This window comes from Cyclopterus lumpus, chromosome 13 (genome assembly GCF_009769545.1).
Source record: "Cyclopterus lumpus isolate fCycLum1 chromosome 13, fCycLum1.pri, whole genome shotgun sequence".
Lineage (NCBI taxonomy): Eukaryota > Metazoa > Chordata > Actinopteri > Perciformes > Cyclopteridae > Cyclopterus > Cyclopterus lumpus.
The window spans coordinates 12,434,756-12,723,113 of record NC_046978.1 but is presented as its reverse complement, the minus strand read 5'-3'; the positions used below and the strand labels follow the sequence as shown (position 1 = coordinate 12,723,113).

The window sequence follows — 288,358 nt, the reverse complement described above, 5'->3', positions numbered from 1 at the left end:
GCTTGGCTCTTGCTCAGCGTGTGTTATTTTCCTCATCCCCGTGTACAGCAAGACAACCGGCAGCGCTTTGGTCCAAGGAAGGAAGGCCTGTGTCCTCGCAACACTTTGCTGGTTCACTTTTCAGAAAGCATGGTGTGCGAGAGTGACTCCTGGTGTGACGAGTAAGGCGGGGGCAGCCGAGCTGCTGCTTCTGCGGCTGCATCTGCGCTGGCATTTCCTCCTTGTGAAACAGTGTCAGTGGCATGTGCGTGTGCTGCAAACAGCAATGGCCTTACAAATAGCTTCCTAGTTACGCAATGAAGTAAAATAGGTTTGCCATCTGATTTTAAGAAGTTTCTGTGTGCCCACAAGGCTCCAAAATCGTGCAAATGCATCACAGTCCTACTGCTAGCATATTTACATGCCTCAGTGAGTGTGGAGGTGAGGTAGAGGGCCGGACACCGGCGGTCTGAGACAACAGCCAAACCAACACCATTAGTCCCAGTAGTAGGGTCACGTGACGCGGAACCATCAACATAGAGAATGAGGTCAGGGTCAGTTGAAGGAGTTTCAGAAAGGTCAGGACGAGGAGTGCACAGAATCTAAAGCTCTGCCAAGCGGTTATGCTCCTCACCGCCCTCAGGACCTGGAAGAGGAAGAGAGGCAGGGTTTAAGACACATTCGTGGTCTCCAGTGAGATGATAGTGGAGCCGTCTCTCTGCAGTGACCGGATCTGATTTAGCAGAGAAATGCGCTACCGGTCAGAGTCTGTCGCCGTGAGACTGTGAAAAAGACTGATGTCATGCAGCCATTGTTTTCATCCAAAAGCCTGTGGTCAATCAGCCTGTCAATCATCCTGCCCTGTCGTGCATGGGGTCAGTGTGACTGGAAACAGCACTTCTATTTGGAGACCAAAACAGACTGGAACACTGCCATCAGACGACTGCGTGCATTTTCATGAAAATGTCGTATTTATTATAGAATTGTTTAAATCAACATTTCATTTCATGTGGGAAATAAGATTATTGATAAAAGGAATTAAGACAGATAAAGGAAAGGAAGAGTCGTTTCCTGCTATCGGAGCCAAAGCCCCACCCTGCCTCTTTCTTCCTCATTAGAGCTGTTTAAACAAAACGTAAGTCAAGAAAATAAATGAAATAGGCCTCCTATCTGCACCCTACTGAACAGGCCAATTTGATTGGTTGAACAGGAGGCCGAAGTGAAAAAAGATGTCAGAGGGTTTTTATCTCACAGATTGTGGGGTCGGTCTGCGTGTCTCTGTGCAGGTGCAGAAAGGCCAGCTACCCGAGAGACCTCCCCCAGATCTCCCTCATCTTCATCTTCGTCAACGAGGCTCTGTCGGCGATCCTGCGCTCGGTCCACTCGGCTGTCAATCACACACCGGCTCACCTGCTCAAAGAAATCATCCTGGTGGACGACAACAGCGATGACGGTCAGTAGAAAACTCAAATCTGTTCTCAGTGCAATCTGTTGTACTCCTTTGGTGTTCATCCGTACTCGACACTATGCAAGCGAGTAGAAGTACATTCATGTGTCAAGTGAGCAAACAAGCGGCTGGACATTCTGACGGTCAGATAGTTGTGTTTGTACACTGTGTACACTTGTCACTTAGTACGCTGTGTACACAGCGTACTAATGGAAGTGCACTAATAGAAATGTCCTAATTGAGACACAGCACAATAGTCAGGAAATCATTCTGTATCCTTGTTATGATGAGTTTTTAATTTTGTGTCATCAAATAGTACAAAAATAAAAAATCATCACAAATCACCCATAAATGATTACATTATGGAGATTCTTTTAAAGGATACGAGAGGATGTAGGTCACAACAAGCATATGGAATGATATGGAAGCATTTCAGACACACATTTGTTTTAAGTTGCCAAACCAGACCAATCAGGTATTCTGTATCCCACGTTTCGCTTTCACAAGCAGTTTAATCCCAGCGTCTCCTTGTGAAACGTGTTCAAAGATTCAGCCAACAACCTTCAGTGATAGTCTGAAGAGGGCTATATGTTGGGCTTCTATTCATTTCTTCTGAAATTGGATTTTTAAAACAAAATGATTGCACAAACTTCTAAAATACACAAATGAGCCAGCTATTGGTCTCTTAAATAACTATCAGTATTTGCCTTTAAAACCCTCTATTGTTTGACGCACGCACGTCTTAAAGCTGCTCGTTTCAGAATTTGAAGATGTTTGACTCTTATGCCTTCCTCCCTAATCTGAGGGTGAAAGGGCTGAAAGCGGCACACAGACTGAACCAGTTCATCCACCATTGTTTCCATAAACACAAAAGCTTTTGCTCTCAGAAATCATGTGAGTGATGCTACAATCACATAAAAGAAACACAGTGGCATTTGGGGGGGACGAGACACTTATTCTCAAGATATAGATTAAAAATGTGCATTCCAGATCACAGTGGGGATCTTTGTCAGACATAAACAAGAGGCGATGAGATAATCATCCCAAAAATAACAGGGGGAATAATTCAGCCTTTTTTTATGGCTACATCTGGTCTGTCAGTATATATATTTCTCTCCAGATTCTTTGCTCGAGTTGATATGAAATATTTTTACCTTATTGATTTGGGGTCTAGAGTTTGTGAGCAGTAATTAACCAATTAAAAGACAGAAAGTGTGAAATGTGCCTCATTTCTTCGTTGGTTAATTAATTACGGTTCATGGCGACAAGAAGATACTGGTCCCTTTGAGCAGGTGAGCCGGCGTGTGATTGACAGCCGAGTGGACCGAGCGCAGGATCGCCGACAGAGCCTCGTTGACGAAGATGAAGATGAGGGAGATCTGGGGGAGGTCTCTCGGGTAGCTGGCCTTTCTGCACCTGCACAGAGACACACAGACCGACCCCACAATCTGTGAGATAAAAACCCTCTGACATCTTTTTTCACTTCGGCCTCCTGTTCAACCAATCAAATTGGCCTGTTCAGTAGGGTGCAGATAGGAGGCCTATTTCATTTCACAGAGGAGCTGGGCTCTGTAGTTTTTTGGCAAATGGTTTTCAAGCAGTAAAGATAGCAAACAGTTACTCAAACTGTCCGCTTTAAACATCCATCACAGTTAAGACACCAGCTTCCCGGTTCAAAATTAAAGTCATTTTCCATTTTAATATTTAAGTTCAGTTAAATTCAATTTATTCAGTATCGCGCACAATCTCAAATCTGCCTCAGAGAGCTCTACAGCATGTACAGCATCCTCTGTCCTTGGAAACATGTCAGGGAGAGCAGCTGAAGAGGGATCCCTCTCCCAATAGAATTACAACAGTCAATATGATAACAATTATACTTATGACAGAAGTAATAGCAGTAGCACTACGAACAATAGCAGAATAATAATACTAAAATAATGACTACTACTAACAGCAGCAGCGAATGTAACAGAATAATAATGATAATAGAAGCAGTAGTGATGTTGGGACAATGGAGGTGCATGAGCGTTCTTTCTCTCCCATAAGAACGATATAAAACGCCATTCTTTCAAATAAGCACTCGACTCCTCTCGGAAATGGCACACAAGTGTGTATGCATGAACCATGTGATGTGTGTGTGTGTGTGTGTGTGTGTGTGTGTGTGTGTGTGCCTGTTTGAGAGAGAGAGAAGACACAGCATGGGAAATCAGTTTGTGATCCAGAATGTCAGTGAGAAAGAAATCAAAAGAGGCAGAGAGAAAGAGATGGAAAACAGCATGAGAAATGTGGTTTTCTTTGTGTGTGTGTGTGTGCTTGTGATGCAGAGGAAGAAGTGTTGCAATGGCAACCATCATGGCAATGATGATGAGTACATTGAGAGCGCAAAGGTGGAGCTGTCTTTGATGTCTGTGTCTCATAAAGAGGAAGACATCTGATATCAGTCTGACGTGGACGAGAGATGATACGACCATCCTCCTAATACACTTGATGTCACGGGAGAACGGCAAGAATAGAACCCAAACGCCGACAAATAGGGAACAAAAGGCAACTTCATTGCTTGCGGCAAAAATCCAAAGTACTACCTCACCCCTGTGATCTATGGTGATCATAACAGGACGAACTGACAAAGGGAAAAGACACGAACAGGACTTAAATACAGAGGGCTGGTGCAGGTGATTGGACACAGGAGGAAACAGTCAGGGACAGGGCAGACAATCACAGGGACAGGAAGTGAAGAGAAACAGAGGACACGACAGACAAGGACTTCAAAATAAAACAGGAAACACGACACAACACTACAGATCCTGACACTTGATGTGAAGCTACCACAAGCTATACCAGCGCAATAGCTCAAATATATTTTTAGCTTCAAGATTCTACAAACTCATCATGTCTGCCCTCATGGCAACATTGTTGGCACAATGAAATGTTAATTATGCCACACTTCATTGGTTAATTACAGTTTATGAAGCGAAGCATTCAAATGTCTTTTTATTTCATGTAGCGAATCCATCTGAAAGACAAGGAATGAATGAATTCACTGATCATTTTATAACTTCATACCCAAAGTCTTCATCATTTAAGGTATTCAAGGTACTTAACTAAATACTTACATTTTTTCTGACGTCAGATGTTATTACAGTAGAGAAGAACATTGTTTATAATTTCAGTAGTTAGCTACACAAAAATGTAAATAATAATAACACAATGAAAAATATGAATGTAGTTGAACTACTAGTTTAATCCCAGTAAATTTCCCATCCAACACTACCCAGTCGGATGATTAGTATGTAATGACAGAGATTAAAGATGATGTAGCTGGGGAAGGGATGACGATCTTGTATAATATAAAGTTAGGAGTAATTATTTTCAATATGCTAGGTTGTATGTAAAGAATGAAGAAAAGTATTGACGCGACACAAAAACTAATTCAGGTGAAGAGAGAGATGTCCTCACAGTTGTACAGCGTATTTATTCTTTAGTTTCATGTGTACTAGAAACAGGTTCGTGATCTGAGCGGTACACAGTTTTCACCGACATTTCCAGGAATGCGTATTAGCATCTTTAGATCCGCTTTTAGACATCGAACGCCCGTCTTCTGATAACATTTGTTGCATTAAATCGGTGGGCTCCAGGTCTCTTTGGATCAAATCTCTTGAGGTCTCTCTCCTGATGTAGGAAAGAAGTACATTTCCATCACTTGAATGTAATCAATTAAACCACATCAACACGCTGCTGCAGCAAGGACAGTTTGTTGTTCTGAATGACTTATCGTCACTGTGTGTGTGTGTGTGTGTGTGTGTGTGTGTGTGTGTGTGTGTGTGTACTTGAGTAAGTAAGTAATGAGTGATCCACAGTACATGTGGTATAAGTTCAGATTGGCTGAGGGGGGAGTTCTACAGAGAGCTTTTTACTACTTTCCCCTCTTTCTTGAAGAGGTGTCAAAGGGTCAAAGGTCACGATGACCGACCGCACTGTTCTGCAAAACAGGAATTACCGGGGTTTCACAACGTGGTTTGAAGACAGGGGTCGACGCCGTGATCTCAGCCGCACTGACCGCCACCTGTTGTTTTTGCTCTGTGCGGGACCTTTGCTTGGCGGACTGCAGAGCAGCTAAAAGGGCCGCTGGAGGAGTACGTGAACAAGCGCTACCCCGGCCTTGTGAAGATCGTCAGGAACCAGAAGAGGGAGGGACTGATCCGAGCCCGGATCGAGGGCTGGAAGGTGGCCACCGCCGAAGTGACGGGATTTTTCGACGCCCATGTGGAGTTCACCCCGTCCTGGTGAGTACTGTAAATCCCCTCCTCTCTTGGATGAGTACGCCCCATCGTGTTGCAGAACACGGTGTACTGAGTGTATCACTTTGTAAGTGCTTTACAGAATCATCGACGCAGAGGACAGAGGGGGAAGCGGAAGCGGCGTAAAAACGAACACACAGAAAGCAATTTCACACCTGAGAAGTTTGACGATAAGGAGAGGAGGGGACGAGTAGAGCCTTCAGAATCCCTCGTACACATAGCTCATCAAACAACATGCAAAAAACACCCCCAAAACTAAAAAAGCCATAAAAGATGAAACTGATCCGGCACAGATGCGAGAACCTTTTTGTTCCGTCCCCCCTGCTCGTTTTCCAGCTCGGTGCGCGCTTCAGAGTCCGTACAAATCCCAGTTCACTCTGGGATGTGCACATGCCCCCCAGAGCTGCGCTGAGCGGAATCAAACAGAATTAGTAATAAAGTTGGTCCAGCTTGAGAAGCTCACAACCGACTGAAGTAGGTGAGAGAGTGGAGATCTGTAGAGGAGCTCTGCGCCGCGTGTCCCTTCCAGTTTGTGTGTACATGTGTATGTTTTTTCTACTCTCACCAGGGCCGAGCCGGTCCTGGCCCGAATAAAAGAGGACCACAAGAGGATTATTCTTCCTTCCATCGACAACATCAAGCACGACACGTTCGAGGTGGAGCGCTACGAGAACTCGGGCCACGGCTACAACTGGGAGCTGTGGTGCATGTACATCAACCCGCCCAAACAGTGGTGGGATGACGGGGACATATCCGCTCCCATCAGGCAAGCCGACTTCATTCATACACAACACACACTTGGATGAATATGAATATGATTGCAACAATGGGCACATTGTCAAAAGTTCATTCTCTTGGGATGAGTGAGGGGGGGAAAAACGAGGGGAAAAAGACCGATAGGCTGCTGATTGGGTACCAGACTCCCTCAAAGCAATTAGCAATTTGCAAATGGAATTTTTATAATCAGTTTTTCAACCGGATATTGGTGTTAAATCAAATTTTCATAATTGTCTTAAAAGTCAAAATAAACACTGCTAAATTACCAGATAAAAAACTAGAAACATGAACAAAAACGTGCAGCTTCACATGCTCAACATATGTATAGAATCCTACACAACCACAAATAACAGACAGAGGTGCCAATCTGCATTCTCAATGCTGCACACACCTTAAGTTTCAGATTGTTGTTCTTTCCTTGTCACAGGACTCCCGCCATGATTGGCTGCTCTTTCGTGGCCAACCGCGACTACTTTAGCGAGCTCGGCCTGCTCGACTCGGGCATGGACGTCTATGGAGGGGAGAACATCGAGCTGGGCATCCGGGTTAGTGTGCCACCCAGTTTCCCCTTTTCCTCATTGCTCCCGCCTCCCCCCTGTAGGTTTAAGTGGAGCAGTGGCACTGCTGATAAATGAGGCCCCGCTAGGAGCCCTGGAGGACCAGCCCTCTGTGTGCCGCTCACAGCAGGGCAATACTGAAAAATGGGTCACTTGGAGGGGGAAGGTTGGGGAGTTTGTCGCTGATCGGAGAGTTTCTTGTTGTCCTGCAGGGTTATTTGGCTGCTGCTTTGTTTGACTAAAAGGAAAAGGAATGAATATTGAACTATTGGATTGGTGTTTCTTTCAAACCGATTTCATCATACCTTCCTTGATGTGACATTAAATCAATATTCTCTGTAATATGAATCCTATAATTAATACCCAGCTTTGCCCCTCAACAGCACATAGCGCTCTTTTTAATTTTGATGGCACATTTTATGGTTCAGTCTCACCGCTCATCACCTAACAAAGGCTTGTGTTTCCAGCAAAAAGAGTTGTGTGAGACCAAATTAAAGCTAAAAGGAGAATAAACACTTCAATTATTCCGCTGATCAGACAAATTATTCCAAATGTTTAACACCCCCTACCTGCAGGTGTGGCTGTGCGGGGGCAGCATGGAGGTGCTGCCTTGTTCCAGGGTGGCTCACATCGCCCGGATGAAGAAACCCTACCACAGCAACATCGCCTTCCACACGCGGCGCAATGCTCTGCGCGTGGCCGAGGTCTGGATGGACGAATACAAGCCCAACGTCTACCTGGCCTGGAACATCCCCATGGAGGTCAGGGAGGGACGATTAGTTGACTCTTTATTGTGCTCGTAATCAATACAAAACCATAGCAAAATGGTTTAAAATATGAAAGCTCTTATTTTATAATTATATTATTTAACTATTTATATGAAACAAAATAGCAAACACTCCCCATAATGACTCCTTTGGCTTTGGCAGGACCACGGTATTGATTACGGAGACATCTCTCAGAGGGTGGCGCTGAGGAAGAGTCTGCAGTGTAAGAGCTTTGAGTGGTATCTCGACAACGTTTACCCGGAGATGAGGAGGTACAACAACACGCTGTTCTACGGCGAGGTGAGTCAGCCCTCAAACAGACACGGAGGAGAAAGAGGCCGCGAGGAGAAGCTCTTACATCCAACGTTTGATGAGATGAGTGAGAGACCGGCGAGAGGACTTCATCCTGGGGGGTTTATAGAAGAAATGATCTCAATCCCAAAGCAAAAAGACATCTACAACATCTCTACACACAGTCCTGTGTTATCGTAAAACATTATAATATATATAGAGATTTTTTTTAAACTTACATTTAGATCCGTATCCTTTTATCTCACATATAGTAAGACATACACAAGAATGCTGACTGGCTGATAGTGGCCATGATTTATTAAAAACATCTTAAGTATATCTAAATACTGTTGTGGAATATTACAAATGTCCACAAAGAATTGCGCCATGTGAAATCGGGTGTGACTTTCAAGGACGTTTTTTTTATTTCAGATCCGTAACTCCAAAGCGAGCCACCTGTGTATGGATCAGGGCATGAAGGAGAACCACACGGCCACCCTGCACCCTTGCCATGGTTGGGGTCCTCAGGTACAACAGGGGAGACCAGAGGCTCAGCCAAACCTCCCAACACTTCCTTCGCCTCTTCTCTGAAACCCCGTTGTCTACTCTTAACAGCGTCTTTCCTCAGTGACATGATTCACAGCCTCCTCGGAGAGAGTCCTGAGAATGTTTCTGTGTTGCACTTGTTGCGCTAAAGCACAGAGTCAGCCATTGTCAGTTCCTCAGCCCTTCGGCATCTCTTTTTTTAGCTTACGGTGGTAAGCATGGGCTACAGGGAGCATAGGTCTCGGCACCGGAAGAGAGCAGAGTCAGACTTCAGTTCTGGTAGTGAGGGCAGCACAACATCACCCTCATTAGACACACCTGTGTTGTATTTCTAAGTAATCAATCGCACACAGTGGTCACTGTGTCCCTCTCAGACATTTGGGTGGGGAACTTAGCAGTAGACATGTCCGTGGCTGTTGTGTGAGTGCCGTCTCTGTGTTTTTGCCTCAGCTAGGACGTTACACCAAAGAGGGCCAGTTGTTCCTGGGCCCTCTGGGCAGCACCGGGGACGACACTCGCTGTGTGGTGGACGATCAGATCGGCAGCTTTCCTCAGCTCCTCAATTGTGACAAGGTGACCAACGTGAAGGAGAAGACATGGCATTTCTCTCAGGTGAGAGGACGAAAGAAAAACACTTTTTTTCCTCAGTGAAATTATTATGTGTGCTGAATAAGAAAACCAGATAAGTTGAAACCGTTACCTCGTGGTGCTGGTATAACGTGCTAGACCGCGTGTTGCATGCAGGAGACAAACTTTTTTATTGTAATGGATTTTTTTAAAGGCTCTACACAAAGAAACATTGATTGATGAAAATGTTTTGTGTCATAAAAAATCAATTGTAGAGTTGTATAGTTTTATATAAAAAGTCATAACAAAAGTTCCTTTTCATTTATCACAATTAAGAATACAATGAATAACTAACCTGAGAAGATGAAATGACATCATCTGTGCACCTCTGGGTACCGTGTGGTACCCGGGCCCTCTGTGAACCCTGATAACACAAGAAAGTCTCCCCCCCCCCTGCGCCGCAGAACGAAGCGCTCATAAATCGAGCCACGGGCCGCTGTCTGGAGGTGGTACCGGCTAACGTCTACTTCGGCCACCTGCTGGTCCTGTACCCCTGCTCCGGGCAGAGGTGGACCATCAAGAACACCATGAAGCAGTAGTCGACTCGCCATTTTCACCGGGACCAAATGACACCAGAGGACTTTTTGAAGAGCCGGCCCCTTGACCATCGGCTGGGCCGAAGGACAACCGACGGCTGAACGGGCTCCTCATCTTCTGACGAGAAGACAGAGGTGGCTTGAAAGAGATGCGAGAGGTCAACGTCTCAGTGATAAGAGGTTTGTGGAAACACTCAAACGAGGCCAATTCAGCACGAGGACTGTTTCTCCATCCGAATTTGACAGACTTTCGATGTGACGTTGCCATTATTCCTCCGCCACTTCTTCACAATGTTTTTAAGTTTAAGGATGAAGATATGTGGTCAGCCAAAAATGTGTTCAGTATTATGTGGGGGAGGGGAGGAAGGGGGGGATATGGTTTCTAGCTACAATAATTATTACTTGGTGCAACACAGCGTTTGTTTGCAGTTGCTGTAAATCATCTCAAAAATCATTGTCGAGGACTACTGGGCTAAAAATCATGCTTTCCTATACGTCGTGGATGGATTTGTCTTTATTTTTATTGCCATTTTTACTCAAAGCATTCGATAGCACCAAACGCAGTGCATCTTGTAGCATGATTGTAAGTTTTGTATGGGGACAACGATGGCCAAACCTTGTAGGCCTGAAGCCCTTTTCTGCTCAGAAGGAGAACTGCAGACTACAGGAGGAAGATGGAATCAGGAACAGAAAAGTGCACAAGTGGAAATGCTGAAGGCCTTTGAAGCCCATATTAATATTGTATTGAGATGTATATGATGTCATGAATTCAATTAATTCCATGTTATCAGTTGGATTTTTGCTCTCAAGATTGTTCTCCAATAAACAACTGATTTCCTGTTTTTTTGTGCATGGTAACCATTTCTGAGGATAGAGTTGCTGTTTTTGAGTTTAGTTTAGTTCAGTATTGATTATGTTTTATGCAATTTATTTTGGAACCTTCTTTTAATTAAATGTTATTAAAAAGTCATTGTGTCATCATCAGCATAAAAACTACAGTATGTCAAAAAGTCATGAAAAAGCCATAGCATAGTCACAAAAGAAATAAAAAGCCAAAGTATAGTATCTAAAAAGTCCTAAAAAGAGCTTTAGTATAATATGTGGAAAAAAGCCATCGAACCACATGTCGCATGTCATAAGTCATAGTATAGTATGAAAAAAAAGTAATTAAAACCCAAACTTTAAAAAGGGTCAGAACAGGCAGGTGAGATGGGCATGAGGACCAGGTGAAGGGAATGAAGGATGATCAGGTGTGAAGCAGGATCTGAAATGACATGAGTTAATTAAACCAGAAAACAGAACGAAAACAACTACCGGTAATAAGACGGGGAATTCGTGACAATAGTAATTGAATAAATACAATATAAAGACATAATATAGTATGTAAAAAAGGGTCATGACAAAATCCCTAGTTACATCTAAAGAAGTAATTTAAAAGCCATATATATATATGCATGTCGAAATAATTCATACAAATGTAATACTACAGTGTGTCGAAGAATATACTAAGAAAAGCAAGCATGCTGAGCCAGTTTTCTATGTTAACTGCTCCATTCATTTGCGTGGTTTCAGTCAAAACCAACATTTTACATCATCCGAGGCAGCCAATCGGGCGTATTGGCTTCACCTCTGTCCTTGTACCAGACCCCCAGGATGCCCTGCTGTTCAGCTCTCACTCAGCTGCTCTGGAGCTAAAAGCCGAAGAGGCCACTGAAACAGGAGGAGGGTGGTGTGGCTCTGGAGGACAGAGCCTGCATGCTAACACAAAACTGGATGCTCATCGGGCTCTTTCAACGACGGGCCTGCTCGTCTCCTCCCGGCTCCAAATGGGATTACTACATGTTGACAGAAATCCTGCAAACAGTTGAATGTTTGCAGCCTTTTTTTGGAGGTGAAACCTTAATTTGGTCACATTACATGTCATTTCTGAGAGAGATGGTTTAAAAATCACAATGGGTTATAGTTTCCATATTTACAGGCTTGTCCTATAAGTGTATGTATCTCCCCGTGAGCAGATAATAGAATCTGCTTCTATCATATGGACAGAGTCACATCAATGACATCATGTTTTGCTTGTTTTTTGGCCCCCTCTGCCTTGCTCTCTGCTCGTAAGTCACTCTGGATGAAGCGTTGCAATTATCTGTGTCGAAATGGCAACATACACAATATTATTATTATGATTATCACCAATATTGAACAGAAACTCTATCGTAACGGCACAACTTCAGCTGGAAGATAAATGTGACAGTTTTCTATGCGGCTGCCAGCAGACATATTAGGATACACATTTTGAATATGGTGAGATTTTGGAAAATAAGTCTAGTTATTTTAACAGGAGAAAACTCTGGGTTACAAAATGGAAATATTCTGTATGTGGAGGCGTTGATGAATTCACACATATGTGACCCAGCTTCACCGGCTCATTGCCAAGTGCTGCCCTCCAGTGGTGTCAGTGTGGTCACAATGGATAATCTACAACTAGTGGTATGAATTATAATGCAGAGCAGTCAAACGACATCTTTAACAACGTCCTCGATTGTCAACGTACGGCAGTTTGTACATTTCTGACACGGTCACCATTTGTGTCAATGACGGCCTCATCCCTTCATACATTGAGGTGAAAAGTCAATCCAGGAAAACAACCAAGGGACCAATCGTTTCATTTTAAAAAACACAGGCCCTCAAATTGTGAGAATAAAAGCTGACATCTACATGGAATGAGTAACTGTGTCTCCCGGTCGTTTACGTGACGATGGGGGTCCTTTAAGGAGTCAGTTATGCAGTGACGTTGAGCAATTTGAAAGGTCCTTTAATTTAGTATTAAACCTTTGAAGGAATGTTTTCATGCATGCTATTGGACGGCTTTAAAGTTATCCAAAATGCGTGATGGTCTGATCTCTGTGACTGATGAGCTGACGATAAACACAAGTGTAAAATGTAACATAAAGCCCAATTTAAAAAAAAACACAAGTTTTATTGCATCAATGCTTAATCATATGACTTTTGTACAGACTTCCGTATTTACACTTTCATAATTAGTATGCCTCTAATAAATAGTACAACTAATAGTCTTTCTCTAGTCTACATGCTTAAATATTGTACATGCAAAGTATGTGTGTGTGCTTGTCGAATACATATGCTATGTTATTAGTTATGCACATAGTTGAAAAACAGAAACACGTGGGATCCAAGAGACACATCCCAAATTAAACTCTTTAAACATGCAACCTTGCTGCAGGGGGAGGGGCTTGATTTCAGCAAAACTGGAACTACAGTTACTGCTACTCACCCCCCCCCCCCCCAAAAAAAACCCATCACAATTGAAAATTACATTTTAAAGACAAAGAACAAATAGACAAAAGACGATTGACATACACAAATAAAAGCTGTGTAACCTCCATAGATTAAAAAAACAATAATACAGAATCAGTGTGATCTAGGCAACAAATACACTGTGTTCAAAAACAAGTGCAGTGTTGGTAGATCAAAGTCGACGTTCATAAATCCTCATATTTTAACATTTAAGATGAACAATTGGCAGAACTTGTGAATGCAATGTCACATATCCCATAGTGCTGAGAGAAACACATCACTCTCCCTTCACCTCTAGGTGGCACTCTCGCACAAACCTACAGCCCTCCTTCTCATTTTACTGGGAATGGATGACGCTCCAGTGCAACAGAAATAATCCCAAATAATCCAGGATCAACTATATCGCATTGTATTGTCTGGGTCACCTCTGGGTGGCTCAATGGCTTTGGGAAGAGTGCTGAGAGGGAGCAGGAGAGAGGGAGCAGGAGAGATGGAGCAGGACGGGAGCAGGAGGGAGGGAGCAGGATGGGAGCAGGAGAGAGGGAGCAGGACGGGAGCAGGAGAGAGGGAGCAGGACGGGAGCAGGAGAGATGGAGCAGGACGGGAGCAGGACGGGAGCAGGAGAGAGGGAGCAGGACGGGAGCAGGAGAGAGGGAGCAGGACGGGAGCAGGAGAGAAGGAGCAGGACGGGAGCAGGAGAGATGGAGCAGGACGGGAGCAGGACGGGAGCAGGAGAGAGGGAGCAGGACAGGAGCAGGAGGGAGGGAGCAGGACGGGAGCTGGAGAGAGGGAGCAGGACGGGAGCAGGAGGGAGGGAGCAGGACGGGAGCAGGAGAGAGGGAGCAGGACGGGAGCAGGAGGGAGGGAGCAGGACGGGAGCAGGAGAGAGGGAGCAGGACGGGAGCAGGAGGGAGGGAGCAGGACGGGAGCAGGAGAGATGGAGCAGGACAGAGGGAGCAGGACGGGAGCTGGAGAGAGGGAGCAGGACGGGAGCAGGAGGGAGGGAGCAGGACGGAGGGAGCAGGACGGGGGCAGGGCAGAGGGAGCAGGAGAGAGGGAGGAGGACAGAGGGAGCAGGACAGAAGGACATGTTGAGAGATGGGAGTCAGTGCAGGATTTCAGAGCCTGTGAGAAAGTTTTCACAAAAGTTGTCAGGGTTCAACATTCACAACAGGAACTGTTTCAAATATAAAATAAAGTCAACATGGTGAGTGTTAACCCTGACATACTGACATTTTGGGGCATTTTTGCTTGAAAAAAACTTTTGCGGATGTAAAATTAAAACCCAAAAAAAGCAAGCGCAAGAAAACTGAAGTGGATTAAACTTTTCACACCACTAATTTACAATTCATTAAAGATGAAAAAAAACAGTCCACACCAAAACACTTCGACATTCAATAACTGCTCTGTTGATTTAGATGATGTGGCGTAACCTACATTTTACAACTAATACGAAACATAGTGTCAATGGATTACAGTGTAAACGCATCATTTAGCAATGGAGCCAACAGACTATGGAGCGGCTGGGTAGACAAACTGCACCAAAGGTCAAAGGTCAGATGAGCTGGAGAACTTCTCGCTACATCGACTGCAAGGCAATCACCGACTGAGGCAGAAGCAGACAAGATGAGAGGAATTCAAGCACCTTGCAATAGAACTCGAGTGCTCTGAAAATCACAGATGGATGATATATACAGTATGATCGTGTGAATAGTGAAAGGGTGAATTATTTATCTTTTTGTGTCCTTTAATAGGAAACACACACACACATTTTCTTTGCACCTGAACAGCGTTCACCCGACGGTGTGTTACCCACAGAAGCTCCTGTGTGAGTGTGTAGAGCTGATGAACCCGATGCCAGCACCTCATATACCAGCCCCACAGACGTGGAAAAATAGAAAGTCAAAGAGCCGGCGGGCGCTGCAGGAGCGGCCTGACGGCGTTCACGAGGTCTGTCATCGTGCTTCCAGGCGCTATAATAATGGAGTAATTGTTCCCCCTCTCTCATTCCCTTTCAGAGCCCCTGCAGCCCTGGTGGCTTATTAGAATCCTGGTGGGTGACAGAGCCGCAGTCACATTTCGCCTGCTGGGAAAGCGAGCAGCTCTGAACTCCTGCACTCAATCAAATTTTTTTCCGTGTAATTTCTTCTTTCAGGGAAACAGACATGACAGAGTTATTATGTGTAATGTCAGCCCTTGGGTGTCCCTGTCGGGGTAAAGGGGGAGGAGTCCTGTGAGGTGCCACTCATGCCACTGAGAATAGTCTTAAAAGTGGATTTGGTCGAGGATCTTTGCGTAATTCCTTGTAGTTCTTTTCCGATTAATCTCACCGCACATGCAGGATGGCTCGTCTCTCTCTCCCCGCCCCTGATCACAGTGGGAGCTACTCCATGCCGTTTCTCAGCATCTGATTGGCTGCGATGAGCATGACGCTGATGATGAACGCCATGGCAAAGGCGCAGATGAGACTTTTTCTCACGCACGTCTGACGGTTCTTCTTTGAAGGGTGAACTGGAAGGGAAACGAGGGGAAAGACAAACGAACGTTTGAAAAGGCACTTTCTCTGGGTACAGATCATTACACATGCAAAGGGATGTCAGAGGGTGCACATTTGGTGTGGCTTATTCACTCAGTTTACTCCTTCATAAAATATGTATTAATGGCAGAGAAAGTATAATTCAGCAGTGAAAAAGTTAGAGGGTCATGAATAAGATATGATTAAATTCTACTCCATCTCCAAATCTTTAAACCTGACAAGACAACAAGCTGCACCGCAAACATGTCATTTATGAACTCCGGTTCAAGGCGAAGTAGACATGTTCCACTGTGGCTGCGACCTGAGGAAATAAACTCTCTCACACACACACACACACACACACACACACACACACACACACACACACACACAGGGCAGAATTAACAGCTCTGCTCTCGATACCATCTGAATGAGCAGCAGGTGACCGGGAAGTGATCCGAGGAGAGGGACACCGAGGCGAGCGTCACAGTTCACAGGACCAGACTGGTTTTACAGCACAACGCCCGGCTGGTCTGGACGCTTGACAGTGTACTGAAGAATGAGAAGGTTTAAAACTATGGAATATATTACACATGATAGCGGCGAGTAATTCCAGTCCTACTCGGCCGGTGCATCACGTCTCCTGCTTCTCTAGTGGGAGCTTTCGAAAGTCAGAAACAATAATGAAATCTCTGCTCGGACCCAAGACTCAAAGATCTAAGAAACCCTGAGTTACAAACTGGAGACGGGCATTTAAAGATTCAACAATAATGTATGTATTATGCAACCGAGGGATGTATAATAAAAAGAATGCAGTTGTAGACCATTTGCTAGGCAAGAAAAACACAACAAAACTACAACAGTGGCTTATTCCTGTGCAGTTTTTAAACTTGCATCAGAAGCAACAGCAGCAACATTACATTACATTACATACATGTCATTTAGCTGACGCTTTATCCAAAGCGACTTACAATCATGTTACATTCATACACTGTAGAACAGCTACAGGGAATAACTCAGGGTTAAGTGTCTTGCTCAAGGACACATCGACTAGGGCGGGGATTGAACCACAAACCCCCTGATTGAAAGATGGACCTGCTAACCACTGACCCACAGTCGCCCATAACAACAATAAGGCAGGTGTAGTGTCACGGGCTGTCGCTAGGACAGGCTAGCCTGGGGCGGTGCAAAGAGAGAGATGAACACAGGCACGTCCAAGGGTATTTAACAAAAAGTCCAGGTTTATTTCCCATCCCACCAGCAAGGTAACATCCAAAAACAACAAAGTATCAAAAAAAAGGTCCAGTTAGGTAACACAAAACATCCCGGAGGAGAAAGTGGTTAATTAACCAAACAAAAACTCAATCCTGGTGAATCCAGGCTACGAGGTCCTCTCCCTTGTTGTCCTCTTCCAGGTGCTCGTGGGTTCACCTTCCGCTCTCCTCTCTCCTTCCCAGGTGCTCTCCCTTAAGTCTCCCAGCCCTGCCTCAATCAGGTGCCTTAAGCAGCTGCAGCTGGGTGAGCGGTGAGGCAGGCTGGGAGATGTAGTTTTTGCACTGGTGGCCACTCTGTAGCGTCCCTCCACTACCTGTCCCCTTGTGATGCCACATATCCCTCTCCCCGGGCCTGACGTCCTCGGCAGGGTGAATGAGCACCAGAAGGCATCACGGCGGGACAGGGCATCTGCGTTGCCATGGCGTCGCCCTGGCCTGTGAATGACAGAGAAGTTAAACGGCTGGAGGCTTAAAAACCACCTAGTTACCCTGCTGTTTGTTTCCTTATTTTTTGCCATCCATTGCAAAGGTGAATGATCTGTTACCAGAGTGAACCTCCTTCCAAGCAGGTAATATTTGAGGGTTTCCAGGGCCCATTTCAACGCTAGGCACTCTTTCTCCACTGTGGCATAGTTCTTCTCCCTTGGCAGAAACTTCCGGCTCAAATACAGAACGGGGTGTTCCTCACCTTCCTTCATCTGGGCTAAGACAGCACCCAGGCCCATCTCAGAAGCATCTGCCTGGACCACGAACTCCTTGCTAAAGTCGGGGGCCATCAGGACTGGTTTCGAACACAAGGCCCTCTTCAGGTCGTTAAAGGCCTCTTCTGCGGCCGGGCACCATGTCACCATACGGGAATGTTTCTTGGTCGTCAGTTCGGTGAGAGGGGCCGCTATCACAGAGAAATCCGGGATAAAACATCTGTAATAATTGGCCAGGCCCAAGAAGGATCTCATCTGTTTTTTGGTCAACGGCTTTGGCCAGTCTTGGATGGCAGCGAGTTTCGCATCCTGGGGTTTCACAAGGCCCCGCCCGATGGTGTACCCCAAGTAGTTGGTCTCCCCAAACGCCAGCCTACACTTTTTGGGGTTGGCGGTCAAGCCTGCCTGTCGGAGGGAGTCGAGGACCTTCTGAACCCGTGGTAGGTGGCTCTCCCAGTCTGGGCTCTGAATTACCACATCATCCAGATAGGCCGCTGCATATTCTCGATGGGGTTTCAGTACTTGGTCCATCAGGCGCTGGAAGGTGGCGGGGGCTCCAAACAGGCCAAAAGGCATCATCCGGTACTGCCAGAGGCCTCCCGGGGTGGCAAAGGCTGTCTTCTCCTTCGACCCTGGAGACAATGGAACCTGCCAATAACCTTTGGTGAGATCCAGGGTGGTTAGGAAACGTGCCTGGCCCAGGCTTTCAATTAGCTCATCGACACGAGGCATGGGATATGCATCAAATTCAGAAATGTCATTTACTTTTCTGAAATCATTACAGAACCGGGCTGTTCCGTCCGGTTTGTCAGCCAGGACGATGGGGCTTGACCAGGCACTCTTGGATTCCTCAATCACGTTCAACGCCAGCATCTTCCTTACCTCCTCGTTAATCAGCTTCTTGCGGGCCTCCGGCACCCGATATGGCTTTTGGTTCACCGTTTTTCCCGGCTGGGTGCGTACCTCATGTTCCACCAGGTGGGTGTAGCCTGGGAGGGATGAAAATACCTCCTGATTTCCTTCTACCAGCTCCTTTGCCTGCTGCCGCTGGTGCGGAGAGAGGTCCGGGCCTAACTGCACCTCGTCCCGGGCGGGTTCTCTCGACTCTCTGGGGGAAAGGCCATTGAACAACACCTCTCGCTCATGCCATTTCTTTAGGAGGTTAATATGGTAGATTTGCTCACCTTTCCTCTTCCCTGTTTGTCGTACTTTGTAATTGACTTCCCCAACCTTTTCAATTACTTCAAAGGGCCCCTGCCAAGTAGCCAAGAACTTACATTCCACAGTGGGGACAAGAACTAGGACTCTGTCTCCAGGGTTGAATTCCCTGGGTTGTGCTGCTCGGTTATAGGCGGCCCTTTGATCCCTCTGAGCCTTCTCCATGTGTTCCTTCACAATGGGGAACACAGCTGCCATCCGGTCCCGCATCGCCCCCACGTGTTCAATCATGGTACGATGGGGACAGGGTTGCTCCTCCCACGTCTCCTTGGCGATGTCCAGAAGGCCCCTGGGTTTGTGAGAATACAACAGGTTCAAAGGGTGAGAAGCCAGTGGAAGCCTGAGGCACCTCTCTTACCGCAAACAGAAGGTAGAGTAATAGCTGGTCCCAGTTTCTTCCGTCTTTGTCGATGGCCTTCCTCAGCATGGCTTTCAGGGTCTTGTTGAACCTCTCCACTAGCCCATCTGTCTGGGGGTGGTAGACCGAGGTTCTCACCTGTTTCACGTGTAACAGCGCACACAACTCCTTGGTGACCCTCGACATAAAGGGGGTCCCCTGGTCGGTAAGAATCTCCTTTGGAATCCCCACGCGGCTGCTGAAGAGGAACAGTTCTTTTGCTATTTGTTTAGCATTGGCCTTTCTTAAAGGGACGGCTTCCGGATAACGGGTGGCGTAGTCCACTATGACCAAGATGTACTGGTGCCCTCGGACACTTTTGGGCAGGGGACCCACAATATCCATGCCTACTCGTTCAAAGGGGGTTTCTATAATAGGCAAAGGGATAAGGGGGTTCCGGTACGTCGGTTTCGGAGCGGTGACCTGACAATCTGGGCAGCTGCGGCAGTAGTTCTCTATCTCCTTGTGGACTCCGGGCCAAAAAAACCTCTGTAACACCCTCTCTTTAGTCTTCTCTACGCCCAAGTGCGCTCCCAGCAAGTGAGTGTGGGCCAACTGCAGAACTGTGGAGCGGTGAGGCCGGGGCACAAGTAGTTGCTCAACGATTTGGTCCTTACTTCTTGTTACCTGATACAAGAGGCCATTTTTCACTGAAAAATGAGGGTAGGAAGGGGTCAACCGGGTTCCCACCAACGTTCCCTCTAGGACCTGGACGTTTCTTAAGGCATTACCCAGAGTCAGGTCCTGCAACTGTGCGGTTCCATACTGACCTTTAAGGGGCAGTGTTTCTCGAGGGCCATCAGTGTCCTCCTCACTTGACCCAGGTTGGGGCTCAGCGTCATCAGACTCAGCTCCACTAGAAGCTTCTGCCAAGGCTTGGACTGACACTAGAGGGGACAAGCATGGTTTGGCAACGTTAACCCAGGTTTTACTCAATTGTGGATGGTTCGACTTACGTTTGCGGGGCTCTCGACTAAGCTTCTTTAGGGCTTCCCTCCACAGCATCCGGAAAGCTGGGAAGTCACGCCCGATCAGGACTGGGACCGGGAGGTCCCGGATTACTCCCACCTCGACATTAAACGTGCCCTTAGTTGTGGTCAGTTTCACTACGGTGGTCGGATACTCTCGGGTATCTCCGTGGACACAAACCACCGGGACGGGATCGCCTTGAGCCGGGGACGTTGCCTCCAAAACTGCCTCCTGGACTAGGGTCCGAGCACTTCCTGAATCGAGCAAGGCTTCTAGGTCCCGTCGATTCACCTTTACGGGGCACGTTGGTCGCCGGTCCCTACTTTCGCCCAGGAGGGCAGCAAAGTGGACATGGGGGCCGCTGGCGGATTCCGCTGTGGGCATGGGCTCGTCTAGCCTTTCACACTGCCAGGAGATGTGGCCGAATTTGCCACAGCGATAGCACTGGCGGGGCTCTGGGTTCCGGAACGCTCGTGGCTGTCCAGGTGAACTACCGCCTCTGCTGGGTGGGTCCGAGTGAGGGTTGGCCAGGGCCGGACCTCTTTGGCGACGCACACTTGGCCGGGCCGGGACAGAAGCCACCGGCGCTTCACAGGGTGATTGGAGCATGTCCGAGGCCGCCTGGAACTGTTCTACGGCTTCTACCAACCCTGTGGCCGTTGTTAACTTTTGGTGGCCAATTATTTTTTTTGCCTCGTACGGTAGACCCCGTAGATACTTGTCCATAACCAGGGTTTCTATCATGTCCGCCGGGCTGTGTTTGTCCGGTTCCAACCACCTTTTCGCCACTCGTATCAACTCGTGCATTTGGGACCGGGGCGTCTCTCCGCTTAGGAAAGTCCAGTTATTAAACCGTTGGGCCATGCTAAATTTGGTGAGCCCCTGGCGACTCAAAATCTCCCCCTTTAACTGGTCGTAGTCGTGGGCAATATCAGCCTCAAAGGCATGAAGGTAAGCTTCCACATCGTCGGTCACGCCAAGTTTAGGGATGTAATCAGCAGCCCTGGGCTTCGACTCTGGCCTCTGCCTGAGCTCCTGCTCCTTCAGTTCATTAGCCCTGATTTGCTGTGCCAACAGGGCACCGCTGATTTCCTGCTGCGCCCTCTGGCTCTCCAACAGCATCTGCATCAGTGGCTCCATTTTGGATTGGTGGCCTGGGGTTTGAAGTTCTGAAAAAAAGTTGGGACAAGTCGTCAATATCTCCTCTCTCAATCATCCGCACTTTGGCCCCAGTGCCCGCATTCTCCACCACCTGTAGTGTCACGGGCTGTCGCTAGGACAGGCTAGCCTGGGGCGGTGCAAAGAGAGAGATGAACACAGGCACGTCCAAGGGTATTTAACAAAAAGTCCAGGTTTATTTCCCATCCCACCAGCAAGGTAACATCCAAAAACAACAAAGTATCAAAAAAAAGGTCCAGTTAGGTAACACAAAACATCCCGGAGGAGAAAGTGGTTAATTAACCAAACAAAAACTCAATCCTGGTGAATCCAGGCTACGAGGTCCTCTCCCTTGTTGTCCTCTTCCAGGTGCTCGTGGGTTCACCTTCCGCTCTCCTCTCTCCTTCCCAGGTGCTCTCCCTTAAGTCTCCCAGCCCTGCCTCAATCAGGTGCCTTAAGCAGCTGCAGCTGGGTGAGCGGTGAGGCAGGCTGGGAGATGTAGTTTTTGCACTGGTGGCCACTCTGTAGCGTCCCTCCACTACCTGTCCCCTTGTGATGCCACACAGGTAAGAGCTAATTATAACCAGTTGCATCTGGAAGCGAGCACATTTGGAGCATGGGGTGACCCCCGAATAGTCGACTATTGGACCATCGTTGCAGTGACAGGGAATGTGGTAGTTCATAAATGACAGCATGGCTATTTCAGAATCAAAAAATGATTACCTATTTATCAATTTAGAACACTCGCACAACGGTTCCCGAAATTCAGGAGGTCGCTCTCGCTCTCTCTCATTTGATCCTGCAGTTCTCTCTCTCTCTCTCGCGGAAAATGTAATTATGACTGAAAGCTCTACTTACAATCACAAAAACCACCAAGGATAAGAAACTGTGTCTCTTTGTACTACGGACAGCGCGCCAACCAAACAGACACACACACACACACACACACACACACACACACACACACACACCTAAACAATTGTCTCATGCATCTCTGCCAACATTGTTGTTTTTACTATTCTTAGATAAAGCTTAAACAGAGGGGAATTAATGATTTTCAATGATCAAACAACTATTATGCAAGACCTGACTAATCAGATTCTGCCATGTAAATCTTTTGTTTTCTTCTTTAAAAAAGTGCAATATTAAATTGCTAGAGCACCCCTTTCATTTTACCTCTATGAAAAAAAAGACTTGGTTAGTCAGTTACACACAGCTAAAACTAAAACCTGTTTCAAGATTAGTTTTTTGTTCAAACTGTGTGTTTCTGATATTTCTGAAACCTTCGCGCTTCAGCGAAATCCACCTCAAAACTATCTGTTTGTCTCCATGACGGCCCCCCTTAAGAGACGTAATGATGGGAGTGCAAGCGTGTTGCACTTGAAGACATAATTTAAGAAAACTCCAGCTGACACACATTCACACCACAGCAGTCCGGCTCCCGCTCTGACATCATTTTCAGGTTCAATCAACCTCTGGCAGCGGCCGACATCTCAGCAGCTCTGCCTGAAAGGGTTGCCGGGGGGGGGGGGGGGGGGGGGGGGGGGGGGGTAGTCAGTGTTGAAAGTGAGACAGAGATTGCGACATCTTTCTTGGCCTGGGCGTAGAGGCTCTGTCAATAGTTGTCCATTTAAAAAGAAAATACTATTCCAGACTCACATCGTATGAAAAATGTGACGTAGCGGGATGTTTTAGCCAAATGGATTATCTAACACGGAGTTATCAGTTATCCGCCAATAAGCAAAGTTATGTAACTCAACACTGACCAACGCTTTTATCTTGATTGGCAATTGTTGAAATATGATTTCAACCTGAATTTAACCAATGTGGTTTCGCTAAGAACTACAAGCTGTCTAGTGAAACCACAATCTCATCTATTGGCCACCGGCACCTCTGAGTTAGTTTTACTCTAAACTGCGGGTCCGGGAATTGAACCTGGGATCTCCGAGGCCCCAGTTGCTTTCCCTAATTTTGCAGCCACATGCTGCTGACACAACACAAACATCCACCAGTAACACTGACTGTTACTGAGTGCTACAATCATATTTCATTAAACCAAGCTACACCATCTGGGATAAGATTACGCAACTGACTTCAAATCAAACCGTCTCAATAAGGTTTGTGTCATTTCCAGCTAGCTAAAACCTTCAGTCCATCCATAGTCGTATAAGTCGGGGTGAGTTGGTAAAGAGCATGTGTTCTTGAGCTGCTAGCTGGACTGCGGAGATGGGAGCAGAGTTAAGGTCCAGACATTAGTTCTCAGTCCAGTCGCCTGAGCCTGCTGCCAGCCTCATAAAACACCTCCTCAGCCGCCCAAAGTAACTACACCCGTGCCAAATATCCACAAAGGATTTTCTCCAGTGGACCGCTGTGGTCATGAAGTCAGTAATAAGCAGTACGCTGGTTTCCAAGCTGCTGACTTATGGCTTTCCACATATGCTCATGCTTCAAAATCAGTTTTATGTGAATAATTCTAGGGCTGAGGTTTAGGAACTGGGGTTTCAGAAATGATTCAAACCATCCAGTGAAGGGTTTTAAGTTCTACAAGAGTTGAAACTGAAAATGGTAAAAGGTGCGACATTCTAAATACGCAGTCTGAAAATGTCCTCAAATGTACGACAGCAAGTTATCCCGTAAAGAAAACCACTGTTCTGAAGACCGATTTCTCAAGAAATACAAATTCTACATGCAACAAACTGCAGCACATGGCTAATTATTATTATTATTATTATTATTATATCAGACATTTAAGGTCACAATGTTACATTTCATAACAAAGCCAAGGCTTAACCCCCCATACTCTGCCTCTGATTGGCTTACTTGATATTCTTACCCTCTCATTCCTCAACCTAACCAACCTATTGGTTGTAATTAAAGTAAAAGGAGGCGAAGTGGTGGGTCATGACTTCACCAGTCAAGGAAAAAATGGGGAGGACCAATGACCTCATTCTGCATAATAATTAGCCATGTGCTCCTGTTGGCTGCAGTGAGAGTTTGTGTTTTGGGAGCAATGGGCCTTCGGAAAATAACATTAGCACTATTATGAATTTCTTTTTTTGAAATTGTGTGTCGGACAAATGGGCGGACAGAACAATGGGCACTTCCCAATGTTAAATACACCACCTCAAGTGCTCGATAACTAATTTTATATGTATGTACATGAAAAAGATATTCAATATGATGCAGGTGCACATCGACAACATGCCCAATAGGAATATATTGCTAAGGCCCTACATCTATGCACCTGCATGGCAGCTGGGACATTCATGGATCAGAGTGGATTTCCACACTGGTGTCTGGCTGCCAGGCGCTCCCTGGACAGCTGCCGATCCGGCGTGCGTCTCTGCGCTTTTGGGGCAATTTGCTCAGCAACGGTGAACGTCTACGGACCGGCAGCTGGATCCCGATTCCTGTATTCTGTTGTTTTCCAGCCGCACGCCGTATTGATTCCAGAGTGAGTTGAAGCCAGAGGGAAATCAAGCGCCTCATATGCTGCCTCAGGCAGCAGTAAGCTGAAGCAATAAGCAGCGAAGGAGAATGATGAATCTCACGATGACAAAACGTATGGATTTCTCCATGACAGAGCACATTTTGGTGTCCCAGTGGGTGGCAGGTGGTTCTCGTAGACCTCGAGGCTAACGGATGCGATTGCTCCGTGTGATGCTGCGGTGGTTTTTCGTCGTCATCATCATAAACCCAATAGGAACATCATGTTGTGATCACTCCACACCACTTTTTAAAGGCTGATAAAGTGTCCATTGACATTGACACCAGTGTCGCAAAGTGAACCCCCTCCCACTCCCCTACAACAGGCCAGATTCAGGGGCAGGTGGTGTTTGGTAAAGGGGGACATTGAGGGCTGTGTGGCATCATTTGAGCCAACAGAAGACATATACACAACTGCGACTAGAAAGAAAAATCTCAGTGCTGTGGAATTTCAAACATACAGCATTACTATTTCTGCAAACACAATGACTGCACAACAAAGTAGTTCTGGACGAAATGGCCGGTGGTGCAATTTCATTGGGCCGCCTTTCAGAGCGCCGTGACATGAACCGATCAATCACGTCGGTGACCCTAACCCTAACCCATTTGTTGGCAGTGTGACATTTCTACTCGTCACATTATCCAGCTCCGAAAATGAGAAAAAGATGGAAAGAAACAAACCTGAGAGTGAACAGCGGGACGTGTTGCGGGGGCAGTGAGAGCTAATGAAATAAAGCAACAAGGTTAATTTTGACGCATCTATTTGCTGTTGCTCAACAGCAACGAGGCATCTGCTCTACCACGGCCGAACGGATGCTTCTCAACACAGTGCCGTGCACACATGGTGTTAATACTGGACTGCGTACCGGCCGCTGTGGCACCAGACGGTCTGTAAGTTATGGTGTTCTATTCCACTGGAATTGCTTTTTGTAAACTCAAGTGCTTTTCAGGCTCTCCTGAAACTCGTTCGGTCAAGACCTCGAAGACGGCCGACTCACTGAATCTGAATTCAAACAAGGCGTGTGGAAGCAAAACGATGTTGCTCAAATTGTATTGAATGAGAATTTGTTTGAAAGAAAGGATTACATTTCCCATTTTTACAGCAAGAGTGGAAAAAAGTCCTGTAACTTCCCCTTGCTGCTCTGATACATACATCTTGGATGGCTAGTTTTTGCAGAGCGAGGTCATGCATATTTTATCTGCGTCACTGAACCGGTCACCCCCAACGCCCCGAATCAATAAATCAGCAGGTGTGCTGTGACTTCGGAGAGCTCGGTGAGGAAGCTGTCTTCCTTCCTAACACACACATACGCAGGCACACACACAAGCACACACATACCCTGTATGTCTAAAACACACACACACACAAACACACACACGCACACACAAACACACACACATCCTGTATTTCTAGAACACCCACGCACACAAACACACCCTGTATGTCTATAACACACACACACACACACAGTATAGCTCACACAAACACACACACACGCACCATGTATGTCTATAACACACGAACACACACACACACAGTATAGCTATAACACACAAACACACACACACAGTACAGGGTGTGTGTGTGTGTGCTATAGACATACACACACACGCACACACACCCTGTATGTCTATAACACACACATACACACACCATGTATGTATATAACACACACACTGTATGTCTATAACACACACACACACACACGCACACACAATGTATGTCTATAACACACAAACACACACACACACACAGTATAGCTATAACACACACACATACCATGTATGTCTATAACACACACACACACACACAGTATAGCTATAACACACGCACACACAATGTATGTCTATAACACGCACACACACACATACCCTGTATATCTATAACACACACACACACACACCCTGTATGTCTATAACACACACACACACAGACATCATGTATGTATATAACACACACTGTATGTCTATAACACACACACACACACACACACACACACACACACTCCCTGTATGTCTATAACACACAAACACACACACACACACACACAGTATAGCTATAACACACAAACACACACACGCACCATGTCTATAACACACACACACACAGTATAGCTATAACACACAAACACACACGCACACACATTGTATGTCTATAACACACACACACACACACCCTGTATGTCTATAACACACACACACAGACAACATGTATGTATATAACACACACTGTATGTCTATAACACACACACACACACACACCCTGTATGTCTATAACACACACACACATACACACACACACACTGTATGTCTATAACACACATATACACGCACCCTGTATGTCTATAACACACACACACACAAACACACATGCATCCTGTATGTCTATAACACATACACACACACGCACACACAATGTATGTCTATAACACACAAACACACACACACACACCATGTATGTCTATAACCCCCACACACACACACTCACCCTGTATGTCTATAGCACACACACACACACACACACACACACATCCTGTATATCTATAACACACACACACACACACACCATGCATGTCTATAACACACACACACACACCATGTATGTCTATAACACACACACACACACACACACCCTGTATGTCTATAACACACACACACATACACACACACACACACTGTATGTCTATAACACACATATACACGCACCCTGTATGTCTATAACACACACACACACAAACACACATGCATCCTGTATGTCTATAACACATACACACACACGCACACACAATGTATGTCTATAACACACAAACACACACACCATGTATGTCTATAACCCCCACACACACACACTCACCCTGTATGTCTATAGCACACACACACACACACACACATCCTGTATATCTATAACACACACACACACACACACCATGCATGTCTATAACACACACACACACACACACACCATGTATGTCTATAACACACACACACACACACACACCATGTATGTCTATAACACACACACACACACGCACCCTGTATATCTATAACACACACACCATGTATATCTATAACACACACACACACACCATGCATGTCTATAACACACACACACACACGCACCCTGTATATCTATAACACACACACCATGTATATCTATAACACACACACACACACACCATGCATGTCTATAACACACACACACACACACTGTATATATATATAACACACACACAAACACACACACCATGTATGTCTATAACACACACACACACACACACCATGTATGTCTATAACACACACACACACACGCACCCTGTATATCTATAACACACACACCATGTATATCTATAACACACACACACACACCATGCATGTCTATAACACACACACACACACACTGTATATATATATAACACACACACAAACACACACACCATGTATGTCTATAACACACACACACACACACCACGCATGTCTATAACACACACACACACACTGTATATATATAACACACACACAAACACACACACCATGTATGTCTATAACACACACACACACACACACACACTGTATATATATAACACACACACACCACGCATGTCTATAACACACACACACACACACACACACACTGTATATATAACACACACACACACCACGCATGTCTATAACACACACACACACACACACACACAATGAAAACATATAACACACACACAAACACACACACCATGTATGTCTATAACATACACACACACACATACATACACACACACACTAAAGGTAGCTCACCTCCCTCAAACTCTGTGTGATAGTTCACGGAGTTCTCATTGAGGCTCTCTTCCTCGTTGATGATGATGTTCTCAATGTCCTTCATGGTCAGGTGGTCGCGGAAGGCGTAGAACAGGATGTGTTTCAGCTCCTCCAGGGTGATACTCTGCATGTCAAACTGCAGGAGGAGATTTTATTCATTTATTTTTTAAGAAAGAGAGAGGCCGTTTTACTTTCACATAAATAAACTGTGTGCTTCTGCAATACAGCAGGCGGTGTAGCACATCAGCCAAACACGTTCTAACTCGTGTAATCATGTGACTCAACTCTCCCTCAGTTTTAGGGAATATTGTGCCAGCTTTAATAAAAACACACAAATAAAAACTTCCATTTCACGGTCACCGTAATCTGTGCGGCACGCAAAGATCTTACGTTCAGTTTTTGCTGCAAATGTGCATCGTAAGAACAGACCGAAAAGCTCAAATGCATAAATCTTCACGCACGTCGTAATTCTTTTCCAATGCACATCCCAGTGCCCCTCACAGACGTCGCTCTGATGCGTTCACTTTAATCACAGTGTCGTTGATTAAAATAAATGCACCAGAGTTGTAATTTGAGTTGTAAATTAACTGCACCGGAGTTGTAGCCAAAAAGGGATTGATTTGTTTTTTCACACACACACACACACACGCTCACAGGCCTTTGATCACATGCTTGAAAGTAGCTCTTCGACTTCACACTTGACAGCATTAACAACAAGTGATATTATTTTTCACGAGGCGCTTGAAAGAAGCAATACAATCGGGACGAAAGGCTGAGAGAGAGTGCAATACAAACCCGACTGAGAATTAATTCTATATCATCGGAGAGTCCAGGAAGCAGTCAAAAGGACTGAATTCCTCTGAATCACTCTGAATGTTGGCATACACACCCTCTCATATTTACCAACTCAATAAACACAACTAATTTCATAAGGCTCTTTGCTGTAAACACCAGATGACTAGTGAGTGCCCTCGTTTGCATTACATTATGGTTTAAAGTGAAACAACAGAATTAGCAAGTCTCTCTCTCTTATCTAAAGCTGCACGTGACAGGACATTGGGCTGTGTCATGCGGCGGGAACTGTGGAGGAGGACTCGGACACAGAGTGGAGGGTTAACTAACCGTATATTTATTCCTTAACAAAAAATCACAGGGAAAAAACCTGGAAACGACAAACAAAAAATCACAGGGAAAAAAAACCTGGAAAAGACTAACACTAGGTTCCTGGACATGGCTATGACTAGGCGTGTGTGCAGGACGAGGGATCAGACACACTGGCACAGGACAAGGGGAGACACAGACTATAAGTACACATGAGGGAAGTGGGGAAACAGGTGGACACAATCAGGAATCAGGGAAGACAATCAGACTGGTGACACAAGAGGAAGGGCACGGAAACTGAAACGAAAGGAGAGTTAATTTCCAAAATAAAACAGGAAGTCACAAAACAAACATGGAGACAGGACAAAAACCCAACTTGACATACAGGTGTGACAGGCTGAACATTTTCAGAAACGAGTCTGTGAGTTTAATCTGTCTAATCTTTCAACGCCGCTTTATAAAAAATGGGAAAGAAACGAATGAAAAGACAGACTTTAGTTGAATGAACTTGCAAAGGACAAACTGAACGGTTCCTAACAGTTTGTATTACTTTTAAAATAAGTTGTGTAAAAGCGGAAAGACCTCAGTTCACGCAGCTCGAGTGCGGCCACATGGATTGAAATGGATGTGCTGATTATATTGATGGAATGGCCTACAGATCGTTTTATAGGTGGAAGAGAAACAAATGCTATGAATTCCACATGGTGAAGAAAAAGAAAAAAGAAATCCACTTTTGAAACCCCAGAGTAGGTATGTAGCACTCTGCTGTATTGCACTGAATGATGCTCAACCGAGAAAGGAAGGATAACATTCACTGGTCGCCCTGGCAAGCCCACTGGGCCCATTATTAAAAAAAAATTTATAAGTGAATATACACTAAAATCAAAAGTATTACACAATTATCCATGTTGACTAATTTGAGTATATAGAGAAAATAAATGTATATTTTCATCAGTCTGCAGCATTGGTCTTGTGTGGTGTCTAATGTATACTGTTCAAGTGTGTTTAGTGTTTTGCAAAAAGTGTGATCAGACATTGTGCTTATAGTGCTGCAAATGTGGGCGATGTTTTGCACTTTCTGTGTGTACTTCACAAGTAGAATTGCTAAAAGTGTTGTAGGTTTTCAACAGCAGTGTGTAACTGGTCCAAACCAAATTAAGTCATATGCAACATGTGTGTTTCAGAAATTAATCACATTTACCATCAATACCATTCGTTATCTCTCCAACTCAGAGTGAGCTAATGAACACACACACACACTCACACGCACACGCCCATGTGCACACAAACACACTCACAAACACACTCACACACACATACACACACAATCAGGCCTCTATTGAGATTTATTATCCAAGCTAATTAAAAGTTGATGTTTCATCTATTGTTTGCCGGATAATTTATCAAAAGAAAGTAAGTAAATGTTGTCTTGCCAACATTTAAGGTAAAATACAAAATGTACAACATAATAGAGTCATAAATAACATATGCTTTAGTCAACGAGTATTGCACAGTGCACTAGTTTGAGTGCTTATTTTTGTGTAGGTAGTTGCAGAAAAAGCAGGGGAACATTTAAATAACACATTAATCATAACTCAATGCTCAAGTTTAATTACTGCAACTGCTGGTAAGACTAGAGGTGAGAGGCATTTAATTGTATGTATTACACTGTATGTATCTATTGTTTTCATTTAGTAAAATTACTTCCGTATTTGTATTGTTTTGATGTCAAAAACAGATGCTGCAGCAGAACAATGACAATAACTAAATATATTGATCCTCTTTTTTAGTAGAGTGTACCGTAAGGATTAAACATGCAGTCAACGTTGAAGTTATGAACAGCTATAAAAATGAATGGGCAATAATGTTGACAATTCTTGCATTATTCAATAACTAGTTGTGATCGACTAACTTTGATTGATTGACCACAGGCTGGAGAGTATTTAGAGTTTATGAAGGTATCATAGGCTTCCATCCCAAGATGTCGACTCAAGTGATGGTGTTCTGATGCCAATGAGCACACTTTTTAAGGTAACATTTGGGCCTCATTCCCTAATATCTCCCCAAGTTTGTTTTTGAAAGAAAAGGCTATGCCAGATCCATAGAAAACACTTTTCTGACAGATACTGCCTCAGGTTTAGGCAACAAACCTCTGTATAGTAATGTTCAGGTAAAGATCAGGATGTGGGTTAAAATAAACCCTTTGGGGCAGAAAGCCCTGTAGACAAACGTCTGACATGTGCGTTGATGGGTTGTCATATTTACTGCCATTTGTAGGGGATATCAAATAACACACAAAAAGATGCATGGGATGTATTTCAGAAGTGTGTGTTGACAACTTAACCACTGCTCCGATCGCCAACATTAGACCTGAATGCATCTCTCTCTCTCTCTCTCTCTCTCTCTCTCTCTCTCTCTCTCTCTCTCTGAGTGTGAGCATGGAAGTTGGGAGCTGAGAGCGGTGTGTCTTGAGTTAATGGTGGTTTTCGTCTGTTGTTTCGTAGTGAGAGTGGTTGACATAGAGTAGTGTATGTGGTAGTGTTGTGTGGTGGTACTGTGTGCACGAGGGGGTTTGGTGGGTTCCTGTGTGCGTGTTGGCGCAGCCGGCCGGCGCGTGCTAGCAGCGTGCTAACGGCGTGATGGACCTGAGCTGGCTAACGCGGAAACATGGAGTACGGATCGTGGCCGGTTTTCCGTGCTCAGTGGAGGACTGCAGCCTGGCAGTGGGGAAAGTTCCTGAAGAGTGTGAGCAAGGCCGACACGGTGGTTGAGAGCGGGTCGTGGTGTTTGACACGCACGTCCCTGTCTCTCCTCTGTACACACCGGCGGTTAAGGTGACGGTGGCAAACGTCCCGCCGTTCGTTAATGACAAGGTTTTAGTGAGAGAGCTGTCAAAGCATGGGAGGGTTACATCCCAGGTGAGGAAGCTGTCCTCTGGGTGCAGGTCTCCATTATTAAAGCATTATTCATGGTTCTGAATAACAGGAGCAAGGACTTGGATATCTGATTTACAGTGAGAGCTGATGACTTTCTTTTTGTCGTTTTTGCAACGTCTAATAATATGAAATGTTTTAGTTGTGGAAGGGAGGGGCATCAGAGCAGGGCCTGTCCTCAGAAGAAAGCTGATGGACAGGAGAACCCAACGGAGAAAGACACTGAGGAGGACGGAGGGGACAAGGAGGGAGGCCAGGAGCAACAACAGGAGGAGGCAGGTGAGGTGCAGCAGGTGAGCACAGAGGGGGGAAGTGGGGTGCAGCAGGTGAGCACAGAGGGGGGAAGTGGGGTGCAGCAGGTGGGCACAGAGGGGGGAAGTGGGGTGCAGCAGGTGGGCACAGAGGGGGAAGTGGGGTGCAGCAGGTGAGCACAGAGGGGGAAGTGGGGTCCAGCAGGTGAAAGAAGAAGGGGCAGAGGTGGCCCAAGGAATGGAGGAAGAGGGGGCAGGTGTTGTACAGCAGGTGGAAGATGAGGGGACAGGGGCGGCGCGGGGGAACACACATATTCAGGAGGACAGCCAGGGGTGTACTGGAGGACAGGTGGTGGGTAGGGGACATGAATTAGGAGGAGGGGAGGAAAAGTGTGGGCAGGACAATGAGGTCATGTTAAAGGACAGTGAGGTTCCAGACTAGATTACTGCAACTCCTTATTATCAGGCTGCTCTAATACGTCTCTTAAATCCCTCCAGTTGATCCAGAATGCTGCAGCTTGTGTACTCACAAAAACTAAGAAAAGAGATCACATTACTCCTGTATTAGCTGCTCTGCACTGGCTCCCTGTAAAATCAAGAATCACATTTAAAATTATTCTCCTCACCTACAAAGCCTTGATTGGTGATGTACCATCATATCTTACGGAGCTTGTAGCTTGTATATTGCCCCACTAGAGAGCTGCGCTCACTAAATGCGGGGCTACTTGTGGTTCCTAGAGTCCTAAAAAGTAGGATGGGAGCCAGAGCCTTCAGTTATCAAGCTCCTCTTTTATGAAAACTAGCTTCCACTTTCAGTCCGGGAGGCAGACACAGTCACCTCATTCAAGAATAGACTTAAGACTTTCCTCTTTAATAGCGCTTATAGTGAGGGCTGAATCAGGTTTGCCCTGGTCCAGCCCCTTGATATGCTGCTATAGGCTTATAGGCTGCTGGGGATGTTTTAGGATACACTGAGCACCTATCTCCTCTTCTCTCTCTCCTTATGGATGAATTTACATCTCTCCATTGCACCTTATTAACTCTGCTTCCTCCCCGGAGTCTTTGTGACTTCACGTCTCATAGGGTCCATTGGACCTGGAGGTGTCTGATGCCTGGTGAGCCGGCCTCCCGCGTTGGCCCTGCTGATGCGCCCCACCCCCCCCCTCCTCTCTACCTCCTGTTTCATGGATTGGAGTTCTATTCATACATTGTCATATTCATGTAATGTGTTTATGTAACTTTGTAATGCTTTTCATTCTGTACACATGACATCTATTGCATCTGTCCATCCGGGGAGAGGGATCCTCCTCTGTTGCTCTCCTGAAGGTTTCTTCCCTTTTTTTCCCTGTGAAAGGTTATTTTTGGGGAGATGTCGTATGTGTACAGATTGTAAACCCCTCTGAGGCAAATTTGTAATTTGTGATATTGGGCTATAAAGATAAACTGAATTGAAATTGAATTGAGGTTGGCATGGAGGAGGGTTAGGAGAAGTTGCCCCATCTGAAGAGGAAGATCAGGGAGGAAGAGGAAGGCTCGCAAGCAAAGAAGGGAGCTTCGGGCGAGGACTCTGATTCAGGGAGTGGATCCTCTGATGATAGTGACTCTCCAAGAGAGTATAGTTTGGGCAGACTGAAATGGTTTCTCCGGGACACGAAGAACAGAAAGTGTACGATAGAGAACCATTTCACTCATTTACAGAAGCTCTTGAAGTCTATTCGGCTCCACATGGGCAACAAAACAAAGAAAGGTTTTACTCCTCAGGAGGTTTACAGACTGAGGAAAATCATGCAGAAGATTAAACTGAAGGAGGACGGTGTATGTCAAGCACACGGGGTCGGAGATCCAGAGGAGCGACCCTGAGGAGAATGATGGAGGTAGCCGGTCCTGGACTGGGGGGCAAGTCGGCGGTGGCTTCCCTGCTCGGAGGACGAGGGCGAGGGCGAGGGCGAGGGCGAGGGCGAGGGCGAGGGCGAGGGCGAGGGCGAGGACGAGGACGAGGGCGAGGGCGAGGGCGTGGACGAGGACGAGGGCGTGGACGTGGGCGAGGGCGAGGACGAGGACGAGGGCGAGGACGAGGGCGAGGGCGAGGGCGAGGGCGAGGGCGAGGGCGAGGACGAGGGCGAGGGCGAGGGCGTGGACGAGGACGAGGGCGTGGACGTGGGCGAGGGCGAGGACGAGGGCGAGGGCGAGGGCGAGGGCGAGGGCGAGGGCGAGGGCGAGGACGAGGACGAGGACGAGGGCGAGGATGAGGACAATATACTGCAGGAGGAGAAGGAAGAGGAAACTTCCAACGGAGACGGAATGAAAAAGCTAAACCCATCTTGAAACCGATCCGCCCTGGGAGACCCTGAGGCGTCTGCCGCTGATAGTTGCAGCCAGCTGCTGTGTCACTCCTCCCCTAGCGAGACGGGTCGGCGGCCTCATTGTGTTTACTCGACCTCCGCGTGACCTCGCTGCTGCTAACGATGCCATTGCCGGTGGACGTCCAGAGGCCGCCCCAGCATCATTTGCCGGGGAGGGCGAGTCGGAGGCCAGATTCATTCGCCGAGATAAGAAAAAAACATTCCACATCACATCGATCTGCTCAGACTATATTCCCACTGTGGCGTGACCTTTACGGGAGAGTATGGTGAAAGGAAGGGGAGTGACAAAGAAGGATGCCTGCAGACCAGAAGTTAAAGATCTTTAGCTGGACACCCGGTGATGTGTGACCTACAGTTTTATATGGATCCCCGCTCACAGGAAACCTTCAGTCGTCTTCTTTGTCACACAATCTTCACAGAAGTTCAGTCTGAAGTGTAATCACATGTCTCGGCATGGCACTGTGGGCTTTTAATGGAGACCCTGGAGGAGTTGGAAATGTCAAGTACTGTTCAGACCTGCAGTGGCTCCAGCTCGCAAGAAATGACAAAGGATCAGTGACGTGAGGGATGATGGAGATTTGCATGTTTTTTAAAAACCTCTCTGAACTCATTCATCGGAATTAAAAAGACTTTACACAACATCATCAAGATATAGAAGACAGATCTGTGATATCGGAGAAGTCACTGGTCGCATCGTTATGAAACTCAATGTGATACATCTTTCTATACATACTTCTTTTCTTTTTCTGTTTGACAGGAAAGATACGGTTTAAAGTGTTTGCTAATGCTCAAAATACCACAATTTTAGGTATTACAACCACAAAACCACCAGTTCAAGTTTGGTGACAATTCAGGCCAGAAACATTTGACTAGAGTGACATTGTGTTACTGCGATATCTTTTATGACAAAGTGACAACATTTTTAACTGTATAATAATATTGCATTGACTTGACCTTTCATCATATAAACAGAACGCAGCATGATTGAGATGTCGCTATAGCACCAAAGCCCCTTTACCGCCCCCCCCCCCACTAACATCTGGCTTTTGTCTTCACTTTGACTGATATCGTGTGTAGTAAAAAAACATCATGGCAAACTCATCTACAGGCAACGGGAAAGGATATTGCCTATATTTAGTGTTTGTTCCTGTGTTTAAATATCCTGCATATACATTCATTTAGGTGGGAAAAGGGTAGAAGCATACAAATGCTCATGATCAGACGGACTGTTTTCACTCTGTCATCTGCATTTCATATTGTGTTTTTAACACTGCATCACATACAGTACTTTGTCAAGCTCTATGCCTGGAGACTATGGCAGCCGGTGATGCAAGACAAATCTCCATGAGCACAGGTCAGTAGCAGTAACACATTATCAATTTAAAAAATCTCTTCACCTCGGTATCAGCAAAATTCAATGAAACCACAATTACCATAAGAATAATCAAGCTCAATCTAAGGAGATGCACCGATGTTGCTCAATCGATTGCGCGTGCCCGCTCTTCACACTGCAAAGTGGATTTCGGGGTCGAAGAGGAGGACGTATAGTCAGCGTAAATAGAAAGCTCTGTAATTTACACTTGTAAACGAGGCGTCTTCAGCTCCTCACACATTCCGGCGGCGAGAAGGTGCCAAGAGCCAGCATCCATCCATCTGCTGAGTTCAGCCCCACTGCCAAATTACACAACTACAGATAAATCTCTGCACACACTGTCGAATCCAGTTCTATGCATTGGCTAATCTGAACTCTAACGCAATAGGCTGGCAAGTATGTTGCTCTTGAAATTATGCATTAGAAACAATGCTGAAGCCGGGGACAAGCTTGTGCTAGAAAGTTGAATGCAGAACAATACAGTTTAGCCACAGACATCTCAACAAGTCCTTAATACTCTTTTTGTCAAATATGCCTTCTCTTTAAATCTGCCACTTATTTAAATGGAATGATCTGAAGTTGATTCTGTGAAGTGGTGTTTGGTGTGGATCTAATTGCAGTTCAGTGTCCATCACTGCTCACGTTTAGTTTTATTGCGAGTTTTATTTTATTACACTGTCAGGGGGGACAGTACCACACACCAATCATATAATCTCTAGATGTCGCCACTGGGCATTTGAATGGAAAGAGGACACGGCTCTGAAGCGCATTTCAGAAATCTAATATTTTCACTGGACTTCAGAAACAATGCTGGAGACAATATGGGTACGTAATGGCAGACTACGCAGGGAAAATATCAAAGCTGGATATCGAAGACAAATATTCACTCCCACACTGAACCAATGGATAGCTATTGTAAATGACACAGTATGGAATGTTTGACATTCATTTTCATTGCAGAAGCAAAAAGGAGAAAGTACTAGACTAAATGGGATTGACTACATACCTGACTAATGACGTGTCTGACAATAGTAAATACAACTGTGAAACAGCCAACTATGAAGAAAGGAATCCGTCGGTCTTTCTGCATTTTTTTTCTCATATCTAAAAACTCATTAAATTCAATTCAATTCAGTTTATTTTGTATAGCCCAATATCACAAATTACAGATTTGCCTCAGAGGGCTTTACAATCTGTACACATACTACATCCCTGTCCCAGGACCTCACATCGGATCAGGAAAAACTCCCCAACAATAACCTTTGACAGGGAAAAAAGGGAAGAAACCTTCAGGAGAGCAACAGAGGAGGATCCCTGTCCCCGGATGGACAGAAGCAATAGATGTCACTCATCCAATCTACTTCATACTTGGTGGGTGTTTTGCTGGGGACCACATGGAGTGCTTTGTTGAATTCGGTGCAATTTGGAAACCTTCGATATCAATAAACCTCCAAAAGAAAAACATACAAACGAGGTTAGGAGCTTGCAAGGCTCTGCGGGTTGAGCATGTCATCCCCGGTCTTTACAGGCTCATTGGAAGAAGTTCTTTTGCTACTGGATCCTAGATATACCAACGTTATAACCAACCTCCTCTTCCCTGCAGCACGTCCGGACCAGGATTGGGCCGATCCGAAGGGACACGCATTCAGCGAGCAACGAAGGTAAAACGTCTCCCCCGACAAGGTTGTCGGCAGCAATGCCGGGAGCCAAACCACAGGGACGTTCTGAACGGGCAAGCACTTAGTAAAAGTGAATGTGAATGAGTGACCGACAACTCCAATGCACATCATCCCATGTACCTCATAGTGTTATACATTTTTTTAAGTATTACAAATAAAAAAGGCCTCACAGTGCTGCATTAGATCACACTGACACTATCAAGGTTTAGTGAACAATACCTGTATATACAGTTATAGCTTCATGATTGCACTACATTGTCTTTGACTAAAAGAAGTGTGTGGTCGGTCCAAAAAAGTTGAATGAAAAAATGTAATCCCCCCCCCCCCCCCCCCCCCCCCCCCCCCATTCCCCCGAACAAAATTTGATTTTGCTCAGACCTTCGCTTGCATCACCATCCAATCGAGAGGGAAGAAAAAATATCCGTCCATGGGCTTGAATGAGAGGTTCTACCCGTACTCACAGGACAGCGACAGTTAACAAGCAGAGGCTTTTGCGGCTGTAAGCCTGTGTGCACTGACCCCGCCAGCTGCTGCACAGGAGAGAAGATGGAAAGTCATGACTCGTCAATATGTGATTCCATCACTTTTTCAGGATGTCCCTCTCGCAAAACCTTTCTACTGCTTACGGCTGGTAATACTGTATGTACTGCCGGGAAATGTATTATTTACAAAGCAGTCTCCTGAATTATTCACAGCATCTGAATCTGCTCCAGAGTTTTCCCATGACGGTACTACTCACTCAGACTCTCAGATACTTCTCTTAGCTTAAAGTCTGCATATTTTGTACACTGCGTAGTCCACATACTGTACAAATGTGTTTCTCTTGATGCCCTGTTGCTCTTCCACCTCAAGTTTATTTGGATCATTAATATCTCTCCACATCAATGTCACCAAAACATTTATGGTTCAACACCTGTATTAACCTGCATATGTATAATCCAACCTGGAAATTAAAGGCAACCTATCAGCAATTCCATGACTGCACATCATACACTGTAACTGTACTGTATTACTACAGACTTTTCATAGGACATGCCATAAGTAACGATAAAGTGTAGTATAGTCATGTCCTGCCCCGTCTGAGCCTCATGTCGAACACGCACACCTTCTTTTCTTATATAATAGTTAGCATCTTTATCGATCTCTGCCCCCGCCGAAGGGCTCCGAGCCTTCAGGAGAAATGTATGTCTCAAACGGCCGCTAAATGGCCGAAGATTCATTGAGACAAAAGGAAACCATCACCATCTGGACGGAACAAGTCACTGGAGTGCCGGGAGGGGCAGAAAACATTGGCCACGTGGAGGGGCATTGACGGACAAACCGTTCAGGCCCCGAGGAAAAGCAGACAGACCTCTCTGTTGAGGTCTCGAACATCTGCCCTCCACTGTGACCACTTTAATGAAGGTAATGCCCCTGTGACACAAACGTGTGGCCTCCTCAGGCGCAAACAGACAACATACTGTAAGTATTGGACAGTCAGTCTCTTTACATTCACTTTTCATTTGCTGCAAGCACTATGACACAATGCCATTTGCATCAGCAAATCAAAAGAATGGCACATTTGAGATTGCTTAACTTGGAGGCAATTTAAGGAGAGCAAGGCATGAAGGGGAACTTCCTAAAGCCACTGAGGAGGCTATCAATAGCCAATTACAGTTAATGTGCTTAATCAAGGAGAAATTACTCCCATTAACCCCTGGAGTGGTGCAGGCTAGAGGTTCACGGCCCTCATTTGGGCATCTAAATGCCCGGTCGCATATAATTCATTGCCTTTACCGAAGAGGAACGAGGAACAGATAGCGAAGGCTAGAGAGGAGGAGAAATTCAATTCTAAGCACAATGCTACTTGGAAGTTTAACATTCGATTGTAGCTCCATCCCGGCATGAACAGTATTCAGCACACGTTTTCATTACACGCAAAAAGGCTGGCAGCAGCTTGTGTCAACAATCAATGATACGATAATATATCTCTCTTTATAAAATGGTAGATACTTGTGCGTTTAAAATTTGATCAGAGAATTAAAGCCTCGTCCAACACAAGACCAGGTTGTGACTGCCACGCGGAACAGGGTCAAGACATTGAAGTGAAGAGCATTCTTACCAAATGTCGTGCGATGTGCACATCTGGACAGGACGACTCAACGGTGGTTGATTAGAACCGTCCAGAACTACTTTTCGTTCCGTGATATTGGTGACGAGAGGTAGCCGCACAGAGCCCAGAGGACATTTCAAGACAACACACACCAGCCACAGCCTGTTCGCCGCTGTCCGGCAAGAGGTACATAAATGTCAGTTGCCGTACCACCAGACTTTCAGAGCGGACTGGGAGACCATGATTCCTCCTCCCCCCTCTACAGATAATATAATTTCTTTGTTGTACAACCCTGTTAGATAAACACCCTTGTAACCTTGTAATATCACCATTCATCCTCGCCGTCTGCAGCCCTGATGAGACTCAACACACCGAATTAGGCTGTGAAACGATGATCAATGAACACACGGTCCCATGTTGGTTTTTTTATGCAATAAGTTGACAAATGAGTTTCTCCATTCGTCTAAATAAGATTCCGCACTGTGATTACTTTAGTAGATAAAAATGACGACGCTCCGTTCTCAGAAGCCCACCATCTCATTATAATATAGTTAGAAGCATTAATTTTAATTGACAGATAATTCATTACAATTCTGGGCATACAAAAGCATAAATTGTGTGTGCACGTACAAGCATGTGTGTTTTAAGCAACAACGCGGCGATGTGTTGCCGACACTTCTCAGAGCTGCGGGGGCCCGCATAAGAAAGAGCTGTAGCGAAGCGAATTGCAGAGGTAGCCGAGCTGACTCGCATGTAATTAAAGCTACATGGAACATGTAGCATGAGCCTTCGCTTCTCAGGAGGCCCGAGGTGCGTGATGATGATGCTGATGCCTCTTCTCCGAAGGCAGCAGAACTTCAAACAGCGTTGTCCATATTCTCTCTCTCGGCACGGGGAGAAGGAAAGCTATCAGCCTCACCACACACTGCATCTGCATTCTGGATAATCGCTCAAATGGTTGAGGTTTAAAATCGGACTAAGCCTCCCTATTCTACGTCCTGTGGGTCTATTTGTCCAGGGGCACCCGAGAGGGACCAGCCTCCACTCAACCCTGTAATAAAGGTGAAGAATCAGTGTGTCCAGGAGCGAGGTGATACTATCAATTACACTTCAGATAATGGATTACTCTGTGTTTCCTCTAGATTTACAGCTTTACAAAGCCGACACCGACACAAACACTTAAAGGAAACATGGTGTTCATTTCTTTTAATGACAACCACAAAGGGTGCAGGTTTTGTCACTGCAGTGTATTTTTAGGGGCTTTTGGAAGAATATTTCCAGAGCCTCTCGATATATATAATGTATATATACAAGTCAGAAACGTCTATTTATAGAGATCCACAGGCAGGCTGCAAATGGTCTTCTTGCAGCCTGTAGCGGACCTTTGTCTTGACCTGCAAATACATTAACTGTTAAGCTTTAAAAGTGAAAGCTGATAGCTTAAAGCAAATCCCATTGTGAAAAGTATTTATGATCCTGTTCATGGTTGAGTCCCTCTCACAGTTTACACTGCTGACCGAGACTGTCAAGGGCAGTGGAAGCCAGCAGGCTCATTGTTGGGTACAAGACACCAAACTCCTCACATTTTGAGGACAGTTTTGAGAGTATGGCCAGCTGTGTCTTGTTTTGAAAAGGTTCAAAATTATATTAGTACATATTGTTCATGATAATGTCATGTGAAAATGTCCCATTTGTAAGTTACCCTGAGTGGACCAGAGACCACCTGTTCTACTGTATTTCATCTATCTATTCATTCATGCAATCTATTTATTTATGTAATGTATTGATTTATGTGCTGTATTTACTGACTTACCAAGATCAGCCAAGCTGACCCGGTGCTACTCCTTGTGCTACTGCTTCTTCTATTCCTGGTGCTACTGCTGGTGCTACTCCAGGTGTTACTGCTTGTGCTACTCCAGGTGTTACTGCTGGTGCTACTCCAGGTGTTACTGTTTGTGCTACTCCAGGTGTTACTGCTTGTGCTACTCCAGGTGTTACTGTTTGTGCTACTCCAGGTGTTACTGCTTGTGCTACTCCTGGTGATACTGCTGGTGCTACTCCAGGTGTTACTGTTTGTGCTACTCCAGGTGTTACTGCTTGTGCTACTCCAGGTGTTACTGTTTGTGCTACTCCAGGTGTTACTGCTTGTGCTACTCCTGGTGATACTGCTGGTGCTACTCCAGGTGTTACTGTTTGTGCTACTCCTGGTGATACTGCTGGTGCTACTCCAGGTGTTACTGTTTGTGCTACTCCAGGTGTTACTGCTTGTGCTACTCCTGGTGATACTGCTGGTGCTACTCCAGGTGTTACTGCTTGTGCTACTCCAGGTGTTACAGTTTGTGCTACTCCAGGTGTTACTGCTTGTGCTACTCCTGGTGATACTGCTGGTGCTACTCCTGGTGTTACTGCTGGTGCTACTGCTGGTGCTACTGCTTCTTCTATTCATGGTGCTACTGCTGGTTCTACTCCAGGTGCTACTGCTGGTGCTACTGCTGGTTCTACTCCTGGTTTTACTCCAGGTGTTACTCCTTGTGCTACTCCAGGTGCTTCTACTGGTGCTACTCCTGGTGCTACTCCAGGTGCTACTCCTGGTGATACTGCTGGTGCTACTCCAGGTGCTACTCCTGGTGCTACTGCTGGTGCTACTCCAGGTTCTACTCCTGGTGCTACTACTGGTGCTACTCCTGGTTCTACTCCAGGTGCTACTGCTGGTTCTACTTCAGGTGCTACTGCTGGTGCTACTCCTGGTTTTACTCTAGGTGTTACTGCTTGTGCTACTGCTGGTGCTACTCCAGGTGCTACTCCTGGTGTTACTGCTTGTGCTACTGCTGATGCTACTCCTGGTTCTACTCCTGGTGCTACTGCTGGTGCTACTCCAGGTGCTACTCCTGGTAAAACTGCTGGTGCTACTCCTGGTGTTACTGCTTGTGCTACTGCTGATGCTACTGCTGGTTCTACTCCTGGTGCTACTCCCGGTGCTACTCGCAGGAGAGCGAGTGTTGCCATCTTCACCACCCTGGTATAGATATAGCTGTCTGCTTTTCTCGCGCCCCCCTAATATAATGGAAGGGGAAACACTGTGTTTGCATACAGTAAACCACAAATTGATGGTAGCTGCCGTTGTGTATGATTTGTAGGCCAAAGCCAGTGGTGTATGTTCTTAACAGCTTTTCCACATGTTAAGGAAAAATATTTTTTTTATCTGGCACTGTTTGTGTAGATGTCCAACTGGTGTTGACAGTAAATATAGCCGAACAATACATTCCTCAGCGCGTGCTTTACCCCTCGTTAGGCATGACCGGGACCGGGACGTAGTCTGCGGTAGGACAAACAACAGGCCGCTATTTTCCCGGTGTAGCCAGGGGCACCGGCTGTAGATGCCGCTCAAAAACAGAACATTGTTGTTCCCTTCGCTTGTTTTGCAAACTGTGAAAAAAAGAAGATGTTTTGGACGAGGATACATTTTATATTTTTTTAGATGGACTGGATATTCAGGTTTATTTGAGCCACATATATACGGGTATACGAGTATATATGCCGAAGAGAGGCAGCGAGGGGATTTTATGCCCGGTCGCTCATTTGGAGATAAGCAGAGCCGGAACTGTAGTGTGTGGAGACAAGAGCGAGCTAAAGTTTAGCGGTGAAGTTATCAAGGAAATGACGAGGGGTGCCGGAATGAAGTGACGAGGGGCGCACGTTGGACAGAAGTGGGCCCACAATGCATCTCGGTACATGCTCACATGCCGGCGCGGCTCCGCCAGCAAAAATGTATCAGCTTTCTGGGTCCATGTAGGTCAACTTATTGCTTGAATTGAATACAATTGACCATCTACACTACTTCGACATACACATAAAAAGATGCTGAATCTTCGCCCTAATGTAAATGAGCAGCAAAGAGAAATTAAAACCCATTATTTAAACCGTATGTATGAATTTACATGATATAAACATACAGAGAAAGTAGCTTTCATCTTTTAGTGGCATGGGTGTTTATGGTCAAGATGCTTTGAAGGACAACATCACCACTGCTGATCCAAGATCGGTTCTGGTATCTGCACCAGTCCCGCCTTGAGCAAAACCATCTAAAACCACTGTATACCCACTATGATTTAGACCAAGGGTGGCACTGTCATCTGGGGGTCATCATGAAATCCCCATCTCATCTCACAGTGAGAGGAGAGGACTCTGGCCTGGGATCAAAATGATACCTTCTTTCCCCCTATAATAGCATTGCGATGCTTTGCGCAATAGAGACGAATGGAGTCATTTTCTCTTTGATAACCCTCCATAACTCACTAGCAAACCTCTGAGCTGGGTTCTGAGGACAAGCGCATTAGAGGGACGGTGCTCAAAGTAGATCGGGCTGTTTGAAGGAGGGTGATTAGGTATATGGAAGGGGAAGGGACGGCGTGTGTGTGGGCGGATGGGTGTTGATTATCCGTCTGTAATGTCACGTCTCTGTGCCACCCTCATTGCTATTCAAGGCCATGCCTGGCAAAGGGAATATGATTTTTTTTTGTATTTCCCTCCTCGCTGCTCTGCCTCCCCAGCAGGCATGTGAATGCCCTTAGACTGTGTTGCTGCCTGGCGGCCTCAATGCTCTGGAGTCCAGACACCTGGACGACTTTTTTTAGCAGAGGAGGTGAAAGCAGAGCGCATTCTGTAGAGGAACTCAATTTTTGATTTGATTTTGGACTGCAGTTTATCAATGTGGATGGAGAAGGAGAGAGTATTGTCTAGCCAGATTCCTAAATATTTATATTCAGTAACCTGGTCTAGAGGAGCCCCATCAAGGGTAGAAATGCTAGGGGCAATTAAGTAGATGAAATATATCTTTGTCGAGGTTGATTTTTTGAAAACAACCACAGGCATGTCACACACCACTTCTGCATCTACTTTAAAAACATGTTTCATGAATCAGCTCTCGGTTTCCAGTCCGGCCTCATGACCACTTTTCCTACCTTGTTCCTAACTCCTTTAATCATTTTAATAGCATTGGAAAGACACTATTGCCTATAATGTTCTGGAACAGGACTTGATTTGCTGTGAAACCCGGTCTCGACGGGCATTAGACTCAATAATAATAATAATAATATTAATGCATTTAATTTATATAGCGCTTTTCATAATACTCAAAGACACTTCACATAATTAAAACATCCTAAAAGCTAAAAATAAATAAATAAGAATAGCTAAAATACAGGTAAAACAAATAAATAGGGACTTTTGAGTCGCTCGGACCCTGATAAGAAAGAAAACAAAAACAAACAATCACACATTAAAAGCAGTTCTGATGAACTCAATAATAAACAAGACACACACACACACAGAAACACACACAAACCCCAGTCTCCAGGTCTAAAGACCATGTTTCAAACCTTTACACATGTGCAGACCAGACCTGCAGTGCTCAAACACAAAAGGTGTGCGTTCATGTGATGACAAAAACAAATGGAACTCCTTGTGCTTCACACTCTGCTGACCTTTGTCATTTTTAAGAATTTAATGCATACATGTCTAATTTATGCTGCTAACCGTTTTCAATAATTCAGGATTGATCAACTTTAATCTTCATGTGTACATTATGAGCATCAATTCACATTTAAGAAGGAAAGTAGGACCTTGTATTCAAGAGATTTGTTAAAACTGCTGACCACAATACATTACATTATCCAGGAACTACTCAAAAGATGCATTCATTATCACTTTGTTCATTATTGCTTACCTACATTGTTGTGTACCATATTGCAGTGTTACCACATTCCTAGATGATATTACCAACCACCGATCTGCACAGCTCGTGACAAATGCAAAAAAAAATTACCATCAGATCCTCTGGGCATATTTTTAGAATTAAAAAAAAGAATTTTGCTGGTGCAGAGCAGTGTTTCACAGCGTAGTGCATTGAAAAAGTGTCTCGTATTGATTTGGGAACGTGTTCCAGACAACCTCCTCAAAATAATTGTTTTATTTTTTTTTGCTTTGGACACAATCCCTGCCATATAAATGAGATTCAACTTTAAATAGAACCTGAAATTATTAGATGATATTGTATTTTACTAAATGAGAGAGAGGGAGAGAGAGCGAAAGAGAGAGAGAGAGAACTGCAGGATCAACTGTCTCCAATTGTCATTGTTATATATATACAGTATATATCAATTTATTTAGATTTATTATTTTGTTTCTAATGATGTGTGTTTATGTATATATATAAAAATAAAAAAATCTAAATAAATTGCGTCAAGGATAGATATAGATGAAATGTTGTTGGCGGTTTGATCCCCGGCTCTGCTAGCCCATGTCGATGTGTCTTTGGGCAAGACATTAACCCTAATATTGCTCCTGTAGCTGTGTCTACGGTGTATGAATGTTAGTTACTCCTGATGCGTGTGTGGAATCTTAGCCCCTCCCATCAGTGTATGAATATGTGTAAAAACACATAATCCTGCTCAAAAATGCAAAAAGGAAACCAAATGACAAATGTTAAATTTTTGGCATCATATGAAATGCTAAATTTATAGAATATATTCTTATGACAAAGTGAAATGAAACAAAACATCTCATCTTTTATCTTTAAGCCAAGTGTGTTTCGGAGGCAGAGCAGAGGAAAATAAATTGTTTGCAGTTGTTCAATTACAAGCTCACAATTATCCAGACAGGATAAGTGATACATTGCATTGTGTGACCTTGTGAATCATCATCCCATCTCTCTAGCTGGTGAGGAGGTGACACGTCGCCTGACAGGACAGAACCGGAGCCCCACACAGGGTTCACTCCAGTTAGGAGGGGTCCGCTCTGATGGAGTCCAACTGTCAGCCTCGGCTCGGGGGAAAATACATATTTAATCCCCAAAAATCTTGCAGGGTGCCAGATGAAGGAAACTGAAATCTGTGAAACGCTGTCAAATGCCTTGATAATTGTGTATTTCCATAACGGTGACACAAAGCCCCTCCAGCCAAACCGCTTCCAGCGTTGCGGCGGTGTTTTTACGGGAAAGGTCTGGTAATGAAAACGGAATCAGACTCTGCTCTAAAGAGGGCTGATCACATCAGTCAAAGAGCTTCAAGCGTTGCGTTCTTACCCTTTAGTGTCGATTTGACATTCTTTGATGAATGCAAACAGTTGTGAAACTGAACTGAAAATAAACTCACAATTACTACATGCTTTGAATCTTCTAATAACTCTACAGCGCGCTGTGGCCGACAGCCATTCCTCAAAATCAGTTTAGTGGGATTTGTATTCTTTTAAAAAGGCAGAGCATTAAAATGAGATGTGCTCAGAAATGAAGTTTAAGGAAGCTTTAAAGAGGATGTGAAACTGACTCTGCCTTTATAAAAGAAAAAAGTAATGCAAACCATATCATCATAATTGTAGAGTTGCAAAGCCAGAGACTCCTTTTATTAGACGGACCTGGTTCTGAAGGTGGACATAGAAGCCAATGTCAGGATCCTTGTCTGACCCATTGTGTGTTTACCTCTCTCCCAAGTCTCCTTACCTCATGCGTCTGTCATCCCCTGTTTTGTTTTTGCAATGTGCTCATTGTGTGTGGGTGTGTACTTCCAGACACTGCCCATGGCCACACCCCTGAGCGGTGCACAACTGTGGCCTGTTGGTAAATCACCAGCTCCATATCAACCATGGTCCTCCTGGGTTGTCAGTCTGTTACGTCTTCTGCCCCAGTAGTCTCCACTGCCGCTCCATGAGATTCTCCACTGGCTTGTTACATTTGCTAACTTCCTCTCTCCTTGTCCGTAGAGTACCTGCTTCGTTCTGCCTGCCTCCGGTGTCAAGCCACGGGACTTACACTGTGATCTGCTATGCCTGCCTTCAGTGTCGAGCCACAGGACTCACGCCGCGACCTGCCTACCTTCGGTGTCGAACCACGGGACTCACGGCGCGACCTGCCTGCCTTCGGTGTCGAGCCACGGGACTCACGGCGCAACCTACCTGCCTTTGGTGTCGAGCCACGGACTCACACCGCAACCTGCCTGCCTTTGGTATCGAGCCACGGGACTCACGCCGCGACCTGCCTGCCTTCGAGCCACGGGACTCACGCCTCGACCTGCCTGCCTTCGGTGTCGAGCTACGGGACTATGCTGGAGATGGGGGTAATAGAAGAGTCACACAGTGCCTGGTGTAGCCCCATCCTTCTTGTTGTCAAGAAGGATGGGTCTATACAGTTCTGTGTGGACTATCGCAGGGTGAATGATGTGTCACGGTTCAATGCTTACCCGATGCCCCGGGTCGACAAACTCCTGGACCGACTGGGCACTGCGCGTTTTTTTACGACCCTGGATTTAACCAAGGGCTACTGGTAGATTCCTCTGTCGCCAGAGTCCAAGGAAAAAACGGCCTTCTCCACTCCGTTTGGTTTGTACCAATTCACCACGCTTCCCTTTGGGTTGTTCGGGGCCCAGCCACCTTTCAACGCCTCATGGACCAGGTGCTGCGTCCGCACGCTGCATATGCGGCCGCCTACTTGGATGATGTGATCATCCACAGCACCACCTGGGCGGAGCATGTGCAGCGGGTGGGCTCGGTGCTGGAGTCCCTGAGGCAGGCGGGGCTGACTGCCAACCCATGGAAGTGTGCAGTTGGACGGAGGGAGGTACGGTATCTGGGGTACCACTTGGGCGCCGGGCAGGTGCGCCCTCAGGTAGACAAGACTGCCGCCATCGCTGCCTGCCCACCACCCAAGACAAAAAAAGGCAGTTTTTGGGGCTGGCGGGTTACTACAGGCGCTTCATTAAAAAATTTGCAGAGCTGACCAGCCCGTTGACTGACCTAACCCGGAAAGGTGCCTCAGATCCGGTCCAGTGGACGGAGCAGTGCCAGTTGGTGTTCGAGAAGGTAAAACAAGCTCTCTGTGGGGAACCACTCCTTCACACACCTAACTTTTCTCATCCTTTTACTCTGCAGGCTGATGCGTCGAACAGAGGGCTGGGGGCCGTTTTGTCCCAGCAGGTAGAGGGGGTTGACCGCCCGGTCCTGTACATCAGCCGGAAGCTTTCAGAGAGGGAGGCCAGGTACAGCACGGTGGAGAAGGAGTGCCTGGCCATCCGGTGGGCGGTCGACTCCCTGCGCTACTACCTCCTGGGTACCTCCTAGCTCCTGGCTCATTCACCCTCTGGTCGGACCATGCCCCGCTCCAATGGCTCCACCGCATGAAAGATACCAACGCCCGGATCACTCGGTGGTATCTGGCTTTACAGCCTTTTAATTTCAAGGTGATCCATAGGCCGGGGACGCAGATGGTCGTGGCCGACTTCCTCTCCCGCTCACATGAGGGGGAGGGGGGGGGGGGGGGGTGAGAGTAGGTTAGGACAGACGACACCCTGGCCTAAGACGGGCGGTGGAGGTATGTGGCAGTGGGGTGTGGTTAGACTCAGCTGTAGAGTGGGTGGAGCGGGGGTGTGGTTCAGGGAACAGTGCTGGAATGATGTCTAATCAGTCTCAGCTGGGGCTGAGGGTTAATCAGCCTCAGCTGGGGTTAATCTGTCTGTCTCTTCCCAATAAAGAGCAGGAGGGACTGAGAGGCGAGAGGGAAGAGTCTACGCGTCAACCAGCTGAGGTCCATAGCGCCGCGCTAGCATGCCGCGCTAGCACACGCCGGCCGGCTGCGCACACAGACACCCACCAAGCCCCCTCGTGCACACCACACAACACTACATCATACACTACTCTCTGTCGACCACTTTCACCAAGAAAAACAGACAAAAAACACCATTTACTCACAAAACAACGCTCTCAGCTCCCAACCTCCGTGCTCACGCTCAGAGAGAGAGCGAGAGACAGAGAGAGAGAGAGAGAGAGAGAGAGAGTGGACAGAATGTGGAAGGTGGACTATTGCATGCAATGTTTCAGTCAGTTATTAATAATTTACTTGGAACGCTGACCCTTTTCGATTCTCCTACTGCTCCCTGTGATATTTTCTGAGCTTACCCGAACGTTGTGGGAGAGAAAACATTTTTTGAAATATTCCTGCCAACCTAATGGATTAAGTTCGAAAATGTTTTTGTTAAAGTTCAGTTACTACAAAATGTATAAAGGTTACTGTATATGCCCGCTGGGATTTGTGCTTTATTTTCATGAATAAGCCCCACCCACCTTGGATTTTCTTTTACAATTTTCACCCAGCTCATATATTTCATGTTAACAGAATATAAAGCAGGTTTAATAAATGAAAACAAAAAGCAATTAATTCGATATCAGGCTTTTTAAGCTTGGCGCAAGAAGGAAATCTATACCGGAAACACTGTATATTACGTTACATAATTACATTTTATGCACATCCTAGAGACACAAAAGAAAAGTATGCAACATTTGTTGATTATGAGGACGGTGCAGTTTCTGCGTGTTGATGTAATAATCCAGCAGTATGAGTTGTCCTGGTTGATCGTTTATTCAGTGTTTGCTGAACTGTTGGGTGGGCTTTTGAGAAGATAGTGATATTGTGTCTTCATGTATACTTGCATTGATGATATCATTTACATTCTGCCATCGTGGCACAAAGGTTACACACTGCATATTACGTTCTGTCCTGAGGTAACAAAAGGACAATTATATAGTCCCCTCCTACCAGTGCATAAAGCCAAAATGTGTCATCAATATTACCGTTCTAAAGCTTTGAAACACTTTCAGATTTTCAAGAAATGTGAGTCACACTCACATCACACACGCACACACACACCAGAGCCCATTAATAAACTAAACTAAGCACAACAACTGTAATACCTCAAACGACTAATCGTCTGTGAGGCATGTGGAGAAAAGTCCATTTCTTTTTCCCTCTAAAAATAGTCTTTATTCAAGCAAAATGTCTCGCTGCTTCATTGGATGTTCAACTGAAGCTGCCATTATTTGGCATCTCTACAGTATCTCTTTGAATAAGTGCCCCTGAAGATGAAATATATCTTTGTCAAGGTTGATTTTTTGAGATTTGGAAAACAACCACACACATTTCACACATCTACTTTAAAAACATGTTTCATGCAACAAGCCGGGGTTGTTGTACTTGAATCCACTCTCGGTTTCCAGTCCGGCCTCATGACCACTTTCACATTTTCCTATCTTTTTCCTAACTCCTTCAGTCACTTTAATAGCATTGGAAAGACACTATTGCCTATAATGTTCTTGAACGGGACTCGATTTGCTCTGAAATCCGGTCTCAACGGGCCTTGGACTCAATGATGAACTCAATAATGGGCCCACATTAAATGAGGTGCTGATTCCAGCTTCTAAGCATTAAATCGTCAGACAGGAAGTGTGGGTTTGTAAGTGTAAGCAACAAACCCCAACGAAGCCAACCCGCAACCACCAGCCTTACTGGGAGGGGTTAAAAAAAGTAAAAAAACATGTTCAGGCCCAACTACTCACTCGCCTGAGCCAAGGTCAATGCAGCAGCCAAATGGGGCTGGCAGTGCATCCTCCCAGACTGGACTCAGACCTCGTGAACCACCGAAAAAAGGTCCCGGTTCAGGCCGATGCTTACATCAAGCGGACGGGCTTGCCAAGTGTTATCATCAGTGCCAAATGTCCTGTTCTTTCCCTCGCACCTGCTCCATTTGTCATCAATCCCGTTCATGCTCTCTAACTCTCCCCGTTGTCGCATGCATTCATCACTGTCTCGCTCACTCAAAGTCTTGTTTGTTTCACGTGCCACCGATTCCTTTGTCCCTCCAAAAGGCTCTTCAGAGTCTCAAAACCCTTTAGGACGTCCAAAAGCACATCTGTCAGGGTCACATATTACCATCATCAGTCACAATGTCCCTCAGAGGTTATGTTGCAGAGAAGAACGTGACACACTTTTCAAACACATGACACTTTCTTGTTCTGAGCACATATATTGTCATCGATCCACATTAATAAGTTGAGCTCATTAATGCAACGTGCAACATTATCAAGAATGTGGAGAATATGAGATACTCTGAAAATGTGTTTAAATGAGCTCACCATGTTGATATTTATAGACGGGTTCCTAAATGATCTAAATACTTGGTCCATAATTAAGCTTTCGTGACGTTGTGGCAACATGTTTTCAACTCCCCTGCTGTGTGTGCATCCTCATTTAGTTTGTAAACAGTGAAACCCATCTACGCATCTACGAGTGGATTTTGGCGGCGCCTGTGGACAAAAGCGGTAGTGTTTCCATAAGCACCACTACCTTATGTCGTAAAGACCTGCAGCATTCATATTGCCTTCATAAAACTTCAATTTTTTTCTGCAGCATGGTCTGACTTGCTCAGTCCTGGCTCTGGGTCTCCCGTAGGCCGGCGCCAAAGTTAATACACAGGTTGTCCTGGACGACGTGACCGCTGCTGAGCTGGAGAAGTTCTTGCGAAGCTGCATGCCGTAAATTGTTTTGTGCAATGGGACCAGGTGACAAGTTTTAAGTATAACTATAAATAAATAGCCAATCTTCTTGTTGATGGCCTTGTTTACTTATGCAGGTCATAAGATTAAGGCATCAGATTTAAATAGAAACTGTTTTGTGACCAGTTTAAAGTTCCTTGTCATAACTTTAAGTAGAAATCCCTTCTCAGTTTGAAATGTTACAATCGGGGATCATAATAATTTTATACCATCACGCACTACTTAATATATACATATATATATATATATATATATATATATATATATATATATATATATATGTATATATATATATATGTATATATATTTCTGGTGTGTGTGTGAGTGTGTAGTCCCTTAGGTTTCTCCCAGCCTGATATAAAAATAGCATCATGCATAATTTCCTGCTCCTGCATTACTTTACATAAATCATCTCTCCAATGAGACACGCGGCATCTGCTTCTTCATTAGCTGGTACATTCATGACTCATGAGCAAAGGTAAAAGGTGTGTTCAAGAGAATAAAGCTTTACCTGCCAGAAGATGGTATCTATTGTGCTGCCCAGGAAGCCTTGTCTCGTTTCCGACGACAGGAGCTTGGGTCCAAGGATCGTCATGAACTCTTCGAAATCCACCTGTCCATCACCTGACCCATTGAAGAAAGGGACAGATTATTGATTGGTGGTACGTGCCAATATCAGCATTGTTTGCAACTTTGGTCAAATGTGTTTGCTGGTTGTAAATGACACTTTGATTGTTGAGAGCCAATGCATCCTAAACACCCTCCTCCAATAGCAAACCTATTAAAACTCATCCCAGCGGACTCCTTATCCATCAGATACTCAGATACATAGTTTTTGTCTCTTGGTCTGTGGTGTTAGTTTTGCTTTCTTATCTTGCCGTTCAGGCTCAGCTTTAAACAACATGAACACAATCTCTCTGGTCCTTCATTGGTTTGGAGAGTCGAGGCGAAAAGCCTTCAGCTCAATATGTGTAAGCTGGTCGTTGAGGGGGAATAGAGCAATGAAGGATTGCCAATGAATTCATCCGGCATATAGCATAGACATAATGGAAATCTTTGGGATTGCGAAGTTTTTTCTGCTGTCGTTTTGTTTTTTTCTTCGATGTGTTTGCAGGAACAGAATTTTTTTTTGGCTGAAAGGGAAATAAGGACGCCGTTTATGTCTTTGTCGTTATTATTTAAGACCAGCGAGCACCAAATCGCACTGTTCAATGCAGCATTTACCACTGAGACAAGTGATGAAATAATGAGCTCCGACTGGCTCCATCACACTGGATCAAAGTTTGCAGCTAGTGTATCGTTCACGACACGGAGCGCCTGCTGCGCGTCATTGATTCCAACAGTCCTGTCTCGGGAGCATGCCGGTAGTTGTTGAAGGTGCAAAGCATCAAAACTCTGCAGACAGCAAAGATATCAAACCATGAATCTCCCCTGCAGAGTCTGTATGTTTGGATGAACCAAACCTACACTGAAAGCTCGTGGTGAGGGAATTTCAGAAAGAACTTGAGAATCCAGATCTTTAGGTTATAAAAAATAGGGTGGAATTCAAAGCTGTGACGAATAAAAAAAGTAATAATTATTCTGCGCTAGCTTTTCTCTCGGTTGTCTCACGGCTCTTTAAGTCCCTGTTGAAAACTCATTTTGCTTCCCTCGTCTTCCCACCTGCTCTGTCTGTATCTGCGGATGAGGCTAATACCTTGTCAGAGGAAAGTTAGGGATGCAAGACGACTCAATCTGCCCCTCCCTGCAGTACCACTGCTCCTGCTCTGACTAGCCAGAGGAATAGAGCTGAGAGCCGAGGTCGTCGGGACAGGAGGATGGATGGATGGATTACAGTAGAGATAAGGACGGGCCTTGGTGTACAAGTTCAAGGTTAGACTGGATGGAGTACAAGAAGCTGTGCGTGTACAGGGACCAGGCTACAAAACACAAGTATATAGCTTAAGGCTACACCAAGCGATAACTTTTATATTAAGGGCAAGACTAAATCTTACGTGAAAGGATGTTTTAAAGCACATTTTTTGTATGTTTCAGTCTCACTGTTTTCAGCAAACGACTCCTGGCAAGACAACTGTGTGCTCCTGTACCTAACCAGCACATGAGGTGAATGGTTTTCTCAAGAGGTTGTGGAGCAAAACCAGAGACAAAAAACAAGGGTGGTCAGAAACAAAGGTTACGATATTATAACCCCCGATCTACAAGCACAAGTGGAGCCCTCTGCTGGACTCTTTGGGTAATACTCTCCTCCAATCAGTAACATGCGCTTGTCCACTGACAACACATCGGTATCAGGAAGTATGCAGGACGACAGATCGTTTCAGTAACAAACCCAATCATACAGGTGCCTCCTGAAACATGGCAGTGGAACATGGTGGACTCATAACTTGTGATATTTAGGTTTTTTCAAAAAGGATTCAACAAATATGTAATTTGTGTGAAAACAGGTTTATATTGCTTTTACATTGGTCAAAAAAACGTGTTGGAAAGCTACTTATTACTGCTTATTGATATATAGTTGAATATGATTATTAAACAATGTTGGAGTAATTTTCAATGAATTCTGAGGTAAATATTAGGGTGATTTGGTAGTATCTTAAAAAAAAAGAAAAATACATTACCATGAAATTTTCCAACCTGTAAAATGAAGCATTACCCAATTGAAAGTCTCCATATGACAGGCTCCAGATCCGTGAAAGGAAATAAATGGGTAGATAAAATACATTAAATCGTAATAAATGACTTAAATAACTGTCCATGGCATTCACAGTATTTGTATGTTCTTGGTGATCTAACAACTTGCACCTTAATAATAATGAATGACTATTCTATATTCAGCATCTGGTGGTTTACTGGATGTTGGGTGGTTTTCAGGCTGGTCCATTTGTTAACCGATACGGTTTGTTAGTGTGTGTGCATCAATGTCCCTAAGGTGGGAAAAACATTGACACCTGAATGAAAACACTGCATTTGTATCGCTGAAACCAGAAACTTTTCAATCAAACAGGTCCGACCAGACGACATTACTGAACTGGTGTGCCGATTGGTTTGACATTCTGTAAAACCCAGTTGATGTTGAGTATTTACCAAAGAAAATCAAGGTCAGGGTGGTCCAGTGTGTTCTCATTCCCAGGGCGTCAAATACTGACGTGGTGTCACACCCCTCAGCGTTTGATACCGACTGAGAGCCAGTCTGCTCCGCCAAACCCACAACAGTCCTGTCAGGACTGAGGACTGAGACAAGAACAGAGACAAGGTCTGAGCGGCGCTCGCTGTGTGTGTGTTTGAAGGAGAAAGAGAGCGAGAGAGAGAGAGTGGACAGAATGTGAAAGGTGGACTATTGCACACAATGTTTCTGTCAGTTATCAATAATTTACTTGGAACGCTGACCCTTTTCGACTCTCCCACCCCTACCTGTGATATGTTCTGAGCTTACCCGAACATTGTGGGTCACTACCGCCCACGTAGTGACCTCATTCAAGAGTAGACTTAAGACTTTCCTGTTTGATAATGCTTATAGTTAGGGCTGAATCAGGTTTGCCCTGGTCGAGCCCCTTGATATGATGCTATAGGCTTATAGGCTGCTGGGGGATGTTTTAGGATACACTGAGCACCTATCTCCTCTTCTCTCTTTCCTTATGGATGAATTTACATCTCTCCATTACACCTTATTAACTCTGCTTCCTCCCAGGAGTCGTTGTGACTTCACGTCTCATAGGCTCCATTGGACCTGGAGGTGTCTGATGCCTGGTGGGCCGGCCTCCCGCGTTGGCCCTGCTGATGCGCCCCGCCCCCCCTCCTCTCTACCTCCTTCTGTTTCATGGATTGGAGTTCCATTCATACATTGTCATATTCCTGTAATGTGTTTATGTAACTTTGTAAATGCTGTTCATTCTGTACACATGACATCTATTGCATCTGTCCATCCGGGGAGAGGGATTCTCCTCTGTTGCTCTCCTGAAGGTTTTTTCCCTTTTTTCCCCGTGAAAAGGTTATTTTTGGGGAGTTTTTCCTGATCCGATGTGAGGTCCTGGGACAGGGATGTCGTATGTGTACAGATTGTAAAGCCCTCTGAGGGAAATTTGTAATTTGTGATATTGGGCTATACAAAATAAACTGAATTGAATTGAAAAAAAATTGTATTTACACTTGTGCTCAATGCGGTCACAATGTGCGTCCTTGTGGTCGAGCACTATCCCGTTGCAATGCGATCACCCGGAACAACAAGGTGTAAAAGGGGGGAGCGGTTGCATGTCGGCTCTCATTTTGATGCATCTGCCGTTTGCGACACCTCAAGTTGCTGAGTCACGTTCTGTGTATGTCTTAGTCCAAGCCACCTGCTTTTTGACAAGTCTATTCCTCTGTTATGTCAATACCGAGCATCCTGTTTCAGCTCAAAAAAGAATGATGACTTATTAAAGAAAGATGCGAAATCCTGCTCCGTTTAGCAACAGACTAACACGTCTAATAAAAGAGAAAAGGGGATGAAACTAAATGTTGGTCTCTGTTGGAATTTAGTTGAAACATGCCGACACAGATCCAAAGAAAAGCATGTGTAATCTGTAGTGAAGAAAAGGCTGGTGCAATGCTGCGATCTGGACCAAAGACGAGTGGTCACACCTCCCCATGAAGGGAAGGCAGAGCACAACAGCGATCACACAGATAGGCTTGACAGCAGAGCAGATCACCTATCAGCACCTTCTAGAGATCATCTGCTTCGGCCCTCCTCTCCTCCATGCTGCTTTGATCACTGGCTCGTTGTTTTGGTGTTGAAGCACATGCATGTGAGAAGATTATTTCACAAAATACTCTGTACATACAGTAACTGTATATTGTTACTGCTCTCACATCTTCAAATCAGGGTGTGATGGAACTAGTTGCAGTCCCATGTGTTTTGCTGTGCATATATGAGTCGACTACATGAGGAGATAATTAATTAACAAGGCCTCCATATAACCATTATTTTCATTAACCATATCATGGTTTGGTTGAAAATAATAATGTTCGTTATGTTTTTCAAATTATGGACATAAATTAAAAAAATTAACTTTTTGGTTGAACACACTACAGAACTGCAGCCTCCTGGGTGAAAGTCCTGTGTAATGTGTCAAAAACAAAAACATAAATATGTTTCTCCCTTATGATGTATGTGAACAGAGTTTTTAGTAGATCAGTCAGGCAGGTAAGAGAATGTTTGGAAGTGCTCTTTTCGCCTCCTACTGGTCAACTGAAACTGCTTGTATCCACAGGCTGTATACAGGAAGTAGTAGAAACCCATTGGTTTGTAGGCTATTTTAAAGCCCCTTGGATTACGTCCGTCGCCATGTTGTTTTTGAGGCAATCAGTGAACGGAAGTTTTCATATTTGGAATGTGGAGGAGTGACGTAGACACGCCGTGTACGTCTCTGGTAGCGGCAGCGACCTGTCAATCACAGTAAGCCCGCCCTAAAGCATACCCAGCTTTATTGTCTATTTGACTCTAAATGGAGCATTATTAACTAAATGAACATCATGCTGTATTGATGAAGGAACTAGAGATTGAGACCATAAACTCATGTGCACATTGTTTACTGAGGGAATAAATTAAGAGAAGTAGAGTCATTTTCTCATAGACTTCTATACAACCAGACTTCTTTTTGCAGCCAGAGGAGTCGCCCCCTGCTGGTCAGTAGAGAGAATGCAAGTTTAAGACGGCAGAACTGGAGGTTGCCGCCTAGTTGTATCTCAATAATTTACACCATGTCAGTGCTGTCACTTTCTATTCATGTAAATCTGACTTTTGGCATGCTTCTCTGGACAGGAAGTCAGTACGTGGGCCTCTCGCTTCATCTGTTTGTCTAAGCCGAAAAGCCCTTGCAAGGCAGCCAGTCAATCCTGATATTCAATAATGCCTAAACAAAGAAAAACCCCAGTATGTCGCTAATGACATCAATGCAAACAAGTTGACCTGGGTCATTTGAAGGGAAAGAGGTTTTCCCCGACTGCAACTCCAACAAACTCATATTCAAGACCAATGAGAGCCAAGTGAATTAAGAAATAAACAAACAGCATTACAAGTCACAGACTGCCTGAAAAAAGCTGACATGACCTTTGTCAGCTCGGAAAGTTGCCTCGGCTGCTTCCTCACGTTGCCTCAGCAGACGATGCAACAATACCCGACCCTGAGGCACAAAAGCAGCTGCAGTCAACTTTAATATTCAGCCTTGAACCCTTTATAGTTATTTCTCTCTCCAAAGTGAAAATGAAAAGCACTTATCAAAGGCTGTGATAACAGCATGACGAATTGTAATATTTCCCCAGAGATTTGCATATTGCGTTTTCCCCCTCCCAGCTGTATACAATTGGAGGAGTCTAATCTTTTGCAGTATGTCAATCACGGTTGATGCAGACGGCTTTGCTTCTCACCTTCTCACTGCAGACGGCGATTACTTTTGTTCTAGCTGGACAACCAATATAAAGAACCACTTTGCTCTGCGATAGCTAATGCCATGTGTGCATTGTTTTTTATCAATCTCACTCTCCAGTTGGACTTTAGGTGCTTTCATTTGTCGAGCGGAAACGGCGGGCGGTCGAGATTGAAATGAATAAATAAGTGTGCATGAATAAGTGTTGTATACGTGACAGAGGTCTGTGTGATGTGTGCATCTGAACAGGCAAGACTGAATAGAAACACACTGTCTACTGTAAATCTGTGTATGTGTGTATGTGTGTGTGTGTGTGTGTGTGTGTGTGCATGCGACTCACCGTCCATGTCTAGTCTCTGCATGATGATGGCCAGCTCCACCTCACTGGGCATGTAGCCCAGCGAGCGCATGGCCATGCCCAGCTCCTGTTTGGAAATGAACCCGTTTCCATCACGATCCAGCACCTTAAACGCGTCGCGGATCTCTGCCAAGATAAAAAAGAAAATACAGGAAATCGACTCAGCATGTATGAAGAGTGCGTCCCTGGTGCGTCCGAGTTGCAAGAACACAAACACTTATTCATTTACATTTACAGCACCGTGTGTCTATGTGTGTGTGTGTGTGTGTGTGCTTGTGTGTGTGTGTGTTTATTTAGTCTGCCAGAAACACCGCTCTCTGGATTCTTTTTGGGACTCCATCCTTTTCTTTGGCAGTGATGCCCGTCTCAAGACTTTGAATTCATCTTGCTTTGAATGAAGTGAATTGGTGTTTCACCCTCTCTCTTTCTCATCATCATTCGCACAGCTCTCTTATCCCCTCTCTCTCTCTCTCTCTCTTTCTCTCTCCCTCTTTCTCTCTCTCCCCCTCTCTGACCCAGCGTCGGGCTGTGCATTATGCAATTGGTCTCGCACCACTTCCTCAGGTTAACAACATCAATTCCACCCCATCGATTTGTTTTCTCCACCTGCTGTCGCACGCGACCCTTCGGTGAGCTCCTTTATTCTCTATGGCCTTTGTTTTACTGGTTTGTAGTTACATTATACTTTTTATCTCTCATAAGTAGTCCAAATCCCAGAGCAACCTTCGAAGAGTTGGCAAGCTACAAGGGTGTGGTTTGCTCAGAGGGGGGTGAGGTGAAGGTCACACACCTGTGACCTTCAGGATATTTTCCTATGGTGTGTAATGTCCCCCCCCCATCGATGCTGCTGGAGACGAGCACCATTCCTGCTCTGTGCATCATTTATACTGCAAACTTACATTTTCTAATCAATGCCTGCCGTGCCGTCTCAGGTTTTTTGTTTCAAACAACGCAGCACACAGGTTCTGCGACATATTACTTTATTGACTCACTCTCTCAGCAGAGATCAAAACTAGATCAATGAAGAAGAAAAAACGCGGACTGAGTCGGCACGCTTTAATAAATGCACATTTCATAAAGAGCACCAACAGACAGGCATCTGCTTTTGGCTTTTTTTGTGGCTTTTTTTTAAAATAGAGGTAAAATGTCACTTCTCTGAAGAACACTATGACTGCATGATATGATGAGCACACTGTTGAGCACTGAATCATGTGAGACTGGAGGATGGAGTGGGTGGTTTCTCTCCATCCTTCCCAGGGAACCACAGAGGACATACACTGTACCTCTATGCAAGTGTTGGACCCAACCGCACACAAAAACGCACAGAAAAACAATGCAGACTAGATCATACATTCTTGAAACAAATCCATCTTAACTGAGTATTTGTAGGCATCGCTATTGAGGAAAAAACCCAAATTCTGACTGCCGAGAACCAAGAAATTGACAAACTGAACTAAAAGCATCATAAAGAAAATGAGCCCAATCAATCATCTTATTATCTGCGGCACTGCTGCCGATCGGGACCAGACTGATGGCAAATGATTTGGAACAACAAAACATAACTGGAGCAGTAATTATGAATCACCTCATAAAATCGGAAAACGGTGCTAACGGTGCCAACGGTCGACAATAAAAGGGGTCACAGTCGGCGACCTGCATCCAAACAGGATGCCGCTGCTTCCCCCGAAACAGCTGGTCCGAAGCAAATAAAGCAAGCGACATCGTTTGAAGAGGTAATATTTTCAAGGGTGTTACAACATGAAAGGCATCCTGATTATTCCACCCCCCACTACTCCAATATGTGACTCAGGTCTTTGTTGTTTACTCCCCTGTGTCGGGAGTGTGTCGGAACAGAACAACAACATGAAGACGGCATTTATATGTTCCAATGATTCAGTCCATTTCATGCACAAGTGTGTCCGTCCATCAAGACTTGACCAAAACTATGCAAATTAAAAACACGGCATAAAGAAAAGAGAAAAGAAATCGTGTTCACGTGGTAGCTGCTCAGCTCTCTGGGGTGAACCTAATTGTACCAAATCAAACTTGCTCTGCGTGTGGAATCACAAGAGTAATTAACTCTCTCTGTCGATGTAAAAAAATAATGAATTAGTCATTTCATCAACTAATAATCTCAGCTCTAGGAAGATATATTAATAAGAACCGTATGTGGACTTAAGCTAGCATAAAGAACCAGAAACCAATTTGAATTATAAAATATGATTAAATACATTTACATTATAAGTGTAAACATTTGTTTTTGGCAATTTTGGGACGCATGTACACACAGAAAGATTGTGGCATTTTGTTAACTTTGATCTAATACCGTGTCAAATCTGAAGATAAGTTTGTTCCATACTGGCCTCCTCGCCACCAGAGTGATCGGTGACTTTAGGTCAGCACCCTGGACAGCTCCCCCAACTGATGCCAGGACTGTTGCAGGTTACTGTGATCCCCATCAGTGTGCTGCATGCAGTGAGGTGAGGCCCCTCTGAATACGAATCTACATGGCCCCCAGCACAAAAGCTGCAAAGTGGGAACTGCTATTTATGTGCCCATGGAGCTGGAAACGAGCTACCTAATGCTGGTCAGCCTCTCCCTCTCTCCCTCTCTCCATCTCTCCCGCTCTCCCTCTCTCCCTCTTTCCCTCTCTCCATCTCTCCCTCTCTCCCTCTCTCCCGCTCTCCCTCTCTCCCTCTTTCCATCTCTCCCTCTCTCCCTCTCTCCCTCAAGGAAAGCTCAGCGCTGGTGGGCTGAGCAGACACAAACCAGCTCCCCGCAGGCTTACTGCTGTCTGGTCCAGCTCAGCATGCTAAGTGAACGAAGACCCTTAAGTGCCGACAAGGAAGGATTTCTTCCTCTGCGCCTTCACTAAACCTTTAATAAAATACCATATTTTAGTTTTTGCTGTTAAGCCTCCATTTTTCCGGGACTTTTTAATGTGAAGTCTGCCTGTAATTCGCTGTCCTCTGTGGATACAGACACAGCTCACCGCGTGGTGCAGTGTCTACTGCAGTCTGCTGTTGGACCCGGACCGGAGCTCTCACTATACCCAGTATGCTGTATAGAGTGTACACAGTGATCCGGCTGAGCAACAATGTTCGGGTACCCAGTATTGTAAAATCCCTCCGATACGGCCTAAAATGTTGCATCGGGTAACGGCGAGCATGCCAGCGTGTGCGCCGATAGCCGATATCCCGTCATCATATCATTCATCGGCTCATTTATGCCGTGCGAGAACAACACCACGAGGTCTCACGGGCTACCTGGGCCCTACATCCTGCCTGATAGGTACTGCACAACTGAGATGAGAAAGAAACAAGATGGCTGCCTCGTTAGCTACTTTTATCATCCGCTCCAGGAAAAGAAAGTTGCACATGCTCGGCAAAGATTGGCCAAGTGCCAACGCAGCAATACAGAAATATTTTATACTTGAAAACTGCACCAGTAAAACGGTGACGTGTACAGTCATGCAAGTTTAGTTCTGAGGTGTCCAGGCTGTACAACGATGATAGCAATCACATCACATCCATGCAGTGTTAGGAGGATACAGTATTACTAGATTAGACTATTAACTGTAAGGCCCGTAATCGAAAATCTGGAAATGTATGTGTTTATTCCCCGTTATTTTTCGCTCTGTTATTCCTTTCATAAAATGATCTGTAAAAAAATAATATATACATATATAGGCCGGTAAATAGTTCCTTGTTGTTTGTTTTTTAACACACTGGTATCGAATCTGAACTCCGTATTGGCCAGTACGCCAGTTCAGCTATCGGTATAGAAACAATGGAATATCTCTAGTTTTGTGCACATTTAATTGGAAGTGATGAAGCTCCCTGATGATGCATTCCCGTTGCCCAATTCATAAACATTCTGGCTAATGTCTACTCTACATATTATGGTCTGAGTGTTAACATTTGATCACGTGTAAACAAGGGTCACTGGCCCTGTGCAGCCTTTGGCCTGTAAAGTACCAACATCAATGCGAAAAAGCCCAATTTACATGAGGAAGAGGAATTTACAGCTCATCATAAAACTGAACAAGCGAGAGGTTATTCACCAGCATGGTTGTGCCCATCGTTGTCTTGCATATTAATTAAAAAGGGAAACTTTTTATATCTTTATCAAAAGCTAATCACAGACGAGGATTTCAAGTTGAGAGAGAGCGGTCCCTTTCGTAAAACTCCACATCCCCAAAATTGTGAAACCATATATCGCCTTATTGTGAGTGTTTGCACAGCTCAGCTTGTGCTTTCAGGACACCGGTCTGGAGAGTTTTCCTGTGGCAGGAACAACAGACCAGAGAGCACAAAGAGCGGAGAGAAGATTGCTCTTTGTCAGTAGAGGACTATTCTGCTGCCTGTAACAAAAACTGCTTTTACATTAACAATTGAGGTGCAATAAATGATGTACACATTGCTCTCAGGCGGCACAAAGGATGCACTCATGGCCGGAAGCGAGGGCATGTCGCATGGGCATCAACACTGTGATGAAGAAACGACAGCTGGGATAAAGATACACATTAGAAATGTTGGTTCATTGCTTTTAGAGCTAATGAAGAAAGCTTTAACTAACTGGCTTTTGGGTGCACATGCTCAAACTAAATCTGCAAAGCCAGCTCCTTAGTTTGGGCTTTCGACTGGACCACATGTGAGAGGCTTGGCAGGGAGTGTGTGTGTGTGTTCACAAATATTGATTGAAAGATCAATGTAGCATGTTTTGTATTTCTGTTCCAAAGAGCCAATTAGCAAACCCTAAATACTGGTTTAAAGGTCGTACAAAGACCACGTGACCCTCCTTCCTGCTGCAAAGACACCGTCAACTTTATGAGTCAAATTACAAAAGTGGCCCATAATAAGTGTCTGAATGAATCTCAAGGAGGTATTCATACAGTCATAAAACAAAAGTACAGGCAAGACATTTCCAAAGCAGAAACAAACAACACACCGGCTGACTGATTCAACACCCTGGACCGTGTGACAGCTCGCGCTGCTGCCTCAAGCTTTTTAATGGCTGAAGACAAATACAGTAAATTGCCTCTTTAAATATTGCGAGGCTGAAAGTGTTGAATGTGCAGAAGCAGCGGCGGTGAAGGACATGCAGGAGTTTCTGACAACTCTCGAAAGACGAGACCGGTAGAGGAGCGTTTCTAATGGTGTCTGGTGAAAGAAAGTGTGGCTGCATCGTCTGCGTGTCTCTTTCGACTTCAAAGAAAAACAACAACAACCGGAAATTGCTTCTTTTTCTTCTTCTTTTTTTTTACTCTTTGTCGAAAGGTTTTCAAAACCAGTGCAAATATCTGCGTATTATGGGAGACACGAGGATGTCAGTGCACAAGGAATTTAAAAACCTTGTTGAAGGACAATGGAAGCTTAAAAATTATTACTTTTATTATTCTAATTTGATGAATATGATTATGTCTCCAGTTTGGGTGCACAGATGTTTACACTTTGCATCAGTTACTAGTGAAAGATCTGTTGTTATCTGTTGTTGCTGTAATCTGTTGTTATTTTGTAAATGTTAAAGTCAATTCATGAACATTTATCAATGTGATCCCAGAAGAATGTGGGTGTGTGACATTTCTTGCACTGTGGTCCGAGAGAAAAAGGGTTGCGGCCTCGCTTCACTAGTTAGAGGCGTGAATAGCTCTTTTCTCCCACTCGGATAACGAGACAGAGTCTAAACATCTGTTGACCTCCTCGCTGCGAGCCGACTGCGACACCACCGACGCTCATCCAACATCGAGAGTAGAGTGAGCACCGATGCAGTCATTAGTGTTCGTCAGCTTCACCGTGTTCGAGTTGCCCTCACAAGGGCCCTCGAACCTTTCTCCACAAACACGCTGAAACGGGGAATGAGAAATTCACACGCTGCAAATATCCCCATGCATATTAAAACTCCACCCGGACCGGGTATCTGGCTATTACCGTGCGCCGTGCAGCCAATTTCTCAGACGGCAGCTTAATGTCGCATCAATGGATAAATATTTCAGAGTCTAGTTTGTTTACTTGCTTTCCGCCGATGAGGCTGCCACTGCTGCAGACTGTACTTGATCAGTTGTTGTGTTCTACAGGCCCAGGTGATTACTCCGAGACGGGCTCCAAAACAAAGGGTTGATCAAACGCCGCCTCAGCAACGGCACACATTGTCAAGTCGAGAGACAGAAAGCCAGCGGGACGCGAATGCTCCCGGTGAGATAAACTACGTGGAGAATATTTCATCGCGCTGCTTCGTCGGCACCGTGTTGTTTCTTCAAAGAGTTATCGCCTGGCAAAACCCACCGGGCCTCGTGGCCCTTCGGTACCGCCGCATCATTTGTGGATGGGTTTAGAAACTGGAAACGAAGCTCCTAAATAGTACACGCAGTGGCTCCGCCAGGTTTTATTACATGCGATACAGTTCAACATCTAAACCCTTTAACAAGTGTTAAAGCACTTTGAGTGGTCGGAAGACTAGTAAAGTGCGATACAGGTACAGGTATATTTACTGTAACGCAGGTGCAAGTTTTTTAGTCTAAGTATATTTTCTTTCTTGCTCTATAGAGCTGACTTTTGTCTCACTTCAAAATAAAATATCTAAAAAAAAAAGTTAAAAAAATAAGAGTTGCCTAATACTGATGTTAAATAATCCAGTATGTGTAAATAATCCAGTGCGCCGTAAATCATTTTTTAGATAATACACTTCATTTATTTTAATAGATACCCTTTTTTGCCCCAAATGTTTTTTCTATATTATATACAGTATATTTTATAATATATATATATTTAAAAAAAATATTATCTATATATCGCTTCAATATAATTGTGAATTATGGGCCTGATAAGTGTCTAGTGACAATCTGATATTTTGATAGCTGTGGTTCTCATCATCAAGTCTTTTTTTCAGGTTTTATTAGCGACGTACAGTAGATGTTAAAATGTCTTCAGCCCATCTTCATTCGGCGGTAAATGTTGCCAATGGGGGGGTCGAAGGGCAGCAGCTGGGTAGCCAAATCCCTTTAAATGGACATTAAGCATGAGGCAGTACTGCAGCCAGACAGTTTACTGAGACGCCTTACCGCCCAGCTCCTCCACGGTGATGCTGGCCAGCGCGTCGCTGTCGCTGTCCGACAGAGAGCGGCTCAGGTAGTTCCCCTTGTAGAGCAGGCCTGTCGTCACATGGTGGAATGGCATCTTCTCCCTGAGAGGCGACAGAAGGAAACGCTTAGTGAAGCAAAGGGAAGTGCCCAAGAAATGTCTCTCTTGGGCGTTTAAAAAGAATTAATTCTGAACACAAAGCAACAATCTAAAAAGTCTAAAAACATTACACATGTTTCTAAAAGTGGGTTATCAGGGAGGTGAAACTGCAAAATTACATCCTGTTATTAGGCATTCTAATTAGCCAGGAATACAAATATGAGAAGTGGATAAATCCTCCATTAAGTTAAAAACACGACCATGTCTCCGACAAAAGAGTCAAACAGACTATAAAGCAGGCATGCTTGAGGGCGGGCTTACTGTGATTGACAGGTATCCCAACTATAGAGACGCATATGCCAAATATGTAAACTTCTGTTCACTGGCAATTCACAAACCAACGGGTGACGTCACAATGACATCGTCCACTCCTTATATACAGACTATGGTTTCATAGAACTGCATTCTTGGTTGTGTTTCAAATAAGCTGCATTTTTCCCCAGGTTTTGGCTTGATTACGATTAAGATTAAAAGATTTTAAGACGTTTTGCACTTAATGAAAGTAAGTCAGCACCAACTTTTGGTTTCACACGAGACATGAACAGCAGTCTCCTGGGTGGACATCCTATATTTGTTTGACTTGGCCGTCCACCTCGAACCTCCGAGCGCTTACGACGACTTTGATTAGAAACTTATTGGCGATACGTCAAAAACAAATGGAATGAGATCAAAAATACATTCCCCTCGAACCATAATTGACAGTGCAGTTTCGCTTTATGGGAATGTCATTTTTTCATGATAATCAGAAACAGGGATCTGGTTTGTCCATTTGTGATGTTGCTGAAGCCAAAAAACAAATGAGTGTCGAAGGGGCACAGCATGAACGAGATCCATAAATTACTCAAAGAATGAGTGAGGGAGACTTTTATAACTCTAAGGGTTTATGTGGCAAATTTGTGTGTGTGCGTGTGTGTGTGTGTGTGTGTGTAATGGAGCTTTAGCGCAAGTCCAGACAGGAAGACCATACCCATCAGCCCGCCATCTATTCCTCACATTCCTGCCAATCATTTCTCACACATGTTCACTCATTGATTACTTGCTGTCATTGTTCTGCGCCGTCAATCATGACACCGGCTGCGCAGATCAGCTGGTCCCCTCTATCCAATAAGCACACGGAAACAATGACACGGTTAGCCAACCATCTTGCTGCTGTCTCATTTAAATATGACTGTCTCTCTACCTTCAGTTCATTCATGTTGCTGTTACGCACCCCTCCACCTCCCCATCTCCGCCCAGTCTTCACGGATCCATCAGCTTCATCATCTCATCATTCTATCAGCTCATCACCACCAGGTCTGGACTCCACGGGGGGGTCTATCTCGTTGCTGATCGGGGCGTCGGCCCTCAATTACAAATCTCCTCGTGGAGTCCAAGCGCCAAAGACTCTGAGACTTCATCATTTCATATCATCTGTTATCTATAAACATTATCCTTTCTTTATCTAACTGTTCTCTCTGATTGAACTAAGATGTGTAAATGTGAGGGAGGAAATTCATTATTCAAGGGCACGGGGGGAGAATAAGAGCACATAGAGCAGAGAGATTCGGGCAACTGCTTCCTTCCCTCTAATTGGATTTGCTCTCGATGAGATGAGATGCGAACTGAGACAGAACGAGGGGTTCGAAAGCGATCCGAGACGTGACGCCAACGGAGCCGCACAGAACATCGAACTGCTTCTGAAGCTTCTCAACGTCCCACTGCTGCAGAGTCAAGTCAGCCTCACAATCACAGGAGCTTTGATAAGGCGAACATCTGAAAGTGAGCCGCGCTATTTCTTACGAAACGAGAGGACACGTTCAACGAGCAGCAGCTCGGCTCTTTTGGCGTTTCAGCAGCATCCGCAGTCGTAGACTCAGGTTTTAGGAGCGCTGCTGTCCAAATGACCAAATAGTGCTCTCTTGAGGGGAATGAGTCTAATACTTTAAATGTTGCTTGTTTCCTCCTACCCATCTCTTTTTCAAACACTTATCTATATATACTTATATATATATATATATATACACCACACGTGCCAGGTGAATCATCACGGAACTGTAGAGGCATACTCGAAGTAGCAAAGGGTTTATAAGTCCTAACCAATGTTTTATGAAAAGGTATTGATGCTTTATCGGTAAGAGGACATTTCTGAGTTGGCTGAGAGCAAATGCAAACACATTAAGGCCTTTAAAATGTGACAGTATAGCCACTTGCACATTTGTTCCATTTATTTTAAGCTACGGGAAGTCTTGTATTTTAGAAACCTTTTTGTTTTATTGGAGGAAATTCTCTATACATCCCAACAGCAAATGATGAATCAAATGCTCTGACCAAACAAAGTAAAAAATCCAGTATCTGTGGCTGTCGCAGGACAGCAATAAGGCCTTCGACGAAGTGACGGACTACCTGCGTGCACACTCTCTACCCGTGCACTCATTACGAGTCACACGAGCTGCTAGCTTGACAGATACATTCAATTAATTTTGCAGAGTGGTCTCAGGGGAGGCCTGAAGGGACAGGCTGTCAGTGTTGCATATGTTTTGCAATTTAGATGACTTTTGGAGCGAGTGCTGCTCGTAACACACTGTATATAACAAGTGGGCGTGGTCGGAGGACTGCGGTTTTGAGTCCTCAAGTTTGGTATTTTTGGAGTAATGTCGACTGAGTTTCTTTTAGTTTTCCTTGGTTGTGAAAGGAATCAATGTTTGCATGTTCTGTTCGATCATTTATAAAATACTTCACTCTTTGGAGCTGCCAGCCATCAACTTCCTCACAAATTGAAAACTGGCCCCTGCATCTTTCTTGTTTGTCAGTTTAATAAGAGTGCATATCAAGACGTCTGCAACGACGCCTTAAGCTTTCTCTCGCAACCGTATTCTCAGAATTTTTTATTTCCTAAATCATCAATTATTCAGTCATCTCTCCGCCGTCATTATGAATATAACAATCATCGCTCTTGTCCGTTCTTTCCATATCATCGCTTCCAGCCGACCCATAAGCTGTCAGCTGTTTGACACATGTGTATACCATTGGCGCTTTTGCGTTGCCGCGGCCAACATAAGGAAATATTGATCGGAGCGATTTACCATGCAGGGGACAGAATTGACATACATTCCATAATAATACATCCGTCAGGAGCAGACTGTGCATTCAGTGTTGGATAACTGAAGCGTGGAGAGGAAAAACATCACAGGGCAAAATTAGAGGCAGTAATGACATGCAGCTCAAACCGTTACTCTTTGGCTTAACAATGGCCCTGTGCTTAGTTCTATACGTCTGCTCCATGGAGGATGGAGGACAACTGCAGCTTCCATTATCAGTTTTCTCACGTTTCTGACACTTTGGCCGTGATTTCTTAAGTAATCTGCTTATCCGGCTAAAAGCCTGCACTAACCAGCTCCGAGCAGAGGACGGACATTTGTTTCGGCAACAAGGATTGGAAAAAATGTTCAATGACACCGACTCGGGGTCAGAGATGTGCCGTAGGAAGTTTGGAGGCTGGGAAGTGCAAAAGTATTTTCAGTACTTCAGTCACACGTGAAACAATTAATTGAATGAATCGACGTCTTTGTCAACCAATCATTTGAGGAGATAGGAAATCAATCCATTTAGTAACCGTTCTGTTAAAATAAACCTTGCCGTGACATTGTTTGATCATATGTTGTTTCCAAGGTCAAGAGAATTTAAGTTTTGGGTTATTTATTCTGTCATATTGTTTGCTGCTGCAGCTTCCTCCACTGTCCCAACCTCGGCTTGGTTCCCAGAGTATAATAAACCTGTTACCAATCGAATTTCTCAGAGCCGAGTGACTAAAAGAGAGTAATCTTCAGCAAATACTTCCTGTGCATCTGGTAAACAGGTGATTGCAGACTTTAACATCTCAGTTTTCCAGCCTTTTCCACCCAAAACTACACGTCACAAGTTCCACCTGAGTAAACGTAACAGGTGCGTTAAGGATTGACAGTTCAAAGAATAACGAAGGAAAAGGTACATGCACATAGTGTAGTTGTATATTTGTACAGTTTAGGACTTACCGAACACTTGACTTGTGTAAAAAAACTTATATTTCTGGTCATTGTTGCTATATAGAAATCTATATACACACACTTATTTTTCCCTCTACCTGTCAGCTTCCTTGCATGTGGATGCACAGTTGTCCAATGTCCAGAGTGTTTGAAAAGACACCTTCTGTTAGAAATGGTTATTTTATTAAAGTCATTGAAAGCATATTCTTGCTTTCTTTTTAAAAGTGTATTTCCAGTCACCCGCAATAAAACTATTGGAAGGTAGTCTATAGACTAAACTATTACTGCATCATTATAGTCCTTTCAAGTCCTTTCAGGGCTGTCGAGGCTGGGTCATGGCAGAAATGAACCCAATTACAGCAGGCACATAAATAAAAAGCACCTCCCCTGAAGTTGTATGCATGCATTTATAGGGAGAGCACTGCTTGTACGGACACCTCAAGAATAAGACAAAGATCACATGACTAATCAAAACACTTTGACCTTGGAGGAAGAAGGTGGGAAGCCGCAATTGCACTGTTGCAATTAAAATGCTGCATATCCTCAAAGAGCTGGCGGGCAGGCAGGACAAACTCATTCCTCTTTGGGTCCAGCAACGATCACAGATTAGTGTCACACAACAAAGAAGTCTGCTTAAAGGGCAGCTTGATATTTTGCAACCTATTCGCCCATGTTTCTGTGCCTAGATGACTATAAAGGGACAACTATTTCTGAAATTGGTCCAGTATCGACGTCCGTCGCCCAAGGGCTGCAACGTCAATTTACAGCCACTAAAATTGCTCGTTTTTGTTGCCGACCGTCTCCAATTGTTATCATAAGCGTCTGCCAGCACAAGAGTCTCGCTCAAGGAGAATTCTCGTTCGGAAAATGAAGACGCGTTGCCGGAAGACGACAGCAGAATCGTGTACCGGTCGGGCAGAGTTGTTGGCAAGATTCCCAATGTCATGGCTGAATATTTAGAGGATTTCTACAATGTGGATGAGGTCTTTGAATGAAAGGATCCTCTGATATTTTTTTCTAGCCTTAACCAAGTAGTTTCTGGGGGCATAAACAGAACCAGTCGCTTCACAACATTAACCCCATGGCATTGTGCGTTTGTACAAGCGTGATAGGGGGGCGATGTGAAACGTTTCTCGGTTCAGAAATTATGATATTTAGCATATCCAGTAGTTTGTCCTTTAGGATGAAGAAATGGAGCAGTAATCACAAAAGGATTTGTTGTGTCCAACTAGATACTGTGTAGCCTGACAGTTAAACAGACTATTTCTGCACATTGATCGTCTCTGTATTGATTCTCTCTCTCTATGAAATGACTAAACAGTCCACGACCACACCACCAGTTCCGAGTCTTGGCTATTGAAGAGTGCACAGCTTTATTCAAAGCCCTCTGCATGGCATGGAAGCCAGATGGCAATTTCTCACAACAGACCAACAGCACAACGGTCAGTAAGCAACGGGCCAATACTGAGGGGGGCACAAGCAGAACGCTGTGTACCCGCAGCAAACGCTCCGACCACGAAATCAACATTGCAAAGAGGACCATGGCTCTGGGGGTCTTTAATGGGTAAGTCTTCAAAACATGTTGAGAAAAAAAAATCAGCCCTGGTTTAAATACACCAAGTTAACAGCAGGATGCAATGCAACCTTTTGAAGGTACACCGACGAATTGGTATTCCTTCCTAACCCGACGCATCAGATGGTTTGTCACACAGAACTAAAAAGTACTGAGGGGAGGTGATTTGCTTCTGCAGGAGTTTGATTGATAGATGGCCAATCCAATCAGGAAAAGGGCAAAACCTATTTTCCCCCAATCAACATTTTCGTTCTTTGCACTTTCTTTTCCAAAAGGAAGAAACACTCCAGTTCAGATCTTACAGATGCCATTGCAGCAGCTATGCTAACCTCTCCGGGGGCAGCCTCTATGCGTAGCCTCACATACACCTACAATCACGTCCTGGTAGATCCTCACAGAACACTGACAACAACGCATCACTTGAAGCCCAATGGATTCTCGCGGGATCGGAGATCATTCTCCCGCCATTTCACAGTATCGCCAGAGTCCTGCTGTGCCGTGATAAACTCCTTCCCACAAGAAGAAGACACTGTTGAACTAATAAACCAAAAGAAACAGTGAGCGTTGCACCTTTTTGCAAATTCCTGCTGTGACATCACAGATTGCGGGTGTGGCCACATTAGCAGAATACATGAAAAAGTTTCCAACCAAAAAGAGAGAAACGCAGAAGCCAATTCCGCACTGAGATTGTTTCCCTTTTCCATCAGTGCCAGAGAACAAAACAGCTTCATTGTCTTAAAAAACACAAGTTCTGTAGAATCAAGTCAAAATTGAGGTATTCTGGTCACACTTGGCGACGTTTCAGTTGTAAGACATGCAGCTTGGTGCCGTCGGATGGCTCCGTCCACCTGCATGGGTCTGGGTAAACACAGTGAGCCTCTGACCATGCTGAACGCTGCTGCATCAAAAACACAAAAGGGGATGGCAAATATACCATCAAGGTAAAGAAAGAAAGAAAATAAACAAAGCAGATGGATTCATTACCGACTGCTTTCGACCCCCCAACTGTATCTGCTCCTATACGCTGCGTAAAAGGATGCCAAGGTATGAAATGAAACACATAGGCTCCAAACGCTGTCCCTGCGATGTTGATAATAAGGTGAAGGATATTATCATGCATCATTAAGACGCGCCTGCATCTTCAGCAGGAGCAATTTATGGTCTAATTACTTCGCAGTGCTTTGGACTGTGCTTGGAATCGCAGCCAAGTGGGTGCAAAGGCATTTCATCAACCCATCGTCACACGCTCTCCAAAAACTGAGAAGAAAAAAGAAAAGAAAAAAAGGAGCCGGGGGCGTCCCAGAGAAGTGCCACCTCTCTGCACACATTGCCAGCTGCCGCCTGCAGCAACAGAATCTTTCTCTCCGTTCTGCTTCCCCATGCTGATTCTTACCCACACTGGTGGCTGTACTCAGCAGGATCCTGCAGCACAAAGGGCTCCCTCGCCGGACTCTCAGTCACGTCCTCCGTCCCGTCCCTCAGGTACGGGTTGCCCGGCAGGTCTCCGTTTACCTCAGAGTGCGTCCCCGGTGACGGCGGCCCGCCCGTGGGATCCGCCGTCTGAGGATCGGGCTCTGTGACCTCCTCCTCCATCAGACTCTCAGATGCAGCGGTGCCTCCGGCAGCAGCAGCAGCAACAGCGGTGGCGGCGGCAGCAGCCCGTCTATCAACAAACGACTGAGCCCGGCTGCCTCCACAGTTTGGGCTTGTCCAAGAGCGGCGGCATCGGTTCCCAGAAAACCCGTTAATATTTGAGAACCGAGAGCAGCAGGTACAACAGCTCCTCTCATGCTCCACTCCTTGGCTCCTCTCTCTCTCTCTCTCTCCCTCTCCCTCTCTCTCTCTCTCCCTCTCCCTCTCTCTCTCTCTCCCTCTCCCTCTCTCTCTCTCCCTCTCTCTCCCTTTGCTCGCTCACTCACTCTCCAGTGCAATCATTCCTCCACATAGGGTACTGAGCCTAGGGCTCATTAGCGAGTCCCAATGACAGACTCAGCCGCCTGCAGCTGTGCTCACAAAACACACAGAGAGGCTGGAGAGAGAGAGAGAGAGAGAGAGAGAGAGAGAGAGAGAGAGAGAGAGAGAGAGAGAGAGAGAGAGAGAAATAAGGAATGTGGGAGTCCACGAGAGGGAAGAAGACAGAGAGAAAGTATGAGGACAAGAATGACAGATAAAACAGGGACGTGAACAGTAGAGGCTGCTGGTGACGCAGCGTGCACGTCCCAGTGGATTACGCGCGCGCGCAGAGAGCTCCGCGGGTCAACACGGGGAGACTGTCTGCGGGAGAGAGCGCGCCGTGCTTGCGCCAACGTGAGGCGCAAGCTGTTGCGCAAAGAGAGGCGCAAGCTGTTGCGCAAAGAGAGGATGGGGATGAGAATTCGGATGGTGCTGGTGCGGGGCGCCAGCGGGGGGTCGACCGTGAGAGCTCGGCTGAACCCCTTCACAGCCCCAATGCTAAACTTCGACCTCCAACACACGCGCGCGCATGCCCACACACGCTTCCCGTTTGCTGCTCGTCACGTCCAACAGGCGTTTTCTAATAAAGAGTCGCTCTGCTCCGACCGCATGTTGCTTTTGTGAGCGAGGGCTTTTAGTTTTAAGAAAAATAAGCAAAACGTATATATGTGTGTCTGTGCAAACAGCACGTCGCGTGCTGGCGATTAGCGACAAGCCTATACCTCGAGACGGGTTGTCTCGCGGAGGTCAGCGGTCAATAATAATAATATGTATATTTATTTATTTTTGTCGATTTTGCTGCTGCGGTCTTTGAGAAATCTCGTTACTCAAAAAGCTAAATATTTAATCAAGGCTAGCTCTCCTCACACGTTCGCATAGCATCCACCGTCTGCCATAGAAAGTAATGGACACTATACAGCGGGTATTAGCGCAGACTCTTGGGCCGACCAACAGCTGCGTGTTGTGGACATAACAAAACAATTAAACATCAACCGTCTTTAATAATGAGCCGATCTATTGAAGGTATTTGTTTGGTCTCATTCCCCCCCAACTTACCTCTGAAGTGTCTGAAGCTGATCAACCCAATCCGCTGATCGATGAGAGCAGCATCATCCAGTTCAGAGACTTGAGGTGGACTCCTCAATCAGCCTCATTGATGGGTCACTTGGTGCGTAATTAGTGAATTATTACTTTGTTTAAACGCAGTGCGCATATCTCTTCCCATCGGAACAGATGAAAAGGATAGTTCTTTTCTCTTCTTTTGGCCACGATGAAGTCCGGGATCACCGATTCAGTCAAGTTGCACTTTTCGACAAACTCTCATCTCGTTTTTTGTTTAAATATAATATAAAAATAATATATATATATATTCACGGTCAGTGGAGTGTCGCCATTACAAAGACTGCCTCAGAGTATAACATCCATAGACTGGAGATCCGCACACACGTGTGCTGAGCGTCGGTATCGATGAGAGCGGACTGGTGGCCAAAAGAGACGCTGCGACCCAAATCAATACGCCATCAAGCAGGAGGGAAGCGATTGGCTGTTTCACCCGATGGCTGTTTTTATTGTTTTGCCTTAATCGGTTTATTGGGTCTTTTTTTCAACCGGGGAAACTACCTGCCCCGTTTAAAAATAACAACAACAACAACAGGGCGGGGGGTTCACGGTGTTACTTCTCAGCTCTAATTTAATCAATAATGTGTTTCCCTGTTATAACATAATATAAAAACTTTTCATTACCGAACACCAAAACACATGTGTTGCAGCATTACGTTTCTTTTGACTTATTTGCTCTTCATTTATTATTATTCTTCCAAAATGGAATCATCTATCTATAGCTTCTAGTATCAATCGTAGCCTTTAAATAAAATAAAACAAGGAACACCTGATATTTAAAAGTTCCAATAACCTGTTTTTCATGAAAAAAAGCCAGAAAAGAATCATGGGTAAACTTTTGGATCTTTGTGTTTTCATTTCCAGCTCTGGTTCCAAAAGCAATACATGTGTGGATCTAATTAGCTCTGAACTGCTTCTGGAGAACACATGTTGTCGAGAGGGAGACAGAAAGCAAATAAATCAAGCATGAAGTTAATTATTAGTGTTATGTTCAGACCGCTGTTGATTTTAAGGTGACTATTAGTCTATTCTAGCTGGAAACTGTCTCATTCCCATGATCCCTGCGCCAATACATCGACTGATGCCTGGATGAATCAGACACTCTGCAGGTGTGTGTTTCTCTTACAGGCCAAAGCAGCCTGTTGTGGTGAGTGACGAGTTTTGTTATGTTTGGCAAAAGGAAAAGTCACCTGTATCACCAGGACAGCAAACAATGAAAGGTCATTATAGCTGCTTTGTACATGTGGGATTGTGTCTTAGGATGGATGAGCATAAGACGGCTCCATTAATGTGGTTTTGGCTTCTGGACATTCTTACAAAATAGCGATGGTATTTATTACCCCTAATCCTATATCTGAGAGGAGAACAGTGAGCAAAACCCAGGACACAGTGAAGAGGTAACATGTTCCAGGAAGTGTGAGAGTACCGGTTGATCCCACACTGAGGAGGCGCAGGGGAAGTTGTTTAGGAAGAAGAAGAAGAAGAAGAAGAAGAAGAAGAAGAAGAAGAAGAAGAAGGCGGCGGCAGCATTTCACACAATTCCCCTTATTTAGTAATAACCCAGCATGTTCCCAAAGTCTGTACCTGTTAGATTGCTGACCTATACCTCTGCATTGCTCTCCCTCACTCACAGTAAGCCGTGATAACAAATGTCTGAGATAAAACACGGGAGAAATGTGGTTTCTCTCATTGGTCGCACCATGTCAGTGTATTCAGTGTGTATGGATGTAGATGTCTAAAAGAATTGAATGCACACAGCTGTTGACCTGCTGATAAATCAATGAACATCAACTCTTGCTGAGCATTTGATGATGCAGTTCCTGGTAATGGCTGAAAAAAAAAAACGTGCGATATAGAAATGGTTATAGATGTCCCTATGATTATAAACTGTGATATAATAAATAGTGGAACAGATGTTCTGTTAAATGCCTGTAAGAAGCCAGTGGTTGATTTCTCCTGAAGGCTACAGGGCTGATGGCAGAGCCCTTTCTGCACACCCACTTCCCTCTTCTTATTCCTATTCCTGTCACTCTAATCAAGTGGCTGCCTGTGTCTAACAGGGTATTGTGCATGTAACAGTGTTCTTCTAGATGTCAGGTTAATCTGCCCACTAGGAACGCCACAGCACAACAACAACAAAAAAGGTCCTGCCAAAATCGCAACCCACATTTTTATTATTATTCTAAATTTAAGATATTTAGAGGGTTTTCAACCAGTGCGACTTTGTGTGAGTCATCATGTCATTTAGCTGACGCTTATCCAAAGCGACTTACAATAAGTGCATTAAACCATGAGTCCAAACTCAGAACAACAAGAATCAAGCAAGTACAATTTCTTCAATAACGTTAAACTACAGAGTACTATCCGTAGGTGCCATTTTAAGTGCTACTAAAGTGCTAAACTACAAAGTGCTATCGGTAAGGGACATTTAAGTGCTACTAGAGTGCTACTACGGCTCTACGTTCCCTATTCAAGGTATAGTCGAAAAAGATGTGTTTTTAGTTTGCGACGGAAGGTGTAGAGACTTTCTGCTGTCCTGATGTCAATGGGGAGCTCGTTCCACCAATGAGGAGCCAGCACAGCAAACAGTCGTGATTTTGTTGAGTGTTTAGCTCGAAGTGAAGGAGCTACAAGCCGATTGGCAGAAGCCGAGCGAAGTGAACGAGCTGGGGTGTACGGTTTGACCATGTCCTGGATGTAGACTGGACCCGATCTGTTCGCAGCACGGTACGCAAGTACCGATGTTTTGAAGCGGATGCTGCAGCCACTGGTAACCAGTGAAGGTCGCGGAGGAGCGGAGTAGTGTGGGTACATTTCGGTAGGGTTGAAGACCAGTCGAGCAGCTGCATTCTGGATGAGCTGTAGAGGTCGAATGGCATTAGCAGGTAGACCTGCCAGGAGGGAGTTGCAATAGTCTAGCCGTAAGATGACCAGAGCCTGGACCAGAACCTGTGCCGCCTTCTGAGTGAGAAGAGGTTGTATTCTCCTGATGTTGTACAGCATGTACCTACAGGAGCGTGTTATTGCGGTAATGTTGGCAGTCAGGGAGAGTTGACTGTCGAGTGTCACACCGAGGTTCCTGGCAGTCAGAGTTGGAGCCAACACTGAGTTGTTGAAGTTAATAGTCAGGAGAAGTTCAGTCTTGTCCGGGTTAATTTTCAGGTGGTGAGCGGACATCCACTGAGAGATGTCGGTCAGACAGGCAGAGATTCGTGCTGCTACCTGTGTTTCAGATTGGGGAAACGAGAGGATCAATTGGGTGTCGTCAGCGTAGCTATGTTAGGTGAAGCCATGCGAGCGAATGACAGAGCCGAGAGAGTTGGTGTATAGAGAGAAGAGAAGAGGACCAAGGACTGAGCCCTGGGGGACCCCAGTAGTCAGAGGACAAGGCTCAGACAAAGATCCTCTCCAGGTTACCCGGTAAGAGCGGTCGGTGAGGTAGGATAAGAAGAGTGAGAGCGCGGTGCCTGAGATTCCAGGTCCTGGAGGGAGGACATGAGGATCTGGTGGTTCACTGTGTCAAAGGCAGCGGAAAGGTCTAGAAGGATAAGGACAGAGGAGAGAGAGGCTGCTCTAGCAGTGTGAAGCTGCTCAGAGACAGCAAGGAGGGCAGTCTCTGTTGAGTGGCCTGCCTTGAATCCAGACTGGTGGGGGTCTAGAAGGTTGTTACTGTGGAGAAAGGAGGAGTCTTGGTTAAAGATAGCTTGCTCTAGAGTTTTGGAAAGGAAGGGGAGGAGAGAGACAGGTCTGTAGTTATTGACTTCAGACGGGTCGAGAGTGGGTTTCTTCAGGAGAGGGTTGACTCTTGCGTCCTTCAGAGAGTTAGGGAAACAGCCGGTTGAGAGGGAGGTGTTAATAAGATGGGTGAGAAAGGGAAGAAGGTCAGGAGCAATAGACTGGAGAATGTGAGACGGGATGGGGTCAAGGGGGCAGGTGGTTGGGCGGGCAGAGGTTACCAAGGTAAGAACTTGATTAGGAGACAGCGGGATAAAAGAGGAAAACGAGGGGGAAGAAGATGAAGTTACTGGAGGTGTAGTTATGGAAGATGGATTAGTAAATGAAGAGCGTATGTCGTCTATCTTTTTTGTAAAGTAGTCAACAAAGTGGCTTGGTAGAAGGTTGGAGGGAGAGGGGGACCAGCGGGGTCAAGGAGGTTGGAAAAAATTGAGAAGAGCTTTTTGGGGTTAGATAAAGAGGATTTGATTCTGGATTGGTAGAACAGACTTTTGGCTGCAGAGATGGACGCAGAGAAGAAGGAGAGAAGAGATTGATAGGTGAGCAGGTCGCTGGTGTGTTTGGATTTTCGCCATTTCCTTTCCGATGCTCGCATAGTGGCTCTCTCGGCGCGCACTGGTTTCGGACAGCCACAGAGCCGGAGAGGACTTGCAGACCTTTCGAGTCATAAGAGGATAGAGAGAATCAAGAGAGGACGACAGCGTAGAGAGGAGAGTGTCAGTGGCGTTAGGATGCATGAGTGAGAAGGAGTCAGTTGAAGGGAGGGCTGACAGAACAGACGAGGCCAGAGAGGAGGGTGAGAGGGTGCGGATGTTGCGACGGACAGGTGCAGAGTCCGTTGTGGGAGGGTTGTCAGTTCCAAAGAGTGGGAGAGAGTACGAGATGAAGAAGTGGTCAGAGACATGAAGTGGAGTTACAGTGAGGTTAGATGTGGAGCAGTTTCTGGTGAAAATATAGTCAAGGTGGTTGCCAGCTTTGTGAGTAGGAGGGGATGGGCTGAGCGAGAGAGCAAAGGAAGACAGTAAGAGTAGCAGGTCCGATGACTTCTCTGTCTGGATGTTAAAGTCACCCAGAAGGATGAGCGGGGGGGCGTTTTCTGGTAAGTTTGATAGGAGGACGTCAAGTTCTTCCAAGAAGTCTCCCAAGGAGCCAGGTGGACGGTAGAGAACAACAATGGTTAGTTGAACCGGATGAGTAACCGTCACTGCATGAAACTCAAAAGACAGTGGGGTAAATGGAATCGGGTAGAGAGCAAAACACCATTTGGGGGAGATGAGTAGACCTGTGCCACCACCCCGACCAGAGGGTCTGGGTGTGTGGCTGAAGGAGAAGGCCGAGGAGAGAGTAGCAGGGGTTGATGTGTTGTCTGGTGTGATCCAAGTCTCAGTGAGAGCCAGGAAGTCCAGCGATTGCTTGATAGCGAAGCCAGAGATGAAGTCCGCCTTGCGGTTGGCTGACTGGCAGTTCCAGAGGCCCCCTGTGACGAGGCGCTGGGTCTGTGTGGAGCGGGTGGGATGAATAAGAGAGGAAGGAGTTTGATGCATGTGTGACCGAGTCCGCAGTCTATAGTATCTACGAGTAGATGTGCACACAGGTATGGAAAGAAAACACATTATCACAGGGAAATGTTTATACTCAGCCGCCCTCAGCCCCCACCGAAGACTACAATGAAAGACTCCTGGGTCTTTATCCTCCGAGTCTTGACTCCAATGAAAGACTCCGAGTTTTCATACGAGGAGTCTTCCCTGACACTTCAGCTGACGCTACAAGCCTCAACCTGGTTATACACCCGAGTTGGCGGTAATTGGTTACAGCTGTGTCGAGCCCGCCCACAGGTCATTGAAGGAATTGCCCACTTAGCGATCGATACTGGTAAGCAGGGGATCCTTGCTAACAGTGAAGTCTCAGTTTGCTAGAATGTGAAATTCTTGCCAAACTGATTAAGGACAACATCAAGGTAAAAAGTAGAATAAAGTTTAGTCCCTAGTAGATTTGGATTACAGAGCAAATACTTAAATCCTAGCTGGTTTCGTTGACTTTTCAGACACTTTACAGCAGAAATAAACATGTTTACAGCCTGGTCCGAAAAACATGTTTTGGTTTCTATTTTCATAGTGCCACGTAATCAGAGGCATACAGTGGAAAAAAGAGAAAACACACTCTGATTTGCCTGATTGGAACCTATAATCACCTAGGACTATTATTTACATGCAGGTTGATTTGGTCATCTATTATGATTGCATATTTTTGGGAGGAACAACCTGCAACTTTGAAACTTAGTTCCTGTTCAACAAAATACACAGTTGACCATTTAACTGCATACCAACATGCTCCTGTTTGCATTCGCTGGGTGGTTGTGCAAAAGATATATTTCATTCATTTCTAGGCTCTGTGGATGTTTTGAGTAATACATTTAAATCAGGATTGGTGTCCTTGTAAATGGTTATTGTGAGGGCTGTTACCGCACTACTATGTTGCCAACAAATAATACAAAATACTTACTAATAAGTGTTGATTTTGGCGGTCCCTGTGGACAAGAGAGGCAGTGTTGCCGAGCACCAGAGTCCCTTCAGGAAACCTCACATTTTACAGTATTTTACAATACTGTGCGACGCTTCCGCCTCAGACCTGGTTCTGGTTCTCCCGTACCTCCCTTCCCTCCAGCAGGCCCAGCAATACGGCCTGGGCCTCCAGCAGCGTGGAGTCTGTGTTGGCTTGGGATCTGACCCTTTGGCACATATAACAAGCATGAGCAGTCGCTGTTTAGAAACCCCATCATATTGTTGATGGTCTCGTTTACTTCTGTAGGTCATATAGAAGTAACATCATTACACTGAGACTGTTTCATAAGCAGTTAAAAGTAACTCCCTGTTACAGAAACCCTGCAATCATTAAACTAAGTGAACTTGGTAAATTATTACTCAAGCAATTTACAGTAATGTTGAGTTGTAGTGGATTTTATATACGTGCACATGTAGATAAGAGAGGTTGTGTTTTAAATTAATACATAAAAAAAGTTATGATAATTAATTTGAGGAATATTCTGAGAAATGTATTATGAAACATAAGAGAGGATCACTGTTTTATTATTCTGTTTGTTGATGACAAATGTAATGATTAATTGTATGATGCATGAGAATGAATTATGTTTTATTGTTTATAGTTAAAAGGGATGCCGATTGAAACCTGAGATGTTGCTTTTATTCTGAAGACAGGATAATAGGGTTTTATTCTGAAGGGGAACTTCCTGTCATTGACCGGAAGTGTGAGCTTTGACCCCGTCAGCTTATCGATTTGAGGTATTCTTTGAAGTGGCCAATGGAACTAACCCTCAGGTGTGAACCTCATGTCTTATTCGCTGGTCAGAAGCACGCTGTGTCTCTGAAAGGTATTTGCATGAATACCTCCACTAACCAATGGGAGCTTAGCTCAGCGAATGGACTGCGCATAAAACTAATTGTGAGACGCGAATTGGGTCTCTTACGGGGTGACGCCAGACAGAAACTGCTGGCTACGTCAGGAGACTGTGGAAGCGAAGCCATGTGAGCGCGTCCGGGCCGGGACTGTATGTATGTATACTGATGACTCTTGTTTGTTATGATTAAATAATGATTGTTATATATCTCTGGCTTCGGAGCTTCTTCTTCCAAGCACCAGGTAGCTCGAGATTCTCTGAACTTTTATAGTAAGAACTTTGAAGTGAATTGCAGCGTAAGCAGTTTTCTGTTTGTTCTCAGAATACTCTGAGGCTATTCTGATATTTCCCTTTCATGCACACTTCTACACATACAAACACACAAACACACACATACAGCACACGCCATGTGACACATATCCAATCTGTGCTCGGTTCCTTCAGCAGTTCAGCCCTGGAGAGCTCATCACCATGTGTGTGTGCGTGCATGTTCCTAATGGATTGAGTCACAATGCCTCTGTGTTCTTGCTGTGGCCTTATCTAAATTTTTCAAAAGAGAATCTAATGAGTCAATAAGTCTGTTCTGGATTTGGTGCTATGACATGAAAGTCGTCACTGATGTCGAACTGACAGCTGCTGAATATCTTTGGATATTGGATATAATGGAGAGATCTTGGGCCCATGCCCCCCTTGCTTCTGGAGCCCTCACTCGGGCCACGCCCATCTTCAAACTTGGCCTTTAGCTACACACCTGTAAAGCTTTGGGACTGCCACTTCCACGATTGTGGCAAAATCTGTCCACAGACAGACGGACCAAAACATAAACACCTGGCCACGTCCTCAAAATTACATCTGTGGTAGTTCCTGCTACAGGTGTGCCATAATGACACATACAGGCACAATCACCAAAACCTTCAGCGGCTTACATCTTCTACACTTTAGGTAATGTCTCAGATGATGGTATTTACTTGTGTATAGAAACACAGTCCTCACACATTGATCTCTAGATACAAACTGCCTTGGCTTGGAGAAAGTCTCCTCAGGCAGTCGATCATCAGTCTCAGCTGCTCCTGCTGCCTCAGCAGCCCATGGCTATGACATAAAAAGAAAGTTCTACCTCCCTTAAGTCCGAAATATTGCAATTTTTTCTGGTTAAGTGTTTCTTATTTTCTATTTTGGAAATATTCATCTTATAATTTGCCAAACACTGAAAGGGCTCAGCTTTGAAAACCTTTTCAGACAGAGAGTTCCATGTGTGTTCTGTCCAAAATGACACAAATGAGCTGTACGTCTATGACGAATGCTGGTTTGCAGCATCCCAAGGTTTCTTTTAGATTCTATTATTTCAACTTCCTGTCCTTTTTTTGAACTGTTTGCGAAAAGTTTCTTCCTTTGTGTGTGTGTGTGTGTGTGTGTGTGTGTGTGCAGTTTTCTATGTGCTCTTTTGCGAGATGTTAAGAAGGGTCAGCGAGGGATGTTGGTGCAAGATAAGATGAGATGAAATGGGAAATCGCCGGGCGGTTTGCGATGCAAAGTGGGAAGATTGCAAATGCAAAAAACAAAGATAAAAGTCTGAGATAACGAGTGTGGATCTTAAAAGTCCAACGAGGCCTTGAAACCGCATACTTTTGACTTACAGGCAACATGTCTTCACCCCCAGTTACACTTAACCGACTGAGAAACAATGACTGAAGCAGAAATGTATTGTGACCATTGTGCATATTATTCTGAGCCCACACACACACACACACACACACACACACACGCACACACACACGAGCTGGAAGAGAAGTGCCGTTGTATGTTGACCTTCATCCTCTGTTGAATTGCACCGCCTCCTGAATGGGTGTTTGTTTTCCTTAATTGACCTTAATTGCCTTTCGACATGTTTGCACGGGCAGAGAATGTGTTGAGCAGAAAATGTCAGCGACCGCGCTTCGATATTCCCGAGGATGCTGGGACCATATCTGAGACAGCCATCAGGAGCCTCTGCTCTTCTGCTTTTAATACAAGAATAAAACAAATGACCCCAGTGGAACATACTTGACTCAATCTACAGAATCAAATTAGTGACATTAAACTAAACTATATCTGGGATTTTATTGTTTACACTGTCACTATCTGTCTCTATTGTATGATATATAGATATATGTATGTCTCTTATGTATATCTCTATACGTCTATGAAACTAAGCTGCTATACAGTACATACTGAATGTACTGTAAACTGACATGTACACATACATATAATGTACATGTCCACCTCCATTATCTATATAACACAACTTGTTACCAAGCCATTCAATATGTATTCAAGAATATTTGCACCATAAAAACTAATTAATACAGTAGTGTACTGATTCTTGGCCAGCGAAGCCGGTTCTGAATACTAAACGGGTGACCTCATTGATCGCAGAGGCAACTTCAAGTCTGGAACAAATAAAAAGGATGCAGGTGAATTTGCAGCGGAGCTCACTGAGGATTAAAGGCAGATTCATTAGTCCTTACTGGACTGAAATAAATGTCCTCATGCTGACTAATGACTGTTTGCAGATCAACAAATGCTTTCTGTTTGCAGATTTGCATGGTAATGAAAGAGCATTTACATATGATACAGACATATCCATCACCGGCTGTCTACTTTATGTGCAAACGTACTGATCAAAGTTACATATGTGTTGACTTCATTATGATGATATTAGTCAACTTAATGTATAAAACCTTTCTAAACCACACTTATCTGACCTGCACCAGGCTTTGCTTTTGGACCTCTTCCACCCCACCCCACATAAACAGGCCTGTTTAAGCCCTGAGGGAGGAGCGGAGCGGATGTCCAGTTTGAATAAAACCCCTTTGGGCGGTGGCCAACACACACGGCAAAGCAAACACAGCTCAGCATGTTTTTTCAGGACAAGGGGAACAGGAATGCAGGTAATTCCCACATGTAGCCCTTCTCTCATCAGCTCCCCCCATCCATAGCATAATGTGACACTTCTTATGCAATGAGGTGCAAGGCGCGTCCTGCGGCATCACGCGGCCGACCTGTTGCACATTTTCACTTTGTGGCCCCAACGTGCTTGTGTCGATTACGTAAAGTCAGCGTCCGCGTCTCTCAGCCTTTGCCCAGCCCATTGTGATGAGGAATACGTCTTTATTTTGTTGTTTTATTGTATTGATCTGCAGAGTGTGTATCGGCACTAAGGCCGGGCTTTTTGCTTGGCAACCTGCATGAAATGCATACATTCAATCATGTACGAGAGGCTGTGTGCCAAACCCCAGGCAGCAGGACACATACATGTCAGAGGTAAATAAGTTTCAGTCAAACATTACTATGTTTTTTATTTTGGTCATGTTCGACTGGGAGGAGACACCCCCACATCTGGACCGGATGGGACCCCCCCATTCGAAGCCATATGGCGTGACTGGGGAAAGGGGAAAGGAAAGTCTTGGCTTCTCTGCTGAGCCTGCTGCCACTTCTACGGGGATCAGATTATGAACTAAACAGATGGATGAATATGATATGCTGCTATAGGCTTATAGGCTGCTGGGGGATATTTTAGGATACACTGAGCACCTATCTCCTCTTCTCTCTCTTCTTATGGATGAATTTACATCTCTCCATTGCACCTTATTAACTCTGCTTCCTCTCCGGAGTCTTTGTGACTTCACGTCTCATAGGGTCCATTGGACCTGGAGGTGTCTGATGCCTGGTGAGACGGCCTCCCGCGTTGGCCCTGCTGATGCCCCGCCCCCCCTCCTCTCTACCTCCTTCTGTTTCATGGATTGGAGCTCCATTCATACATTGTCATATTCAATGTGTTTATGTAACTTTGTAATGCTGTTCATTCTGTACACATGACATCTATTCATCTATCCATCCGGGGAGAGGGATCCTCCTCTGTTGCTCTCCTGAAGGTTTCTTCCCTTTTTTCCCTGTCAAAGGTTATTTTTGGGGAGTTTTTCCTGATCCGATGTGAGGTCCTGGGACAGGGATGTCGTATGTGTACAGATTGTAAAGCCCTCTGAGGCAAATTTGTAATTTGTGATATTGGGCTATACAAAATAAACTGAATTGAAATTGAATGAATGGATGGATGTCTTTGTCCTCGCTCACAGCCGTGCTCCAACTGACTACAGCAGTGGGGCGAAGTAGAAGCTGGTATAACGTCACTACATGCGTGTCGGTGCTGCTAATGCATGTGTTTTAACTAATGAACCGCTAATGAATGTGTGGTTCCTAAACTAATGGACTCAAAGGCCTGGCAGATTATCGCCTTATTGTTATGGTGAACGTGTCAGGGAACAGTTTCCTATTTACCCATCCAGCTCCCTTTAGCTCTGGTTTGGTCGAGAGTAAAAATATCTGTCTCTCCAGCAGCTGAACGCTCCACTGTGTTCCCCGCCTGGTCTATTACTGGAGCCCGTCTGCATTTTGGGACACACTCTACATACAGTGTGTTAGGCAGAGGTGTTTCTGGAAGGGGGCAACCATCATGGCCAACCCCTCAACCCACGCCAGGAAACAGCTTCTATCACTGAACTCAACCTTCCATCAGCTGGCAGTGTGGGGACGCCCACGCCCACTAACGGCGAAGTTGTACTTTAAGCGAGAGCTTCATTGCAGAAACCATCACACGGCCTGTGATAACAACACACAAGTGGCACGAACAGCTTGTTTCAGTTACGGAAGCCAATCTAAAAAAAGAATCTGTCATCTCCAGCTGATTCAAGTGTCGCAGGTCTTTATTTCAGTCGATGTTCGCGATGGATAACAATCAGCTCCGTGTGATTCAGTTCACGGGTCCCACCTGGTGCCTCGCCTGTGCTTTATTCGTGGTAAGGAAATGTGCTCCGCCGGACACCGGCCGATGGTGTCTCTCTCTGCAGGACACCAACGTCTTTAGATTTAAGAAGCGAGCAGACGGATACGTTTCCTTTTCAAGCTTTACCTCGTTTCAGGTTCATACATTTTTTTCCTCCTTCTCTGGAAAGTTTCATCATTCAAACAAATGTGCTACGAGACAAAGATCCAACACGAACACTGAAGCCACATGCATTACTTCTTATTTGAACGCTTTCTACCTAATTAACTGTGCAAAGCTAACGCAATGTTTCACTGACCCTCAACGCAGACTGTATATAAGAAGCGGGCGCACTGGTTTGTGGACTGACGGTTTTAAAGCCTCGAGTTCAACGTTTTTGGCCATCGGTTACGTTCGTCGCCATCTTGGATTTCTTTGCAAACAGTGAACGGAAGTGACAACATTTGGACGGCAGAGAACTTACGGGGAGACAAATATGGCTCTGGTGAGGTAGTGCCCTGTCAATCATACTAAGCCCCGCCCTAAAGCATACCCTAAAGCATACCCTGCTCTATTTGGCTCTAAATGGAGCATAATTTACTAAATAAATATCGTGCTGAATTGAAGAAGAATTGAAACTAGAGATTGAGATAATAAACTCTTGTTTACAATATAATAAGGGAATACATCAAGAGACAAGTAGAGTCATTATCCATAGACCTTTGTACAATCTGACAGTGGCGTTACTCTTCAGAGGTTGCAGCCAGCCTCAACATAATGATGGGAAAGGTTGATTATGGTTTGCATTGGTCCATAGCAGGGTTGCAAAATTACGGGAATATATATTGACATCACGAAAGCTCAAAATATATATTGACATCACGAAATTAACGTTGAATAAAAAAGGTGTATTCCCTATGGTCACCACCCCCCAACCCAAATTGTTTTTGGTGTGTTTTTCCCTGAATCCTTTTCATGCTTTCTTCCTGGACCTCATCAACGTCCTCCTCACGCTGTAAAAAGTTAGTCTACTGTATACAAATAAACTTGGTATTAAAATGAACATGGCTTCAGTTTACCAAGTAATCAATATGCTAGGTAATGACAAACAGTGTTGGGAAAGTTCACTTTCTACATGAACTAGTTCAGTTCATAGTTCACACATTTTAAAATGAACTAGTTCAGTTCATAGTTCATAATTCAAAATGTTGAACTAAGTTCACAGCTCCAAAAAATGAACTAGTTCAGTTATTTTTTTCAATATGTTGCGAGCTATAATTGAAATCTCTATCTGTCTGCAATACCGCTCTTGGCCTCTACGCAACTCGGCGCTCTCACACTTGCCAGGCATAGGGCTGAAACGTTCAGACGCAACACTGATGACAAAGACGTTCAAAAACAACAGAACGTTTTATGTTTACGTTTATGTTTCTGGCAGACAATGTTCCCAACCAGCTGCATTCAGGGTCCAGCTGAGCTAGGCGTGCATAGTCTTGTTCTCAACTACATTTAAGTTCCCTTTTATATATTTTTGCAAATAAAATTCTCAAAATTCCCGTGGAAATTTCCGGAAATTTACCGGAAACTTTCCGCCCCTTCGCAACCCTAGTCCATAGTGACTAAATCATTACGTACGTTCTCTCTTGTGCTTCGTGCAATCTCACATCACTGAAAACTCAGCTAATCCAATTCCCTCTGAGGTTTTACGGATTATTATATTATTATGATAGCAGTAAATTGTCACATTTTGTATAATTAAGACATTGCTTCTTGATGCATGGAGGATGCTGGTGGATTTTTTGTCAGGTTTTTGCTGTTAATGTAATAAAGTGCACAAAGAACATGAACTATTGAGACAAAAAGGATGGAAAGAAGTATTTTGTAACATGGGACCTGGCAGTGCACGGTTTTTTAGTTGAAAAGAAAAATAGGAATTCTGCTCGAGGTAATTATTACATGAATGGAAGTCACACACCAGTCTTGACATTATTTGACAGTAAACCTCACGACCCTTACAGACGCTATATGTCGCTTAAAGCATTCAGAGGAACACACAGTTTGATCGTGGACCCTATAGATTCCACTTACTCCCGCAGACGTGAATGTTGTCGTCCTCCCGTCTTTGCACCGGCTCTGTGTGCTGTCTGACTTTGTGGAGCACAAAACTCAAGCAAAGGTCGAACGTACGAAGAACTCCAGGGGAGGCGAGGCACTCGGCTACATTATGGACAAAAGAAAAATTGCAGAGAGAAAGATGAATTGAGAAATAACATTTCAAACATTTGTGCTCACACTGTGAAACTAGAAGAAGTGCACTCAGAAGCAGACCCCCCCCCCCCCCCCCCCCCCCCCGTCCACCCCTCTATGCTAAGAAGTAAAAGTGAAATAACATCTTCTCTGTGCTCTTTCAGCGCATGCTTCCTTTCCTATGGTGCAGCCAAATAGCGACAAGACATCTCACAGCCTTAAAATGACCAGAGAACTTAGTCATCATGACCGGATATTTTATCAGCTCAACATCAAAGGTTTCATCTTAGCTACCCGGCAGATCTAGTTATCTGAATAAAGAAAGATAATAGAGAAGATAGTGGTCTAAACCCTTAAAGTGATATCTTAATCTTAAACCTTTTTTTTTCTTCTGCAAAATGTTCCCCTTTATTCAACGAGGTGTGGAACAGACAGTATGACAGCGGAGCCCGAGGAGGAAAAGAACGATCCAGGACACCATTAGCACATCTTTCTCCTAATCTCTCCGCATTTCAGCTCTCATTACCGAGACAGATTGTCTGTGATTCATCGCGGCGCCTCGTGATTTACAGCAGTGAAGTCAGTTGCCAGGCGGGAATTCATTACGGGCGCGAGAATGCAAATCTCCATTTGGAAAATGTAGCATCGAATTGCAAAGGCGCTCGCCTTCGTGAGGCGGTCATTTCGCTTAAAGAGGCGATTAGCACACGAGCTACTCCCCACGGCACCTGTCACCTCTGGTGGTGGGGGGAGGTGTTAACTGCCACCATGCGGGGGAGGTCAGGTGTTGTTTTTTTTTTTGCAAAGCTGGCTTGTAATCACAGCTGAGCTCCACCGATGCGTCGAGGGAGGTGAAAAGTGGTGGCTCCGATTGCACCGAACCAATTACTGACCACATGAGCGTGTAGGAAAAACATTATTCGAATTGGAAGAAGAAAGGAATTCAACTGGAATTATCAAAGTAAGTGTACAACAGGGGGTACGCATCCACTGCATCCGCATCTTGCATCGGCCATTGACACAGTGACAGTGACCAGTAACCCCACATGCCTCTGCAGAGTCTCTCTGCACTGGACTCCGCTGTCCATTGTGCTCCAAGTTGCTCCTGGGCGGTTGATGTCCATTTTCTTCCCTCTGCTCAGATCTGTTGCTTTGACAGTGTGCTGTAAAAAGCTTGTCCCCACACGTCCCAATGCGTTCATGTTGGGACGGAGCGGCGAGGCCACGCACATTCACACGGGCATCGGAACGCACAGTCGCAAGCGGGTGCAGGAGGGTACATTTCACAAGGGGGTACATCACTGACACTGGTGGAGGACCACTGGTTTAGATTATAGGTCACCCTTTTCAGACATTCTAGATTACGGATATTTTATAGAAGAAGCATGGAAGTTCATCCTAATTAAAAATGTTAGATGTCTTTGGTGCGATTGGTTTTGACATTTTTGGTGTGAGCTAGAGTCACTTTAAAGTAGATCATTTTTATATGCGCGGGAGATTTTAAAGACATGAATAAGAGCTATTTCAACACTACATGTACATGTCCTGTTAGCAACACTGCACATTCATTGGCTAATGCTTTTTGCTGATTGTTTTAAGTCTGTTACTCATCTTTTTTAATGGAACATTTTGTTATGTTTCTTTATAGATGAAACTGTTCTGCTGTGGCTCTTTAATCTCAGTGGAACTGTACTGGATAAATAAAAGTCCAGTCAAATAAATAAATGGTGGTAGAAATCAATACTAACAAGAGAAATCCCGAAATATTGATATAAATCATATGGAAACTGTGAAAATGAAATCAATAAATTAAAATCATAAAGAAAAGTGGTTGTTAATGTTAAGTGTAATGAACTATGTCTCTCTGTTATGCTTTACATGCAAAATGTCTGCACACATGCAAAACCAAAATAGCTTTATATAATATGAATAATTAGAATAATAATACTAACAATTAAGATAAAAAAGAATATTAACAATACAACATATTATTCACAATGATTACAATTAAAATAATATACAATATGAATGAACATAATAATAATAATAATAAGTTAGTGTCAGTTAAAACAATGACACTGAATTGTTTTCCGGCCTCAGTGATCCGATCAGAGGCTCGGCTCACCACGTCCAGCAGCAGGTTGGGAGGCAACCCACATCGGGGGAGGGGAGCCGGGTCTCAGAGGAGGAATGGAGGACTGCCGGCCAGGACACTCATACAGATGCACATGAATACACAGTGATAAACTATACATACACATAAACACACACCAACAATGGTAATGGTCACAACCTGTAAGAACATTAGACGTATTTTATGGGCACAACTTTTAATGGATATCTTGATTTTGTTTTTGCTCTTGTTTTTGAGGCCCCCAGAAAGGTTTCTTGGACATGAATTCCATTTTCTAGATGCCCCAAAAAAATCTCCTTTTTAATTAGGTCCTTGCTGTCAAATAGAACTCAGTCAGTGAGGGAAACTACAGTCCAAAGCAATGTTGGATGAACTGCAGCCATTTAAGTCTCCATCTGTCACCGTCTGGGCATGGCCAAGTGTGTGTTTTAGCTCCACATATGTTTGAGCTCTATGCTTATTAAGAGGGTTTGGGATCCAGTTCTCGAGGGTGTTGGACTTAAAAAAAAAAAGAAAAAGCCGAAAAAAAAGATATCGCCTTCAGCAATGTTCCTGTGATACATACTTGCCTGAACAGAATTAATACAAAATGACTGATTACCACATAATCTGATGTTATCTCTCCTCTCTCAAATCATGCACACTCTCCGTTAAAACAATTACTGTCATCTCTTCTGTTTTGCTTGGTCTCAATTATTAAATATTTGTCTCTCTGGTGTTGGGGGGAGGATTGCTGAAAAAAACAAATTTCTCATTCAAAAATCCTCACTGCATGCATTCGCATACTGAAAAATTCATCTAACACTTCTGGGTTACCGTGGTCCCTGAAAAATGTGTGGATGATGAAGCTTTTCTTCTTCTTCTTTCTGTAAGAGTGTAGGTCTTTGTTTTTCTGATCCTGAGAGAATGTTTTATTCTTCTTCCATTAGACATTGTATTATTGTGTGTAATCCATATTGATTTTATTTGACAAGGTTAAAGAGGCATTTACATATTTACTCCATGGTAACGGGAGCTCTTTGATAAGCGTACATGTTTTTATCAGACATCGTGCAAGTGGAGCGCACGGTATACAGAGCAGAATGCACTATAAAAGCACCACTGAGCCCATTCATCATTCATGCACTTCAGTCATTTAGCTGAAGCACTCAGAGTGACTGACGGAGTGCACCGGTTAAGTAAGCGCACCAAGCGTTGCAAAACATCAAAGAGTGCAGAATCATTTGGAAACCCACGCATTTATCATTCCAGTGTGGACAGAAGTAACGCATTTTAAAAATAATGTCTGTTATGTTACGGATGCTGCCAACGCTGAACACCTTAGAGACACTACAGCAGACAAATGGGCCTTTTTTTGTTGTCGTTACATTTCCCAAAAAGGGCTGATACATACTTGAGTTGTGTTTCGCTCCTAAAAGCTGCTACTTTCAAAACTCAAGAGCAAGTCTATGACTCCACACGGCTCTCAACATGGCGACGGCGCAGAGCTATGGGGGAATCAGAGTATGTGTGAGTGTGTGTGTATACACTATATACGTGTGTATATACATATATATATATATGCATATGTATATATATATACACGTGTATATATATACATGTATATATACACATACATGTATATATACACATACATGTATATATACACATGTATATATATATACATATACATGTATATATACATGTATGTACACATACACACATATATATACACATATATATATACACACACACATATATATATACAAATATATATATATATACACATATATATATATACATATATATACACATACATATATACATATATATACACATATATATATACACATATATATATACGCATATATATACATATATATACATACATATACATACATACACAAGTACATATATATATATACATATATATATATATATACATACATATATACTACATATATAAACACATACATATATATACACACACACACACATATATATACAACATTCTAAATATTGGCAGAGATTGCTCAAGCACCTCTGCAACCTGTTTCCCAGTGTACCCCCAGGCACTAGAGCAATTACCCACCATCCCCCAGGGCACTTTACACCGTCTCCAGGAAGGTTTTCTCTCCTGAAACAAGCAACCTGCTGCTGCCACGTCTGCGTGTAAACTAGCAGTCAATTTAACCTTCAACCTTCATTAATTCAAGCAGTCTGCATGCTTGCTGTGTTTTTGGATCAGAGGGTTTTACTGGTCAACTTTCCCCACCTTGTTTAGAGAAGATGAAAGCAGCGCCCTCCATGCTGCATATTTATGGTTACTTGACTTCACACCCAGCAACCTCAATCATCACGTGCGTTCTCTCTTGTGCTTCGTGCAATCTCACATCACTGAAAACTCAGCTAATCCAATTCCCTCTGAGGTTTTACGGATTATTATATATATATATATATATTATATTATTATATTATATATATTTATATTATATATTATTATATATTATATTATTATCATTATATATTATTATTGTCGTCCTCCCGTCTTTGCACCGGCTCTGTGTGCTGTCTGACTTTGTGGAGCACAAAACTCAAGCAAAGGTCGAACGTATGAAGAACTCCAGGGGAGGAGAGGCACTTTCTCTCTGCAAAATTGCAGAGAAAGATGAATTGAGAAATAACATTTCATACATTTGTACTCACACTGTGAAACTAGAAGAAGTGCACTTAGCAGCAGACCCCCCCCCCATCCCTCAAACAAAGACGAGCTGAATCTCGCTCAGCAGTGCCTCCCAGCTCTCACATAGCCAAGAAAATAATAGATTGAGCTTAAAACCCTCTTATTGATTAAAATAAGTATATAAGTATGTGTATATTGTCAACTATACTGTGAAGAGTAAAAAGAACTTTCCTCAATCTTGAATACTTTTAACTTGCTGTCGTGTTTCTAAGATGCAGCCGGAGCAACTTTCCAAGGGATAATGGGAGCTGCTGTGCAGTTGTGTCCCTTTGAACGCCACCTCCGTCGCTGTACTTCTAATTAGAGCTCCAACGTTGGCCCAGTGAAGCCCAGAAAGCTTTAATACACCGATGTGTATGTGTGCTGCATATGAAATTCACAAATAATAAAGCAGATTAATCCACATCCTTTTATTATGGCGATGTATTCCCACACCTGCTGTTTCTCCCAACAGGGAGCAGAAACCAATAAAAATGGACTCGAACATTCACATCTGGATTTAGACTCAAATCGAACGTAAACGTTCCCATCTGAATGTACAGTCAAGTAAAAAAAGAAATTAAACGATTAACATCTGGATTTAGACAAATATCAGTCAAGGCTTTATTCTGGCATGCATGATGAAGCTACATCTCCACCCACAATGCTTTTCTTCATACCGGATCCTGGACTGCAGACATTTGGTAGATGGGATGAATTGTTTCAAATATGCAGTGCATTTATTCATCTTTGTGCCCAAGAGCTGGGAGACGTATTGAGATGATATAGACCTAACATTACCTGAGAATATGGTCATCTTCAGGATGAATGTTGAAAATATTCTCTCAAACTGCAATACAAAACTGATAAAATATGATCCCTTTTAGTGGCTCTTTATTATATTAGATGACGCTTGTTTTACTCTGTCATCCACTGGTAGTTTCTCTCAAATACTGCAAAACCAGAAACAGTTGTATCCAATATGTTCTCATATTTTTTATATCAAGTTATTCAAAAAGCTATATTATGATTTTCTTTATTTTTTTTAAACATTGTCTACTTTTCTACAGCAAACCAGACTGACTGCACATTATGTCTGGGAATGTGCAGCAGTGCATGAAAAGATAAATAAAAATAGCACAAAGAGAGCGATGAGAAGCCGTGAAGCCTTTTCTCTCAGCGACCGAGTGAACACAACCAGTCCCAACGAGACGACGTGTGGAGACCAGCTACTCCTTATATGCTCATCGCGTCAGCTGCCCAACTCCAAACTTGATTATTAAGAAGAAGAAGAGTCAGAAATGATGATGATGATGATGATGAAAACCACTCCCAGGTTCAACGGTGACCGTGTAAACCCTCCCAAGAGCTGCCAGATGGTTCTACGGATCAAAGGACATTTATAATAATGACCCACTTCAAAAAAAGAAACAAAGAAAGAAAGAAAGAGGGGAGTATATGTTCATATAGGAAGTAAGAGAAGCACTTAAAGTGAACGTGAAGGGGGAATGTCTAGAAAATGACTAACAGATTCAGCCCGTTTTTGGCTGATCAAGCATCTATAGGTCAAGCCAATAAAATGAAAAGAAGGACAAAGAATTTGAGTGAGAATGAGGGCAGCTGAGGACAGTAAAGAAAATTCTAAAAATTAAAAAAGCTGTCGGTGACAGGAAACTCGAGCAGGATAAAAATCGAACCCTACTTTTAAAATGTAAATGTCCTGGTTCTATTCCCCCGGCCTCCCTCCCTCTCACATCCATCAGCATCCTGAAATGTCTTTGGTCTTGTTGCGCCGCTGGAAGCGCGTGTCGGTGGGGTCGAAGCCTTGCTCGTTGGCTCCGAACAGAGCCCAGCTGGGGGTCTTGGCCATGTAGTCCAGGGCCGAGAAGCCCCGCTGGCCCCCACTCTCCCCTTGAACCTGGACCAGGTCCTGGAAGCGCTCGTAGTCGATCCACGTCCACCACTCACCATCCACCTTGAACTGAAAGAAACACACAGATTATATATTATATATATATAATTTTTTTATGCACACTTTTAAGTATTGCATTATAAAAACTGTATGGAAACGACATCTGCTGCAGTAAATCGAGAGGTTTTCTGAAGGGACTTTGGTCCACAGGGACGCCAAAATCACCACACAAAATGAAAGTCGTAGCTTTGATCCGGAAAACCTTTGAAGTGCAAATCAAAAGCTGATAAAGGGTATCGACCTTTCTTTCATACCGCACAATCTATACAAATGGATGTAAAACATTATGCTCAGATACAGAGGAATAAATAAATGGACAAACACTGAGGGAAGTATCGCTCATGTAGCATGATCTAAAGATGTGATCAGAGACCCACGGTCTTCAATCTGCCGCCCGCTGTTCGGTTACTCTTTGAATGGTTGCAGATCCACCAACTCCATATTCTCCCTTCTCCTCAGATCTCTCCTTTTATCAATCACTGCAACTCCTTCACCCGACTAGCCATCCATCTCACTAAATAGACAGAAATAAATGGACAGAAGGAGCCAAAGAGAGTGTGTTTGTTTTTGAGAGAGAGCGAGCGAGAGACCAGTTTGAGATTTTGACTTAAGGAAAAGCCCCCCAACATCATTCTGCCTGGAGAGTGTGTCCTAGGCTTTCCCAGCATGCAACTGTGCTCTCCAGTTGATACATTGCCATGTTTCCCCTTGCAGATGGGGAAGACTGAGAAGGAACGGAGGGCAAGCAAAGTGGACATTACATACAACACAACCTTTTTCCTCCCGGAGTCCGGTGGCGTGCAGTAAATGAGGCCTGAGAAAGAGGCGGTGGGTGGTGGTTGGATCATTGGCAAACAATTTGGGTCTCTAGGCAACAAAGCGAAGCTGTGCCGTCCGCCGATCGCGGAGGATGACCTCCCCTCATGTGTGTGCATTGATCAATGAGCTGTGCAGTACTTTCACACACTCACAGAGAACTAATGGAGGGCCGTCACATCTCATCTCGGTCTGTGGGAAGTGAAACTCGGAGATTTGCTCTGTAAATGACTTTTCTCCCATTTGGTGAAAGATGCTACAGACCTGACAGCAAAGTGATGACGAAATAACTTCAGACAAAACAGCAATTGTAGGCTTATTATACCCTGCAACTATGAAGGCAGCATTGGCGATTAGCTTGAAATAAATAATGCTCTTATTATGACTTCACGCAATCATCGTATTTAACTGGATTTATTTTGGACCGTTAAACAAGATGTTTAAAGACATTCCTTTGGACTATGATGGACACGTTTCACTATTTTATAGACCAAACGATCAAACATAATCGCTCATGAAAATAATCAGTGAGTTGCAGCTCTTGTCAGAAGTCGTTGGCTGGAGCACTTTGGACAGATAAAAAAAAAAAAAAGTGTCATGATCTGTCGGTCTAAATTTTTGATGCATATTTAAAGACATTTTTTATCTCTATGGAAGGAGAAGTATTAATAAATCCGACAGGACATTTGACTGCAAATAAGGGAAGCCTTCAGCCGGACTGTGAAACACAACAGGTTAAGTTATCAGTGGGCTGTGACTGGCGTTTCCTTAACAGCATCCTCAGAGAGGAAGAAAAGAAGAAAAAGGCAGAGACGGATTGAAGATGACGGAGAATAGGGACGAGGAAAGGAGAGATGAAAGAGAGAAAAAGGCTGGCGTAAAGTAGAACGAGGGGCGAGAGAGGTAGAGAAATGCCTATCAATGGGAAGATCCCAGGGGCTGAAAAGGAGCTAATGATGATGTGTCAGACTCTCCATTCACAAGAGGAAGCTAAAAAATGCTTTCAGTTCCCAAACTGCTGGATTATTGATGACCGGCCACAATTGAAGAGTTAAGACTGCCCTCCTTGCTGTCTCTGAGCAGCTTCACACTGCTAGAGCAGCCTCTCTCTCCTCTGTCCTTATCCTTCTAGACCTTTCTGCTGCCTTTGACACAGTGAACCTCCAGATCCTTATTTCCTCCCTCCAGGACCTGGCATCTCAGGCATCGCGCTCTCACTCTTCTCATCCTACCTCACCGACCGCACTTAACGGGTAACCTGGAGAGGATCTGTGTCTGAGCCTTGTCCTCTGACTACTGGGGTCCCTCAGGGCTGAGTCCTGGGTCCGCTCCTCTTCTCTCTGTACACCAACTCTCTCAGCTCTGTAATTTCTTTCGCATGGCTTCCAGGAAAAGGCTCTCCCACCCACGACCTGACTATTACCTTCAACAACTCAGTGTTGGCCCCGACTCTGACTGCCAGGAACCTCGGTGTGACACTCGACAGTCAACTCTCCCTGACAGCCAACATTACCACAACAACACGCTCCTGTAGGTACATGCTGTACAAAATCAGGAGAATACAACCTCTTCTCACTCAGAAGGCGGCACAGGTTCTGGTCCAGGCTCTGGTCATCTCACGCGTAGACTACTGTAACTCCCTCCTGGCAGGTCTACCTGCTAATGCCATTCGACCGCTACAGCTCATCCAGAATGCAGCAGCTTGAAGGTCTTTAACCTAAACTTACCCACACTAGTCCGCTCCTCCGCGACTTTCACTTGTTACCGGTGGCTGCAGCATCCGCTTCAAAACATTGGTTCTTGCGTACCGTGCTGCGAACAGATCGGTCCAGTCTAGACCCAGTACATGGTAAAACCTCACACCCAGGACATGGTCTAACCTTACACCCAGTACATGGTCTAACCTTACACCCAGTACATGGTAAAACCGTACACCCAGGACATGGTCTAACCTCACACCCAGTACATGGTAAAACCGTACACCCAGGACATGGTCTAACTAGGGCTGCTCAATTAATCGAATTTTAATCGCGATCACGATTTTGGCTGCCACGATTAAACAAGCATGATCTTCAATTGTGAGGTTTAAAATGCTGCTCTTCCACATATCAAATCAAGCGCTTCCTCGACTAACGGAGAACGAGATGGGAGGTGTCATGCGTGCGCACCCTGCAGCGGCAGTCTAAAAAAAAGTTGTGTCTGCAGTCGACTCCGGTTAGTAGAAGAGGAGATAGACAACAGAACAGAGAGCAGAGGTACCGGGTGTCGTGTGAAAGGTCAAATGTCAGGAGCAGAAGGCGAGGAGCTAGTCCCTCGATAGGATCATCATCTGTTGTCTGGAAGGTTTTTGGATTTAGGATAGCGCGACAGTGTATCCATCCGCCTCCCAAAGGCAAGCCCTTTACTTTGGGTAAAGATTTTATTTTAAATTTTGCTTTAGGTGAATAAGAAACATATACGTTTTATTGTGATGCAAAGATGTGTACATTACTGGAACGTAGCACAACATGTGAAAGTGAAAGCAGAGTTCTTGTTCATTTAAACGTGAAAGAGCAATAAAAAGATGTTGTCCCTAAAAATAATGAATAATCGTGATAAATAATCCTGATCTTAATATTGATCAAAAATAATCGTGATTATGATTTGGGCCATAATCGAGCAGCCCTAGGTCTAACCTTACACCCAGGACATGGTCTAACCTTACACCCAGGACATGGTCTAACCTCACATCCAGGACATGGTCTAACCTCACATCCAGGACATGGTCTAACCTCACATCCAGGACATGGTCTAACCTCACATCCAGGACATGGTCTAACCTTACACCCAGGACATGGTCTAACCTTACACCCAGGACATGGTCTAACCTTACACCCAGGACATGGTCTAACCTTACACCCAGGACATGGTCTAACCTTACACCCAGGACATGGTCTAACCTCACATCCAGGACATGGTCTAACCTCACATCCAGGACATGGTCTAACCTCACACCCAGGACATGGTCTAACCTTACACCCAGGACATGGTCTAACCTCACATCCAGGACATGGTCTAACCTTACACCCCAGCTCGTTCACTTCGCTCGGCTTCTGCCAATCGGCTTGTAGCTCCTTCACTTCGAGCTAAAGACTCAACAAAGTCACGACTGTTTGCTGTCCTGGCTCCTCATTGGTGGAACGAGCTCCCCATTGACATCAGGACAGCAGAAAGTCTCTACACCTTCCGTCGCAAACTAAAAACACATCTTTTTTGACTATACCTTGAATAGGGAAGGTAGCGCCGTAGTAGCACTTTAGTAGCACTTAAATGGCTCTTATTGATAGCACTTTGTAGTTTAACTTTATTGAAGAAATTGTTACTTTCTTGATTCTTGTTGTTCTGAGTACTCGTGGTTGAATGCACTTATTGTAAGTCGCTTTGGGTAAAAGCATCAGCTAAATGATATGTAATGTAATATAATGTAATGTAATTAAGTAAATCAACTAAAAAAGGAAAGTATCTGTGTTAGCCACGATGGCACTGCGGCGTATTTAGGCCATTTTAGGTAAAACATACAAATAAATAAATCATGAAGCCCGGGGAGGGTGATGATGTTGGGAACATTTCTTTCATTGCTATGCAGATGATATCTGTTGATCAAACCAGGACACCAACCAGCTCGCTAAAATTCAAGAATGTCTTAAAGACATAAAAACATGGATGACCTGCAACTTCCTGATGTTAAACTCAGACAAAACTGAAGTTATTTTACTGGGCCCTGAACACCTCAGAGATCAATTATCTGGTGATGTGGTTTCTGTAGATGGCATCGCCCTGGCATCCAACACCACTGTAAAGAATCTCGGCGTTATCTTTGACCGAGACTTGTCCTTTAACTCCCACGTTAAGCAAATCTCAAGGATTGCATTTTTTCATCTACGTAACATTTCAAAAATCAGGCACATCTTGTCTCAAAAAGATGCAGAAAAGCTGGTTCACGCGTTTGTTACTTCCAGACTAGATTACTGCAACTCCTTATTATCAGGCTGCTCTAATAAGTCTCATAAATCCCTTCAGTTGATCCAGAATGCTGCAGCTCGTGTACTTACAAAAACTAACAAAAGAGATCACATGACTCCTGTATTAGCTGCTCTGCACTGGCTCCCTGTAAAATCAAGAATCACATTTAAAATTCTTCTCCTCACCTACAAAGCCTTGATTGGTGATGCACCATCATATCTTAAGGAGCTTGTAGTACCATATTGCCCCACTAAAGAGCTGCTCACTAAATGCGGGGCTACTTGTGGTTCCTAGAGTCCTAAAAAGTAGGATGGGAGCAAGAGCCTTCAGCATTTTACACGAAAACATCAAATGAGCTTTTACATGGTGTGGTAAAAAAAAAGAATATTAATGGAGATGAAGGACGTGTGCGGCTGTGTCTGATCTGCTGCTGCAGAATAAAAAACACATTATTCATCATTGCGTGTGAAGGGATGCTCGTCCACAGACAATGTTGATAACTGAAAGTAAGCTGCACCAAATATTGTCAGCAAAGTGAGCGTAACTAACATTACTACTTTTGTTTTGTTATTTAGTTGTGCAATTTCCAGTTTAAGTAGAGATCATTAGCCCGGACGCATCCTTCCACGGCCAAAAACATTTAGTTTAGGCTAAACGTACTTGATATTAAGAATAAAAACAGGATAAACTAGTCTTATAAACAAACTAGAAAAGTCCCGATCTCACCAGGTGTGTCTGCAGCAACCACGGCTGTAATGTTTGATTGAATTAACACAAACCACCATTTAGACTGCAGGTAACTCTTCCTCCACGCAGTCTCATGAGGTGCGACTACCGTTTCCTCTGGTCAGAAAGCGTCAGTCCTGCTGTGGGTTTAGTTCTTTTAGAGAAACACACTTTGGGAGTCACACTGGCTGCTTGTAGTGGTCAGCGCTCAGTTCAGTTTGATCAAGAGAACAACAATTTGTAATGATAATCCGAAAACAAGGGTCATAACGGAAGAAGTTGCTGAATCCTTAAATTAAGTGTCGTTCAATAAAATATGTCAAAAGATTTTAAAAAGTGTGAATCGCTGGAGCTCTAAGAGGTCATAAATGAGCACAAACAATATGAGGCTGATGGGTGCAGTAGTATGGGAGGTTAACCGTGGACTGACAGACACACAAACACATCATCTCCTGGCAGCAATAGTAACACAAAAAGGGCACATAATGAGTATTACTTTTTGAGTTTGTGTGCTGAACTTCACACAATCACTGACGAGCAGCGTCAATTACATCCAACGCTTTAGCCTCTTACGAGGGCTGCAGCTAACAATTATTTCTTTATTAATGAATATTATGAGAATTTTCTTGCTTAATCATTTTGTCTATAAAATGTGAGAACATGGTCAAACAAAAGAAAAAGAAGAAAAAAAAGCCCATCACTTTGTCCAATATGACAACTTCAAGTTATTAGCAGAGGACTCTGCTTATCTGAAAATATTCATGTTTGAGAGCCAATTAATTTGTTGTACTTGTGCTGGAAAAGAAAAGTCTCCCAAATGTAATAAACTAATACTTAATGCCAAGCAGTGTGCTAAATATGGGATCAGAGAGCCCTTGATACCATCCGAAAGCCTCAACAGCAAAATCTTTCATTGTGTAAACACTTGAAAATAAGGACTCGGTACGCATCAAGTGAGGGAAATATGTCAGAGAAATATGTCAAGGCAAAGTTCAAAGGTTAGAAGGAGAGAGGCCAGAGTGTCGATTGTGTTACATGGGACCCTCCGAAGCGGAGCTAACTTACCTTGGTGTGCGCAATGAGCAAACAGTTGGAGTGCTCGTGTTCGCAGGCGATCTCGTACTGAGGCAGCATGTCGGCCAGCTGCTGGACGAAGGCGACCACTTCCTGGTGCCAGGGGACGTTCGCCATGGTCAGGGTGCTGGCGGCGCTTTCGCCGCAGTACGTCACTCCCTGCACACACACACGAGCACGGGGTGAGAGACCAAAGCACAGAAAAGACCGGGGCTTTGCATTTCATTTGAGCAACGGGCCTGACGGGCACTGGACTATTAGGCCTGATAAGAACATATAGAATACATATTTAAATCGTTCACTTTTAGTATCAAAGACAACAGTGACTTTAATAGTGCAGTTGAAGCATCAAACCTAATAGCATACCAAACACACATAGGATTTAATTTAGTTTACAGTACATGCATTAATATATATCTAAATATATGATTGACATAAGGCTTCACACAGAGACACACACACACACACACACACACACACACACACACACACACACACACACACACACACAGCAGCAGCTTGAGTGTTGACATATCTTCCCATTCAGCGGGTGTGAGAAATGGAGTAGGATGCAGTAAACCATCTGGCCTCGGCAAATTAAAATCAATCAGACTGGACGCTGAGTGTTTTCTGATCAATTGCGGCTGTGCTGTGGTTAAAAGCCATGAGGAGGGAGAGGCACCGACAAGGAGAACAATCCCATGGCAGAGTCAAACTATTGACGGGCTGTGGGCGGAGAGCTGAAAGGTGTGAGGGAGCCATGAAGCCTTTGATGCCCGTTCTGTGTGAACTGAAGGCCTCTGCAGGAGGCCCCACACCCTCCAATATTCAAGGATCGTTTATTGACATTATGCAACACAGGGATGCACAACCAAGTGCAGTTGTAGCCCGTTTGTAACGCAACAAACAAAACAGAGTACATCCCTGTAGTGTTGTTTTTTTTCATGGGCAGATATGACATCTTCCCATTGTAGAACATTTAAGAAAAAATAAGTCATATTGATCGATTCTTTTAGGATATTTAACCCTGAATTGCACACCAACAATATTGTAGAGGGTGCAGATGCCGAATATGCTGAATTTTGAAACAATTCCAAGTTGTTTTACTTACTTCAGCATTTGTTAACAAGTCTCTTTATGTATACACACACACGCACGCACACCACCTGTGTGTCAGCGTGCTGTAATGGAGCCCAGGCAGCAGCTGCTACAGTGCTACCGTAATGTTGGCCAGAAAACGCTGTCTGATCCTCACCCAGTGAGCTCATGGACGAAAAACAAGAGGAACCGTTTCTCTCTGTGTGTTTAATGTAAGTGTCTGCATGTTTGAGGACAAACATGTTTGTGAGCATGATATCGATGCAGTCAGGCATTTAGCCATTCTGTCTTTCTAGTTATTGTATAATCTCTGAAGCAAACAAAAACCTTTGTGCAGTGGATGTAGAGAAACCTGCACAAGCCCATTGTCTGGTTATGAGTGAGCCATTCATAACCAAACTCGGCTGCACAGCTTTATGCTTCACGTACTGTATCATATTCAAGTCTCGCTTCGAGATGATCGTTGGTGAAAATCAGGGAAAGGCCGGCGGCCATAAGCCCCATTAGCAAGAATTGGACTGAGATACTATCATAACGGCTGATGCGGCATAACCATGGGCCCTGCTGATGCGTCCCCGCCCCCCCTCCTCTCTACCTCCTTCTGTTTCATGGATTGGAGTTCCATTCATACATTGTCATATTCATGTAATGTGTTTATGTAACTTTGTAATGCTGTTCATTCTGTACACATGACATCTATTGCTTCTGTCCATCCGGGGAGAGGGATCCTCCTCTGTTGCTCTCCTGAAGGTTTCTTCCCTTGTTTCCCTGTGAAAGGTTATTTTTGGGGAGTTTTTCATGATCCGATGTGAGATCCTGGGACAGGGATGTCGTATGTGTACAGATTGTAAAGCCCTCTGAGAGAAATTTGTGATATTGGGCTATATCAAATATTGGGCTATATAAAATAAACTGAATTGAAATGAATAACTGGATAAAATAAAACTGAATTGAATAACTGGATATTGCAAGTTGCTGAGAGCAGTTGTTTTTTAAATGCCAAATTACCAAAGCATAAATTGGTCAAAAGAAACATAAAATTCTGCTTCATTACTTAGTTCTGACCTCTCATTTATTTACATGATTCTTTTTTTGAGATCGTTAAAACAGTTCCAAGAGGCTGCGAATAAAAAGACCTGGTGGATCTTCCCACTTTATCCCTCAGCATTAATGTGACTTGTGCAAATCATCTCCAGGGAAGATGAAAAAACATGTTTTCTCCAGATATTACAACTCCCCCAATCTGATTGTTGAGAACAGAGTCCTAAATTAAATATAGAGGACTTTATACCCATGAAAGTGGTTTGTCTGAGGAAACCAAAAAAAACTCACTCCTCCAGTTACTTTCAGAGGCTTTCCTCTGTGGCAGATCGCACAAAAAAACATTCCTACAACAGTCTTCCATTAGCCCGGCTATTTCACATCTATCGGAGCTCGAAGGGGGATCTCTGCATCCAGTTGTGAACTGCAGCCGCTTCTTCGGTAGTTTGACCACATACGTCTTTGGAACCGTAGCACAAACAGAGCAAACCGCATCCTTAGGGGGTTGAGAGTCGGAGAGGAAGAAGGGTGCTGCTCGGGGTGGGGAAGGACAGAATTGATGAGGGCACCTTGGCGTTATCAGCCTCGTCCGGGTCCCCCGCCGAATAGAGATAAACTATTCAGGACTCGTGTGCTTCCAGGAAGGAGGAGATGGGAAAAGATCTGGGAGATATACACAGAGGGACTGAATGCACTGTGTTGTCGAGGGACGAAGGGAAAGAGCAGGAGCCTTTCACTTGTGCACGAATAACCTACGTGTTTCGCCTTTAATGGAATTTAAAACAGGCTGATCGCCAAGGCCCCCCCACCTGTGCACAAAATAAAGCTGTGTGCGTTTGACCAAATGTATCTCTTTGCCCAACAACTTATCCCTCTCTCCCCTTTTGGTGATCCATTTCCTTCCTGGGCGAGTGAGAGACCAGTGGCAGGTAAGTGGTATTGATTGGACACCGACATGATTAAGCACACATCGGACAGCAAGTGGACAGTTGACAGTAAATCGCACAGGATGAATGGGTTCCTCCACGTAAGATGACACACTAATAATGAATGGGTCTACGACAAAGGTTACTGCTGCTGTTGACGGGGGACAAACACTTCCACAAGCAATGCATCATATTTACAGACCAACACTTCATATCGGTGAATACATGCCCAGCACTCATGTCAATCTAACTTATAGATAGAGATATAGAGGTACATATAGATGTATAGGGAGTGTAGTGCTGAAGACTAATTGGGAAAGTGTCCATGTGTCCACAGCAATGCCCACGACAGTACGAGTGAACTGGAGGTTCAGTTGCCGCGTGTGTGAACCATATATACTCTGTAAAACTTGACTTTCTGATAGACCTCCGAAACCATCCGTGAGCAACGAGCTCTACCCATTCAGTGTCTGTTCAATAAACTATTCAAAAGACATTTGAGTTTGCTCATCACGTTTATTTCTCACCACAGCTCATACACTGCAGCTGGCAATACATTGTAGATTCAACTGGTTTGTTTATCGGTTCTCGTTGCAGCGTGTTCAACCCCAGCATGCACGCAAATACTGCCGGTTCACGGTTAATGATCGGTTATCGAGGGATCGATTATCGTAAAAATAAATCAATAAAATAAAATTAGCATCCCGAATAGAGATAGATAGCGATAGGTAGAGATATAGCTAGATAGAAGAGCTCGACCAACAACAGATCTTTGAAGGCCGATATACTAACGATAGTTTAGAGGAGGAAAGAGTCGATTAATTGTCCGATACCTGTATAAACCTGGAACTGACCATCAAAGTGACCTGAAACCTGGTCGCATATGACATGAATTCCACTTGTCTGTTTGCTACAAAATCAGCTTTCATTTTCTAGAGATAGATAGTTAGTCTGTGGATAGAAAAGTCTATGGCTGTAGCGCCAACAACTTCCTGCGACGCTTGGTTTGCTCTTTTATTTCATAACCATCCGTCTACATAGTTAGGAGAAACCCACTCAACATTGTGCAAAAAACCGTTCCAATGCCAAAAAAACTCCAAGAATAAACCTAAACGACAATTAAGGCAATTGCCGAAAATAGACCTCATTTGTTGCCTTTTCAGATGCTTTCATTTTCGCACCAAATTACCATATACAATTCCTTGCTTTCTGGCCGTGGGTATTACATTTACCCCAGCTAAATTAAAAAAACAGCAGATGAATGTTTAACTACACCAAGAAAGGAGATCTCATATCCTGTATTTTAGCATTCCTAGATTAGCTTTGATGGGATTTTATAATAGTTTTTAAGTCTCTAATAGCCAGCCTTTGATCTATCACAAAAAACATGTTCTCCTTAGTCAGTTATTTAAGAACAAAGATGTCAGTGAATTTGCATCTGGAATAATCTATGATTCAATTTCTAACTTTCTGAGATACATCAAAGTTGCAAAGTGTTACCATGATGTTGTGTCTCTGAAGCATTGTGCATAGTTTAAATACATTTTATTATTGCCATCCAAGCCATTCCACAGAGCTGATGCTAATTCCCCGGACTCCCGTCAGTCACGGCTAATTTGAGAGCTGGTGAAATGATGAAGCGAGTCCCTCCGTCATACTGCCACCAGTCCGTCCTGGGACACACAGATTACTGAGCTGACGGTCGATAGCACGCCCATAGCTCGGTAGCCAGAGGGGCTCATCTGTTCAGTAAAAGGACGCTGTACTGCTCACAGGCAGGAGGAAGGGAGGAGGCCAGAGATAGAGGAACACGGAGATCATCATTTAGAGATGAAAGACAAGAGCGATGAGAAAGAGAGGGAGAATTCAGCCCGACAGCGACCATTTATCTGTTGCCAGTGAGACTAATTAAGTAATTGATTGTCAGGATTAGAAGAAGATTTCACTGTGATTTCCACCGCCAAATGATTATTTGCGAGAGTAGCACTGAAACCAATGTTGTCAATGCTATTAATCTCTTAAATTTCCTTTTCCGACTAATAGTTTTGTATATGAAATGTCAGATAAATTATGAAATGGTGAACGTTCATAAGTTTTAGCGTTCTAAGTGGTTCTAAAAACATTTTCGCACATAACCGAACGTAGGTTTCTGAATGACGATACAGTCATATATCCATATACCAATCGATAGAGGCAGCGGCAGAGCAGCAACTCCAGAGTCCTGTGAGGTAAAATGACTGTTTTTGACAATGGATTTGAGGTTTTGAAGATAGCCTTAACAGCTAAATTACTCAAATTTATAGCCGTATATAACATATACTTGATGTTTTACTTTGCCCTCAAACAGCACTAAAGCCCTTATATATTTTTCTCTTTAAAGTCACCAGACTCCATTGAAAAAAACTAAACTTGCACAACACAGGATACATATAGAGATGAAAGACAAGAGCGACACCCTTTGAGTTATTTCCCAAATTCAGCAGCTGATGTTGACTCAGCTAGTGCTGCCGTTTACATTAAAACATAACCTTATTGATCAACTTATTGGGGTAACCTACGTCACTTGTCTAAATCTCAGACATTGACTTCACAATGTAAAAGCAGGGAAGCAGCAAATCTTCACATTGGAGACGATGGGACCAGAAAATGTTCAGCACTGATAAATTACTTGTAATTAGTTGATTAACAACAGCGGTGTCTTTGTCACTCATAGTTTGTTTGGGGGGTGTTTGCTGGATATTGATATGCATCTTCATATCCTTCAGGATATAATAAAAATGTCAAGGATCTTGTTCTCTGTGTCAGAAAAAGGAAGCAATGCATGAACAAAAAGGTGAAAATGTGAGTGCAGCTTAATTCATATTAACATCTCAGTTCCTGTGTAAAGACACATTTGATGGTTATGTCCGATTCCCTGTCCAATGCACCGCTCCCTGCTATCTTGTTAGTGCTGTGCCTGCCATGATATAACAAAATGCCATGTGGATTAATACACACTTCTGCGAGAAACCATTAATAGAAAAGCCAGCGAAGTGTCAGTGAGCAACTTAAGACTCAGAAGAGTGAGGTTTTTTATTCCAGCCCATTAACAGCACATCATAAACCCCGCCATGAAGCCAGGACTTTCTTTAAAGCAAGTTGTTGATTATTTAATGTAGCAATAAAGCAGACCATGAAAGTAAGACAAATCAGCTTAATGTATAGGAAAGAAGGAGCGGAGATGGAAATCCTTTAATTGCGACACAGCTGGTCAAATTCATTTTTGCACAGATTGCATAAAAATAATTTTTGCAATCCAAGATGGCGTCAACGAAATCACAGAACTGGAGGATTCATAACGGCGGTCCACCAACCAATGGAGGAAGTCCCGATGACTACGTCCACTTCTTATATAGTCCATGGTCTTTACATATCAAATAGTTGTTTGATGTTATATTAATGCTCTGAATATACTATATTGCGCTTTTAAATTAAAGAATAAAAGATAAAACAATTAAAAGGGTCACGGGTAGTTTCCAAGCTCCCCCCCCCCACGTTTTTTGTGTCCCAGCTAACGCTGCAGTCAGCAGCCGCCAAACCAACTGCAGTGCAATTGCAACTCCTCACTGTCAATGTGCGTCCACTAAAAGTGCTTGCTTCTGCCACTGACAGGCTGAAATGTTGTATTATATGTGATTTCCATAATGTGGAAGTAGAGTTACCTTGAGCAAGACAGACGATAGAAATGGAGCGGCTCAAGCAAAAGGGCTGCTTTCTGCAGGGTGATCTCTCAATACTGGACCAATTTTAAAAGCGGTTGTCCCCATTAGTTTGTTAGACACAAAAACATGGGAAATAAAGCACATTAATAAGAAACTCTCGGGAGAGAGTGAACTGGATGTACTCGAGTACCAACGGGGATGTGCTCCTCCATCTGCTGGCTTAGTGAATATGAAGTCTTAAACTCCAACTGGACACTTTGTAAGGCTTTGTATACTCGTCTCCAGACTGACAACTCAAAGAGCCTGGCTGCATTCTGCTGTCCCCGAGCAGTGCTCTCAATGACTGCAGTTCAAAAAGAGACTCACACAACACGAAGACGGGGGTTCAATTAGTCGGACTGACAACCTTAAAAACATTAAAAAGAGTTTTTATCTTCATTGACTCTCACATCAAACTAATTGCAGTGTTAGACTGCATTAACCATTCACTAAACTGGTGTGGGTCATGAATGGGTGCAAAGACATTTTGCCGGCTGGACAATGAACGGACAGAAAGTGATGAGACGAACGCACCTAGGGTGCATGATTGATGGGAGGAGAGTGAGCGCTTAATAAGATTCCCAAAAACACTTTATTACTGGGAACATGAAAAGCACCTTCTCGCATAATCCGCCCAAAACAACCAAACACACACTTTTCTGCCGTTTTTTTTTTCCACTGACTGCAGAGGAACTCCTCATCACATACTGCTGCTGTTTTCTGCCAGTCGCAGACAGTCTAATACCTTTTTGTAGTAAATGTGAAAATAAGTGGTGCTATGAACGTGTGGCTGTCCGTCTCCTTTAGCACAGATCTACTGTTTGAGCACCAGGGGCACGTTCAATGAAGCAAGTTCACCAAATAAGTCTGACTCGTTTTCAGTTGATTTGGTTCCATAAAGCAAATTCTAGATAGTTCAAGCTCAGTAATTTGGTAACTGGGAAACCAATTTGGTCAGGGACAGCTGACTGTAGGGCGAAGAGTTCCTGATCTATTTTATCTGTTATCTGACTTGGATTTCCGATAGCCAATCATCTAAACTAGAGAATAGCATGCACACTCAAGTATCTTGATGACTTAAACCAGACTCGAGAAAGTCTTAAGTTGGCCTTCATGGAACGATGTTAGCCCCGCCTCCTTTGTTAGGTACATCCAGGCCAGGCGATTTTATGCCCTACTCTCTTAGCCCACTTAGACGGACACATTTTTATTATGAAATTAACCGAACAAATCACAATCTTCCAAATGTGATGTTTAGATTACATTAAAAACATTTGAAATGTGTCATATGCATGTGGAGCTACATCACAGATACATAGGGATTGACAATCATAGGTAAATAGGCCAGATTTGGTGCAAAAACTGACATTTTCCAAGGTTAAGCAATCCGAATTCCGATTAAAAATTAAGAATTTGAATCTGTGAGCTCAAGCGAGTGTATTTCATCTTCCCTGGTCTGCTTTTTTGTTTATTGCAAAGCTGGCTAACTGATGATCTACAGATGGTGCTATAGTGTCTAGTGTGAACAGTTACATTAATAGGCTGCAAGACGCAACATTATTACTTCCAGTCTTGTACGCGCCTGCACACCCTCCACAGAATAAGTTGGGTCAGAACTACTTCTGGTGTGCTGTTATTTCTGCAGCATCAGCACCATGATGCAACACCAGAGGAAAAGAACAGAGACGGGGAGAGCACATTAACAAGTTGCTCTTGCTGCTTTACAGAAATAAATAAATGTAAAAAATGATTAAATGCATATTTCCAATGAAATATAAATGAAACCGTCTCATCATTTTTGTTCTTACGATACTTCAAAAGCAGATGTCAAGGATGTGCATCGAGACAGCGAAACAGACTTGTTTCTACCATATTTTCATAAGACGACCAACAGATCCAGTATCCACTGGTTATGCCCTGAAGGGGGGCGAAGAAGCATGGGCCGATCCATAAGCTTACGCAAGTGTGAAAAAAACAGAAAATGTAAATGGAGGCGAGAAACATAAATGGTGTATGATGCATCGTTTGGACTGTGCTCCTCTCTCTTAAGGTGATAGAGAGTAAAGAACACCATAAATAAGCTGCCACCTGCTGCCGTATGAGAGTGTGTGTTCTGGGCAGTCCAGGTGGGATCCATCTTTGCTGCTAAAAAGAGACCATTCAGCTCAGTGAGCCGAGCATGGACACGTGAAGGTCGAAGGGAAGAAAGAGCCGCGATAGCTCGGTTACCAGGTAGCGCAGGAACGTCCGATATGCGCTCTGGATTATGAATGGCTAACTTTACACCGTCGCATGTGCAACGTAAGCTGACAAGCGAGCCATCTCCACTTGGTTCTCATCTCTGTCCAGAGTCGCACATGCTCAGTAGCGATTCGGCCAGGACGTGCAGATCGGGGAGCGAGTGACACGTGGTATTGTTGTTCCTGCATAGGGGAAATGCGAGGATAACATGATATGGGACACCCACTCATACCGGATCAGGCATTTTGGGCTGTATTAAAGGCCTTTCACATACTGGTATTGGAACAACTCTTTGGGGGAAAGGCAGGATGAGAATGAGCAGATCAGGCGTCCAAACCAATTATCTTGCACCCCCGCAGTGGGGTGAAAATAGAAATCAACTGAATCTCAACTTAAGTTGACTTCAAAAGGTCAGGGCTCTCTCTTATCTCTGCTATCTGAGGAGGAGACCATTAATTGTGCTGGTCTCCGAGTCCAGGCACTGGTTAAAAAGAAGCAGAGGATAAACTGCACCAGGCAGCACATCCACAGTACAGAACAGGCAGATTTCTTTATGAAAGCAACAAACTCAAGTTCCCAGTTTGATTATTTTGTTTTTATGCACAAAGGCAGTGTACTACAATCAACAATAAAGAACAGCACCCTAAACAAAGTGCTTTTAGGTCGGCTGTAGCTCCAAGTCCAGTATCGCAACCTGAATCTAGCCACCATACCCCTTGTTTTAGTACGTAGCCTAAGAGTGACAAGAAAAAGAAAAAGAAAAAGCCCAGGTGCACCGGCAAATCGACCTTGAGAAAGACGCTGACCGTGAAGTTCCTCGGACGGGAATGAGTTGTCGTCCCGTAACCACAAGGCACCCGGTTCGATCCCGCTCTCCCCATAGTCGCATGTCGAAGTGTCCTTGAGCAAGACACCAAACCCCCAGTTGCTCCCTGCAGCCCACTGCTCCTTAATAACTAAGGATGAGTTTAATGCAGAGAAGAATTTCCCCACTGTGGGATCAATAAAGGTGTATATTTCTAAAAAGTTCTATTTCTTTCTATTTCTAAAATAATTGAAAAGGCCAGATGTAGCAGCTATATAGGCCATTAATGCCCACAGCTCACCTAGACAAGCTCCTTAAAAATAAAAACGGGACCCACTACAAACAAATAAATATTCATACTACAGCTTGAATTGATGACTATAGGGATATCAGCTGCCGTATCACCAGACTTCAAAGCGGCTTCTTTCCTCGGGCTCTGAGACTCCTTATCCTCCACCCTCCATATACTGTATAGTAGTTTATTTTGGTGTTTTTCTTATGTAGCAAAATAGGACTACACTCTGAATTTCGTTGTTGAACCCTGGAATAAAATAAATGTGCAACCCTTGTAACCTTGCATTGAGAGAGGTGTGGCATAGAATAGATAGAAACAATGAGATGGTAATGCAGCAGTCCACCAGGCAGATATGAAGCAACTATACACAACAAAGCCAGGTCAAGTCTCAGGTACAATATTCTGTACGTAGATAGACGGATAAGATTAGGATGACACGATGTTCCTGTCAAACACTCACTTCAGGGTTCCCACTCTCCCAGAGATCCAGTTCTAGGACTTCTAGAGCGTTTTCAGTGATAATCCAGCTGGTATTGTGCCATAAACTAATTGACCTCTTTTTGTCTATGAATTATATTTACAATTGCTACCTCATAACACATCTGAAAATTACAAGCACCCACAGAGGCGTTTATGCTCCATTAGTTGCATTGTTCTCGGAGACGCCAGAGGTTGTACAAAGAAACGGTACTGCCAAGAACCAACAAGACCATGAGTATAAGCATAAAAAAACATAATCCAACCTCCACAATGCTGGGGAGGGATTTTAGTTATCTGTAAACTCATCTCATATTCACGGACCACTTTATTGCCTTTATACAAGCCCTGTAAAGAAAGAAGTCAAGGATTACATGCATTATGAAGGAACAACGGTTTAATATCTTGTAAACAATTTGAGTCGGCTGTTACAAAAATGTAGAGGTGCACAACTGAGCGCCGCGATGCCGAGCCTTCATGCTTGACGCGCAATTACATCAAGTTCTGGCGCCAATCCCTCACCAACAGAGACCACCAGAAACTTATTCCCACTCATAGAACACAGTATTTACTGGCAACATCAATAATTCATAAAGTTAGACAAACACAAATTTGCTCGCACTCAAGTGCCCCGAAGTTCTTAAATAATAAAAAAGCTTTAGATTACAAACAAAAGTCTTTTCTGGCTCCGAGTAAGTCAACACGATGTTCGTTCTTTGCCCTATTATTTTGGATACAACTAAACTTAGAAATGATGGATGACTTGACGTTTAGTTGGAATACGGGTTTGTTCAGCCCGTTTCCCTTCATGGATAAATTGGTGGAGTGCCAGAGAGACAAGCAAGGGAGATGCTGACTCTCACCCATTTGACATATTCAGCTTTGCTTATTGGCTAAATTAATTAAATACAAAGGTTTCTGAGATAGAGAACACTATCAGATATAAAGTCTGTGCCGCTGAACCCTACCTTGACCTCAATGAAGTCCGGCTGGCCCAAAGCAATGAGTTCCGAGTAGGACAGCATCTCCTCCACGTTCCAGGCCTTCACCAGCGTCAGTCTGTACACCGTCCTCTGTCTCTGGATGGATGGAAAGGAGGAAAGAAACGAGCGACTGTTGTAGTAATGCTGTGGGGCACATTTAATGTATTATAGGTGTAAAGATAGGCCTTAAACAACCACATCCAACAAAGACATCTCATGCATCCATTTACACATGAAGCCCAGCGCCAGCTTGAGCCAGCAACACGTTTGTGCAACACTTCTGTCTAGGTTTTTATAGAAAGTTCTAATTGTTGCCCAATATTGTTATAGCTGAACTCGCAGAGATGTTGTACACCGTTATAGAAACCAGAATTAGATGAGGAGTTAGAACAGTGTGTGCTGCCATAAGCTAGGTGTTTGCCGTTTTGAATGAGGTGGTTTGATCATATCAGCTGCAACAACTCAACAAACAGCAAAGAAGAAAAAAAGTCAGTCGTTCAAATTGGGAAAAAAAGAACTTGCGTTGCTATCTGTTAAAACAATGATGTAAAATGTTGATCTGAAGGATTAAGATTAGTGCCAATACAGGCCTCTTTTTTCTTCTTCATGACATTCTATCTAACTTGTGACACCTTTTCCAATTACATTTCCAATGATTTTTTTAATCCAGGTACAAAAGCTGTCAACAATGTCCCAACAATACTGGAACGCCACAGCATCGGCAGGTGAACAGGGAAGGAAGCAGGGCATTAAACTAAATAAATAAAGGAGGTACCAGCCCCTGTGGAAGCACATTGCGAGAGTAGAACCACATCAAATATACACGCAACAATATGCAGGTCTCTGAAAATGCCGTTTTTAGATTTAAAAATGATGATATTGTAGAAGAAATATCAACATAAATATAAGTAGAAAAATATATTAGACTTTACTCCGTATTGGCAAATATATACAGATTTCAATTGATGTCAAGGCCAAGCAGACCTGATGTGGTGCTCAGTTAACTCTCCCTAGGTAAATAAAGATCCATGCTCACAGCTCAATGGTGGAGACTCAGGCTATTGTTCTCTGTGTACAGCAGGAGGAAAAAAAGGATTATTGAGATTGTGATGAGAGGGAGAAAGACAGGAAAAGACAGAGGTGAAAGAAAAAAGGCAATACAAAGAAAGGAGTAAAGAGAACGGGAAAAGAGGGAGCACTCTTTCGCTTGTTTCCTCGTGCTCTCACCGTAAAGGTTATTTGTAACACAAGGTCCTCTCTGCCCAGTAGGAGGGGAGATAATTGGCCAGTGGAAGTAGGGAGGTGAGGCTGCCTCTGTTCCAAATCCGACACTGAAGCACAACTCCATCAATCCCCCCTGCGCACTGCCGGGGGAGGCCAGGTGGAGGAGAACAGAGAGGGATGAGCGCGAAGGAAAGGATGGAGTTAGAGCCCACCGTGAAATGGAGACTTAGAAAAAGGAGACATGGGGGGGGGGGGGGACAGAAAGGGAACGTTTATTTTTGGAAACGGGGAAGTGGCACACAGAGACATGATATTGTCAGATTGACTATATACGTACAAACCCTTTATTGAGAATGCGTAATCCCCTGAAGTTATGGCCCGAGTGGATTCAATTTAAAACCTTTGGTCATAAAACTCTATCGACACAAAGAAACAATATTTAAACCATTGCTCTCCATTTGATTCCATCCATACTCAAATATGCCATGGTAATGAACGTACTCTTTAAAATAATCCATGACTCTCCTGACTTACTTAAATTGTTCACTCTTTGTTTCATTGCAGCCATTTGCTAAAATCAAAAAAGTTCATTTGACTTCTCATTACCCCATCTTGACAGAAAAAAACTGAAATGTAGAAATGTTTGCAAATTTATTAAAAAAGAAAAACTGAAATATCACATGGTCATAAGTATTCAGACCCTTTGCTGTGACACTCATATTTAACTCACATGCTGTCCATTTTTTCTGATCCTCCTTGAGATGGTTCTACTCCTTCATTGGAGTCCAGCTGTGTTTAATTAAACTGATTGGACTTGATTAGGAAAGGCACACACACCTGTCTATATAAGACCTTACAGCGCACAGTGCATGTCAGAGCAAATGAGAATCATGAGGTTCAAGGAACTGCCCAAGGAGCTCAGAGACAGAATGGTGGCACAGATCTGGCCAAGGTTACAAAAGAATTTCTGCAGCACTCAATGTTTCCAAGAGCACAGTGGCCTCCATAATCCTTAAATGGAAGAAGTTTGGGACGACCAGAACTCTTCCTAGACCTGGCCGTCCAGCCAAACTGAGCAATCGTGGGAGAAAAGCCTTGGTGAGAGAGGTAAAGAAGAACCCAAAGATCACTGTGGCTGAGCTCCAGAGATACAGTAGGGAGATGGGAGAAAGTTCTACAAAGTCAACTATCACTGCAGCCCTCCACCAGTCGGGGCTTTATGGCAGAGTGGCCTGACGGAAGCCTCTCCTCAGTGCAAGACATATGAAAGACTGCATAGAGTTTGCCAAAAAACACATGAAGGTCTCCCAGACTTTGAGAAATAAGATTCTCTGGTCTGATGAGACCAAGATTGAACTTGTTGGCGTTAATTCTAAGCGGTATGTGTGGAGAAAACCAGGCACTGCTCATCACCTGCCCAATACAATCCCAACAGTGAAACATGGTGGTGGCAGCATCATGCTATGGGGGTGTTTTTCAGCTGCAGGGACAGGACGACTGGTTGCAATTGAAGGAAAGATGAATGCGGCCAAGTACAGAGATATCCTGGAAGAAAACCTCTTCCAGAGCGCTCTGGACCTCAGACTGGGCCGAAACCCAATTGAGCATCTCTGGAGAGACCTGAAAATGGCTGTCCACCAACGTTCACCATCCAACCTGATGGAACTGGAGAGGATCCACAAATCCAGGTGTGAAAAACTTGTTGCATCATTCCCAAGAAGACTCATGGCTGTACTAGCTCAAAAGGGTGCTTCTACTGAATACTGAGCAAAGGGTCTGAATACTTATGACCATGTGATATTTCAGTTTCTTTTTTAATAATACATTTGCAAAAATGTCTACATTTGTTTTTTTTCTGTCAAGATGGGGTGCTGAGTGTACATTGAGAAATAAAATGAACTTTTTTGATTTTAGCAAATGGCTGCAATGAAACAGAGTGAACAATTTAAAGGGGTCTGAATATTTTCTGTACCCACTGTATGTTCATACAACAACCAAGGAAAACTATTAAAGTGTCAGACATTAATAGTAAGAGCTCATATTTAGCTGGAATCCACAATGAGCTCTTTCCCCATTTCAGGACCAAAGGCCAAAATTGCAACTCATCCTTCTTTAAGCACGTCACACAAATAAATAGATCCAATAACATTATTATAATAATTATAATGAATCTTATTGAGAGAAAACTATCTGCCCCTCTCCCTCTCTCATATATTCTGGCGATGGACGGCTCCTTAAACTGTCAGACTGCGATGCATTATTGAAAATACTGAGATTCCAGAGAGCACGCAAGGAATGTTCCGGTTTTTCCACTGAATGGACCTTAAGTCACTCAGAGGGTTAACCAGCAATACCAAAGTACCCATAATCACCAATATTCTACATTACATATTTCTTATGCTAACAGATTGTTTCAACATTGTCTGAGAGAGAAATTGACAAACAAATTTAATTGGCGATTAAAAATGTAATTTACAGTCATAGAGATTTAGGAGGCTGTGTGCAAACTGTTTATGGTCTATACAACTCTGATGACTGCATCCTTTACTGGGATGACCATAATATTTTACCAGATGTAATGCAGCACTGACAGAAATGGATTATTTTAACGGCATAACGGTAGTGTTCATTACAATGCCATGGATTAATATAACCAACGTGGCCCTGTTGTTTTGCTCAGCCCTGCAGTTACCTCACATTAATATTTGCTAGTTGGTTGAGTGGGGAAAATTGTAATCAAGAGCCGCACCATCTCTCTCCCCCCGAGACCTCAGCGGTAATTCGTTCGTCCATAGTGTGCGAAAGCATTTAACAAGAGGAAGCCGGCCCATTACGAATAAGTGTAATAGAGGCTCCCGTCCGAGGAACTTCAGGGTCAGCGTCTTTTTCAAGGTTGATTTGGTGGTGCACCCGGGCATTTTCCTTCTCACTCTTTTAGGATACACTCTAATACAAGGTGTCTGGTGGCTAGATTCAGGCTGCGATACTGGACTTCGCCTTATTGGATTCACTTTTACACACACACAGAAATGTACACCTCTGGATATTTAAATTATTTCAGTGGTGGCAGTGGCACTGCAGTATAAAGCCAAACTGAAAGAAAACTTATAAAAAGCCACTGTTTAAAGTGTCTGCTCCGTCATTTGCCATCACCATCTTGCCGTGAATCGCATAGACATTTGTTAAGTACAGAGGTCATCTCAATCTGTGCCTTCTGGGAGGACTCAATCAGCCTTTTTATCAGCTGGTCTGATCAAAAAGTAGAGTCTGCACAAGAGGTAAGAATCTGCCAATTCCAACAGTCTGACAGCGAGTTGGAGATAAGAGGCCACATTTGTTAGAAATCACCACAGCTGCATATTTCTAGTCACAGTTTACCAAGGAATGAACTTGTGTTGTGAAGATTGTCCATTGATGTAGAGAAAAATTTAAGAAATAAATCCTGTGCTTTTATTTTGAAGGTAACGTTTTTTGCAGCGGAGTGCCGTCTATTCACACTCCTTAACACCAAAAGCGAAGCAGGACTATTTGTGATGGTTCGCTACATTCGCACTAGAAGCGCCTGAGAGGAGGTGTGGCTTATCGCCATGAAAACAGTTAATTACCGCCGTCCACCATGGAAGAAATAACCACTATTTCTGCCCTTGTGTTTGGGTTCATAATATTATTATTTATTTATATATAATATATTATCCATAGCCGCACACAGCTTCTCCAGGAACTTATCCTCCATAGTTTCTGATTCAACAACCACATGATGTCAGTGATGTCCAGCAGAGCATCTCAACGCTGATTGGCTGTAACGACACAGCCTCCCACACATGTTTCGCCCGAGTAAAAAAATTCAGCATGCGTGAATGAGGCGAATTTTTCATGTTGCGTCATTCACGTGCCCGCCGGAAATGACGCGTTAATCGCATCCATACGCGTCTGCGCATTGACTTTGTATTAAAAAACATCCACAGTTCTCCCATTATGAACTCCTCCATACTCAGGTCTATGTCAGTGGTACACTAAGGTTAAAGTGAGTGCTGCTTAATAATGTGTTTCAGTATTTACCTACTAATAAGATAATCAGAAGAAAAGTTAATGTTGTATACTTGAATCTTTTTTAATTGCACTTTGTTTAATTTATTTTGAGTTTGTGGATAAAAGATGCTCCTCAAGACACTGACTTGTAGTGCAGCGTTGGTTGTCATAGATTCAAGGAGTTACATAATTTTAGGCTTTTTAAAACTATTTCTCACTAGACAAATCAGTTGTGTGACGTTCTACATCAGAATAGTTTATTTGAGGAGTTTCAGTCAGGATTTAGACCACAGCACAGAGACAGCACTGGTAAAAATTACAAATGACCTCCTAATTGCATCAGATAAAGGACTCATCTCCATACTGGTATTATTAGACCTTAGTGCTGCGTTCGACACCATTGATCATGACATCCTATTACAGAGATTGGATCAGTCGATTGGCATTTCAGGTACCGCACTAAGTTGGTTTAAATCCTATTTATCAGATCGATCTCAATTTGTATTTGTAAACGATGAAGCCTCAATGACCACCAACGTTAATCACGGAGTTCCACAAGGTTCTGTGCTTGGACCAATTTTATTTACCTTATATATGCTTCCTTTGGGCAATATTATCTGGAAACACTGCATAAACTTTCATTGCTATGCAGACGATACTCAATTATATCTATCGATCAAACCAGAGGAGACCAACCAGCTCGCTAAAATTCAAGAATGTCTTAAAGACATAAAAATATGGATGACCTGCAACTTCTCAGACAAAACGTTATTTTACTGGGCCCTGAACACCTCAGAGATCAATTATCTGGTGATGTGGTTTCTGTAGATGGCATTGCCCTGGCATCCAACACCACTGTAAAGAATCTCGGCGTTATCTTTGACCGGGACTTGTCCTTTAACTCCCACGTTAAGCAAATCTCAAGGATTGCATTTTTTCATATACGTAACATTTCAAAATTCAGGCACATCTTGTCTCAAAAAGATGCAGAAAAGCTGGTTCACGCGTTTGTTACTTCCAGACTAGATTACTGCAACTCCTTATTATCAGGCTGCTCTAATAAGTCTCTTAAATCCCTCCAGTTGATCCAGAATGCTGCAGCTCGTGTACTCACAAAAACTAAAAAAACATCTCTCCATTGCACCTTATTAACTCTGCTTCCTCCCCGGAGTCTTTGTGACTTCACGTCTCATAGGGTCCATTGGACCTGGAGGTGTCTGATGCCTGGTGAGCCGGCCTCCTGCGTTGGCCCTGCTGATGCGCCCCGCCCCCCCTCCTCTCTACCTCCTTCTGTTTCATGGATTGGAGTTCCATTCATACATTGTCATATTCATGTAATGTGTTTATGTAACTTTGTAAATGCTGTTTATTCTGTACACATGACATCTATTGCATCTGTCCATCCGGGGAGAGGGATCCTCCTCTGTTGCTCTCCTGAAGGTTTCTTCCCTTTTTTCCCTGTGAAAGGTTATTTTTGGGGAGTTTTTCCTGATTCGATGTGAGGTCCTGGGACAGGGATGTTGTATGTGTACAGATTGTAAAGCCTTCTGAGGCAAATTTGTAATTTGTGATATTGGGCTATACAAAATAAACTGAATAGACCTTTATTTCATTGTGCATGAAAGCACTTTATTAAAAAAAAGGTCTGAAGTTACTGAATTGTTATGCATGGTGTATTACATTGTGTCCTTAACATGCACTTTTTGGTTTTTAATTGACTGTAAAAAGGAATATGTTTAACTAGTTTTTTCGTGCACACTATGATATTCGGCACTCTCAAACTGCATCATCTTTTCATTAAATCAATTTGAGAATTTTTTTTATATTCATATGAATGCATGCAATATATTTTTACACTCGAATAAACAATAATCAAATGCAAAGACAGTTATTTAACAATATGAAAACATATTGAAAACATCACCGGGCACCAATCCTCTGAATGTAGAGGTTTGGTAGGATTTTTTTCTTTTTTGTGTTTAAATTATTTCTGTTTTATTTTAATCAGAACTAACTTGGGCCTTAAATCAGAAGTTCTGATGGTGAGCAGCACCCCTCCTCCGCTCTCCAACTACCATACGCAACAGAATCTCTCAAACAAAGCCACCTCAGGATGATAAGGGGAACTTCTTCCACCGCTGAAAAGTTACTTAACATTGCACCCCAAACCCTCGAACACATTCTCAGCGTGTCAAAGAAATTACCAAAACCCAATGGAATAAACGTGAAGTTGATACCGATACGCCTCTCCTACGATTGCGACGGCAAACCATGATGCACTGCAGTCCTCTCAGTTTTAAGTGAATCAGACATATCTGTTTTGAAACCTCCGATCAAATACACTGAGCTTTTTCTGTTCCTATGAATATCAAAGTCATGGGCTTTTGTACGCTTACCAAAAAGCCTCATCTGCCAGACACACAAACCAACAGATGCTGCATGTTTGCATTTGTTGTAACAAATATATATTTCAACCTCTTAAAATCAACAAACAAGTCCAATGTTATTATAAAAACATGCTGATAACACGCTACCTATATATTAAGATTAATGATTTTGAAGCCAACCGCAAACTTGAAGAAATCAAATGAGCAAAGCAACTTTTTCACAAAGTGTGAATCTAGCCACACTATACAGCACATGCAGTGGTAGTCTGCGTGGTCCAGACATAAATTTACAGCTTTAGCAGTTTGCAACCGTTGAACCTTCCTCTTGCAGGTAAATATGACCGAGCAGACATTGTCACGTCCACAGTAACTTGCCGTCTAACCCCCTTTCTTCACACGCTCACCTTATTCTTCTACATCCTTGTTGTTGAGAGATTGTTGATCAGGTCAAAGGTGGAATCGGCATGACAAACTATAATCTATTAAGCCGCTGACCTCTCTTCACTGCCAGGTGTCCCCGGAGTTTCACTTTCTAATTAGCTTAGTGAGCAGCTCACCTTCTCTCCCAGGGCCCTTAGGCTGTCCAGGAAGCGGGGCCAGAAGTCCTTGAAGAGCGGTCGGTCAATCTTCTTCAGGCTGTCTCTGGTGCTGGCGTCCACACTGACATACAACTGGGTAACTGGAACCAGGTTCCTGGAAATGAGAAAATATGGAACAGACATGAGGATCAGAAGGATCCAGTTTGAGAGAGAAGGGAACCTAGTGAGGAAAGGTAGTACGAAACCGTGAGAGCATTCAAGAAACAGGAGGACAAAAGGAACGTTTATTTAGAGTATATTTAAAATTCAAGAAGCTAGTCACCCCCAATGTCATCAAGAACTTTCCGTACTCTCAAAACACACAAGTGTATCATCAGCTCTCAGTTGTCCCAGTCATTTACATGCAACAACAAACACTATGTCGTTGTGCTAAGTAGAACAAATTCAGACAAATGATGGCAAAATGAGGAGACAGAGTGGAAAACACAGAAGTGCTTCTCTTCAATACGTGTTTGAAAGAGCAGAGGACGCGCCAGAGTAGAACCAGACATGTGGAAAAGACTCACGACCAACAAGCAGAGCACTGCCCTTTCATGTGTCTGTAGATTGGCTATAAGACAGTTCTGTCCAAGAGGGGCAATTATGTAAAGATGCAAAGACAACCAATTAACCAAATGAGCAGTGAGGCACACAGTAAGGGAATGCAGCTCTTTCTACTTAATACAATCTCCATACGAGAAAAAAGTTTCCCATTGACAAAGCAGCACTGGCATAGAGGCTCAATAAACTGCAACAGCTCATCTCCAACCAGGTGGCTCTGACAGAAAAAGACCCCCGGCGGCTGATGTCCTCGCCATCAATCATTTTCCAGCAGAGAACCATGGGCTCAGATTTGCAGGTATCGGCTCTCAAACCGCCACAGTCAGTGCGTGCTGAAGATCATGGTCTAATGGCACAAACAGAACCACTTCATTCGCAAAGAGCAGAGATGAAATTCTGAGGTCCCCAAACAGGAGACTCTCCTACCTATGCCCGGCCACGTCTTGCCATTTCTATCTGGACTGAAAACGTGGGATTAGTATGTCCTCTGTGCGAAGCAACCTTTGTGTCAGCTAACAGCATCAATTGACAATAGATGTCTGCTTTGTCATAGCATTTTTTGTAGGTGCATGGCAATGTTGCTTCAAAAACCCTGTTTGGAAAGTTATTCTAACACTTTACACAGAGTCAGAGGGGTATACAGCTACAGCGTTGTGTTCAAGTCAAAGCCGTAGTGTAGGAAAAGATGACACTCGGGTCACTTCAGTACGTTTCCTCAGACACAAAACCTTTCCTTGTTAAAAGGTAATTGTGGAGACTGATCCTTTCATCCCCCAGACTTCAAAAGAAAAGTGCTTGCGAAGCCATAATACGCTACAGAAACATAAATGAGCCAGAACAGATTGGCTGGAATGTGTATGATGAGAGAAGAGAACAGCGACACAAACAAGTTGCGCGAGTCCGTTTCTGCCCCTACCTGATTTCCTGAGGGAACTGTGCGTTGGTGACCAGGAAGCTGGAGATGCGGTGGGAGTGGAGGAGACAGATGAAGGCGTTGATTTCAGGGTACATGATGGGTTCACCCACCAGGGAGAGGGCACAGTGCTTGACAGCCAGGCCCTCCTCATACCGTTCGGGTTGTACTCCAGGGACACCTGGGAGGTGAAGAGAGTCAGCGGCTTAATAGATTGTCATGCCGATTCCACCTTTGACCTGATCAACAATCTTCCAACAACAAGGAGGTAGAAGAATAATTCAAAACGGGAAGAAACAGCATGAGGTCGGGCTTTGAAGTGAGTCATTACAGGAGAGACGTGTGGAGCGCATGAAAAACGAGCGCAGGAGAGGAGAAACTGTGAAAGTCTTTGAGCCTTGGGTGTCGGGAGTCGGGCTCAAAGCCCAGTCTCTCAGTCTTTTCCTCCCTCTCTCCTTTCCACTTGGAGGGGCTCGGACCCAATTTGAAACATGTCTACCAATGTGGTGCGTTTATTGCATTTCAACTTTTAGATTACTGTATGATATTGATGAACAAATAATTATTTACAGTAAGAGTTGAATATACACCTGTAAGAAGACAGTACAACCTTAGGTATCAGCATCAAAGGTTGCTATCAATTATTTCCCGACCCAATAAAGAGACTTTAAGGGCGAGGAATCTAGTCTCAGTTTAGTTAGAGTTACGCCAAAGGATTTTTTTTTTTAAAATTGACAAACTAGAGAGCACTTGGCAATTAGATCACAGGGGCAGCGACGCCAAATCGGGCCCTTGCTCGGACACCCAGCTTCGAAACCCTGCCTGCGTTCATTTTTATCTCAACTGCAAACCTGGAAGGTTTTATAACTGCATCTTCACAGTTTTAGTGAATGTTTAGTGAAAGTTTAGGGAGAAAAAGTTTCATATGCTGCCATGGGAATTTAATGCGATATTGCTCTCGCTACAGCAGATGCCATGTAATTTAAGAGTACTTGCAGTGAATCCTAATTAGGTAAATCTTTGGACTGATGCCTTCATATGCTTCATAAGACCCTCTATGAATTATTGATAGGTGTGTCCGTTACCGTGTTGCCTTTCAAGGACAAATAAAATCTGGCAACAGCTGCGAAGTCAAAGACAAACTGTCCCTGAAGAGGAATCCCAGTGAACTCTGTTCCTAACAAGCAGCTGAGAAGAGGGTGCGTCAAATGTGTGAAACAATAGATGTATACATCTTATGGTATTAGTCATGCAAAATTCCATTACATTCTCACATAATGACCTACCTTGTTCGAGGGCTTTGGGCCACTGTCATTATGTGGATGAAGGGAAGACAACTCATAACAAAGACCTTCGTCGTCCTGTGGACTCGGCCTTCGTTGTCTTTTGGTTTCGACATCACAAAAGATGATTCAGATGTCATTATCCCCCCCCCCCCCGCTTTAAAACATTCTTGTCCTTGTTAAAATTGCGTATGGCGTGTTAGGGAGACACAGCAAACTCTTCCTGGTGGTAATGCTTGGCATCTGCTTGATGCATGCATTCACGTGGTGATAATAAACCAGGATGCGGGTGCTTGGATAGAAGCAGTATGCGCAACTGAGTGATTTAAAAAAAAAAAAAAAAAAAAGGTGCTGTGTTGTTTTAGCCTAGAGAATTACAGAACAAAATATATTTCATTCATAAGATGATTTTGCGGCGAAAGTTAGAACGTTGACAAAGCTTCTTCCAGCATACATGCAAATATGCCGACAAAGTAAGCTCATGCGAATTTCATCGCACTGTCGAGAGCACACACTCTGGTTGAGTCAATGGCCAGCTAAAGAGCATACACTGTATCATACCCTCAGTATTGATGGATGTAAAATGCATGATCAGCCTTGCCTTTGCGTTGCCGTGCGCGTTGCATTTTTGCTGGAGCGCCATGGACACTTGTTGAAGTTGAGAGAATAAATAAACCCGGAGCAGAAAAGAGGTCATTGGTGTCGTTACCAATTGTTCAATCGGATGAATTGAAACGGTGGGCTTTCTGTGGCAGATGTTGCTGGATAACCGGAGCTAAATGTATTTAGTTACCAATGATCTGAAGAAAATAAGATGCTATTTGAGATTTCCGGAACTAAAAACCAGCTTCCTGTCAACATAGGCTTACGTGCACTATTGTTCCATTATAATATCACGAAATTACATTTTCCAAAATATAATGAATCCATGATAATAAATCATGAATAACTGCTCTGAGAATGATATTATCTATAAAAGTAGCCCTTTGAAGAAGACATGCTTCACAAGCTTTCAGCATCTGTATTATTTCCAGAGTACAATTGCTTCTCTGTTTTATGAGAGGGTCAGCAGTGACTTTGAGGTTGGTGGCAGTCTTCTGACTGCAAGGTCACAGGATCAAGCCAGGCCTTAAGATTACTTTCGCTGGGAGGCACAGTGACACATCTTTGATGTCAACCTCCTATACAGTTTGGATACTTTGTTGAATTTAAGGCTGTCCGTTAAAGAGAAACACTTTAAAGTGGGCCGGAGTGCGATAGCCAGTAAAGTGTTGGTACTGGCTTCTATACGAGTTACACCAAAAACACAAAAGACGTCAACAAAGAGCTGAACTAGAAAGGGGACAGGCTTGGGCTTGGGCTTGATGGGAAGTATGTCTGTCTGTCTGTCCGTCTGTCTGTCGAGAGGCAACAAGAATTGCTGCCAATCTTGTAGCACAACTTTGAATCCATCAGGAATAAATAAAACAAATGATTTCCAATAAGCACTTGTTTGCTAACCTATTAACGTTCCGGTGGCCCGTAGGCGGGCCACCAACTGTGTGCTGGAGATCGTACCGTTCATTGTCCATCTATTTATAGTTAGGTACTATTGTCGTACGTTTCTGGAAACCTACGATTCTTGTGATTCTAACTATCCACTCCATTTCAAGATTGAACCCCCACAGCAGCGTGATTACATCCATAAATATCCACAAACTGCCGTTGCATCATTTCAAATCAGCCGGCAGATATGGCAAAATATTTCAGAAAAGTAGCTGTAAAAGCCGTTCTCTGCCGCGCACCTTTACAACCCGGATATTAAACTGTTTGTTCGACTATAACCTTTCGATTGACACCAAATGTAAGCCAATAGGAGCAATATATCCTCTTCTAAACCCATATTAGCCAACCAGAGTCAGTGAAGAAGAGGGCTGACCAACTTCTTTTGGCTACTGTGCGCGCACACAGAGTCAGATTTGTCAAATGACGCTGGATTCGAACAGCCAATGAAAAGACAAAAACAAGGAACTGCCATGTTGGGATGCCAGATAAGTGAATAAACCCGCAATTTCACTGCGTAATGACAACCTGTCGATTTTGGTTCATTTTGCACACAATTTGGTTTCAATTCACTATAATGAGTTTGTGCTTCAGTTCCTTTGTGTCAGCAACAGTGCAATAGTGAATGTGTATATGATACCTCTGTTTCACCTTTCATTAGGGCCTAAAATGGAGTCTCCAAATGGCCTTTATTGGAAAAACGCCTAAACATACCCTTAGTAAAACATGTGTAAAATCTTCATTTTCTGTAAAATTATAATCTACTTTTTACTTGGACTAGGTAAGGCTTTATGCTATGCTCCCATTGTGTTTTCCAGACCATAAGTCACAGCTATAATCATCTGCAGGCATCTATTTCACAAAAATATTTAGGCGAAAATAGAAAATCTTCTACTTATGTGTGTGCCAACTTATATTACTCAATGTCAGCAGCACTTAAAGTGATTCTGACTGTTGGGGGGAAAACTTCAGAGTGTTACCTTTCAAAAGGGACCAGAACCTGCATTTACTCCAAATGGTTCTCCTACAGCTTTCAAGTTAATGAAAGCTGCATTACTGTGTCGCCACCATGTTTTGACAAATGTCCTAAAGCCTCAGAGTATTCCCAAAGCAGGTTTTGACTGTTTTGACTGAGCTTTGGGGATCCGACTAGCCGTCCTCAGCCAATGCTGCTGGCAGCCAGAGAAAAGAAGTCCCTAATGCCACGCAAGTACTAATGGAGCCCAGAAACGGTGTCACCGGTGCAACTGATGTACAGATGAACACACGGCTAGAGAAAACAGAGATATGCCAAGAGGTGAAGCAGAAGAAAACGTTTGTTTGCATGTGTGACCTTCTAAAAGGACGAACCTCTGAACTGTCGAATCATGCCCTGGTGCTTCTCCATGGCCTCGTGCAGGATCTTCTCTGCGGGGTCCATTTTCCAGCGCCACTCTGTGCCCACAGGGTTGGTGTGATGTCTGTTGGTGGGGCACGCAGTAAACCGATAAGGCGGAACAGCAGACATACAGTAACGTGGAGAGCAAAATGTAATCTGGGAACCCGCCGGCTATTGTCTGATGACGACGGCGCTGCTTTAGTCATGTTAAATTATCTTGTAAACTGGCTACTCGTACACAAGCCAGTCGTACACAAGACTCCCTCTCAAACTCCATCTCTTGTCTTGCATAATGAGATGCTCATGGGAGTGTAAACAACAAGCAGCACACAAGTGTCTTGGCTCTCATATCTGCCACTTCACCGGAACCCCAGAAATATGGCCCATTGCCAGCCCACCTCGGTATGTGGTCTGGCTGATCGGATCCCAGATGCGAGTGATATTCAATCTGGGAGCATACAGACTTCAAATGATCGAAAAAAAGAAAAGAAAAAACACATTGAACAGACAAGTGCAACCAAAGCGGAAGTATCAACTGACAGACGGTGTCTGATTGAGAAAGATTGAGTGTGCGGTCATGTGACACAGATAAAGTAAAAAAACAACAAATTAATAGATTCAGATTAGCATCTTTCTAATAAGGAGATAATTATATTCAATTTCTCACCCTATGAAAACATGGGAAAAAAAGCATCATACTGTAAAAAGAACGGCACCTCCGTTGGGTGTGAATAACACCTTCCGACTGTCTAGGTGCAACAACAACAACAACAACAACAACAACACACACACACACACACACACACACACAGACAGAGATTACATATGTGTCCTTAAATTGCGTACTTCCTGTCACACCACATAGCCGTCTTAAATGTAGACTGGCGTATCTGTGGTGACAGGGAAGCAGGTCGCCACGGCGACCTTTCGGTGCCCGGCGCGGTCACCTTTTTCAAATGGAGTAAAAAAGGCCCCGGTCTCTTGCTGCTGTCGCGATGAATTAGTGTCCACCTTTTGGCCTCGCGGTCATGCCGGCCAGTCTTCTTCTAGGCATAAATCATTAACCGGGAAGAAAAAAAATCTTTACAAATAATATTTTAACGAACTCTGTTTGTCTGTACGTGCTGCGATGTCAGAGCTGGTTGAGAATCTGCAGTTTCCCAGTGAAACGGATGTTAGGATGTCTCTAGCTTCTGTTAGGGTTTTCTAATGCATCGTGCATTTATAAAAAAAGAAAAAAGGTTTGACTAGCAAGCCTCACCGGTCATACGGAACTGAACTTTGTCGTGTGTGTGTGTCTCTGCAGCAAACACTCCTCTGTAGCTTCGTATCGTGCTAAACACTTGAGCCCGCCCACTTTGCGGTCCAATCAAATGAAAACGAATCGAATTATATTCCTCTTGAAAACTGAAAATGGCTTAAATATTCAGTGAAATACGTCTGGGGCCAGTTAGAAGTTTCCTCTGAAAGGGGGTTGTTTATATACATGTCGGGTACGTACCTCCAGCAGAAGACACACTTGTTGGCACAGGCAAGGCTGGGGGTGGTCTCCATGCAGCGGTGGGACTCAATGCCATAGAACGTGTGCTTGTAACAGCCCCCCCTCCCCCGCAACATGGACTGATCAACAGAAAACAAACACCGTTCATGTAATTTGTGCATTCGGTTGAAAATAATAATAAAAATAATTTTAAAAAGTGTCAAGCGCTTCATTGAGTAGTCCCCGTTACCTTAGTCCATCGACAAAGCTTCACTCCCGAGTGACTTCCAATGAGTTTGTAGCCTGCAGGAAAAGAGAGAACGAAACATGTGAGAAGAGCAGTAAACACCTCTTTGACCCAGAGCCACGCGGGCCAGATAATTAACACAGAAAGAGGTGGGGGTCATCAGCAGAGAGCCATTCAGTCACAGTCCTCTGGGGCTACTGACAGTCTCCAGTAAAGCCAAGGGCACGTCAGCAGTAGGGAGGAGAGGGTGAGTTTCAAATGCTCCTGTCGGCACAAAAGGGAGGATACAGTGCTTCACAGGTCTGCCTCTCTATCCTCTTAGCCCTAATGCCACTGGCTACAAATGGCCACGCTTGGGTGAGTCTCTGCAGGCTTTTTTAACACATCCTCTTCTGTGATGTCTGTCAAAGAGAATAACTTAATCTGTATCGCTTACATCTGGAACATGGTATTGAGACAGCTTCCAGGGGAATCGAGAAGGGCTCATGTTTTTTAAAAGACCCGACAAAGAGACTTTCCGTTTAAGCCAAACGGCGACGGAACAGAAATGATGCGGAACTCGCTGGAAGCTCTTTATTGTGAAGCCTTTTGGCCGTTAAATCCTTGTAGCTGAAAACACAGCATGATATTAGTGTCAGTTTGATGCTGGATGAGTCGAATAAAAATGTTACTCATCAAGGCTGAATTGGGAAAATACTCGGGTTTCGATGTACCGGCTGAATGAAACGTTTTGCCTTTTGATCAAAGACGTTCTTTCGAGAAGCAGAACAAGCTGACAAACATAATTAAATGCATTTGTCGTTTGAAGTGCATTTACTCTATGGGGCAAAATAAAGAATAAAAAGTTGGCATCAAATTGTTTTTCCACCCCCCCAAAAGAAAAAGACCCTTGCGAGCCCACGTCCTACACTAACCTTGCTCCCAGCAACTGCAAGACTCATTAAAAAAATATATACACTCCCAGGCCAACAAGACTGGAAACCACGGGAGGGCAGTGGCGGTTTATTTAAGCATTAATAATAAGAAACGTTTCCCTCTCATGTTTGTTCGGGAAAATCGAACTAAAACGCAGTACAGAGCGACTCTAGTGGGCCAACTGTGGACTTGAAATAAAAGACAACTTTATTGGCAATTCCTCAAACAATGTATACTTTGATACTTTTTCCTCCAATCTGAGCTGCCCGAGGAATAAAACAAAGAGGGAGGGGATGCGTTTCATCAAAGAGAAAAACTCTTTTTTTTAAAATCAGCCTAAATTGTTTAGAGGTCTTTTTCAGGATCTCACAGGAACCAGTTTCCCAATCAAAAGGTTATCAAAAAGACATGATATTGTTTCAACCGCACTGTTATTTTTGAGAGTAGGCCTGTCACGATAATTATGTTATTGACTTATCATACAATGTATGGACGTGACCTCAATCGTTTCTGCTGACCTCCACATTTACCATCATGCCAGAATGAACAGCCGGGTTTCCCTCCCATTGAAGCACATTTGTGTTAACCAAGCCCAAGAGTCCATTCTATTAACTGTTCTGGTGTATTTTTATTTTAAATATCTCTACCTTTCTACATTAATTTCACTGCTCTTTCATAATTACCTCAGTGCATAAAACGGTTCAAAACTGACACTATTGTTTATCTCAATCATCTCTGGGACAATATATGGTCCAACAAAAGTACTGAATATGACCGGCCTATGTGAATATTCTGACGAGAAATTAACTTAAATTTAATTTAGATGTGCCCCTTACATCAAGACAATAATATATAGTTTTCACTATTGATTATGATTGACGAGATACATGTGCTCTAACCCGTTACCATGGCTATTTCAAACGGACGTCTCTTTATCATCACAAACACAAACCAACAGATGTCATGTACAGTCTCCTGAGTCCCACCAAACTATTTTGATAAATGTGCAGCATTCTGTGCAAATGTTCTCAGACATCACACAAGAGTCTAAGAGTCTTGATGACTTCTGCATCCAGGTCATGCCAGAAAAAGAAAAAAAAAGGTTATGCAGGAAATGCAGCCTTCCAAGACCCAATATCATGAGAACAATGCCAAAACTTTCATCCTTCAATCTTTCATTGCACATGAAGCAAACCGAGCCGACGGTCGCCAGCATAGACGCCATGAAGCAGGTCAACATTTGGCTCGATGAAGTAAAGTCCTGCTCAGAGTCCTATTTATAGAGAGTTGTGTAAGCCAACAGTGGGGGTTAACTGGCCTGTGTTACGCTGGTGAAAGGACTAAATAGAGAAGAAACGGTGGAACGTTTCAGACAGAACTAACAACCGAGACTGAGGCTTTATGGGGGGCGACCGCCTACATGGAGACACTGCATGTGGCTTCACTTACCGAAACACTAAAAAAGGTGCAATATCATAAGAGCTGAGCCACACTTACCACTTCAAAACATCCCAATTTTCACAGGCAACACTACAGGCTGGAACAAGAACTGCAGCTTCAGCAGCCGATTGACCTGGAAGCTGCGCGACGTCCTCCTGGATTATCCTTTTCATTCATCTGTGAGTAGTCATGTCTCGTGGATTTCTCAGATTGTCTTTTTATCACGTCGGTCTATACGGTACACATCTCTCCTCAGTCAGAGCGACTGAGGAGAGATGCGTTTTCTGGGGTTTCTTCAATTCTTTGTTATATTGTTATTTTTTTAAATTGAAAGGGATTTAAACAGGGATTTTTTTTGTTTCTTTATTCGAAGCGAGCGTCAAAGGACACAAGTGTGTCCCATGCTGTATATAGACTAAAAAGCCCCCTGATGTAAGTTTGTGATATAAATCCTATACAAGTCATCATGCGTTAGAATGTTGGCCATTAATAACTGAAACACCGGGATGCAATTTCATCAATTGATTAATTTACACATAATCCATATGGCCTGCAGTGTGAACGCAGCCTTTGCTGCATGTCACACCGCTCCGTCTAAAATTTGAAAGCAGAATTGGAATAAACAAGATATTGTTTATCAAAAATAAAACAAACTAAATCAATATCTTTCCTGGATTTTAGTGTGCGTCGGTAAGACTTAATGCTGAAGTTTGAAAAAAGACGACGTGACTCACAACTCGTGTTTTAAAGTGAATTACAACTTTGCCGCCCTTGTGGAAACAGAAAGGATAAGGATATGCTGACAAGCAGCTGGTCTGTAATGTGATTTATTTTTTACTGCAAAGCAGTTCAGCTAGATAATATGAATATATTATCCAGAGTCACCAGTGACACCAGCAGATGTTCTTTTGGAAATGGCCAAAAAGCTTTGCAGTGTCATAAAATCCCCAAAAACATAAAAAAACACTCACATACAACTAATTTCTTGTAATCTCACCCCAAACTTTATCCCCCCATAAAAACAGAATGCAAATCTCCATTTTCCTTACCTTGTTTGGTCAGTGCCTTCCTCAGGGCCGGGGTGATCATCTCCCTTCTTTCCCCCTCGTTGTCAATCTTCCTCACTGCATTCACCTTGGATATCTTCACCATCTGGTCTGCTCCAGCCTCCTCTTTGCTCTGTGCAGACACAAAACTCAGCATCACGTACCGTTTACGTGACTATAAAATAAAACTGACGTTGTAATTAATACAAAAGAATGTCTTTTTTTTTTTTTAAGAAATACACAAAAGTGTTTCAGCAAACAAAATAGTGTTTTCTAATAAATAGTGTTTGAATATGAGAATTAGGCATTTTATTGCGCTAATATGCCAACTTTTAGTGAATTTGTGAGAAATCAAACGACTCAAATAGACAAAGTCATCATCACATGGTAGGACAACGTGCCGCCTGCCGATTCATCACACACTTACAGTCCTGAAATGTTGATACTGATTAAACCGCTGCAGGTCAGTGGAATAAAGACATTTCCACAGAAAACAACACAGTACAAAGATCTTTTTATACTGCAACAGAAGCAAACAGCGGTCCTTAAAAAGCAGTCAGAATATGTGGTGCCTTGTTTGCCACATGATTTGATGCTCACCCCTAAAAGTTCAAAGCAGCTCCTTTGTTTGATGCTGGATTTGACTGAAGATGAAAGGTTGAGATTCTGCAGTCCTCGTACGACGTTGTGTGCCACATAACCGCAGCATGACACGATCCTTTGTCAATAAAAGAACATCATCGCGTCGGGAAACTGCAGGGTTATCTGGGTTTAGGGCCTTCAGGGGACCATGGAAGCGCAACACAAGGTCTACAGCGTAACAAGACGACAACTGTTGGCCATTATACCAACAACTTTCTTCAGCTCAGGGTTACATTATTGCAGTGTACAGCATTTCTATGTAAATATTACTTCCTGTAGGTAGCTGAAGAAGTTCAACCTGCCAGAGACCATAATGGTGCGCTTCTACACCGTCATCGTTGATGCCACCCTCTGTTCCTCCATCAGTGTCTGCAGACACTGATGCAGACACCATCCGAGGCATCATCCGCACTGCTGAGAGGGCGATTGGCTGCAATCTGCCTTCCCTCCATAACTTGTTCACCTCCAGGACCCTGAAGCGGGCAAGAAAGATTATAGCCGACCGCTTTCACCCTGGACACTAACTGTTCGAGTCCCTTACGTCTGGAGTTGGCCTACTAACTTGGACACTTGGATCATTGTCGTTTTAAAACGTAACTTCGTTGAACAACTTTTATTGTACATTTTCATATTTTCAAATGATCTATTTTACGATTGCACTGTTTATTGTCGTCACGCATCAATCACCGGGCCAAATTCCTTGTGTGCGTGTAACGTACTTGGCAATAAAGTAGTTTCTGAAATATACATTTATAATGCCGTTTTTAGACACAACCGAAGATGAAGTTCTGCCAAGCCTTCATTTCCTCCTCGTTTGTGACATGCACGAGTCAGACAGCAGACGCACCGCGCAGCCAACGGGGCAACGACCCGTCCCCGTGGTGTTCGCGTGCAGCCACCGGCGATTCGTCTGGGCGCCCTTTCCGGTTCCCGCTGCTCGGCTTTCGCCCTCTCGCTTGAGAGCTCACAGACGTTCCAGAGCCTGTCTGCACTAACAGAACGGGGACATCTCTCGGCCCTGTGCTGTGCTCCGGAACCACGACCCTCCATGGGGGCTGATGAGGGGAGCACAGAAGAGGGGCATAGGGTAGAACGAGGGATTAAACCCAATTTATCTCTGCCTCGTTTCTGTCATTTTAGTCTTAGCCAACAAGGATTTCTTAATTTGTTTGGTAAACACAGGATTTAAAATGGTGCCTGTGTGATTATTTGTGGAGAAACTACATTTTACAGAGCAGTCAATTAAATCAACTAATCAATTAGTCGACAGAATCACATGTTGGCCAACACATTTTTTTGTGATCGAGGACAGCCCTAAAAATCTATGTAATGGCATCTAGCGGTGAGGTTGCAGATTGCAACCAACTGAAGGGGAAATATCTTTTTTTTTTCATTTAAAAAAGGGATAACAAAACTTGTTTTGTGGAAGCAAAAGCAGACACAAATCAGTATACAGTGTTTTATGAGACTTAAAATATTTCAACAATGCCACCCCTCAGAAATGTTTTATCTATTCATCTGGTCCCATATTGCAGATATGTTATCAGTATGTAACTTGACAAAACCCCTTTATTCGTCACATATTTGGCATTCAAAAGACGGGTTAGAGGACTTCAATCATTTTACAACACAACACAACAGCCCTTTGAGTCAGTAGTTCATCTCAGCTTTCTCCCTCTGGACACGGAGCTGAAAACATCAAAAACCCAGCCCAGGAAATCTGTGTGGCCTCTCGAGTGAACGATCCGTTCCGCCACACTAACTCCGATCTAGCAACCGCCCCAACAGCATGAAACGGACCGCTCAGGCAGAAACAGACACCTCCTGGGACAAAGTTCAGATGCAGATGCAATGAACGTTTGTGCAAACATCATCAAGAGAAACTGGTTGGCACTTGGCAGCACACAAACTGTTGCCAAAGACTGATGGACTGGTTGGACAATACAAACTGAGTGCTCGCAGCCAATCACAGCATTGGCCACATCATCATCATCAGGTTTAGCAGTAACCCAGTCATCCTCATTCCCCATAAGTTTTATTTAAAATTAGTGCCGGTCAAAGATGAAAAAAAATTAATCGATTAATCGCATGATTTTTCTGATTAAATCGCATTATGCGCAAAATTCAAGAATGAATTAAAAACTAGTGTATTACACACTTTTATTTTAAAGTAATGTTATCAGATCATTATAACAGCCACTCTCGGAGCAACAGCAAGTTAACATACAGAATATAATTCTTTTTTCTGAACAGGTACCAGAAGCGTTTGTCTTTTATCAGGGAACAGCATGAACAGTCTCTGTTCAGTAGTTATGGTCCCTGTTAGTGACGTTAAGTGGTCTGGCACATAAGAAAGTACACAGGACATTTAAGCCTGTAGATTTCCTTTAGAGAATCTCAGTTAAAGAAAGATACATGTAGATTGTTTAAGTGGCCCCCAACCTTTCTGCATTGGCCAGGACTTTGTCAAACGCACTGCAATCATATTTCTTTCACCACTAAGTGTTTTGCCTTTATTATAAACGGTCCACTGCTCTGCAACATGATTAAAGTGTTCCGTCCACGTTTCTGCAACATGTCTGTCTTCTGTTGTCATGACAGTCAAAGCACGTGAATGCAGCTCCCAGTTCATCAATATTATGAACTGTGACTGAGATAACTGTGGTACCCAGCGATGTCCAGTCGTCTCCAGTGAGAGCAACAGTTGGTGCACGTTGTAACGCCGCCATTTTTGTAGTCCGCTCCGTTTCATACACATCGACGGTGCATCTTGAGGCTCGTACGCGCCGTCTTTCGTTGTGATTCTCAGGACGCTCCTCAGACCGACCTCTTCCTCTACAGGAAGCGGCCTGCAGTCCGCTGCTCTCCACTTGGCCGATGCATGTGTTCATTGTTCCTGAGTTCATGTGTTCATTGTTCATGAGTTCATGTGTTCATTGTTCATGCGTTGGTTTATCCACAGTTCTCCTGCACGCCGCAGTAGTTTTTGCTCCACTGGTTGTTTGGTAGCTCTTGGCATCAAAGCTGTGTGACGCCTTTAAGATGTACTTCATGATCGTGGTACTCCAGTTTGAGTGGTTACAAAAAACTTTGGTTTATTAACTACGCCGTCTGGTAGAGCTTTAAAATGAAAATGTCCATTTAAAAGTACCTTTCTCCATGTTCTCGGTCAATGTTCGCAGCAGCATTAAGCCCCTCCCAGTGCAAAAAAAATAATGTTGTTAACGCATGATGAAATTATTGTCGGTGTTAATAGCTTGCTGCATTAACGCATTAATAACGCGTTAACGTGCCCAGCACCAGTTAAAATGCAAGAAATTTGTGATATAAAGTCTGGAATATTTCTACAACTACAAATCGCGAGAAGAGCACATTTGTGCATAAATGTACGTTATTAAAGATTTAACTGCCAGTTCCACATCACCTTAAGTGATCTTTAATGGGTAAACTGGCCATTTTGAAGAGAAATACGAGACAAAATCAAACGTTTGTGTCATTGAAAACAGACATGTTAAATATTTTACATTAAATGAGACCAAACCAATGCATTTAGGTAGAGTTCACTGGCTCTCTCGTTCTTGTCCCTCATCAGTAAAACACACAGAATGCACACCAACCTTTCACATTATATTCAATGTTATAAAATCGGCCATGCATATCAGAACAAGACGAGCCTCACGTGGCTCAAAGGCAAACAGCAGGAAAAATGACTGAAGTTCAGTGACCTTTTATTCCCTCAAAGTTCTAACCGGTTCAACCTCGAGTCCAGGTGGACCCAATTTGAAGAAAGTCCCGAGGTGTTCCCGAGGTACGATCCATTGGACATAGTCGCCCCTTTTTCTCTGTGCAACCAACCTGAGCGACAAGTCTTTGCATTTAAAATCAACACTGCATAACCTAAACATAACATCCCAATGCTCGAGTAGATCGATATTTCCTCACACAGAGACATAATCCTGGGAAACACACTTAAAAAACCCTCATAGACACTGATTGAAAGCGCCTGAACGCAGACTCGGGTGACAAAATCAGCTGATGTTCACAGATAATTCACAAATATTTGCTTAGGGAGTGAAACCGGCAGTGTGGCGAAGGTGAGTCTCTGCCGTCACCTAGTGGTCGAACACAAGCAAAGCGAGCTCTGTACAGCTGAGCCGCAGCTCCTTTTTGTAGTCCTGCGACGCCCGGAGCAAATTACACACAGCCTTCATAAACCCCCCCCAAAAAACCTGCAACATATTCAGCTCATTAACTGCCAAACAGATGTGGCTCCACGCTGTAAATTAGCCAAAGAATATATTGGAATCAGGGGAATTTCCTTGTTCGCACTTAATTTGCAGCTCGGCTAAATACTTGTCGTCTCTTGGCAAACGTTTAATCAACAAACTAATTACAGCTTGCGCTGCCTGCTCTGTGTGACCAAATTATGCACACAAAAAATTAATTAATTTAAAAAATACCAACAACTTATTACCACGGAGACAAACGGCAACATTGTCATCCTGACAGAGTGTGACGATACAAGTCATCAATGAGCATCCTTAAAGCGTTACGAGATGAGGAGGCCCCTTAGAGCGCATGTGCGTCAGGTGAAGCTAACAAACGATCCATTGGACATAGTCGCCCCTTTTTCTCTGTGCAACCAACCTGAGCGACAAGTCTTTGCATTTAAAATCAACACTGCATAACCTAAACATAACATCCCAATGCTCGAGTAGATCGATATTTCCTCACACAGAGACATAATCCTGGGAAACACACTTAAAAAACCCTCATAGACACTGATTGAAAGCGCCTGAACGCAGACTCGGGTGACAAAATCAGCTGATGTTCACAGATAATTCACAAATATTTGCTTAGGGAGTGAAACCGGCAGTGTGGCGAAGGTGAGTCTCTGCCGTCACCTAGTGGTCGAACACAAGCAAAGCGAGCTCTGTACAGCTGAGCCGCAGCTCCTTTTTGTAGTCCTGCGACGCCCGGAGCAAATTACACACAGCCTTCATAAACCCCCCCCAAAAAACCTGCAACATATTCAGCTCATTAACTGCCAAACAGATGTGGCTCCACGCTGTAAATTAGCCAAAGAATATATTGGAATCAGGGGAATTTCCTTGTTCGCACTTAATTTGCAGCTCGGCTAAATACTTGTCGTCTCTTGGCAAACGTTTAATCAACAAACTAATTACAGCTTGCGCTGCCTGCTCTGTGTGACCAAATTATGCACACAAAAAATTAATTAATTTAAAAAATACCAACAACTTATTACCACGGAGACAAACGGCAACATTGTCATCCTGACAGAGTGTGACGATACAAGTCATCAATGAGCATCCTTAAAGCGTTACGAGATGAGGAGGCCCCTTAGAGCGCATGTGCGTCAGGTGAAGCTAACAAACAGTATTTTGGCATTGTTGTTAAACAGGTGCATTAAGAAGAAAGTCACCAAACTGGGGAAAGATTATTATTATATTTTTTTCTTTCATTGCATTAATAGTAGTAAAAATCACAGGCTCTCACTCTGAAAGGTCTTTATGACAACCACAGGGTGTTGTCTTGATCTGGTTTTTGTATGCAACATACTAATTTTTTCTCTGATGTTACGCACAAGAGGACTTTCTCCACAATGCACACGGACTACCTGCATGCCTTCTCCTTCCCTCCCATAGCAATCTTCTCTGCCCCTCAGTCCTCGCGCTACTGGCGAAGCCTCTCCCTTCCTACTCGTTTCATTTTCTTCCATCGCTTTCTCTTGAGTCACTCGAGCCTCACAAGTCTGTGGCGTGGGCGTCCTGTCTCTTACGCAACCTCCGCTTCTCGCCTGCCGGGGGTCTGGTGTCTATCAACCCATCTGCCACTACTCCCTCAGTGACACCTCCGTTTCTCCTTTGAGCCGAGATGGTGGCGGCTCAATGCCTCGTTGGTGCCCGATCGTAGACCACGGGGAACGCTGAAAATAAACCTGCTGGATGACGACAGGAACGCCAGCTTAAAATTATTGAACAACCTAACTGATATTTTGAAGCGGGCAGCTAAGTACTGCAAATCAAACCGTAAAGACTTCTGAATGCTCACTTTCATCGTCTTACTTCTCCCTGTGGTGTTGCCTCAGCATCAGCTAACAGCTGTAGGGGGATGTATGTATTATGTAGAAGGTTATACATCACTGCTGCTGTGGACAGAGTCTGACCTTTGCTCTCTTGGCACTGCTCATGATGTTGCCCAGATCCTCCATGTCAACCACTGAACCGGACTTCTCCTCATCTTGCAGGCCAGACTCTTCCTCATCACTGCTGGACTCCACCAGCTCATCCTGAAAAAAGAAAGGGGAGAAGAGAAAAACAGAAATGTGGTGAATAAAAGACCAAGCACAACAGAAGGTCAAGAACATGGGTGAACAAATTCAGCATCACACTGGTTCCCTCCAGAAAAAAACTAACAGGATTTTTCCAATGGCTCATTGAAGAAAGTAAATTTATGATACGCTCATGTTTAGTTCAGCAAGAAAATCACATGCAATCGGAAGAAGTTAAAAAAGCGAACGTTAAGCTATGAACCGCTGTCACGTGAGCCATGGTACCTTATTTCAGGCATCTAAACAAAAAGCCTTCGAGACGAGTACTGGAAGAGGTTTTGGGACTCTTGCGGTGTTCTATATGGAACACATTTATTATACATGGGCAATTCAAAATACTCTGGTCAACTTATGGGAAAGTACCATTTGAACATGTGTACATGAAAACGTCCAGGTATTCAGGGAACCTTGCATATGCATGTTGACTAAGGATGTCTTCATCCCGATGCATGCCCGCTGGCGAAGCTCCCAACCACATGGGTGGCAGCAGGAGGAAATGCATGAGAACTACAGCGAGTAGATACATCCCGATGATGGTCGCCAACTTTCAACTACTCTCGGTTTCCGGTTCAATATCACCTCTGCGCTGAGTGCAATCAGTGCCATGACAACCGGACTTCTGTTACCGTGCGAGGTCCCACTACCAGCGGGAAAGAAGTGTCTCGCCCGGAGGACAACTCCGACATGTGGACAGAAGGAGGTGCAGATCGACCTTGCGATTGGCGGACAACCGGCACTAACTGTGTTGTCCAAGGGGTGAATCGAGTGATTGGTGGAAAAAAGTGCTATTTTTGTATTTTGACACGATGAATGGCATCGACCGCGATGACACATTTTATGTGCAGAAGATTTAGAATACTGTGAAAATCTAGTCATGCAAAGAAAAAAAGAAACACCTGATAAATCGAGTGTAACACAAGAATTGAAGTCACAATGCAGGAGTGCAGCATGAGGCCCCAGCCAGCCAACGATGTTGAACAATCGCGTTATAAGCTGGAGGACATTTTTCCTATTTAGACATCTGCAACTCGCTGTCTCCACCTCATCTTCTTCGTATACTCACCAATTGTCTTCACTTGCTTATTTGTGTTGAGGGGAAAACAATGGACTAACAAAAGTGAGGCCGCAACTGTCTGTTGTCTCGTGTCCGTTAACATGGTTGTTGGCTTTTGTGTTGCATTTAATTGCCACCGAGTGGCCACGTAAACTGGGTCAAGATCATCCGGTTCTTCAGGTAACACAGGTAGTGTCCTCTCACACACACCCCATGTACTGAATTGTAAACCATCTTTCTTACTTTCATTTTGTGCATCATAACAAGCTCAGGAGGAAGCCAGGAGGGCAATTTTAGACAGCGTCATTGTCCTAAAAGAACATGTTTCCGTCCATGTGATGTACACAAACTGGGGACTGTTAGAGAAAACAAAATGGAAACACAAACTGTCACCGTGACTCTCCTGAAGGATGTAAGCAGCCATTCAGGGACAAGACATACAACTAATATCAGTGTTTCCCCCAGGATTTTGTGAGACTATGATAGGTGGACCTTCGACCTTCTAGGAGGGGTCCTTGCTCCCAGGTGACAACCTCCGGTTCAGAAGAATGAAGATAATGCTGAATTGTCTTAAACGTGCAGTCTCTCTCCTGGCCAGCAGGGGGAGACTGATTGCAAAAAGAAGTCTGATTGTATAGAAGTCTGAGAAAAAGAGCACTTCTTATTTGATTTATTCCCTCAGTAAACATTGTAACATGAGTGTATGGTCCCAATCTCTACTTTCTAGTCTTCTTCAATACAGTATGATGTTCATTTAGTAAATTATGGTCCATTTAGAGTCGAACAGACCATAAAGCAGAGTATGCTTTAGGGTGGAGCTACCTTATGATTGACAGGTCGCTGCTGCTACCAGATATGGTGTCTCTACGTCACTTCTCTGCTGTCCAGAGGGTCACTTCCGTTCCCTAGTTACAAAGAAAAGCCAGTGGCGGGCGTAATCAAAACCGCCAAACATGTGGCTTTAAAACGGCAAATCTACAAGCCAATGGGTAATGTCACCATGACTACGTCCACTGCTTATCCTTTTAAAAAACAAAAAAATTTTAGGTTTCTGCTCAAAATAACATACCCAAACTAAAAATGGTGTATCTCTGCAACCACAAAGGCTATTTGAATAATGTTGGTGTTATAATAAAGGCAACCCATATGAGCTTTTGTTCAGATGACTAAATGTTAGTATATTTGTTACTGGTTAAGATTAAATAAAGATGAAACACAGCAAAAATTCAAGTTTCAGGTTTGCCTAAGAAAAAAAAAAAGCATTTTCAGGATGATTATCTCTTGGAAGGATGCAGAGCAAAGGTCAAACAGTGAAGAACAAAGTTAGAGGTTTTAGTACAGATAGATTATGCAAAATGGGCATTTGGGCACAATCTGTGCAATTTGAATTTTCTCAAACCATATATTGTACTTGTACTTATGGTGTTCAATACATCCAAATATAGCAGTCTTTGTTGATTAGAAGGAAAAAATATTTTTTTTCAAAAAAAAAGCTGAAGATAAGCAACATTTGTGACTGTAAGCGTTAAAGTGATTCATGTTGCTGTGTTCTTTGGCTCATATCTAAATGATGCTTTGGTGCAGAATGATTTTATAAAGATGTTTAGAATCTGTGTTAAATCGTCTTGCTTTTTGCCATCTGGCTTTTTCTGATAGCATCGAGCTACGAGTTGCTAGTTCCGAAAACGTACTGAGTGGGCTGACTCCTGACAAAATGATGACTATGATGACTATGATATTTTAATAATTCTTTTAGTTGGTGTTTAAGTTGCGTTGAAATGGCTTACTAATTGTTTGCTCCCAAGGAAGATTATTCTTTGCATTTTCAACTTTTGGGGGTGTACGCATTTTCAGTTTCTTTATTTTAAATTTGTCTCTCGCCTTTAACTCATGTACATATTTATTCTGTAATCAAGTCCCATGGTGCACGCCGGAAGGGGCGGGTCTTTTCCTCCCTATGGTGAAATCAAGTTTTCTTCGGTTACCTCAGAGCTGTTCTGCAAAGCTGTCGTCTCCTCTTCCTCCTCCTGTCCATCTTTCTTCGGGTTCTTACAGGAGCCTTTGGTCTTACAATTCCCGCTGTAGCTCTTCTTCTCACCCTTGACTAGCGCCTGGAGGCGGATCAGGAACTTGACCTTCCAGGCCAGGAAGTCGGCCTGAATGCTGCCATGCCGGCTCTTCACCACGTCACAGTCGCCCTCTCCCCTGGTCATAATTCGCACAGCGCTCAGCATCCAGAGCCACTTGTCCACGTTGGTACCCACCTGGTTAGGTATAAAGGATCGTGGGTTAAATAGAGTTTTAAAGAAATAAAGTCTGGCTGTTCTTGACCGGGTGAGCTGCGGAATATACCGTCAACCTCGGTGCTGTGTATATTCTTTGAGTAACTGACAGTGACGAACATTATTATGGTAACGCATATTATGAAGAGCTTACCGTATTATAGTGGCCGACATAGACCGAGTTGCCAAGACCAAACACCGCGTAAGGGAGGCCTTTGAGGTAGGTCTTCCCGTATCTGAAGTCGGTCGACGCCTCCTCCAACCACTTGCAGAACCACTCGGCGTTCTCTGTGGGCTGTCCGTCAGTGTAGGTCGCCACGAGAAACACGCAGACTGACTTGTTGGTGCACTGAAAGGAGCCAACCCAAAGAACAATGGCTTAAGAGCATTCAGTTTATTTTGTTTATTTTGTATAGCCCAATATCACAAATTTGCCTCAGAGGGCTTTACAATCTGTATACATACGGCATCCCTGACCCAGGACCTCACATCGGATCAGGAAAAACTCCCCAAAAATAACCTTTCAGAAGGAATGTTGTACATGGCCTGTTAGCAAAGACACATTAACAATATCCAACAGAGAGGTGCTAATTAAAGGCAACACGTCTTTAAGCAGCCTTGTTGGGATGGGGTCTAAGAGACAGGTAGATGGTTTAGAAGTAGAAACCGGTGAGGACAATTGGTCTAGGTTAATGGGAGAAAAGCCATCCAAATATACACCAGGGCATACAGCCGTTTCCAAGGCCACTCCTCTTGATGACAGATCAGCACTGGTTGAGGGCAAGAGATCATCAATCTTGCCTCTAAAAGTTCAAATCTTTTCATTGAAGAAGTTCATGAAGTCATTACTACTGAGGTCTATTGGAATACACGGCTCCACAGAGCTGTGACTGTCAGCCTGGCTACAGTGCTAAAGAGAACCCTGGGGTTGTTCTTATTTTTCTCTATTACTGATGAGTAATAGGCTGCTCTGGCATTACGGAGAGCCTTTTTATATGTTTTAAGGCTGTCTCGCCAAACTAAGCGTGATTCTTCCAGATTGGTGGAACGCCATATGCTTTCGAGCTTTCGTGAAGTTTGCTTTAGGTCGCGGGTCTGAGGGTTATACCAGGGAGCAAACCTCCTTTACCTCACTGTCTTTTTCTTCAGTGGGGCTATCGAGTCTAGTGTCATTCTCAGTGAGCCTGTAGCACTATTGACAATATGATCAATCTGGGACGGACTAAAGTTAGCACAGGAGTCCTCCGTCACATTGAGACGTGGTATTGAATCAAATGCAGAAGGAATCACTTCTTTAAATTTAGCTACAGCACTGTCAGTTAGACATCTGGTGTAGAAACTTTTGACTAACGGTATATACTCCGGGAGTATGAAGTCAAAAGTTATGAGGTAATGGTCTGACAGAAGAGGGTTCTGTGGGAAGACCTCCAAATGCTCAATGTCAATGCCATATGCAAGAACAAGGTCGAGGGTGTGGCCAAAGCAGTGAGTGGGTTTCTGTACTCTCTGACAGAAGCCAATCGAGTCCAACAATGAGATAAATGCAGCACTAAGGCAATCATTATCGATATCCACATGAATAATAAAATCTCCTACAATAATAACCTTATCAGTTTTAAGGACTAAACTTGATAAACACTCTGAAAATTCAGATATAAATTCTGAATATGGACCTGGTGGCCGGTTGATTTAATTAATTTAAGTGGCCGTGGGACAGACACAGTCTCTATAGAGTTAAGGTTAAGGGTGGGTAACTGCTCGAATGGAAGTGCAGAGAAGGGTGGAAGACTACAACTCTGCTTCTGCTTCCTGATCTGAACTCTGGGTCATGGATTAAGTCCATTAATCAACTTCGCCATGTTCGCAGAAATGAGACGCGCTCCATCCCAAGTGGGATGAATGCCGTCTGGACTCATCAGATCAGGCTTTCCCCAGAAAGTCTGCCAGTTATCTATGTAGCCCACATTGTTTGCTGGGCACCACCTGGTCAACCAGCGGTTGAATGACGACATGCGGCTATACATGTCATCATTGATCAGATTGGGAAGAGAGGGCCAGAGAAAACTACGGTGTCCGACATTGTCTTGGCATAAGTACACACCGATTCCACATTAATTTTAGTGACCTCCGACCGCCGCAGTCGGGAGTCATTACCGCCGGCGTGTATTATAATCTTACTGTAACTACGCTCATCTTTAGCCAGCAGTTTTAAACAAGATTCAATGTCGCCCGCTCTGGCCCCCGGGATGCATATGACTTTGGTCATATGCATTCCATTACAGTTGGAAATTAGTTTTTTTTACCCCATGTCTTTGTCTTGGAAACTTTGAAAAACTAAATTTAAACTTTAAGCCTTTGATTTCCATCAGTATAGATCACTTTAACATAAAAAATAGAGATGGTAAAAAAGTAAAAAGTGCACCTCAAGTGCATGGTCAAAATATCAGCTGAATCAATGGCAGTGGCTGGTGCCTGCAGCCATATTCCCCCTACATTAAAAGCTGTTTATTTCCCTGTCCCAGAAACCTCCTATTTCACCTTTCAACGCACTACACGGTACCTGCTGCAAAAGAATTAAGAGAGCACTGGTGAAAATAGTCATCTTTCTTCAGCAGAGCGGGATTCATGAGACATTTATCCTCTAGCCGCGTGAAAGATGCTTAATCATTTGTCAGGTTACATGGGGAGGAGCAGCTCCAAGTTTTTAGATTTGAGTCGAGTGCCACATTTTGCTACACACACACCGCATCTTTTTGACCTTTTTCGAAGCAAGGGGGGAAAAAACATCTTCTCTTTTGACAGGGCTCACCTCATCGGCAAGCTGATCGTCTGGATCGTAGTCTCTGATGTCAATCACCTTTGCCGGCACCCCCAACGTCTTCACCTCCTCCGACAGTTCTTCTGCAAAGCCCTGAACGAATGAGAAGTCTCAGTTACCACCTGTCACTCATAAATGTATTACACCCGCCTTCATAGTCCATTACGAAACCCCTAGTTTTTTTAAACCTATGTTCAAATTTTGCAGTTGCAAATAATGTCTACTGTAGGAAATAAAAATAGTGAGGTAGAATATCATCGCCGGTGTTGATCTGTATCGCCTTATTCTAGCATATAATAGCTTGTCTGTATGTTACCATCGTGAGGAGGGGGAGGATGTACTCTGACTGTACCTTGGCTGTTCCGGTTTGTGAGCCATAGAAGATTTTTACTCCAGACACGTGAGCAGCCACAGCGTCTCTGTCAGAGTGGTCGCTACTCTTCTGAGCTTTGGAGTCTTTGAAGAACTTGTTCTAAAAAAAATCAAAATAAAATCATACAGACATAATAAATGACATAAGGATAACAAATGGCAGTCGGTCTTGGAATGTAGATCAAGCGTGCACTCCAAGAATGTTTGGAAAACAGGAATCTGATATTTATTCCAATCCAGCTGATTAAATAAATGAACATCAATAACTGTTTAACAGCTCAGTTCTTCGGTCTTTACATGGTTCCTTCGATGTGGGATATGTTGTCTTTGCCTCAGCAAAAACTGGCACCATTATATGAAATACAACTTTGGCGGAGCAGAATGGGACCAGATCATTTTTGGGGTTTAGTCCGAAATGTTAGTCTGTGTATAGTTATGTTGGTTTCCACGTAACCACGAGCAGTGCCTGAAACACTGAGGAGCTTTGTTTAAAGAAGTCACTTAAGTTAGAAACAACCAGGACCACATGAAGCAGAGGTCAACTCACCTTCTTCAGAGCCACCTTCACTGAGAACCAGATCCCAAAGACCAGCGCGGCGGCTGAATACAAGTACAGCCTGTTGTGCCACACCGACATGAGATAGCTCTCACTGGGACTGAGGGCATTTTGTGAGACTGGAGGGAGAAAAGGGCTAATTGAGTCCTCTGTTTTCACGTTTATCAATAATGAGGGTTAGCTAACTTCACCACGCGCTCAAATGCAACGCAGCACATGTCGCTAACCCGAAAGCAGCGACCTCGGGTCACCTGCAGTACATAAAAGGCGGTTGGCTAGCAATACATGCTAGCTAGCAATGTTACCAACAATGGCCAAAACATAACGCCAAGTTAGTTTCCTGTGCCGTTCACATTTACCATGAGCTCACCTTTAGTCTCCGAGGCGGACACGCGACTGATGCAGAGCGTAACAACCACGAAGACGCTCAGCATCGCTGCAAATGGTCTATTGCAATACACAGTCCTCTGCAGCTGATGTTGAGTCCAACCTGTCTCTGGCCGGTGAGCATGCTGGGAAGTGTAGTTCTCTGTAGAGTTGACCCCAGTCTGTGCGTTTTTTTTAAAGCGGAAAGACATACAAAACTTGTCAAAACGTGCGTGCCAAACACGGGCTAGAACGCCTTCATTTCGATAATAGAGCAGTGTGGTGCAGTTATGACGTGTTTGTTTTAGGCTAACCCCGAAAGTCAGCGTCGTACTGGTACTTTTAAATTATTGCAGAGAATAAGATTTGTGGCAAACACAAAGTGTATGTGTATTGCAAGTTATATTTAGAAAAAATATCCTTACAAATGAACACCACTTTTATAATTTGTGAACGTACTCGCAAGAAGCACAACTTTTAACTTGCTGACGAGTTGCAGCCTCACGTAGCAAGTTTTTAGCAACTGCGTTTTTTTTAACCAAATAACACAATAACATTGTTGATACGAGGGAACCGGGAGTGCATACATACTAACACACTTTCGGGTTGTAGGACTCGTTCCTGATGCACTCGAGTAACCCTCAGTCTATAACGTTTCATGAATTATTTAAATCAACGGAACAAAACTGTAGTGGAACTGATGTTCGACGTCAATGTTTCACGGCGGACACTCCTTGGAAACGCACTGATAGCGCATTGACGACGCAGTTATCTGACGGCATAATATTTTTTCTCTCTCAACAGCAGCTTTGGAACCGAGCACTCTCACCTGATAAACATAAATATGTCTATTTTTACGCCAACAAACCAAATACGACTGACAAATGTGGCGGTGGTGAGGATGAAGAAGGGAGGGAAGCGGTTTGAAATTGCCTGCTACAAGAATAAAGTTGTGAACTGGCGAGCGGGAGCGTGAGTAACATTCAACGTCAAACACCCACAAGTGTTGACATGTTTTGACCAAACAGTGACGAAATGTGCCCGTCAATTGTCTCTCAAAGTCAGCGGACATTCTCCGGTGTTTCGGTTTAACAGACGACCGTTTTAACTGGTGACTTTCAGCCGAACGCGCCTGTTGTCGTAGTTCCAATCTTCAACAGCCGTTGTTGTTTAATGTGTACATGATGTATATACGATGTAGTTAGCTATATGAGAGGGGTTGCCATTGTATTGAAAAATGTAACAGCGCTGCATTCACGAGGACAGCTAAGTGGCGTATGTGTCCGTCTCTGAATGTCCACACATTGCGGTTTTCTTCTAGAGAGAAAGAACTTGACGAGGTTCTGCAGACACATTCCGTCTTCGTTAATGTGTCCAAAGGGCAGGTGGCGAAGAAGGATGACTTGACTAAGTCTTTTGGGACGGATGATCTGACAGCAATCTGTAAAGAGGTGAGAAGTGTTTTCCTGCCCAAGTATTATCCTCAAAGGCCTCTGCTGTAATCACCTTCACTCTCTGACAGATCCTGGCCAAGGGAGAACTCCAGGTGTCAGACAAGGAAAGGCATTCTCAGCTGGAAACAATGTTCCGGGACATTGCGACTATCGTGGCAGAGAAGTGCGTCAACCCTGAGACCAAGAGGCCGTATACAGTCAATCTCATCGAGGGGGCGATGAAGGACATCCACTACTCTGTCAAGCCCAACAAGAGCTCGAAACAGCAGGTGAGGCACCGCATACGTCAGTCAGACTTTTCGTGATTTATAGACGACGCAAAGGGCCGTTTCAACGCAGAGATAGTATTTAAGCTGCCGTCCCGGCAAAGATTTATTTTTACAATTATGCATTACCATATATTGTCCTTTTCAAAGAGTATGTGAAGACATTTGCAGAAGGATTGAAATATGTTTGTGTGCCATTATGTAGACCGGAAGTGAGCTTTGTGAACGCACCTAGCGCTGCCTTGGAGTGAACATGCTTTTGCATTTCCAGTTGGCAGTGATGCAACACTCTGCAGAAGCGTTTCATTATTATTATTGTTGAGGTCATGGTCAGGTTTTGGTAAAGAAGAGACAGCCATCTTTAAGTTCTGTATGCAGGATAAATCAATCCGTGACGTTCTGCATCTTTGGTGCTTTTCCCATTCACTTTAATCTGAAACGACTCGCCTGCCTGTTCCCCTCGAGGCTCTGGAAGTGATCCGGCAGCTGAAGGAGTCCATGGAAATCCAGAGGGCCCACATGAGGCTGCGATTTGTGCTGCCAGCCAAGGAGGCCAAGAGGCTGAAGGAGAAGCTGAAACCACTTCTGCAGGTTGTGGAGAGTGAAGATTTTGATGAGCAACTGGAAATGGTGAGGGGGAATGGCGAATAATATAAACTCTACACTTTTGACCTTCTCTGCCTACTGTTTTTCTTTTTTTTAACATTTCCATTCTCTCTCCTGTGCCTCCTTCCTCCTTCCTCCTCCTCCTCCTCCTCCTCAGGTGTGTCTGGTGGATCCCGGCTGCTTCAGGGAGATCGATGAGCTGATCCGCTGTGAGACCAGAGGCCGAGGCTCTCTGGAGGTTCTCAGTCTGAAGGACGTTGAGGAGGGAGATGAGAAATTCTAGGAACCTTATCCACACTAACGTGCCACACCTCGGCGCACAAAGAGTCTATATTTTCAAGGAGATTCATGCTAATTTACCGTTTCAGAGTCTCTTAAGATTTAAAGGCTTTGTTTAACTTTGCCAGATTTGCATGCTGGGTGGAAGGTATTTTTGAAAGTTTGTTTGAGCATTCATACCCAAACAAGCAGATCAGTGAATATTTCCGCTTTGCATTCACCTATTTATTTAGGTTTTCTGTATCATTAACAGAACTTTTCTGCCTTCCATCAGCCTTTTGTGTGCCATGTAGTCATGCTCAAATCCCAGTTTTATGGATCAATACTTCAAAACAACAACTTTATATTTTGTCATAATGAACAAGCTTGCTCTGCAGCAAATAAATATGTAACAAAATGTTTTTGTTTCTGTGTAACCTCAGTGGTTTTACTAATGCACACAGTTTGTTGGAAAACAATATGAAGTCAGTTTTGCAGAACTCCAAATATGTAACATATAACATATAACATCTTCAAGGACTGTAAAAAGCATAACATCCAAATCAGTGATATTTAAAGAACTTCCATCTGTTGTACCTTTTTGTGGAAAGCATGCTGTAGAGTTATTACAGAGTTTAGGAATGTGCACATCTCAGCCAGGTGTTTCCTCCCTTTCGGGTCAACATGGCAGCAAACGAGGGAAAAAATGATTTGTGTTGAGCCAAACTTTAGTGGATCATAACACATCAGGTATGGCATTAGTCAAAATGAGCACCAACTTTTCTCTGGGTGTCAGTTTTTGAGTCACAACAAAGGCATGTATGTATATTTATATGCATATATTTGTGAAAGTATACACATAAGTGTGTACATTTGTGTCTATATATTTATTTAGTGTTAAGAAAATAATACAATGTTTGTAAAAATTGCTTTAAAAGAATAACTTTATTAGAAATAAATTGCAGAATCCACCCAAAGAGTTTTCACATTTGTTAGAGTTTAGAGCATGTGTTTTCAATTTGCATTAAAGAATATACGCCCTATGAATGTAATTACTGTAGCTAACAGAAGAAGAGTAATACGTTGTTGTTTTACTTATTCTATACCGTTGAGGACCCTGAGGACAAGAGGTCAACAGGTTTAATGTGCAGGCACAAAACTAGGTTTGTTTCGTGTCTCCCCACATACCTCACACACCCCCGCACCACACATGGCTCAGGGTCATCTCAGACTGATAAGGGACTAGACAAACTGTTTCCTCATTCTGTGTGGGATAACCACTTGCTTCAATAAAAAGTAATGTGGTAGAGCCAGAGTGTTTTGGAGACGTGCAGAGGCACAGCTCAACATTCTCCTTGCAGCAAGTAAAACCAAGAGCTTGAGTCTGTCATCTGTGGTCATTGGAGTGTGGGTCTGTTAATTGAACTAGCGGGGCTTTATCTTTATGGTAAAAACCCCACAACATTATACCCTGTAAACTAGGATTAATTATTATTATTATTATAGATTTCTAAAAAGTGCACAGTAAAAGAGTGCCCTCTCTTTTTGTACATGGGAAATCAAAACGAGAAAGCTGAGATAGATAACATAAGATTATCAGCATATTGCACGTCCCCCTCTATCTTTGCATTATGAGGTTTTTAGACAATATCATTAAATCAATTTTGAGTATCAAAACATTGTAAAAATTATGCAGCTAAACAATATATACCTTAGTCAATATACCATTGAGTCATTTGCGCTGCAATTTATTCCACCATGTCCTTTTTGTGCAGAAGAATCCCCCTCAAAACAAAGACGGTATATAGTTGTAAGACGAATGTAAACTAGATGAAGTCAAAGTATCAGAGGGCTGTAGAGCCTTAATGTACCAATAGTACCACAGGAGAGTCATACAGTGCTTATTGCTTCACCTCACTACTAAAGCCAGTGCATCATGAAATAAATACACACATATTCATTCCACATAAGGATTGCCCAGTCAAATCACTCACACACAGTTAAAATACCCCCTTCCTCCTCCACCCCCCTCAGATGGGCTAGGATCTGCGCTCATACTGGCTATGTGTGAACACAGTCCTGCTGATCCGGCTCAGTGGGTGACTGGACTCCTCCTGCCCCCCCGCCCCCGGACTCTCGGCGGTGGGGCATCTGGTGGCGAGAAACGCCCCCCCGGCCACCATCAGGGCGAAGGAGATCCACCCGAGGTACAGCGCCGGCCCCCAGACCCTCTGCAGCAGCACGGCGCCCTCCAGCGGCTGCCCGGTGTGGTGGCACGTCCAGGCGGTGGGAACCAGCAGCAGGATCCCGGACAGGACGAAGAGGGCGCCAGAAAACACTTTGACCTGGCCACGATCGGGGAACCTCACGACCCCCGCGGCTCCGATCGCCGCGGCGAAACCCCCGGCCCCGATGGCGGCCATGACGAGGGCCCGCCACGCCCGAAAGTTCCCGGAGAGAGACATGAGGGACTGGTAAAAGGAGCAGTGCAAGCTGCCGTCGTGGGCCAGATCCCAGTGATCCCATTCCAGCCACACCCCGTCCCAGTAGGCCGGCAGGGTGGCCGTGACGTTGTCCACAGTGCCGCTCACCGTCCACAGGGCCAGGCAGCGCGTCAGCACGGCGCACAGCCACCCGGTGAGGGCCACACCGAGGGCAGCGAGCTCCAGCTGCCACTTCATGACGACCGGCATGCCCTGATCCTCCTCCGGCGGGGTTGAGGTGTGTTGTTTTGGGGGTTTTAAAACGTGTGTGCGCGCGAGGCTGAGACCTTCTGTGTAGGTTTTGCGTGTGGCTCTGTCTGTTTTGCATGTCTGTTCAGAGGGGGGGGGGAACCAGTTCTTTGGCATTTGCGAAAAAAGGAGGCACGGCCTTGGTTGGAGGAGGGAAATTCTTCTGTTTTCTCTGCCATGGTTTCAAAACAATCCATTTCTCCCAGTTGTTTTGAGAGAAAACAGAGCCTCCACTGTGTCTGATTGTTCAGCCGACTTGGACTTGATTTAAAGAGCACAATCTCGTACGGACATTCAATAGGATCTTCTTGTGTTCCTGTAGTAGCAGTGGAGAAACAATGACTCCTAATGGGGCCCGACTTACGAATTCAACTGGCCACGTGTTCTCTGGCAACCTCTGGTTCTGAGGAGTGTCTTAAACTTGCATTCTGTCTACTGACCACCAGGGGGCGACTGAAGTCTGGTTGTATAGAAGTCTATGAGAAAATTACTCTACTACTCTCTTGATTTATTCCCTCAATAAACATTGTAAACATGAGTTTATGGTCTCAATCTCTAGTTCCAAGTCTTCTTCAATACAGCATGATGTTAATTTAGTAAATGATGGTCATTTAGAGTCAAACAGACCATAAAGCAGGGTTCAAGGCGGGGCTTACTTTGATTGACAGGCCGCTACCAGAGCCTTAGACAGTGTCTCTTTGTGCCTCCTCCACATTACAAATATGGTAACTTCCGTTCATTGGTTGCCCAAAAAAACAACACAGCGACGACCGTAATCCAAGATGGCGACTCAAACTCGAGGCTTCATAACGGCAGTCCACAAACCAATGGGTCACGACGACTACGTCCACTTCTTATTTACAGACTATGGTTGACTCTAGACTCTCAGATGCAAATCACAAGCACGCAAGTTTTAAAAATGGCAAAAATATTTTCATTTTGGAGTTTTCACCCAACATGATTGATGTCATTCGCTTCACGATCATCTACAGCGGGACAAACCGACCCTCTTACTACAATAATTGGCAAAAGTCTTCAAATTGACGCCGTGTGTGATGGAAATGCTGTGAGCAGATGAGCTGGAGACTGAAGAAGCAGATGGAGACCCTCGGTGTCTTAAGCTGAAGCTTTATTGAGGCTTGAATTCGAGGGAGAAGCCACACACACAATACAAGTGCAGAAAATTACAAGAATGTGGTCAAGATAAATTCAGAAGGTTTTTGCTCGTCAAAGGGTATTTAACCTGTGCCGGATGTACAGAATTGTGGAAATGCCTAATATGGTCGTTTCCCTGCCAGGCTTACAGGCGTACAGATGCAGGCAGAGGTCATGATGTCGTTCCTTTTGCAAGCCTCCGGGTGTGTGTGTATGTTGTGGTATTTAGACATTGGACTCCCCTCATGTCCCTTGATGCAGGATTCCATGAAGAGATACAGCAGAGCTCCACTATCAGTAGCTACTGCTCTGGGCCTTAAGGAAGGTCAACCTGGTCTAATGGTCAAATCCACGTGTCTCTAGAAGAACATTATATTAGAATGACTTGCAAAGCACACCTTTCATATGTTTAAACACGTTTTGTTTTTCAATATCTACACACGGCCAATTGCATCATATCACACGGTTCAATGCATTTATCCTTCAGTGGGGACTTCGATGCCCTCACACGTAGTTCTTGATGGCGTAGCTGCTGCTGCGGGTCTTGGCCAGCGTGTACCCGCCGGAGGGGAACCCGGCCCTCTGTGTCGGGCAGCTGGTGCACAGTATGGCCCCCCCGCAGAACAGCAACCCGGACACGACAAAGCCGATGTATATGGCCGCCCCAAGCTCCCTCTTGAGCACCTCGGGGACGCGCGGGTTGTGGAAGTCCCTGATGACAGAGTTGGCCGTCCAGGAGACGGCGACCACAGTGACGAGTGCCGCCAGGCAGAAGACGGCCCCGGAGCCCAGCACCAGCCGCGCCTTGAGCGTTGGGTGGCCCAGGCAGTTGGTGCAGCGCGCCCCCAGGAGGAAGACCAGGAAGCCCAGGCACCCCAGCACCAGGCCGATGCAGATGAGGCCGCGGGCCGCCTGCAGGTCCGGTGACAGGTCCAGCAGGGCGTCGTAGAGCTTGCACTGCATCTGGCCGGTGTACTCGCTTACGCAGGTCATCCACAGGCCCTCCCAGAACACCTGCATGACCACCAGCTGGGTGCCGATGAACGCCGTCACCTTCCACATGGGCAGGGCGCAGATCAGGATGGTCCCGGCAACGCCGAACATGGACAGGCTAATGCCCAGCTCCTGCACAGCCATGGGACAGCGGGGGGGACCCTCTCACAGCCTGGGGTACACGGAGGGGGGAGAGGAGCAGAATCACGTTCATGTATGGCTTTTCATTTGAACCTACAAGGAGGAATTATGTAAACTAAAGAAATATGAGATATGATTAGACAAGCTGCAGATACAAGGAGTCTTTGTGCAGGCCAACTGGGTTCATTATTATCAGATGTGATGATGACACCAACCGCAGATACGTTTACGTACATCTCAGGTTGTTTTCTGTCACCGGTGTCATTGAATAAAGATGGCTGGTGATTAGCCATGAAGGCAAACGGCCACAAGGTTGCAGTATGTCACAATGACAAGGGATCGGGTCCTGCAGTGCTGACGACTGGAGGAAACAACAATCTGTTGTGTTTTTATTTGAAAAGATGTATCTCAAAATTCAATGTTAGAAATTTGAAGAAAAAAAAGAAAGACGTATGTATCAAGTGTCATCTTCTGTTAAAGAACAGTTGCCCACATGAAATTACAATATGCCAATAAAGTGTCTTTGAATATTCAGTGCTGAATCAACTTATTTGTTTGTGGTGTTGCAGAATTACCTTTCTAATCACTCATTGTGTATTTTTTGTGACGGCAGTGAGTGAGTTGTTCAAGTGGGGAAAAAGGAACATTTAAGTATTTCACTAACACCATCAAAGAGTGGGATTAACGTCTGACCTCCAAATCCAAGGCAGACTGAACCAAACTGTCAAGTCACAATAAAGTTTCACGACAACAGAGAGTCGCTGAGGAGAAAAACATGAAGGCAAACAACGAGGAAGCAGGAACGCTCTTCTTCCAGAGACCTTCGGGTAATTCGACCCTCCCTCCCGTCTCTCTGATCTGCAGCCTGATCGCATGAGAAAACACTTGTGAACGTGAAACGTTACCATAGTTTTAATACTTTGGTTTTTAGATAACCCCCTTTTAATTACTTTAATGTATATAACAATTACATATTATATTATTTATGTATTGGTTAAGTTTGTTTACTATTTATGGTGCAAACGTTGACGTTTGAAAGCAGGTCCTGCTTTACTAAACAGATGGGCCAACAGGATAATAAACCACTGAGTCGCCATCTTTGTTCCCGGGATAGTGATCTCAGGTCTGTACCTGTCAAACAGGTTTTAAATAACCTTTTATAAAGGTACATAAATAGGAAGCATGAGAGAAACATCACTTACAATTGAAAGTCATTTATTGTGAAAAGAATAGAATTACTAGTATCAAAAAGGTGCAAAGTGCCAAGTGAACCAACCACTTTCCCAGAGATTTAAAACACAGTGTTTATGATTTAAACCACCACCGTATAAATGTTCATTAACAACAATATTCAAAAGCCATCTCAGACAGAGAGCTTCTTCAAACAGTGATTTTTTTCCTAATATCTTAATAATTATAAAGTGCGTATTTCCTTAATTGTGGTCCTTTTTCTTCAAGTTTCACAGCAGCTGATTAAACACGTGAGTGTATTTTACTTCATGACAGACATCTCATTTGTGCCTTCAGAAATCTCAGATATACGTCTTGTTCGGCGTAAACGAGTATATTGATTCCTCATTGCCGTTTCCTTCAGAATTGTTCAGGAGGTTCTTCACCGAAGGTTTTTTGTCTTCCTTGGGGGGACAGCTGGCACACAGAAGCGCTCCTCCCAAGAGCAGCAGCGCCCCGGCCCCCCAGCCGATGTACAGAGAGGCCCCCAACTCTCTTTTCTGGCCATCCACCAGCAGGGGGTTGTAAAAGTTCCTTATGATAATGCCGGCAGTCCACGAAACGGCGATAAGGCAGAGGAGCCCGCTGATGATCAGCAACACGCCTGCTGCCACCGAGGCCCTCGCCTTGGCCCTCTCCTCTGGAATAAAGTTGGTGCACTTCCCGCCGACGAACGCTATGAAGATGCCCGCGATGCCGGTGACGATGGAAACCACCACCAGGGCCCGGGCCGCCTGCAGGTCGCTGCTCAGAGCCAGCATGGAGTCGTACACCTTACACTGCAGCTGGCCCGTGCTCTGGGCCACGCAGCTCATCCAAATGCCCTCCCACACGACCTGGGATGTCACTATGTTGCTGCCGATGAAGGCCGTCACCCGCCACATGGGCGTGCCGCAGACGATGAGCACCCCGATCCAGCCCAGCAGGCCCATGGCGCAGCCCGCCATCTGCAACCCCATGGAAGCCATCGCCTTCCCTCTCCGAGTGTGTCTCTGAGAGAATGTTTGGAGCCGATCAGGGTGTTTACGTTCATCTGAGGCAGAGTTACAATGAAGAAGGGGAGGCGTGAAAGACAAGCTATTAAGGACACACAATTCCAGCCGTGCAGGATTCTTTGTGTGCGTCACAACAACAGCTTGGGGCTTCACTCATTCTTGTGGATGAAGAAGAGGATCGTGTTGCAAAAAGGTTTGTTGGTACTCTCAACAAGGAAAAGGACGGATGTGGCAGAAGATTTACTCATGTGTAAATGGAGGGTTTGAGTGGCGTTGACTTTGAGGGTCTACTAAAAGGAAGTCTGCAAAAGGCCAAGGCAAACATTGATCCGCCTCTACATACAGTACATGTATCCACAAATGTTTTGAGAGGAAGTCAAAATAAATCACCGCTGGGTGTGAGTGAAGCATACTGTGCATATTCCGAGACAAAGCATGTCAAACTGAAATATTACTGGGCACAGAACTAAGATGTTGGACCGTAAACGTCTGCCTCTGCTCATGTAGCTCTGCATTAGCAGCCACAGTATTTATGTGCATCTGTCGAAATATTTTAAAACACCTTCACAAAGGCGAATAAACAATTCTGATTATTTTAGTTTTACTCTCTGGTTTTTTGAAACTATAAACAGCATGACTTTATGGAACATATATTCTTAGGTTGCTAAGACAGTTTGGGGTCTTTCAAACGTGTGGACGTGAGGCTGAGACAGCGAGGGGGGGGCTCTCACAGCCTGGGGGACACAGAAGGGGGGGGGGGGGGGGGGAGCAGAATGGCCACACGGTTGCAGTATGTCACAATGACAAGGGATCGGGTCCTGCAGTGCTGACGACTGGAGGAAACAACAATCTGTTGTGTTTTTATTTAAAAAGATGTATCTCAAAATTCAATGTTAGAAATTTGAAGAAAAAAAAGAAAGACGTATGTATCAAGTGTCATCGTCTGTTAAAGAACAGTTGCCCACATGAAATTACAATATGCCAATAAAGTGTCTTTGAATATTCAGTGCTGAATCAACTTATTTGTTTGTGGTGTTGCAGAATTACCTTTCGTTTGCAGGAGAATTATCACACTTTGATTTTTCACAGATCTTTTATATTTAAGCATATATATTTGAGACAACAACAACAAAATTGCAAAATGTTGTTTCATAACCAAAGCTAAAGACACAGTGATGTTTAACAACAAGAAAAAAAACAGTCATCTGTTTAATTTGAGCAATTATTGTAGGCGTACATTTTCTTTTGAATAACTAATGAGTGACTGTCTTGTTCAGGTCTAATCACTCATTGTGTATTTTTTGTGACGGCAGTGAGTGAGTTCAAGTGGGGAAAAAGGAACATTTAAGTATTTCACTAACACCATCAAAGAGTGGGATTAGCATCTGACCTCCAAATCCAAGGCAGACTGAACCAAACTCTCAAGTCACAATAAAGTTTCACAACAACAGAGAGTCGCTGAGGAGAAAAACATGAAGGCAAACAACGAGGAAGCAGGAACGCTCTTCTTCCGGAGACCTTTGGGTAATTCGACCCTCCCTCCCGTCTCTCTGATCTGCAGCCTGATCGCATGAGAAAACACTTGTGAACGTGAAACGTTACCATAGTTTTAATACTTTGTTTTTTAGATAACCCCCTTTTAATTACTTTAATGTATGTAACAATTACATATTATATTATTTATGTATTGGTTAAGTTTGTCCTATGAATCGCCACCTTAACGTGGTGGAGGAGTTTGAGTAGCTCAGTGATCCTGGGAGCTATGTTGTCCGGGGTATCAGCCCCTGGTAGGGTCTCCCAAGGCAAACAGGTCTCGGGGGAGAGCCCAGACTAAGAGCGGTTCATTAAACCCTGATGATAAGCAGCCCACGGACTGAAGCTACCTTGCCCGGACAAGGGAAACCGGGGCACCCTCCCGGAGCCAGACCCAGGAGGGGAGCTCGTCGGCGAGCGTCTGGTGGCCGGGCTTTCGCCCATGGGGCCCGGTCGGGCTCAGCCCGAAAAAACACCATGGAGCAGCAGTCACCCTGTGGACCCACCACCCGCAGGGAGAATTATCGGGGTCGGGTGCTATGTAGACCGGGCGGCGGGCCAGGCGGGAGACCTGGGCGGGCCGATCGCCGGCGGCATAGACTAGCTCTAGGGACGTGGAACGTCACCTCACTAGCTGGGAAAGAGCCGGAGCTGGTGCAGGAGGTGGAGCGGTACCAGCTAGATATAGTTGGGCTCGCCTCCACGCACAGCATGGGCTCTGGAACCAAGCTCCTGGAGAAGGGTTGGACTTTGTCCTTTTCTGGAGTTGCCCAGGGTGAGAGGCGTCGGGCGGGACTGGGGATACTCACGAGCCCCCGGCTGAGCGCCGCTGTGTTGGAGTTTTCCCCGGGGAACGAGAGGGTCGCCTCCATGCGCCTACGGGTTGCGGGGAGTAAGGCTCTGACTGTTGTTTGTGCTTATGCACCGAACAGCATTTCGGAGTATCCGGCCTTCTTGGAGTCGGTGAGAGGGGTCCTGGAAAGGGCGCCGCCTGCCGACTCCATAGTTCTCCTGGGAGACTTCAACGCTCACATGGGCAATGACAGAGAAACCTGGCGGGGCGTGATTGGGAGGAACGGCTTGCCCGATCTGAACCCAAATGGTGTTTTGTTGTTGGACTTCTGTGCTAGCCACAGTTTGTCCATAACGAACACCATGTTCGAACATAAGGTGGCTCATAAGTGTACCTGGTACCAGAACACCTTAGGCCGGAGATCAATGATCGACTTTGTAATCGTATCATCTGATCTGCGGCCGTATGTCTTGGACACTCGGGTGAAGAGAGGAGCAGAGCTGTCAACTGATCACCACCTGGTGGTGAGTTGGATCAGATGGCGGGGGACTCGGCTAGAGAGACCTGGCAAGCCCAAACGTGTAGTGAGGGTGAACTGGGAGCTGTGAAAGACAAGCTATTAAGGACACACAATACCAGGCATACTCATCAGGTGCAGCATACTTAAAAAGGCCTTCTACATTGGAAGAAGAAAAATAATTTGATTGAAACCAATTTTTCAATCACTGCTTTGTTACACAGTGATGCATTTGTTCCATTGTCTACTTTGTCATCAGGGAGTTGTGCACTCCGTCACTAATCCACAACAGGTTCAGTGGGATTTTCTCACTGATGGCCGAGGGCAAGTTAGGAATGTGAAACTAGGTTTAAAAAAACAGGTTGTGTTCAAACCGGTGAAACACCCTGTAATGCTGTGTTGGCATTGTCATCGCAATGAGTCGTCTGGGCAGAAGTTGTTTCCTGGATATCATGCATTCACATTTATTTGTAGACAAATCCTGCTATGTAAATCTCAGGTTGTTTTCTGCAACTTGTGGTTAAGTGTCTTGCTCAAGGATACATTGATGTGGATAAACAGAGATGGGGATCAAACTGCCGATCCTCTGATTGAAGGACGACCCTGCTCTACCACTGAACTGTAATTTTTCGTTGAAATGTGGAAAATTTTTAATGTTAACACCGTTAGCTCCGTCAGCACTGTTGCTGTTTGACCTCTAGCCGCCGGCTTAGCCATCACTATGTGTGGAGGCAATTTGTCTTTTTTCCCCTTATTTTTAGCATCCTTAAGGTTAGGGGACCTTTGTCTTCATGGTCACAGTATCAATTTATACTCTTGGATCTTAAGACATGTCTGTGGTAATTATGGTTTAACCCTGGTGTGGTCTTCATATTTTTGTTATTCAGCCAGTGTTCGTGGGTCTGGTGGACCCGTTGCATTTTGCGGTTTTCAACACAATCAAACAATTTTGACAGATGTTTACTTCATCCCAATAACAAGCAATGTAAACTGCATATTTAATAGTTGCCCTTTACCTTTTCTTAGATCACATTTATGAATGAATGTGCTCCTAGTTTTTATTATTTTTTAAAAGAAAAAGTCATTTAAAAAGAAAATAAATTCTAATCAAGATATGAGTGTGGCTCGTGGCCACATATTCTCCCATACTCATGAGTACCACATTATTGCCTTTCTTTGGCAAATAGGATACACAAACTTGGAAGCGTTGACCGGCCTGTTCTGTGTAGTGTTGTAGTGACTGTTTTTTTTCCGTATTGTTCCACCTTGGTCAGCTTCCTCTTTAGGAGCTCCTGTCCCAGCATTTGCGTGGTAAAATAATGGCCGCATGTGATGTGTCCACTGAGTCCCTGAGTCAGCACAACTCTCATTCCTTGATTCTTCTGACTAGCTCCTCCATCAGGCTTCCCCCTTGTAAGTTCCAAGCATAGGAAGTGGCATCACAGGAAGCCCAGATCATGTATGCCCCTAAATGTCATCAGCTGCTCATCAATGGTGGCATTATGCCCGGGGGAGGCGGTGCACCTCCCCGGGAGACTGTCGTCTCAGTTATCAAAGCGGAAAAAAAATTCCTAGTTTTCCAGAGACATCATTGCACGGAAAGGTGCTCTGCCAGTTTCTGGGATGCTGTGGATTCCCCTTTGGATCTGAAAACTCCAGCAAGGATAAGAACCCCAAAGTAGGCATCTAAATGATTTTGGTCCATCTCCTTCAACCGCTCTCCAAAAACATGCCTACCTTCTAAATTAGTGCCATCAAGAATAATTTTCTGGATGGAATCTGGGGTGAAATACTTGATGTCCTGCACATCCGTGCACACCGCGTTGCCCCCTGTTGCATCCATAACACATTGGCAGCCATGCAGGGGGGCTCATTTCTTGGGCAAGAAGACCATTTAATTTCACCATTATTTGACATCCATATTTCTTCACTTGCTAGCTGATGACGGGCTTGTTCTGGTCCTGGAGCTGGCTGCTGACGGGCTGACGTGCAGCTCGTCTTCGTTTTCGAACTAGCTGATGCTCAGACTCTGTCATAATATACATATTTTCCACCCATTAAAACATGGTATTTAAGTGAAACAATAACTATGAGGTTGGTTACTGACTTTCAGCTTTAATGGACTTTGTGTAAGGACCCATACCTCTTTTTATACAGTAGAATTTTGAATTTTTGGAATGAATTAAGATCCATCTGTAAAGGTTTGTTTTTATTAGTCAATTAGTTTTTATTAGTCAATCCCATATACATGTTTAAATACTCCCTAAAGCACCACGTGAATAAATCATCACAGCTGAGAACAGTATAAATAGATCGTATTCATGTTTAAGTAATATTAGCTAAAAACGATTTATTAATTATTTCACTTTATTGTCAATTACAAGTTTACTTTAAGATTGATCAGCAGAAACCAATGTGCTTGGGCCTGCAGTGCCAGAGACGGAGGAGGGAAGTAAGAAAGAATGAGGACATGGTTGCTTTCGGCCTTTTCTTGGGATTTGTTGGCAAGAAAAGAAAAGTAGAATAACGGCAGCCTTATCCTCCTCAAACATCATTGTTGACTTTTAATGTGCTCATCAATCATTTATTTAGTCTTTTTTTTACTCAAATCAAAGCAAATACGTCTTCATTGTTTAAATGCTGGTGCAGTATGGCTATTAATGCATGTGGAAACAAACTGTGGCCGATTCTATGACAACGTTTGGGCTGGCACTCAACACTGTGGTCGAACTAGTTTAACACCTGAATGACAACGCTTCTGAAGACCGACTGCAGACACTTACGAAAATGTTCGAGAATGAGGCCCAACGTGTTTTTGAATTCATTTTTATTTTATTTTGGAGAGCGACAGGGAAAGTCTCAACCAGTGAATTAAAATCGTGAAGGTAAACAAACAAAAAAAAGTTTAATCTAAACAAACAGGCAGAGAAAAGAATATCACTTCAATGTTTTATTATATAAAAACAGTCTTTTGATATTGCATTTGACCAAAGATATGAGTAAAATATTTTATACAGTAAATTCACAATACATCAAGGGTACTGTACAAGCTTCCTGCTATCATAGCCCTTGTTGACCGTTAACATCGTCCTAGCACAGCTTCGATTTGCATTTACAGAGAAGAAATGGGTTTGATACAAGCTTTATAGAGAACAGCTCTCATTCAGTCCAGTCAGCATGCTGCTGGGAGACGTTTCTTCACACCACATCGTTTGCACGGGGTTTCTTGTTCAGCAAGAAACACCTCAAATAAATCTGAATTTCTCAAAAAAATCGGTACTCAGTCTCTCGGTCACTTTAAGAAAAAAAGAAACTTGTGGTGCTGACAGAAATTCACAAGAAGGAGGATCTCTCATACAAACTAAGATAATAAGAGAGAACGGACCTCTCAGACATATTCTCGGCTGGTGGCTGCGGACCTGGCGCCGGCGTACTTGACTGGATACTCTGAGCTGTCTTTGTGTGGGCAGGAGCTGCAGAGGAGGGCACCACCCAGGATGAGAAGCCCGGCTGTGCCCCAGCCGATGTAGAGCGCGGCTCCCAGCTCCCTCCTCTGGGCGTTGGTTATGAGGGGGTTGTAGAAATCCCTGATGATGGTGTTGGCGGACCAGGAGACGGGGATGAGGATGAGTACGCCGGCGCAAATGAAGACAATTCCAGCGGCAATGGCCACCTTGGCCTTGGAGTGCTCCTTCTCCACGAAGTTGGTGCACTTGCCTCCGATAACGCCCAAGATGACCGCAAAGGCAGCGACGATGATGGAGATGACCACAAGGGCCCTGGCCGCCTGGAGGTCCTCGGGTAGAGCCAGCAGGGAATCGTAGATCTTGCACTGCATCTGGCCCGTGCTCTGCACCACGCAGTTCATCCACAAGCCCTGCCAGATGACCTGCGCTGTGATGATGTTGGCCCCGATGAAAGCGGTGACCTTCCACATGGGCAGGGCGCACACAATGATGGTCCCCAGGAAGCCAATGATGCCCAGGGCAAAGCCCAGCATCTGTCGTCCCATTGACACCATGATGAGGTCTGGTTTAAGTCACTCGAAAAGCGGCAGAAGAGTTGAGCTTTTTCAGGAGCAGGTCAGCTCAGCTCGAGTTGTAAAGTTGAATAAAGACGGTTGAGCGTTTTCTTTGGTTATAAAGATGTCTGATTTGAAGGTGGAGTCCTAACCTGAAACCAGTCCGCTGGTTGACTTACCTGCCCAACCAGATTCTTGAAATGTGCTGTAAGGTGACGTGGAGTAGTTTCGATGAGATGAGCATCAGCTTGAAACGACTATGTAAATGAGGCTCGTAAAGAGGCCCTGTATGCGTTGCTGATTGAAACGACGGTCTGCCCGTGGCCAGCCTGTGATTGGGCACGTTACGGAAAGATCAGGTCCAGTCACATGTTTCAGGTTTAAAAAAGCCTCAACCTGGGAGGGAGTATCACCGGTGTTGTCAAAAGTCAACTGAAGGAGCCTCCATTTATGGTTTTACTCATTACGTCTGTTTAATCGTCACCATGACATACTATCCCGTGATTTATTCAGTTGTGATTGTTTTTTCCAATCAGAATCACAGCACTCACGTTGGCTGTAGCTCATGTCCCACAAACACAAGGTACCCGGTACACTGAACCCGGTGCTCCAATAACACTTCACATTATTAGAATCTCTTTTTTGTGTTTTTATTTGCACATGGTTTATTTTTTTTGTGTCTTTGTGGATTCTAGGTTTTAATAAGCTCTTTACAGTTTATGGTGCAATGACAGTGATCACAATATATATATATATATATATATATATATATGTATATGTTTTAGAAAATTCTATTTCATTATGTTATATTTTAGAGAAGTATTTCTATTGCCTTTTTTAATATAATTTCTGCCTCTCGCTCACACAGGAGGGCCCTGGCCCAGTAAAATGTCATAGATAATGTTTCATATATTACAATATGTTAATGACTCCACAAACAGATGTTAATATACAACAAATATTTTATTGAAAATCTTTAAAAATAAAGATGCATTTACAGAGAACATCTGCACGCTAATACAATAAATATATGGACAGCGATATATGGAAACAGTGAAAAGCAATGCACCTTTCAGTGCACACAGCCGTGTTGACACAATATTAGTCTGACATCATCCTCTAAAAATACAATGTGTATTTTGATGTTTTTTTACTTTATAAGGGCATCACAATTTGCAGTCATCCTGGCAAAAATGTCAGTCTTTATCCTCCTTCTGTCCTGTCAGGGTTTAGAGGTATTGTCTGGCAGAGTATGCGGTTGGTACTGCATACGGTTTGCTAGATATGTATGTCCCAGTACCTGTGTACGGTTGGCTGGAAGCGGGCGCATACACTGGGCCATACGCTGCTGGGTTTATCCCTGGGCCTGCGTAAGGGTACATCGGTGCTGGTGGGTAGCCTGGGTATCCATACATGTCCTTCTGAGGAGGGCAGGACGTGGTAAGGGTGATCCCGCCGATCAGAAGAATAGCAGCAGATGCCCAGCCAATGTAGATGGACGCTCCAAGCTCCCTCTTCTGTGAACTAATGATCAAGGGGTTCTGGAAGTCTGCGATGGTGATGGCCGCGGACCAGCAGACGGGGATCAGGATGAGGACGGCGGAAACAATGATGAGACAGCCGCCTATGATCACCACCTTGGCCTTTGAGGAATCCTTGTCCAGGCAGCTGGTGCACTTGGCTCCGATGAAGGTGATTATGAAGCCGATGAAGCCGAAGATGAGGGAGATAATGACCAGGGCTCGGCCGGCTTGCAGGTCGCTGGACAGACTCATTACAGAGTCGTTCAGCGTGCACTGCATCTGCCCGGTGCTCTGCATTACGCATTTCATCCACAGGCCGTCCCAAATGTTCTGGCCCGTCACGATGTTGGCTCCAATGAAGGTGGTCACTCTCCACATGGGGATCCCACAGGTCACCGCAACCCCAACCAGGCCTATGAAGCTTATGACCTGACCTGCCACCTCCTTGCCAATCCTCCCCATGGTGAATAGGCTTCGTCTGTGGCAGAAGCGAAAAGAGCTTCAGTGCACAGGTCTGGTCCTCTTTTGGAGTGACGCAGCGCTCTCCCTTGTTTGTCAGAGAAGCGCACAGGAGGAGGGCTGTCTGGTCGTCAGGTGAGTTCTTCTGGCCAAACTAGATTCCATTTCCTCGAGCTAGAGGAGTGCCACCCCTTTTTATAAACAATGCTGTGCTTTTGGTGTTGGAAAACACTCTCATATGCAGATTTTCCTGCAGTGAGGATGTGGTTATTGGATGGAGTTGCAGCCAATTAGGGACTTCAAAAGGTACTGAAACCCCCTCAAGGCTGTGAAAGATGATCACATTACAACCAGGTGATTGTTCACAAACGGCTTCTTTAACATGCTAATTTACAATAAGAGTCACATCTTAAGGCAACCCCCACACGCAACTGAAGAGTTATTTTAAGAGTTGGTTTATATTGTTCATAAAAGATCATTTCATATTTTCACTGTTCCTATAACACAGGCAATTTTAAAGGAAAGGCTTCTCTGTATTGCTTCTCTGTGTCACTAAATCAGTGGTTTTCAAACTTTTTCTGTTGCGCCCCATTTTGGAGGAAGAAAAATGTTCGTGCCCCAACAAAATTGTAACTAAATGTTTTTTGTGACTCCTCCATCTGTGCTTTTTCAAATAATAGAATAAAGAAAATTGCAATCACTTTTAATTAAACCAGATTGCTCCATCAGACAAAAACAAATAAAAAGTGCAATCACTTTGTTAGAACAATGCAAATAAAATATTTGGCAAATAGCTTATTGTGGCTTCAATTAACATGTTTTACACTGAATATCTTTACAAGATAATAACAATAAAGTGCAACCTGTGAAAAACTAAATAAAACAAGTTCAAATATTTGGCAATAAAGAGTTTTACCCTAAATATATTTTCAAAACAATAACGTGCAACCGGTGCAAAACAAACTTAATGCAGATATATGTGAGCCATCAAGTTGTATGAGTATTAGTTCAAATTCACTCAGATTCTCAAAGGAATCAATATTCCCTTGATGAGTCGCCTGACCCACATCTCCAGCTTCCTGAGGAAGGTGCTGCTCTCTGCCTTGAAGATGAAGATGTAATTCATTAAGCTTTCCAAATATGTCACTGAGAATTTCATCAGAAATTCTTCATCAGAAAACTTGCCTGCAAATTAATAATTATATTTAATTAATAAATTTGACTTTGAAAGTATTTTTGAAAGTATATACATGTGTAACGTTACAAAGATAAAATAAATGATACACTGAGTCCACCTCCTCTTTGCAGAATAATATGTGTATGGATAATATGTGTACAATTTCAATTGTATTGTATTGTCCTGTATGACATAAGTTATGCATATGACGGATGTTTAATGTATCTGAGCTCAAAGACAACCCCTTCCCTCGTGAGAGCCACCGAGCTTCGCTGTGAAGCAGCTGAAAGCTCCGCTCCCGTCTCCACAGAGTGGAAACAGTGGTGCGTTCAGGGGTCTTGTTTTTATGAACATGACCATGCTGATAGCATCGGTCAAAACCTTGTGTAGTTCACGGCTCATCTGTCTGTCTGCTAGCGCCTCTCTGTGAATGACAGTGTGTCCATTGAACATTTAAAGAGACCCTCTTGATCAGCTTCCTGTTCCCTGACATGGTCTGACCACCGTCTGAGCAGAAACCCACAATTTTCCCGTTTCCCCCCGTGTTCCGTCAGGTAACCTCAGAAGCCTAACGAGCTCTTCATTTAGCTAAGCTACTAAGCTACACGGGAGTCGCAAAGGATCTTGGAAGTCACGATCGTGCATGCACAAGCGTAACCCGTTAACGCCGTAACTGTAACGTAAACATTTACTCATACTTTTGTAATATGTGAAGTTCTCCGCACTGCCCCACCTGTAATACGCCCCACTTGAGGAGCGCGCCCCACAGTTTGAGAACCACTGCTCTAAATGGTGTGGTCGCTTCTTTTAAGATAATAAGATATTCTATTGAATTGAACTAAAGCTGTTAACCACAGCGTTCCAATATAATGCAACCAGAGCAGACACGCTTGCTCTGTTAAAATCATGGTGCACAAATCAAAAATCGATCCGACATAAGACAAAGAATGCATTGGTCTTCCTTTGTTGCAAGGACTCCACCAGTGCTTATGTCACTGATGCTGACTGTACTGTATGCGGTACAGCAGTCTGGCAAGTGGCTAAAGACTTGGACAGCAAGCAGACCTCAACATGGCACGTGCCAAGATCAAGATGTGACGCGGTCCAGACGGATACTCAGCCCTGAGCCGAGGAGGAGATCGGTTTCAGTATATATAATAATCACCTCGCTGCAGGGACGAGACACAGAAAGCCAGTCGAGTCAGCTGACGGCGTCACTTTGTAAAAAAAATACAAGATCCTAAGGTAAATACCTCTGTCGGGTAAACAAACCCGCTCCATCTTTCACACACCTTATCCAGTAATGTGACACTGCACAAACAATCGTTTCCGCAGTGCGATCCAGTGACGGAAATGTGTTCACTTTGACATAACACACCAATTAAAAACTATACAGGTTCTAAAACTCAGGTTAATCTAAAACTCCTCTCTGAATAATGAAGTTAGTCACCTGCTTTCGTAGAAGACCCTCAGCTTTTCTGATTGAATGCAAGTTTACTTGGCAAAACGTGTTTTCATCAGAGGAGACGGATCTCCAGCCATGAACATCTCATGTCTCTGCTGAGCATCCATGCAACAGCCCGCCCGAGTCAAAGCGACCCCCGAGAACCTGAACCCCACACGACTTATAATGATATTGTATGAGGAGGTGATTTATCTTCTATCACTTGTTTCCAGGGGAACAACATCACAACTCCTTGCACATTCAGGGTTAATTAATGCCCGCTGCATTGGTGCATGGTCACGTCCTCCGCATACCTCAACATGTTGACCTGTTGCCTCTTTATTAATCCCTATGATACTATTACATGCTTTGCGTTCCTCAGACGCAAGTAAACAGTGATCATCTAGTTAGTATAGAGTTTATTTACAGAATAGTACAAGCAGACAGCAGATACAGATGCATAGATTCTCCTTGACCTAAACATTTGAGTTTTTAGTGAAACTTCTTTTTATTACTGCAACAGATGCCTGCATGAAGTATTTCTGGCTTATTTTCCCTTTTTTTCCCATCATAACGGACAAAAATATTTACACAGATTCATTAAGATCATAATTCAAATCCTAGTTATTCATCAACCAGTCACAAAACAGCGTGGATTCAAATTCCCTTTAAAAGGCTCTTCCATTTTGAAATGACAATGTCAGGCAAGAACAAAAGCCAATTTCCTGTTTTGGGTGTCAAACGGACTGTTTTCACAGCAAACACGTCCTCTCATTGCAGCAGGAGAAGTTCACATTGATGATGCGATCCATGGAGGTGCGGCAGTAAACCAAAGGGCACAATGTCCGGGCCCCGCTGGCTCAACCAAACGAGATGCAGTCCTTGTTTATACGACACTCGCTTGACAAAGACAAAATGTCCGCTGGGAGAAAGGTCCCTTTGACACACAGGCTAACAGCAATCAAAGCTCAGGTGTCAAGCGTGTGATTTCATGCTATATTTGCATTGCCGGTGAATATACATTAATTTATTTAGAAATAATTTCTCTCGGTTGCAACTCCCATGACCTCCAGAGTCCATGTAAGGAAGCGCTGACCATCTTACACGTATTCCCTAGATGTGGAGACCGACTTCACGGGTCTGAATTTGGGCGTGTAGTGGGGGTGCTCGTGTTTGGGCGGGCAGTTCCAACACATCAGCCCCCCTCCCATGAGGAGCAGTGCGGCGGCCGCCCAGCCGATGTAAAGCGCCGCCCCCAGCTCGTACCGCTGGGCTTCGATCAGCAGCGGGTTGTAGAAGTTGGTGATGATGCTGTTGGCGGACCAGGACACAGGAATGAGACAGAGCAGACCCGAGATGATGAACAAGACGCCAGCCAGGATGCAGGCCTTCGCCTTGGCTTGCTCCTCCTCGATGCAGTTGGTGCATTTCCCGCCGGCGATCGACAACATCACCCCGATGATCCCCGTCAGGATGGAGATGATGACCATGGCCCGGCCAGCCTGCAGGTCCCGGGGCAGCGCCAGCATGGAGTCGTACACCTTGCACTGCATCTGGCCCGTGCTCTGCACCACGCAGTTCATCCACATGCCCTGCCAGATGGTCTGCGCCGTGATGATGTTGGCCCCGATGAAAGCGGTGACCTTCCACATGGGCAGGGCGCACACCACGATGACCATGAACCAGCCGATCAAGGCCATCGATATGCCGATGAGCTGAATCCCCTGAGAAACCATTTTGCCGGGCTTTGTTCCTCGCTCATTAAAAATCCAAGAAGAGAGAAGGAGTGGGACGGTGGGAGCCTGTATTTATAGGTTGTCATCTGAGAAGAAGAGGGCACAGGGCATGAGGGTATGTGATACCACAGTCCTCAGCTCCTATTGGCTAAGAAGAGTTTACACACAAACAGAGACCTGGTGACCTTTAGGAGTGCTGACCTGCCTGAATCCAAAGCTTCAAGGTCAGATAAAAGAAAAATGTCCCTGTCCACAAACCGTTTATTCTCTAATTGATGAAGATTTAAAAGTATAAAGTTTGGCTATAATCACGCAAAAAAAACAGTTATTTATAACTCTTTAATCACAGTAATCCGACACATGAGTAACCAACCAACTTTTTCCAAGAAATGGAATCTGTGTGCTGAACAGTAAACACCCAACATGTTCAACTGGAAAATTGGAAACAACTTCCGTGTTATGGATTCACTTTTCAGGTAATCTTATTTCAAAATAAAACATTTGTTCTGTTATTTTATTTTATTTTTTTGATGTAGCTGTAAAGCACTTTGAATTGCCTTGTGTACGAATTGTGCTCTAGAAATAAACTTGCCTTGCCTATGTTTAAGAAATGTGCCACCTGACGACTGCTGGTGATTGTCATCCACGTGTGTACACATGAGCATATGTAAATGTAAAAAAATAAAGAACACATCCAGTTTACACATAAACAGCAAGGGGCAGTGTTGGACTGGTAATGACTCACTTATTAGAAACATGTAAGTACATGAGTTTTTGTTGTATTATAAAATAGTCTAAATCAAGTTTGGTTTTTTTTATTTTACACTTGTTTGGTCTACTTACACTCCAGAAACATTTTAAAGTACATTTTCAGGGTATTGAATTTTATTTTACACTATACATACCATTTATTTTTGAGAAAAAAGGATAGTCTGTAGAATTTTTTAATTACCTTTTTATATTATCTTATATTTATATAGTTTTTAGTTGATAGTAGAGTGCGGCCTTATTCTGAAGCTGCCGTTTACTTTTAGATGGAGCAGTTTAATAATAGAAATCTAAAGGAACAAAACAAAGCAGGGTCAATCAGTGTTGATAAAAAATGAATCTTTATTTACAGTTTCAGACAGTCACATATAATACAGTTTGAAATGAAATATGTAAAAGGAACAAATGGATAAAAAAACAACAAAGAAAACAAAAAATCAATATATCAAATCGAGTTAAATGCGGATCAAGTACACACAAAGTTGTCTACATATTTCTCGCTCCCACTGATTAAGCAGTGTCTCACTCGGGCCACTTGGTTTGGGCGTGGTGCACATCTCCGCCTCTTGGCACTGATGAGACACATCTTAAAGTGCTGTAAGTCAAAATGAAAGCATCAAACTAAACTGTGAGCACAATAAAATCCCTGTGAAATTGAAATGCAACGTGAATCCATTTCATTGACCACAAAGCATTTGACTCAATCTTTTTTTTCTTTCCCCAGTCTCTTTGGCTCTTTACTCCCTCAGACAAAGTCCTTGGGCGCATTTGGACGGGGAGCAGCGTACTTGGCGGAGTAGTTATCCTTGGGAGGGCAGTTGGCACAGAGGAGGGCTCCACCCAGGATGAGGAGGCCTGAGGCCCCCCAGCCGATGAAGAGCGCAGCTCCGAGCTCCCTTTTCTGAGAGCTCATCTGCAATGGGTTGTAGAAGTTGTTAATGATGGTGTTTGCCGTCCAGCACACAGGGATGAGGCACAGAATGCCGGTGAGGATGAAGATCACACCGGACGCCACGCCGATTTTGGCTTTGGACACCTCGTCTTCCACACAGTTGGTGCACTTTCCCCCGGCAATGGCGAGAAGGATGCCTACGATGCCGAGCAGGATGGAGATGATGATGAGGGCGCGGGCGGCCTGGAGGTCCGAGGTGAGGGCCAGCATGGAGTCGTAGACCTTGCACTGCATCTGGCCCGTGCTCTGGACCACGCAGGTCATCCAGATGCCCTCCCAGGTGGTTTGAGCGGTGACGATGCTCTGGCCGATGAATGCTGTCACCTTCCACATGGGGAGGGCGCAGACTACGATGGCACCGATCCAGCCAATAATGCACAGGGCAGTGCCCATCATCTGAAAGCCGGCAGACACCATGTCTTCTTGCTAAGTCGTCCCAAACCAAAAAAGGAAAAAGGTCCAAAAGTGTCTCTGGAAGTCAGGGAAGTCTTGTTCGAGAGATCCCCAAGAGTCAATGTCTGAGGGAGGTCGGAGCGGCTGTTTTATACACATAGGTCGGGAGGGGCTTCACACAACTCACACATTGTCTCACGGAGCTGTGACGTGACGACTACCCCCCCCCCCCCCATGTGTCATCATGTCAGTTTTCTTCGCAGGTGGAACAGCCACACTGTGACTCACACATATTGAAATCGGTTTAGCAGAAAAATACCATCAGCCACACCCACAAAGAAGCCATTCAATGCCGTTTCTTTTTCTTTTTTAAGTTTCCTCTTAGTCCTGTACAGTGAATGAATGAATACCTCTTTGCCTTTGAAGATGGTAACTTTGTACTATTTGACTTCACTTTTAGTTTTCAAAATGCCATCAATTTGCTCTATAGGTCCGGTATTTTGTTAATATACGTTTTATGTGATGTACGGTGGTAACAGTGACTGTAAATACTACTTTTTGAAGACTTTTGAGTATAGTCCCCAAATGTTTATTGGATCTAAAGATTGTATTTTCGGGCTGTAATGAGGCAGGTGTTGGAACATTCAAACTTGAGACACAGCAAAGATGTTCTCAGACTTTCAGGGTTTTCACCATTTGACCCTCTGATGTCAGAACAAGTTTCAGTGAAGTTGTACCTGTCATTTGCATTTTCCAATCAGTTTGACACAAAAGGTGGAATACACAAACGACCACCAAGTGAAAATGTATGTCAGAATAAGTGTGTAAGAGCATTAGTATTATTTAATATTTCTTAGTCTTATGATTACATATTTGGTGCACAGGATTTAATAAGGTCCTTTGTCGTGAATATGTCTAGATTAGACAAATTCTTGGCCTCTACTGAAGCGACTTTATTACCGCTGAACGTCACGGAAACGGAAAATACGCATAATAATTTAAATTACTTTTGAGAAACTGAACTACAAAATGCAGCTGGTTTGCTCAATGCTGAGATCATTCTGTTATTATTCAGTCCCCCTGCCCAATAACCCATTTATTATACATATAATCGAGGACATGTTACATCCTACACTGATTTAAACACTCGCAAAGTATCATAACTTTAACAGAAGAGCATCGTTGGCCCAAGAAAATACTTTTGTAATTTGTAGAAAACAAAAACAAGATTTTGTAATAATGATTCCATTAATAAGGAAAACAAAACAAATGTCCACACCGCTTGATATGAGCATGTGCAGTGGGGTGAAAAACAACCAAGAGAATAGAACTGACCTTGTGCTGATGTCAGTCCTTAAAGGCCGAAGGGTTGCAAGCCTCCTCCCGTCAGAACGCTCTGCAGTCCCGGGGTCCACCTCGATTTATGGACAACTCGCCACAGCAGTGAGGAGATATTAGGAGGAAGATGTTCGGGGGAAATGGCCGACACTATATGTGATTCCTGTTGACACACTGTTGCAAAAAGAGGGAATGGTGAGGGGGCAAAGAGAGGTAGAGAGAGAGAATCAGATTGTTTCAGAAATGAATGGAGACAGTGTTCAAGAGCCAAAACCGCCGTTGGGACAATAATGCCTCTATTTTATCCAAGGTAAGATCATTAAAGCTACTCGGGGCCTGGCCATGGAGATTGGGTTCCACACACAGGGAGGAATTTCTACAATTAGGAATCTGAGGAGAGATGGTTTCGGGGTGAGATTAGTCTCATGTCTTCAGATGATATGCAAACATGCTGCAACTTCAGCACACCGACAACCCCCTGGATCCACTGAGTAATTCAAATATTTTCAAGTTTTTGAATTGTGCAAACTTTCAGTGTTTGGTAATTAATGGTGCCAGAAAACGAACAAAGCGCTTAAGTTCCTCTATTGAGTTCCCCCATCGAGTTCCCCCAATGAGGCCACGTTGCACAGTGTAAAGTGTTCAGCAGAAGCTGAAAAGAGTCCAGCAGCCGTGAGAAAATGCCAGAGGGAGCCAAGGTAACAAGTGTCAGCACGCCGTTTGAGGCACGCCCAGACCTCACGGGTAACGGCTGTCTTTGGCGCTCACTCAGGTGTCCAACCGTACAGTCAAAACTGGATGGATCGGCCGGGATATCAATAAAGCATAAAGCAACATCAGCCTACAGTTCAAACAAGCGTTCAGGTGTCTTTATTTGGCTATTTAGCTGTATCGCTTTCTTACACACCGGCCTTGTTTGTTATATCTAATTTCTGCAGCAGATCCCATCTGATGTTTGTCTGAATGTGCAAGTGAGATATGGACTTAAATGAACCACACACAGAACCCCAAATGGCTGCTGTTGCAAGGCAGGTTAGAAAGACTGTGGGTTTGGGGTGGGGGGTTTGATCAGATGAATAGACGCTTTAAAACAATAAGGCCTTTGTTTTTGGTGAATCGTGTCTTCTTCCGTCTTAAGTGATTGGCAGGTTGAATGGATACTTAAAGTCCCTTGTTTCCCTTGTATTTTGTCATTTATATTTTGGGTGAAACAACAGAGAAACTAGTTTTGTGTGGTGGATTTATGAATTATATTTGTTGTACAAATCTTGGTGTAAAATATATAAAGTGTCGATACTACTGATTTTAGTCATACTGTTGACAGTGAGCATGGAATTATTGTTGTAGTACAATCTGAAGAAACTCTGAACAGGACAGATATGATATTATACCAATCTCCAAATATAACCAGGAGCTCACTGTTGAGCAGCTACAAAGAATACACATTATTTTATGATACAATAAAGTCAAAATGATGCATGTGGAGCTAAATCACAAGTTCATTGTAGTTACTTCACTTTAATAAACATGAAACATGAGGAGGATAATTAGTACTATTACTAGAAGTATTTGTTTGGGTATTAAAAAAAAAGGACGTAGTTTCATGCGTCAGAGTATGGAGATTTTGTGTGCGTGTGTGTGTGTGTATGTACGTGTGTGTGTGTGTGTGTGTGTATGTACGTGTGTGTGTGTGTGTGTGTGTATGTACGTGTGTGTGTGTGTGTGTGTCTATGTACGTGTGTGTGTGTGTGTGGGTGGGTGGACCGTGTCTGTATTTGGCGCGTCGAGGTACCAGTCACAGTTTCACTGGGTAACTGAAGCACGTGATTGTGGTTGTGGGATCCTCAGTGACTCATGCGTGTCTGGGCATGACACAAACAGGAACCTGAAGTCTTCAATAGAAGAGATGTGGAGGGGAAAAAATAAAAAAAAGTATTTATTAATCTGTAATATATATATATATATATGTGTTAAAACATTACAGCACTAAAATGCATCATACACATTAATTAAGGAACACTTCGTCCTTCAGTTTATCACAAACATTGCATGAACAGAAAATGGAAGTACAAGTTCATCAGAACCGTTCAGTTCCTCCTTTGTACTCACCGTAGAATTTTTTTTTGCTTTAAAATAAAACAGAGGAACAACTTTTGCTTCGTCACTTTTTTATTAATTCACTTCCGAATACTTGTTCTTTCAAATCTGGGCTTCAATGATATCTGCTGTTATGATTTAACGATGAAATAAACGCAATAACAAACAAAATCCAAAGAAAACAAAGTGTGAACTGACTGTGAATGTGAGACAGAATCTGTCACAAGGAATATTCTGATAGGACAAGCTCACTGTGAAGCAACACCAACCTCCAGTAAACACCTGGTGGAAACCGGTCGGACTCGCTCCCGTTCCCATGACAGGTGAATCTTCAGCAGGTTGCTCTCTGCGAGTGACTACATGTATATTTCCAAGTAGTTGCACCTGCAGGGAAAACAACTAAAGTTGAACTCCCATACAATGGCCAATGGGTGGTGCGGATAAAGAGTGACCTGTTAGTCAGAGATAATATCTATAATATCTATCTACTGCATGGATCTGTTGCATCCAGCAAACAACACACATGTGCATGAGATAAAAGAATGTGGGCGGGCTTTGACTGCATTCAGTTGAATTGAATGCATGATTTTGTAGAAATGTCAGTCTTGTGTGGTTTTATAAGATTACAAGAAGTTTCTGCTTTACATCATCACATGGAAGGTTTCACAAAGGAAAGGTTATGCTGTTGCTGAATCTATGTAGATTTGAATGTAAATCTAGGTCAAATCAGGATGATTATACGCAAATCAAGAAACTTGATCCAATAGTCATTGAAAAGAGAATTGTAAAGGACCAAACTAAAATGTGAATCAGTGGAGCAGTTTTGCATCAGTTATGCATGTGTTATCGCTTATGGCAGGCTAATTTAATTCCATGTATTTAGATACGTTGTGGGGAAACTTGTAATCAGGGTGTTAATGTTACTTAACTTATGCTGCATGATGATTAAAAAACACAGTACTGTCTCACCCTCCACCGAGTGGCTTCCTGGATGCTTCAGCCAATCACGTCTGCTGTTATGAATCAAGCTGTATCTGTTGATCTGACTTTTTCTGTGGCTGTTTCCCGAACGCTGTTCCAAACGCTGTCCGTCAGAGACACAGATGTTTGATTCTTGGACGTCCCTCATATTGAACACTCCTTGCACAGAGACAGCTGCAAATCCAAACCAGATGATGATAACGAAAAACTTAGTTGAGGGGGGGTGGGAAACACAATTTGATAAGAAAGCGGTCTGGTATGAAGTTTGAAAATCCCAACTCTATTACCATAATTAGAGCACTTTTCAAAACCCAAGTTGCAAAGTGCTCAACGCAAGGCAGCTAATTAAAACAAACAAATTATAAAGTCCTTCGATAAAAACAGATAATGAACAATTCCAGTAAAGCTAATTAAAAATTAAAGTTGCTCGCAGCGATGAACGGATGCTCGCTCCTTTGCGCCCGTCGGGGGCGCTAACGGGACGCCGTCACGCTCAGCCGAGAACGTCGTAGTTGGAAGTTTCTTTCCCTCGTGGAGTGCGCGACGTAGGAAATTATGCTTTGCAAAGACTTCACCGGTTCCTATATCTGCCGTGCGGCGCTAGACAACAGACTCGACAACACGCATCGTGTAGACCAGACCACGTTGTGTAAATGTGATTTTAAACTGATGCCGTTTTTCACGTAACGCTGATTTCCTTTCGCCAGTAGGTGGCGCTTTGACAGTGAAAATAGGCTTGTCGATTTCATCAAGTCGTGACTTTTATCAAGCATGACAAGTTTGAGGGAAGTCTAGTGTAGTTCCAAGAGCCTGTTTAATAAAGGACGCTTGTAAAATGTGTAGGGGGCGCTATTCAGGTGATTTTTAACAACCAAGCCAAAAACCCACGTTAATTATTTGTTTCCATCGCCTTCGACACCTGTGTAAAGTTGCACGAGTTTTTAGCAACAACGAAGGTTCCATTCGGTTCCATTGTGATGCGTTCAGGTTCTGCTCAGTGAACACAACAGGCTAAGGTAAATTAAAACGTTATCAAAATGACTTTGCATGTAACCTCGTAAATATAGTGTTAGTGAGAAATATTGAATGAATCCAGTAATTTAAATGAGAAGTTTATAAGTTACATATTAGAGATGTATGAGTACAGCGGTGAAGGTGAATTAAAACGTTATCAAGATGATAACGGTAGATGGTAATCATCCTGCAGGATTATCCTAGGGAATTCGTCCATGAAACAAAAAGCCTTAGATAACTTTTATTCAGGCTATTTTTTAATGACCAAAAAACATTTATTATTTGTTTCCATAACCTTTGACACATATGTAAATTAGCATGAGTTGTAGAGCATCCACAGCCACTAAAGTAGGAGTAATACATCATAGTATAAAACACTATTTTCCTTTTGCCAGTAGGTGGCGCTATGACAAATTCGTCAAGGTTTTTAAGTGAAAACCCACCATTTTGATAACAATTCATCTTTAAAGTCTTTAGATCATCCGTAAACAAAATTGAAGTCGATCGGATACATTTTGTGTGCGTAATAGTACGAATGCTGAAAACGGCAAAAAATGAAAAGAATATGCTGCAAAAGAGATTAAGCCAAATAGTTCTGAAGTTATGAGCATTGAAAAACAAGACACACCCCTAAAAGGTTCATTGGTCCATATCTCCTAAACACAATGGGATATCAAAATGCTTTAAATAACTTTAGATGATAAAGCTCCAATTATGATTAACTGAAAGTTAAGTATGAATCAGACAAAGCATGTAGGACTAGTTTGCAATTATGTCTTTTTCACAAAATTCAAAATGGCGGAAAATCTAAGTAGGTGGCGCTTTGGGGTCTGAGAAGCTTTTTTGTAGTGCAGGTGGAGATGGACATAAAAAATGTAAGTCAATCGGACATTTTTACTACGTCAGTCCAACAGGACCCTAATGAAAAGAATTCAAATAAAAGGACATGACCTCCAGTACGATCAGGTTAAGCTCCCACATAAAGTATGATGAAGAAGATTTAAAAAGATTCAAGTTTAATTTTTATTTGTAAAAAGAAAACCGTTTTTTTAATTGTCTGTTTTGCAAGCAGTGAACAGAAGTTACCATATTTGGAATGTGGGGGAGTGACGTATACGTCTCTGGTAGCGGCAGCGACCTTTCAATCACAGTGCGCCGGCTTTAAAGCATACTCTGCTTTATGGTCTGTTTGACTCTAAATGACCATAATTGATGTTCATTTAGTAAATGAACATCATGCTGTATTGAAGAAGACTTGAAACTAGAGATTGAGACTATGAACTCATGTTTACAATGTTTACTGAGGTAATAAATACATTTCTCATAGTCTTCTATACAATCAGACTTCTTTTTGCAACCAGAAGAGTCGCCCCCTGCTGGTCAGTAGAACAAATGAAAGTTTTAACACACTTCCACATTGGCAGAACCAGAGGTTGCCACCTGGTTACAAGTAGGGATGGGTATTGTTAGGATTTTATTAGTACTATTTTTATTGTCACAAACTATTGTTTTTCCTACTGTCTTATCGGTTCCTGCTTAGAACTGTGTATTGGGGGGCATCGCGAGTTACAAGACACATTCAAATCGAATCCTTTGCATTTGATTGGGCCACTAAAACATGGGCGGACTTAGAAGGTAGTGCCATACAGAGCTACAGACAACTGTGGCTCCACACACACACCCTGCCTTTTTGGCATATATTGTTAATTAGGTGCACAATTTTGAACCAGAGCATCACGTTAAAAAAATATTTTTTTAAAGACATCTCCCGACTTTAAAACTGTATTACTAGAGACAAAGATTATTTAAATTTGAAAAAGCTTATCCTTCCTATTTTGCAATAATGCAAAATCCCAGAGTGGTTGTCTGAGTTTGTGTGGGAGTATGAGAATGTGTGTGTGTGTGTGTGTGTGTGTGTGTGTGTGTGTGTGTGTGTGTCTGTGTGTGTGTGTGTACATGTGTGTCTGTTGAGGGGGTTAACCACAAGATAACAGACACTCATGACCGCTGACCCCAGGTGACCTCTGTTAATTAGAGGAAAGCCTGAATGACACAGAGCTCGGCTGTTGTCTGTTGAACAACAAGAGACTCTGATAGCCCCACCTGTTGAAGTATTCTTTGGTTCATTAGGTGCACATGTTACTAAAAGAATGATGCTGAAAAGTGTTTTGGCCTAAAACTAAATATTCTCTCTATCCTCTGATGTTCCCAAAAAATGAACATGCAAGGGGAGATTAGTTACACAGACCTACCATCAATTCCTGGGTATGTATTTATGGTTTGAAATGTACAATCTTATATCCCATGGAGATATACAAGAGGATCAACTGCTTTAGTTAGGTCCAGTAATAAGACTTTCGGACTGATATTCTCTTTGTATTTAGTTCTTTTTATATTTAACTATACATCCTCCATTTTAAAACGCCTCGAACATGCCCACTGACAATGAGGCCTGTTAGCTCAAACGCAGTGTGTGTGTTTTTTTCTCCCAGGAGGGATTATGTATCTGACCAGCCAAAAACAGGGCCTGTCATTGTTGCATTTTCTTTTTTTATACAGGGATCTCATTCAGATAGTGATTCAGCAATGTTCCTCAAGGTTGTTACATGTCACATACACAGATACTCACATTTAAAAGACTTAAAGTGGAATGCTAGTACAAGCATCTTTATATAATAAAATATAATCAGAATTGTCTTTAAATGTGGTTAAAGACAACATCATCCTCCAGAATCCATAACATGTTATGCTTTACTGGCATCCAAAGTCTCTACAAGTACATCTTTATATTATTTTTTTTCCAAAAGAATACTGATGGTTTTCCCATGTGACAACAATATCCAGTTGAAAAAATGTGGAATCATTCCCATTTGCAAGTGTAGTTTGACGGTAAACACGTTGCCACCTTAAGTTGACTCCACCTTCAGTCGTCTAAGCTGTATAAAGAAGGTAGAATCGGTTTCTCCCTCTCACTAAAAAAGTCTTATAGGATGTTGAGCCAACGAGATCCGATATCGCCTTCATCTCGGGAGGGTTGAGCCTGCGGACACAGAGGGGCCTTCTATCCCACACAGCCCTGGAAAAAGAGTCTTGTTCAGCTCTTTCTTCATCCCCAGCTCCGACTATGTACTCCGCGGGCTTGGAGATCCTCGGCATGATCCTGGCCGTGGCCGGCTGGCTGGGGGTGATGGTGGCCTGCGGCCTGCCCATGTGGCGGGTGGCCGCCTACATCGGTCAGAACATCGTCATCTCCCAGGTGATCTGGGAAGGCCTGTGGATGAACTGCTCTGTGCAGAGCACGGGCCAGATGCACTGCAGGGTGCACGACTCCATGCTGGGGCTGCCGGTAGACCTGCAAGCAGCCCGCGCTCTGGTCATCGTCTCCATGGTGCTGTGCATCGCGGGCCTCGGACTGTCGGTGGCCGGCGCCAAGTGCACCAACTGCAGCCGCGATGTGATCAGCAAGCCGCGGCTGGTGGTGACCGCCGGAGTGACCTTCGTGGTGGCTGGACTGCTGCTGCTGGTGGCTGTGTCTTGGACGGCGCACGCCATCGTCCTGGGCTTCTACGACCCGTTGCTGCAGGAGACGGGGAAGAGGGAGTTTGGGAATGCCCTGTACTTTGGCTGGGCTTCCTCCTGCCTCCTCATACTCGGGGGAGCCCTGCTCTGTTGCTCCTGCCCACCCAGGCCGGCTACCGCACCGAGCGGTGGTGGCTCCGTGCCCCCTCGGACGGACTACTCGGCTGTCAAGATCATGTCAGTGAATGAATACCCCAGAAGAGACTATGTTTGAACATGTGGCAGATATGATGACCGGTAGTGCAGCAAACGTGTGCACAGCAGGTGGATGTTTGGTGGCATAGATGTTAATGCTGCATCGTGGACTTGGACATGAGGTTTAAAATCACTGATGCATGCTTAATGATGTGTTTCTGTAGTGGTGGGCATCTTAGATTGCCGTCACTACATTATTTTAGCTTTTTTTCCCCAAGAGACATTCAGATGGTGTCCTAGCTTAAATAAATACATGTCTGTGCAATTTACTTCTGATTAAAGCAAGTTTTATACAAACTTTGAAGATAAACTTTGTAACTCTGCACTTTCATGCCTAAGAGTCAAAAATATACTGTTAAATCAACATTAGTAACATGACAACTGTGCCTGCATGAGTTATTTAGGGAAGACGCCAGGTGTAGATCAGAGTCGGGCCTGTAAGAAGTTCCACGGCAAAATTAGGTATTTTATTTAAAATGCAAATGGTGGAAATGAAACAATGGGTGGCTTGTTTCAGAGGAGCACCCTCTGCTTCCCCTTCCATTGTAGCCCGTCCTCTATTTGCGAGAGCGAAACCGAAGTCTCCTTCTGCTGGGGTATGTAGCCTGCACTGTAACTGAGCCACAAAGAGCCTATTGATCAGACGCCTTCCCACTGTTTACTTTCGTCCCCAGGTGGGATTCACTGTCATAAAAGTGCATCGAAAGTCTCAAAGAGTCAATGAAATTTGTTAAAAATCTAAATGACAAAACAAAAGAAGATACTGTAAGAAAGAATAAATAAATAAAATCCCTCTGGATTTGTTGTAGAAAGTTGCTAACACCTCAACAGTGCTGCATTCAGGGTCACCTACTTTCACAAGCCTGTGCTACTCCTCAGGGCTTACTTTGACGTCACACTGAACCACACTTCGACATTTTCAATCTGTTAACACAGCAGTGGAACCAACAGGACACAGCCTCCTTTCGAGACTTTCCTAAAATCTTATTCAGGTACTTTCAACCATTTTAGAACATACAATATATAGAAGACATAGAAGCTTGCATTGCAAATTACCAGCAACGCAAAAAGCAATGAAAGTACAAGAAATCATTTTGTGCTTTCTCAACTTGCTTTGGCTTGAGCAATGAGGTTAATGATCGAAAAAGGAGAAGTTCTAAATATCCTTCAAATTCCCTGAGTGACCACAGACCCTGCTGGCAGGAATGTGTAACTGTGCCCATCTGTGCAGTCGTGTGTTACGGGAAAGTGCAACAGCCCAGTCAGAAGTGAAGACAATATCTCCCACCAGCTCCCACTTCACAGGAGTTTCAATGAAAAACCACCACGAACGTCTGACAATGTTTGACAAGTAAGGTTTGCATAAAAATATGACACTTAAATAATGTATGTGGTTTTTGCGCAATCAGACTGTAACTTGGCAACGGTGCTGCTCAGATTGAGAGTGTGATGAGGGGTCCAGGTCAAAACTCCTGGAGTTCTACCCTCCTCGTGCATGGAGGAGGGTAGTTTTCCGTGGCTCGTGCAAAAGTTAAATTGAGGTTAAATCCCATGATGCACTGCGACCTTCAGAGCAAGGTCACTGATAAGACTCCCCCCCCCCCCTTTTTGCACACACACACAGATGAATTGTCTGGCCAACTCTCTAGAATGATCTCTAGAAGCATGTCTATGTCCTGAAAGAAATGCGTATACGCCGTCCATAAACTATATTCCTGTGTGCCTTCCACATGCAGATGCTGTATGTTCAGAGGGGGTTTGTCTTGTTTGCATTTGCATTCTTACACTTGGTCTCAGTCATTAACATCCCATGATGACCCCAAGGCAGTTGTGTTTTTAGCATCACGTAGCAGCACTCACTGTAACATCATTACGCATTATTTTACCTTCTTGTGGTTTCGGGATGAAATTATTTTAGGATCTGTTTCGGGTGGAGAGGAATTAAATCATCTCGAGTCCTACGAAATCTGTTGAATGTATTTAGTTTTTTCTCCCACAAACTTGCTGTTAAGAAAACAAACAAACAAAAATGTATCAGTTCTTATATGAGCCGCTAAATGATGATGGTTACAGTAAATAGAAAGACGCAGACCTTCCATAGAACTCGGGATGATGGTTTTTATCATTTATTCATTAGAAGACGTACAGAGGCTCTCCTCGGGCGGTTACAAAAACACTCTTCAGATAATCAGAATACTCCCACTGGTTTCCAAAGAACGAACCTGATCCATTTTGTCCCACGTCTGCCGTGCCTCTCTATAATTCATAACCCCCTTTGTACAACAAGAGTTGTTAATAACACAAACCATAAAATTATGCAATATTTCATTTGTCAGAGAGGAGTGAATGAGAAAACCAACGGGAGTTGATATTGTGCCTTCCACTTTCAATCATTCATCCTCCGTTCTTTACCATGTCTGTTATTCTTTAACCACTCCACCTGAGATACAGGCCCTCTGTTTACTCTCCCCTCAACCAAATATGGAGGAGAGCTACCGGGGCGAGGGAGGTGGATGATTAAGCTGAGGCCGTTCACATACCAAGGTTGGACGATTTGAAACTCCTCTGTGGCCAATAACCAAGTGACTCCACCTTCTGCGCTAAAGAAATCTGCTGCTCATATGAACAATACGCAGTCCAGTGAATACTCATTCAACCTGCTCCTAAAGACTTAGAAAAGACATAGAAAAGACCTCTGTGCACTTTTTCTCACGCAGAGCTCAGACATGCCTTCAGCGGGACTGGAGATACTTGGAGTGACTCTGGCTGTCCTGGGATGGATCTCGGCCATTGTATCCTGCGCCTTGCCCATGTGGAGAGTATCGGCCTTCATCGGGGTGAACATAGTGACGGCGCAGACCACCTGGGAAGGCATCTGGATGAACTGCGTGGTCCAGAGCACGGGTCAGATGCAGTGTAAAATCCACGACTCAATGTTGGCACTAAGCTCAGATCTCCAGGCCGCCCGCGCCCTCACCATCATCTCCATCTTGGTGGGCATCGTGGGAGTCCTGGTGGCCATGATGGGGGCGAAATGCACCAACTGTGTGGACGAGGAGTCGGCCAAGGCTCGGGTGATGATCGCCGCCGGGGTGGCCTTCATCCTGGCTGCCGTGACCCAGCTGATTCCCGTGTCATGGTCTGCGCATACCATCATCATGGAGTTCTACAGTCCGATCATACCCGAGGCACAGAAGAGGGAGATCGGTGGGGCTCTGTACCTGGGCTGGGCTGCAGCCGCGTTTCTGCTCATTGGAGGCGGCATTCTCTGCTCCAGTTGCCCCCGGCAACCTGAGAAAAGGTACGGGCCTCCATCAAAGATGATGTACTCCCAACAAACTCGGTCACTCGCCCCAAGTGGTTACGATAGGAGAGACTATGTCTGAGCTCGCACCTGCTCTCTTCCCACCCTTGAGCCATCGAGGAAAAGACTCCAGGGAGACCTGGAGAGGACAGTCATCTTTCTTATAGCATATGTTTCTTCAAGCTGAGTTGGAGAAAACTCCAATATTCATATAATGCCTAGAGCTATAATGTTTAGAACAGAGCTCACGTCAAACTTGTTTTCCTGTGTTCACTATTTTGGGTGTAACTTTGAGGCTGCTGGAAGCACTGATGCTAATGACTATATGTTTTGTTTTTGTGTTTTATACATGACAATAATTGTTGAATTAGTAAATCAGTCCATCTGAAATGTTACTTTTTTTTCATTAAAAAGGCCTTGTTTTTTTATATCATCTGTTTTATCATCATTATTGAAGTGGCGAGGGTGAAACATTGGGTATTTGAAAGTTTGTGGAAAATCATATCAAATATAAATAACCTTTCAGCAAAAATATCAGTAACAATATATTTCTATGCTCTGAATTCTATTGCTGGGCACTCAGGTTGAGAACCACTGCTACAAGTATACATTGTGTCCATTGTATATACTTCGATGGGCCATTAGGTCACTGTAGGTCGTACATTTGGCTATACCTTTCATAACATAACGGACACCCATAGAGAAAATGGAACAGCGGTTGAAAAAATAGATTAAGTAAAATGTGTGATCTTCATATAAACAGGTGCAAAGGGAACCTCTGATTCCGTGCCCTCTGCATACCCAGCCATTAGGCTGACAGCCGGGAGTCTCTCTCACAGCACCCACCTGGCTGTCTCCCACATGTCTGTCGGCTTTATGATAACAAGAACCGCTACTTTGTCAGCTTCCCCACACTCGACTATCTGAGCTGCCTTCCCAAACAATGGACCTGTTTCATGTCAGAGGGGGAGAGACTGTCAACACTGGATGGGGGATTTCTAGGGAGACAGTCCCAGCCCCGAAGAATTTCAAGGGCATTCTGCAGAGTCATTAAGGCCCATCGAACATAACACTGTTGTCAGGTGAAAGCCTCGTAATTCCACCTTAAAGGTGATCCTTAAACTGAAGGATTCGTAAGTTCCAGGGGTTCAGTTTACAGAGAGCATTTTTGTAGTTATTTTTTCCCCAGTGAGGAGAGAGTGTATGCGGGCCCGCTAAGAGAAGAAGTGCTGCACTCAGCATGGTTTTTCAGAGCGCTCCCAATTAACCAAACAGAGAGTAACCGACATTAACGTCAGAACAGAGACGGCCCTCCTGTCTCTGTGTTACGTGGGTCTTGCCGTTGGCACGCCCCCCAATGGAGACTAGGCTGCAAGTCCTTTAACTCCAATGGACTCATACCTCCTCAATTTGTATGTGCTATTGAATAAGAAGCATTTTCCATTTTTTATGCATGTTTGTAATTCCAAGGTTGTTACAATTTTTGTATAAAAAGAATATCCGAAAATGAAAATGAAAACAAAATACCTACCCAACTAACTAATAATGAAATGGTCAAATAATGTCGTCCTATTTGTCATATGCTTTTGAATACCTCTTTGTGTGCTTTCAAAATAAAACTGCAAGCTGGTGTTTTAAAAAGGTGATAAAAAGTTTAGGGGGGCTTTACTGGTGAACACAGATCAGGCATTCCTCATTTATTAGCCTAATTTTTTTAAGCAACATCAAACCTGCAGAGACAATCTGTACTAATTATGAGGAAGTGATCTCCGCTTTACTTTAAAAATGTTCAGCGATTATTGAATGCGTTCATTTTTGATAAAGCATAAATGTTCTACACAGATTCTGGTCAGCATGATCAGCAAGAAATCTGTCTTTTTTTCCTTGCATCTGTCCATGAAATTAAAAAAGAATCCCCTTATTTGGAATCATACATTAAGCCTTAATCCATCTTGGAGTTATTCCTTTGGTTATAATAACACATGCAACAGTAGCATGCCCTTTCAGCTGTGAAAGGCCTCTTTGTGGCCAGGCCCATTGTGAAGCTGGCCATGTAAGCCGAGAGCAGAATGTGTCCAGGTACTTCCTCCCCCTTTGGTGATGTCAGCTCCTTCGAGGACTCCTCCCCTGCACCTGATATGGCTTATAAAGGATACTCGTGAAGCTGAGGCAACAGAACTTCACACACTCACCGATGCGAGGCCTGAAATCATCTTATTTACTATAGTTGGGTCTCTGGTTGACTCTCAAGATCCTCTTTGCTGATTTTTTCTTCTTCTGTGATCTCCTCTCAGGTGTAACACACATTCAGCAGCAGAAGAGGAAGACGTTTCAGTATGTCTGTAGGGCTGGAGTTGATAGGCATCTCCTTGTGCATTTTGGGATGGATTATTGCCATCTTGGGGTGCGCCCTCCCCATGTGGAGGGTGACGGCCTTCATCGGCAGCAACATCGTGACCGCTCAGATCATCTGGGAGGGCCTGTGGATGACCTGCGTGGTCCAGAGCACGGGCCAGATGCAGTGTAAGGTGTACGACTCCATGCTCGCCCTCTCCCAGGACCTCCAAGCCGCCCGCGCCCTCACCGTCATCTCCATCCTGTTAGCCATCGTGGCAGTGCTTATCGCCATCACCGGGGCCAAGTGCACCAACTGTATCGACGACGAGGCGTCCAAGTCCAAGGTGATGATCATCTCCGGGGTCTTCTTCATCGTTGCCGGGGTCATGCAGCTCATTCCTGTCTCCTGGTCAGCCAACACTATAATCAGGGACTTCTACAACCCTCTGCTCACTGACGCTCAGCGGAGGGAGCTGGGGGCTGCTCTGTACATCGGCTGGGCGGCAGCTGCCCTCCTGATTCTTGGCGGCGCACTGCTCTGCTGCTCCTGCCCGCCGCGTGAGACCAGGTACAACCCTTCACGAATGGCTTACTCTGCCCCGCGGTCCGCAGGCGGCCCAGGGTTAGAAAGGAAAGACTATGTATGAAGGACAATCCTAGAGGAAAATATCCTGAGTCTCGAACCGGCCTTCCAAACCAAACTGAGGGTGCACTGAGGAAAAGAGCTCAAGGGAACAAGGAGACTACGTGATGAAGGATGTGTTTGATTCTGCCTTTAATGTTAGGTCGCTCTGACTTTGGCTCTTTTGTTTCTCAGAGACGGAAAATATACAAAAAGGACTTTGGAGAGGAAATCTCCTTTAATCATGTTTCAAAACAAAAAAAGGCAAAGAAAATGATGTTCTTAGTGCTCGCTAAATGTTAATGTCACAATAAATACAAAATCATAGACTTTTTATACAGGTATTTCAATGTTTACCACCTGAATATTTTTTTGGTATAAAACGCCATGACTACATGTGTTACCTTCATAAAACGGCACCGCTGTGTAGAAAATGGAGGAATTGGATGTGTTAAATGGTACGACCGAGTCATCAACAAGATTGGGTGTTGTGTGTAAATACTGCAGTAAGCGTATCACTATTCACCTGTAACTGTCAAGGCAAATGATGACTGTATTCAATGCATCTTTTAGTGCAGTGTGGGGATGGGGGGGGGGGGGGGGGGGGGGGACTTTGAGGGCCTAACAGTGTGGACAGAGGGAGCACAAAATCACCTGGGTTCATCCAGAACAGTAATGATCTTTGTGTGTTTTACACAACTGCAGTACATATATATCCAACAAGTGTTTTCTTTCTTTTTTTTAAATAAACATGACCGCTTTTTTAAGATATTGCATATCTTGTTTCATTTCAAACATAAATCACCTTTTAATTAGCATATTCTGAAGACCACGCTCCTTTCAAGATTTTTAACGTTCGAGTGCGTTCCATCCAGGTGCCTTCGTAAGAGGACTGACATTCAATCCCGGGAGCTACGTTACCCGCAACTGGCAACTTGTGGCTAAACAATTAGCCACAGGATCAGTTAACGGGCAGAGGTGAGAAGTGTGAGCACAGAGAAGTGGAGTCATTCCACAGTCATGATTTTCTGACCCTCACAGGCTTAAGTTATCTTTGGATTCTTGGCTGAGCTTGCTTAGTTGCACACTTCTAAATACTTATGCGATTATTCATTTGCGGGAGTTGCTCTGTATCACCACAGACTTCTACTTTTGGCCACTGAACAACACATGTTAAATTGAAAGTGCCTCGTAAAAGCACTCTGTATATTATTTTTTGCTTGGCGTCCATTGAAGCATCCAACTTCCCTTCAATCTTCCCAGGCCACCTTTGTGATCTTTACGTAATGATGACATGCATCAAAGCAGAGCACAGATATCCAGACTCGAGCACATTTAATTGGCCAGAGTTTCCGTGATAGACACGAGTCATGCCTTTCAGCAGTCTCGTTTCAAGAACACATGCAGCCACAATGGGACAAAAGAAGCTGCGTGAAAGATTAATGACCATCTTATAGTAAACATAGGAGCGCTCCATTTGGTGCTCTATCACATTACTTTCCAACTGTTGTCTCTTACCATATCAATGTCGCCTCTAATAAAAGGTCAAGAAACGGCTTGACATCTGGTTATGATTACTGTAACTACAGATCAGAGCTCATATTAAATTAGAATGATTATTCGAGGAGATTATATTTGAGTTTTTTTTTTTTACATTTTCATAGATGCTATACTTTGGAGGAATATGGACTTTTTAGTCGATTATATTCCTCAATACAAAAAGGTTTCCTACTTCCAAGACTCTCCGGAGGATATTTTTAAAACAATGTGGGTAAAATAGTTAATTATTGATTAGTGTTTTTGGTAAATCAGATTATCTATTGCTGTAGGTCCTGACAATTGCATAAAATGCAAAATATGTCCTGTTGTGTGAAGATTCAAGTAAAAAAGCTGAATTATTTTAAATCTTTTAGGATACAATGATTTACTTTTGAAACAATATTGACATATATTGATACACTTTTATATCGATATTAAACAACCTACAACACATTTTAAAATGTTTTTTAATATAGTTTTTGATTTTTTTTTACGAATTGCTTTTAAATTATGAAAAACACAATTTCTAAGTTTGACTCTGCTTATATCGTGTCTAAATGACAAATGATCCTCTACAGTAAACAGGCATGTGTGAGACATCACATAATACTAACCAAAACTGCAACAAAAAAACACAACCTAAAGAGCAAATAAACTGATCTCTTTCGACAGAGCCTCAAGGCAGTTTACCGGTGAACAGCTTCCTGCTGGTCCAGTGACTTATCTAAGACCCTCTGGCTTGTTTGGTCATTGTTAAGCTAATCATTGATTAGACAGGTGGACTTCACAGCCATCCAAAAACACACACAATAAAATTAAACGCCAGCTGTGAGTACGATTTTCATATTTTGACAAGAAACAACCACCAACAATATAACGCACACACAGGCTTAGTAAACCAAAGGTTCCTAAAGGCTATGAAACTGAATCTCATCAAATACCTAAACCTGGTTGACTGTCAAAAAGAAGAGGGAAAAGAGGCATTCTGTGAGCCTCTCTGGTCATGCGCCGCTGGCTCTGGTCAAACTCTGGTCACATGACCGATACTGGGGAATGTGAGGGAGGTTGCCTGGCACCTGAAGTCTAAAAGAGAAAGCAACCCCCTTCCCTCCCTGAAAATAACACAGGCTCACTCTGTCCACTCAGTGGGAACAGACATCCACTCCTGAGGTTTCTTACCTGCAACAGCAAAGTTATCTAAATCCAAATCTGAACCGCAACAGACCCACAAAGGAATTGATTCAACAAGAAAATGTATCTGTGAATCGAAGTTACAGAACTATAATAGGTTTTCTGTTTAAGACTTTGTCAGCACGAGCCATGTCCGATCAAAGACTTCTAAAGAACATGTTGAGGCACAGTACTCGGTATCATGCTGCCTCCAGGTCCAAGGTCGGACATTTTAACTTCACTTTACCTCCGGTCAGTGCCGTAACGGAAACACATGAGGCCCCCCTGCAGAATAAACCTGAGAGGCCCCCCCCCCCCCCCCCCCCCCCCCCCCCCCCCATATGTAAGGGATAATGTATTGTCCGGCGGTCATTATCCAAAGATAAACGAACAGGACCCAAGCTTTTCTTTTGAGGGAAATTTATTCAATCAGAAAAAACAGCTCAAACAGAGAACAAATGTATTCCAACAGAAACAAAACATATGCTAGGGCCTATCAAACAGCTCAAATAGAACATATGTTACAACAACATAACAAATATGCCTACATAGAGTCGATACACCGGTAGGCTACTTTCTACAGGTTTGCATTTGAATACACATGTGCGCGTCTTTTAGCAAATCTGTGTGCAAAGTCTTTAACCACGCTCTTTACATCTAAACTGCGTGCACGTTTATTCTCTATGCTAAGGATGGCCAGACCTGACAGCCTCTCTTGTGACATGGAGCTTCTGAGATATGTTTTGATCAGTTTTAGCTTGGAAAATGACCTTTCAGCGCTTGCGACAGTCACGGGTATTGTCAGAAATAATTTGATGGCCGTGGCTACATCAGGCACACTTGATAGTATGGAGTTGTGTTTTATTATTAGCGTGTTTGCTAAATCATAAATTGAGCCATTTTTTATTTCCCTGATGGCGAACTCTAACGCCTGTCTTAAGGCAAGCACCTGGTCTGGGAAGTCCGCAGATAAGTCGTCAGAGTATTGCTCAGCAAGGGCACTCGCTGACTGGTACATATCATTGTCTGACTTTGACAGGAGTTCTCGTGGGCATAGGAACCCAAACCTCCTTGCCACCTCTTGCATTCCACTGAACCTACGGGTCACCTGTGTAATGGCTATGTCTACAGTCTGGTAAAACACTGACACTTTAAAGTGTTCCTCGGGATCCAGCAGCCTCTCATCCTCGCATAACTCATCGAAATGCCTCTTGGTGCGCCTGGCGCGTTTTTGAAGGAATGTGGGAGAAATGCCCCAAGACTGGGCAAGATCTTGGGCACTTTCTTTAAGGCTTTGAAACTCCCCTCTGAGTGCAGCAAGGCTCTGCGATACACCGGCTAGATATTCGCTTGCCTGCAAAATATCCACATTCTGTTTCTGTAGGCTCTGTGAAACAACATTTACAGTTTCGAGAAGTTTACCCTGTATAACTGTTTGGAGGACAAACTCGAAATTCTCCATGCTGTGTTTGAGTCCCTCGGCCTCAGCACACTCTTCCTTTTTGTTGGACAACAGACATATTTTCGTCAGTGCTTTCATCACGTCTTTAAAGCGAAAGCGGAGAGAGCGCACAGCATCATGCCGGGATGCCCAACGCGTCGGGCATAGCCGTTTAAGTGTAGGCCCTGCTTTGAACTCTGTCTCCAGGAGTTCCCATCTTTTGATGCTACCACTGAAAAAAACATATAGTTTTTGTACAGAATCATAGAATTCTTTTACCTTCGTTACATTTTGGCATGCATCGTTCAGGACAAGGTTTAAATTGTGAGAAGCGCAGTGAATATAGATGGCGTTACGTTCTCTGTCTGAGATGCGTTTTTGTAGCCCGGAGTATGCCCCACTCATTGTGGCTGCACCATCATATCCCTGTCCTCGACATTTATTGACAGAAATACCCTTCTTCTCTAAAAGGCCAACTATGTCTTTCTCCAAACCAGATGCGCTTTGATCATGTACTGCATGGAAACCCATAAAGCTTTCATGTATTTTGACCTCTAACGGAGTGTCATTTTCATCTTTTGAAATTGTTACATAGCGCAGCACCTGGCTGAGTTGATCTACTTTGGAAATGTCTTGAGTTGTGTCTATTATTACCGAATAAAATTCTGCGTCGTGGACCTCTTTCACTATCTTGTTTTGAACCTTCTGTGCCATAATAGAAATAATTTCATTTTGAATTTGTGGGCTTAAGTATTTTGTTTTACTTTCGCTGGAAATTAACCTCTGTAATATAGGGTCATATCTGCCGAGAAGTTCTATAACGGATACAAAGTTTCCGTTATTGATTTCTCCTAGTTTCTCACGATCTGCACGGAATGCAACATTGCATGATGCAAGTGTCAACGTAACATCAACAATTCTTGTTAATACCTCTGACCAAAAGTTGACTTTCTTTTTATATTCAGCGGAAATCTGCTCATCAATACTTTGATGTCCTTGCCATGTGTCATACACGACACAAGCTGCCATATGTGAGCGAGTGTGTTCGTGCTCTTTAATTTTCCTAGACAGTCCTTGCCAATCATTTATTCCCGTAGTCCAGGCACTGTTATGGCATGCAGATCTTCTCTCACCAAAAAGCCAACAGGGCTCACAATATACTCTGTCAATTTTGGGGGAGTAACATAGCCATTTGCGTTGTATCTTGGTTCCTTTTTTTGACACAAAAATCTTTAGAAAAACATCTCCCCTTTTTATCTTTAGGATACGGACCTTCAAATTGACATGGTCCCTGCCTTAAAATGAACTTTTTCATGTCAGCATCAGCAATATCCACCGGGAAATGTGCCCGGTCACCAGGGTAAAGTGTAGTATTAGAAGTTTCATCTGACTCTGTCGCACGGCTACCCGAGGCCTCCTCACGGCTGCCTGCCTCCTCACGGCTGCCTAGCTCCTCACGGCTGCCTAGCTCCTCACTGCTGCCTAGCTCCTCACGGCTGCCTAGCTCCTCACTGCTGCCTAGCTCCTCACGGCTGCCTGGCTCCTCACTGCAGCCTGACTTCGCTGGACTTGCAGAACCTTGGCGCACGCCTGGCTCTCCCTTATCCTCTGTCACAGAATATGATTTAAGTGTCAACGGTGAATGGGACTTTTATTTTGACGGCCATAGGTTTAATAAGGTTAATGTATTTTCAAGCACAACACATAGACAGAGCAGTACAGCTGTCAAAGTATAACGTTAGCTACGTGGTAATGTTAGCTATAGCAAACAGTACAATACCTGTCTCTTCTGGCAGATGAGTGCATCCTTCACCAGCTGGTCGAAAAAGACTTGTAATTTTGGGAAGTTTGGCATTTAATTCAGAAATTTTCTGTTTTGAATGCCGCTTTTGGGCACCACTTTTAAATGTGCGTTTCATTTTTCCTCAAGAGAAATTTCCTCGTAGTTCTCCCAGAATACACCGCGGCCCAACTGTGTTCACACCAAACACGCAAATTTTTCGCGCGTCTGGATCCCATGTAAAGTCAACTACAGACTCGTTTGACGCAAATTCGCGTCGGGCGGCGCGATAGACGCGAATCGGGCGGCGCACTAGCCAATCAGCGTTGAGATGCTCCGCCCGTCACTGTCCTGCCGTTGTTAGATCAGAAAACAATGGGAGGACATCGTAGCGGTTTGCGGACCCCCAAGCTCTTTAATACAGCTACAGGTTAGCCTGAAGTAGCGCTGGAAGCGGCAGTCATTCCAGGTGCAGTTCCTGGAGAAGACGGTGAAATTCACCGAGCTGTGTGCGGCGACGGGTGATGTTATGAACCCAAATACGAGGGCGTCTGGTGTTCCGACGTTTGTTGTATTTCCACAACAAGTATAGGGTAGAAATAGTGGCTATTTATTTCATGGCGGACGGCGGTAGTTATAACTGTTTTTACGGAGACAAGCCACGGAGATAAACCACGCCCCCTTTTCACGTCTAAACGCGCCTGTGCATTGACTTTGGGATCTGGTCGCGCGTTTGGTGTGAACACAGTTTTAAATACTTTTTTTTATTGTGTAGCTTTATATGAGAGAGACAACTTTGAGGGATATCTTAATGTTATTACGTAATGTAATATTATTTATTTATTACATTATTCGGCCCAGATTCGGCAGCCGATATAAACCGGTTGCCATGTCTCAGACAGAATCTGCCCATGTCCGTAACAGCTACACCTGGGCCAGACATGGCAACATTGAAATGTGCCAAAGGTGGCTCACATTTGGCCGTATCGAGCCGGAACACAGCCGAGTCAGCCGACACTTAGCCGCAATACGGCCCAGTCCGCTGGCTAGTGTTGGATTAAAAAAAAAAAAAATTGCCACGCGAGGCCCCCCCGCGGTGCAGGGGGCTGCGGGACTGATCTCTACGGGCCTGCCTCCGGTTCTGTTGGAACAGTTTGCCAGAACTTCCTTGAGGCCAACCCAAAGTCTTCCTTGATAGTCTCCCCAATCTCCAGGTTTTGGCTTTGGCAACTGCCGCAGTTGCAGCTCTTCTGGCCAACTGGTTCCTGCCTGCTGTTTCTGGAGACCCCAGGGTCGAGCAAACTTGAAAGGTCTCCTTCTTCAGCTTCACGATCTCCCTCGCCAATGTTGTTTACAGACGGGTTCTTAGGTTGCCGCCACAACAGGTATTGATGACCTTTTGACCACAAATGGAGCTCTAGCGCAAGTTCAGACAGGAAGACCATACCCCTCAAGCCCGCCATTTATTCCTCATACGTCTGCCAATCATTTCTCACACATGCTCACTCATTGATTACTTGCTGTCATTGTTCTGCACCGTAAATCATGACACCAGCTGCGCAGATCAGCTGGTCCCCTCAATCCAATAAGCACACGGAAACAATGACACGGTTAGCCAACCATCTTGTTGCTGTCTCATTTAAATATGACTGTCTCTCTACCTTCAGTTCATTCATGTTGCTGTTACGCACCCCTCCACCTCCCCATCTCCGCCCAGTCTTCACGGATCCATCAGCTTCATCATCTCATCATTCTATCAGCTCATCACCACCAGGTCTGGACTCCACGGGGGGATCTATCTCGTTGCTGATCGGGGCAGTCGGCCCTCAATTACAAATCTCCTCGTAGAGTCCAAGCGCCAAAGACTCTGAGACTTCATCATTTCATATCATCTGTTAACTATAAACATTATCCTTTCTTTATCTAACTGTTCTCTCTGATTGAACTCCTAGCAGGCTCATTTGGATTCCATGTCCCCAGCCTCCTGGAGAATGCATTAAAAAGTTATTCTAGATACTATAGAAAAGGATAGACTCCAGTCCTTCTCCAGGAGTTTGTTTCCAGAACCAGTAGTACTATAAGTGGATATGAGCCTGACTATATCTAGTTGGTACCTCTCCAGTTTGCAGCTCCTGCAACAACTCTGGTTCATTCTCCGGCAGAGAGGAGACATTCTGCGTCCCTAGAGCCGGTCTGCTATGCCAGGGGTTGGCACGCCTAGGTCCTTTAACTGCCTCCCGACTCACAATGCACCGACACCAATGCATATCCCTTATTATTTTAAGTAACCGGGTTAGGGTTAATTCTGTTGAGTTTTTCAAATGTTTTTTTTGGTGCTTTGAGCCCCACAAGTCAAGCGCCACTTAGTGCCATTATATTTGAGAATAGGAACACATATCTACAGCTTACATATATGTAACTATAAGCAACTGACACCAAAATATGGATGTTAATTTAGATTTTATTTTCCTGATATATTGCAGACCCTTGTAAGCTGTAAACAATGATTAGTGCCTTGCATGCTGGGGTTCCGTGGTTGAAGTGCCTAACAAGCCGCCCGGCTGCAACGATAATCTAATGGATGCACAAACAGGTTAAATCCATCATTTACCAGCTGCAGAGTATATACAAAAAAAAGGGAACCAAGTACCCATTCATCTGTCTGGGAGAGTTAGCAGCCACCGTGTTGCATGCATTTTCTTGGACACATGTAGTCATTTTCTCAAGAAGTTCACTGCAGCATCAATTAGTTTAGCTGCAAGGTCGTCAGCTGTGTGTCTGCCCCGTGGAGGCTACTCTGTCTTCTGTCTTCTGTTTCTACGGCGTGTAGCAAGCCCAGCGCTATGTTAGCGAGGTGTTTGTGATGATGAGTAAAGGATAGGACAGGATGGGATAATACTTTATTCATCCTCAGGGGAAAATTGAGTGTGTTTCAGTCCTAACATTATAGCTGTGAACGTAACATTTTTCTCTGTGAATAAATGCTGCAACTTCTCAGGACCCAAGTCTTGCTTCCCACCTGCTTCAATTCAATTCAATTCAGTTTATTTTGTATAGCCCAATATCACAAATTACAAATTTGCCTCAGAGGGCTTTACAATCTGTACACATACTACATCCCTGTCACAGGACCTCACATCGGATCAGGAAAAACTCCCCAAAAATAACCTTTGACGGGGAAAAAAGAGAAGAAACCTTCAGGAGAGCAACAGAGGACCTGCTGATTAAAGCAAAGGGGGTTATCCCTGAAACTATACCAACTACTCCGGGATAAGGTGGGCTGACCTTTAAGGTGAGCCAGATATTCTCCTTTCAACTTTTTTTCCAGTTAATTATTAACGTCAAACACGAAAACTGATAAACACCAAAGATTGACAAATAACACTCTATTTAAGTGGAAAAACTATGTATCTTTTATTTTGGGGTGAAATGTTTCTTTAGGACGATATAACAATATGTACAATGTGAGTTCAAGAAAAAGTAGTTCAGCACTGAGCAGCTGAACAGGAATCTTATTACATAAGGTGATCATAAATAATAGGGGTTATTCTTTACCAAAGTGAAATGAGGAAGTTAAGGGAGGATGGATCACCGAAATGTGAGCCAAAGGATCTCTTAGGTCAGGTTGTTCTGTCAAAATCACTTTATGCATGTGCATTTGACCAAGTATCCTCAAGTGTACCTGCTGATAAAGTTTTGCGTCAGATGAAAAGAGCAGATCCCTCCCTTACATTCCATCTCAGAGCCTCCCAGCTGAGCAGATAAGAAACACTCACTCTCTTCACTTTCCAGTTATGCAGTAGAATTAAATCAGGTTCAACTTTGAGGTGACAGCAGCAGCGCATTTGGAATAATGTAGCTGGGAGTGTGTAACATTCTCCACTCACTCATTCATTTTCCAATTTAAAAAGGAGAAGTCTGATTAAACACACTAATATTTCATACAAACATAATACTTTTCCAACTTTCTTAAAGTATTGGAACGGAGGAGCGGAATAAAAAGAATTAGCATGACACATGTCGAAAAAGAAAAATATTCTGCTGCCCCCAAGTGGTCATGCTAAAGACCTAAAAGAGGATTCTTCAATAACAGCAGTCATGAAAGAGAACATTGGCTGTTATAGATTGGTGCAGTGTTATATGCTGCACAGTGAATCTTGTGCAATAATAACTGATGTGACTAAACCGCACCACACTTTAATAGTGCACGTGTGTATACTTGTCAAATTTGAATTTGGATATTCAAATCAACTATTGGCTGTGTTTATCTGTTCCGGTAAATCAGACAGCAACCTTCACTTACATTGCTATATCGTTTTCTCTTAAGATAACTAAATAATACACCAGATACACCAAACGTTCTTCTGCCCCTCCCCAGATGTGCTGAATGATGAATGAACAACACTTGGTTCAGGTGAGGCTGATAGTTGCTGATTAGCATAGGTAACGCCCACCTTTAGACCAGGTGCCATCTGGTGGGGAGATGAGAGCACTGCATGAGGGGAGAGCACCCACTGTATTAAATCAAGACGACAAACTGGATTATTCTGTAATCTGGATTATTATAAGTAAAATGTAGAACTGCTTCATGTCTTGAACATTGACAGAAGTAAAGTCCCCCTGATCCAGATTTTACTCTGCAGTTAAATAGTAAATCTGTGAGATTTGATCAGTCCTTCCTGTCATACATACAGGTCGATATATCGATATATATATACATATATATATATATATATATATATATATATATATATATATATATATATATATATATATATATATATATACATACACATATGCATATATATATATATATATATGTATATATATATATATATATATATATATATATATATATATACATATATATATATATATACACACACATATATACACACACGTGTGTATATATATATATATATATGTACATATATATACATATATATACACACACATATATGTATATATATATATATATATATATATATATATATATATATATATATATATATATATATATATATATACAAAAAAAACAGGATCACAGGACTAAATGACTACAGGCCCGTCACTCTGACCTCTGTGGTCATGAAGTTCTTTGAACGTCTGGTCCTGGCACACCTCAAAACCCTCACCGATCCAATACTGGACCCACTGCAGTTCGCCTACAGAGCCAACAGGTCTGTTGACGACGCCATCAACATGGCCCTCCACTACATCCTCCAGCATCTGGACTCCTCAGGAACCTACGCCAGGATCCTGTTTGTGGACTTCAGCTCTGCCTTCAATACAATTATCCTGTCTCTGCTGCTTGAAATGCTCTCCCTGCTGCACGTGCCCGACTCCACCTGTAAGTGGATCTCAGACTTCCTGTCTGACAGGAAGCAGCACGTGAGGCTGGGAAAGCACATCTCATCCACTCGGACCATCAGCACCGGATCCCCCCAAGGCTGCGTTCTTTCCCCTCTACTCTTCTCCCTGTATACCAACAGCTGCACCTCAGTCACCAGTCTGTCAAGCTCCTGAAGTTCACGGATGACACCACCCTCATTGGTCTCATCTCTGGTGGGGATGAGTCCGCCTACAGCTGGGAGACTGACCATCTGGTGACCTGGTGCAGCCAGAACAACCTGGTGCTCAACGTCCTAAAGACAATGGAGATGGTTGTGGACTTCAGGAAGAACGCAGCCCCACCCGCCTCCCTCACCCTGTGTGACTCCCCCGTCAACTTAGTGGAGTCCTTCCGCTTCCTGGGCTCCACCATATCCCAGGACCTCAAGTGGGAGCTGAACATCCGCTCCATCACCAAAAAAGGCGCAGCAGAGGATATACCACCTGAGGCAGCTCAAGAAATTCAACCTGCCAAAGACAATGATGGTACACTTTTACACGGCCATCATTGAGTCCATCCTCTGCTCCTCCATCACCGTCTAGTACGCTGCAGCCACTGCCAAGGACAAGGCCAGGCTGCAGCGCACCATTCGCTCTGCAGAGAGGGTGATTGGCTGCAATCTGCCCTCCCTTCAGGACCTGTTCGCCTCAAGGTCCCTGAAGTGGGCAAGAAAGATTGCAGCCGACCCCTCTCACCCTGGACACGAGCTGTTTGAGTCCCTTCCATCTGGCAGGAGGCTGCAGTCCACCAAGTCCAAGACCGCACGCCACTCAAACAGCTTCTTACCATCAGCAGTCAGGCTCATCAACGAAGCCCGGATCCCCCACTGACTGACTGTCTCTTCCATCCCCGGGTCTATTTACCACCCCTGGACTATTTATTTACTACCCCTGGACTATTTATTTACTACCCTCTTTCATCCCTTGGACTATTTTCCACCGGTCACTCCTCTGCACATAACAGCACACTTAAATAATACACATGTCACTTTTACTAAAACTGTAACATTACATACACTTTACAATTGCACTTCATCATACACTGTACATACACTTTACAATTGCACTTATCTTACACTGTACATTTTATTCTATGTCTCGTCTGCACTTTGTTGATGGTTTATTTGTTGTCTATAGTTGTTGTTTGTTATGTTTAACGTCCTATGTTGCACCACCCACCACGCTAAGTTCCTTGTAGGTGTAAACCTACTTGGCTAATAAAAAAAGTTTCTGATTCTGATACAAATATATATATATATATATATATATATATACATATACACATATGTTTATATATGGCCCTCTCCCCAATCTGATCAATGATGACATGTATAGCCGCATGTCGTCATTCAACCGCTGGTTGTCCAGGTGGTGCCCAGCAAACAATGTGGGCTACATAGATAACTGGCAGACTTTCTGGGGAAAGCCTGATCTGATGAGTCGAGACGGCATTCATCCCACTTGGGATGGAGCGCGTCTCATTTCTGCAAACATGGCCAAGTTGATTAACAGACTTAATCCATTATCCAGAGTTCAGATCAGGAAGCAGAAGCAGAGTTGTAGTTTTCCACCCTTCTCTGCACTTCCATCCGAGCAGTTACCCACCCTTAACCTTAACTCTATAGAGACTGTGTCTGTCCCACTGCCACTTAAATTAATTAAATCAAAAGTAACCAGAAGAGGAGTCATACAAAATAACCTCATACAGGTTAACATCACTAGTGCAACAGTGCAACAAAACAGGATAATTAAATGTGGACTCCTAAATATTAGATCTCTGTCATCTAAAGCTGTATTAGTAAATGATTTAATATCAGACAATCACATTGATTTATTGTGTCTTACTGAAACCTGGCTGAGTCATGAAAAATATGTCAGCCTAAATTAATCAACTCCTCCAAGTCATATTAATACTCACATTCCTCGAGGCACCGGCCCGAGGAGGTGGAGTAGCAGCCATCTTTGACTCAAGCCTATTAATGAATCCTAAACCTAAACTAAACTACTACTCATTTGAAAGCCTTGTTCTTAGTCTTTCACATCCAACCTGTAAAACATTACAGCCAATTCTATTTGTTATACTTAACCGGCCTCCAGGTCCATATTCAGAATTTATATCTGAATTTCCAGAGTTTTTATCAAGTTTTGTCCTTAAAACTGATAAGGTTATTATTGTAGGAGATTTTAATATTCATGTGGATATTGATAATGATTGCCTTAGTACTGCATTTATCTCATTGTTGGACTCGATTGGCTTCTGTCAGAGAGTACAGAAACCCACTCACTGCTTTGGCCACACCCTCGACCTTGTTCTTGCATATGGCATTGACATTGAGCATTTGGAGGTCTTCCCACAGAACCCTCTTCTGTCAGACCATTACCTCATAACTTTTGAGTTTATACTCCCGGAGTATACACCGTTAGTCAAAAGTTTCTACACCAGATGTCTAACTGACAGTGCTGTAGCTAAATTTAAAGAAGTGATTCCTTCTGCATTTGATTCAATACCACGTCTCAATGTGACAGAGGACTCCTGTGCTAACTTTAGTCCGTCCCAGATTGATCATCTTGTCGATAGTGCTACAGGGTCACTGAGAATGACACTAGACTTGATAGCCCCACTGAAGAAAAAGACAGTGAGGTAAAGGAGGTTTGCTCCCTGGTATAACCCTCAGACCCGCGACCTAAAGCAAACATCATGAAAGCTCGAAAGCATATGGCGTTCCACCAATCTGGAAGAATCACGCTTAGTTTGGCGAGATAGTCTTAAAACATATAAAAAGGCTCTCCGTAACTCATCAGTAATAGAGAAAAATAAGAACAACCCCAGGGTTCTCTTTAGCACTGTAGCCAGTCTGACAGAGAGTCACAGCTCTGTGGAGCCGTGTATTCCTATAGACCTCAGTAGTAATGACTTCATGAACTTCTTCAATGAAAAGATTTTAACTATTAGAGGCAAGATTGATGATCTCTTGCCCTCAACTACTGCCGATCTGTCATCAAGAGGAGTGGCCTTGGAAACGGCCGTATGCCCTGGTGTATATTTGGATGGCTTTTCTCCCATTAACCTAGACCAATTGTCCTCAACGGTTTCTACTTCTAAACCGTCTACCTGTCTCTTAGACCCCATCCCAACGAGGCTGCTTAAAGACGTGTTGCCTTTAATTGGCACCTCTCTGTTGGATATTGTTAATGTGTCTTTGCTAACAGGGCATGTACCACATTCATTTAGAGTAGCTCTAATTAAACCTCTCCTGAAAAAGCCCACTCTTAATCCAGAGGTGTTGGCTAACTACAGACCCATCTCTAACCTTCCCTTCCTCTCTAAGATCCTTGAGAAAGTAGTCGCAAATCAGTTGTGTGACTTTATACATCAGAATAGTTTATTTGAGGAGTTTCAGTCAGGATTTAGAAAACACCACAGCACAGAGACAACACTGGTGAAGATTACAAATGACCTCCTAATTGCATCAGATAAAGGACTCATCTCCGTACTGGTATTATTAGACCTTAGTGCTGCGTTCGACACCATTGATCATGACATCCTATTACAGAGACTGGATCAGTCGATTGGCATTTCAGGTACCGCACTAAGTTGGTTTAAATCCTATTTATCAGATCGATCTCAATTTGTATTTGTAAACGATGAAGCCTCAATGACCACCAACGTTAATCACGGAGTTCCACAAGGTTCTGTGCTTGGACCAATTTTATTTACCTTATATATGCTTCCTTTGGGCAACATTATCAGGAAACACTCCATAAACTTTCATTGCTATGCAGATGATACTCAATTATATCTATCGATCAAACCAGAGAAGACCAACCAGCTCGCTAAAATTCAAGAATGTCTTAAAGACATAAAAACATGGATGACCTGCAACTTCCTGATGTTAAACTCAGACAAAACTGAAGTTATTTTACTGGGCCCTGAACACCTCAGAGATCAATTATCTGGTGATGTGGTTTCTGTAGATGGCATTGCCCTGGCATCCAACACCACTGTAAAGAATCTCGGCGTTATCTTTGACCGAGACTTGTCCTTTAACTCCCACGTTAAGCAAATCTCAAGGATTGCATTTTTTCAACTACGTAACATTTCAAAAATCAGGCACATCTTGTCCCAAAAAGATGCAGAAAAGCTGGTTCACGCGTTTGTTACTTCCAGACTAGATTACTGCAACTCCTTATTATCAGGCTGCTCTAATAAGTCTCTTAAATCCCTCCAGTTGATCCAGAATGCTGCAGAAAAGAGATCACATGACTCCTGTATTAGCTGCTCTGCACTGGCTCCCTGTAAAATCAAGAATCACATTTAAAATTCTTCTCCTCACCTACAAAGCCTTGATTGGTGATGCACCCTCATATCTTAAGAAGCTTGTAGTACCATATTGCCCCACTAGAGAGCTGCGTTCACTAAATGCGGGGCTACTTGTGGTTCCTAGAGTCCTAAAAAGTAAGATGGGAGCATGAGCCTTCAGTTATCAAGCTCCCCTTTTATGGAACCAGCTTCCACTTTCAGTCCAGGAGGCAGACACAGTCACCTCATTCAAGAATAGACTTAAGACTTTCCTCTTTAATAGTGCTTATAGTTAGGGCTGAATCAGGTTTGCCCTGGTCCAGCCCCTTGATATGCTGCTATAGGCTTATAGGCTGCTGGGGGATGTTTTAGGATACACTGAGCACCTATCTCCTCTTCTCTCTCTCCTTATGGATGAATTTACATCTCTCAATTGCACCTTATTAACTCTGCTTCCTCCCCGGAGTCTTTGTGACTTCACGTCTCATAGGGTCCATTGGACCTGGAGGTGTCTGATGCCTGGTGAGCCGGCCTCCCACGTTGGCCCTGCTGATGCGCCCCGCCCCCCCCCTCCTCTCTACCTCCTTCTGTTTCATGGATTGGAGTTCCATTCATACATTGTCATATTCATGTAATGTGTTTATGTAACTTTGTAAATGCTGTTCATTCTGTAAACATGACATCTATTGCTTCTGTCCATCCGGGGAGAGGGATCCTCCTCTGTTGCTCTCCTGAAGGTTTCTTCCCTTTTTTCCCTGTGAAAGGTTATTTTTGGGGAGTTTTTCCTCATCCGATGTGAGGTCCTGGGACAGGGATGTTGTATGTGTACAGATTGTAAAACCCTCTGAGGGAAATTTGTAATATTGGGCTATACAAAATAAACTGAATTGAATATATATATATATATATATATATACACACACACATACATTTATATACACATATATATATATATATATATATACACTCATACATATATGTATATACACACACACATATATATATACACACATATATATATATATACACATGTGTGTGTGTGTGTATGTATGTATATATATATATTATATTATATACATACATACATACACACATTCTGAATGACAACGGTGCTTAAACCTGCGTGAGTTGGACGTGTAATCTTTGGGTCTTTTTAAAAGCTAAAATGTACATTAACTTTAATAAGACACAATGGTAGTTTGTTGTTTTATTCATTTGATATGTGCATCATCACAAACAAAAATACACTCCAAGTCAAGCAAAAAGTAGTTGGAGGAAGAGGGGGAGGGTAGAGTGTGGAGCGCTTAAAAAAAGAAAAGAAACCCTACATTCGACACCGTCACATATTACGCATCCACGTTTGTGCAAAGCTACCAGCAGATCCGACAACACGCCGCCGCGCTACATTCAATTTGTTATTTTCAGCGACATCGGCTCCGTCGCCGATTGACACGGCAGGCGAAAAAGCCTCACAGCTTCCCAGCGACGGCGATCAGCGGCGTATACAAGTACGCGGCATCATCCTGCTCGTAGATGATGGCCACGGTCCGCCCGGCATCCGACACCGCTGCGCTGGTCTGTATGTAAGCCTGAGAAGGAGGGGGACGACCAAGAGTGAATTGGTAGAACGCACCGACAGCCGACAAGAAACTTCAGAGCGGCGAATGAGATGAGCTCTATTTTGAAGATTAATCTAGACTCGACGCGCGGGAACACCTCACCCTCTCCAGCAGCTGCAGGCGCTCCTCGTTCAGCAGGTTGCTTTGCCTCAGCTGGCTCACAGTGTTCTCCAGGCCCAGGAGCTTCTCCATGTGGCGGCGGTGGCGCTGCTGCAGCACCTTCACCTTCTTCTGCAGCTCGGCCACGATCGCCTCACGCTGCTCCTTGCTCAGACTGCTCTTGTGGTAGCTGCGTGTGCAAAAGAAGAGAGAGAGGGTTGTAAAAAAGCACTGAATCAGGTGTGCGACTTCCCTCCGCACCAGAAAAAAAACACAGACGTGACCATGAACTTGAGAGTCGGTGCTCACCAGTGCTCATCCAGCTGGCGATCCAGTGGCTCTGCACCGGCGCCCTCCTCCTCCGACGCGCCGCTGTCCTCCTCCTCCTCCTCCTCCTCTTCCTGCTCCTCTTCCTGCTCCTCTTCCTGCTCCTCTTCCTGCTCCTCTTCCTCCTCCTCCTCCTCCTCCTCCTCCTCCTCTGACGCGCCGCTGTCCTCGTACTCCTCTCCCTCGTCCAGCTTCTCCGCGGAGAGGACCAGGGACGTCGGGGAGGGCGCCGAGCGCTTGGACACTATGGGCAGAGTGGACGTGATGGGCTTGGAGCTCAGAGCGGACGACAGCACTGTATCCGGGCACATGCTGAGCTGGGCGGCGGCCTCTCCCGGGAAAACATTCGGTATGGTCTTGAAGTAGGCGATGACTTGGGTTTCACCGTCCTCGTGGGCGTCCGAGGGCTCCTCCGGGGTGCCAGTCCCGTCTTCACTCACCAGCACGTGGCCCTGCGTTAAGATCGCAGCGGGCATTCTGTTCAGGAGCTCATCCAGACCCTCACTGGCGGGGCATTCGGACATCACGATCACCTCCTCGCCGTTACTTAGATCGTTGACCATCTGGAGTAAAGTGAAAGGGAATCGGTCAGACCCCCCGACGCCGCTTGCTACCAGCCGGCTCGTTTCTGCCTGCTGTGACGGGTCCACGATGATCTCGTACAGGCGCACGGTGTGCGGTGTTTCGCTTTCCGTCTCCGCGGCGTCGACCGACACCGTTACGCTTTGATCGCCGGTAGCGCGAAGTCGCTTCGGCGTCCTCTCGCTGGAATCCGACGCTTTCCTTTTCTAGAAAGCAGAAGGAGTGTGTGCTGAGCAAAAAGCAACATGACAGTTCAGCTTTAGTGTTGCAATCATAAAACTCAGGAATCTGATCAATATTGGCCAAAAGTAAGACTTTGAATACCCCAGATAATAAATTCAGTCAATACATGTGCAGATCACCTTGTTTAGGTGCCAATTAATGATTCAATGATACTATATTGCATAACACAACAATCTTCTCACAATTAGGGCTGGACAATTATTGAATGTTGTAATTTATTGTTTTACATAAAAAATTGTGATACACAATTTACGGCGGCTAAATTGATAACAAGCACACGCTTGAAAGAATTCTGTTTCTGGGAAATGAAATACAATTATTGTTTTAATCAGATTGTGTATTTGTGGAAATACTAATTAATTTCTCTGTAATTTCACTTGAAACTTAACTTCATTTTGCACGTGCATGTGATATTTATTGTTATCGAGATCTCAAATGACCCATATCGGGATGGAAGGTTTTTGCAAGATCGCCTGACGGGATGAATTAAAATGGCAGGAAACTTCCAAGGAGCACCTCCGTGTCATCATCGATACGCTTTATGTTCACCACCTTTGCGGTCTGCTCTGGTAAAGCAGCTGCACAAATAAATGAATGGGGAAAAAAGGTTAAAGCTGCAAACACAACAGAGAATTTTGTGTTTTCTGAGCCAAGTCTCCGGCCCATAAATAAATCTAACCGCTTCCAATGGTAGAAGAAAAAACAATAAAATGTTACAAATGTTAAAGAACGAATACCAGCTTCCAGAAAAGAAAAGCAGATTCAGCGCAATAACAACGTGTCAAAATAAATGGTCAAAAAAGTTTCTTGGCGTTTTACCTCGGCGTCCTGGAAGACTGTGGGCACGGCGTCGCTCTCAAGGTAGCGGATCCCCCAGCGCACCTTGAAGCATGAAGGCACAAAATGCTCGTGGCAAATATACTGATGCCGAGAGGGGACCCAGTCGCCGCGCCGCATGTTCCTCAGCCACTGCTGCAGCCGGACCGGATCCTGGAGGGGGAACCTGGAGCACAACGAAGACTACGGATGTGAGGCACTGGACAACACCATTAATTATTGTGAAATGTAAGAAAAACATACAGGGAAAAAATGCATCATTAAAAAGTCTCACTTTATATAGTCCCACTCCCCCTAGCTGGATATTGGACGCTGTGGACTCGTCACTTTTTGGTGTATGATGCAATCCCACGCTGGTGGTATACGAGGCTGTACTTAGTGGTGGTGCTGTATCTAATCACATGTACATGTCAAAGCTACAATGGCAGCAGTGACTGCAAAGCTTGCTGCTTTGTTGTTGACGACCGGTTTCTATTCTCCTGCAGGAGAATAGACCATGCATGGTCACTGTTCTCGGTTTTTAATTATTTAGGATTATATTCCCAGTGGAATTGTGATTACTTCCAATCGCGGAATGGAAGTAAAGGCATTTTTGTGAGTACTTTGAGTACAATTTTGACATGTATTGTACTCGGTACCATTTTATATAACTTCATACTTAAGATAAAAACGTAAGATAAATACTGGCTCCACATTGAGGAACAAGATTAACTGACTTTTCACTTGTTATACTTTTAGCACATTTTCCGATATTACTTCTGTATTTATATTAAAGTAATAATTTGAATCCTGGACTTTTACTTGTAATCAAGTATTTTGAGACTTGGGTATTTCTACTTTGACTAAAGTTGAGGATCTGAGTACTTCTTCTGCCACTGCATAGAGTCCGTGAATCATGAGCTCAGAATAACGTGAGACACCAACAACATTGGTTATTCATCACTGGTTCATTTGAAAGTTTTGGGCTTCTCCGTTTCCGTAATATGTCTTTCATCAAAACAGCCAAAATACACATGTTGGTGTTCATTTGACGAGTTTGTTTATTTGCGTCCGTAGTTTTTTAAAAAGAAGATACATTCTAATTACGAAATATAACCAAACATTTATGCATTTTCAGAAATAATAAGTAAAACATATCTTAAGGGGAATTTGCCCGTCGGTGTCCACCAGAGTCTAAACAGGTGAATCAGGACTCAAAAGGTCAAACAAAAGGCGCCATTAACTAAAAAAGAAAAGAAAATTGGTGATACTTCAGAACTACGGTGATTAATTTCAGTCATCAAATATGTAGTAAGAACTGACGTGGTGAAAAGCTGACTTCAGATAGGAACACGTCCCTGGAAGTCGGAGACGACGCCTCCATTTAGTTTAAGCTGCTTACTTGTAGAAGCTCTTCCTGTCGCCGCCGTTTCCAGAATCATTCTTGCAGTTTGGGACAGAACAATATTTCGGCATCTCAGCTAGGTGGTGTTATTGTTATTGAAAGCTGACCGTCTTCGTGTTGAACTGGGATCACAACAAGGTGAAACGCGTGCTGTGTGTTGTCAACTCGTGGCGCACAGTTGACGACGAGCGATCAGCTGTTGGGAGTCGTGACGTCGAAGTAAATGCGACATTCGCTCTAAAAATATATAGAGTTAGTCCAACTAAATGATACCGTTCCTTAGAACGGGTAGCGTCTCTTCATACTACGGGGGGAGAAGCGTGAGCTGCCGCGACTGAGTTGCTCTTAACCGGTGTATCTAGTGCGGCCTGTTAGCATTACAGCTAGGCTAACGTTAGCATTTAGCATCGAGTAGCCAATCAGAGGGAGAATAGGGGCGGGTCTTTTCCGCAGTATTTCTGGGTAGACGGTACCACACATGCGCAGAACCGATCGAGCGGTTGGAACGGATCAGCACAGGCCTACGGCTTTCAATTGTTACGAAAGCTCCAGTAAAATGCAGTGTTGGTACTCTGCCTCTTTTACTAGTGTAGAAAAACGAAGTAAAAGTCCTGCATTCAAAATGTGGCTCAAGTAAAACGTACGAAAGTATTAGCTTTAAGATACGTGGTACTAAATTATGCAGGTTGGCCCATTGCAGAGTAATCCATTTACATTAATGTGTAAGTTTCTTTAAAGCGGGGGCTTATTCTTACTACTTGGTTTGTAAATCTCTCTAATGGATCAATAATGTGGTGTTTATCCATAATGATACATCTACAATTATGTATAATGGTATGTTAACTTGAATCTGGCATGTAACTTCAGTTAGGAAAGTGATTTTTTTTTAAAAACCTCTTCATAGGTATGAATCCAACCGCTTTTCTTGGAAAGAGCCACCATGCGCGTTCAAGTGCTAGGATTGGCCAAAAGTCCATGCTCGGAGGTAGCAGTAATCTGATTTGTTCAGGTCCTAACCAATGGCCTACGCTGATCCCGTCTACAAGGACCAATCGTCTCTGCCTCAACCAGCTACGTGCAGATGGGTCTTTCCAAGAAGGTGCTGTTGGATATATAAATATGTGACCACAAAAGACAGTGTTGCAAAAGTAGACAACATCAACAGACGTAAATAAAAGACACCAGGTTGTTTCTAAAAATCACTGGACTGGAATTTTTTTTATTCAATATTTTTTCTCCAAACATTACACGAAATCGTTCAATGATACAGTATATATATATACACACACATCAGTGTATTTCTTTATCTAAAAAGTTGAGGGCCATAGGACAATGCAGCTGTGCGCTTCGAGACAGGATTGCAGTTTGGACGTTTGGGTGCTGAAGGAATTCACACGTGGGTCACCAGTAATTGAACGTCAGGGAGACTAGAGTGCCATCGAAGTTTGTCTTTCGCCAAAGCTAATTCGGAGAGGAGGCGGTGCGGGAGCTGCCGGGTGAGTGGCACGATGACTGGCAAGGATGAAAAACAAGGAGCAGCGGTATCTTCCTCAACAGGAAGCAGTGCACATTAAATCTTACCAGCTACATGACTGAACCAACCAAATACACCACTAATGGAAAACGGCACCTTTAAGAGTGTTCCCCGACATAATCTATTTGTTTGTTGTTTTTTTTCCAGGGACTGGGATCATACATTTTTTTGTATTCCTGTAAAAGCAAACAATATTTTTTTTAAAAAGAGACAAACTGTAGGATAGTTTGAGAAACACTGATAGACATGATGCTCTTCACACCGTTTACAATGCTCCAAGCTGGGTACACAGACCGACAGTACAATACTAGGTTTCAGAGTCACAAGACGCTCCTTGCAAAAACTGAACAATCATTTTCATTACGGATCTTTGGTACATATCAGCTATTTGATCCCACCTGCGGAGTATTCTAAAAACCAAGCAGCTCCAAGGAGACTCATCTGAATAGGTCTGTTTCTTTACCCTTTGTTGGAACAAAGGAGTGGGCAAATGGGAATGGAGACTTTTTTTTTCTAGTTTTAACTGATAACATGAAAGAACAAACCCAGTTCTGGACTTGACCGGGTGGAAAGGATCTCTTCCCATCTGAACTACACCATGTGTTTCCTGTACACGACTAGTGGAATTTTTTGTCCGTAGGCTAAGCATGAGCATGTCCGAGCACTGTAGGGTGTGAGGGGGCTGGGATGGTTCAGGTCAGATGGGAGGGTCTTCAGTGTCAGACGGACTGGCGTGACCTCTACATCATCCCCATCTGCATTAGCGTGTTGGCGTACGCCATGGGCTTGACATTTGGATGAGGCTGTAAAAGGAGTGTGAGAGGAAGACAAACGTTACACCCTGATTCAGCTCCCTTTTTTTTTTTTAAAGCTCCAGTAGATGTCACAGTAACAATATGCAGCAAAAGAAAAATAATTATGACCGACCTTTTCATGAAAAAAGGACCCATCATTTCAATAGCATTCCCAAAATAAATACAAGGAATATAACAAATTAAGAGTAGAGTTGCACAGTATGTAAATACAAGAAAGGTATCACGAAGGCCCTGCCATCAGAAATGATGCGATAAGAATGATAGTGAAGGCCATTTCCCGTGACTAGTGGTGGAAAGGATGAAGAGGTTGATGTGTTGGGAAAGTTTATAATACAATATGTTTTTTTAACTTTTATTAAATCGAACACAACTTTAAAAAGAAAATGCAATCATTTATTTTTGTATCATTTGAACTGTGTGCTTCTATGCAATTACCCACTTTATGATAATAACAGATAACTTTAACAATCTGTATTGTGCGATATGGCTCATGCACGATCTGCAATTGGTATTAGCGAACGTGATCAGTGCTTCTCCAAAAGTTATATCTGCTGAGTTTTTTTACTGTCGATTTGATCTGTGACTCAAAAACGCGATGACAAAATTAAAGCAGGTTATGAACCGCTCGCCATCTGCACAGTCTCGCTCTGAGCCGATGTCTGTATCTGCAGAAATCCTACTTAAGTTTGATGTGTTTAAATTTGGCGGTATCATTTCAGTATCTGCATTCAGATAATGACACAGGAAGTCGCACCAAAGTCATAACTTCAGTATTGTGACAACACTAAGTCAGAGAACAGGATACTGACCACAGCAGTGAACTGGTGAAATTCTGGCTTAAGGTCTGATCCCCTGAGGTGGATATAAGCTCCTTTGTTTCCCATCTGATCACTGGAGGAAGAAGGAATACAACACGCAGCGTTTAGAAGTGAACAGCGTTAGCAACGGCTGACTCCACACTCTTAAAGTTATCCGGCGTCATTACGTACCAGTAGTTGGGTGCTGAGAACACGGTGATGCACTTCCCTGAGTGAGTGACCTCGTAGCCCTCAGCTTTCACCTCATGACTACGCACAACGAAATCCAGCTTATTCTGCTCCAGGAAGCGCTCAGTCACATCCGGCCCGAACTGACAACTCACTCCGCGCTTACTGACTGACCGGCCATTCTGCATGATGATGATGGGGGAGAGAGAGAAAGAAATAAATGAATAAAGAAATTCATTCTTAATCCAGTTAGAAGTGGATGTTGCTCTAACACAAATCCCTGGATACATAATGAGCTATGGGGTGGGTGGGAACTGACCTGAGGCTGTGGATCCGACCAGAGGAGGTCACACATGGGACCTGTGGAAAAGCGGAGGAAGGTGTTCAATCTAGGTCTTTCTTGAAAAGGCTTTCTTGTGGACAGATTACACACAGTTGGAGCCTACCTGAGTCCGGAGGCTGTCTGTTCCTTTCAATCTTCCTGAGGTCTTCCAATGTGACACCATCTTCACTGAACAGTCCACCGTGCATAACCTGAAAAGGAGCCCACGTGAACAGGTCAGCGCAGCCAAACGGCCGGTGTGATGCGCACAGTACACGGCAAATATAGATACTAAAGTATCCATTGTCTAGCACAAATACACCTTTCACTAGCGGACGTGGATGCGTAGTAGTTCTGTTTATACTGCCCACCTGGGAGAAACGTTCCACAGATGGCCGGCAGATCGCTACGCTAACATTTAAGTCGGTTTGGCGGCTGGTAACATTGAGGGAGTGTGGGGTTGAGGGAGAAGGAGCAACTTGTGACTGATGTGGAGTAAGCAGTAATGTTATAGCTGTGAACGGGTCAGTGCAGTTTATTTGTCTTTGAATAAATGCTCACTTAAAGGTGTGCTGTCCTTCAAGGTGGACCAGCTATTCTCACTTTAATGTGGAGCTGCTTTGTCACCTAGTGGGGAAATCCGTTACGCCGGTTGGGTCATGTGGCTTAATGTCAAACTAGTTTGAATGATTTTAAACTACTCAGTCTCTACTGCCACTTGAAGCAGAGTGGCCACACGCACAATTTTCGATCAAGTCTGCATGGCTCGCTTGGTGGATAAAAACAACACAGGCTCCACCGGGATTTGTGTAGAAAACAGAAATTGGTGAATAACAACTACATTGTTGCAGAGCCTTGCAGCTGCTTTAAACTCATGGCACCACTGCTTACCAGGACTTTGCTGTTGATACACTGTGCAAGAGGCAGCCACTGGAAGACCTCGCTGAACAGCTGGAACATTTGGGCTGTGTATTTGGCTTTGATCTCCCCTTCAAATCCATACATCTGGTTCATGTTGTCCGTCTCATGGTTACCTGCATGTCAAAATACCACGTTTACACAATGTTCCTACCTCAATACAAAGTCTGTAATGTAACAGTCGAAACCAAATGAATTGTGAAAACGAAACGGGCAAATAAATGGATTTCAGTGTTGTGCTTTGAACTTTATGACAGCGGACGTGTATAAAGTGGAACATACAATACGACATGTTGTACAGCACACATCTGCAAACAGCACACATGCACCCACTGACTCATGCACAGGCAGAGTGTAGGTGCTCTCACCCCTGAGCAAGTAGAAGTGGTCAGGGTAGAGCAGCTTGAAGCCAAAGAGGGTAACAATGACCTCGAGAGAGAAGGAGCCTCGATCGACGAAGTCGCCATTAAACAGCTGAATTCTGGGGTTAAGCATTGTGACGTTTTTGAGTTTTGAGGCTTGACTCTGTGGTTGTTTTAAAGGCATTTACACACCAGGAACGTAAAAAAATAAGCGAAACCAATAGCAGAATGCAAATATTTTATGCATAGGGCTTTTATTGTGAAAGGAAAGAACGGAAGGAGTGAATCTGGTCTGCACTGCCTTTGTCAAGGTTGAAAGAAGTAACTACGCCTTTCTTTGCGGGGTGAAAGCTCAGAAAAATCCACCCTAAAAAGTTGCTTTTCGCCATGTGATAATCAGATTATATGTTTAAGTATTTGTGGCAAATACATTAGCAAAATAAATTTATTTAAGTGCAAATAAATCTCATGAAAAAAGAAAAAAAGAAACCCGCCCCGGTGTGTAAAGGCATTCAGACACAGAATGGTACAAACGAGGAGGATGACTGCATGGACACAAATGTAAAAGCTGTTGAAAAGAAAAGGATACATAGGGGTTGGTCTCTGATGGTAAGCCATTCAACTGGAAGATGTTGAGGAGATCGTAGTACTGTCCATGCGTGTCACCACAAATTGTTATTTTTTCTGTCTGTTGCAAATAGAAACAGAACACTTTAAATAGAATACCCAAAAGATACATTGTATAAAATAACCATAAATAATAACAATTAATTTACTCCTGCAGTCCTATGATGAGCAGATCAAGAAGATAAATCTACTGTTGCACTGATTAGACATAAAGTAACAGCAGCTTTGAGCCATTTTAAAAGTCCTCACCTCTTTTAATGTGATCTCAACAAGACTCGGTAGTTTCGATAGAAGGTCTTTAACTTGCACCAAAATCTGAAAGAGTAAAAATAAATAGTTATGACAGGTACATTAAGTTTCTTCAGTCAGTTCATAGAAACAGACATTGCATTAAATTTTATTTAGCTGACGGCTTTTATTCAAAGCGACTTACAATAAGTACATTCAACCATGAGTACAATCTCAGAAATGTGTACCTGATAAGCACACTTTCTGTGCAGTTTCTTCTGGTCTTTGAACCAATCCATCATCTCCTTCATGAACTTCAACGTGACCTTCCCGTCCTCAAGCTGAGGGCCTTCATAGTCATCCTCAATCGCTGCAATAAAACATCAACTTCTATTAGACGGAAAACCCAGTAATGTACGCTACAGTAATGATGCAACGGTTCACACCTGTGCATTTTGTCATCATTAGCTCCTGTCTTACTTACTGATTAGGTACACATTAGGATTACAGAGCGACAGATATATTTGTACACATTTGTTCAATAATACAGGAGACTTACTCATGCTTTCGATGTCCAGGGAGTCAACAACAGATTTCTTAATCTCATCGCTGGCAATGGCTCTCTCGAAAGCCTTCCGCTTCACAATCTTGTTACATTCCTGATACTTCATCTTCGCATCCTTATCATTTGGTCGAACTCTCACTACCTATCATCAGAACAGGGAAATAAAATAAATCCACCACGCTGGTCAGTCATCAACCAGCATCAAGGAAGCCGTCGGGAAATTGACTCTGCGTGGCTTTAAAAGACCAGGATGTAAACGGTTGTTAAAAGTATATCACGGTTTAAATTCTGCAGTTTATACTGGATAAACATTATTTAAACCATTCATACTCAATGTTCTGCCCGAAACATCTATAAATAAATATAAATACAGATGCAACCTCTCATAGCTTCATTAGGATTAACTCTCGTTTTCTGTTGTCATGGCGCTTGGTCCAGTTTGTGCAACAAATTGCTTTGACTATGGCTGAGCTTCACGGGGTCTTTGTTTCCAAAGTCCCAGTATATTTATATTGTTTACAGCACAAACAACAATAGACACCAGCTTTGGTGAGAGTGCCTTCAAACTGGATCTAATTGGCATCATGACGGGATTTGAGGATAATCCCTATTCCAGGGTGTTAAGACAACACGAGCAGCCTAACTCATGGTGACAGATCAACAGATGGAACTGGAAAGATCTTTCTTTTGAAAAAAAAAAAAATCCAATAAAAACATTACTGTGCACAACGCTTATGTCTCCTAAATTCTAGGGTCAGAGTAGAAAAGTGTGCAGCTACTTAGTCGAATAAGCTTTGTTTCTTACCGTCTCGTAATCCTTGAGTGCGGCCTTGAACTTGCCCAGTGCCATGTTGGAGGTGGCGCGGCGGTAGTATCCCTTGATGTAGTTCTTGTCTATCTCCAGGGCCTTGGTGGCATCAGCCAGGGCATAACCGTAGCATTCTGTGCGCAGGTACGCCAGGCTTCGGTTGCTGTAGTAGACGGCATTGGTAGGGTTGACCTCCAAGGCCTCCGAGTAGTACTTGATTGCATTTTCATAGTCTTTCTCTGAAAAGAAAATATCACATCGTTAACAGAAAACACTGGGCTTGTGGTTTAACAAAGTTCCATTAAAAATGTTAAAAACATGTTTATTTTTTAGTAGAACGTAAGCGAACGTAAGCTGGTTCAATACATTACTTTGGCATCCTATGTTTGAAAGCTTTTGTAGCTATAAAATACTTATTTACTAATCCAAAGTAAATACATTGAAAGCCAATGATGACAATCCTCCCCACACTCAATAACATACTGCCATTCAATACCTCAAGATAAATGTGACAATATTCTGATTATTGTGTATTTATGTAAATATTGGGTAATTTATTGAATTTCTTTGATAAATTCAACATTTATTATACGTTTGTTTTATAGTTATATAGTTTATGGACAAATCCCATGCTTTACCAGTGGACAACAAACTAAATCAGGTTTAGTAGATTATGTAATATTTAAGCATAAGTAAGCAAGCAAGCCTCACTGACACAACTGACTAGTTTGACAGAAATAAATATGTTTTAATTTGGAATAGGTGACAGCACATTTGAAAAACAGTTGCTCATGAGTGATACCAAGTAAAAAACAACCCGTCCTGTTTATTTTATCCTAAACTAAAATAAATAATTAGTATATACACAATAAAAGAGCGATTCCACTCAAGAAAAGGGAGTATATTAAGTGAATAATATTAGCAGCACGTTTACTAGCTGCAACATTGAAGTCTATCGGAAACGTGCCTATTCTTCATAAGGAGCACTTTGAGTATAACGTTGATTTGATGCAAATACCTTTGAAGTTTTTTTTTTAAAAGTGAAACATAATATTTATACGTTTTAAACTGTAGCATTGAAACTTTTACTAAATACTCCTTCCACCACAACGTCATGTCTTGGGACCTAAACGGAGGCGCACAGTGACTGTCGGTATTGTATCTCTTCAAAATTAACCGCCTGACAAGAAAAGTACCCATGTAAGTAGTTCCAGTATTGTTGGTAAACCGAAGCTCCGCCGCTACAGAACATATAGAACATTGTGGGACTAGTTTCTGAATCTCACTTTATTCCAACGTTATACGAGTGAACACAACATGCGGTTGAAAACCCACGTTGTACCGAATGCGAGCACGTTAGGTGAGCACGATGGAGGACAAGCGCGTGGCGGCATGTGTTAACGTATGGAGCCACTGGTGTTGTAGCTAGCGTTAGCTAAACCGGCTCATTTCAATCCAGTGCGTAGTAATCCAATGAATGGAGTTTACAGTTAGCGTACCATAAGAGCAGAACGTTAGCATGGCGTATCCGGTCCGGAGCGCGTTGCTACGGAGTTATGTCGCCACGACAACTAATGGTCACCTCTTCGTCTGTTAAGAACTGCTGTTAAAAAGGCGTCGGCCTGACAGGACTGTCATATTACCTTTAAAATACTTATTCGCCTTCTCCTTCAGCAGCTCTGCATCGTTACCTCCCTCCGCCATCTTTTCCTCACTGCCGTTTTTCGATACGTGCGCCATTTACTGCACTGTCGCAAATAATTTGTGGGTGTGTCTGCTCGCCGGACTCTTAAGAAATGTTAACCTAAATTAAACCCTTACTGCTGCATACATATTAAGTCTAAATATAGAAATAAACCAGAAGTGCAAAAAGCAGTAAAGTGCAGGGTAGATGCACGTAATAATAAAATATAGAATAAATAGAATGTAAAATAAACATTAACTGGTATGAATACAGCATGAGCCCTATGAATACATTAAGGTACAGTATGCATTGATAGTAGGCAGTATATATATATATATATATATATATATATATATATATATATATATATATATATATATATTGTTTTGCCTGAGAAACGTTATATATGTTCTTGTGAGGGTTTTCCATATTGATTGTGGCTATACGTTTTATGTTTTCCTTGGCCAAAATTTCCTTTGATGTTAGTATTATATTAACAATGGCGTTGCAAAACTAAAGCAAGGAAGCAATAGTTTCATTTAAGTTATTTTAGTTTATTAACCAGCAGGGGTCAGCATAGACCTTCACTGAAATGCCCATGGAATAAACAGCACAACTATCGGACTGCAGATGTAGAGCTAAGCAGAAACATGTTGAGATGGTGGTGAGTAATATGTACAACCGAATCATTAGATCAAGATTAGTTGATCTAATGATGATTCATGCGGGAGTCAATTTCATGCAGGAGTCAATTTCCCTCGGCTTGTCTGGAATTACTTTAATTTGGAGCTATGCGCTGTCCTCAACACATTGCCCCTCTCTGACTGGACCCCAATAATATTCCAATTAATTCAAATCTACAGCCCTAACACACGCGTTCAGCGCTCGTCACCAATCCTTTTGGTTGTGACCCAGATGAGTCGAGGATGGAGGATGCTGCAGTGGAAAGTTCCCTAGCTGCCATAACTGAACGCAAGGATGTCGCTCCTACGGACAACCCCAGATGCATGCGGAGGGCCAAATGAGGCACACGTGCGCATCTCCACAACTTTACTCACTCGCACATGGCATCTGACGCACACCCGGCCTCAAACAACTGGTTTGCAAAAAACACCACACAACTGTAAGCAGAAACCCCTCCCTTTTGCTGGGAATTCCCAAAGACTGGGTCGGGACCCAAAGGATTATATTCTATTTGTATTTTGTTATCCACTGTCTTTGATTTAACGTGTATATCCGCATACACCGTTGAGCCACACGGGGGAGCCTGAAAGTTGGTATTCTCATAGTTGCAGCTGATTGATAACATTGGAGCTAAAGGCTAGCGTGTATTTTGTTTGACGAGAGGAAATAAAAAGAGTAGCATCTCCACCTAAATGCTTTAATTTGGTTCTTTTATAAAGTGTTTAAAGTGGATATGTTTTCAATCTCACATGGACAAAAAGCTGTCTCTTTGAAATGGCTGGTTTGCTTACTCAAGATAACACATGGCAGTACAGATTTGCTCCTCACGATTCAAAGATAAGGCATGATGTGAACAGGCTGCCGCAGGAATAAGTCAGTTTTTGGCACTTTTTGTTCCTTAGTCCCAAAGTCCACTGTTTTTAAATGGCTTTTTGTTTAGATGCCAGATATAAGGTCTTTCAGATAATTAAGAGATCTGAATGTCTTGTTCTACTATAAAATACACGTCAGTACTCCTCTCGTTAATTTTTAAGCTTTTAACTGTCTTTTAAAAAATGGCGGTTGCTACCATGTGGCTAAGTAATAGTCTGCCTTTACAGCCTGTTGTATACTATTGGTTTGTAGCCAGCTTTTACTTCCCCCAGAATGCATTTTCTTTCATCCTAAAAGTAGTTTTCATTTGTGAGGATTATCTTGCTGAACCAAAAAGTGTCCGTATCATAAATGTGCGTTTGCCAAGAGTTTTTTTTCTGGAACGATGCGGAAAATTCCCAGCAGGCTTTTTGTCGAGGGAACTTCCGGGGTCGGGACTGCAAACATGACGTAATCCACGGGTCGCTCCGGAGGGGAAAAAAGCGAGACGGACATCCGTCTTGTGCACCAGAAATGAAAAGTCAACCCCTTGACCTATAGGTTTGTGGTTTGGTGTCAATTTTTTTTCTCCCCTATGGTTACGGGGTTAAAAGTTCAACTAGCAAGAGAAGCGTCCAGGAGAAGCAATGTGACACAGAGGATACAGCCCAGTCCAGTCTGCTCGCGCCATGACTCACCAGCGGCGTCCCGCAGCGACGAGTAAGAGGCCAAGCAGCCAGGTGACTCACCGTGACCCCCCGCCGAACAGGGAGTTCACTTTCACCCATGAGTCGCCCTCGCTCTCTCTCTCTGAGCCATAACACGTCTAGCTCTGTGATGGTTTTACTAGTAGCACTTGAGGGACACGGGGAGGGACACACACACACACAGAGTGAATGAGAACGCGCTGACCCTACAGCCTGAGTCCCACATGAGAGTAAACGCAAACAGTGAGTGGGAGAGATGGCGTGGGAGGCGAAGAGAGAGAGAAAGAGAGAGAGAGCAAAATCTGGCTGAGGGTGGGGGGGGGGCATACAATGCATATGAGCGTGGGCCTTTGGAGAACGGGGGTGTTGTCCTGGGAAAGTCAAAACAAACACGAACAGAGGAGCGTGGAGATATACAGTGTATATTATTTACGAGCGACGGGAGAAAGAGACACATGTGAAGGGTTGGTTTGGGGGGGGGGGGGGGGGGGGGTAGTGACCCTCCGGGGTCACGAGCCAATGAGTGACGAGGCCTCCCGAGTGGAGTGGAGTATACGTTACATAGGCCCGATCCAGACCCACGTGCTGCTGTATTTATTATCCTGCAGTGTGCAGCGCGACTGCGTGCAGCATGTTTTTGTCCACTCTTTCTAACCACGGCGTCATTCCTCCTGCAGCGTTGTTGCAGAAAGTCTTTTCCCTCCTCTTGCTCCACTTGGTCCAAATAATTCACTAATGAGAGCTCGACTCCAGGGGGTCTGTGTGTGTGTAGGGGGGCACACTTAATCGAACCATGTGTTTTTGGAGCGGGAGTTTAGTTCCTCTGTAGGAGCCCCCGTGTTTTACAGATCGTCCCCTTTGAGTCGGGTGGAGGGGGGGGGGTTGCTCACATCACACGGCGTTGCAAACGCCTCTCCCACCCCCACCCCCACCCCCCCCCACACACACACACACACGCACACACACACACACCACCTCCCTTGTCTGTTGACTCCTGTGTTTCTTGGACTTGTAACCAGGGTGGTTCGAGGTCCTGTTTATATTTTGTAGAGCGTCTGTGTACATTTCTCCTCGGGCTGTTTTAAGTAGAAAGTCAGGTTGTTGCCTTCAGTGCCAGCTCGGCGGGTGAGCAGATATGTTTATACGAAAATAAATAATATATTATTATAAAATAATAACAAATTCTCTCTCTCTCTCTCTCTCTCTCTCTCTCTCTCTCTCTCTCTCTCTATATATATATATATATATATATATATATATGTATTATATAAAATGTATTTTAAATTCCAATCCCGCAGGCAGTTTTTCGACTCGTGGAGCTATAATACAATAAGGAGTCGCATTAGCCACAGAAACCAGGGCTCCATACCTGAGTGGAAGCCCACACACACGGCCTGAATGGAATCAACTCTTGACGATGGAAATGTGAAGCAGACTACAGGAGGTTGTGTGTGTGTGTTTTTTTATTACGGCTCTTACCCAGCAGTCACCTCCGGATGGACTGGCACCACAACCTTGTTAAAGGAAATTTAGAAAATGGCCAACTAAACATCTAATTAGAATAAATTCAAACAAATTACTATGGAAAGTGAAAAATTTAAACTAGGTGATAATGGAAAAAAAAAATTGCAGCACAAATTCTGCTTTCTGACACGAGTCTGGCCTTATTTGGCCATTTCTGTGTGCATAATGATAATTAAACATTTCTCCTTTTTAAAATGTTCCTTTCTATTTCACTGCTTCTGAGTCGTCAGTCAGGAATTTCCCTACCACTGCCCTACCCCTGATTCCCTTCACACACACACACACACACACACACACACACACACACACACCCCTCTCTCCCATGCTGCCATCACTCCCTCACCCATATGCATTTTGTGTGTCCTCCTCTCTGTCTCTGTTGTCTCCTTTGGAGTGTTTGATGTTGCGCTGGGCACAAGAACAAGGGGATCGGATACACACCCCAAACAGGAAATGAGAAACTCAAGCAAATAGACCCACGTCTGAGAGAGCGAGCGACAGAAGCTCTCGGGGAAGGAATGCAGATAGATAGAGCGAGGGCAGACGGCGGAGGAAGTGAAATAGACAGAGTGAATCAAAGGGTGAAAAGTTTGTTACATGCCGTGGGTGTGTGAGCGCGAGGAAAGACGGAGGAGGAGGAACACCCCGAGTGTAATATTTATAGACAGTGACCACCCTAGATGATGCTGCATCGCCCAGATGACATCAGCCGTCAGACTGGAACCATCAGAGTTCAAAAACGTCCATTAAGGTGAAGACGCCGGTATTAAGTGTAGGACTTAGCTTTCAGGACCCCGGTTGGTTACTGTCAGAAATCAAGTGTTTATGTTTATGTCAGCACATGAGGCATTAACTCATGAAATGTGTGTTCATTTGCATCTCAACATTGGATGAAGACGGGTTCAACATTTTCGTTTTAATTTTGGGTCAAAGTCTTTTTTTTAATCTCTTATGTAGGAAGAACATGTTGTATAAATCATGCTACAAATGATTAATGAATAAACCCCTCTGGCAAAAACTTCAGAATATAGAGAGGAATGAAACAGGAACGTTTGGAGTATGTTACGGAAGTGGGGATTTCTGGCTCAAAAATAATAATTTAGAGAAAACGGCCTTTAAAAATATATTTTGTAAAGTGACATTCATTTTGAAGACACCAAAGATGGAAAGGGTAAACCACTAATCCAGTTGATTACATGACTTATTTTTTTTACATTACAGATTTGCAATATCGTTTGTCTAAATATGCAAATGTAGCATTATCTAATGCTAACGCGACCTCTCCCGCATCACACCCACCTCACACAGTTGTACTGACGTGCCGGGCGGAGACCCTCCAGCAGTCGAACTCGTAAAAACGAGAGAAAGAAGCCCTCGGATTATCTGTCTGTCAAAGGCGACAGCGGCGAGAAAAAACAAACGCCGTGCGAGTTAAAAAGCAGCGTGGACATGTTGCGGGCAGGCTAGTTTATTGTACATCGCTCCTACTGTTTATGAGCAGCGAGCTCACATGGCCAAGCTTTCCCACAGTGAGGAACTCGCATCATGAGTGACTCAGGATGTCTGGGGCGCACAACACACACACACACACACACATAACTCTGACCATTAGATGACTGTGGCACTTGAAAGGAAAAGGAAGGAGCTCTGCGAAGCAAGGTGGGAAGAGAGAACCAACCCCAGGCCCGAACCTGAGGGTCTGACGGGGCCAGGCGGCAACAACGAAGCGGGCAAAGTGTTCAAGACAAACTGTAAATATCCGCCGGCAGAAAGGCATTACTTTCTCGACCGCTGCGTAAGAGTGGGCGCAAACAAAGCGGATCTCTAATGAGACACGGCAGCTTTGCAGAAACCGTGTCTGAAAATATCGAGTCACACATACAGGCAAACCATCCAGGATGTGGAGTGGGGGGGTGCTTCCTCTTCCTGTTGTTCTTTCTGTTGGACTTTCCTGTCAGTTAGCATTAACTACTGACAGACCTTTGGGTGCCTTCCGACTCATCCCTGAGCCTTTCTTCTTCTACTTTTTTTTTTTTAATCTCTGGGGAGTATGATTCCTTACTGTAAAGTATTAGTTCACATCCTGTCCACTTGGGTGGCCGGGCAGAGGAGGCAGCGTACATTCTAGGTAGTCTCTGGAGCAGATGGCCTCTTTGCCACCGCAGCGCAAAGAAAAGCGGGTAAATCTGGGAGGAAAAAACGAGGCGGCGCAGCCACAAGAGTCCATCAGGTGTTCTCCTGCACTCTGCAGCTGTGCCGATGAGTGAGTGCGTACTGCAGTGTGCAACGGGGGCTGTCAAGTCTAATTGGATTTGTTTGGTCCTTTAAAGTGGAGGCCGGAGGGCCTGTCGGCAGTGAAAAAGGAACAACATCAAGACATGATGAAAGGCGGAGGGTGGAAAAAAGAATTATGACAATTTACTGACCGTGAATAAAAGTAGCAAAACCACAATGTCACAATATTCCACAACAAGTCCTGCATTAAAAAGTGAACACTAACAGCAAACTTATCTATCAGCTATACATATAAAGTATGGTATTTGATTATTAGAATTGGTGCATTCATGAGATGGAGATAGCTTGACTTTGATTTTTAGGTAAAACCTGCAAAGTAAACCATAACTTAGTATGCAAATTAAGTCACCTAGAGTGGAAGTTTAATAAAGCTGAAATTAAGTAAAGTAAAGAATAATACAATAAATGTACCGGTTATCAGCTACTTTCCAACACTAGTTACAAAGTGCAAAACAGCAGGAAAAGAACATATTGGGTGTTGTTCAAAAGTAGTGAACGCTGTGTTTTAGTATGTTCTCACATACACCATGTAGCATGTGATTATTGCGTGTGAGAGTGCAGTGAACGGGGAGAGAGATAATCTCACCCTGCCGCCCGCTCCCAAAGTGCCCCGATCACAGGAAATGGGTGTAAAGGAATGACTCAGCTTGCCCCTCTCCTCCAGGGGGGCTTTAATTAGAAAAGCAACCTGTTTGTTATTTCTTCATCCGCCTCTCTCTCTCTCTCTCTCTCTCTCTCTCTCTCCATGCCTCTCAAAACGAGCGCATCAAGTTTGGTGATGACTCATAGCTTTCTCCTCCACCCATCACGCTTGTGCACTCTCCCTCTCGCTCTCTCTCTGCGTAATTCAACTGGCCTAGATTCCCCCTTTGATGCAGCGGAGTAAAAACAAACAAACAAACAGCTGTCGCACAGATGTGTGCCTTCATCGTACCTGCTCAGGTGCGTCCCACATACAGAACCCTCGCAAACACGTTCAAAACACCACGCTCCGAACTTTTGTATAGCGTCATGCTGAAATGTTTATGTTTCCGGCGAGGCCCAGTTGCTCAAGGCTAAGAGACACACACACACACACACACACACACACACACACACACACACACACACGCATTTGTGCACTCCGTGCTCATGCACGTACGCAAACACTGGCACGCTGCTTCAAAGGATGGCGTGTCGTAAACAGAGGGTCTGGGAAGGAGGAATGTGTTGTTCATTTGGGAATTCAGGCCCGGTGGGGAGAGGAAGGAGGGGCGGGGGCACGCTGACCTAATGTCCCTCCGAGCAGAGGCAGCGGAGGGAACAGGCCCGCCGAGTCACTCTCTCTGCTGTGGTAACCTCTGCACACCCATCAGTGCAGCTGAGAGCCCCACGGACACAGGGGGCCGCAGATCACGGCCTGCTAATCTAAAGCAGACGGCGTACCAAGTTAACACCTCCCGTACCTCCCATTTATCCAATAAGCAGAGTCAGGTTACTATGAGACACGGACAACATGTGTGTGGGTGGGGGTGTGTGCACTCACGGAGCGGGAAGATGATATTTCTTCCTGTCCGCTGTCAGTTTAATGTCGGTGTGTGTGATTTGTGACTTTAGTCACACCTCCCTTAATTGGAGTCAGCAGCGTTGTATCTGCTTTGCGTGTCCATGTGTGTGTGTGTGTGTGTAGGTGTGTGTGTGTGTGGACGGAGGAGCCAGTGGGATGAGTGATGGAGCGTGATTGAACTTAAGTTTACTCCCACTGATGAGGGTCACAGCCTCAGCTCAGCCGAGCTCACAGAGGAGTTTATATAGAGCTGAAGCCTCGCCCCGTCTCCCAGCATACCTCTGTTCCACTGGCGTCTCTAACTGCACGGCTGTGTCCAAAACCATTGGTCTAAATAAACTACATAGCATGCCATAGTGCTGTGTAGTGTTTAGTCCGCATTGTATAGAGGGCAATGATGATCAAACAATGCCACGTTAAGATGCGATCAATGGTAACGAAACAGGATTCATATCCATTTTTATTTACAATGAAATGCCATGAGTTGTCATGTAGGACCCCAACTAACATTATTATTCATTGTTACAATTACTTCAAATCTTCAACAAAACTGATTGTTTTGAGTTACAAACCCAGATATATCCAGTTTACCAAAACATAAAGCAAAGAAAATCTGCAAATCCTCACAAACAAGAAGCAGGAAGTAGGTTTATTCAGCGTTTTTTGCTTGGGAACTGACTATTGATTTATCGATCATCAAAGTAGTTGCCGGTACATTTTTTTGGTTGAACCAGTGATCAACTGATCACTTCAACTCTAACATCATTTGAAAGGTGGAGCCAGTGACCAACCCACTGAGGATAATCTCTGTGGCTCTACGAAGCCTTTTTGCTGACTTTAGTGTGTTGTTCTGATTTCAGCAAAGCCAGGTAGCTGTTTTCAGCAAACTAGAGCCCCCTTTCCCCTCAACAAAAAAAACCATTAACATCCACTAACATCTGGCTTTTGTTTTTAGTAGGAGATGTAACAATCTGCATTCATTTCTGGGACAAATGACAAATGACATGTGATGCGCATTAAAGAGAATATACAATAGATTAAATCAACAGGGATTTGAACAATTATTATAAATGATTACCATACAAAACATTCAATTTATATTCTAACATAAAAGCTACCAGAGCCCAGTAATCGTACTTGCTGATCATCCAAAAACAAAATAAAACTCTTCAAAACCTTTTCTGTTATTCTCTATACTCTTCCAACAATCACCCACTCTGGATTGGTTGTAATAAACCTTTAATTACCAGAGTTAGACATGAAAAGAAGCAGCAGTTATATGCTCTTCTCAAGGATCCCAGACTTCATCGACAGAAACGAATAGTTTACCTCGCTGATCGTTGTAAAACCCACTTCATTCAAACAAAATAAAACTCATCAGAAGTCTGTTAGTCTTCCCACTGTTCCAACAATAACCAACTCTGGTTGGAGAGTTTGAAAGGGAGACTGAATAAGTAAACAGATGTAAAAAGAAGTAACCACTGTAACATTCTCACTGTTTACTCGCCCTGTTTTCCAGCGCGTTCATGACGTCAAATATGACGCACCAATAGAACGGCATACACGCCTATTGGATATCTGAGTGTATTGCCTATTTTTAGCAGACTTTCCTGTGTTTAGAAAACCCGCATAGATGTGCTAATTTTGGTGTGAAACAAGGTTATAACTTAAATGAACGCACTGGATACGCTACCAACCAGCAGAAAAAAGTTGAAGTCACACATCTGGTTAAACAGCAATTGGTGGAGAACAAAAACAGAGCAAACAGAAAAATGTATTTATATAAAGGTCATCTGTCCGCTTGGTTTGGAAGTATATTGTCACCAAGTGAACGAAACAAGAACATTTGATGCATATTTGAAACAGTTTGAAACCCTCAGAAATATGTTCTTTTATAAAAGACTGTTGAGAGAAAACTCTCTCTGATAATCACACGAGTGAGAATAAACTGCTCTTCAGGGACTGCGTCTCCTCTGGGTGTCTTCGGGGCCAATGTTGACTTTTCAGACCCCAGAGTCAGATCCTCTCCCCTGTTTATTGCCTAGGGACATGGTAGCTGTTTATAGGGGCAGATTTGTCCCCCTGTTTCCGCAGGGGCCGAGAGCTGAGAAGGAAGGAAACGGAGGGGCGGTACCGTGAGAAGGAGCCAATGTGTAATTGGTACCTTTTCTTTTTTAGAAAAACGCTCTCTTACTTACCGAGGTCCAGCAAATGAGTCAGACATGCTTTATAAGCACACTCAGACACTCTCACATGGTGCATCATACTTTCCCTTTGTAGTTTTCACTTTGAAGAGGGTTGGAGTTTCTTCCCTTTGTCTTTGATGCTCTGCCTATTAAGCTACGAGGCCAGCTACTGGTTATGTGCACGGCTAAAGAGCCATCTGGGGGAAAATAAAGTGAGAGATCTTCATTTTGTGCATATGTTATCTTTTGTAGACATTAGAGCTTAAGCGTTTTAGCTAAATGGCCAGCGAGCAGAGGTGTGTGGTCTTTCACTCCCCATTCTTTCACTCCACTACATCTGTTTTCTACCCCTATCACTTGCCTTGTTTAGTTCAGGCGATAACTCCAACGGGCTCAGGAGTCTTCTAAGAGCCAGCGGGGGGGTTCACTTAAAGATAAGAGGGGAAAAGAGAGAAAAGGAGAGACGGCACAAGAGCTGACTCAGACTGCGATAAACATCTGGGCTTAAACTGCAGGTGTGAAGTGAGGGACTCGGCGGTGAAGGCAAGACAGGTGGAGAGGGGGTAAACAAACCTGTAAACTCACGAGATCCTTTTGCTTATTCAGCAGTTCATCCTTCACACGGAACATCCAGGAGTTTAGTTGATGGGCATCATAATCAATCAATCGTGCAAAAATCGTGATTTTGTGAGATATGATGTGTGGTTGTGGGATAGTTCTTGTACTGCTATCTTTGTGGGGACCAGTTGCAGAAACTTGACAGTGAGGACCTTTCCTCCGGTCCCCACTTTAAAGGGCTGTTTTAATTATTACTGTGTGTGTGTGTGTGTTTTGAGGCAGTACAAAATATAGAAATAAAGTAATGTAAACTACAACTATCATAAATTCTTTTCGTAAACGAAACCTCGAAACCACAATTGAATTGTTGTCAAATTTAAAATGGTTATGATATTGCTTCCGGAATCACTAAAATGAATTATATTGTGGTTAAATAAAATAAGGCACATCAAAATAAACACATGAAAGAAATAACAGTAAACTAAATCTGTATTTAGTTTGTATTTACTTGAGTTATTCAGCCAGACTCAATAAATACAAATACAAACAACTTTACAATTAATGTTTTCTTTAAGAATATTAAATAATTAAAGTAATACACAAAATGCCCATTTGTATTTCAATACATCAAGAAATGAAATAGAAGCCAGCTATTAAAATGTAAATGAATAAAAAACAAGAATAATCACAACACAGTTATAAGTGGGAGTCGGAAGGTACGTTTGTTGATGTGTGAGTATTTGTGTGTACACGTGTGTGCACCTGGAGCAACAATGTTCAGGCAGCTGTGTGTTTGTGAAGCCGAGCTGAGCAGCAGCAGGACACCGGAGTGTTATTAAGGTCACAGTCAGCTTTGCATGAGTCCACAGGAATAACACCAGGTCGCTTCAGTGTAATGACCGGTTGTGGAAACAGAGCAGTGGACATATAATTGCAAACGTCACAGATGTTGGAATAAGGCCAAAACCAAAATAGCATTTCGGGATCGGCGGCGTGGCAAATCAGCTTACATTTAGCAACATCACTTTTCATGACCTTGTAAAAATGCCACAAAGTGAAAATTAAATAAAACAATGTTTCAGGCAGCATTACATGAAACCGAGCCTTTTCATTTTTTCCCGTTTTTTCCCGTTTTTTCTTCTTTCTGCAGATAAAAGAAGACAAATCACAAGCACATGGATGCAATTAAAGGCCGGTTATGCCAAAATTGACTTACTCTCACAGATAAAGTGCAACAACAGAACTGTTTTTCCGGTTACTCATGCAGTCGTATAAACACGGCACGTGGATTGCGTTAGTGATAAAAGAACACCTGCTTGACCTTGAAATGCTGCAGGCATCCATCTCCGCTCTTCCCTCTTGCGTAACGCTCGTACATGGTACGATGGATTCTGCCTTTCTTTTTTTTTTTTCTCTACGGATGGAGCAGTTTCTGGGATGTGCTTCAGGAGGTGTCAGCAGTTAGTTTCAGTCACATAAAAAAGCCCCGAGGGCTCGAGAGGAAGCAGCTGCTGAGAAATGAACATCAGTTAGAAAGACAAGCCTGCTTGGGTTTTGACTTTCCTCCAGGACTCGTCCATTAACACCGCAATAGATTTATTAGCCTCTTGACATTCATACTCTTTGTTTGGCTGATACGGGGAAAGTAAAACAGGTGGAAGTGCGGACATTTTTAGAAACTCGCTTTTAATGATCTTGTCTCCGGTAATGATCCTGTTCTCTTTGAGGGGGGAAGAAAGAAAGAAAAAACATCTTTTAACATTCCAATTACATCTCGCCTGCCAAGATAAAACAGTACATATTGTGCCTCGGCACCATTAAAAATCAAGGCCTAGCAAGAGATCTGTGTGGATCACTTTGAGAGGTGAGACAAGAGCAGGTTCAATTATGTTGATCATGTTTCATTTCACTTTGTTTATCTGCCTTCGGAGAGCTCTTTCCTAAACAAGTGCCTCTCTGTGTTGGCTCGCGGGAGGATACATTCCTGTGCTTTCCAGAGGAACCCTGGGTAACACGACCAGCTTTGGAATAAAATAGCACAGATCACTGTCACCTTGTTAGCGAAGCGCACGCATCTCCCGCGCCGCAAATCTTATGTAAGGTATTCAGCGTTGATGTGCTTGAGCCATGGCTGTGTGTGTCAGTGGGTTCAGTGTTTTTCATGTGTACAGTGTGTGTGTTTAATTTTCCATGCAGTCACTGCCCTTAAGTCTGAGACTCACCAACGGGTCTGGACCTGCTCGCCTCACTCCCAATACAGCCTCGTGGGCTCCCAGTAATCCCTTGAGTACTGAGGGAGATGGGTGGGGCTGGCAGGGTGGGGGAGGACGAGGTGCTCAGAGATAGCAAAAAAAAAGAAGAAGAAATTGTTGGTATGATGTGCATCCCTACAGGTAAAAAGGCAGTGCCGGCCAAGAATGGGGCTTGGCGTCCGGGAATCCCTGTGCTGGGTTAGGCATCGGTGAAGCCCAGCCGGGCTCACATGCTCTTCTTTCGCCGGTCCTCCTCCGTCCAGAGTAAACAGGCCACCGCCGCGTGCCCAGAAATAGACCACAAACACCTGGCACATGGCACGCTTTTCCACTGGTCGATCTCTCTCTCTCTCTCTCTCTCAGTCGTTGGACAGTCGCTGCTCAGAGCACAATTCTGGTTTTATAGAATTTGCTGAAAGCATGATGTGTGTTATTGTGGACGCTGAGCGCTGTCTACCAGACGGCGTAGTTGATAAAAGCAAAGTTATTTGTAACCACTCAAACTGGAGTTATCTTATCACCGGAGTACCACGAGCATGAAGTACTATGAGCATGAAGTGTCAGCAAAGGATAACAGGAGAGATGTTTAAAGGGCAGTTTACCCCGAAAAAAATATATATTTACCCCCTCTTTCTATTTGTCCATCGTTGCAGAGTGTTGGATATAATGTGTTGGATAATGTCCAATGTTCACAGACCCCCAAAAAAGCCTAATAGTAACAAAATAAAACATTTCATTTATGTTTTCATGTGATGAATAAGATAAAAATGCTCACAATCACACCCACAACACGCTATCGGGCGTTTGTGCTCATTTCGTAAAATGTTCTCGACAACTGCAACACACGCACACACACACACACACACCTTCACAACACAGCGCTCTGACAAGTGGAAACACCGCATGTGGTTTTATTTTGCTCACATAAATATTCCACTCTGACGTGATAATTTAACATCAACGTTTATTTCAAATTGTTAAAATATGTACAAATGCAAATTTCAAATGGTAAGTGCACTATAATGTTTTGGGTTGTTTCTTGAGTCGTGCAAAATGTATTTTCAGATGAGTAGAAAAAAAAAAGAGTTACTTTTACTATGAAAAAACAAGCAAATGTCTGTATTGAGTCTCAACGGCTTCCCTAAAACCGACACCACAGCCACATCCCCTGACCCTCACCCTCTGGAGACAACAAGCTGGCTGTAAAACCTGAGAGGGAAGGGAAAAAAACACGGTGTCATCATTCTCACATCCCTTGATATTACTCATGCTCTTTGACAGCATGGGAGGCTTCATAAGGACACACTGGCATAACAGTTATGAGAACAAAACAAAGCAGCGTATAAATCACGTGGGTTGAAAAAACAAACAAAGAGTAAAGCGGTTCGTGTGAAGCGCCGCTCAGTTGTCTGACAGCTCCAGCGTCTCAGTCAGAGGGAGTTTCCTCAGGTCGGACTTTCCCCGAGGCCATCTGCTGTCCTCGCCAAAAACACCTGTGGCGTTATCGATCCAGGAAAAAAAAACATAACCGCCACTGTTTTCCATATTTGGGACCCTTTGGGTCCTTTAACTGGGACCTCATTATGTAGATGATATGGAAATAACAAAAGTCCAAGACAATCATGTGTGAAAACGAAAGTTTTCTTCCATCAAGGTCATTTTGGTCCTCATGTCCTTTGGCATCTTTTATCCACCTTTTATTTTTTTGTTGGGTGGGTGGGGGGGGGGGGGGGAAATCACATTCCTTTTAATCCTTTCTCATGTTAAACTAACACACGTATATACACTTCTTTACAGATCTGTCCCTCCAACAAATAAATGAATTCATTTCGAGACAGATATGTGTCCTACTGCAAGGGGAAAGTATATACACATAGAACATGATATCTTTAATATCTATATGAAGAAGTCCACAGTGTGATAAAGGTAGAATGGTGGTGACCGCAAAGATCCCGATGACTTTTCTTTTGTTCCACATCATTCGCTTCCCCTTTGCCTCCGTCACATGCTCCCCTCCCCCCGTGCTCTCTCTGCGCGTTGGAGCAGGCGGGAGGAGCAGTGTGCCGTGCCTTATTTTTAGCTACACTTGCAGGACTTCACGATCATATTGGACAGCTGCTCCACCTGAAAGTGAAAAATCAACAGTCATGTGATTAATCATCTGCCAATGTGTTTCTTTTTCACGTCGAATGTTTCGTAAACATTTCACCCCAGAACGAAGGCATAGATACCTTGTGTTGCCTGCCCACGTAGTAGAGGATCGGCAGAGGCTCCAGTGTCTGGGGAACACAGCAAGGCTGGGCAGAGGCTCCCGGGTTGTGATGCTTGTACAGGGCCAAAATCTGTTAACAATTATATGAGGGGAAAGACATGAAAACAGAGAACTCACCAGCACGAGGTGAAAAGCAGCTGTAGACAGTTGATTTATGGGTTCCAGTTACGAGAGTGCTTTTTGCTAGTCACAAAGTTTTGCTTCTTGAACAGTCTATGTAAATGTCAATAAAACGTTTGATATTCAGTGCATTAATAGAGCACACACAGCTATTATCCATGTAGACATATAGAGTAACGTCTACCTGAGCAGATAAAGGAAGGCGTGTGTTGTAAGCCGAGTGTCCCTTTGCTTTATTTACTGTTCATAGCCGGGCCGACCATATTGGCTAGTTCATGGATGCCGCTCTGCTCTAATATGGCGCTTACAGGCGATACCGCTGTCCCGACGTATACGTGTCGTCGCAGAAGTTTAGCACCCACTCTCAGTCAGTCAGTCAAAGTCCATCCATTCAATATTTTACACTTATTCGGGGCTCGGGGAGCAGGCTTGGCAGGATGTTCTTGACATCCCTCTCCCCAGCAATGTTTTCCAGCTTTACCTGAGGGGCCCCGAGGTGTTCCCGGGACGGACAAGATATATAATCTCTCCTGCATGTTTTGGTTGTTTTAAGTAAGTCCTTCATTAGGGATCCTGATCAGATGCCCAAACCACCTTAGCTGGCCCCTTAAGACATGAAGGAGCAGTCGCTCTACTCCGAGGTCAACAGTCAAAGTGCTATATTATTGGTATTGGTAATTGGTAATGATTACTGTCATTACTGTCTGTTATTGTTTGTATTAATTCATTAATTCATTGTATAGTCTAAAGAAAGTCACACAATTTTGACAAAATGCCATCCAAATGTAAAATCTCCCATTTGAGGATCTGGAAACCACGACATGTTTGTCTGAAATGATTAGAAATCTTCATTTCTTGTTGACGAACTAATTGATGATCAGTTCAGCAGTAATTTAAAACCAACAAGCCGTCACTCTAACACAACACAGACTTCACGACTTGATGTGTTCCACGCTACTGGTGGGTGAATCAAAACAGTCCTCAAGTTGCCAGAGGGGCAGAAAATCAAGTTGTGAGAAAGCTTTGGGTCTGAGTTGCCGGACCTCACATGACTGTGGCTTATCCAGCCGTGTCATCAGATGCACTACTGTGAGGTGTTGCACCATACCTGAGAATATTTGTTTTCAGCATTCCAGATGTAGGTGCAGGACCCCATGCAGTAATTGGCATTGTAGCCCGTGGGCTTATGTATCCACTTCCAGCCCAGGTCTTTCCTGAAGTCGATGTACAAGCTCCGTACGCAGCAGGTCTCCGTCTGGCTGCACATGAGAAAACGGGGGAACCATCTTTAGTGAAACAGTGTGAGGAGACGGCTTAAGAGATCGTTGCTGTAGAAGGTATATTTCCAGATAGTATTTCTTCAGGGACTGCAGTTAGTGACAGTGTGGGCTCCATGGTAGCTCTGACAGCCTGTAGTGGTGGCGTAGCAGAAGGGGGCGGGGCTTAGAAAAGGGTCAATCGCTGCTGAGGGCCAGGCCGCCTGCCTTGCACGGCAGCTCGGCCTTGTTTCAGTGGAATGAGGGGCGCATTGTACAATCTGTTTGCACTCAAGTAAATATGCACTGAATAATTGCACTAGCAACCGTAGATTCCATTTATAGTAGTCTCTGTTTATATTCTTCACTATTTAATGTTAAATTCATCTGTATTGTATTTTATAATCTGTATATACTGTTGTACTCTCTGTTGCACTTCTGCAGAAGCATTTGAACTTTGCCAAATGGTTCAGTTACAGTGTGATATTTTGCACGATCGCTTACGCTGTGCAGGTGTCCGTTGTCTCCGTGGAGCGTTTTTTGCGTGAGGTGAGGTGGCTGCTGCTGTTCTGAGGGATGGACATGGTCAGGATGTAGGGTGGTTGCTTTGTCATCATTTGTAACATTCCTGTGTCTCCCCTACCAGTCTCGATGCCAGAGATGGTAAAGCTGAAGCTACTGTCGACACCTGACTGGCCGCATTCACAGAACAGCCGAAGTTGGAAACCCTGCTCATCCTCTGGTGAGACAGAAATGTACAACATTGGGAAATTGGAAACTGGTTGGTTACTTTAGCCGTGGCGGTAAATATAGTCTGGAAATTGCACAAGGTCATGGTACCAAATAAATAAACAAAGCTTGTCTATCTCACCGGTCCCTTTGAGCCAGTTCTGCAGGGTCTCAGTGACATCGAAGGACAGCCATTTGTCTTTCCACTGGTTGGTGACGAAGCGGGAAGCGAGGTAGCGGGGCGACGCTCCCAGACCCTGGTACAGCTCCACCCGCTGCTCAGACGCTATCGTGGTTTGCTTGATGAGCATCCGCAGCTCGGCGCTGGTCAGCAGGCGGTAGTCCCCCACACTTTCCCGTATCTTCGAGATGTTGAAGAACATCGGGATTCTTTTGGAGGACTTGGTGGTCCCTGTGTCGTTTCTCGCTGTGGGAATATGTGAAACAATGACTTATTAGGAGATTTCCCCCCCCAATTTCGACAAGCATGAATTTATCTGGAGTTTTCAAGGACACTATAGCACCCGGTAAGTGGCACAAAACTCCTCAGATGGCTAACTATTGTTTGACGCCACCCGCAAAGATGGCAAGATGGCAGACATTAGAGTTTCAGCAGTTTTCTAAAATCTTATGAATTCTTGTCCAGCTGCAAGTTTGCAGTTGGTTTTCTTTTTATATAGCTGATGTGCCAACAGTAGAAGTGTTACTCACTAATCTTAACCGCAGTCAAACATTCATCTGTCAAACATTCATCTGTTCCAGCTGCGGTAAAGTTGACCATAGAGAGCATTTGGTTTTCTTACTGTACTCCTGCCCATATATGCAACTTGTATTCCCCCCAAGCCGGGCCCGTATCGTGACAGCGGGAACATTCCCCCTGCAGAGGCTGATGGAAAACAGAGCCACGCTACTGAAGGCTTTAACGGCATGAATCTACCAGCGTTACATTGCAAAAGGATTAAGTTGGACGGGGAAGTGCAAAGATAAGCGAAGGATGGGAGGGAAGATGATCGAGAGTGAAATGCTGTGTAAGAACAGAGAGTGAAAGGAGGTGTAGAAGAAGGGGAGGAGGAGGAGGGTTGTAAAAGAAAAACAGCAAAGTGAAGAATGCACTCATATGAATTTAACTCACAGTTGTGAAGGGGTGGAAGAGTGTGAGCGGGTGAGGGGGTGCGGAGAAATTGGAGATGTGTATCAATGGAGCCTGGGACCTGGCGGAGGCCCAACGCTTCCACTCTGCCTCAGCCTGCCAAAGCCGGGATTCTCTGCACTCAAAGTCCAGGGAATTACTCTTTGACAGGAGCAAGAACGCGGCCTGTGCCGGGATCCTCTGTGTCACGGCCGCCTGGCGTATCACTTACACGATATCGCCATCTGTGTTGTTGCTTAGCTAGTGGGGCCAAAGTGAAACTGAAAAAGAGAGCTGGCGTGTGCTGGTAAGGGGGAAATGAGATGACATTCTGCCGGCCCCACTCAGAGCAAAGTCAAATGTTTGGTTGTGAGCACTCGGATGGAAACACAGAGCGTCACAGCAGCGCGAGGGGAGGCCAACCGCCATTGATGCACCAAGCGACTCCTCGAAGGGAAAGTTACCGTCTTCGGCTCATTTGTGTGAAACCAAGATAAATGTGTGGCGGGTTGGAGAAGTGTTTACCGAACAGGAAATGAAGTCACTTCCTCTAAGAAGCACATTGGCTGCAGCTTCATCCTCGCTTCTACTTCTGAGAAACAGAGTTTCTTCCCCAGGCCTCGCTCTTCCTGGTAGAGGGGTAAAAGACAGCACCCTGGCCTGCGCACTAACATGGGTGTGGGGGGGGATTTGTGTGTTGAATCAGGGCCTATCTGCAGGTAAGCCGGGGGACAGCTGTTGTGACAGGCCGGGAGACAGCTCTGTAATTACCAGTGGGAGGAACCAGATTCCAGCAACAGGCTTTTAAATACCTGCCTCCTCCATGTACAAGCTGGGCTCCACCCTCCCACAGCCCACTCGTCGATGCCTGGCTTCCCCCTCCTCGCCCTGTTTTAAAAAGCACACCGTCCCGACACCCCCGGTGCCACTCTTCTTCATCGAATATAATGAATACTCGGTGAACTCATTTCCCTCCCGAGTGGAGAGCAAATTGTCCATCTTCCAAACTGGGGGTGGGGGGGAGGTGCTCTCTCCGTTAACAAGCTCAATTGGGACGGGGGGATGTCACTGATCATTTACCGAAGGGAATCCAGCCTAATCCGCCACGCAATTACCACGACGGAGGCAAACACTATTCCCTTTCTAAAATGCACACAAATAGGGGAATCAGGAAAGTGTGAGGCGTCCACTAAAAAAGAACCACAAATTGAGGTGACGAATAGTATTTGTAAGTGAATATATAAAACATTTCAAAGTTGTTCTCCACTTAGCTTCTTTTTTAATAGCTCTGCTCACACAGTCCTCAGTCTTTAACTCACAGAAACTGGATTATCGCCTACACCCTCCGGTGTGTGTGTGCGTGTGTGTATGTGTGTGTGATTAAAAAAAAATAATTGCAACACTTCTCGCTGGGCCCGCAAAATCCACTATTTTTCAAGGAGCCGTGCTGAGGGTTAGGACAGTGGATGGGTGTTCTCTGGCATTCCACAGAGGTAGGAAACACATGCTCCCCATGGGCACCGCTTGCACCGGACCTGAGTCACCCGAGATCTCAGTGGCCATCGGCCTTGCCTTCCTTCCTGCCAAGCTGCCCCGTCACAAACACGCTGCAAACACACTGATAATAGGCTCAGGAAACACAGAGGAGAGAGAGAGAGAGAGAGATAGAGAGAGACGAGTAATCATGGGCGGAGAGATATGGGAATTAAATGGAAAATGGTCAGGGAGAAAGAGATATGATGGAGGACAAGTGACAGGATAAGCAAGGGGAGAACCCGGTGCTCAAATTACAGGAAACCCCCAATCCCTGAGGGACAGAGAGAGAGAGAGAGGGTGAAGGAGTGCATTTCATGTCTTTTCTCATCAAATGTTTCCCTTGATTCTCTCCTGTTTTTTTGGGGGTTCCATCTATGCAGAACAAAACTCATGCCCCTTCATTTTGAAAGTTCCTTTCTTCTTCGTTTGGTCTTCACACTCCTGAGCACGGTCCATCCACTCAAGTCTCCCTTTTGAAGTGGTGGATAAAAGAGGGATAGTGTGAATGCCTGCCTGATAGGGTGAGGAGTACAGACATGTAGAGAACAATGGAGCAAAGAAACCAAAAGAAAGAAGAAGAAAAAAGAAAAAGTCTGTTTATCATCGCCGTTTTGGAGTCATTGCTCGATTACAGACATAAACCATTTGGCCAAACAAACAGCATTAATAAAGCAGTAAAAATGCCGCAGATATCAGGAAAGGCAACGAGGCACGTCGGACCAGATGCAACACGCGGTCCTAACGTGGCTCGCCTGTGATCTCTGAACTCCTGAAGATGTTGGGCGGAGATCAGAAGGGATTACACACACGTTGGAGGGAATTTATTGATGAGATCGGAGTTGACCCCAGCCCCTCGGGCGCATGCTGATTAATTTGGGCTGTAGCCGTTAAATGTGTTTGTGCCAGCACCTGCGTTGAGGTTTGTATATGCAGGATTTCAACCCAGGGGCCACACATAAATGTTTGCTTTGAACATTTCTGCAACCCACAGGATGCCTTGAAGGACGGGATTTTCTGCAGCAAAGAAAACATTGCTACGCATTTCACAACAGACTTGTTTTAGCAAAAACACACAATGCCACGTGCGTTGTGAGACGGTTGGTTAAGTTTAGGCGACAAAACTACTTGGTCGTGGTTAGAAAAAGATAATGTTAATATAAGGTAAAAACATAGTAACGAAACAGAAACAATGTAGCTAGTGTAAATAAACAGCCTTAGCAGTTACCTATCTTTAAGCAACAAGCGTAACCCTGACGAGAAAGTCAACGGCTTCTTTTGATCTCAGACGGGACACTAACAGCGGTCGACTGGGTGAAAGTCCTGTGTTTGACCAAAATCAGCAGCCCTCCAATCCGCCCTTCAGTGGACTTTCTTGCTTTTTTTTATTTGTACTCATTATGCCACATAACTTTAAATAAGGGTCACTATACTCTTGTTCTGCGAGTCGCAAAAATGTACAATGCCAAAAGATTGTGAGTCAACCAAATATCAATGTGAAATATTGTCTTTGAGCGACAAAAGGCCTCCGACCGCAAATTATTCATGTGATATCTGAAGAACAACTAATTTGCCAGGATTGTTGCTTCTCTGTGTGTGTGTGTGTGTGTGTGTGTGTGTGTGTGTGTTACAATTGCCTGTAAATGAAGGAGCATAAATCACAGTCGTACTATTAATAGACATTCTTAGGGCTGCAGTTAAGCCATCAGCAATTCCCCCTCATTGTTGACAACGACACATGTATCTGGTACTCACCGGTCATGTTGAACTTGTGCAGCACCTTGGCGAAGTACTCCTCCTCCTCCTGCTCCGTGGAGATGTCCGTCAGGACCTCGGTCTGCTGCTCCCTCAGCATCTCCTTGGTGCTGTTGTACAGGGACAGCAGGGTGGTCGGGATCTCCTCCTCGTCTCCCGTCTGATCCGGTTCGGGCTCTTTCGGCAAGCGCAGTTTGCTGAGGATCTGACTCCTGATGGCCTCGATGCGCTTCTTCTTCACCATCTCCAGGTCCAGCGTCTTACACGTGGACATGCCGCTCACATTGCCCACCGCGTACACGGCCACGAGTGCCAAGAATGCCAGCTTCATGGTGCCGACCCGACCGTCTGCGACTGCTTGCACACTCTGGTTCTCAGCGGATCCTCCCTCACCTTTTTCTCTCGCCTGGAAGGTGTGTGCGTGTGTGTGTGTGTGTGTGTGTGTGTGTGTGTGTGTGTGTGTGTGTGTGTGTGAGTGTGTGGGGGGGGGGGGGGGGGGTGCGCTTAGGGAGGTGTGATCTCTCTCACCAGCAGAACAAATAAAGCAGTGTGGAAAGTCCAGAGAGTTCAGGACTACTGGTGCCACCTTTGTCGCTGCTGCTGGAAACACTTGTGTCTCCTTTGAGTGGAAGGATGGAGAGAATCTCCCAGTAGGCGGACAGACGTCTAGTGACTCAGCCGCACAGGTAACGCGATGACGTCCCAGACGCTGAAATGAGGCCCGGAGTGACGCTGTCAAAGTCGAACAGAGCCCCAGCCTGGCCAAAGGCGCACACAGACACCAACACCCAAAGACTCAGGAGACCCTCAACGAGTCCACAATCCACCAACCCCTCCGAATCCCGTCTCACTTGGAGCAGAGTATTTTAATCATCCACGTGTCTCCTTTTTACATGTCCTCGGAGAGCAGCAGAGCGAATGTGAAGGGAAATATAATAATAATAATAAAAAGAGTGGTTCTGGCAGAGCTCAAGGTACTTAATATCGGAGTCTGGGGTGTTTCAGCAGACACTGCTTCCTGTCCTCCTTGACACAAGGTTTCTTCACCGATCACGCAGGGCTGCCCGGCACATGGACGTGATGTCAAGTAGGCCCTCTCTAAATGTTGCGAGGGAAGAGAAAAACAGCAACGATTACGTCCCGTGCTTGAAGTGAACAAAAACAACAACAAACGGACTATTTTTAAGTTTTGATCAGATGACCCTAGTGGCTTAGAGTCAACCCTGCGGGAGGTGATCAAATGTCCTCGGCGCAGGGAAAGAAAGTCGGACAAGCCATCAAGAAAATGTCCCCGCAGGACTACCTCTTTTTTAGCAATAACAGCATGTGATCTGTGCACAGCTGCAGTTCACCAGAAAATGCTTTCAACACCTCAGACTCATGCCTATACCTCTCTCTCTCTCTCTCTCTCTCTCTCTCACACACGGGCAGGGCGGCTATAACTGTGTCTTTAGTCTCAAACACAATGTTAAATCGAGCCTGAGAGGAGAGCAGCTCAAGCACGGTCCTCTTATAAGGAAAGTTTGACACACCTTCTCTTTCACTGAGCGTATACCATCCACAGGAGCAGCAGCAGCGATCCAGTCCCTCACGTTGTTCTGAGAGTCCCGTTATCCATCCATCGGTGTCGCCTCCTTTTATGCCCTTTGCAGCTCCTTCACACCTTACCCTCCTGAGTCTCCTCTGACACGACTCCCCTATTTGCGCTTCTATTTAACTCCCTGTCTCTCTCTCTCTTTCTCTCTTTCTCTTGGTGCTTGTCAGAGCTTGCTGGTGACAAAGTGATTTGTGGGAGCTCAGCTAACTTCTCTTGTACTCCCTCGCTCTGCCTCTCTCTCTCTCTCTTCTTTTTTTCCTTTTGGTTCCTGTTACTCGTCTAATAGAGCGAGGAGCTCTCCGCCCAGGAAATGAGGGTAACGGCCTCAGCGTTGAACATCTGCTGTGCAACAGAGCTCTCTGCCTGCCTTCTGCTCACATCAGGAAGTCAGAAGCCGAACACCATGAATATGAGGGCACCGGCTCTCTCACATTCTCCGGCCTGTCTGCCCTGCATGGCACCGGTGTCCCGCCAACCGACCGCCACATGTACCTGGTGGCTGTGAAGGGCCGGTCGCCTGCCAGGCCAGGGATCCGTGCCACTTGGGGCCGGCCGGTGTGTCTAAAAGTAGAAGGGTGAAGTTGATGCCAACATCGCTGGACTGTGAGGCCACGGACCTACGTCTGAGTGCCTTTTTAGAGGTTGGATTGTGTATTTTCAAAAGGAGGGCTAGACTAAAACAGTATGGTTTTAATGGGTTTGTTTCTGTCTGAGGGAGGATTCAACAGGGAAGTAAAGACAGTAAATGGACCTAGTATTCAGGCTTTGGTGGGGTTTTTTTCATCAGGATTTGCCCAACAGTGTTTCCCCTGGCTGTTTATTGTCTTCCATTCACTGCGACAGTTATGAAGAATGAGCTATTCATCAAAACACTGGCAACAAACGGTGACATATAGCAAAGGGAAGACAAAAATCCCCATAAATCCCAGCAATGATAACAGAACACGGTGTTCACTCAAACAAAGACACCAATCAGTGTGTCCCAACAACACTGCCTCTTATTACCTTTATTAATACCATTTAGACTATTATGAGTGAGGCTTTCAACCATCAAAAACTATTACTATGTCTTGTGTGTGTTGGTCGGTGGGTGCGAGCTGCCGCCTGGTGGCCAAAGACGATACATCCTTTGAAAGCGTTCTGATGAGCTCAACTTTGGGGGTTGATGTCAACTTCAATTCTTTTTCCAGCAAGGCCGAGATCCTCCTTGTGGCACTGGCGTGTGGCAGGCGTCAGTCAGGTGTCAGGACAGTGGCACGCGTGTGGCAGGCGTCAGTCAGGTGTCAGGACAGTGGCACGCAATCGTTCGACACCCGTCAAGAAGCTGACAAGCTGAGTGGGCAAAGACACATTTTCTGGGAACACCCAATTTTTGTTACGACAGGTCAGCTGCCGTAAATCAATTTTATGATCATAATATGCATTTGAGTTCAGTCACAGAGGAGCTGCGTTTTTTTCTTTTGTCAATACCTAAGTGTACAAATAGATAGATAGATAGATAGATAATGTTGGCCTTATTGTAGACTTAATAATTACAATATGCAATACTGCTGTACTATACTGAATATTGTTTTGCTTCTACTACATTTCACTTCATAATATATTACACTTATATTCCATAATATTTATAATGTACCAGCCTTTTACTTTTTTTTTTACAATATGTATTTGTTATACCACCACGATGATTGATTGAGGAGATTGCACTGTTAGTCTAAGCACACCACTGGAATTATTTTTCTACCAGGTAAACCTGACCATGCACATCTCTGTTAAGTGTAACAGCAATTATAAACGCACAACTATATAGATTCTAATTAACTGGAGGATAAACGTTCTATATGTAGATCTTAAACCCTTGAATATAAACAGGACCCATTGAAATCGGATGGGAAATGTAACTCAGCAACGGTGCTAATAAGTCGATCTATGGAGATTAAAAACTGTATGCCTGTGTTGAGCAACCAGGTTAAACTTTATTTAGAAATGTACTTTATTGAAATACTTCCGCTAACAACATTAGACAGTTTTGAAACAAAAAGTAACAAAAATGCAGTCTTTATGAATTGTTAGGCCTACTATTATTATGATCAGCTGCAATAATGAATGACAAAGTTTTTCACTTTTTTGTGGCAACTGCAGAGCGCTAACTGACACTGACAAGTGTGTGTGCCTAAATGCTAGAATTAAAAAAAATTAAAAATACAAGTCGGATAATATCTCCACTTGTCCTCTCCGTATATGTAGTGTCAGTAGATGCCACAAGCTCCCAGTGCCAATAGATGTCAGGAGTGCCACTAGGTGTCAGATGATTGCCACTAGGAGTGTGCCCCCCTGGGCCCCCTCCTCTTTTATTCACCTTTCTTCAGTAGTTGAAAACACAACTTCCACTGACATTTTACCAAACCACTTAACCAATTTATTGTTGATGTGAATGCGGTGTCATTTTTCTAAATATCTTCTTAATTTCTTGGGTTACATTCTGTCAGCTGAGCATGCTGTCTTGTTCCTCCCGGACTGCCTGTAGATGTCAGACTTCTCTGACTATGGGTGGAACTCCTGTGACAACTACTGGCACTGGCATCTTGTGGTACCTACCAACACCTAACTACATATAAGGAGAGGACAAGTGGAGAAATTATTCAACTTTTGATAAATAAGGATCAATTATTTTAGCCTATTGTTGTAAATGACTATAAAAGTAATTATTTGGAAAGAGTATATATTTTTCCATTTTGTTTCAAAACCAGCAAAATCATACATAAATACAATGAATGAGAAAAACAAAAAAGTACAACAAGGTTGCTCGAAGGATGTATACAGAGAGCGGGGGCTCAGTTGACTAAACTAAAATCATAAATATGATTTACGGCCCCTAGGTTTACACCGACGCAAACACTTAAAGGAAACATGGTGTTCATTTATTTTAATGACAACCACAAAGTGTTCAGGTTTTGTCACTACAGTGTATTTTTCAGAGCTTTTGGAAGAACATTTCCAGAGCCTCTCGATATGTCAGAAACGTCTGGCCCATTTATGGAGATCCGCAAGAGGCTTCATCGTTTCTGTACTTGAACCCCTAGCAGGAGAGCTACTCCTGGTGCTAATCCCTGGTTCTACTCCTGGTGCTACTAATAGTGCTACTCCTGGTTCTACCAATGGTGCTACTACTGGTTCTACTCCAGGTGCTACTCCTGGTTCTACCAATGGTGCTACTCCTGGTGCTAATTCTGGTGCTACTACTGGTTCTACTCCAGGTGTTACTCCAGGTGCTACTCCTGGTACTATTTCTACTTCTGGTTCTACCAATGGTGCTAATTCTGGTGCTACTACTGGTTCTACTCCAGGTGCTACTGCTGGTGCTACTCCTGGTGCTAATTCTGGTGCTACTGCTGGTTCTACTTCAGGTGCTACTGCTGGTTCTACTCCTTGTGCTACTCCAGGTGCTACTGCTGGTGCTAATCCTGGTTCTACTCCTGGTGCTACTCATTGTGCTAATGCTGGTGCTACTGCTGGTTCTACTCCAGGTGCTACTCCTGGTGCTAATCCTGGTGCTACTCATTGTGCTAATGCTGGTTCTACTCCAGGTGCTACTCCTGGTGATACTCATTGTGCTAATGCTGGTGCTACTGCTGGTGCTAATCCTGGTTCTACTCATTGTGCTAATGCTGGTGCTACTGCTGGTTCTACTCCTGGTGATACTCCTTGTGCTAATGCTGGTTCTACTCCTGGTGCTACTCCTGGTGCTACTCATTGTGCTAATGCTGGTTCTACTCCAGGTGCTACTCATTGTGCTAATGCTGGTTCTACTCCAGGTGCTACTCCTGGTTCTACTCCAGGTGCTACTCATTGTGCTAATGCTGGTTCTATTCCTGGTTCTACTCCTGGTGCTACTCATTGTGCTAATGCTGGTTCTACTCCAGGTGCTACTCATTGTGCTAATGCTGGTTCTACTCCAGGTGCTACTCCTGGTTCTACTCCAGGTGCTACTCGCAGGAAAGCGAGTGTTGCCATCTTCACCACCCTGGGAGCGTTTTACAAATGCAGATATTGCTATTTTGCGATATTTTTGGACGCTCTCTGTCTCTCGCTCTGTCCGGTGGTGGGAGGGGCTCACCTCTGTCTGTGCGCATCGGGGCGGATCCGCGCCGTGCGAGATACAGAGAGCAGAGGAGAATTGTAAATGCGCAACCATGTAGAGACAGAACGTTACTTGCCGTCGTGTAGATAAGACAAATAACATAAGGCCATTTCGTTTTTTTAATTAAAGAACAAGGTGTAGACCTGTTCTATAGGAATTTCATCTGTTGTGATCTGGTGCTATATAGAACATTAAATTAAACAAAATTAACTCGATCTTCAAGGGGGGCGGAGCGGTCGACCCCCTAATATAATGGCAGGGGAAACACTTTGAATTGTGAGATTAAAAAGCAAATGGAGGGTGTAGGGGACATGCACTCTTTCTGTGCAGCCTCTATAAATGGGGACCACGGACAACTCCAACCGGACACCTCAAAGCTCCTCAAAAGTATTGTTACTTCATCTAAGAGGATTTGTAATTAACTTGTGGTGGACCCCTGTGCAGGTCTCTCAGACACTTTCTAGACCACTGGATCAATGTATTCTGAACATCCAAAATGCACGATTGTTATGCTAACATTGCTAATATTTTAAATTATAGTGTATATTACTCTACTAGGACTGCCCTTTGACTGTTGTGACCAAGTTTAAACAAGTTGATCTCAACCAAAGCTGCTTTCTGGGTCGGTTTTATAAAACCGACCATACAGCATTAGTAAATACTGAGAAATATGAATAAAAGATATTGTTTGTTTATATTAAATATAACTTGTAGGTGATACAGCTTATAAGTGATGCACGCATGACAATATATGTAATCCTTATGGTTTGAATATTTCCGTAATTTGTACTTTATTAACAATCTTGTGATGTTTTTCATATTTGAGAAGGCTATTTTTTTTTTAAGATGTTAATAAATGTGTCCCTTTTATGTCACTGTGCCCCTAAAATTAACACGATGAGTAGCAGAATATAACAACCGCACTTTTAGTCAAAAAAATGTAGTCTGGTGTAAAATTCACTGCATAAAATTTGCAAATGTTTCAATCTTATTGAAGATGTACTGTGTGGAAACTGTAATAAAGCTTCCAGACTGATAATATTAGTAAGTAAGTATTTTTTTTTTCTTCAGGCGGGTCAATGCGTCATGTGGAGGTCTTTCATCATCCCGGACCCTAACCGGCTCGGTGACACACAGCCCCCCTCTAGGCGAGGCAAGAGACGGTAAGCTTATTTATTCACCAGTTCTCCACAAAACATCAAAAGCAAAAGTTCAAAAGAAACACACCACACAATGACATTCAACAACTAAAAGCATTAAAGTGGCAAAAGAACCCAAAACTAAGACAAAATAAAATAGAATTAGACGGGAATAAAATATAACACAGTGTAAGAAAGAGCGACCAGCGTCTTTTTGAAGAAGATTCTACTTTTCAATTATTGAATGGTCGAATGTACTCATTCTGTGCTTGTGTTGGATAATAGTCCCTATGTCATATGGTTATGTAACATTGTGTTTCATCTGCATAATTCTGATAACTAATGTTTCCAAAGATCCTCTAGTCAAATTCAAGAACTGGCTGACAGAGACTAACTAAAAAAGAGATAAAGACTGACTGACTGAGACAGAGACTGGCTGACAGACAGAGACTGTGACAAAGACAGTGACTGACTGACAGACAGAGACAGAGACTGGCTGACAGAGACAGTAACTGACTGAAAGAGTGACTGACTCACAGAGACTGACTAACTGACAGTGATTGACTGACAGACTGATTGACTAACAGAGACTGACTCAAAGAGACTGACTGACAAAGACAGTGACTGACTGACTGAAGGAGACCCAGACTGGCTGACTGAGACATAACCTGACTGACAGAGACTGACAGTGACTGACTGAGATGACTGACCAAGACAGCCTGAGAGACTGACCGAGACTGACTAACTGAAATAGACTGACTGAGACAGTAACTGACAGAGACGGCGGCTGACTGACAGAGACATTGACTGACCGAGACAGACTGAGTGACGGACCGAGACTGACTGATTGACTGACTGAGACCAAGACACTGACGGAATGACGGACAGACAGACAGACTCACAGAGGCTGATTTACAGAGACTGATTGACTGACAGTAACTGACTGACAGAGACTGACTGCCTGAGACAGTGTCTGACTGATAGAGACTGACTGACAGAGACTGATTGACTGACTGACAGAGACAGACTAACAGGGACCGACTCACAGAGACTGACTGACAGAGACTGACTAACAAAGACAGTGACTGACTGACTGACTGACTGAAGGAGACACCAACTGACTGACCTGGCTGATAGAAGAGACTGACAGTGACTGACTGAGACACTGAGTGAGACAGTGGCTGACTGACAGAGACATTGACGGACCGAGACTGACTGATTGACTGACAGAGACATAGACATAGACTGACTGACTTACTCACAGAGACTGACTCACAGAGGCTAACTAACAGAGACTGACTAACTGACTAATTGAGACAGAGACACTGACTGACTGACGGACATACTGACTCACAGAGGCTGATTTACAGAGACTGATTTACAGAGACTGATTGACTGACAGTAACTGACTGACTGACTGACAGTAGCTGTCTGACAGACTGACTGACAGAGACAGGGACTATGACTGACTGACTAGTTGAGACAGAGACACTGACTGACTGACAGAGACAGCGAATGACTGACTGACTCAGACAGAGACTTACTGACACAGAGAGTGACTGTCTAAGACAGACTGACTGATAGAAACAGTGGTTGACTGACTGACAGAGACAGTGACTGACTGTGGTGGCTGGGGCGTGGTTAGGCTCAGCTGCAGGGGGGGCGGGGAAGGGGGGGGGGAGTGGCTCAGGGAACAGGTGCCGGGAAGAGGCTTAATTAGCCTCAGCTGCATTAGATCAGGGGAATGCGTCTTGGACCCTATATCAGGGTGTATTGCAGATGGAGCAGGAGACCGGCAGAGCAGGATCACAATAAAGAATATTGCCAACCGTTACACGACGTGTGCTCATTCCTTGGTGCGGGGGGGAAACCCGGGGATTGTGACAGGACTTGTTACACTGACTTACTGAGACAGTGACTGACTGACTGATGGATACAGAGAGTGTGACTGACTGACTGAACGAGACTAACTGACTAAAATAGACCGACTGAGACATAGACTGACTGACTACAGACGGAGACAGTGACTTACTGACTGAGACATAGACTGACTGACAGAGACTTACTGCCAGTAGCTGACTGACTAACACAGACTGACTCACAGAGACTGACTGACAGAGACTGACTGACAAAGACAGTGATGACTGCAGGAGACAAAAACTGACTGACTGAGACATAACCTGGCTGATAGAAGAGACTGACAGTGACTGCTGGGACACTGACTGACTGACAGTGGCTGACTGAGACAGAGGCTAAGTGACTGATTGACCGAGACTAACTGACTGAAATAGACCTACTGAGACAGTGACTGTATGAGACATAGACTGACAGAGACTGACTAACATAGACAGTGACCGACTGACTACAGTGACTGACAGACGGAGACAGTGACTTACTGACAGAGACTGACTGCCAGTAGCTGACTGACTGAGACTGACTGACAAAGACACTGACTGACTGACTGAAGGAGACAAAGACTGACTGACTGAGAAGGAACCTGGATGACAGAGACTGATGGAGACACTGAGTTACTGACACACTGGCTGAGTGAAATGACTGACCGAGACAGACTGAAACTGACTAACTGAAATAGACTGACTGAGACAGTGGCTGACTGACAGTGACTAATTGACTCACTGAGACAGAGACTGACTCAGACATAGACTTACTGACACAGAAAGTGACTGACTGAGACAGACTGACTGACAGTGGCTGACTAACGGAGACATTGACTGACTGAGACAGAGACTGACTGACTGACTAACTGACTGACAGAAATACATTGACTCAGACAGTGACTGACTAACTGACTGAGACACTGACCAACACACTGACTGATTGACAGTGACTGACTGAAACGGAGACACTGACTGACTGAGACAATTCAATTCAGTTTATTTTGTATAGCCCAATATCACAAATTACAAATGTTGCATTACAATCTGTACACATACGACATCCCTGTCCCAGGACCTCACATCGGATCAGGAAAAACTCCCCCAAAATAACCTTTCACAGGGAAAATAGGGAAGAAACCTTCAGGAGAGCAACAGAGGAGGATCCCTCTCCCCGGATGGACAGATGCAATAGATGTCATGTGTACAGAATGAACAGCATTACAAAGTTACATAAACACATTACATGAATATGACAATGTGTGAATGGAACTCCAATCCATGAAACAGAAGGAGGTAGAGAGGAGGGGGGGGCGGGGCGCATCAGCAGGGCCAAGGCAGGAGACCGGCTCACCAGGCATCAGACACCTCCAGGTCCAATGGACCCTATGATACGTGAAGTCACAACGACTCCGGGGAGGAAGCAGAGTTAATAAGGTGCAATGGAGAGATGTAAATTCATCCATAAGGAGAGAGAGAAGATGAGATAGGTGCTCAGTGTATCCTAAAACATCCCCCAGCAGCCTATAAGCCTATAGCAGCATATCTAGGGGCTGGACCAGGCCAAACCTGATTCAGCCCTAACTATAAGCACTATCAAACAGGAAATTCTTAAGTCTATTCTTGAATAAGGTGACTGTGACTGTGTCTCGCGCGCGTGTGCGAGAGAGAGAGAGAGAGCCTGTTTTGTTTGTTTTTAAATCCTGTTGAGCAATAAAGTTGCCTTTTCGAGTGTTGACAGCGTTTGGGTCCAGTTACCTGCAGCTGCACATAACAGGCCCAGTAAAATAACTTCAGTTTTGTCTGAGTTTAACATCAGGAAGTTGCAGGTCATCCATCTTTTTATGTCTTTAAGACATTCTTGAATGTTCGCGAGCTGGTTGGTCTCCTCTGGTTTGTTTATCATCTGCATAGGCTGGGAAAGCACATCTCATCCACTCGGACCATCAGCACCGGATCCCCCCAAGGCTGCGTTCTTTCCCCTTTACTCTTCTCCCTGTATACCAACAGCTGCACCTCAGTCACCAGTCTGTCAAGCTCCTGAAGTTCACGGATGACACCACCCTCATTGGTCTCATCTCTGGTGGGGATGAGTCCGCCTACAGCTGGGAGACTGACCATCTGGTGACCTGGTGCAGCCAGAACAACCTGGTGCTCAACGCCCTAAAGACAATGGAGATGGTTGTGGACTTCAGGAAGAACGCAGCCCCACCCGCCCCCCTCACCCTGTGTGACTCCCCCGTCAACTTGGTGGAGTCCTTCCGCTTCCTGGGCTCCACCATATCCCAGGACCTCAAGTAGGAGCTGAACATCAGCTCCATCACCAAAAAGGCGCAGCAGAGGATATACCACCTGAGGCAGCTCAAGAAATTCAACCTGCCAAAGACAATGATGGTACACTTTTACACGGCCATCATTGAGTCCATCCTCTGCTCCTCCATCACCGTCTAGTACACTGCAGCCACTGCCAAGGACAAGGCCAGGCTGCAGCGCACCATTCGCTCTGCAGAGAGGGTGATTGGCTGCAATCTGCCATCCATCCTGGACCTGTTTGCCTCAAGGTCCCTGAAGTGGGCAAGAAAGATTGCAGCCGACCCCTCTCACCCTGGGCACTAGCTGTTTGAGTCCCTTCCATCTGGCAGGAGGCTGCGGTCCACCAAGTCCAAGACCGCACGCCACTCAAACAGCTTCTTACCGTCAGCAGTCAGGCTCATCAACGAAGCCCGGATCCCCCACTGACTGACTGTCTCTTCCATCCCCGGGTCTATTTACCACCCCTGGACTATTTATTTACTACCCCTGGACTATTTATTTACTACCCTCTTTCATCCCTTGGACTTATTTTCCACCGGTCACTCCTCTGCACATACCAGCACACTTAAATAATACACATGTCACTTTTACTAAAACTGTAACATTACATACACTTTACAATTGCACTTCATCATACACTGTACATACACTTTACAATTGCACTTATCTTACACTGTACATTTTATTCTATGTCTCGTCTGCACTTTGTAGATTGTTTATTTGTTGTCTACTGTTGTTGCTTGTTTGTTTTGTTTAACGTCCTATGTTGCACCACCCACCACGCTAAGTTCCTTGTAGGTGTAAACCTACTTGGTTAATAAAAAAGTTTTTGATTCTGTTTCTGATAGCAATGCAAGTTTATGGAGTGTTTCCTCATAATATTGCCAAAAGGAAGCATATATAAAGGTAAATAAAATTGGTCCAAGCACAGAACCTTGTGGAACTCCGTGATTAACGTTGGTGGTCATTGAGGCTTCATCGTTTACAAATACAAATTGAGATCGATCTGATAAATAGGATTTAAACCAACTTAGTGCGGTACCTGAAATGCCGATCGACTGATCCAGTCTCTGTAATAGGATGTCATGGTCAATGGTGTCGAACGCAGCACTAAGGTCTAATAATACCAGTACGGAGATGAGTCCTTTATCTGATGCAATTAGGAGGTCATTTGTAATGTTCACCAGTGCTGTATTGGTGTCACACTAGAATGGCTTGTAGAGCCTATAAAGATAGACCTATATTTAAGCAATGAGTTGTCTAATTTGATATATCAAAGTAAAGAACAACATTATTTTTGATTATAATATGACCAAATCATAACATTTATTCTGTAATAAATACATGTCATTCATTGGTTAGCTAAAATGTCCACTGGATTCTTGTTCATGAGGACCCCTGCTATGTCAATGTCTATTTTCATGATATTTGACTGCAGTTTTTTGAGAAAACTCAGCTCAAAATAAGTTAGGATATTCACAATTTCCCAATATTTGAACTGTTATAAAAACAGATCCTTAACAAGTTAGAAACAAACTTTGTTGTTCAAGCAAAAAACCAAGATGGCGACCGCCGAAATGACAAACTCAAGGCTTAGACAGTCCACAAACCATGGGTGATGTCAGGACAACTACCTCCCTTCTTATATGCAGTCGATGGGAGAAACTTAGTGGTCTCTGAGTGTCTCCGGAGCACTGCGCGGTCGGTCCGCTTTCCCATCATTCACCGTGAGGTCCTAAATTATACCCTGTATGATTCTGCAGAGGCTCCCATAGAGCTGCCCAAAGTCCCTGGGCCAGACGGGCCGATGGAGGAACACTGGGGGGGAATGTTCACAGTCAACAGAGAGAACAGAACAGTCTATAAATCATGCAACCACATCAGAGTTGGTCATGTTTGTGGCAGAGTGACACGATGCTGCAGCTTCTTTCGACAGCGGTGTGAGGCTCTCTCTGGATCTTTGTTTTGGAGAACAGATCATATATTAGTGGATAAGCATGTAAAGTACACAACGTGTTCCTTTTTCAGTTTAAAAGCAGCAGTGGAAGATGCAAGAAAGGGATCTTTTACTCAAGTAAATGTGGCAAAACAACGACGTAATAATACTACTGCCCTTCTATTAGTGCCAGAAACATATTTAGTGCGTCCCAATACTGTATGCAGCAGGAAGCACATTTTTCTGAAAAGACCAAACCCCCTCAACATGTGACGATGAGTTTTCTTACAGCCTCTCCTGCCTCAAACAGGTGGTTTCTAACAAGAAACAGAACATGTTCTATGAAGATAGATGTTCTATCTAAAAAAAAGTGTCTGTAAAGTTAGGTTGCATAGTTGCAGTTGCCTCCAAGATTACACTTTCATAATGACGACTCTTCCATTTTTATTCCGGCCCAGATTAACGGACAGACTACCATTGCTATTGACTGAATATTTCTATATATATATAGTATAGTTATTGTTATTAATACTATCTCTGTTCACTCTGGGTAACAGTAATTGCTAGTTCCCAATATTATGTTGACTTTTCACCTATACGCCATTTCAGGGGAAATTGTATTGTTATTGCATGTTTATTTATTGTATTTATTGCACTTTTTGTATACATTTGTCACCAAATGTTCCAGGTAACATGAATCAGAGGCTCAAAAGCAAAAAAACGACATTGCAACATGGGCAAACTGGCAGGGAATCGGTGGAAATGGACCGGGTAAATACTGCTGTCGGCTGACAAGGGTGGAAACAGGTGGGTGGGTGGTGCAGTCAGGTTACGGGGAACAGAGGGAAAGTCTGAGGGCATCTTGTGGATGGGTGGGAAATGGTAACTAGAAAATTCCCCCCCCCGGGAAATTTAGATGGTGTGGCTTTCGCCGAGAGGCGTCCGGAGGCGCGCGGGCGTCGACGTCGCCAAGAGAGACGCCGCCGAGTCGCCGAAACGGCGTCGTCGTCGGAGAGGAAAGACCGAGCCGAACGCGCCGATATATCGGATATCTTTGTGGAGTAAATATAACCGGAGTTACCGTGAAGCTCTTTCACCGCCGATCGCTCTATAAAAGACGTTTGATGCGCACGTGACGTTTTAGTGAGGGGGGGAGAGAGAGTTCTACCAAACAATTTAAAACATTGTAAAGAAAAACACGATCAAATCACCAAAATAGTATTATCGTTAGAGAGGAAAGACAGAGCCGAACGCGCCGATATATCGGATATCTTTGTGGAGTAAATAAAACATGAGTTACTGTGAAGCTCTTTCTCCACTGATCGCTGTATAAAAGAGAGTTCTACCAAACAATTTAAAACATTGTAAAGAAAAACACGATCGAATCACCAAAATAGTTTTATCATTAGAGAGGAAAGACTGAGCCGAACGCACCGATATATTGGATATCTCGGTGGAGTAAATATAACTTGAGTTACTATGAAGCTCTTTCAGAGCTGATGTCTTTGTGTGTACGCGCGCGCGCACACACACGCACGCGCGCACGATGTGTGTGTATGCGCACACACGCTGTGTGTGTATGTGCAACTGTCCCTTTAAAAAGACCGTCCACCTTTCCCGTCGGCCCACAGTCTGGGGGTCCCCCCCCCCCCCCCCCCAACCAGAGAGGGTTGCCAAGGGGACGACGCACCGGGACGAGGACACGGCGGGGGAGTTCCAGCAGCAGCAGGCACCGTCTAACCCTGTGAATTGAGTCCCAGAGAACATGTAGCTTTGCGGACCTTCGATGGACACATCCGCAGACTCGCTGCGGACCTGTCGATGAGGAAGAGACCCGTTCAGATTCTGCGCAGGTGAGCGCGCCTCTCGTGCACAAACTGTGGTTATCAGTGCGCGTGAATTGGTTGAGTGTAATTCTCTCTCAGGTGTCTCCGGTTAAGAAGAAAAAAATGTATACAATTTATTGAACCAATGTTGCAAGGTGACTGCAAACCCCAAATAGACATGCGCACTAATGCCATTTTATTATTTGGGGGATTCCGTTCCCTTTTCCCACTGAAGTGCCGAGGTGTTTGCTCTCTTGACTTTAAGGTTCCAGCCGCTGACCCCGCCAATGGAGAAATATGAAAAGCTGGCCAAAATCGGCGAGGGCTCGTACGGCGTGGTGTTCAAGTGCAGGCACAGGGACACGGGCCAGGTCGTGGCCATCAAGAAGTTCGTGGAATCCGAAGACGACCCCGTCATCAAGAAGATTGCATTGCGAGAAATACGCATGCTGAAGGTGAGAACAGACTGGTGTCGTCACCCCAGCAGTATCGAGTAACACCGCGGAGCGCGCACTGTGCGCGCGCACGTGAGGCGCGTGTGATCCTTTGTTACATTGTGAGATCATGCAGGTATAATAATGTATAGACAGGGCTGCTTTACAGACATTTCAACTTTTGGAAAACAAACTTTGAAAAAGAAAATTTAATGAAAGAAAAGCATCAACTTGTATACAAATTTAGAAGCAATTTTGAAAACAACTAAATAAAAGAATAGACCAAAACACCAACAGGCTTTAGGTCCTCTGTAAGTTTATTTAAGTACTTAGTTTCAGTTTCAGTTTATTTTGTATAGCCCAATATCACAAAATTTGCCTCAGAGGGCTTTACAATCTGTACACATACGACATCCCTGTCCCAGGACCTCACAACGTGTTGGACTTAGTCCAACACGTTGTGAGGTTGTGTCCACGGTGTCTGTCGGCCCGCAGCAGCTGAAACACGTGAATCTGGTCAACCTGCTGGAGGTCTTCAGGAGGAAAAGACGGCTCCACTTGGTGTTCGAGTTCTGCGAGCAGACGGTCCTCAACGAGCTGGACAAACACCCTCGAGGGTAGGTGTACAAAAATGTTTACTTTTACTCCATTGCCTTTATTTGATAGTATAAGTCACTTTTCAGACACAGCGACACAAATGTTACTTTTTAAATGTCGATTACACTTATATAATACTTCCTTTAACTTAAATTCACGGTGTGTAGGATTTAGGGACATTTAGCGGTGATGTCGCCGATGACTTCAACGATTTGGAGAAAGCTCGGAAGGCTCTCACCATTTCCGCTAATAGATCCCCTAAATGCTACACACTGTACCTCCAAGTTAGCCACAATATGAATGCAGGATTTCTTTTTGTCCTGGAGTATTTCTACATTGGTGTACGCTTACTTCAGTAAAGGATCTGATTGCTACTTCCACCACTGCAAAAGAGGGCCTCTCTTTACAGCTAACAATAGAACTCCCTTTGTGTACTTGTATCTATTAGGAGTACTTATGAGAGGAGGGCAGCAGAAAGGAACGGGGTGAATTACAAAGAGGGAGTTAAGACTGTGGGCGAGAGATCTGAGAAAACAAAGAGTGTTGGCAGTGGAGAGAGGGAGGGATGGCCGGGGCTAAAGCTAAATATTTAGGGGAAATGCTTCTTCTTCTTTTTATTCCAATCGTTGAGCACTCATCGGGCACATCTAAAGTCACAAGAGGAGACTTTCAGTTTTTGTCACGTGGAGTCACACAGCGAGCCCAGGCTCCGGCTGCTCTCGGACCGCAGTCCGCACCAGCAGAAACTCTAGCTGCTCCTGAAAACAAAGGCACTGTTGCTGTTAGAGATAAGCCTAAGGTTACCCGGGTGACAAGACGCACTGTGTAAAGCACCACTACTGTTTTTTTCTAAATAATAGACAAGGAAAACACGACCAGTAAAAGGTTTTAGTTTTGTTCCTCATACAACGACCAATAATCCTTTTGTGCGTCCTCCTCTGCAGGGTCCACGAGGCTCAGCTGAAAAGTATCGTGTGGCAGACTCTGCAAGCTGTGAACTTTTGCCACAAGCACAACGTCCGTACACAATTTGAATATGCATCTGTTTTTTTGTTTTTTTTAGTATTTAGTGTTTGATTTTGATTTTTTCCAGGACTGCATTAGAACAATACTCGTATGCCGTATGGACATTGAACACATCGTTTGTTGTCATTTGTTTTTCACAGAATGTAAAAATGATCACTGTATTTTGTCCACCATATTTTGGAATTGACGAATGACTACAGCAACAAATAACTCTCATTGTACATCTGATTATCGTTTAATCTATTAACATATGCTTTATTTTTTCATTCTGTTTTACTCTTGACTATTCTTTTATTTTTCCAAAACATTTATATATCTATACACACACACACCTCACAAAAGCTCAAAAGATCTTGCAATCTTAGACTGATAATTTATTTCGTTTGATTTCAATTTATTTGTGACAAATGTTATGAAAACAAACAATACCAATGAAATGAACAGTAAACAATTCTAAATAAAGTAAATTAATAAATATATATTCGACACGGCTTAGCCAGAAAGAAAACACATCTAAAAAGTCCCATGGCTTTTTATAACTTAAATAATGAACTCCAATTTTATCACATAAATAATCATCTAAATATACATATATCTAAACAACAACAACAACAGCAGTAAGCATCACAGTCCCAGGAATGTCAAGGCCCGTTCCTCATCCTCTAAAAAACATTTTTCATACATCCCCTTAAAAAATTGATTCACACCTTGTTTAATTTCTTTATCTAAACCATTCCATAGATTTACCCCACAAACACATGCAACCTGTGAGACCCCCCCCCCCCTCATTTAAGTAGTGTTGGGTTTATGACACCCCTTCCTCCTCCGTCAGCCTCAATATAAGCCTCTCTCTGTCACTAAGAGACTGTGTATCACGTTGCCAAAATCCTTGATGCCGAGCGTTTGTGTTGCAGTGCATCCACCGCGATGTAAAGCCAGAGAACATCCTCCTCACCAAAACCGGAGTCATCAAGCTCTGCGACTTTGGCTTCGCCCGCATTCTGAGTAGGTCAATCCAGAGAGCGAGTGCATTTCATGTGAATCTGCTTCTTATGACTTATTCAACACGGGAGGTGAATGGCCTCCTCACATTGCATAGGAGGGTCGTGTCTCTGTTTACCCGTCCTGCCTTGGGTTTCGGGTGTTATGTTCCCATACATTACCATGTAGTTGTTCAACATGCCTTGTAATCCCTTCCTCTACAACGTCCGTGTTCCTTGGTGTTTATTAGTCAGCGTCTAAGTGCACGTGTGTCTACATGTCATCTCTGTCTGCATACTCAGCAGGACCAGAAGATGACTACACGGACTACGTGGCGACCCGCTGGTACCGGGCCCCCGAGCTGCTGGTAGGGGATACTCAGTACGGGCCGCCCGTGGACGTGTGGGCCCTGGGCTGTGTCTTCGCCGAGCTGCTCCACGGGAACCCGCTCTGGCCCGGGAAGTCCGACGTTGACCAGCTCTACCTCATTCGGAAAACTCTAGGTACACAGAGGGGCCACATTATACCGATCGAATACGGTGTTGTCTTCTTAAAAGTTTTTTTGGTTCTTTTTAACCTGGGTTTATGGACTTTCACATTTTCTTGCATCAAAAGGGTGCAATTTTGGTCCAGTATTGAAGGGCTGCAATGTAATCAGGGGAACTCCTCAGCATCAATGTAGTCCACTAAAATTGCTTGTTTTTCACTGACAGGCTCAGAAATGTATTGAAAATGTTTATTAGAAGAAATAAAACCTTGCTTTCTTTAGCTTTGTCTTGATCCGGTCGGTTTGTTGATGTGTGTCTCGCTCTAAAAGATATCCTTCTGAAATCCCACATGATGGAAATCAGCCAATTATGCAGCCACGACATTGAAAATCTTCCAGACAACACTAAGCTATGCTTTCTATCCTCTGACAACACCAGTCCACCTCTCTCCGACTCTCACTAACATTTCCACCGTTTTCTATCGGCAACAAGTCACATGACACAATAACAAAACAGACCAGATCACGCAAAAGGTAAACAGAACAAATATTTTCTCATTGACGGTGAGGAGTTGATTACTGGCTGTAGCGTTCAATCCTGTACCGTTTTAAAATGTTTGCCTATTACTTACTTACATGGAAAATAGGGTCCAGCTTAAACTACAGAAGTTACCCTTTAACAGTTCCCACAATCAGCAGATTTTAGAGCAGTTAATGTTTTTAATTCATCATAAAATCCCATATCTTCTATCCCAGTCTTGTGGTTGGTTTGCTTTGCTTTCACACTTTTAAAGAAACTGCACCAGCTTGAAAGCAGACTTTTAAAGTGGCCTCTGTGCGGCCGTTTGCCTGTTAACAGCGTTCACAGGTTTCTAAAACCAAACGGGCACACGGTCCAGAGTTTGTGTGAACTCAATCAAACAGGTGTGAAAGCAACCTGAAGAAATGTTTACTGGACTGGAAACCTGGACTTTGTATTTCCTTCCTACTTCGCTCTTGTAGGTTCGTTCGTATTGGAAAGCAGGCGTTGCTCTTTTATTTTGAAGGAGATAGTTAGTTATACATTTACATGAGGTTTCTTTGGAGTCTTAAGGTTTGCAAACCATTTACCGGACACACAGATGTTTTTTCCAATTCAGATTTTTCACGTCATCGTTTCCCTCACAGAGATTGAAAATGGCAGTCCAATATGTTTTACAGAAGATATAGAAATACAATTGAAAGAATTTGTAATTAAAGACTAAAACCCCAAAAAATCAGCAGGGATAAATAACATTTTGAATATCAAATTAATGCTTGAAGTAAACACATTAAACTGAAAATCAAATATATGCTTGGAGTGACGGTAAACTATGTTCTACCAGTCACACTTTTTAAAGATCTCCTCTCTGACCTCAGGTGACCTGATCCCTCGTCACCAGCAGGTCTTCCGCTCCAACGTTTTCTTCAGTGGAGTCAGTATTCCTGAACCCGACACAACGGTACGAACCCGGCTGCCACATGCTCTTAACAGAGAGGCGATGAAGTGTGGTTGATGTTCTTACTTCCCCTTTTATTTTTACTCCCAGGAGCCTTTGGAAAAGCGCTTCCATGGCGTGTCTCCTCACGCGCTCCACGTTATGAAGGTACGTTGTGTTCATGGGTGACAGAGCCTGGCTCATAAACGGCGCATGGCCGATGACTCCGTCTAAATCTATGCGTCTTTGTGTGAGCAGTCGTGCCTGGTGATGGACCCCTCGCTCCGGCTGTCCTGTGAAGAGCTGCTGGAGCTGCCGTACTTCCAGGAGGAAGGAACCAACTGGGGCCGCGAGGGTGAGCGCCCGGGGCGACGACACGACAAAGGCTCCCGCCGCAGACACCCGGGGGTAAGTGCCAAAAAAACGTCCCGTGACTCCAAACGTACACGCTATGAATGCTGCAGAGTGGCAGTCTTTTCTCATCGACACTTCACCGAGACAGTCACTCCAACCCAAAACCTTTTCAACTTGCATGAATTCAAAATAACGTCTCGACAACAGCCACCTATTAAGTAGAGAATGATTTAGAACGACAGTTCCCACCAGGCTTCCTGATGAAGCATCATCTCATCCAGTTTCTCTCTCTCTCTCTCCTCCCTTTAGGCTCAGTACCTGCCTCAGTTACTAAACAGCAACATCTCACCAGCACCGGATGTTAAGAAACAGGTGAAGCATAAATATCACCTGCCCAATATTTAACAAAGCAGAGAGAGAGAGAGATGGGGAATTGTGCTATGTGTTTGCGCAATCATTTGAATAATATCCTTGGTGTATTTTAACTCGTTTTCATGTTTGTTGACATTGTCGCTTAATATTATTTACAGGACAAACAATAGTGTAGAGCTGCAAGTACAGAACAACAAACTTTTAGTACCAAAAACAATACAGTGTCAGGTATTTATGTCTGTATAAAATGATATAAAATGATATTATTTCATGAAAGCCATCATTTGGACAAAAATACAATGTTTTTTGTTTGTGATGCAGTCATTGACAATAACGGAACAGGGCCCTATTTCTTGTACGTGGTTCAACTAAGTCGATTAAATGTCCTTTTAGCCAGCTTAAATTAACAAGATGATTGACATCAGGCTATCCTGGTTTCTGGTTGATCCGGGGTCAAACCATCTTGTTAATTCGATCCAGACTTCAGTACTCAGGATAGTTGCGCGTGCCCGTCCTACTTCAAAAGGGAGAAGCGTCGATCACAGAAACCGTGATTTTCTAACAGCACAAAGGCAAATAAACTCAAAGGAAGAGCCTCTTTTTCTCCGCTGATGAGCAGGAGATGATCATGAATGTATATGAGGAATCACAGACCATAATCATGGCAAAATCTAATCAATTCATTCACTTCACTCGTGCTGGAGAGGGGTTTATCTCCATGGAAACAGTTATAACTTCCGCCATTCACCAGGGAAGAAATAACCACTATTTCTGCTTTATACTTAATCCCACAAACATCGGAACATCTAATGCCCTGGTGTTTGGGTTCATAACATTAATATAATATAAATATATTTATACATAACATCACCCATAGTCTCACACAGCTCAGAGACTTTCACTGACTACGTCTAGATAAGTGGATGAAAATCTCTTTATTCACATCCATTCGTCTGTGCATTGACTTTCATGGAATCTACTCGCAACGCTTTTGGTTGTGAACGCAGTATAATTGTTGGGAAAATGTATCGGCTCATTTTAAGTGCCTCATCACCCCAATCAATCCGATTATATTACTTTAAATGTGCCTGCTGGCAGTCGGCTTAATGGCATGCATCATCCAATGAGATCTAAAATAACTATCTCAACTCTTTCAGAACAAGTAGATAATACATATGTGTATATACATGTATGTGGAGATGACCATATACTGTAGAACTAGGAGTTTGAATATGTGTGTGCGAATCTGTGTATAGGCGGATCAGTATGTATGTATGTATTATTCATAATCAGAAATTCAATCAATTGAAGCAGTGAAAATAAATTGTGTGATATTCTCTCTAGTCTTCTCATGAGTCACCTTAATCATTTTTCTACAATATTCTGGAGCCGTGGACGGAGACATTTGTTATGAGGCAGGTGGAGTCACAGATCATCTAAGATATCATGAGTATTGTACAGTACATGGGTATTGTACACTACGTGATTAGCCTACAGCAGGCAATTGCAAGGTCCATGACCCCTATTGTCAATGACATATGATTGTTTTTATAGCATTGTAATTTGAGGAACATTATGTCATAAGTACCTGCACATTAATGCTGTGAAAGCCTTTTCGATTGACAACATCTGCCTCGTTTGGGACAGAGGGCGATTTCATGGCTCGAGAAGGTCTTGTAAATAAATGAGTCCTTGTGGGCAGAATGGATAGCGCTCATATAGGAAGTCATGGCGTGATAAGAACTCTCTCCCTATGAAACGCTAATCTAACTAATATCGCTCCTTCATCAATGGGATCTATGAAGAAGGGAGCTGCAAGCTTATCCAGCTAACTTAACTTAGCCTGCGCTGGAGCAGGTTCAAGTTTTTGGATGTGTTGCTATGGTGACCGTACACCCCACCTCGTTCGGCTTCTACAGTTTGTAGTTCCGTCACTACGAGCTTAACACTCGATGAAGTCACAACTGTTTGCTGTGCTGGCTCCTCATTGGTGGAATGAGCTCCCCATTGACATCAGGACAGCAGAAAGTCTCTACACCTTCCGTCGCAAACTAAAAACACATCTTTTTCGACTATACCTTGAATAGGGAAGGTAGCGCTGTAGTAGCACTTTGGTAGCACTTAAATGGCTCTTACCGATAGCACTTTGTAGTTTAACTTTATTGAAGAAATTGTACTTGCTTGACTCTTGTTGTTCTGAGTTTGGACTCATGGTTTAATGGACTTATTGTAAGTCGCTTTGGATAAAAGCATCAGCTAAATGACATGTAATGTAATGTAAGAAGTCCCAGTAAAAGATAACGCCGAGATTCTTTACAGTGGTGTTGGATGCCAGGGCAATGATATCTACAGAAACCACATCACCAGATAATTGATCTCTGAGGTGTGCAGGACCAAGTAAAATAACTTCAGTTTTGTCTGAGTTTAACATCAGGAAGTTGCAGGTCATCCATGCTTGAATTTTATCGAGCTGGTTGGTCTCCTCTGGTTTGATCGATAGATATAATTGAGAATCATCTGCATAACAATGTGTACAAAGTGTATGGAGTGTGTTCTGATAATGTTGCCCAAAGGAACCATATACTGTATAAGGTAATTGAGATCGATCTGATAAATAGGATTTAAACCAACTTAGCGCAGTACCTGAAATGCCAATCGACTGATCCAGTCTCTGTAATAGGATGTCATGATCAATGGTGTCGAACGCAGCACTAAGGTCTAACAAAACAAGTACAGAGATGAGTCCTTTATCTGATGTGATTAGGAGGTCATTTGTAATCTTCACCAGTGCTGTCTCTATGCTATGGTGTTTTCTAAATCCTGACTGAAACTCCTCAAATAAACTATTGTGATGTATAAAGTCACACACCAACACCTCTGGATTAAGAGTGGGCTTTTTCAGGAGAGGTTTAATTACAGCTACTTTGGAGGAATGTGGTACATGGCCTGTTAGCAAAGACACATTAACAATATCCAGCAGAGAGGTGCCAATTAAAGGCAACACGTCTTTAACAGCCTTGTTGGGATGGGGTCCAAGACACAAGTAGTGTTGAAGACAATTGGTTAAGGTTAATGGGAGAGAAGCCATCCAAATATACACCAGGGTATACAGCCGTTTCCAAGGCCACTCCACTTGATGAAAGATCGGCAGTAGTTGAGGGCAAGAGATCATCAATCTTGCCTCTAATAGTTACAATCTTTTCATTAAAGAAATTCATGAAGTCATTACTACTGAGGTCTATAGGAATATACGGCTCCACCGAGCTGTGACTGTCAGCCTGGCTACAGTGCTAAAGAGAAACCTGGGGTTGTTCTTATTTGTCTCTATTACTGATGAGTAATAGGCTACTCTGGCATTACGGAGAGCCTTTTTATATGTTTTAATCTCCAAACTAAGCGTGATTCTTCCAGATTGGTGGAACGCCATTGTTACAGGTTTCCCTGTTACCCGGTGAGTCGCAAACTTAAACAGAGGCAGCAACACAGCTCGATGTATTTCACAATGCGTTTATTTGCAACAATCACCATACAGGCTCAGTGACGGCTCCTCGCTCCTCTGTCTCGCCTCTCAGTCCCTCCTGCACTTTATGGGGAAGAGACAGACAGATTAACCCCAGCTGAGGCTGATTAACCCTCAGCCCCAGCTGAGACTGATTAGACATCATTCCCGGCACTGTTCCCTGAACCACATCCCCGCTCCACCCACTCTACAGCTGAGTCTAACCACACCCCACTGCCACAGCCATATGCTTTCATGATGTTTGCTTTAGTTTGCGGGTCTGAGGGTTATACCAGGGAGCAAACCTCCTTTGCCTCACTGTCTTTTTCTTCAGGGGGGCTATCGAGTCTAGTGTCATTCTCACTGAGCCTGTAGCACTATCGACAATATGATCAATCTGGGACGGACTAAAGTTAGCACAGAAGTCCTCCGTCACATTGAGACGTGGTATTGAATCAAATGCAGAAGGAATCGCTTCTTTAAATTTAGCTACAGCACTGTCAGTTAGACATCTGGTGTAGAAACTTTTGACTAACGATGTACACTCCGGGAGTATAAACTCAAAAGTTATGAGGTAATGGTCTGACAGAAGAGGGTTCTGTGGGAAGACCTCCAAATGCTCAATGTCAATGTCATATGCAAGAACAAGGTGGAGGGTGTGGCCAAAGCAGTGAGTGGGTTTCTGTACTCTCTGACAGAAGCCAATCAAGTCCAACAATGAGATAAATGCAGCACTAAGGCAATCATTATCAACATCTACGTGAATATTAAAATCTCCTACAATAATAACCTTATCAGTTTTAAGTACTAAACTTTATATAAACTCTGAAAAACCTGGTGGCCGGTAAAGTATAACAAATAGAATTGTCTGTAATGTTTTCCAGGTTGGATATGAAATACCAAGAACAAGGCTTTCAAATGAGTTGTAGTTTAATTTAGGTTTAGGATTTATTAATAGGCTTGAGTCAAAGATGGCTGCTACTCCACCTCCTCAGGCCGGTGCCTCGAGGAATGTGAGTATTAATATGACTTGGAGGAGTTGATTAATTTAGGCTGACATATTTTTCATGACTCAGCCAGGTTTCAGTAAGACACAATAAATCAATGTGATTGTCTGATATTAAATCATTTACTAATACAGCTTTAGATGACAGAGATCTAATATTTACAAGTCCACATTTAATTATCCTGTTTTGTTGCATGGTTGCAATAGTGTTGTTAACCTTTATAAGGTTATTTTGTATGACTCCTCTTCTGGTTACTTTTGATTTAATTAATTTAAGTGGCCATGGGACAGACACAGTCTCTATAGAGTTAAGGTTAAGGGTGGGTAACTGCTCGAATGGAAGTGCAGAGAAGGGTAGAAGACTACAACTCTGCTTCTGCTTCTGAACCCTGGGTCATGGAATAAGTCTGTTAATCAACTTCGCCATGTTTGCAGAAATGACACCCGCTCCATCCAAAGTGGGATGAACGCCGTCTCGACTCATCAGGTCAGATTTTCCCCAGAAAGTCTGCCAGTTATCTACGTAGCCCACATTGTTTGCTGGGCACCACCTGGTCAACCAGCGGTGGAATGATGATATGCGGCTATACATGCCATTATTGATCAGATTGGGGTTTAGCATGGCATTAATTAATGTGATTGAGGGATAAATGTGCAGAGCAGTCCATCAAAGCTTTCACACATAAAAAAAAAAAAGATTCAGATATTATTAGAAATGTATCAAACACACTATACTAGAAATGAGAGGAAAAGAGTCGTCAAAACTGCTGACACAAACCTTTTTACTTTCCTCGATCAAGTTTTAGCCACAGACTGGCCTGTGTGTGTGTGTGTTTGTTTGAGAGAGATGCACTTGCAGTCATCCGGGTTTTCAGAGAGAAGCAGCAGGAACTTGGTCTGCGGCAGGATGAGGGCGGAGCAAGAGTCCCTCCTGCCCCCTGAAGGCAACCTGGGAAGGTCGAGGATTTTCCGACTCTCTGCGATTGCCTCGCAGTTTTCATAAAGGGACCTCTTTGAAGGGACTATAGCATTCTGGATGGTCTCAATAATGCTCCGAAGCCAGGCCCACGCAGCCAAAGCCATAAGAGAGAGGCGTTGAGAACCCGGACCAACAGTGCAGCGGCCTTGTACATCTTGTCTGTCAGGCTGGAAAGGAAACAGTCTGCTCTGGATGGGTGAGCGAGCCCTGGAGACAACAGGGATGTTTTCGAGTGGAGGTGAGCCGCAACTACGGGCTCCACTAGGGGAATCTTGCAAAAGGCCCCCCATTCCCCAGCCAGGCATGGAACTGCCAAGAGTATTCCTCCAGTAATTCTGGGAATATCGTCAGGAGTGGTTTTCCCATCATCTTCACTTTGGGCAACTTGTTCCCGTCATAACGGGACTGCGTCATCTAAGCCTGGACTTCAGGCCATCAGATCTTGAGCTTAGTGGCCACTGAGGCTTTGTTGAGGAAGGTGTTATCGTCTTGTGATTCTGTTTCGCCGTCTTCACTGACATCCTTGAAATCAGATTCTAGAATGCGAATAGCATCTACAACAGTTTCCAGAGGAAAACTCTTTAACAGTGATTCTGTGACACAGGCGACTTGTGCTCAGCGATTCATGGCTCTGTGATGAGCACCCCATAACAGATCATCCTAAATCTGTCCGTACAGCATAGGGTTCCTTATCTCCTCCTAGAATGATTTGTCTTGCTGCCATTGCTCTGAAACAGATGTAGCCAATCAGAATTCCTACTTCCCAGCCCTTCAGTGGGTGGACTTCGCCAACCATTTCTCTAAGGTGAATCTATTGTTTAGCCTTCGCACAAGTGGGAATGTGAGCCCGGTTTATATGTATTGCAGCCTTTTGTGGAGGCAACTGGAAGAGCAACGTGAATGGATGTACTGTATCCTCTTAAACGAAGGCTGGACACACTCACTTGGGAGAACCGTGTTCTTTTCAGTCATGGTGGTCAACTTCACTGGATACTTGTCAGCAACTAAACTTTCACTCACCTCTTGGTTGAGGAATGTCGTATTGCTTTGAGTGTCGATTAGAGTGTAGACAAGCTTCTCAACTATTGGGTTGTGTTTAGATTACCCCCACACAGGCATTACCATTGATGTGTAGGTTGAGCGGACGCCTGCTACACTGGGTGACATTGCAGGCATCTCAGTTTCAGTTGACACAAAGATTGCAAAGTCCTTGCAACTTGGAAATTCTTGTTTCTCAATCAGGCTAGGTGTGACTTGTCGGTTCCAGCGTGAAGCTGCCCAGTCTGGTAATTTAGGAGTGAGCTTCTGGTTTTCATAGTCCTTTAATATGAGACATGGCATCTTGCGAGGCACTGAGAAGCTTCTGAGTCCTTGAGCATCCTGAGGTCGAATCCCCTGCCAATTGGTGAGCTTCTCTCTTAATGCTCTCTGAATGGTGAATGGCTGGCCAAAGCAACGATTTAGATTGTTCCAGGCATCCTGATTGGCTTCATCATTGTTTCCGAAGAAAGCCATTTAGCACCTGACGTACTGGACCACCAACGTATTTCTTCAGATAGTAGAGTTTCTCAGCTGGAGTGATGCCCTTTGATTGAGTGAGGTAAATGCTGCTTTCCATTCAATGAATCGTATTGCATCACCGCTGAAGATAGATGGCTCTGGAAGAGCAAGAGAGGAAATGTCTGCATGAGAGGGTGTTGCAGCATGTGATAGAGGGGCCCATTCTTTGTGTCTTTATTTCTTTGTTAATGCAGTCAGCGGATTCACGTTCCGTCTCTTTGTCGTACACCTTAAGTTTGGCTTGCGCTGCCCATACTTCCTTTGCTTTCCGTTGCTGTTCCTATAAATCTCAGATCACTTCACTTCTTCTGCTACCATCATCTCATAGTTTGCTTCCTTCACTGAAAGTTCAGCAGCTGCATCTGCACGCTTAGCTGCCACGGATGACGTCAAGGAGTGGTGTTCAGATTTGCTATGACTTATAGAGGAAGCGGTAGATCCTGAGACAGATGTTTGCAGTCACAGTGGAGCAGTTCATGAAGGCGGGCGTCTTTCTCGGTCCTCATTAAACTCACCTTCTCCGACAACTGCTCTACTATAGGCAAAACTGACGATTTCCATGGTAACTGAGTCCCAAGTGTCCAATCGTCTTCTCACATCAATGAAAGATGTGGCAAGATCTCGAATCTTGAAGTACATGTTCCTTATGACATCCTTACCTTTCTTCAGGTCTTCAATGAGAGGCCAGACCTCACTCTCTGGCATGTACGTCTTCAGCTGATTGATTACGTTGTTCATACAATATATGTACTACATGTTGGATTAATAATTAATCCATTGAACAAGATGGTCAGTCACCACCAATTCATTTTTAATGTTTTACACATTTTATCATTTAAAAAAATACAGAATTAATAAAAGCATTTGTTATCTTATAGTTAAAGTACATATGTTGTAATAATTTCTGAATACATAATACAGTTCCACTTATAATGCTGTATACCAGAGGTGTTCTTGTCCAGGTTTAATAAAATAAACTGCCATTACAGTTTACAGAGCTTTAGGGTTGACAACAATCCCCCACTAATGACTGCTGTGTCGACACTGGAACATTATTTATATATATATATATATATATATATATATATATATATATATATGCATCATTTTAGATTATAATAATCTTGTGCACAGTTCTGACGTCAAAACTAAACAAGTCACCATTGTGGCATTATAGGGAGGGAGACTTTTAAAATCTTTGGTGTACATTCAACATTTAGTAAAAGCTTTAACCCTCGGTTGTACCGAAAACATTTGAGAATATTAGCGGAGAATCTTGAGACGACAAAGATAATTTTGGAGTAATATACTGACGCTACAATACAAGCATGCTGACAGAATACGTAGAAACATGATGAGAGCAGGCACGTTGAGCTCGTTCTACAAGGCACTGTCTTAAATGTCACTCAAATTATTTCTTGCCAAGAATCCAGGGAATTACCATTACAATTACATTGGCACCACTTGAACCGATCGGTGTGTCGTGAGAGTTTGATTTAATGAACACTGAACTGAGCATTTATTAGCTGGGTACATGGCAAATTCATACCATCACCGCCGGGGCGTCGCGATGACGTCGTATCTGCGGGGCAGGTTGGCGAAGCTGCTGTACTCGGGGCTGAGATCTACACTGTTGGGTCCTCCGGGACAAGAAAAGGTGAAGCGCTGCAGGAGTGACGTCAGGATAAGGAAGAGCTCCATGCGAGCCAGGAACTCTCCGACACAAGCTCTCTTTCCTGAGAAACAACATTCAGGGAGAATGAGAATATGAGATAAACGAAAGATGATTGCAGGGGACTGGTTTGTCCTCTCGAACACATCAGAGCTCTGAAAAGCTGTTTAGCGAGCAGGTCGGCCACATTTCCTAAGTGAGTGAAGCGCGGGTTAAAAAAAAACAAAAACACATTTGCTGCATAATTTACCTGCAGAGAATGGCAGGAATGCTTGGTTTTTCTTAAAGTTGCCTTTCTGGTCCAGAAAGTGCTGCGGATTGAAGGACCAAGGGGTCTCCCACTGTTTCTCCTCTCTCAGCACAGAGTGCAACAAGGGAATAATGATCGTATCCTGTTGAGATGAGACAGTAGTTTTTATATCATCTGGAAACTTTAACACTTTTATGTGACGACACTGGGATACCTTGGGAATTGTGTAACCCCTGAACGAGATGTCCTGGAGAGCGTAGTGTGGGATGTTCATGGGGACGATGTCTATGAGACGCTGAATTTCATGGAGGACTGCGTCTGTAAAGGGGAGGGACTTCCTGTCCTCCATGTAAGGACAACGTTGCTGTCCAATCACGGTATATATATATATATATATACACACTTCACATGTAATTTGTTGTTTGCTGCAAAGTAGGGTAGCATTTCACGTACTGACTGAAGAAGATGCAATCTCCAGTTTCCCGTTCACTCTGCTTTGAGAAACCGTCGCAGGATATCCACCATCTCCAGACACTGTAACCATTTCCTTCTTCCCATTCACTTTACTTTGGAGTCGCACTAACGCTTCTGGTGAACACAGAGAATGTACATGACATTGCTCTGTCATACTGTTCCACAACTGCAGTCAAGTCAGTCGTGATTGTGTCTGTGTCTAAATCGTGTGTCTCGTCATCATCATCTGACCGTTCCGGATTTTGTAGAACACCTACAGCTTCGGAGTCATCCGCTTCCTGGTTCGTTGGTCCTGGAACGTTGTATGTATCGACTACAAAAATGGTATTGAGTGCAGCATCTACCAGCAGGTGACCACGGACTGCCCTTGACACAGCTTTGCGTGTCAACATGTGGCTAACAGTGTTGCTAGCATATGCAATCTCGAGGAGTTCCTGTAGTCCTGAATCGGCCATCATGTGTCCAATACTGAAGAAGCTTATCTGCATATGGAACCCACCAAGCCTCAGAACCATACACTTCAGATCACTGTCATCGGGCTGAGACCGGATAATCATCATCGCTTTCCAATATAATGGTTGGTCAAATGTCAGGACTGGACTGACATCATATTGTTTCGCCTGAGCTGTTACGAAATGCAGTGTAGAGTAGATACATGATGTATTGCCTGGATCAAGATCAATCATTGGCAAGAACATCACTGAGGCCTTTCCTGGGTGTTGACTATGATGCAACATCTGCATCATACCAGCCCATGCTGGTCTTGGAGAATGAAGGAGTAGTGAGCTCTTCCATAAGACATCTAGCTGTGCTGTTGGATCTTCTGCCACCAACAATACAAAGGGTAGATATGTAAAAGATGGTAGTGCTGGAGGGATCTTGAAGTGCCGAATGTTGATGCGACCAACAGCAGCAATGTCTGCAGCGGTCACATTTGCTTTAGGAATATGCTTCTTGGCTTGTGTTCCTGGTGTGACTGCAGCAATTATACCCATTCCATGGAAGGTATACCTGTACCATCAACAGTGGCTAGATTGTGATCCACATTGTCAGTAATATATTTCATAGTATGTTCTGATGTGAACCCAGGAATGTCAATACCTGTTGATTGGTGAAGATTTGCACGCAAAATATGATGAGCTATGGATTTTTGGTGGCCATATTGGATTTTTTTCCATGACCATTGCATCCAATCAAGTCGTTACCTATTCTAAATGATTCCTTAGGTCCAAAAACTGTATAATAGCATTTTAAATAATTAAAATATCTCTTGTGAGAGTGGAGAAATGAGAGATTATAGATTGATGGCGGTCATCTTGGACCTTTGCATATTTAACCTATTTCCGCAACAGTAATTTCTTAGGACTTTTAGTATGTTATTCAGGACACTTCATAGAATACCTCTGTGCCCAAATAAATTCTGTTGCATTTCAAAAGTTAGTTTGCCTGGACTATGATCCGACTTGGACTAGAGCGGACTGTGCGTATACTGTTCTCACTAAAGGTTGTTTAAAAAAAAGTATTCTTCAGCTATACAGCCAGCTTGACAATACATTCTCCAGCATCGTATTCTCCAAGGAACAGACAGGTTGTTGTATTTGGCAGAATTTAATGGAGGAAAATATACTTTTGTAAAACTGAAAAAAGAGCACAAAACACATGCCTTTTTAAGTACAATAATACATTCTTATGCAGTTGACAGTAAACTAACAATCACCAATACTGTATTCGAACAAAAGAAATATTAAGCTAAACATGTTAATATAAATGTAAACAGTAGATGACTAACGGATGAAGTCGATTTTGTAGACTTTAAGACAAGGATTGCGCAGATTCTCACTCTGGGCAAAAGAAACTTCCGGAACGTCACTTCCGGTTACTGCGTGTTTATGATTAGCATACTCGTGCAGCTATTCACAATCGACACTAGGTGGTGCTAGAGGGCATATGGAATATACCAATACACTGGTTCCAACACAGTGAGCATGCTCATAGAGCGAGAGTTACACCAGGTAACCTCTGGTTCAACACGAGATCCAGGCAAAAGTTTGACGGCCCGCCCGGAGGCAGTGACCGCTGTCTGTCTAGTTTCACGATTCGCCTTGAGAGCATCAGCAGTCGTCTCGTGCAGCGCTATGGAGCTGTCCGTCACCTGGCTTTTAGCGGGGCTCATCTCTGCTTTACTCTGGCTGTTCTGGCTGAGGAGCCGCAGACATGTTTGTTTACCTCCGGGACCGTCCGGTCTGCCGATCGTAGGAAACCTGCTGCAGCTGGACAAAAGCGCTCCGTTCAAAACGATGCTGAAGGTGAGCATGAGAGGCCCACCACGTGTTTGTTCCTCAGTCTGCGATTATATTCATAAAGAAGGTTATTACTGTCAATGCAACAACATCCATGTCTGTCCCCATGAACTACTTTTACATTCCTCTTTAAAATATGTCAACTATGTATAACATACTATGAATATTTCAATCATTCTCACATGAACACAGAACAATGCACATTTAAAATACTTTTATTTTGTATTTGTTTTGTTCATGTCCCAAAGTAGCCTACAAGGTTACAAGTTACAACATGGTTGTTCAACGAAATGCAGTTTGAAGTCCTGTTTTGCTCCATAAAAAACAATCTGATACACACACACACACACACACACACACACACACACGCTTGCTAAATGGGTACCAATGGTGTTCTGGACGGTTTATGTTTATGGTCCGGGTGCTTTATATTGCACCTTCTGTAAAACTGAACAATAATGTGGCACTTCTATAAAAACTATAAGCGGTACCATTATATAATACTCAAATGTTCATGCTTTACGATAATTTACAGGCCGTTTCTCAATATGCGTTCTTGTCCGTACTTGTGTTCTCGTGGACTTGTGAAACGTCATCAGTCGCGGCCCAAGTACTGTTCCAATTCAAAAGTTCGCTTCTCGCAAAGCACGGTAAAAATGCCCGGATGTGACTTGATCTGCCCAGTTTCCAAAGGATGCATCAGAGGAGACTTGTGCGTACTTTGGACAGCCAATATCCCACAATGCATTTCGCACCAGCGACGGGGAGCAATGGGGAAGGACAAAATACTCAACTGAAAGTTGACTTTTTCTAAATACTGTTGTTGAGTCATGGAATGTAATTTTAGGACGTTTCAGGCGAGAAGTTATTAGTTTAAATATCAAATTTGTGGTTGGTTTGTCGAGATTCAGCCTATTTAAAAAAATAAATAAAAATAAATATATATATATATATATATATATATATATATATATATATATATATATATATATATATACAATTATGCTTTAACCTATTTGTTTTTTTTATATCAGTTATGGCGTTTTGAGTTGTGTTCTCTGTAGTGCGCTGGGTATGTTTACTTTGGTTTTCTCCTTGCGTGTCTGTACAAGACCTAAATGCATGCTTATTGCTCCCCAGCTCAGTGAAAGCTATGGCCCCGTGATGACTGTGTACCTGGGCCCTCAGCGTGCCGTGATCCTGGTGGGGTTTGATGCTGTTAAGGAGGCACTGGTGGACCAGGCAGATGACTTCACTGGCAGAGGACCTATTCCTTTCCTTATGAGGGTTACCAGGGGCTATGGTACATAGGAATGTTGTCATGACATGCAACATAGCAATGTGTTTGAGTACAACATGCTGTGTCCTTAACACCAGGCCGCAATCCTTGTGTTGATGATCTCCTCTGGCCAAAATATTTAAGACTCTGTTCTTACAATAATGTTTTACAGAATTTTTGTATGGCTTTTGTGAGTCCATTTGTTATAATTCTATTTGTTTTATGTTCCCAGTTCGACAGGGCTTCAGTTGGCTGTAAGAAGCGTTACTTTTAGTTTCTTTCATATGTTATAGCTTTTGACACATTGTGAGGTTCTTCTAACTACCATTTCCGCATCTTCAAAGGTTTGGCGATCAGTAACGGAGAGCGCTGGAGGCAGTTGCGGCGTTTCACCCTGACGACACTGAGAGACTTCGGGATGGGACGCAAAGGGATGGAGGAGTGGATCCAGGAGGAGAGCACACACCTGCTGGCCCGCATAGATGACACCAAAGGTATGCATGGGCTTGCCTTGTGTGTTTGCCCTGGTTGTGTATTTCTCCATGTGCTGCATGTTTCTGGATTTTAAACTTGTTGTTTTAAGATCTTTGAGGGCATAATGGAGACTTCATGCTCTCACTGCCAGAAAAATCCCTTTGAATGAAGACGGAGCAAATGAGGGACAGAATAGTCCAAGTTGTGCATAACAGTCAGGCTCCTTGTTTTGTGAGTGCTAACCACCACACCACCGTGCAGCCTAACCATAATTCAATTCAATTAAGTTTATTTTATATAGCCTAATATCACAAATTTGCCTCAGAGGGCTTTCTGTACACATACGACATCCCTGTCCCAGGACCTCACATCGGAACAGGAAAAACTCCCCAACAATAACCTTTGACAGGGGAAAAAGGGAAGAAACCTTCAGGAGAGCAACAGAGGAGGATCCCTTTTCCCAGATGGACAGATGCAATAGATGTCATGTGTACAGAATGAACAGAGTTACAGAGTTACGGCTCAGCAGGCAAGAGGCATCAGACACAGCCAGGTCCAATGGACCCTATGAGATGTGAAGTCACAAAGACTCCGGAGAGGAAGCCGAGTTAGTAAGGTGCAATGGAGAGATGTAAATTCATCCATAAGTAGAGCGAGAAGAGGAGAGAGGAGCTCAGTGTATCCATAACCATAATTTATAGCACACCTGTATTGTATAATTACACTGGATCTCCAACTAATGAGCGAATGCCTCTCAAACCCAGAGATGTTCACAAGTCCAAGTCCAAGTCCCCATCTCTGTTTCATTTTTTTCCCTCCAGCCACACCTTTCGATCCCACCTACTTCATGAGCTGCACCGTGTCCAACGTGATCTGCTGCTTGGTGTTCGGCCAACGCTTCAGCTACGACGACCAGCACTTCCTCTCCCTCCTGCAGACACTCACTGAGACCCTGAAGTTCGGCAGCAGTCCCTTCGGTCAGGTAATGGACATTTATTTATTTATTTTCCGAGGTTCAGAAACTACCCTTTCCATGTTAATTATATATTTTCAGTTTGTCCTTTTTCAGAGAAAGATGGAGACTGGTTGTGGAACACGTCATTCATAGGATTTCTCTCCCATCACAGCTGTACAACATCTTCCCTCGGTTGATGGAGTGGCTCCCGGGTCGCCAGCACAAAGTTTTCGCCAGACTTGAAGTGCTGAGAGAGTTCATAATCAAAAATATCCAGGAGCACCAGGACACGCTGGACCCCGGCTCACCCAGAGACTACATCGACTGCTTCCTCACTCGACTCACTCAGGTCTGACCCACCGCGGTTCATCTTGTGGAATAATGTGAACTGAGAGTTTTGTTTCATTTACCGTGGACATGTTAAGCATGCTGACTCGTTACATTTACTTATTCACTGATGCAAATGCACATAGTCCCTGTAACAACAGATGGTTCTGCAAATACCGAGCACCATAGACCGCTAGGTGCACGGCTCCCTCCATTGCAGCTGAACATCCCGAATTGTGATCCTGCGGCAGGTTGTATTGTCGTTGGTAAAAAAAAGGGCTCTTGTTTCGTTTCTTTAGGAAAAACACGTTCCCACAAGCGAGTTCCACCATGACAACCTGGTGTCAACGGTGCTGAATCTGTACCTGGCAGGAACCGAAACCACTAGCTCCACTCTCAGATTTACGCTGAGTGTGCTGATTAAGTACCCCAAAATCCAGGGTAGGTCCCTGAAACGCCAGTGACAAATCCAGTGACTTGGAATATTGTGTTTACACACATCTCTACTTTACAAGATCGTCACCTGTTGCATGTAATGCTGATGAAACTGAGCATTTTGAACCTCCTCTGCTGCTCCGTTCATTGTACTTCACTCTATTTGTGTCTCCCCTCATTCGAAAGAGAATGTGCAGCAAGAGATCGACACCGTGATTGGACAGCAACGTTGTCCTTACATGGAGGACAGGAAGTCCCTCCCCTTTACAGACGCAGTCCTCCATGAAATTCAGCGTCTCATAGACATCGTCCCCATGAACATCCCACACTACGCTCTCCAGGACATCTCGTTCAGGGGTTACACAATTCCCAAGGTATCCCAGTGTCGTCACATAAAAGTGTTAAAGTTTCCAGATGATATAAAAACTACTGTCTCATCTCAACAGGATACGATCATTATTCCCTTGTTGCACTCTGTGCTGAGAGAGGAGAAACAGTGGGAGACCCCTTGGTCCTTCAATCCGCAGCACTTTCTGGACCAGAAAGGCAACTTTAAGAAAAACCAAGCATTCCTGCCATTCTCTGCAGGTAAATTATGCAGCAAATGTGTTTTTTTTTTTTTTTTTTTTTTTTTTACCCGCGCTTCACTCACTTAGGAAATGTGGCCGACCTGCTCGCTAAACAGCTTTTCAGAGCTCTGATGTGTTCGAGAGGACAAACCAGTCCCCTGCAATCATCTTTCGTTTATCTCATATTCTCATTCTCCCTGAATGTTGTTTCTCAGGAAAGAGAGCTTGTGTCGGAGAGTCCCTGGCTCGCATGGAGCTCTTCCTTATCCTGACGTCACTCCTGCAGCGCTTCACCTTTTCTTGTCCCGGAGGACCCAACAGTGTAGATCTCAGCCCCGAGTACAGCAGCTTCGCCAACCTGCCCCGCAGATACGACGTCATCGCGACGCCCCGGCGGTGATGGTATGAATTTGCCATGTACCCAGCTAATAAATGCTCAGTTCAGTGTTCATTAAATCAAACTCTCACGACACACCGATCGGTTCAAGTGGTGCCAATGTAATTGTAATGGTAATTCCCTGGATTCTTGGCAAGAAATAATTTGAGTGACATTTAAGACAGTGCCTTGTAGAACGAGCTCAACGTGCCTGCTCTCATCATGTTTCTACGTATTCTGTCAGCATGCTTGTATTGTAGCGTCAGTATATTACTCCAAAATTATCTTTGTCGTCTCAAGATTCTCCGCTAATATTCTCAAATGTTTTCGGTACAACCGAGGGTTAAAGCTTTTACTAAATGTTGAATGTACACCAAAGATTTTAAAAGTCTCCCTCCCTATAATGCCACAATGGTGACTTGTTTAGTTTTGACGTCAGAACTGTGCACAAGATTATTATAATCTAAAATGATGCATATATATATATATATATATATATATATATATATAATGTTCCAGTGTCGACACAGCAGTCATTAGTGGGGGATTGTTGTCAAACCTAAAGCTCTGTAAACTGTAATGGCAGTTTATTTTATTAAACCTGGACAAGAACACCTCTGGTATACAGCATTATAAGTGGAACTGTATTATGTATTCAGAAATTATTACAACATATGTACTTTAACTATAAGATAACAAATGCTTTTATTAATTCTGTATTTTTTTAAATGATAAAATGTGTAAAACATTAAAAATGAATTGGTGGTGACTGACCATCTTGTTCAATGGATTAATTATTAATCCAACATGTAGTACATATATTGTATAAACAACGTAATCAATCAGCTGAAGACGTACATGCCAGAGAGTGAGGTCTGGCCTCTCATTGAAGACCTGAAGAAAGGTAAGGATGTCATAAGGAACATGTACTTCAAGATTCGAGATCTTGCCACATCTTTCATTGATGTGAGAAGACGATTGGACACTTGGGACTCAGTTACCATGGAAATCGTCAGTTTTGCCTATAGTAGAGCAGTTGTCGGAGAAGGTGAGTTTAATGAGGACCGAGAAAGACGCCCGCCTTCATGAACTGCTCCACTGTGACTGCAAACATCTGTCTCAGGATCTACCGCTTCCTCTATAAGTCATAGCAAATCTGAACACCACTCCTTGACGTCATCCGTGGCAGCTAAGCGTGCAGATGCAGCTGCTGAACTTTCAGTGAAGGAAGCAAACTATGAGATGATGGTAGCAGAAGAAGTGAAGTGATCTGAGATTTATAGGAACAGCAAAGGAAGTATGGGCAGCGCAAGCCAAACTTAAGGTGTACGACAAAGAGACGGAACGTGAATCCGCTGACTGCATTAACAAAGAAATAAAGACACAAAGAATGGGCCCCTCTATCACATGCTGCAACACCCTCTCATGCAGACATCTCTCCATTGCACCTTATTAACTCTGCTTCCTCTCCGGAGTCTTTGTGACTTCACGTCTCATAGGGTCCATTGGACCTGGAGGTGTCTAATGCCTGGTGAACCGGCCTCCCGCGTTGGCCCTGCTGATGCGCCCCGCCCCCCCTCCTCTCTACCTCCTTCTGTTTCATGGATTGTGGAGGTCCATTCATACATTGTCATATTCATGTAATGTGTTTATGTAACTTTGCATTCTGTACACATTGCATCTGTCCATCCGGGGAGAGGGATCCTCCTCTGTTGCTCTCCTGAAGGTTTCTTCCCTTTTTTCCCTGTGAAAGGTTATTTTTGGGGAGTTTTTCCTGATCCGATGTGAGGTCCTGGGACAGGGATGTCGTATGTGTACAGATTGTAAAGCCCTCTGAGAGAAATTTGTGATTTTGGGCTATACAAAATAAACTGAATTGAATTGATTGGGCAGAGGCAACTGCTGTTTGAACAAACAAAAGACACTGTACTGATCGGGCATGACACAGACTTGCTGATTCTCCTACTGCACCATGTCGAAATGGACGCACACGAGTTGTTCATGGCACCAGAGCCTAAACAATTCATCAAAAAGAAGAGAGTCTGGTGCATAAAACAATCCTGGGAGTTGCTCGGTCCTAAACTTTGTGATCATCTACTCTTTGTACACGCAATTTCAGGCTGTGATACTACCTCTCGTCTGTTTGTTTAGGGAAGGGCGTGGCAGTCAAGAAAATCAGGAATGGCCCTGTGTTTTACAATCAGGCCAAAGTGTTCAGTCAATCTGATCAAGCAAAGGAGGCGATCATTGCAGCAGGAGAGAAGGCATTGGTGTCAAAGTATGGTGGTGCCGAAGACGAAGGACTAGAAGGCTTACGATACCGGTGGTTCTGTGATAAGGTTTTAAAAGGCACCGTCGCCGTGGAACCCCAAAGTCTACCACCAACCTCTGGCTCCTCTAAGTATCACAGCCTTCGTGTATACTATCAGGTTATGGAATGGAAAGATGCCTGCATCAATATGAGACCAGAGGATTTTGGATGGAACGTTGTAAACGGGAGATATCTGCCAATACAGACCGACCCACCAGCCGTTCCATCAGAACTACTGGATGTCATCTGTTGTAGCTGTAAAAATGACTGTGCCACTTGAAAATACTTACCTGCCTTGATTATATTAGTATACAATTTAATTCAATGAAATGTCATATATCAGTGCAAATATATGATAAGAAATGGTTTAAAAAAATAATGTTCCATAATTATTTCATCCGATCAAGTCGTAACCTATTCAAAAATGATTCCTTATGTCCAAAAACGGTATAATAGCATTTTAAATAATTCAAATGTCTCTTCTGGAGATATGAGACATTATAGATGTACGGCGGCCATCTTGGATTTTTGCATATTTAAACTATTTCTGCAACAGTAATTTCTTAGGACTTTTATTATGTTATTCAGGACACTTCATAGAAGACCTCTGTGCTCAAATACATTCTGTTGCATTTATTTCCATTTTTAATGGTTAAATTGGCTAGATTGACTGGACTATCAGGCCAGTGGACTAATAAGAGTTTTACTAACTGCAGAGACTTGCATGTATTAATGGATATGGAGTAATACTGACATAAAAACACGAGGCATTCAATTTGGCGAATGATCTCCATCACAATGCATTTAAGAGAAAAGCAGATATTAAATATTTCAGTTTTTAAACATTTTGTTCCAATATAGATACTGTTTGATGACATGGCATGTTTATGATTTTTTTAAGGAAAGATATACAGAGACAAGTTCAAATGTTGATTTAAAGATGTTGGGCTATTTTCTATAACATGTCTTCTTTCAGACTAGTAGAAATAAAATATTCTGAAGGTTTTCAGTGAGGGGTTTGTTCATGTGTCATTCTTGGCCTGATTTAAAAAGCGTTGGTGAAAATATATTTTTTGAATTTTCTGATTCATTGTGCGATAAAAAGATATCTCCAAAATTCCCTCTGTAAAAAACACAGGAAGAAAGATTAGAATGAAATACATTATTGACAACCCAAGCACAAGACGATTCAGAATAATGCTGACAGGCCTGCCTGCTCCTGCAAACATCACCTGGACAGCAAACATTGCTCCGACACAATGAAGCAGCCTATGTTGTAACTGTATGGGTGACTCAGGGTGGTTCAAGCAATGATAGAAGGCCCGAGGGCAGCACCTCGTCTCACCGTGGCGTGGCGATGATGTGGTACGTGCGAGGCAGATTGGCGAAGCTGCTGTACTCTGAAACAAGGTTTATACTGTCTGGGCCTCCGGCGCAGGAAAAGGTGAAATTCTGCAGCAGTGACACCAGTAAGATGAAAAGCTCCATACGAGCCAGAGACTCGCCAACACAGGCTCTCTTCCCTGTGAGGAGACATGATCACAAACAACATTAGAAATATGATACTGCTTGTAAAAGTGAAGGGGCAATGAGGACGATATTTAGCACAACATGACCCCATTAGTCATGGACAAACAAAACTCTTCTGTAAAACATGGATCCATAGAGGGTTGGTAATGATGTATTAGCTGAAGACCGTGGTTTACCTGCAGAAAAAGGCAGGAAAGCAGGATTTTTCTTGAATTTTTCATTCTGGTCCAGGAAGTGCTGGGGGTTGAAGGACCAGGGAGTCGCCCATTGCTTTTCCTCTTTCAGCACAGAGTGCAACAAGGGAATAATCATAGTGTCCTATTGAGAGAAGACATGAAGTTAGTGTAGTGTAAAAATATTTTCTCTCTAATGACTATTTTATCTTGGGATTGCTAATACCTTGGGAATTGTGTAACCCCTAAAAGAGATGTCCTGGAGTGCGTAGCGAGGGAGGCTGAAAGGGACAATGTCCAGAAAGCGTTGCACCTCATGAATAACTGCATCTGTAAAGAGGAGGGACTTCCTGTTCTCCATGCTGGGACTACAGCCTTGTCCAATCGCACTCTCAATCTCATTCTGCATTTTCTCTGTTAAGGACAAAAAGAAAGACATTGTATGTCGAACTGGTTAAGTAAGATGACTGTGTCCTCTATTCGGGGACCTACCCTGTATGTTTGGGTATTTGATCAGCACACTGAGGGCATATCTGATGGTGGAGCTGGTGGTTTCCGTTCCTGCCATAAAGAGGTTCAACACTGTGGAGACCAAGTTGTCATTGTTGAACTCAGTCGTGGGATTGTCCTTCTCCTGAGAGAACAAATGGATAAACGTGCCATTAGAAGCAGTTTTATTGCCTAAATTAGATCCATTCTGAGCATAAGCTCAACGTTATTTTAGAGGAGTCCAGAATGAAAGTTTTGGTCTTGTGTTCCCTGAACAAAGTAACATTTCCCACCTGATTGATTCGGATGAGAAAGCAGTCAATAAAGTCCCTCGGGGAGCCGGGGTCCAGTGTCTCTTTGTGCTCTTGGATCTTCATGTCGACGAAGTCTCTCAACTTCTGAACTTGGGCAAAACAAGTGTGCTGGGGGCCGGGCAGATGCTCCATGAGCCAGGGAAAGATGTTGTACAACTGTGGGATAATAATGATAATATGAATAATCTATAGGAGATAATGTGAGAACCAGATTTTAAAATGATGGATTATCAACCGCTTACTTGACCGACAGGGCTGTTTAGGAACTTTAACATATCAGATATGATGTTGAGGAGGTGCAGGAACTTCTTGTCTTCGTAACTGAAGCGTTCGCCAAACACCAGGCAGCAGATCACGTTGGACACAGTGCGGCTCAGCAAGAAGGTGGGGTCAAAAGGCGTGGCTGGAAGAGAAGACGAAAACCTAATTGGACTCATATATTAAAGGTACTGATCAGAAAAAAGAAAATGATGATGGCAAGATCAGAAAATCCACAGGGAAGAGGTTTTCCCTGCCATGCAAAAGTGGGGTTTTGCAGCTCACTTTGGACATTTTAACACTGACCTGTAAACAGTTTTAAAGCAGACTTGGGTTCTGCCATGTCAGTCTTTTTGAAATTAGCTTGAAAGCACAGCTGTCACGGCTCGGCCGCTTCCCTGCCTCTCTAGTGTCCCCTGTCCGTTCTCTGTGTATACGCTATATCTGTGTATACACCGTATATGTGTATACTGTGTATATTGACTTTATACTAACCTCTGTTCCCTGTGCCCAGGATTTCAGTGCCTGCACTTCAGCCCAGCCACCGCCACTCACACCACCACGCCTTCCTACCTGTGTTCACATCTGGCTCCGCCAGCCCGCCAGCGAACTCCGAATAAACCCATTCCTTAACCTACCCTACTGTCTCTGTGTCTGCACTTGGGTCCAGCCTAGGACCAACCCTAACAACAGCCCTTGTATGCACGGAGCAAAGTTATCTGGGTGTTTCTAAGATGCAGTGGCGGCTGGCCAATAGAGGGCCACGGGCCTGGCCACACCCACCTTGAGCCACAAAAAAAAGAAAAGTATACAAAAATTATAATAATAATATTAATAATATGTATAAATTATAAAAATGGTCAATATTTGTGTTTTGGAGATATGGAATATACCCAGTAATATTTGTAAAATAGGATATCTGCGCAAAATATATGCTTTTCCTGCACTTCCTGCACGTCCTCTCCGCCTGTCTACATGTCTCAGCTGCGCTGGGGCCTAATCATTTTGGCCCAGAAGAGACGGGTCTAAGAAGCAGTTTAGCCTATTACTGATCAAAGATATGAATGAGTGATATACAATTTAGCCAATCCGTGTCCTAAAATAGGTTCAGCTTTTGGGCCAAAGTCATCTGGCCCAAAGCTGCACGTTTTCGTCAAGGTGCTTTTTTTTAACGAGATGTTAACGGCCAGCGCGAGCACTTCTCTTCCAAGAAGACCTGACCTGGTAAAATCAACGGGGACACATCCAGCATGGACAGTTAGTCTATTGGATATTTATATTTTATTATATATTTATATTGGATATTTACATTAGATGATACTTATATATCATATTATACTGAATATTATTATATGATATGTATATATATATATATTAACATACTGAATTGTATGAATAATATGTCCTTTTTATGTGTGTTGGAATAAATGTTAAATATTTAACGTCAAAGTAGAAATGTGTGTTTGATACTTTTTTGCATTGAATCATACTGGGATGTTTGTACTATAAGCGGGGCGACTGTGGGTCAGTGGTTAGCAGGTCCATCTTTCAATCAGAGGATCGATTGTTCGATCCCTGGCTCTGCTAGCCCTAGTCGATGTGTCCTTGAGCAGGACACCAAAGCCTGAATTGCTCCTTGTAGCTGTGTCTACGGTGTATGATTGTAAGTCGCTTTGGATAAAAACATCAGCTAAATGAAATGTAGCGCTGTTAGCACTGTTAAGACCATTAGCACTGTTAAGACCGTTAGCACTGTTGGCACAGTTAGCAGCGTTAGCCAGCAGCTCAGCTGTCAGCATGTTGAAAGATCTGTTGTGTTGAGAGGCAATCAAAATGCTGCCAATCCCATACATAGTGCCTTTAAAGACAGTTTAAAATGCTGTATTTGGTATCTTTAAGCTGTCAGAGAAGCTTCTCTGGTGTAGTAAGTTACGTAACATATTCTGTGTTTACTTTGCACAAGCCGCCATCAGATAGAGATAAGGATTAAAGAGTGCAGCTGAAGCAAGAGAGATAAAAACACAGAGCAATCCAACAAAGCATAACAGTACACACTCTCTTTTCTGTTGTTGACCAACTATTTCATTCTTTAAGTCGGTTCTGTGTATATTTGACAATATTCAGACATACTGTATATGTCATGTGCAGAAGGTGTTTTCTTTTCTTCTCAGTGTTTCTCAATTCTCAAGTTTAAAAGATTTCTTTTTTTTTTGGTCAAAATCTGGCACCATTTGTCTGGATGTGCAATCAGCGTTAATGGTAAATGCAGTCAATTGAAGCAATTCCTTCAGGTTGTGCTGTATTGATCACGAAAGCTAAATGTCCTTGTTCTTTCTGCACACAGTGCTGTCATTTGACATGGTTGGAGGCAAAGGAAGTTAATTCTGAGTAAGGTGTTGTTTTGATTGACTACACTTACCAATAAGTGCACTAATCCCCTTTCACACTAACCCTGCGTGAAACGTGTGCTCTCAAAACAACAGCTGCAACCTCACCTTTGAATGACTCTATGTGGGCCCTCAGGTGTGTGCTCTCCTCCTGGATCCACTCCTCCATCCTCTTGCGTCCCATCCCAAAATCTCTCAGCGTCGACATTGTGAAACGTCGCAGTTGGCGCCAGCGCTTTCCGTTGCTGATCCCCAAACCTGAACAAAAAAATAAATGTGCCGCTAGCTGACCAACTGAAGCCAGAGACGTGCATGCACAGAAACCATTGAAATAAAGTTACCGTAGCCCTTGGAAACTTTGATCAGAAATGGCAGTGGCCCTCTGCCTGTGAAGTCGTCTGCCTGGTCCACCAGAGCCTCCTTCACTGCGTCGTATCCCACCAGAAAAACCAACCGCTGCCAACCCAGGTGGACCGTCAGCACAGGACCATGCGTTTCACTTAACTACAAGAAGAAAGGATGTGTTAGATTAATAAAACAAAATTCACACTATTTTTCAAAGAGCAATGAAAACTAAAATTCTGTATAACTGACCAAGACATCTCAGATCACGGGATAAGGTATTACACAACACTAAATCAATATAAATTTTGCCAAACAAATTCTCACCTTGAGAATGCTTTTAAAAGGAGCATTTTTGTCCAGTTGCGGCAGATTTCCTATGAGAGGAAGTGCAAAGGGTCCTGGGGGCAACCGATACTTCCTGCTGTTTTTGATGCTAAACAACCACATCAGAGCTAAGATCAGCCCCGCCAGGATCACTGTCGCAGAAAAGTCCATAACTCTCCTTCTCGGCTCTTCACTGGCCGGCAGATGTCTACTATATTCACTTTCCAACTGGGAATGGCGCTTATGAATTTAACAGTGAGTTAGCAGGAGTGCTGCATTGGGACACACGTGAGTCACATGACTGTGTGCTTTAGTGCACTTTCACCTGCTTATTACTTTTTATTTGCTTGCAGCCAGAAAGAAGCAAACAAACATTTGACTTTAGTTATACAGGCATGTCATTTTCTTCCTCTCTTGTCTCAAAAAAGGAATACAAGTTTATATGTTTAAAAATTGGCTGCACGGTGGTGTAGTGGCTAGCACTGTCGCCTCACAGCAAGAGGGCCGCGGGTTCAATTCCCGGTCGGAGCGGTCCTTATGTGTGGAGTTTGCATGTTCTCCCCGTGGCAGCGTGGGTTCTCTCCGGGCTCTCCGGCTTCCTCCCACAGTCCAAAGACATGCTGCAGGTTAATTGATCTCTAAATTGCCCATAGGTGTGAATGTGAGAGTGAATGGTTGTATGTCCCTACATGTGCCCTCAATGGACTGGCGGCCTGTCCAGGGTGTCCCCCTTAAAAATTCATATGAAAACCCAGAAGCGTTGCAACATGCTGAAATTGTTTTTTAAAATGAGAAATCAGGAGGCCAACAAGAGGCCTGGGGTCTTATTGCCATGTAATTACAGTTTGTGCTGTCTAACTTTGTAAGGCCACAGTTTATTTCTCCTGAAGATGTTTGAGTCTTTGTCTCGTTCCTGTTTTCGTTGTGTTGAGTTTGATTGGATTTGGTCATTGTGTTTCATCTTTTTCCAGATCCACTCTCCCATCCTGTTGCATCCAGCCCATAATCTCTTTGTGTTGCCAGTGTGATACATTGCATCTGCCACTCGGTTGTCCATTATTGATCCCAAAACCTGACTGTGTGGATAAACAAAGTAGTGCATGGTCACCTGAATAACGATCCACAGACAGCCATTGCAACACTAGTGTATAAAGCGTACACGTTTTGTTAAGGAAGATCATTTTCACAATTGAACACCACTTTTATGATTTTTGAGGCGTAAATGCAATAAAAGCATACGTTCAGCAAACGATCGCATGACTTCACGTCACCACCTCGAAGCTAAAGGCCGACTTGTGTTCCCGTGATGACGTTTTGTCGTCTCTTTTAGCTCCTTGTTAGCACTTGTTAGTAGGGCTGCAACTAACGATTATTTTGATAATCGATTAATCTGTCGATTATTTGTTCGATTAATCGATGAATCGTATAATAAAACAAAAAACAATAATTTCCAACCCTTTATTCAACATAACTGTGCCAGAAAATGCACAGGTAATCAGGACTATATAGAGTTATTAGTTTAAGCATCAAATCTGTGGTCGGTTTGTCGGCAGGACTTTTTCAAATGATCCGCTGGCTCTGGTGTCTCCGTAGTTACACATGAGATATCATTCTGTTTAGAGGATCTAACGAGCACAACGAGTTTATTATTAGTTCACATGTAAAATCAGTTTAACTCAGGGTTGCAATTACAATAACTATATTGTATAATAACTGTTAATATAACTATAAATATATATATATATATATATATAATTTACAGTGAATAATTGGAGTAAACTCATGAGCAAGAACAGCTGACGTGGTGACGTCATCAAGTTCGCTGCTGTTCCAATTGCAGAAAGACCGTCCTGCGTCCTCCCGTCCTCTGGAGTCTGGACTCCAGAGTCCAAACTCCAAAAGAACACAAGTCTGTACTCAGCGTACTTTGGATTGAGAAACGGCCAACATCATCCCTAGGCTGATGTTGATGTTGGCCGTCAGCTCGGAGTTTCACCGACTCCGTCTCGATAACTTCCGCTTCCAGCGCTGCCGGAGCAGCAGCAGCATGCAGGCGGACAGGAAGGAGGCGTGGCTTGTCTCCGTAGAAACAGCCGTTCACCACCGGGGAAATAAGTTAGTTCTCGCACAACGTTACGGGTCTCTCCGATGGTCTCTGCTCTACCGGCTTTTTTGTGTTGCTCCGCTCCGCGCTCAACTCATTTTGTTGTTGTTGTTATATTCAAACATCTCCGCGTCTTATTGGGTGGCGTAATAATTGCGCGACACAACGAATCGATAATGCAATTCGTTGCCAACTATTTTGATAATCGATTTTATCGATTCGTTGTTGCAGCCCTACTTGTTAGCAGCCTTTTTTTAAGACATGGAAAGGGTTCAAAATTGCTGACCCATTTCCATTTGTGGGACTCATTCCTGCAGCGCTCTACCTGTTTTGCCAAACTCTGGCCTCCTTTAACAAGAAGGTGAACTGAGCTGTAATAGTGCGGATTTTGGTCAATCGTGTGAAAGCACAGTATCAACCTTAAACTAGATTTGAACTCATTTTTAAAGTTTTAAAGACAGAGGCGCAACACCCATGCCATTTCATCTGAATCTGTGATTTAGTTGTGTACATTTTCAAAAATAATTAGCATGTGACTGAATTGAGTTTTGAGCAGCAAGGCTTTGCACAACAGGCATGTATGATGAACACAAGTCCGTCTGCCGGGCGCCAGCCAGCAAACAGCAGATTGATGTGGAGAGAAAAAAGAATGCACGGCCATGGTGACAGCAGGATTTATTTAGAGCTAACCTTTGAAATGCATTTCTTGTTAGGTCATGTGCAGAGAGGGTGGGTCATGGGGGTCATTTCTGAGTGGGGGCAAAAGCAAAGTGCCAATGAGAGGTCAAACTTTAAAAAACAAAATAACAAGTAGAAAATGAACACAGTGATGAGAGACACAACTGTTCAAAAGACTCAAATATCTTCATCAACATCCGTGTGGCTGTCTGGAATCATTACTCTGCTCCCTCAGTCAGCCCGGAGCCGTTGTGTCATGGAACCACTGATACAACACAGACAGTGCTCAAGGGTCACGCTCATGAATGATTTACCTGAGGAGCAAGGCCAGGAAGAACACCTTCGTTCATTTATAAATTAGACGTGTCGATAACAAACAAGTGATTAATTGATGCCCTTGTATTATAAAAGGGAATACCAACAAAAGGATGAGAAGAAAGGGTTTTCAAGCAGTCTCACTCTCTCACTCTCTCGCTCTCTATTTCTCTCTCTCTAACTAAAAAGCAAATCCTCCACAGTCAAATGCATCAAAGTCGGAGTCCCCCTCGAAGTCGAAGCTGTTGAAGTGGGGGGAGTCGACGTCCTGGCTGCAGGCGTGGAAGGAGCCTCCCGCGGGGAGCTCGGAGAAGCCCCCCGTGCCGTGGGCGATCTCCGGGGCTCTGCTGGCGAGGGGGGAGGACGGGGAGCAGGAGCTGAGGTAGCCCAGAGCGGAGGAGGCCGCCGCCCCTCCCATCAGCAGGCACACTGCCCTCACCGCCCGGGCATCGCTGCTGTTGCCATGGCGAAGGCAATCTGACGTGCGGTGAGGCGGGGCCACAGAGACGCTGCGCAGGGGCCGACGGGATGCACTGGCTGGAGAAGTCATTTAAAACATTATAAGCAAATAAATTATGATTTATCCATAATTTGTCAGCTATTCCCTTTTAATCAGAGAACCATGATGTGCGTGAGATCAAGTAGCAGCAAGCTTCCTCTTTGGCCTCAACATAAACACT

At 43.9% G+C, this 288,358-nt stretch overlaps 21 protein-coding genes across 23 annotated transcripts in view; 7 read left to right on the top strand and 14 right to left on the bottom strand.

Annotated features, from left to right (window-relative positions):
• Window positions 1-9,828, top strand: part of galnt17 (polypeptide N-acetylgalactosaminyltransferase 17) — a 13,061-nt gene extending 3,233 nt beyond the window's left edge. Inside the window, exons 3-11 of the mRNA XM_034548650.1 lie at window positions 1,266-1,432; window positions 5,535-5,709; window positions 6,293-6,490; window positions 6,929-7,046; window positions 7,634-7,819; window positions 7,988-8,125; window positions 8,549-8,644; window positions 9,113-9,274; window positions 9,694-9,828. Coding sequence (XP_034404541.1) covers window positions 1,266-1,432; window positions 5,535-5,709; window positions 6,293-6,490; window positions 6,929-7,046; window positions 7,634-7,819; window positions 7,988-8,125; window positions 8,549-8,644; window positions 9,113-9,274; window positions 9,694-9,828 — 1,375 coding nt within the window. The remainder of the gene's footprint in view (window positions 1-1,265; window positions 1,433-5,534; window positions 5,710-6,292; window positions 6,491-6,928; window positions 7,047-7,633; window positions 7,820-7,987; window positions 8,126-8,548; window positions 8,645-9,112; window positions 9,275-9,693) is intronic.
• A 5,692-nt stretch (window positions 9,829-15,520) lies between these two features.
• LOC117741526 (calcium-binding protein 8-like) lies at window positions 15,521-73,995 on the bottom strand. Its single transcript, XM_034548613.1, has 6 exons — window positions 73,796-73,995; window positions 66,651-66,772; window positions 59,573-59,716; window positions 53,343-53,455; window positions 28,648-28,804; window positions 15,521-15,648 (listed from the first exon to the last, which is right to left on the bottom strand). Exons 1-6 carry the CDS (start codon window positions 73,993-73,995, stop codon window positions 15,521-15,523), a joined length of 864 nt encoding a protein of 287 aa, XP_034404504.1.
• Window positions 73,996-94,918: 20,923 nt separating this feature from the next.
• On the bottom strand, window positions 94,919-148,310 carry tyw1 (tRNA-yW synthesizing protein 1 homolog (S. cerevisiae)). Its single transcript, XM_034548575.1, has 16 exons — window positions 148,173-148,310; window positions 147,794-147,921; window positions 147,227-147,346; window positions 146,866-146,967; window positions 144,211-144,405; window positions 143,760-144,038; window positions 140,556-140,678; window positions 133,730-133,859; window positions 130,329-130,381; window positions 130,100-130,218; window positions 128,571-128,680; window positions 124,399-124,576; window positions 122,901-123,036; window positions 114,689-114,799; window positions 103,089-103,256; window positions 94,919-96,488 (listed from the first exon to the last, which is right to left on the bottom strand). Exons 1-16 carry the CDS (start codon window positions 148,234-148,236, stop codon window positions 96,267-96,269), a joined length of 2,238 nt encoding a protein of 745 aa, XP_034404466.1. The 5' UTR covers window positions 148,237-148,310; the 3' UTR covers window positions 94,919-96,266.
• Window positions 148,311-148,850: 540 nt separating this feature from the next.
• Window positions 148,851-151,723, top strand: sbds (SBDS ribosome maturation factor). Its single transcript, XM_034549212.1, has 5 exons — window positions 148,851-149,140; window positions 149,490-149,619; window positions 149,691-149,891; window positions 150,354-150,518; window positions 150,652-151,723. Exons 1-5 carry the CDS (start codon window positions 149,013-149,015, stop codon window positions 150,775-150,777), a joined length of 750 nt encoding a protein of 249 aa, XP_034405103.1. The 5' UTR covers window positions 148,851-149,012; the 3' UTR covers window positions 150,778-151,723.
• A 956-nt stretch (window positions 151,724-152,679) lies between these two features.
• On the bottom strand, window positions 152,680-154,015 carry LOC117741565 (claudin-4-like). Its single transcript, XM_034548674.1, has one exon. The coding sequence runs from the start codon at window positions 153,599-153,601 to the stop codon at window positions 152,792-152,794; it is 810 nt and encodes a 269-aa protein (XP_034404565.1). The 5' UTR covers window positions 153,602-154,015; the 3' UTR covers window positions 152,680-152,791.
• Window positions 154,016-155,143: 1,128 nt separating this feature from the next.
• cldnj (claudin j) lies at window positions 155,144-155,776 on the bottom strand. Its single transcript, XM_034548661.1, has one exon. The coding sequence runs from the start codon at window positions 155,774-155,776 to the stop codon at window positions 155,144-155,146; it is 633 nt and encodes a 210-aa protein (XP_034404552.1).
• Window positions 155,777-157,231: 1,455 nt separating this feature from the next.
• Window positions 157,232-158,029, bottom strand: LOC117741290 (claudin-4-like). The gene has a single exon (XM_034548238.1). It carries the CDS (start codon window positions 157,969-157,971, stop codon window positions 157,306-157,308), a length of 666 nt encoding a protein of 221 aa, XP_034404129.1. The 5' UTR covers window positions 157,972-158,029; the 3' UTR covers window positions 157,232-157,305.
• A 5,749-nt stretch (window positions 158,030-163,778) lies between these two features.
• LOC117741926 (claudin-4-like) lies at window positions 163,779-164,970 on the bottom strand. Its single transcript, XM_034549197.1, has one exon. It carries the CDS (start codon window positions 164,860-164,862, stop codon window positions 164,230-164,232), a length of 633 nt encoding a protein of 210 aa, XP_034405088.1. The 5' UTR covers window positions 164,863-164,970; the 3' UTR covers window positions 163,779-164,229.
• An 889-nt stretch (window positions 164,971-165,859) lies between these two features.
• Window positions 165,860-166,982, bottom strand: cldnf (claudin f). The gene has a single exon (XM_034548293.1). The coding sequence runs from the start codon at window positions 166,845-166,847 to the stop codon at window positions 166,092-166,094; it is 756 nt and encodes a 251-aa protein (XP_034404184.1). The 5' UTR covers window positions 166,848-166,982; the 3' UTR covers window positions 165,860-166,091.
• A 2,887-nt stretch (window positions 166,983-169,869) lies between these two features.
• On the bottom strand, window positions 169,870-171,228 carry LOC117741393 (claudin-4-like). The gene has a single exon (XM_034548419.1). It carries the CDS (start codon window positions 171,199-171,201, stop codon window positions 170,566-170,568), a length of 636 nt encoding a protein of 211 aa, XP_034404310.1. The 5' UTR covers window positions 171,202-171,228; the 3' UTR covers window positions 169,870-170,565.
• Window positions 171,229-172,693: 1,465 nt separating this feature from the next.
• Window positions 172,694-173,447, bottom strand: LOC117741394 (claudin-4-like). The gene has a single exon (XM_034548420.1). It carries the CDS (start codon window positions 173,336-173,338, stop codon window positions 172,715-172,717), a length of 624 nt encoding a protein of 207 aa, XP_034404311.1. The 5' UTR covers window positions 173,339-173,447; the 3' UTR covers window positions 172,694-172,714.
• Window positions 173,448-181,868: 8,421 nt separating this feature from the next.
• LOC117741345 (claudin-4) lies at window positions 181,869-182,537 on the top strand. The gene has a single exon (XM_034548335.1). It carries the CDS (start codon window positions 181,869-181,871, stop codon window positions 182,535-182,537), a length of 669 nt encoding a protein of 222 aa, XP_034404226.1.
• Window positions 182,538-185,166: 2,629 nt separating this feature from the next.
• Window positions 185,167-185,904, top strand: LOC117741301 (claudin-3-like). Its single transcript, XM_034548253.1, has one exon. It carries the CDS (start codon window positions 185,245-185,247, stop codon window positions 185,902-185,904), a length of 660 nt encoding a protein of 219 aa, XP_034404144.1. The 5' UTR covers window positions 185,167-185,244.
• Window positions 185,905-188,158: 2,254 nt separating this feature from the next.
• Window positions 188,159-188,806, top strand: LOC117741939 (claudin-3-like). Its single transcript, XM_034549217.1, has one exon. The coding sequence runs from the start codon at window positions 188,159-188,161 to the stop codon at window positions 188,804-188,806; it is 648 nt and encodes a 215-aa protein (XP_034405108.1).
• A 16,788-nt stretch (window positions 188,807-205,594) lies between these two features.
• Window positions 205,595-209,975, bottom strand: LOC117741355 (THAP domain-containing protein 5-like). The gene is made up of 5 exons (XM_034548349.1): window positions 209,491-209,975; window positions 208,092-208,275; window positions 206,430-207,235; window positions 206,124-206,310; window positions 205,595-205,991 (listed from the first exon to the last, which is right to left on the bottom strand). The coding sequence occupies exons 1-5, from the start codon at window positions 209,562-209,564 to the stop codon at window positions 205,872-205,874; spliced, it is 1,371 nt and encodes a 456-aa protein (XP_034404240.1). The 5' UTR covers window positions 209,565-209,975; the 3' UTR covers window positions 205,595-205,871.
• Window positions 209,976-210,692: 717 nt separating this feature from the next.
• Window positions 210,693-218,407, bottom strand: ppp5c (protein phosphatase 5, catalytic subunit). The gene is made up of 13 exons (XM_034548348.1): window positions 218,302-218,407; window positions 216,656-216,897; window positions 215,845-215,992; window positions 215,534-215,655; window positions 215,307-215,372; window positions 215,020-215,118; window positions 214,437-214,542; window positions 214,042-214,184; window positions 213,275-213,362; window positions 213,148-213,188; window positions 212,832-213,010; window positions 212,652-212,733; window positions 210,693-211,830 (listed from the first exon to the last, which is right to left on the bottom strand). Exons 1-13 carry the CDS (start codon window positions 218,396-218,398, stop codon window positions 211,768-211,770), a joined length of 1,476 nt encoding a protein of 491 aa, XP_034404239.1. The 5' UTR covers window positions 218,399-218,407; the 3' UTR covers window positions 210,693-211,767.
• A 13,483-nt stretch (window positions 218,408-231,890) lies between these two features.
• tgfb1a (transforming growth factor, beta 1a) lies at window positions 231,891-241,606 on the bottom strand. 2 transcript variants are annotated; one of them, XM_034548105.1, is made up of 7 exons: window positions 241,273-241,606; window positions 239,741-240,838; window positions 235,466-235,750; window positions 235,099-235,333; window positions 234,447-234,597; window positions 233,178-233,288; window positions 231,891-233,070 (listed from the first exon to the last, which is right to left on the bottom strand). In XM_034548105.1, the coding sequence occupies exons 2-7, from the start codon at window positions 240,069-240,071 to the stop codon at window positions 233,023-233,025; spliced, it is 1,161 nt and encodes a 386-aa protein (XP_034403996.1). In that variant the 5' UTR covers window positions 240,072-240,838; window positions 241,273-241,606; the 3' UTR covers window positions 231,891-233,022. The 2 variants fall into 2 exon arrangements, with proteins under 2 accessions (XP_034403996.1, XP_034403997.1); XM_034548106.1 differs by lacking the exon at window positions 241,273-241,606 and having other exon boundaries at window positions 235,099-235,158; window positions 235,238-235,333; window positions 239,741-240,223.
• Window positions 241,607-254,520: 12,914 nt separating this feature from the next.
• Window positions 254,521-260,328, top strand: LOC117741433 (cyclin-dependent kinase-like 1). Its single transcript, XM_034548469.1, has 10 exons — window positions 254,521-254,614; window positions 254,853-255,042; window positions 255,517-255,638; window positions 256,563-256,635; window positions 257,559-257,649; window positions 257,928-258,128; window positions 259,511-259,593; window positions 259,681-259,737; window positions 259,828-259,977; window positions 260,233-260,328. Exons 1-10 carry the CDS (start codon window positions 254,583-254,585, stop codon window positions 260,326-260,328), a joined length of 1,095 nt encoding a protein of 364 aa, XP_034404360.1. The 5' UTR covers window positions 254,521-254,582.
• An 8,562-nt stretch (window positions 260,329-268,890) lies between these two features.
• LOC117741799 (putative inactive cytochrome P450 2G1) lies at window positions 268,891-269,610 on the bottom strand. The gene is made up of 3 exons (XM_034549023.1): window positions 269,476-269,610; window positions 269,262-269,403; window positions 268,891-269,075 (listed from the first exon to the last, which is right to left on the bottom strand). The coding sequence occupies exons 1-3, from the start codon at window positions 269,608-269,610 to the stop codon at window positions 268,891-268,893; spliced, it is 462 nt and encodes a 153-aa protein (XP_034404914.1).
• A 2,137-nt stretch (window positions 269,611-271,747) lies between these two features.
• Window positions 271,748-279,192, top strand: LOC117741215 (cytochrome P450 2F5-like). Of its 2 annotated transcripts, none has more exons than XM_034548083.1 (9): window positions 271,748-272,041; window positions 273,176-273,338; window positions 273,659-273,808; window positions 274,610-274,770; window positions 274,916-275,092; window positions 275,370-275,511; window positions 275,692-276,093; window positions 276,290-276,476; window positions 278,602-279,192. In XM_034548083.1, the coding sequence occupies exons 1-8, from the start codon at window positions 271,871-271,873 to the stop codon at window positions 276,472-276,474; spliced, it is 1,551 nt and encodes a 516-aa protein (XP_034403974.1). In that variant the 5' UTR covers window positions 271,748-271,870; the 3' UTR covers window positions 276,475-276,476; window positions 278,602-279,192. The 2 variants fall into 2 exon arrangements, with proteins under 2 accessions (XP_034403974.1, XP_034403975.1); XM_034548084.1 differs by lacking the exon at window positions 278,602-279,192 and having other exon boundaries at window positions 275,692-275,879; window positions 275,952-276,093; window positions 276,290-277,304.
• On the bottom strand, window positions 271,969-284,752 carry LOC117741216 (cytochrome P450 2F5-like). Its single transcript, XM_034548085.1, has 10 exons — window positions 284,582-284,752; window positions 284,254-284,416; window positions 284,021-284,170; window positions 281,510-281,670; window positions 281,247-281,423; window positions 280,957-281,098; window positions 280,691-280,878; window positions 280,468-280,609; window positions 280,107-280,284; window positions 271,969-272,079 (listed from the first exon to the last, which is right to left on the bottom strand). The coding sequence occupies exons 1-10, from the start codon at window positions 284,750-284,752 to the stop codon at window positions 272,025-272,027; spliced, it is 1,527 nt and encodes a 508-aa protein (XP_034403976.1). The 3' UTR covers window positions 271,969-272,024.
• Window positions 284,753-288,358: the final 3,606 nt, after the last annotated feature.

Coding starts and splice junctions, on each gene's coding strand:
- LOC117741526 (XM_034548613.1), bottom strand. CDS start 73,995: ATGGAGGAGGAGGTCACAGAGCCCGATCCTCAGACGGCGGATCCCACG. Junction 28,805..53,342: donor TAGATACCATCTTCTGGCAG/GTAAAGCTTTAT, acceptor CTCCTCCTGCAG/TTTGACATGCAGAGTATCAC. Junction 15,649..28,647: donor TCACACAGAGTTTGAGGGAG/GTGAGCTACCTT, acceptor TTTCCCTTCCAG/TTCACCCTTCAAAGAAGAAC.
- tyw1 (XM_034548575.1), bottom strand. CDS start 148,236: ATGCTGAGCGTCTTCGTGGTTGTTACGCTCTGCATCAGTCGCGTGTCC. Junction 124,577..128,570: donor CATGATTCGACAGTTCAGAG/GTTCGTCCTTTT, acceptor TTCACCTCCCAG/GTGTCCCTGGAGTACAACCC. Junction 114,800..122,900: donor TAAGGGCCCTGGGAGAGAAG/GTGAGCTGCTCA, acceptor CCATCCATCCAG/AGACAGAGGACGGTGTACAG.
- sbds (XM_034549212.1), top strand. CDS start 149,013: ATGTCTATTTTTACGCCAACAAACCAAATACGACTGACAAATGTGGCG. Junction 149,892..150,353: donor ACAAGAGCTCGAAACAGCAG/GTGAGGCACCGC, acceptor GTTCCCCTCGAG/GCTCTGGAAGTGATCCGGCA. Junction 150,519..150,651: donor TTGATGAGCAACTGGAAATG/GTGAGGGGGAAT, acceptor CCTCCTCCTCAG/GTGTGTCTGGTGGATCCCGG.
- LOC117741565 (XM_034548674.1), bottom strand. CDS start 153,601: ATGCCAAAGAACTGGTTCCCCCCCCCCTCTGAACAGACATGCAAAACA.
- cldnj (XM_034548661.1), bottom strand. CDS start 155,776: ATGGCTGTGCAGGAGCTGGGCATTAGCCTGTCCATGTTCGGCGTTGCC.
- LOC117741290 (XM_034548238.1), bottom strand. CDS start 157,971: ATGGCTTCCATGGGGTTGCAGATGGCGGGCTGCGCCATGGGCCTGCTG.
- LOC117741926 (XM_034549197.1), bottom strand. CDS start 164,862: ATGGTGTCAATGGGACGACAGATGCTGGGCTTTGCCCTGGGCATCATT.
- cldnf (XM_034548293.1), bottom strand. CDS start 166,847: ATGGGGAGGATTGGCAAGGAGGTGGCAGGTCAGGTCATAAGCTTCATA.
- LOC117741393 (XM_034548419.1), bottom strand. CDS start 171,201: ATGGTTTCTCAGGGGATTCAGCTCATCGGCATATCGATGGCCTTGATC.
- LOC117741394 (XM_034548420.1), bottom strand. CDS start 173,338: ATGGTGTCTGCCGGCTTTCAGATGATGGGCACTGCCCTGTGCATTATT.
- LOC117741345 (XM_034548335.1), top strand. CDS start 181,869: ATGTACTCCGCGGGCTTGGAGATCCTCGGCATGATCCTGGCCGTGGCC.
- LOC117741301 (XM_034548253.1), top strand. CDS start 185,245: ATGCCTTCAGCGGGACTGGAGATACTTGGAGTGACTCTGGCTGTCCTG.
- LOC117741939 (XM_034549217.1), top strand. CDS start 188,159: ATGTCTGTAGGGCTGGAGTTGATAGGCATCTCCTTGTGCATTTTGGGA.
- LOC117741355 (XM_034548349.1), bottom strand. CDS start 209,564: ATGCCGAAATATTGTTCTGTCCCAAACTGCAAGAATGATTCTGGAAAC. Junction 208,276..209,490: donor GACAGGAAGAGCTTCTACAA/GTAAGCAGCTTA, acceptor GTTGTGCTCCAG/GTTCCCCCTCCAGGATCCGG. Junction 207,236..208,091: donor CAGTCTTCCAGGACGCCGAG/GTAAAACGCCAA, acceptor TCTGCTTTCTAG/AAAAGGAAAGCGTCGGATTC.
- ppp5c (XM_034548348.1), bottom strand. CDS start 218,398: ATGGCGCACGTATCGAAAAACGGCAGTGAGGAAAAGATGGCGGAGGGA. Junction 215,656..215,844: donor CCTGGACATCGAAAGCATGA/GTAAGTCTCCTG, acceptor GTTTTATTGCAG/CGATTGAGGATGACTATGAA. Junction 213,363..214,041: donor GTATCAACAGCAAAGTCCTG/GTAAGCAGTGGT, acceptor GCTCCTTTTCAG/GTTATGCACGGTGGACTGTT.
- tgfb1a (XM_034548105.1), bottom strand. CDS start 240,071: ATGAAGCTGGCATTCTTGGCACTCGTGGCCGTGTACGCGGTGGGCAAT. Junction 235,334..235,465: donor GAACTGGCTCAAAGGGACCG/GTGAGATAGACA, acceptor CTGTCTCACCAG/AGGATGAGCAGGGTTTCCAA. Junction 233,289..234,446: donor CTGAAAACAAATATTCTCAG/GTATGGTGCAAC, acceptor AATTGTTAACAG/ATTTTGGCCCTGTACAAGCA.
- LOC117741433 (XM_034548469.1), top strand. CDS start 254,583: ATGAGGAAGAGACCCGTTCAGATTCTGCGCAG. Junction 255,043..255,516: donor GAGAAATACGCATGCTGAAG/GTGAGAACAGAC, acceptor GTCGGCCCGCAG/CAGCTGAAACACGTGAATCT. Junction 256,636..257,558: donor ACTTTTGCCACAAGCACAAC/GTCCGTACACAA, acceptor TTTGTGTTGCAG/TGCATCCACCGCGATGTAAA.
- LOC117741799 (XM_034549023.1), bottom strand. CDS start 269,610: ATGGAGGACAGGAAGTCCCTCCCCTTTACAGACGCAGTCCTCCATGAA. Junction 269,404..269,475: donor GGGGTTACACAATTCCCAAG/GTATCCCAGTGT, acceptor TCATCTCAACAG/GATACGATCATTATTCCCTT. Junction 269,076..269,261: donor ATTCCTGCCATTCTCTGCAG/GTAAATTATGCA, acceptor GTTGTTTCTCAG/GAAAGAGAGCTTGTGTCGGA.
- LOC117741215 (XM_034548083.1), top strand. CDS start 271,871: ATGGAGCTGTCCGTCACCTGGCTTTTAGCGGGGCTCATCTCTGCTTTA. Junction 273,809..274,609: donor CCGCATAGATGACACCAAAG/GTATGCATGGGC, acceptor TTTTCCCTCCAG/CCACACCTTTCGATCCCACC. Junction 275,093..275,369: donor TCCTCACTCGACTCACTCAG/GTCTGACCCACC, acceptor TCGTTTCTTTAG/GAAAAACACGTTCCCACAAG.
- LOC117741216 (XM_034548085.1), bottom strand. CDS start 284,752: ATGGACTTTTCTGCGACAGTGATCCTGGCGGGGCTGATCTTAGCTCTG. Junction 280,610..280,690: donor GGGGTTACACAATTCCCAAG/GTATTAGCAATC, acceptor TTCTCTCAATAG/GACACTATGATTATTCCCTT. Junction 272,080..280,106: donor CACATCATCGCCACGCCACG/GTGAGACGAGGT, acceptor ATATAATCGCAG/ACTGAGGAACAAACACGTGG.